Below are 286,361 nucleotides of genomic sequence, written 5' to 3'. Positions count from 1 at the left end.
TTGCTCAGCGGGGAGCCTGCTTCTCCCACTGCCTCTGCCTGCCATTCTGTCTGCCTGTGCTCGCTCTCTCCCCACTCCCCTCTCTGATAAATAAATAAAATCTTAAAAAAAAAAAAAAAGTGACTCTGAGGCCAGAATTGCCCATTGCTTGGTCCCATCCGGATACCAGGACACGAGTTCAGGTAGATACATCACAATCTAAGTGTCAGATCCAGGACTGAAAGGCTTCATGCAATGGGAGGATGCAATGGGAGGTGGTCCAGACCCTTGTTCATCTGCCTCTAGAGCAGCAGTGGCTATCAGCTCACACCAGTGGTGTCAGGGATTCCCTGGACACAGTGACAGAGGAGCAAAAAAACCTGTGCTTAATTCACGGGAAGGTTGGCTTACTATGTTGGTATAGGCTAAAAATGGTCTGCTGCTTCACTGTATCCCCATTCAGCAGCTGCCTTGAAAGACAGTGGTGAGAGGCAGTCACCCCCATAGGCAAAACTTCCGGCAGTAAATTTTGCCATTCACTTTGTGTGGCAGGAGATGTGGCCTGGACTCATGGGCAGTGGCACATGGCTTAACGGGGTGGTTGGGAGCCTGGAAGGAACGATCTGAAAGTTTGGGGACAAATAGGTCTGAAGATAAGGCATGTCAATGGACCTCTGGGAATTGGTACAAAGAATGAAGATCTTTGTATTGCATTTTTCTTAAGATTTTGTTTATTTATTTGACAGAGATCACAAGTAGGCAGAGAGGCAGGTGGGGGGGGGCAGACTCCCTGCTGAGCAGAGGGACGGACGTGGGACTCCATTCCAGGACCCTGAGATCATGACCCGAGCCGAAGGCAGAGGCTCAACCCACTGAGTCACCCAGGCGTCCCTTTGTATTGCATGTTAATATTCACCAGTGAGCATCTACCAGAGAGGCTCTAAAAAAACAAGCAGAGAGAATGGACTGGCCAATGAGCATAAGCCAGGCTCTGTCCTCTGCCCCCATCATTCTGGCACAGTGCTCTCCCCAGTGAAGTCGTCATGGTAACAGAACGGAGGCCATGTATGAGCCCAATAGCATGAGCTCCTTGTAACCAAGGCTAATCCAGCTACTGTCACTGCCAAATACATTTGGCAGTAGGCTGTCACCTGTCCCAGCAGGAGCCAACCAGCTACTTGCTGGCAAGTTGATCACCTTGGATCCCTTCTATTCTAGAAAAAGTGATAATTCATGTTTACTGAGATGGCCATGTATCTGGATAAAGGTTTGCCTTTCTGCCTACAATTACTTCAGCACTCCTATCAAGAGTTCCCCAAGTGTCTGATCAGTTGACATGGAATCCCACATAACTGCTTTATGGCAAAGGAGGTATGGCAATGGACATGTGACCAGGAATATACCGTTCCTACCCAATATGTGCCATCCAGAAGTTTCTGGTGTGCTAGAGTGAGGGGCTGGCCACATGTAGATTCAGATGAGACTCCAACTTGGGGATGATCCCCAGGAGGTGGAGTGCCAGCCTCCGTGAAGCAGTACATAGCTACATCAATCACCACTTTACGAGGCTCTGTCCCTGTTACGTGCAATGCCCAATGACCTACTTGAGGAATTTGTGCATTCTGTTCCACAGCAGTAAGAGTTGTGAGCCTAGAGATCCTAGAGGTCTCCAAAGAGGACACTTCTACCAGGGGACCTAAGTCATGTTGAAACTATGGCTGTCGCCTGATCTCATGCAACAACTTGTGCCAGTGGATTGGTGGGCACAGAAGGGGGTAACCAGAGTGATAGGGATAATTGACCCTCATTATTGGTAGGATGTAGAGCTACCTGCTACAGGATAGGGTCAGGCGGGAATGTGGTGCTCAGGTGATCAGCAATCAGAGCAGGCACTCAGCAGAGTGGGGCATCTCTTGGTGCTCCCACCCCCAGTAACTGTAAACAGGCGAGCATGTCACACACCCTAGTAGGACCGTAGTAAGGGCCGGCTAGTAAGGGCCTAGTAAGGGCCGGCTAGTAAGGGCCTAGTAAGGGCCGGCTCCCAGGAGCTCAGACCCTCAGACATGAACGATCTAGGAGAGCCAAAGTGTTAGCTATGAAGAAATCTAGAATGGGTGGTAGAAAAGGGAGATGTTGAGTATCACTTGTGGTCTGGGGATCAACTATAGCAGTGGGGGCTACAGATCATCTCTTCACCCATTTCTCAGAAGTTTCTCCAGATACTGAGATCCATTAGAATACTGGAGAATTTGTGTCTCAATGGACTGAACTTAATAAGAGGAACAAGTAGATACGAGCAGTTCAAGGGGCGGATTTAGTAGTCGCTGTTGGTGCTCTGCCCAGATTTTCTCTCTGGCTTGGGGCTGGCAGTGGGCCCTGCCCAGTGCTATGAATGTCAGCAGCTAATTGCCCCAGAGCCCAGTCTTCAGTGTCACCCAGCCCAGGAGATCATCTCCTTACTTGGATAGCCAATAACTAGCTGAGCTAGGGGTCCAAAGGCTGGTGCCCTGACCTCAAAGCAGGACCAACTGTGGGACAACTCTCCCTCCAGAGCGCCCGTGGGATCCGCTAAAGCTAGACCCCAGCTGAGACCACTTCAATCCTTTGTGTTTTATTTTTAATTTGCCCTATCCTGATTCCCCCACTCAGCTTATCCTGAGAACATTCCCTCTATAGATCCTCGCACAAGAGCCCCAGTTCAGGTTTTGCTCCTCAAGAATCTAATCTAAGAAAATTGCATATTAAAAATACTGTCTACAACTCAACACAGAAAAGCAACAGTTCAATTAAGAAATGGACAAAGGAGTTAAACATTTCTCCAAAGATGTACAGTTGGCCAATAAGCACATAAAAAAGATGCTCAAGGGCTCCTGGGTGACTCAGTAGGTTAAGCCTCTGCCTTCAGCTCAGGTCATGATCCCAGGGTCCTGGGATAGAGGCCCGCATCAGGCTCTCTTGCTCAGCAGGGAGCCTGCTTCCCCCTCTCTCTCTGCCTGCCTCTCTGCCTACTTGTGATCGCTCTCCCTGTCAAAAAAAAAAAAAAAAAAAAAGAAGAAGAAGAAGAAGCCTTAAAAGTGCTGGTAATACTCACTAGAGAAAGGGCACTTTAAAAATTAAAAAAAAAAAAAGATGCTCAATATCACTAATCTTTGGGGAACTACAAATTGAAGTCACCATGAGATTACCACTTGACATCCACTAGGACTGCTATAATAAAAAAGAAAAGAAAAGACTAAGTGTTGGCAAGGATGTGGAGAAACTGGAGCCCCATGCATTGCTGGTGAGAGTGTGAAATGGTGCAGCTGCTGTGGAAAACGTATGCTGGTCAAAAAAGTCAACAGAGAATTACCAGATGACCCAGCAACCCCATTTGGGGTATATACTCCAAAGAAATGAAAACAGAGATTCTAAACGATATTTGTACATCCATATCCATTGTAGCGTTATTAACAAGAACCCAAAGGTGGAAGCAACTCATATGTCTACTGTCAGATGAATGGATAAACAATGTGGCCCATCAGTACAACGGGATATTATTCAGCCTTTAAAAGGAAGGAAATCTGGGGCGTCTGGGTGGCTCAGTCAGTTTAGTGCCCAACTCTTGATTACGGTTCAAGTCATGGTCTCGGGGTCATGAGATCGAGCCCCATGTCGAGTTCTATGCTGGGTGTTGGGCCTGCTTAAGATCCTCACTCCCGGGGCGCCTGGATGGCTCAGTGGGTTAAAGTCTGCCTTCACTTGGGTCATGATCCTGGGGTCCTGGGATAGAGCCCCACGTCAGGCTCTCTGCTCAGAGGGGGGCTTGCTTCCCTTCCTCTCTCTCTGCCTGCCTGCCTACTTGTGATCTCTGTCTGTCAAATAAATAAATAAAATCTTTAAAAAAAAAAAATGATTCTGACTCCCTCTGCCTCTGCCCCTTCCCCCGCCAAAAGGAAGGAAATCCTGACACATACTATAATGTACTAGAATCGTGAAGACACTATGCTAGTGAGATAAGGACAGGTCATTATACAATTGCCACTTATATGAGGTTCCCCAAGCAGTGATGTACATCCTTGCGCTGGGGCCATGCTAATCTCCATATATTATTCCAATTTCAGTCTATGTGCTGCCAAAGCGAGCACAGAAGAAGTAATGGCCCGTCCAGGGACTGACCCCTCAATGTGGTATTATCAGTACCAGGCTCTAACCAGCTGAGCTAACTGGCCAACTGTGGGTCAGAATTGTTAAATTCAGACACAGAAAGTAGAATGGTGGGCGCCCAGGGACTAGGGGAGGGAGAACAGAGATTTGTTAAATGGAGACAGTCTCCGTTTTGCAGGAGGAAAGAAGTTCTCAGGATAGATGGTGGTAAAGATTCACAGTAATGTGAATGTACTTAGTGCTACAGAACTGTGCACTTAAAATGGTTAAAAATGGTAAACTTTTTAAAGGCGATTTATTTTTTTTTAAGATTTTATTCCTTTATTGGAGAGGAGGAGAGAAAGAGAGAGCGAGCAACGAGCAAGGTAGGGGGAGGGGCAGAGAGGAGAAGGAGAAGCAGACTCCCCACTGAGCAGGGAGCCGGATGCAGGACTTGATCCCAGGACCCTGGGTTTATGACCTGAGCCGAAGGCAAAGGCTTAACCCACTGAGCCACCCAGGTGGCCCTGAAAGAGTAAATTTTATATTACATATATTTTACCACCATAAAAAAAGTTTTAAGATGTGTTTATTTATTGGGGCACCTGGGTGGCTCAGTGGGTTAAGCCTCTGCCTTTGGCTCAGGTCATGATCCCAGGGTCCTGGGATCAAGCCCCGCATCGGGCTCTCTGTTCCTCGGGGAGTCTGCTTCCTCCTCTCTCCCTCTGCCTGCCTCTGTCTACTTGTGATCTCTGTCTGTCAAATAAATAAATACAATCTTAAAAAAAAAAAAAGATGTGTTTATTTATTTAACATGGGGAGAAGAGCAGAGAGACTCCCAGGCAGAGTCCCCGCTGAGCATGGAGCCCACTGTGGGGCTTGATGACAGGACCCTAAGATCACAACCTGAGCCAAAACCAAAAGTTGGATGCTTAACCAACTGTTTTAGTACTGTTGAACGTTTTTTTTTTTTTTTAAGATTTTATTTTATTTATTTAACAGAGAGAGAGACATGGAGAGAGGGAACACAAGAAGCAGGAGAGGGAGAGGGATAAGCAGGCTTCCCGCTGAGCAGGGAGCCCGATGTGGGGCCCAATCCCAGGACTCTGGGATCACCACGTGAGCCAAAGGCAGATGCCCAACAACTGAGCCACCCACGCACCCCGAAAGTTTTGGTTTTGTTTTTTTTTTTTAAGATTTTATTTGTCAGAAAGAGAGCACAAGCAGGCGGAGTGGTAGGCAGAGGCAGAGAGAGAAGCAGGCTCCCCGCTGGACAAGGAGCCCGATGTGGGACTGGATCCCAGGACCCTGGGATCATGACCTGAGCCGAAGGCAGCAGCTTAACTGACTGAGCTACCAAGGCATCCCCTGTTGAAAGTTTTTAATAAAAAAAAAGTTTTAATACTATTAAAATACACCTTCCTTTTCAAAGGAAAAAAAAAACACTCTCTTGGATGGGAGTTGTTTTCTTTCTTTTCCTTTCTTTTCTTTTCCTTTTTATGGATGGGAGTTAAAAAACAACACAGAATTTTTTTTTCCTCCCAAGATTTTATTCATTTATTTGACAGAGAGAGACCACAAGTAGGGGAACAGCAGCAGAAGGAGAAGCAGGATCTCTGCTGAGCAGTGAGCCCAACACGGGGCTCAATCCCAGGACCCCTGAGATCATGACCTGAGCTGAAAGCAGATGCTTCACAACTGAGCCCCCCAGGCACCCACAACATAGAATTAGATACATACAACAGTGATATCAAGTAATGAAGGAGATCAACGGAGCTAACGTCACCTGAAGTCTATGTGTTGTCTAGGAGGGTAAAAATATTTGTTACTCTAGACTCAGGTAAAATTAGAAAAAGACTATATAACTTTCCAACTAGAACAAGGACGTGGAATGACTTTAAAAAAAAAAAAAAAAGGTTGCTCAATCCAAAATCCAAAAGGAGAGGAGGAGAGAGAAAGGAGGGAAAAAAACCCACAAACACAGGTTGGCCGATACAAAAATAAATAAGATGGTAGATTTAATTACATTAAATACAAATTAACAAAATGCTTCAGTTAAAAGAAAAAGTATGTCCCAAATGCTAGACACAAAGACATGAAATTAAAAACATACACACTTTACTATACACTAGAAGAAATATAAAGTACCTATGAAACAAATCTAAGAAAACGTGAGCAAGACTATAATGGACAAAGTTATGAAATTCTATTGGCAAACAAGAAGAAACACATCAATAGGGAGGTATACCATGTTGATGAGTCAGAAGACTCACTGTTGTAGAGATGTCAATTTTTCCCAAGCTGATTTACAGCTATAATGATTCCCAGTCAAAAGATCAACTGAGTTATTAGTGACACTGATGAGCTGACTTTAAAAATTGTGTGAAAATAGCTTTGTGCAGCAGAGATAGTACTGTGGCTAATGAGGTTTATCCCAGCTGCAATTATTGCTAAAACTTATGTGGGGGGGGGGGAAGTGGGATGGAATGCCTGGGGGGCTCAGTCCGTTAAGCGTCCAACTCTTGATTTTGGCTCACATCGTAATCTTAGGGTCATGAAATAGATCCCCGCATCGGGCTCCACGTGCAGCATGAGGAGCCCACTTAGATTCCCTCTCTCCCTCTACCTGTGTTTTCTCTCTCTCTCTAAAATAAATTATTTTTTTTAAGTGGGGAAAAAACTCATCTGGAAAGAGAAAGAACAAAACAGACAAGACATTCTCCAAGAAGAAAAATAAGGTGAGGATCTATTCAGCAGGTACATCAGAGTCCAACAGCAGACCTCCATATACATGGACATAGCACAGGTGGCGTTACAGATGGGGGCTGGAGAACAGATTAGAAACAAACGGTGCCGGGTGCCTGGGTGGCTCAGTGGGTTAAGCCTCTGCCTTCAGCTCAGGTCATGGTCTCAGGGACCTGGGATCGAGCCCTGAATCAGGATCTCTGCTCAGCAGGGAGCCTGTTTCCCCCCTCTCTCTTTGCCAGCCTCTCCGCCTACTTGTGATCTCTCTCTAGCTGTCAAAAAAATAAATAAAATCTTTAAAAAAAAAAGTGCAGGAACAAGTAGGTAAACCTATGGGGGAAAAATTGAAAGCAAACCTTACCTCTCGCCATATGCAAAATAACAATTATAGAGTTGGAGAAGATAGGTGCAACACACATTACTGACAATATCAAGGCTACGTAAAGAATTCGTGTAGATTAACAAGAAAAAAGAACAACATATAGAAAAATGTGCAAAATATTTGAATATATGCTTCACAGGAGACAAATGAAAAATGGTTCATAAACACATGAAAATAGGCTCAAGCTCCTTAGTGATTAGCTAAAAGCACATTAAAGCCATACATCCACCAGGTTGACAAAAATGAGAAAAAGAATCTGATGATACCAAGTGTCGGCAAAAATGTGGAACCAAAAGTGGAACTCTCTTTTATAGCTGGTGGGAGTGTAAACTGGAACAATGAAATTCCTGGAAGACAGTGAAGATTCCTGATGCCCTGGAACCCAGAGGTCAGATTCTTGGGTTCATACTCTAGAGAAACTCGTGCAGGCATGCATCGGAAAACGAATAAGACTGTTGCTAGCAGCATTGTCTGACCTCCCCCACCTGGAAACAAACCAAATGTCCAACTACAATAAAATAAAACCCGTGAACTTTGATATAATGGAACGGTTTTCAGCAATGAACTTGAACAAACTACAGCTAAGCCCAGCAATGCAGCCGCATCTCAAAGACATGATGAGCCGAAGGAGCCAGATGTCAAAGCTTTTATCTTTAGGATTTCACTCACATAAAATACAAAAACAAGACACCGCTGTGATGGACATATAACTGAGTGGTGAAGGCTTAATGGCGGAACAAGGACAGAGCCTCCCCAAAGCCAGGGCAGGGCTGGTGAGACTTGGAGCTGTGATGGGGAGGATACACGGGGGCTGGAGAGGTTACCTCCTGATGGGATCATAAGTATGCTTACCTCGTAGCAATTTTCTAGGCTGCACATTTGTGTTTTGCTCATTTTTCTGAATGTGTATCTTGCTTTACCGGAAATCAAAGAAAAAAGGAGTGTGGTTTAGCTCTGAGTAGCTTAGAGTGTGGCCAGAGCTGAAGATGGAGGTGACGCAGGGGCAGCTCTTAGGCAGTCGCTAAGGATTCATGAGGACCCAAGGAAGGCCTGAGGAAGTGGATGTGTTTGGGGTCTGCTCTGTGTCTCAAGACTCTCCCCCTGGTGGGAATATGCTGGAAGGTTGCTGAATGAGAGATGGCCACTTCAAACCTTCTTCAAGGGTCACTGTCCCCCCAGGACTGGAGTCTTTCCTGAGGCCACCCCATCAGGCAGTCTTTCCCAGGGGGAGGGATAGGGCATACAGGCAGAGACAGAGAACTGGATGTGGCAAGTTGCCCAGTGGGGGGCTTGGAGGCACTGGGTCACAGCCAGAGACAGAGGCACTCTTCCCCTCACTGCCCTCCTCTAGAGACACACGGATTTGGTGTGAGCGCCAGCTCTGCTCCATATTCCCTGTGTGTTCTTTGTGTCCTCCAGGCCTCCCTTCCAGAGGCCAGTCCCGGTGGGCACTGGGCAGGAAGACACTTGGCCCCAGGCTGCTGCCTCTTCTGCCTTGATGCCCTGTCAGCACGCCCTGTCCCCCCTAGGGTGCAGGGAGAGCCTCCTTGGACCAGCAGGGGGCGTTCCCGCAGCGTGACCCAGAGCTGGGGCAGGATGTGGAACAACTCAGGAGTTGTTTTTGTTTTTGTCTAAGATTTTTTTTTCTTAATTTTAGAGATTTTATTTATTTATTTGAGAGAGACTGAAAACACAAACAGAGGGAAGGGACAGTAGGAGAGTGAGAAGCAGGCTCCCCGCTGAGCAGGGAGCGTGACCCAGACTGGATCCCAGGATGCTGGGATCATGACCTCAGCTGAAGGGAGCCCCTCCAGATTTGTTTCGTGAGATCTCTTCTGGTTCTAAGTGTCTCTGTTTACAATAAAAATCTCTACTGAGGCCCCGGATCCTGGGTCAGTTCCCAAACAGGTGGGAGTCTGTCCTGAGCAGGCCTCGGGCCTGGGAGTAGAGGTAAAGCCAGTTCAGGCCCCAGAGTGGGCCCTGGGCAGCCACAGGCCTCAAATGTCCAAGTGACCAGAGGTCCTGTCACCTGGCTCTGCGCCCCAGAACCCCACGCACTTTCCAGCTCGGCAGTCCCCAAATACATTTTTGCCGCCGAGCTGGCCACAAGTCAGGTAGAAGTGACAGGGTACCCTGTGTCACACAGTGTCTCACTCGCAAGCAGACCCCCCTCACCCCAGGCACTGACTAGAAACCTTTTCCTGGTCTCAACCTCCACTTATAACTTAAGGGGAAGGGAAGTCGCAGCCACAGTAGGGAACAGCATGCCTCCATGGGCTCCCCGCACTAGTTCAGGACTGGGAGAATTGATTGTTGGTTCCCCAAGCTAGTGTGGAATGCCTAAACCTTCCCTTATTCCCAACTGGACAATGCCCATGCTGACCCTCCCCCGCCCCCCAGCAGGATTTAGAGGAAACATCTGCAGGACAGTGCTGGACACTTGGTTCCTGGAAGCAGATGGCTGTCATACTCCCCCAGGACCTCTCCCATCCACAGTGGCCTCATCCCTCCCCCTCCCCCAGCCAGCTGCTCCCCCAAACATGCCCTGGGGCAGGTGGAAGGAAGTACAAACAAAGGGCCCTCTCTAGAGGATGAATCCCTGGCTGCTGGGCACACCACTGTCCTGGGTTTGAATCTCACAGGGTGAATTTCTTGCCCAAAACGAGGTGCAGAGAGGATCTGATACCCCCTAGGTCCTGGCCAGCACTGACCCTAAGCGGAGTCTGTTTCCACACAAACACAGCAGTCCAGCCTGGATGGCCGTGCCAGGGACAGTGGTTCCTGGAATTCCACAGCAGGCAGGAAGCGGCGGTCAGGGCTGGACTTGAGCTGGGTGTTGTCCAGAGGACTCAGGCATCTGGGGACCACCATCCTCACCCACACTTAGTCTGAAGGACCTACTCTTCCCAACCCACTGTAGCCATTTCTTCTTCTAAGAAATCTTCCTGGAGCTCTCAGCCAGGAACACTCCACTGGCCTGGGGCCCGGGTGCACCCCAGGGAACCATTTGTTAATCCAGCAAATGACCCCACTGTAGATAGAGGGCCTTTCTGCTCTGCAGTCCCACTGCCTTGTACCTGACCCATGGCACCTTGGATTATAGGCTCTGAGTCCAGACTGCCCGAGTTTGGGTCCTATTCTGTACCTAGCTATGTGCCCAGAGCAAGATCTTTACTGGCCTGCGCCCTGAAGACAAGCACTTCGTAGGTTTCCTGGGAGTTGAGCTTCGAGAGTCACTCCTTAGATGTGGATGTGGGTACTCAGTAAGGCTGGTCCTCCCCTCCTTCCCAGTGAAACCCTGGCCACTGTGGGAAAGGTCATCTGTGCTTTATTGTACATCAACAGCCCCTCCTAGAGCCTGTGTCTTTGCCACCTGGGGGTGGCAGTCCTGAGACCAGCCCTTGCCCCTGCCCCAAATGCCTAGTCCTGCCCAGCTCCCAGCACTGTGCCGGGTTAGTGTGCTGGGGGAGCTGGGGAGTGGGAGGGATGACCACAATTCTTGTCCACAAAGCCCAGGCAGGGCTCGGTCCTGGGACCGTGGGCTCTGGGGAGCTGGGGCAGGGTGGGGTACGTGTCACAGGAGAGCACCCCCGGCCCCCCATCCTCTGGAGAGCAGAGCCTGGCCCAGCCCCAGGGACCCAGCCTGCTGAGAGGAGCCTGGCCTGTAAGATTCTAGAAGGTATCTGTTGGGGAGGCCCTGGGAAGGATCACGGTGCTACATCCGGCTCATCACCCCAGTGGGCCCATCTCATCTGTGTGGCCTGGGGTCACGGCCCCCGTGGCTGGTCTCTGCACAGCAGCAGGGGTCGCCGGCGTCACCTGGGTCTCATGTAGCCGTAAGGACGTTGTAGCAGCAGGCTCTGGTGGCCAGGCAGCACGTGCGTGTGGTAGTGCTCCACGAGGCCGCCCACACTCACGAACAGCACCTCGCTCTCCAGGTAGAACTTAGAGTCCTGGGCGGGGGAAAGAGCAGCAGAGGCTGGGGGGCTTTCCCATGACAAGGGGTGGTCAGCAGTGAGGATAACAGCCAGGCCAGTTCCCAGCTGCCCTGTGTTGGCTCTGTGTCTGCCACCCCCACCCCCATCCCCTGTCTCACTCAAGGCCCAGGGAGGGGTGCCCTTCCAGCCAGGGCCCAGGGGCAGGGCCCACCTTCTCGAAGATGCGGTAGTTCCTCACTTTGTTGGAGCTCTCATCCCACACGACCAGAACCTGCAGGGAGAACAGCAGCAGATGGGTCAGTGGAGAGCAGCCCCAGCCTTGGGGGATGGGCCACAGGGACCAAAGAATAGGCAGAAGCACACAGCTGAGTCCCAGGGCCTTTCTGGTGACCTAGGGAGGGACATGGCCAGCAGGGTCCAAATGGGCAGACCCCAGCCTCAGTGGACCTGCCCTGACAGCCTCTGGGAAGACTCGAGAAGCAGTACCAGGTACGTGGCTCGCCCTAGAACCATTTCTGACACACACAGAACAGAGGGAGGCTAGCTCCATCCGTAGACCGTGTGACTCTTGATCTTGGATCTTGGAGTCATGTGCACAAGCCCCGCTGCTGAGCATGGAGCTCACTTAAATAAATGAGTAAATAAATAACGAAGGAAAAGAAGCAGAAAAGTGAGGCTCACTGCAAGCCACCCTCATAGAAGCAGAGGTACTGGCAGCCGACTTCTATTCCCTCGGCCCCAGGCAGCCGCCCCTGCAGGTGCCTGAAAACCCCCAGGCCCACCTGAGTCTGGGACACCCAGTGCTTCCTGCCCAGCTCCTACCTATGCTGGGGGACTGGCCAGTATCTCCCCTAGTTTGCAAACGGTGTTCAGTTCTTGACAACAGACAGGGCAGTGGCTGCCAGGCAGAGACCCCAGAACAGAGCTGGCCGAGATCCCTGATCAGAGCCACCTGGGGAAGGGGCATGTACACTACAAAGCGCCACACTTGCCGTCCGCCTGGGTGTGAGCAGAGAGGAGCCACCACATAGCCGTGTCCCCAGGGGCCTCAGCCCATTAGGGTGACGCTTGGGGCGCCTACCTTCCCTGACTTGGTGGAGGAGTTCCGGATGCAGTAGAGTCCATTCTGGGGCTCTCCCTGGGGGCTTGTGGTTTTGAACAGCCTAAAATACAACAGCTGTGTCAGCAGGCAAACCATCCTCAGACCTCAATCACGGGGACCCTCCAGCCCTGGTCCTCCGTGTGGCTTTCTGTCTTCTTGCTCTTCGACAGCACAGGTCCCAAGAGCAACAGGCTGCGAGAGGGCCACGCCCAGGGTGACCACCAGCCCCGGGACTGAGTCCATGGCCTCTGTTGTCCTCGGCGCCATGTCCCTGTGCTAGCAACTGCCCAGCAATAAGGCAAGTGAGGGGGACAGAAAAGTGGGGGACCACATGTCTGCGAAAAACAAGGATTTGGAGAAAGAAGTGCTGAGTGCTAACCTTTCTACTTCGCAGGATTCCGTGGTGTTGATAAACACAGAGCTGGGCAGCGGCACCTGGAGACACCAGTGGTGGTCAGGGTCAGGATCCGAGTGGTGCCTGTTGCCAGTGCCCCACCCTCACCGCAGGCTGCCAGCCTGTGCCCAGATCTGGGGCTTTGCACGGTGCTCCTGCACCGCCCCCCCACCGACAACTCCGGCATCCTGGGCAGCTCCTCCCTCAAGATGCTCCGTGAGGAGTTGCCCTGGCCGGCAGCTCTCCCCCAGCCTCCCACCCACTGCTGCAAGCTGGGCTCTCCTCCTTGGCCCCACCTTCTCATAGTCCTCGTCAGAGTCCTCCCCACCAGTGCTGTCAGCCTTTGAGAGCCGTCGGGGTTTTTCAAAGGAGAAGTTCCTGAAACTCTGCCCATCAGGGGGTGACCTCCTGGGAGGGGAGCAAGGAGAGGAGGGCACATCACTGTCACAGCCCTCCAACCTCCACCCACCACCCCTGTTCACCCCAATGGTTGTCAGAGGCCCAGACCAGAGAGCTCTGAGATAGGCCAGTGCCAACCGCCCTGGGACACTAGGAATTGCCTGCTCCCGGCTTACGGCTGCCAATGCTGCTGGCAAGAGGGGTGCTGGGGGCCTGAACTCCTCTGTCGTCATAGCACAGGCAAGTGCCCTGGACGCTGCAGAAGGCCCCAGGCTGGGGCACCGGACCCCAGCTCTGCAGCTAACCAGCTTTGTGACCTTGGCCTAGTCACACACCTCCCCAAGCCACAGAGAACAGGTGATACAAACAGACAGAGCCCACACTGGGCTATGGCCGGGGCTGGGCCATAGCTCATGGCAAACTGACCCAGTCTGCACCCCTGCGGCCCCTTGTGAAACAGGAACCATCATGGGGCACCCTCCCTCGGGCAGCAGAGCTAAGAGTCCTGGGGAGAAGGATCCCAGAGTCATAGGCCTTCAGGGAGTACTGGGCTAGCATGCCCACTCAGGACTCCCCCTGTGGCTCCTAGAACTTTCGTGGTTTGGGGCCCCAGACATCGCTGACCTCAGGTTGTTGGTATGAGTGACACTGTGCCAGCAGGGGACACATCAGACCCCCAAGAGTGCCCAGCAATAAAGAACAAAGTGTTTTGAGCAGACCTCGAGCATCAGTCACCAACATACTCTGCATTCTGGCGAGTTCCCAGTCAGGAAGGGAACAGAGGCAGCCCTGGTGGCTCCAGACCCCAGGCAGGGAAGGACAGTGCCGGCTCAGGAGGGCCTGCAAAGGCCCACCAGCTCCTAGCAGCTCCCAGCCCAAGCTCCTCCACCCACCACCGTCTATCCCAGAGCAGGTGCTCAGCCCTGAAGCGCCCTCCCCTGACACTGCACAGGCCCTGGGAGGCTTGTTTCCCCAAAGATCCCTTTGCCCACTGCTCCCCAGACAGCAATGGGCCCCAGGTCCACCACCCATGAGGCTGGACCTTCCTCTGGGGCAGGGGTGGGTCAGTTGCAGGGGTGGCTGCAGGGCCACAGGAGGCCGGGGCCATCAGGCAGCCTTCTGCTCTCACGCTATGGCTGCCTGGTACCCATCACGAGCACTGTGCCAAAGCTGAGGAGGCCAGGGAACCCACACAAGAACCCAGCCATTGGGGAGGGGGTCCGGGGGGCACCGGCGCCAAGTCTACTCACTGCAGGTGGGGGAGGGGTGGCTTCTCTGTCCTTGGCAGGACCACTGGCCTGGCTGTGGCTTCAGGCGTGGACAGCTTCAGTGCGGGGGGCCTGGGGGCCACAGGGGGCACAAAGAGTCTGGGCCTGGCTGCCTCCCCGACGGGGGCCTCTTCCACCATCTTTAAGAACTTGGGCTTGTTGGCCGGCACAGGTGGAGGCTCAGGCGTGGGTGGCCCCCGGGGAGACAGATGGAAGGACTTGAGTTTGTCACAGTTCCTGGAGGAGGCAGCAGCCATGCCGGCAGAGCTGCAGGCAGAGCCAGGCCCGTGGCTGGGGACCCGGGGCTCTGGGCTGGGGCTGGCACTCTCACGGAAGCAAGGGGTTTTCCAGAGGCTGGGCGTGGTTGGCGGGGGGCCAAGCGGGGGGTCACTCATCCTCCGTGGGGCCAGGGACCCCCTGGGGCCAGGCTCAGGCCGCCTCAGGCCCAGTGGGTCCCTTTTGGAGTCCTCGGGAGCTGGGCTGGCGTCAGGGAGGCCACGTTTAGGGGGTGGGGGTGGCAGCAGGGGGCTCAGGCCCTTGGAGGCAAAGGAGTGAGCACGGGGCATGTCGGAGAAGGCTGGTTTCCTGGGTGTGGGCACAGGAGGCGGCGGGTAGGCCGGCGGGTGGGTCAGGGTGTCTGCAGAGCAAAGGGACCCAGTCAGTGAGCATGTGCTACCTGCTGGAAGCTGGCCAACACCACCAACTTCCATGCCCTGGCCTTCCTCATTCTTCTGGGAGCCATCAGCTTCCCAGAAGTAGAGGTGAGAGAGAAGAGGCAAGGGGGACTCTGAGGACTTCACCTCAGTGAGGGGAAGCTATTCCCACTAAGATAGGTGAGCAGGATGGACAGGAGCAGCTTGGGAGGAAGATGAGGGCTGGACTTACTTGGCTGTAAGAACACAGAGAGTGCGGGGCAGGCAGTTGGGGTGCAGATCTGTGGTTCAAGGAAAGGCAAGGGTGTGGGGAGGGCTGTCAGGGCACAGGTCTGGGGTTCGAGGCAAGGGTATGGGTTGGGCTGTCGGGCCACAAGTCTGTGGTTCGAAGAGAAGCAAGGGTGTGGTGCAGGCCATCGGGGCGCAGGTCTGGGGTTCAAGAGAGAGGTGAGGGTATGAGTCAGGCCGTCAGGCTGTAGGTCTGTGGTTCGAGGAGAAGCAAGGGTGTGGGGTGGGTTGTCAGGCCTGGGTCTGGAGTTCCAGGAAAGGCGAAGGTGTGGGGCAGGTTGTCGGGGTGCAGGCCTGGGGTTCGAGGAGAGGCAAGGCTGTGTGGGCGGCCGTGGGGACACAGGTCTGGGGTTTGAGGAGAGGCAAGGGTGTAGGGGGGCCATAGGGGCACAGGTCTGGAGTTCCAGGAGGGGCACTGGCTGGAAAGGCCAGTGGACAGGTTCTCCATGACCCTGGCTGTCCCAGAGCTGTGGGGTAAGCCTAAGTCCTGGATGGTCCATCTCCTGTGGATGGCATTAAGGGGCTGGTGTAGGGCTGAGTGAGGTGGGATAGGACCCAGAGCACAAGGCGCCCAGCGCTGAGCGAGGCAGCTGAGGAACAGGGAATAGAGCCCTGGGTCACGTACAGCTAGATTCACAGGTGCTAGGTGCTGTGTCTGAGAATGGGGAGGTCACCAGAGTGAGAGATGTTTGGGAGAGAGGGGAAAGCCTGCTTGGAGTAGGGACTCAGAAGGGTTCGGAACACGTGTGTGGGCAGGTCTGTGGGCATGCAGCGGGGAACAAACTGAGGCCCCTACATGCTCATCTCTAGCCATGCATGGCTGAGTTCGGGGGCAGGGCAAGATGGACATGGGCTGGAACCACAGGCTCTGTGCCAGGAGGGAAGTCAAGGCTCATGACCCACAGCTCCTGGTGGTTGCTTCAGAGGGAGGGGACCAGGAGCAGGAAAGGGGGCTGGACCTGCCCCTGCTGCACTTGAGTGACAGGGGCTGAGAAGGGCAGAGAACAAGGTCACTGAAGGAGAGCAGGCAGAGGAACAGGGAGGCCAGGTGTAGAGGGATTGTCCCGAGTTACCAGGACAGTAGAAGGGATAGTGGTAAGGGACAGATGGCAGGACAGAGGCACAGCCCTCCCCTGTCGGGCCCTATGCTTCGCTGTGACACACGTATGTGACGTGGCATGTACGCCACTCTCCCATGCCAGGCCACATGATTCAGGAGGTCAGGGCAGGGGGAGCAGGTGGATAAGTGACAGGCTAGCCCAGAGGTGCTCCAGGGAGCTGAGACACCCACTCTTCAATGTCCCTTTCCCCACTCTCCACCCCAGAGCCACCCTGGGCTCAGCATCGCACGTGTGGGCCCCTCCACCTCACTTATTTGCAAATCAGCTGTCCGCTCCACCCCAGGCTACCTGGACGTGGGAGGAGCCGGTGAGCAGAGCCAGCCAGATCAGTCCTCCTGACACCTGGGCCACAACAGGGAAACTGAGGCCCCGCAGAGCAGGACTCAGGCCAGTACTCCCAGTGTGGGAGGGGCTCTGTTCCGGGTTCCAGCCACAGGAGCCCCCCAGGCTCAGAGGTTGCCCACCTACCCTCAGGCTCCATGGGCTTGGGGGAGTCAGGCTCCATGTACGAGTCATCTTCATCCTCATGCTCATAATCTGTAAGGTACATGGAGCATCAGACACAAGGTGGCCTAGGCCCAGCTGCACACCCAGGGGCCCTCAGGACACTGGGAGCCGAGGGTCAGGGAGGCCCCAGCCACGGCATGAACCCCAGACTTGGGCTGCATGGGGAAGACCGCCAGCCATGCCTCCCATGGCGGGGGTGGGACAGGTGTGCAGAGGCAGGCCTCACCTTCGTTGTCTGTGGGGTACGGGGATAGGCTGATGTCCACAGGCCGCTCAACTGCACCATAGAAGCTGTCTGTGTCCGAGCTGGAGTCACTGAGGTAGGGGGCAGGGGTGGGGCACAGTGAGCACCGGGCAGGGGAGCTCCCTTGCATTCACACATATGGATGTACACGCATGCCCTCGGACATGTGACTGATGCACAGACACACACACAGATGCGGACATACGCACAGACACGACACACAGACACGTGGACACGTACAGAGCTAGACCCACAGATAAACACAAGGAAAAAACACACAGTCGGAGAAGCTCCTCACAGGTGAGAAACACAGACCCAGGGACCAGAGACTGTGGTGCCCCCTTCACTCCCCTGCCTGACCACACAGGGCCAGGACTCAGGGCTAGCCCCACGTCCCTTCTGCCCTGTAGAGACTGCCAGTGGGTGTGCACGCAGGCATACACATACACGCACATACATAGGCACAAGCGCATACACACGCACATGCACACACACGGACACATGGCCTGGGCCAAGCCTCCAGAGGTGGGAGGCAGGCACACACGTCAAGCCCAGGCCCCCCTCCCCTGCCCAGGCCCACCTGGTGTCCAGGGGCAACTCCTTCTTCTCGTGAAAGTGGCCGATCTCCTTGCGCAGCAAAGCCATCCAGCTCTGTGGGGCAGTCAGGGTGTGGTGGGTGTGCGTGGACCATGGGTGCGTGCAGCCCGGGACAGGGCTCCACCCACCCCCTCCCCAGGCTGGCCTGCACAAAGGTCAGGGAGACGACCCCTGTGGCCTTCTGGGGGCTCTGACCCCGCTGTAGCCCATTAAGAGCTCTTTCTGAGATGCCTCCTGAGGGTGGGGTGCTGGTACCAGGCCATGGGCTTGAGGAGAGGCAAATCATCCCCACCACATGCCCTCAGTGCCTGGACGGTAGCCCTGTCAGACCCCGACCCCAAATATAGGCTCACCTTGCGCTCGTCCTCAGAGGAGGCCGAGAAGAACCAGGTGCGGTGCTTCTTGCTGATGTGGACAATCTTGAAGGGGAAGACATTGTTGGACGTTGTCTCTTCAGCTGCCCGCATCACCCTGAGGGCACAGGGCCGGTGGTCACCCCCCGGTCAGCCTGATGGTCCTGGCACCCCTCACCCATCATGCCCTCAAGGACACAGCTGTGTCTGGACGGCCTGTCTTGCGGATCCTCCAGGTCAAAGTTCTTTTTTTTTTTTTTTTTTAAAGATTTTATTTATTAATTTGACAGAGAGAAATCACAAGTAGACAGAGAGGCAGCCAGAGAAAGAGAGAGAGAGGGAAGAAGGCTCTCTGCTTTATTTATTTGACAGAGAGATCACAAGGAGGCAGAGAGGCAGACAGGCAGGGGGGGAGCAGGCTTCCCGCTGAGCAGAGAGCCCGATGTGGGACTCGATCCCAGGACCCTGAGATCATGACCTGAGCCGAAGGCAGCGGCTTAACCCACTGAGCCACCCAGGCGCCCCCCAGGTCAAAGTTCTAAAAGCCTCAGGTAAAGGGAAGTGCATAGGCGAGGACTGGGCACCAAGCAGACAGGGCTCTGGGTCTGGGAGCTTGTCCTGGAAGCAGCAGCCCACATGGCTGCAGAACGAGGACACGTCGCCTTCGCCACCCACCAATGTCCCTCTACTTGGAGGCCACCTGCCTGCCCCGGCGGGCTTTCCTGTTGGGGGCCCAAGCATGTCAGCCCCTGTCCCCACTCCTGCTGCCCCCACAGGGGCATCCTGGAGAACACAGGGGGGACGTGACTTACTATGGCTACTCCCCCCACCAGGATATATTGAGATCACAAAGTCTACCATGGGGGAGCCCCACCGGGCTAGTCACCTGGGGCAGGTGTGCCCCTCCACCAGGCTGAGGGCAAGGGCAGTAGGGGGGGGACCCCAGAGCTCTGAGCCATGGATGCCCACTGGCAGCCACAAGCTCTAGGTTCGTCCCCTCCTTAGTGGTGCCCCAGCTGGCCTGGAGGCCTGGCATGGGGCTTGATGCCTGGGCAAGTCCTCCCCACTGAGTCTGTGGCCACAACCTTGAGTCACTCTGTCCTGCGACTGACATGGGACCTTTAGGTGCACAAAGACAGGAGGGGCTGGGCCCTCCTAGGGAGCTGGGAGGCACCCACCTCATGCCCCAGGGAACTGGGCCCATGCTATGACATTAAGACCTAGAGCCCAGGAGTCACACTTCACTCGCTCTGCAGGCCCTTGATGCTGTGGGGTGGGCCCAAGTGGGGCTAATAAGGTCTTCCTTGCCAACATTCCCCATCCTATCTAGAAGGCTCCTCTGCACCCACCTGCCCATTCGCACAGAGGCACTTGTGGGATGGACCCAGCCCCCCACCCATTCATGTAAAGCAAGGAGCTGGGTCTAGCCTGCGAGGCCCCGAAGCCAGGGAGGCCTGAGGCAGGGCTCAGGGTGAAGTATGTTCCTGGCGCCTTGGAAGGAGGCTAGGGTAGGAGAAGCGCTGGGTGAGCAGGGAAGGGGAGTGGAAGCTGAATGGGGACCCAGGAGCCTCTGCTGAGAAGAGCGCAGGAAGCCTCGCCCCGGGCCTGGCCCCGGGGAGGCTGAGAGCAAGTGGGAGAGGCTGGACAGGATCCAAAGGGTGAGGTGGGAGCCGTCTCAAGACAGCCTGGACCCTCCATAGGGGTGGGCAGGACCGAGGGACAGGCCTGGCCAGGGCACGGTGGGCATGGCAGGAAGCAGGCACTTACCGGGAACTTATGGGGCACTTACCGATTATAGCCGCTCAGAGAGAAGGCGCCCTGTGGGGAGGCAGACGTGCTGCTCTTGAAGTAGTAGATGCAACGCTTGTGAATGATGACAAAACGCAGCGGCCCTGAGGGTGGCATGACGAGGGCAGAGGTGAGCCTTGGGGGGCTGCTGGGCAGATCCCACAGGGCAGCTATCCCAGAGGCTCTGGGTGGCTCAGGGCAGTCCTCCTGCCTTTGAACCCCACTAAAGGGAAGAGGAAGGAGCTGGGCTAGCCTGCTGCCTCCTTGCAGGGAGCCCACTGTGAGGCCCAGTGTAAGCAAACCACAGGCAGGATGACAGGCCCCAGAGCACCACCCTCCAAGGCAGGCCTGGCCACACTAATGGCAGGGGGAGACTCTGACCACCTAGGCTAGCACAAAGCTAGGGCCAAAAGTCATAGCATGGGGAGCTCATGCATGGTCAGAGTGACAGGCAAAGCCCTGATGCTCTTTGACCTTCAATGTCCTGACAACTGGGCATCTCCCAGACCTGGGGGCCCCCACTCTCTGCCAACCTGCTGTCCTAGGGACCAGAGCCTTGGCCTCATTCAGCTGGACCAAGTCACCAACCAACTCACTGAACACCCACGGGATGGTACAAGGCCACCAGAGGCCCCCAGCCCCTGGTGCAGATGAAGCACTGTGTACCAAATGCCCATCCTATCTCCATTTTGCAGTAGCACCCCAAGTCATCCCACAGTCCTGGGGAACGAGGAGGCTGACTCAGGTCCCCGGGGGGGTACTGGCCATGCAGGGAAGGAAAACAATGGAAGGCCTACCATGTCTGGGCAGAGGCTCAGAGAGACCAGTTGCTTGCCCACAGAGGTCCAACAGGGCAGTGGGGCCACAGGGCTGGGGCTCAGGCCCATTCCCACACCCTCCCATCCTGCTCCCTGCCACCCAGAGGACTCACATTTGAGCAACTGCAGCTGGGTCCCACCCTTCTTGTGCAGGTAGCCGGCTTTAGCCACGCCCCCAGGCATGGTTAGCAAGTTCTGGGCACCAATGGCCTTCATGGGGACGGGCCAATGCATCTCCTCAGCCGCCATGAAGCTGCAAAAAAAGGAGGAGACATGTCTCAGCCAGGACTGGGGGACATTAGATGGCTTGGCTGGGGGATACACCACCGAGATCCTAGAGACAGCCTAAAGGGTTGAGGCAGCAAGGGGTAGGGAACCAATTTCCAGGTGGGACCCCAGGGAAAGAAAGGGCCACCTGGTCCACTTGGTCAGCACCTGGTCTATCTGGCCACACACCTGAGCCCCAGAGACACTGAGAACGGGGCGTATTCCTTCACTATTGTTGGTTCACTCAGCACACACCGGCCGAACTAACAGCCCCAGAGGGAGGCTAGGGGATAGCAGTGAATAAATTCAAGAAACCACTGGCCTAGGGTACCTGGGTGGCTCAGTGGGTTAAGCCTCTGCCTTCAGCTCAAGTCATAATCTCAGGGTCCTGGGATCGAGCCCTGCGTCGGGCTCTCTGCTCCTCATTGGGCTCTCGCTCCTGGTCAGGCTCTCTGCCTGCCTCTCTGCCTACTTGTGATCTCTCTCTCTCTGTCAAATAAATAAGCAAATTAAAAAAAAAAAAAAAAAGAAACCATCGGCCCAGGTAAGTCAGGCCTAATGCCATAACCACCCCAAGTCTGTGTGCCAGGTCAGCCTATGATGGAGCCTGCCAGGGAGAAGGTTTCCAGGGGGAGGTGACTATAATGGCTTTAAAAAGGTACAAGGGCCAGGGCAGGCCTCGGGCATCCTCTCCATCATCTCTGTTCCTTAGCAGAGAAGGGATGAGGGACATGGCCCCAAATGCCCTACTCTCCACTCTTGCCTGCCTTTTTTTTTTTTTTTTAAGTTTTATTTATTTATTTATTTATTTATTTATTTATTTTGACAGAGATCACAAGCAGGCAAAGAGACAGGCAAAAATAAGAGGGGAAGCAGGCTCTCTGCTGACCAGAGAGCCTGTTGCGGGGCTCGATCCCAGGACCCTGGGATCATGACCTGAGCCAAAGGCAGAGGCTTTAACCCATTGAGCCACCCAGGCGCCCCTCCTGCCTGCCTTTAGCCAGCTTCTGTCCATCCCTTTTTTAAGGCCCTAAGACCAGGAAGCAGGAAAGCAGGTAGCCCTGAGTCTCTAGTTCCCACCCTGGCTCAGTCTCTGGGGGATCCCTAGGCCGTAGTTGTTGGAGCTATAAAATGGGGACACAGAGTGGACACAGCCTGACATATAGCACATGCCTGTTGGCAGTGGCCACGATGACCTTCTGGTGGGTTGACTGGTATCCACCCTGTTCCCTGTTTCCCCTGCTCCCCATCCAGCCTCCTGCTCATCATCCTAGCCGTTCTCCCTGAAACATGCCAGGCTCTTTCCCAACCTGGCTTCTGCCTGGCATGCCTGACCACTCCCCCTTCTCACATGAAGAACTCCTATTCATCCTTCAAGACCCAGGTTCACTGTCCCCTCTTCTTCTTCTTCTTTTTAAGATTTTATTTATTTGTCAGAGCAGGTAGAGTGCCAGGCAGAGAGAGAAGCAGGCTCCCCGCTGGACAAGGAGCTTGATGTGGGACTCGATCACAGGACCCTGGGATCATGTCACAGTCCCCTCTTCTGTGAGGCATCTGAATGCCTACTCATATTCAAGACTACCCCCCAACCCTGCCCGGAGGCACTATTTCTCTTGTGCCTGCCCCCACTAACCCTGGTGCCTGGTCCTTCCTGGGGCCCAGTGGACTCGGAGTGTCAACCGGGAGTGTGGTCCGTGTCCCACTGAGCCACCAGCGTTGCAGCCAGGGTCAGACACAGAAGCCCTGTCCCCTGGGGCTCCTGCCACTACAGATCCCGTTCCCCAAAACACACACACACACAAAGAAAGCCACTGGGCTGCGGACGAGCCAGCATCCTTCGCCAAAGGCTCACCTCCTCCAGGGCTTGGGCTGCCCCCTCCGGCTCCGCGCGCACCAACCAGCCCCGGCCCAGCCCCCGCCCACAGCCGAGGCTCGGAACAAAGGCTCGGTCCCGGCCCCCCGGAGCCTGCTGCCCGGGACAGAACCCCCGCGCCCCGCCCGGCCCACGCCCGCCTTTGTTCCCCCAGGAAGCGGGGCTAGCGCTCCGGGCTCGGTACTTACGGCGTCCACGCGGCGGCCCGCCGCCCCTGCGCGCACCGACACTGCCCCGGACCGGCCCCCCCCGCGCCCGCCTCCCGCCCGCCCCAGCCCGGCCGGCCGCGCCCCGCGCCCGCCATGCCGCGCGCCCAGCCGCAGAAGCCCCCGCGCCCAGCCGCAGAAGCCCCCGCGCCCCCCGCCCCCCGGCCGCCGGCTCCTCCCCTCGCGGGCGGGGCGGGCGCGGCAGGTGGAGACCCGGCGCTCTGCGCCCCACCGCGGACCGCTCCCTCCCCTCGTGCGGGGCCTCAGTTTCCCCAGCGGCTCTGGGGCGCAACGCGGACGTCTGAGTGCGGCCCCGAGCCCGCCAGGCTCCCGGGTTGGCCAGCCCCTTCGGGAGAGGGTCTCGTCTTCCCAGGGCCTCCGTCTGCGCCTCCGCAAACGGGGGCGAGCGCGGCCGGCTTCTGCGGTTTGTGGCCGGGGTGAAGCTGGTTCAGCTGGCGGCCACTGGGGCTCCGGCTGGGTCTGTGGGTCCTCCCGTCCCCTCTCAGGCAGGTTGTTTCACCCATCTGCGGCCACCGGTCTCCACCCCCCGGGGTTCCCTGCAGGAGCCAGACAGACGTCCAGTCCTTGGCAGTTCCCACCTGTTCTGTAGATGTGGGCTCCTCTCCGAGGAGACCCCCAGGCTGGCCAAAGGTAGGTGATGGCCTTGCCGGCCCCCCAAGCATTCTGCCTCTTCTATCTCCCTCCTGCATACTGGCTGCGGGTCAGCTGGGACAGCTGGAGCAGGGACTCTGTGCTCCCACTCAGCTGTGCAGTTGTGCAGCTGTGCAGTTGTGCAGCTGTGCAGCTGTGCGCAGCACTGGTTCCTGGTTTCCCCGCCTCCACTTCAGGCTGGCTCTGGGTGCCGCCTGCCACTGCAGGGAGAGGCTCTGTCCCACCTGTGTGCCTCTGCTCCCAGTGCCCTTGCCAATCCCTCCCCTGGCAGGATACTCAGGGCCACTGCCTCCTCCTGCTCCTCCCAGCCCCCCTGCTTGTCCTCCTCCCCACCATCCCTTGTCTCAGTTTCCTCCCAGGCTTCCATTCTCTCCCCAATCACCTCCATTCAGCATGTTCTCCCCCACCCACACATGCCATTCCCATCACCTCTGTTCCAAATCTCCAGGGCTTCACCATGTGCACTTAGCCTTTCCAGATCCAGCCCCCATGGAGCTTTCCCAGCAGGCTCTTCTCCTGCCCTCCACCTCCCATAGACCGGTGCCATCCAAACCCAGTGGCTCCTGAATCCAAGACCCAGAACCACCAAGCACCACCTCCAGGCTACAGCTCCCAGTTTCCACTGCCTGCAGTGCCTTCCAGAGCCTTTAGGGGGCAACTAAACTAACTTAGCCTCCAAAAATTGGTCCAAATGAACACCAACCCATAGTTAACTCCTCCAAAAACAGAAGAGGAAGGAACTCACTCTATAAAGCCAGCATTACCTTGATACCAAAACCAAAGACAACACAAGAAAACGACAGACCAATAACTTATGATTGTAGACACCAAAATCCTCTCCGAGGGCCTCCTGGAAGCTCAGTCAGTTAAGTGTCAGGCTCTTGATTTCAGCTCAGATCATGATCTCATGGTTGTGAGATTGAGCCACATGTCAGGCTCTGCGCTGCACATGGAGCCTGCTTAGCGTTCTCTCTCTCTCTCTCTGCCCCTTCTCCTTCTTTCCTTCCCCCCTCTAAAAAAATGCTCACCAAAATACTAGCAAATTGAATTCAGCACCTTGTAAAAAGGATTCTACACCACGCTAAGTGTGCTCTATCCCAGGAACACAAGGTTAACACTTAAAATTCAATGATTGTAATACATCATACCAAAAAGGAAAAAAAAAGATAAACCATACGATTATTTCAACAGACAAAGAAAAAGCATTCGACAAAATGTGACAATCTTTCCTGCTAGGAACAATACTCAACAAACTAGGAATAGGAGAAAACTTCCCCAACATGGTAAAAGAGTGTTTATGAAAAGCTCATAGTCAACATCATCTTTGATGGTTAAAAACTGAAATCTTTCCTCTAAGAGCACAGACAAGGAAAACTCTGCTGTTGCTGCTTCTATCCAACTTGTACCAGAGCTGTTGGCCAAGGTAATTGAGCAAGAAAAAGAAATAAAATGTCTCCAGGTTGGAAATGAAGAAGTAACACTACTCACAACTTAGATGATTACATATAGAAAAAATACCAGGGAACCCACCAAAAAGTGATTAGAACTAATAAACAGGCTAGCAGGAAGATCAATACACAAAAACCACTCATACTTCTACAATACTAGCAGCGAATAATCCAAAAATAAAATGAGAGTTAGCTCAAGTGTCCCCTCTTTCAGGTGGTTTTCCCTGACCTCTAGGGGTTCCTATGTCCCTCCATGGGGCTAACACAGCCTTCCCCCCAGGTAACACTGACCACACTAGCTTGTCACTGTCCCCCATCCTCACCAGCTCAGGCCCAGCACAGAGGGGCACCCAGGGAACCCCAAAGGAGGCACAGAATGTTGACTCTAGTGGTTGGTAGGGACTGCACTTGCCGGGAAGGCACAGAAAGCCAAAATATAGCCCTCTCCCCCCATACTGTATCCTCCCCAATCTGTAAGGAGACCTGGTGTGTCTGTTGGGGCGGGGGAAGCTGCAGTGTGAATGGATGGAACCCACTCCTCCTCACACTGCACCTGGGAGAAATTGGAGGGGAGGAGCTATGGGAATTTAGAGCCCCACTCTGGCTTGGCTCAGGGGCCAGGCAAGTATAGGCCCGTGAGAGCCTCACTCTTGCCTGACCGCAGTCTCTCTGTGGGCAGGATGAGGGCTCTTGGGTGGCCAGCCGGACCTTGGATGGGGAGGGTGGGTGGTGACAGAATTAGGCTGTGCTCAGCTTCACCTCCCCTAGGAATGTCCTCGTTTCAGGGACAGATGCCAATATGCTTAGCTCCTCTCCAGAGGACAGACCACCTGAGGGAAAACCCATCCCGATGTCCCTAAAGCCTCCCGCCCCACCCAGCTCTGCCCTGCACCAGTGCATGAGCTGGTCTGGCACCTGACCAAGAGCTGAGTGCCAGGCCGGGCTGGAACAGAAATGGGAAGGAAATGGTGGCTGAGGGTAGGGGTGATGACGGGCCATGTTGGCCAAAGTGACCACACAGCTTTTAGGGACTTTCAGTCCAGCTCAAAGACTCCAGCTCCACTGGTGCCTGGGAAAATTGAGGGGAGTCCCCAAGAAACACCCACACTCCTGGCCAGCCTGGTCTCCCTGGCCATCTCCCTCTAGGCTCGTGGTGTCACCCAGCACCCTGATGGTCAAAGTCCACTCACTCATCCCCTGTGCTCATCAGCAGGAAGCGTCAGTCCCTTCTTCTGCAGGAACAGACACAGCAGTGGAAGCCCCTTAGTGTGCTTCCGGGGGAGGGGGAGTGTCTGCTGAGCCCCCCCAGGTGGGACCTGTCATTTGAGTGCTCCAGGCCTGTGTTCAAATCCCACCAGGCCTGTCCAGGGAGCCTCTGCTTCCTCTCCTTTATAGTGGACACAGAGAGCCCTGTCCTCACAGCGGCCCAACACCCCTCAGGACATCTGTCTCTATGGAGGAGACCGAGGCCGCCCAGTGAGCTGGCGGCTGGGAGTGGCGCTCTGTTCCCTGCAGCTCCGATGACACGAATGTCAGCGGTAAGGTGGCTGGCCGACACGGTGGTGGCTGCTGGGCTCCGTGGGGCAGCACGCGGTCTTTGTGAGCAGGATGTGTACTAGGGATGGCAGACCCTCGGGCACTCTCTGGTCTCTGCTCTTCGCTCACCTGGGACCTTCTCTTCAAGCTGAGGTTAGTCCAGGTGCCCGGAGGCCTGAGGCGCAGGGAGGGGGGGCGAGCAGGTGGGTGACACTGCACTGGCCCACAGAGACAGCCCTCGTCGAGTTCCACCAATTGCCGCTTGGTGGATCACAACCCCCCCCATGTGGCTGTAAACCCCAAAGCATGTGGTCACCCCCCACCCGGCTCGCATGCACCCTGAGGCTCCACACCCTGTCAGAGTTGCAGGCAGTGTGCTCAGACGGGCTGTGCATGGGATCCACATGGCCCACATGCAGGGTATAGTGTGCGCACTAGCGTGTGCATGAGTGTGCACGGATATGAGCCTGTGCACGAGAGCTGAGCAGGGGACCTGGAGCCCAAGCTCCCATGGCTCTCCTCCTTCACACCTACAGACACAGCCCTGGCTGTGGTGAGGGAGCTGGCGCTTTGTGTGACCACAGTCAGGGTTCCTGTCAGTGGTGACCGGACCGGCCCCGAACTGCAGGGCACAGTGGGGCTGGGAGTCCCCGAATGCACGCAGCCACACGCACACCCACACACTCACACGCAGACCAATACGTGCATATGTACCCACTCAGAAACACATGCACGCACATGTACACACTCAAACACAGACCTGTACACACACAAATACACAGACACACATACAAGCAGACACATATGCACACACATACACACTCACACAGACCTGTACACACACAAATACACAGACACACATACAAGCAGACACATATGCACACACATACACACTCACACAGACCTATACACACACAGAGACATATACACACATGTACACACACAGAGGCACATATACACACACTTGGACACGTGCTCACGCACACTTGTTCTTAGACATACACTCATACACACACACACTCAAGCACACTATGTACTCAAATACATATCTCTGGACTCCCACTGGTACACACTCATTCACTCCCTCGTAAGCAGACGCACACACCTGGCCTCCAGAGGCTAATGAGACCCTTGTTGGGTGCCCCCCCGGCCCTGGGCTGGCAGCCCCAGCACAGGTCAGAAACATCACTGCCGCCACCCAGCCCTGCATGGGCCGGGGCCAAGTCCCACCTGATAGGTCCTTAAGTCCCACAGGCCCGGTGCTTTAGTCCTACTTTATAGACTAGAACAGCAGGGCTGGTAGAAGTGCACCGGGCACTCACTGTAGGCCAGTCTAGGTGCTTCTCACGGATCAGCCCATGTCATCATCCCAACACCCCCTGCTGTGTGCGTCAGCATCACCCCCACACCACTGATGAAGACATCGAGGGCCTGCAAGACTGAGTAACTCACCCAAAGCTACACAGTCAGTAAACACTGGGAGGTGGGGGTGGGCTTGCCAGGGACAGGCACTCCCCCAGCCTGGCATCCGGCAGGCCCTAGGGGCTGGTGGGCTCACAGCACCACACACATAGCCCATCCATTCTCCCCTCTCAGTTCCCTGCCTTCGTCTTCCCAGAATCTTTCTCCATAAGAGAATCAAAACCAAAACCTCCTACAGAGGCCGGAAGCCGGTGACCAGCCATGACGGAGGGAAGGGGCATGAACCGGGGCTCATGAGGAGAGCCCCCCCAGCCCTTCATCTCCCTGCCAGAACCCCAAGCATATGCGCACACATACACACTCACACACCACCCCCCCACCGGGCACACACACAGGACCCAAAGGCTAGGCCAGTCCGCCAGCATATACAATGGGAAGGCGTACCCCAACCTGGGCCCCCAGCTCCCTGCCAGTTGCAGGCTGAGCAGCCCATGGTAGGGTGCAGTGGGGCTCCCACTGTGCCCCACCCAGCAATCAGGGCTCTCCTCAGAGCCTGTCAGCTCTGGAGTCCAGAGCTCAGCCTCCCATGCCGTTCTGGAAACACGGGGCCAGGGCCACCTCCCAAGCCCCCAGTCCATGGGTTGCCCCACTAACCTGAAGGCAGTGAGCCGGCACATGGCTCTGCTCCTGTCCGTGGATAGGCTAGGGGCAGGTGTCCTGAGGCCCCAGGAGGCCATGGGACTCAGGGGTCACAGGGCAGATTGGCAGCCTGCCTCCCCCAGGCAGGGGAGGCCTGATGCCCCGACATGTCCCTGAGCACTGCCGGGGTCCACAGCTCCCTCCTGCTGACGGCCGCCCGCTACCTCTGGGGCCTGCGGCTGCCCGGGCTTCCTCCCCATGCAACACTTCCTGTTGCCGGGTCCTCCCGACAGCCCCGGCTAGCCAGCACTTCCTGCCTTCTACCCTCTAAGGTCCAGAGGCCCAGCTGAGACTCAGGGCTGCACCTTGGCCTGATGGGGTTTAGCCGACCCTTCTCCCATCCCATATGGGGTCAGAGACCCAGTGCCCCAGGTCCCAGGGTGCCCTGGGAGGAAGCTCCCTGCTGGTCCTCCAGCATACACACTCCCATGGCCACCTTGGCTTCTCTCCAGCAAAACCGCAAAGCCCCTTCACAGCCAGACTCTGTCTCCTTGGCCCCAGAAACCCTGCCCCCCACCAAGAAGCCGGTGCTCACATCCCATGCAGGGAGCTCACTACCCCCACCTCTCTGCCCTTTGACACCAACATCGGACTGAGGAACTAGGTTCCCAGCGTAGGCGCAGGCATCTCCCTTCACCCTCCCTCCTTACTCTTCCACAGGCCAATTCCACTCTCCTGCCTGGCACAGCCTCTGTGCAGAGCTGAACTCACATGCCTCTAGTGGCTCACATCCCTCTCTGTGGCTCCGCCAGTGTCAGGACCTACCCCAGGTCCCACTTGGGCCTGTCCCAGGCCAATGCTGCCTCACCAAGGCGGCCTTCCTCCCCTGCCCAGACCCACAGCCAAGAAAGGGAGCGGCGGGGGCAAGGCCGGGCTGTTTGGTGCTGAGCCCCCACATCCCCTGCCTCTCCTCTCCCAAGCTGGGATCCCACAAAGGACAGGAGGCCAAAGGAAGGGGCACTCTGCGACGAAACCCACAGCAGGATCTGAGGGTTAGAGAGGCCAGACCATGGGGTCCCCAGGGAGTCGCTAACTGTCTCATCCAGTTAGTATCCTGGGGTATGCCCTGCACGATCGACCATGTTGGCACCTGGCCATCCCCTGCATAGTTGTCACCGGGGCTCTGGTGGAGGGCAGCTCCCAGGCTGGGGGGCCTCCACTCCCACTCTGTCCACAGATCCAGATCCCTGCCAAGCCTGTCATGCCCCCAGGGTCCAGTTTGGGGTCACAGACTGCCTGCTATCTCTTGGAGGGTAGGGAACTTAGACTTTGTGGCTGGGCACGGCCACCCTAGCCTCCCCAAGCCTGAGTCAGCCTCAGTGCCCACTGGTGGCCATGACAGACAGAGGCTTAGAGGTGGGCCTCTTCCCCTTGTTCCCCTTTGCAGTCTGCCCAGGGAGGAGAGAGGACCTCAGAGCAAGACACATTGGACACTCAGCTACCTCTATCCTGTGCTGGCCGTTTGGCCTCAACCTACTTAGCCCCTCTGAGCCTATTTCTCCGTCTGTGCAATGGGTGCTGAGGGCTGAGATAAAGTAGCAGGTGAGAAGCCCCTGGGTCATGATCCAGCCAAGACAAGGCAGGATGGCAGTTCTGGGCTGGAGTGGGGGCCTCTAAGGGCTATGGGTTGGAGGGGTGGTGGCAGGCCCAGCAGGTAGATTAGGGGATGACCTCAGGGGCAGGCAGGTCTGACAGAGGAGGTGAAGTTTGCTGGGAGGGACTGACTGGGGGGAGGAAGTCAAAAACAGGACAAGGGCTCAGAGCAACATCCAGGGTGGGCAACAAGGTGGCTGAGGCCCAGGGAGGCTGGGTGACAGGCGTGGGGGTGAGAACTGGCCAGGACAAGAACCAGGAGCCAACCAGCTCTCCCTGGGATGTACTGGCCCTCACTGGACAGGAAGAGAGATGGATGAGAAGGCCTAAGGTCAAGGCAGCAACTGGCGTCCCCATGGGGGTCAGATCCATGTTGGCCTCTTCTCCAGCCTTAGTGTCCCTATGGGAGCCCGAGGTCAGAGTTCTGGGCTACTCCACCTTTTCCCTGGGCCTCAGTTTCCCCACCTGCCCTCCTACCTCCTGAGGCAGCACTTGACCTTGCAGCAAATCACGCTATCATCTCTATTCCTGAAAACAGAGCGCTCTCCACTAATGGCAGCACCATGACCTTTTACAGGGTGTAGAAACAGCCATGGAACTGATCCCACACCAGCATCCAAGCAGCAACACGAGTGGGGCTGGGGCAGGGCTGGGGTCCCCACATCAGATGGCTCTGTCTTCTACCCCGCCCTCCCTAAATCGCAGCTCCTCCCCTCCCAAGGGCAAGCCCCTCAAAGTGCTGTCTTGGGGACCCCTCCACTTCCCCAGACTTAGGACTTACCACGGTGGGTGAGAGCCAGCCAGCAGGGCCAGGCAGGGGCCAAGGGTCAGCCTGAAAAAGGAAGAGAGAGGGAGAGCTTTCAGTCTGGCTTCCTGGGGTCCTCAGTCTGCTCAGGGGCAAGACCAACGTCCAACACCACAGCACCTCTGCAGCTGGGCATGGAGTAGGCCTCAGCGCTGTGCTCACAGCCACGAGGCTGGTCCTCTCTGCATCCCCACTGCTCACGAGGACATGACTGTTCAGGAGGACGGGGCCAGACCCGCGCTGCTCACGAGGACATGGCTGTTTGGGAGGATGGCACCGGCCAGGCTGACCGCAGACAGTGGAGGTGCGAGGAATGGGACCACGTCCCCAGGAACCCTAGCCCCGGCTCTCCTGTAGGCACCCTGGGCCCCCGTGCCCGCCCCGGGGCCCGCCTGCCACCTGCAGGGACAGTTCAGGCACTGAAGGTGTCAAGGAGGGCCTGCTGGGCTCAAGGAACGGTGGCTGGTGACCATACTGGGAAAAACCTCAAGATATCAAATAAGATGCTTCGTATCAGCTCCCCCTGCAGGGCCTGGGTCTGCCCAGAGCCAGGCCTAGGACCCCCAACCACACACCCACTCCTCTTTCTGGCCTGTCCCTTCTCTCCATACCTGGGGCTGAAAGCTGCCTTCCAGAGAAGGAAGCCACGATGATGTACCAGGTGGAGGGAGTGGGCGGTGTGGAGGGCAGGGCCCTGCTGGGGTCACCTGGTGTAATAGGCTAAATGGGGGTCACCAAAGAGCTGTGTCAAAGTCTTAGCCTCCAGAAACTATGAATGTGGCCTTATTTGGAAAAGGGACCTTTGTGTATGTCATTAAGGATCTCATCCAGGATTAGCCAGAAGTGCCCTCAATCCAACGGCACGTGTCCTTCTGAGAAGAGCAGACAGAGAAGATCATATAAAGCCCAACGGGCAGACTGAGGCGAGGGGGGCATAAGCCAGAGACGCCGCAGATGCAGATGCAGACGTCTGCAGCTACCAGGAGATGGAAACGGCAAGGAAGGAAGGGCCCTCTTCCAGAGCCTGGTCCTGGTGACACCTGGATCTGAGACTTTGGGGCTCCAGGACTCTGGGAGAGTAAATGTCTGTCGTTTAAAGCTCCCAGGTATGGGACTTTGTTAGGGCAGCCCTAGGAAACTATTACACATCAGCCCCCCACCCAAAAGTCCTTTCTCAGGACCAACTTCATCTCAAGTCCTAGGTGTGTCCTGCAGGGAGAGACCCAGTCTGGGAAGAGTCCCCCCCACCCCTGCCCCCCACCTCGTCTTGGGCATCCAGCTGGTTGCCCTCCTCCAGGCCGGACTCCCCCCAACACCCCCACCCTTCCCAAGCACAGGATTGGATGCCACCTCCAGCTCCCACCCATGAGATTTGCTAAGTCCACTCCTGCCTCAGCTTCTGGCCCACACCCTGGCCCAGCCCTTCCTTGGCACAAGTCCAAGTACTTGGGGTCCAGCCCTGCTTCCTGCCCCTGGCCTTTGTACCTTCATGCCCCATTCCCAGTATGTGCAATCTCTTCCACTCGCAGACTAATGCTCCCTCATCCTTTGAAAACAGAACCACCTAGAACAGCACACCCTTTGAAACCTCCAGGTCAGTGGCATAGCCTTATGCCCTCCCACGGATGTCCCCAGCCCTCCCCATCAGCCTGGCTCCCACCACATCCCAAGAGCCAGGTTGGTGCCTGGCCCACAGCAGGCCCAAAAAACAGATGGATGGACCAATAGGTTCAAAGTCACGTCTACTCACAGGGCCATCGCCCTGACATGGTCTAACTAGCACATGCCTAGACAGTCCCTCAGAGCTACAGCGAAGAACTGTGACCCAGAGCTAACTGGACCCTCGACAAGAACCAATGTCCAGGGTAGGCTACAGCCGAGGCCCACCTATGCCCAGGACCTCTTCTTGGGGAGATGACCACTGGCTGGCAAGCAGCCGGTGTTCAAGACCGACGACTGTGGAATGCAGAGCAAGTCACCAATCGGAGCCTGCCAGTGTCCCCAGAAAGACAGTGGTGTGCTCAGGTCTAGAAGGTCCCAGGAGTTTCTCAGGGCTACCCAAGGTAGAGGCAGGAAGCAGCCCAGCCACTCGTGTGTCCAAGGGCAAAGGAAATGAAGGGAAGGACAGAAAGAGGCCCCGTGCCCAGCTGCCCACATGGGCGCTGGGTTTCTGGGCCAAGCTAGGGGCAGGGCTGGGATTTCTGCTCTGGGACGCTTGGCGCCCAAGCTGTGTCCCCACAGAAGACCCTCTGCCTCCTGCCAACATTCCCAAGCTGGGCAGCAGGCATGGTGGGCACAGTGAGGGGCAGGCTGGGTCTGGGGGAAGTGCTAATTGGCGTTGTCTCTGGCCAAAGCCACACTCCTGCCTCGACTGAGAGCCTGCAGAGGCGGGTCAGGATTCACACTTCAGTTCATCAAAACATAGACAAGTTTGCACCTTTTAATCACTTGAGAAAAAATTCTCCAGAGCACTGATGTGTGGGCCCCATCTCTCCGCTACCCCCCCTGCTCCCGCCAAGTTCCCAGCCTGCTGCCCGCAGAGGCTGCCTGCCTCTCATCAGCCTTGTCCCAGAAGTGCTACCCCCGAGACAGGCCCTCAGTCCTGCCCACACCAGGGGATCCTGGGCTGCCCGGCAACCCCGGGGAGGCCGGAGAGCATCGCAGAGACCATACAGGTGTCCCTAGGGACTCTGAAACTTGTGGCCCACTTTGAGCCTCCGCTTCCTCCTCTGAGGAGTGGGGCTCATGGCTCTGGTGCAGTGTTGTCCCAAGGACCATCTGGCATGGCTGGTGAGGAGGGACACTCCAGGGGCCTCTGGTCACTGGCCTTTTGCTGGCAACTCCGTCAGCATGGTCATGCTGGAAAGGGGAGCATTCTGTCCAGCCATCCTCCTCAGAGCTGGGTGACACCTCCCCACCCCACCCCAACGGGTCTGGATCCTTGAGCACTCCAGACTCCTTGCCCACCTCCGGCCCCATTCCCAGCTGCACTCCTGTAGTGGTGGGAGCACACAAACACACACACACACACACACACACACACACACACACACACACTCTTTCTCTCTCTCTCTCAGGCCTCCAGCTACACTGGGACCCCTGCCCAGCGCCCAGGAGAGACTGCCCCTCCCTTCATCTCTCTCTCCAGCAGCTGGCAAGGACAGCCCCTCCCTGTGTTCATCTCTTGTGAGGTGTCTGGCACAAAGCAGGTGGGGCGGGTAGGAGGGCGGGGGAGGTGGTCTCTCTGTATGAACGCCTGAAAACCCACCCTGACTGGCTACGGGCCCCTGAGTCTTCATGGCACCTAGTTCAAGCGCTCATCTGCTGAATTAAACCCTTCGTCTTGTCTCAAGCACGCCGGGGGTCCTCTGGCTACATGACAGATGCCCAGTATGGGGGTTTTGGCGCCCACCAAACAGGGCCTGGACCCCTCCCAGAGGGACTTCTCCCAACCTGGTGCCCATCCCTGACAAGGCAGACATGAGGTCAGACCATGCCCCCTCACACCCTGAGAACCCGCTGGGCCATGCTGAGGCAGGTAAGGCTGCCCAGTGCCACCGCTGCCCTCCCAGGGGTCAAGGGGATGTGGTCAGCCAGGAGACCTGCAGAGCACCTTTGTCAGGAGACACGGAAACAGAGAGATCATCTCCTCTGAGGTCAGACACAAGCTAACTTCTGGCCAGATGAGGAACCAACAGAGAGTAAGACTTCCCCAAAGCTAGCGTGCTCCACCTCTGGCCTTCCTGGGCCACGGTGCTCAGGTCATGCCACACTGACTCTCTACACTAAGTAAGAAGTCCTGCTGCGGGGCGGAGAAGGCTCCAGAAGATGGTTCTGGTGCTGGAAGCTAGCCTGCCTCCCTAGCCAGACAGGGCCTGGCTCCTGCTCCCAGCCCCAGGCTGGCCTCCTTAGGAACGGAGTCTCCTGGGGACACCTCTCCCACACGCACATCCTGTGGGGACAGACACCCCAATTGCTGAAGCCAAGGCAGGGGGTCATTAAGGCTGGGATGCTTTCCTTCCTGTAGTCTCCTCTTGTTACAGAAGACCAAGTCAAGGGGCCAGGACAAGGGCCTGGAATGTCCACCCAGCACCGATGCATCAGCTCCAGGCCTACTCGGTCCCCAGCTGCTCAAGGGTAAACACTGCCCTGCTCTCCCTCGTGATGAAGTAGAGGCTAAGCCAGACTCATTGTGGCCACCCAGCTGGTGCTGCCCGTGGCACCCACACCACACAGCCTGGCACTTCCTGCCCAGGCTAGCCCTAAGGGGACAGAGGACCAGGAGCCCCAGAGCCTCCTCTCAGGAAGGACAGTGGGTCCCACCGAGCAGAAAATGTACCAGCCTAGAGGGCAACTGGAAGAGAGCTGGGGCTCTAGGCGGTATCGGGGCTCTGGGCAGGCTGCAGGACACGGGCTGGGACAGATGTGGGGTGCAGGTCCTTGTGGGACCTGTCCTTGAGGGCTCCGAGTCTGCTTGTTTTCAACTCACGTCCAAGGCCCAGGGGAGCTCAGCCAGGAGACACTCAGCCACAAGCTCCCACCCTCAGCCCTGCTCACCACTGCTAGTTCCCACAGGGGAAGGGGTCTGGAGCTCACCTCAGAACGAGGTCTGGTAAAAAGAAGAGCCCGAGGCCTCAGAGTCTCCACGGGGAACGGGGCTGTCCCGAGAGCTGCCGGGCTAAGAAGTGCAAGCAGGGCTGAGGCCAGGCACTCCGTGCTAGGGCTGTGTGGACAGACAGGTCCACACTCCAGCAGAGGTTCCAATGAAGGCAGTTAGGTATTCCGGGAATAGTATCTCCATTAGAAAGAGGGTCTCCGGGGCGCCTGGGTGGCTCAGTGGGTTAAAGCCTCTGCCTTCGGCTCAGGTCATGGTCCCAGGGTCCTGGGATCGAGCCCCACATCGGGCTCTCTGCTCAGCGGGAAGCCTGCTTCCTCCTCTCTCTGCCTGCCTCTCTGCCTCCTTGGGATCTCTGTCTGTCAAATAAATAAATAAAATATATATTTAAAAAAAAAAAAAAAGAAAAAAAGAAAGAGGGTCTCCTACAGAGCCATGAAGGAACCCCACTGGAGAGCTAAGAAAACACAGCAGGAAGATCCAGAGGATTGCCATTGTTGTCCATCACTGGGCTGGGCTGGGCTGGGTGGCAGTCACAGGGTCTGGTCCCTCCTCTACATAGCATTACCCCAGCCCCCAAGTTCTTCTGGTACTGGGGCAGAGGGAAACAGTCAGGGTACCCCTGCCAGTAAACACTGCACCCTTCACCCCAGGGTCCAAGCTGGACTCACCCTCCATCCGGGGCTTCCAACTGTTAGGGAGGCAGCCACTTGTGACTCACGTTCCTGTGACAAGCATTCCACCCAGACACAGTGACACATCAGCCCGCGAGTCCCAGAAGCAATCTTCCACATGAAGGAGGCAAGCAAGGAAATCACATGGAGGGTGTCACGGACAGGAAGCAACTTGTGCAAAGGGCCTGGGGTTGAGGTAGGAGGAGGCATGCACCTTCACACAGAAGGAACAAAAGCAGGCTCATTGCAGAGTTGTTTATCAGGGCCACCCGCTCAGCTGGGTGTGGATGAGATCTCAGACGTGCCCCCAGGGAGACCATCCAGGCCAGGGTCCTATTCAGGCCTAGGCTCCAGTCCTGTCTTCATTTATCTGCACTGGGGACTTGGTACAAGTCACTTCACACCTTAAGACTCACTTCCTCATTCCCCAAATGGACTGGATGCTAATGGCACCCTGAGGACCAAAGAAGACTGCTCACAGGGACCCCAACATAGGCACTAGGCCCAGCACTGGGTCTCAGCTTAGCCCAGATCTCAGCACCAGGGCAAGATGACAAGGGAACACTGGGGATACGGAGGCTGTGAAGCTTATGCTAGGGTTGGAAGGAAGGAGAGGAGGTGGCCAGAGAGATCTAGCCCCACTGTTCCTCACAGGAGCCAGAGGTCAGCCATGATGCGCACACCCTACAGACCCCTGCTGTGTGCCCGGCCCAGGCCAAGGCAGCTGCACCAGCCCTCCACAATGGCAGCCACTTGCCAAGGCATCTAGGGCTAGGCCACCAGGGACACAGCTGAGACCCTGCAGCGGTCAGCGGCCTCGGCTTCTCTGCCATCTGTCCTACTACCCATCTTTTAGTATCTTTCCTGCCACACAGGAGGAAACCATGGCACTCCTCAGCCCTTTACCCTTCAACGGGGCAGGGTTCCTGGGTCAGGGCAAAGAACACCAGAGCCCAGGGAGGCAGGTGGTGTAGCCCCCAATCTGGATCCTCTGACTGGGGATCTGACCACTGTGGGTCCCTGGAGCCCTCCTTCACCAGGAACCCCAGTTCACCATCTGTCCAATGGGGTTCTGGCCTCTCGCTCCCCCTGCCCCAGGCCAGAACCCAGGCCAGAACCCAGCCCCGGGGTCCACAGGAAAGTCCCTTCCCTTCTCCTGCTCTTTGCAGCCTTTCCCAGTGAGATCTTCTGTTTTAATCCACTTGCTGTTACCCTTTTATCCTGAATGCTAATGTTTTTAAGCTGTTTTCAGATCACTTTTGTCTTTGACACTATTGATTAGTTTTGACTGAGTTCTTTATCTTACTGCACTTTCTTCTGCTTTTGGTCACATTTTACTCAGTGGCCTCAGGAGGTGTCCCACCTGGGCGGGGTCTTGCCCACTCACTAGCTACCTCCTCGGGTTGCCCACAGAGAGGGGGGCACCGTGGTGACAGGCAAGCCCCGCCCCCCACCAGCCCAGGCTGTCCTGGACAGGGCCGGGGGCTGGGGGTGCGGAGACAGGCTGCAGCCACTCCCAGGCCTGGGCTCCTGAACAGAGACAGGGAGACAGGGAGACAGGGAGACAGGGACAGACCCAGAAGGGAGGGAGCTGGAGAGAGGGCACAGGAAGAGGAAAGAGAGAGGGGCAAAAGAGGGAAGGAGGATCAGGCCAGCCCCATCCCTACCCCCCTACCCCCCAGCAGAGGAACTGAGAGCAGCATGTTCCTCCTCTGCCTTGGGAACCCCGGGTCCCGGGCGCTGGATAAGATGACTCACGGCTGCTGGCTCCTGTCCGCCCCTCAGCGCAGGCCCACAAGGGAACGGGACTGTTCCCAGGCGCCCTCACACTGCCCCATTGTTCAGAGGCCCAGGGAGGAAAAAGTTCTGGCGAGGGCCCCAGGTTGGTGGGAAAAGGGGTCCGTCCCCAGTCTCCCCTGACCAGTGCGATCTAGGCCTCCATCGGGGGGATCTCCACCCAGCCATCCTGCTGTCCTCCACACTGTCCCCTTTCCAAGGCCAGTTGTCCTGTGAGATCCTGTACCCCAGGCACACCCTCCCATTCCCCCTTCTGGCTCTGAGTCCATGTCCCAGCCACAGCAGAGGGCAGGTTCTCAAAGGTGACTATAGTCAGGGTCAAGTTCAAGGTCCTTACCCAGCTGGTGCTCCACCACACTGCACACCTCAGCCTTCCCTTACTTCCTCTATCATCTCTACCTGACAAACTCCTGCCTGGTCTTCAGTCCCAGCTCAGATCACCCCAAAGCACTCCCTGATGCCCCACAGTCAGGCTGGGGGTTCTCAGAGCCAGCAGGTCTAGAAAAGAGGGTCTCAGGTGGGAGCTCACCCTGCTGCTGCCCAGGGCCAGGTCCTTCCTGAGGCATGGAAGGCTCCAGCCAGGCACCCAGACCCGTATGAGCCCAGAGCCAGAGCTCTCCCAGGCTGCCTGCCTCCTCCGCATCCTACCTCCTGTCCAAGAGCCTTGGAAAGCTTCACCAGATCCCCACAGGCCAAGTGCGTGCCTCGCCCTGCCCCTCGCGGTGGACAGAGCGGACACTCTGCTTTAGCACTCAGGCACGGAGGCTTCCACTCGTCAGCAGAGCAGGAACCAGGCTGTCGCGTGCCAGCACCCAAGGCCTCCTCCTGGCAGAAAAGCTGCCACGAGGCTGGGGCAGCCTGCCCTGAGGGGGAAGGGGGTACAGCAGGGGGGCCGAGTGCTACAGGAACACCCTCCCTTTCCCTAGGGAGACAGCCATGGGCTCACACCACTGTGGGCCAGAAAGGCTGGCAAAGAAGACTGGGGTGGGGGTGGGGTGTGGTCAGTACCCCAGGCCCCAGGGCTACCCCAGGCTTCACCCGCAGCCCTAGGGGTCCCTCAGCCTCACCCGCAGCCCCAGGGGTCCCTCAGCAGGGGGTCAGCGGACCCCTATCCCCACCACACACCTAGCCCTCCTGCAGGTCTAATCCCCCCGACACACAAGCTTCCTCATAGCCATGGCTGCAGGGAGCTGGGGGTCTGTGGGAGGGTCTCCAGACTCCAGTGAGCTTTGAAAATAGAAACCAAGCCCTGGGACGCCTGGGTGGCTCAGTGGGTTAAGCAGCTGCCTTCAGCTCAGGTCATGATCCCAGCATTCTGGGATCGAGTCCCACATTGGGCTACTTGCTCGGCAGGGAGCCTGCTTCTCCCTCTGCCTCTGCCTGCCTCTCTGTCTGCCATTGCTAGCTCTCTCGCTCACGCGCGCGCTCTCTCTCTCTCTCTGACAAATAAATAAATAAAATCTTAAAAAAAAAAAGAAACCAAGCTTTGCTCTCAATCCTCCCAAGCCTCGGGGCCTGACCTCTGCATTCCCTCTGCCTTCTCCAGGCCTCTCCTTTAGAGCTTGCACACCAATACTGTGATACTGTGTGGGACCCTTGGCCTGGCCCCTCCTGTCCCCTTCCTGCTCTCCCACCTCATGGATGCCCCCCATGGCACCTCCCATGCCAATCGTGGGTGTTGCCCACTAGCAGGGCCAGGACCAGGGGACCAGGCACTCAGGAGGGCTCCATGCAGGTCTCTGAGGGGTGCACGGCTCAACTCGGAGGCCACGGCTTGGGCTTCCCACGACCCAGCCCCCAAAGAGTGGCCCCACAGTGCCCAGCTGTGGGGAAGCTCAGCATGGGAGGGGCATCTCTTTCTCAACCCTCTTCCTTCTCTAGCAGCTTCCTGCCCGCGGTGGGCACAGCTCCCAATGACCACAACTTTGTACCCTCTGGTCATAGTCTCAGGAAAATGGGAAGACTGGTCTCAGAGAGTCCCTGCCCCGGGGGGCAAAGCTTCTGAGACCAGGTTCCCAGGACCCCTGACTGGGTCAGGTCTCAGAGATGGCAGACTCCATTCCTCACTCCATTGTGGACCCCTGGAGCTGAGGCCCCAGTGGGCAGCACCGGGGGCCTGCTCCCAGCCTGGGACTCCCTGTGCCCCATTACCAGACCAGAGACAGACCCCTGCCAGAAGGACCCCCCTTAGCTCGGTGTGGCAAGGAGCCGGCACTGGGGACCCCAGCCCTGGCCCACACCAGGCAGCAGTGTTGCTGTAAGGCCTCCCAGAGGAGCATTTCCTCCCTGAGCAGGACTTGGGAGAAGACAGGAGGCAAAGGGGAAGAGGGCTGTGTGGACCCCCGACACAGATAAGGTCCTGGGATAGGGTTTCGGGCAGGGTGCCGACAGCTGTAGCCTGTGCCTCTGGGCCCAGCATTGTCAGCTCTGAGAAGAGCTGGGCGCCTCAGCAGGAGGCCTTGGTGGTCTGACACCGCCGGTGGGGGCCCTGAAGCGCCCCCCAGCCACGTCACTACCAAGCGTCCTGCCCAGGACCAAGCGGCCACCCTGCATTCCTGGAGGATTTAGGCCTGACTGTGATGGCAGCAGGAAGCTATGTCCCATCCTAGGCGGAGGGGTAGGAGACGCAGCCCCTCTGTCCACCTAGCTTACCGCTGACCTGCGTGCCAGAGCCTGGCTTCCAGAGCTGTGTCTGCCCAGCCATCCGGAAACCCAGGGAGTCAGCACCAACTGCTCATCCCTTTCTGGCTCCAACTAGGAGAGGAAGGAGCTGGGTGAGGGAGGGACGTTCTTCAGGAGGCAAGGTAGGCACTGAGTTTCCTGCCACACCTCCCTCCCGCTCTGACACATGGCTGTCCTCCTCACACCTGTCTGCTCTGGGCTTCCGGGTCCTTCCTCACCGCCCTCCTATGGACAGCCATCCAACCCTGTCGGGCCCCATCTTGGGGACTGGCTCCCTAGGCCCAAAGACCAGGTTCCCACAATGGCCTACAGGTCTGGGGAGCCCAGGCTGGCTCCAATCTTGGCCCTAACATATGCCTCTAGGAAGGCAAGCCACATTTCCAGTGGAGCCCCAAGGACACTCCACCCCAGTCTCCCATCTGTCCTATGCTGGAGCCACTAGGAGCATCGGGACCCCACAGCGGGGGCAGGCTGGCTAGCTGGGCTGCGGGATTATAACGGGAACCTTTCAGCAAGGCTGTGGCACAACAAACATGATTATCTGATCGGCGACTCCGCCATGCTGAATGGCCGAGGACTTCCAAGATGATGGAGTGCATTTGTCTCAGACACTGAGCAGACAGTTAAATGTGGGCAGGTCTTAACAAGCCAAGTTCAAAGAGGGCCCAGCCCTGCCGGGTGCCACCTGCCTGTGGTGTTTCAGGCCTTTGGGAGTTTCTGGATATTCCGAAGTAGGACTTCCCACTGGGAGGGCCCACGTGCACCCTCACCCTCCTCTGGGCCAGGTCTATGTGGGCCCTGGCATTCAGACGTGGCCCTGTCCTTCGAGAGTTCACAGCTGCATGGTGGGAGCAGAGAGGTAATAGACTGCGTGGCGGGGGGTGGGGGAAGGGCAGAGTGGGCCAAGGGATGAGCGGGCCAAGGGCTGAGCTGCTCCCTGTGGCGTCTGTCTGCCTGTGAGTCTTGCCCTCCAACCTGTGGGTCTGTATACTCCAGAGGCCCACGCTGAGCCCTGGCCTGGTACCCAGAGCACCTGGCAGAGGGCTGGGAGGCAGTCCGTTCTGAAAGGCATCCAGCTCTGCTCCAAAGGCAGGAGCTGGCAAAGGGTGGCCAAGGCCCAGGCCCCTGGTCAGAGCCCCAAGTGGTGTGTGGGGCCAAAGCAAGGCCTCATCCTGGCATTTGGGGCCCCAAGGTCACCCTCTGACCTTTCCCTGCTTTGCTGGGAACAGCTAACCGTGAGGGCTAGGGGCTTAACTTGCTCTTCCCAGAGCTCAGGGCAGTGGGTGGGGCCCCAAGGGCAGTGTGAGGTGTAAGGACACATGGCCCTCTGAGCCTACCAGCAGGGATGCTGGATTCCAACATCGTTTCAGCCAAGGCCGAAGGAAGGATATCCTCAAAATGGAGCTGCAGGATCCAACTGGCCGCTGGGCCTGGGGGCACAGCCTCCATGGGGCCCCATAGGGAGGGCTCCTGGCCAGCATCTCCTGTGCTTTTCCCAAGGATGCCAGCCATTAGCACTGGTTTCACAAGGAGGGAACTAAAGCCTAGAGATAATCAGAGGCCGCTTCTGTGCAGGAAAGGAGGCTCCCCTCTGCTTCCTGATCTCTGCCAGCCCTGAGAAGCACCCTCCTCCTCCCAGAAGCCTGCCGGGCAGCTCAGCCCCCAACCCAGGGGAGCTCACACCATCACCGCACACACACCTCTGCCCGGGGCTGTCAGGCATCAGTTCTACCGACCCTGGGGCGGGACCTCACTCCCTCTGCAGGCTCCAGCAGGCAGGCACCCACACCCCACCCAGTGGCCTGGAACAGGCCTGCTTGGCAGCAGGCCATCCCCACCCTGGGCTCAGTAAGCGCACAATAAACATCTGATTCACAAGGAAACAGAGGGCACTTCTCAGAATTGGCGTGGGGCTGCAGGGGACAGGGGTGCGGATACCACAAGGGTGCCATGCCAGCTCCCCAGGCCCCACTGACCACCCCAGGACACCGCCCCCGGCAACCAAGTAAGCTTGTATCGTTCTAGGAGACCAGCCAGCAAAGAGTGCTGGAACCGAGCAGGCCCAGCCCATGTGGGCCAAGGGTCAGTCTGCACTGGACCCTGAACCAGGAGTAAAGGAAACACCAGTCCCGCCAGCAGGTTCCAGAATGGGCTGACCATTCAGGTGGCCTCAGGGCAGGAACCTCAGAATCTCTGGTGCCTGGGGAGACGGAAGGGGGAGACCTTTGTCACCTCAAGCACAGTGAGGGCCCTCCCCAAGGAGAGCCAGTCGGGCCTGGCCTTGCACTTGTATGGCTCCTAGAGTTCAGGGGAAGCTGGTGGAGCCTGGCGCCCAAGGCCAAAGCCTTCAGTGTGACCCCGAGCCAGTGGCTCCCACCACCTGAGGATCAGGAAGGAAGGATGATTCCTGAAGGAGGCTGAGAAGCAAGTCCATCCGTCTGTCTGGCAACCCCCTGTCTGTCCTCCCACACATGGGCCTGCAGGGGGTGCGGAGGAGGAGTTGGGGCAGCAAAGCCAGGCATGCCCTCCCGAGGTTACATAGAGACCAGAATGTTTTCCCCACCACCCCTGGGATGTAGGGGGCCTACAGCCAGTGAATGCCTGGGCAGGGCCATTGAGATACTGGCGAGGCCTTCTGGAGAGAGGCCACCAACCCTGGGGGAGGACTTGGGCATTCTGAGAGCCCCTCCCCCTGCCTCGCTGGCCCCTCTGCCCTTTCACCCACTGCCCGCATTGCCCCACCCATGTCCTCACCTTACCCGACGCACACCAGGCCACTCTGGTTAAACTGGTCTGCCACCCTCCTCACTGCTGGCCTCTGGCGCAGTCTGTCCCTGCCTCCATGGCGGTCACCGTGGCTAAGAAAGCAGCCTTCCTCCTGACTGCAAACCCTGTTTTGCCAGGACACCCGCAGCCCACCTCCCCCAGCCAGGCTGCCCAGCCAGGCTGCCCAGGCAGGCCCCACTACCTGGGGTTATTTAAGGACCACCTGTGCCTGGAACTGACTTAGGTCCCCAAGCCTGGACATCTCACCACAGAGTTTTAAGAACAGAAGCCAGGAGTACCCAAGCGGTTCCCAACCCTGACCACTCGGGACAGACTCAGGCCTTTGCCACAAGACCCTAGCGGGCGGGGACTAGGAGCTGGCCCTTTGACGCAGGACTCTGTGCCAGCATCCCCCCAACTCCCTAGCGGAGGTGGCCCAGCTGTCACCAGGCCTTTGGATATTCATCACCCCCCCAAAGGGTGGAGGCTCACTACCACAGGTTACAGATAAGGAAACCAAGACTTAGCAGCGAGAGATGTCCTAGCCAAGATCATACAGCTGGTGAGTGGGGGCGGCCAACTTCAAACGCAGGACCTAGCCCCTCTGTGACCAAGCTGGGCCACAGCACCTCTCTGTTTCCTCAGTCCCCCACTCTGTAGGGCCACATGCCTGCCTGCATCCATATCAGCAGACACATAGCAAGGCCTAACTCAGCACCTTGCTTCCCTCTGTCCATGTGAGCAAGAAGAGCCAAAGCAGGTTTGCATCCCCACTCACCTTCTGTCTGTCCCAGGCCAGCCTCCTTGGTGGGCTCTTCCCTGACTCTGCAGGCCTGAGGGGCTCCCTGAAACGGCCAGGACCCCATCATCACTCCTCTTCCCAGAGAGCTGACAAGGACTGGCCTAGACCATCTCTCCACCCTTCCTCCTGCTCCCTCTGCCCTGGGTGTACTCCAGTATGGGACCCAGAGCCAGGGAAGTGGGAGTAGGGAAGGGGAATTCGGCAGTCTTTACACCCCCAGGGCCACCATCCTGGCCCCCTGGCCCATCCGGCGAGGAGCCCCGGCTCCCAGGGGCCCCCTGCGTGGGTGTCCTGGGTAGAGGACACAGTGGCAAGGGATTCCAGGAGGAGATGGATCCCAGCCCCCCTCCTCTGCTTTTGGAGACCCTGGTCCAGAGAGGACAGGGGACTGATCCAGGGTCACACAGAGTCAGTGCTGAGCTGGACACGAACCAGGAATCCTGCTCCCACTCCAGGATTTGCCATGTCCCCTTGGACCTCTGACCATTGAGAAAATGTTCTCCCCATTTCATCATCATCGCCATCACTGCAAGGAACATCCCCAGAGCCCCCTCTGTGCCAGGGACTGGCTACACGCTTCCTGAGCAAGGTCACGTGTGTGTCACGCCCTCAGGCACCCGAACGGTCCCACAGAGAGCCCAGGCCAGGGCCAGGGCCACTTCAGGGACATTTTCCTCAGTGTGGCCATCTGGCCACAGGCACAGACATCACCAGCCTCAGCAGATGAACAAATGAAGGCAGAGAGGAGGTGAGGCACTCGTGGTCAGAGGGTGGCAGAGAGGGCAAGCTCCAGGCTGACACATGGCAGCAGGACTCTGTCCCTCAGCACTCTCAGAGGAAACACACTGTCAGTACCACTCACCAGGGGAAGCAAGGCCCAGGGCGGCAGGAAAGAGCTGGGCTGCTGGGAGGGACCCAGCCCACATGCCAGAGGCTGTCCCCAATCCCAAACTCTCCCATCCACTCTGCCCTCCCCTCTGACTCTCTGACACTCACTGCTCCCCCAAATAACACTCGCAGACTCCCCCAGGGCCGCGGGGCTATCAGTCACTCACACTTCAGTGTGAATCAGCTCCTACAGGCAGGTAGCTGTCCTCCTACCTTTGTTGAGCGCTGAAGGAAGGAAAGTTTGGATTACCAGGAGGAGGTGGGAGGAACCTCCCCACTCTGAGCCCTCAGAGACCCCGTCCTGTGGGTCGCACCGAGGTGGGAGGCTTTCAGCCCGCGAGCCCCAGGGGCCTAGGGAAGCGGGGGTGGAGGGTGGGGGCCGAAAGACATGAAGGACGTGGGACAGACCCGACGCAACCGCCCTCCACCCCTAGGCCTGTGGGGTACACCGAGCGCTGCCCCGAACCCACACACTTCCCCGGGCAGCGGTACCGAGGACGCTGGCCCCGGGGACCCCAGCCAGTCCGGAAAACGCCATCGCACCCCGCCCGGGCCTTACCCGCGAGGCTCTGCTCCTGGCCCGCGAGCCCTCCGTCTCCGCGGCGGCTCCCGGCTCCGCCGCCAGGCGCTCCCGCCCGCGGGGCCGGCAGCCAGGCTGCTCCGGCCGCCCGAGTCCGCCCCGTCGGCCTGGCTCCGCCCCGCCCCGCCCCGCCCCGCCCCGCCAACCTGGCCCTGCCTCCCCAGGCTCCGGGCCAAGCTCCCATCTGCTGCTCTGCCGCCGGAGGTCGCGACGGGGCGGGGCTTGGGACCTTGCGGTGCGAGGACCCCCCCCTTCTTTCCCCATCCCGCTCCCGGGGTGGAGAAGATAGGCGGTCACTTCGGGCGTGGGCACACCGTCCGTGCAGAGCACACAGTAGGTGCTCAGTAAATGCAGGCGAGTGAAGCGAGTGAACGAATGAGTAGCGTTTCTGATCTTGGGCCCGACCCTCCGGCTATACCGGTGGCCCTACTGCAGCTGGCGCTGCCCTCCCCCAGCACCGAGATCTTGATCCGGCAGGAAGGAGGTGGCGCTTCCCTTCCCTTGATCCCACCCCTGACTCATGTGTCTGATTCTGATCGCGAGGTGCGAGACAGGGGCACAGATTGAACCTTTCCTGGCAGAGGAGGGCTTGCTGGGAACTGAACCCCAGGAACCTCGCCCTTCAGCTGCTTCCAGACTGAGACACAGTCCTCTGAGCAGGTCTGGAGTCCCATGGCCCAGGGGTCTGGCTGCAACACTCTGAGGCCCAGGAAACAGGGTCCTTTCACTTTGCCTCCCGGGAAGCTCCCAACCAACAAGGCCCTTCCCCATACCTGAAGAAGGAGGGGGGTATTACAGTCCAGTTTTAGACCCAGATGATCCTGTTTAAGGGGCAGGGCTTAGTGGGGGAAGGGGTCTTGGCAGGTGTCATAGGGGAAGGGCCTTTCAGAGAGGAAATAGCTCCCCTACCCCACCCCGGGAACCATAAGGGCCTAGTAGGTAAGGTGAGCTGTGGAGAGAGTGGAGATGCTCTAGGGAGAAGGAGCAAGGCCTGCAAGCTTGTAGGTGAGTGGAGGCTTCTGGGAAAGGGGCCCACGGCTTAGGGTGTGAGGAGCTGGAGGCAATGTTCATCCCTGTGAGGAATGGGGGCTGGATCCTGGCCCCAGAGCCTAGGAAGCTGTGAGCAGAGGAAGGACAGGATCTACCTGGGGGCCGGAAGAACCTGGTGGAAATGATGCGGGAACTGAAGGCTGGCTGAGGACAATGCAGAAGCTGACCCCTGCGACCTTCCCCCACCCCCATTCCTGGGTGGGACAGGTGTGACAGTCTTCCAGCGATCTCCTGTCTATTTTAATGTTAATTCCTTGCTAGAGGGGGAAACAACCTTAACTCAAGGAGGGCAAAGCCTTGGGTATCTTGTAAGTATATAGGTCAGTCTGCTTTAGCCAATGGAAGTTCTCTTGAAACTTCCCTTTTCCTTACTTCCCCCAACTCCTTCAGTGCTCCTCAAGACACGGGGACAGCAGCTCTTTCTGCCCATCAATCCTGTCTTGTGCTTTAATAAAACCACCATTTTGCACCAAAGACGTCTCAAGAATTCTCTCTTGGTCGTGGGCTCCAGATCTCACCCCACCAAACCTCACCTATGTTCCAAAACCATATCAGGGAGAGCAGAAGGCCAGCCCCACAGAGGCTGGGCCTTACCCAGATGGGAGGCTAAGGTCTGCCCCTCTATTTTGGGCTGGGCATGAGAGGCCAGAGTCCAGCAGGTGGAAATGGCTGGACTGGCTGCTCTGAACGAGGCAGGGATGGGGACATCCAGGGCCTGGGTTTAGGTCATGCTGAGGCTGAGGTCCCTGAGGCCTTACGGAGACATAGCCAGGCAAAGGGGGTGCCCAGCTCTAGCTGGACAGAGCTCAGGCAGATCACTGTCCTCCTGTCCCAGACAAAGCTGCCTGACAACGGGTCCCAGGCCCCAGAAAGGGGAGACCTCGCAGCAACAGCTCATGTGCCCACTGATGAGACACATTCGGGATTAGCAAAGTTACCCAGGAGAGCGGGGGGGGGGGGGGGAGTGTGAGAGGCCAGAAAACCAAGCAGCCAGGCCCTGAACCCAGGCATGGGGGAGAGGCGCATGTCCTCCAGGAGGAGACCAGGATGAAGACAGAACCACTGGAGAGGAAGGGGCCAAATTAGGGAAAGGGTGGCCAGAGGAGGGAAAGCCATTAGTCAGCAGGGCCTCAGTTTCTCTATCTGTGAAATGAGGGTGGGGGCCATCTGCTGGAGGGTTGGCAGAAGTTCGACAGAGGATAGGAATAAGCAAGGAGCCTGGCAGCCCAGCCCTTCAGCCCCCAGGGCTGATAGAGAGTCTCCCTGCCTGCCCAGCGCCTCCCCTCACCACCCCCCCCTCATCTAGGGCTCCACCGACCCACCGTTAAGTCTGGCTCTCCACCTAAACCCCAGAGATTCTGGAATTCTGCCCCTCCCAGCCCACAGAAGTGCTTTGGAAGGGGCTGGATCAGCCACCATCAGCACCCCACCCAGTCACCCTGCTCTTGGAACAGGGCTCCCTGTGAAGGAGGCTCAGTGCAAGGCCCAGCTGGGCTGGAGCTCCTGACAGGGGGGCTCACTGCCTCGTGGCCAGACCCATGAGCTTTCTGATGGTTCTGCAGACCAAGTGCCAGCCTTCAGCTGGGCCCGGGCGACCCCAGAGTGACACAAGGAAAGCCCCACTCTTGCAGATTGCAGAAAGGAACAGACGCCCTCGTGTCAACTGTGAGTGACCTCCGACCAGGGATAGATTGGGAACAGAGTGGAGAAAAGCCTGTCATCTGTGCCTCTGGCCAGAGCATGACAATAGTGCTGGTCGGGGCAGGGGCTGGTTTCAGAGGCCACATTCCCGGGTGACAGATGGCAGAGAGGCCCCATCAGCTGGATCATTTCCGATGGCCTTGTTCTTCTTGCCTCTCGTCCTCTAACTCTGTGCTTACCTGTCTGCCTAGAATCCTGTCTAGAACCCTCACCATACCACTCTCTCTCACCTAGTCTCCTGTCCCTGTCCTTGCCTCACAGTATCTGGTGTCACAGCAGAGGGATTCAGTCACCATGCCAGGTAGTTCATGTTACCTCTTCACTCTGGAACCTCCTAGAGCAAATGCCCGAGTTCTCACCTGGGCCCTGCCACTACAACCCTTCTTTTCTCTCTCTGAGCTTCTCTCTCCCCAGTGCCTGCCTCTCCACCCACCCCCCCACCACCACCAGCAGGGACCACACTGGTCTTCCTGATGCTGGGGAGGGAGTCTGGGGTGGAGACGGTTGAGCCTCCAACACATCAGGCACGTTCCCACCCCAGGGCCTTTGCACTTGCTGTTCTTTCCTAGATGATTCTTCCTCCAGATTTCTGTGTGGCTCACCACCTTACTTCCCTTGGTCTCTGTCTTATTCTCACTTTCTTAGACAGTTCTCTCCTCATCTCTCTTTTTAGAGCTGCCCACCAGCTTCATACTCCCTTCCTGTCTTCCTCTGAACCCTTATGTGTAAAAATATATATGTATCTTTTTCTTCCTCTTCCCCTAAACCCCTGTATATTTGCATTGATTGTGGTTGGCCCCCTCTGGAGTGTCATCTTATAAGGTCATGATCATGCCCGTTTGACTCACCACTGCTTCTCCAGGGCCGTGGTGCCTCTGTGGCACAGAGTAGATGCTCAGTAAGTGGTTGATGTATGAACAAAGGCCTCAAGGGGAAACAGGAAGGGGCAGGTGTAGGCAGCACTGGCCACCAGGGTGCCCGTGTATAGAGGACCCTGGAAGCATCATCTTCCTCACCCAGCCCAGCCCCAGGGGTGGCCCTATAGTCATAATAAGCACTGCCTCACCAGGCTGGCTGTGGGGAGAAAAGGGGACTCAGGACATCTTAGGAGACTTGCTCCTGGGCTGGGCCAAGGCCACTGGTTGCACCCCAGTACCCTCTGGCAGCCCGCCTCTCAGTTGGGAACAGTGGGCAACAAGTGCCCACCACATTCCCCTAGGCCTCTCCCTCGGGGGGAGGCATTTGGAGCCACCCAGGGCAGAGCCCCTGGCCATGCAGCCCAGCAGGCGAGGGAGAGGGTGTGATGCTGGGAGGGGGTGCCGGATGCCGGGCTCTGGAGGTACCCCTTCCAGGGGACTCATTTCCAGTAGTTGCCCTGGCAATGGGGACAGGCCAGGCAGGTCATTTCTGAACCTCCGGCCTGGCCCCCATGCTCCTCACCCTGCCTTGCCCTGGGTGGGAGGCGGGGGTGTTTCTTGCCTTTGCTGGAAGCAGGGGTTGTGTGGGGACCTGGAGGGCAGAAGGAAAGGGGTATCATGGGCCTGTGAGCCCTCCCTGCCTGTTTACCTTCCCTCCCCGAGTGGCCTGCCTCCAGCAGCCTCTACCAAGCCCAGGCCAGCCAGTATCTCTGCCTTCCAAGGGGTTTATTTGGGCAAATTTTCCCCATAGAGTAACAGTGTGAAACTGGCCCCACTAGGAAGTTCTATTTTAAGACACCAACCCTATGGTAGAGGCCATAGGGCCCACGCACACACTCTTGCTTCTATTTTTAGATCCAACCAGACCTACTCTCAGCCCCCGGAGCCCAATTTGGAACTTGAAAGGGGCCCTTTCTATTCTGGGTCCCACTTCCGGGGGCCTTCAAGTTGCGGGGGAGATGGGTGTTTGTATACACGGAACCTTCTCCATCCTCCTCTTCAGCCTCCCCACTCAGAAGCTGCTATACCCCCGGGGCCCACGTGACCTCCAGGAAGGCCCCGGGGTCTGGAAGGGGAAGCCCATGAGGCTTGGGAAGGGGAAGCTGTGGCCCTCAGGATGGGATGGCCTCCTGGAGCCCCCAGTAAGCCCCACGTATCAACCTGCCAGGGTCAGGGGACACCCAGCCCTCCTGCCAGCAGTGGACACTGGGATGAGGTGGGACCATGAAGCCTTCCTCCAACAGCCACAGGAGGAATGAGGGTGAGCTGGGAGGGCCTCAGCAAGGGAGAATGAGAGAGTCGCTCCCCCAGGCTCCCAGGGCTTCTTTCCTGCCCAGCTGGGCCTCTCACAGGCTCTGGGAGAGTCTCACCGGGCCTGCTGCCGCCTGCCCAGGGGCCTACTCCTTTCCCCCTTCCACTCACCCATCCTTGAGAGCAGGCTTTGGCTTCCACTCCCACTCTCATGTCCCACCCCCATCATAGGCTGACAGCTCTATGGCTCCCAGATGCTGGTCTGGGTACCATCCCTCCAAACGTGCCAACCCCGGCCAATCTGTCGAACTGACCTCATGGTGCCCTCCCGTGTTCAAATTCCCACCCAGGCTGAGGGGGAACCCCTCGGCCCCGGGCTCAGTCCCCAGCCAGTCCCCATTGCTGCTTCTGAGCTCCCTGCCCAATTTGCCTTTCCTTCCAACCTTGGACAGTCAGTGGTGGGACCGGGAAAGGATGGACATGGCCCGCCCACAGTGGACTTGGGAGCAGCGCCCAGCCCAGAACTGGCTGTGAGAGGGGTGGCAAGTCCAAGGACTCCAAGAACAAAGAGGCTTCCATCTCACAGGGAGGGACAGGAGGTGCATGAGGAGGGGGCTCACTGGGGTGTGGCTGAACTAGGCCCAGGCAGGGGCACCCATGGCCTGCCCCAAGCGCCTCTCATATCCCTTACCCCAACCTATCCTGCAGCCACCATGACATGGCAGGGAGCCCCATGTTCTGAGGCGAAAACCAGGGCTCTGAGAAGTGGAGCTTCTCCACAACCAACTCTGGTTGCAGAGTCTGAGCAAGGCTCTCACAGAACAGTGATACAAGGTTGCTGCTTATTTCCTGGTTTCATACTGCCAGAAATTAAGGGAAAGTCACCTGAGTTTATCTCAACTCATTCGCAGACAGGGTTGGAATGCCTGGCTAACATTAGACAATAGAAAGAGATCCTACCTCCCATCTTAGAACAAAATAAGTTTCACCCAGATCAAAGACTTAAAATGTGGAAGGAAGGGAGGAAGGGAGAAGAAAGAGATAAATAAATAAATAAATAAATAAATAAATAAATGGAAGAAGGAAGGAAGTGGGGAGAGAGGAAAGAGAGAGAGAGAAAGAAAGAAGGACAGACAAACTGTGCAAACAGAATGTTGGTGATTATATGAGAAGGGCTCTCCAGGCACAACAGAAAGGCGAAATGACCAGCTTCTGAGGACCAAGGGAAGAACCAGCAGATATGGCAGCATAAAAGTGACCCCCAAAAGGTGAATGTGAGAAACGCCATAAATAAAATTGGAAGGAAAACCACTAGCTGGGAAAGAAGACGTGTAAGAGGAGTGCACCAGGAGGGGTGAATATAAAAAGCATTTTTACACTTTATTTACAGGTTTCTACCTTTAGTTAAAAATGGGAACTATGGGGGCGCCTGGGTGGCTCAGTGGGTTAAAGCCTCTGCCTTCAGCTCATGTCATGGTCTCAGGGTCCTGGGATCAAGCCCCGCACGGGGACCCTGCTTCCCCCTGTCTCTCTGCCTGCTGCTCTGTCTACTTGTGATGTCTCTTTCTCTGTCCAATAAATAAATAAACTCTTTAAAAAAAAATGGGAACTGTGTGTTACCATTAACACAACTTTAAACATGTTTTACCTCATCAATAATGAATAAATACCAACAGGAACAATGAGATGGCATTTTCTTATTGACTGAGCTCAAACCCTTCCTTGGCACCCCAATATCTAAGAGCATTTTGTGGCTACCTGTTCATGTATTTACTTACTATAAGGAGGCCCTTCCTAGGGCTGCACGAAAATGAGCTGATCTCGAGGCCCACGTTCACATTCCGCCAGTTCACCGGCTCAATGAGACTGGCCATGCAGCCCATTTGAGCGTGTGTTTTAAATTTAGTGTCGACCCATTACCGGAGTTAGAGGTGCGTGTAATTTAGAGAGTGACGTCGTTTTTACAAGCCTCCTACAAAACACAACCGTCCCCAACCCCTCATTTTCCATGGCAACTTTTAGCTCATTCTTTTGGTTTCACTTCTTTATTCCCAAGTAACACGCCGTTATCACCACTTCCTGACTCTGATATCATGACTCCATCATTTTGTTCAGGTCGACAGTCCTTAGCACATAAACACTGTGCCTTTCTGAGTCCCATGATGTGTCTCAATCACTTTTCCTCTCTTGCTCCACTTCTTGCTTCCCTGAACCTAATGTCACCATTTCTCATGTGGCTGAATTTCTCATAACTAATTCAACTCGAAATTCTGTCAAATGTCCACCTCTCCTCTAAGATGTCCTGGTGTATCACAGCTTCTCTCCACTCAAAATAGACTCTGTTTTCTCAGCTAGGGTCTGCCCCAGCACCCTGACATTTCTTTCATCTTCTTTTCTGAGGATCCCCTGCTTCCTCCGTCCCCTGACTTCCTCTGTTTGGTGGGGCACACATCCAAGTAGCTTCCTGTGAAAGGAGGCTGGGACAGAAGCTTTTTGGGGACTTAGCTTTCCAAAAGGTGAATTATTATGTCAATTAATTATTATATCAATTATAGGAGGAACTGTCAATTACAGATCTCGAACAGAAGTGTCCTCGGCAGCCTGGAATCCGCGATGACAGGCCCCAACAAGGAAAGATGGACACCACAGCCTCCTACACACTGGCTGTCTTGCAACTCAGTCGATAAGAAACCCTATCCCCCAATGGGTTTTTGTTGGAAACAGCCTCTCTCCAATGTCCTCCTCCTCCTCCTTCTCCAGAAAAGAAGGTTCCCCTCCTTTGCTTGTTGGACTCGCGTATGGTTTTGCTGTAGCTCGTGGGTCCCAAATAAACCCCATTTTTGCCGATAAGAGAACTTTGATTTTTAAGGTTAACAGAAAATATCTTTCTTCTACCCTCTCTTTTGATTAATAGTCTGGTTGACTTAATTTCTGGCTTAGAAAGCATTTAACTTTGAAATATAACCTTTTTAAAAAAATATTTTATTTATTTAGGGGCGGCTGGGTGGCTCAGTGGGTTAAAGCCTCTGCCTTCGGCTCGGGTCGTGATCCCAGGAGGGATCGAGCCCCACATTGGGCTCTCTGCTCAGCAGGGAGCCTGCTTCCTCCCCTCTCTCTCTGCCTGCCTTTCTGCCTACTTGTGATCTCTGTCTGTCAAATAAATGAATAAAATCTAAAAAAAAATTTTTTTTACTCATTTATTTGACAGAGATCACAAGTAGGCAGAGAGGCAGGCAGAGAGAGAGAGAGTGAAAGACCCTAGAGGACCCGCACCCGAGGACGCACTCACAGACCACTGGATGCAATAAGCAAGAGGATTTTATTCGGGCATGCTCGGACTCCCAGGGACACTTGACCATGAAATCCGCGAGGGATGGGTCAGTGTCTGAGAGCCCCGATCTGTTTCGGGAGTCCCTTAATATAGAATTTTACAGTCCATTACATCAGAGCCCTCACTTTTCTAGCCAGTAATTTCAAAGCATTACAGTAAGGCCTACACACAGGTAGCCAATCCTTTAAAATCAACCATACATTCTGGCCAGTCACCGTTCAGGTAGTGTACAGTAGAGGGTACGTGTTGAATTGCACGTTTCTAACCTTTATCTGTATACGTGCTGAACCGCACGTCTCCGGCCTTGGTACGGGAGACAACCCTTATCAATTTTACTTAGTAGTAGGGGAAATTCTTAACAGGGGAAGGGTATAACTTTATTTGATTACACAGCGAGCGAGGGTTTAAGCAATTTTTCATTTCTTAGCAAAGCATTAGAAGCATTATTATACAGAAGCCAGAAACAGCTGGGTTAAACACAGATTTTTGCTATTCGTTATCCTGTTATGCTGCTTGCTGACTCCCTTATCTATGGTCAGCTGGCCACAGTTTCTTAGTTAGCATAAGCTGGTTATAAAAATAATGTTAAAACTTATAGGCTATACTATAGTTCTGACCTGGGGTCCTTCAAGAGGAAGAGGCAGGCCTCCCGCTGAGCAGATAGCCCGATCCGGGGCTCGATCCCAGGACCCTAGGATCACGACCTGAGCCGAAGGCAGAGGCTTTAACCCACTGAGCCACGCAGCGACCCCTGGAATATAAACTTTTATCCATTGTCTTCCAGCGGCAAGCTTTGCTGTTGAGAAGTCTGAAGCCATTCTGAACCCTGTTGTTCGTACAGTATCTACTATTTCTGTCCAGATGCTTGGAAGATCTCCTTGTCTCTGGCGCTCTCAAATTCCCCTTTGATGTGGCTTCTGTGTCCATCCACACTCATGCTTGGATTGGAGTGTTTGTAGGTCCTTTTGATCTGGAAATTCAGGTTTCATCTTTTTTTTTTTTTTTTTTTTAAGATTTTATTTATTTATTTGTCAGAGAGAGAGGGAAAGAGAGCAAGCACAGGTGGACAGAATGGCAGGCAGAGGCAGAGGGAGAAGCAGGCTCCCTGCCGAGCAAGGAGCCCAATGCGGGACTCGATCCCAGGACGCTGGGATCATGACCCGAGCTGAAGGCAGCTGCTCAACCAACTGAGCCACCCAGGCATCCCAGGTTTCATCTTTTTAAAATATTTAATTTATTTATTTAAGAGAAAGAGAGAGTGCGCACAAGTAAGGGGAAGAGCAGAGGGAGTGGAAGAAGCAGACTCCCTGCTGAGCAGGGAGCCCAATATGGGGCTCTATCCCAGGACCCCAGGATCACAGCCTGAGCTGAAGGCAGATGCTTTACCTCCTAGACTAGTTCTCTCCCACTTTCCTCTTTTCTTCAACTGTTTGCTTTACATTCTGCAGGATTTCCTTGACCCTAGCTCCTAGCTCTTCCACTGAGTCTTCAATCACCATGAACATATTCTTCCGAATTTCCAAGAGTTCTTTGTAGTAAATGTTCCTTCTTGATAGCACCCAGTTCTTGTTTCACGACTATACTTGCTTCTTCCTGAGGACACTGATGATGGTTTTTCTAAGTCATCTTCCAGCACAGTCCCTGTGTCCTCCCAAGGGACCTCTTCTGTTTCATCTTGATCTTCCAGGTCACAGGTGTCCTTCAGACATCTGGTCATCCCCGCTAGCTGTTCAGGCTGGACAGTGGGACTTGGGAGTCCAGCTTGTTGATTGTCAGCTTTGCCATGCAGTCAACTGGCAGGAAGTGGCCCCCAGTATCTCCTGGCTGATCAGAGGCCCTGGACCAACTCCCACCGCCATCCTGCTTGGAAGGGAAAGACCCAGTTTCCTGTGTTCTGGGCACAGAGGGTCGGGGGAAGGGACAGGTCTGGGGTTGTGGCATCATGCAGCTGTGTCTGCACCCTCTCCCCTCTCCTGCCCGATAGCCTAGTCCAGTGACCCTTTGTCTAGCCCACTCCAGCAGAGAAGCCTGGAGCACATGGCCTGGTGGAGGAGGCCTAGAGGCCCCCACTGTCGGTGGGCACTACGGACAGATCCAGTTTTCTGTCCTTTCCCAGCCAGCCCTGCTTACTTTAACTTCACCCCACCCACACTTCTAGAAGCCCCTGGGCCATGAATTCCCCGAGCCTTTTAAAGGGAAGTGGGAGGCCTGAGGTCAGAAGACATGGGGGGCCCTGCCTCTGTCCTGGGGCCACCAAGGCTAGAGTTAGTCCCTTCCTCTGAAACCCAACTTCCCCATGCATTGGGGGAGGACTGCATTTTCCTGGGGCTCCTCCCACCTGAAGGAACTTTACACCAAAGCATGAGCTTTCCCAGGCTTCAGCAAATACCCTGGGGACCCAACTTGCAACCCTAAGAACTCCACTCTTTGGGTCTGTCTGTCCTCGGCAGTTTGTTTTCAAAAGTCTTTGTTAAACTTAAACCCAGGGGCACCTAGGTGGCTTGGTTGGTTAAGTGTCTGTCTTTTGATCTCAGCTCAGGTCTTGATCCCAGGATTGTGAATTTGAGCCCTGCTTCGGGCTCCACGCTGGGCAGGGAGTCTGCTTAATAAAAAACAAAACAAAAATAAAAAAGCAACATCAGACCCCAATCAGCATTAAGCTTTCATGTTGAACATCTTAACTCATAGATAACACTTTAGCTGTCACCTGACCCCTATGTGGACAGGTAATATGTTAGTTATCAGCTGACACCTCAAATACCAGCCAGTACCCTTGCTGATTGCCAAGCAGAAGGCTCTGTCTGGGAATGAAATACAGACAGTCCCCCGTGCATGTGAGGGAGGTGAAGTGGGGGGATGGAGGGTGGCTCCAGGAGGAGGAAAATGTATCCATGGGTAATGGAGGATCCCAGACCTGAGAGCACCACAACCACGTCAGCCTAGGGGACTGGCTAGGGGCTCCAGTGGTATCGCCTTCACAGGTGAGGTCATGGTCAGCTTCTGAGCCCATTACCTGCATCCGAAAAGGATGTCCTCCTTGGGAACAGGGACCACAGCACATGCTGGCCACACTGTGGACACTCCATACAAGTGTGTTTAATTAATAAGAAGGTTAGACTATGTATGCCTTCTCTCCAATGAACAGATGCTAACGTTGAGACCAGAGAGGAGATATTTGGGTGTTTTTTAAAAAAAGATTTTATTTATTTATTTGAGACAGAGGGAGAGCGCAAGCAGGGAGGAGGGCCAAAGGGAGAGGGAGAAGCAGACTCCTTGCTGAGCAGAGAGCCCGATGAGGGACTTGATTCTGTCCTGGCAACATGACCTGAGGCAAAGGTCAATGGTTAACCAACTGAGCCACCCAGGCTCCCTGAGAGGAGATACTTGTCAAGGGCTCCCCCTCCCCAGGGCTGCACGGGCTTCCTCCCCTGCCTGTCCACGCCCCATACCCGCCTACCCCTTAAAAGTGCCAAAGGTGCCCAGCCTTCAAGTGCCCCCACCATGGCTCTTGTTTCTTCCCAACCCTGGGACCCTGGCTAGGAGAGCTCTGCGTTACTGACCCCCTTAGAAACCTCCGGCTGCCCAGGTTGGGAAGAGGACACTGAGGGTCCCAAGAGTCGGCTTCTTGGCCTAAAGTAGGGCTATCTGGGCCCCTCTGCTTCCAGAAGGCCCAGAACCTTCTTGAATTCTCTCTCTGGGACCAAAAGTTCTGGAAAGATGTCCTGGCACTCAACATGCCCTGGAAATGAAGCAACATGGAGAGAAACATGACATTTGCATACGGCTCTTGGGGATGTCGCATATGCAATGGGCAGGGAGGGGTTTGCAGGATGGGACTCAAAGGCTGTCTGGGAGGAGGGCAGCCAGAGGGGGCAGCCCCATGATGCCCCAGCCAGGCTTGCCTATCACTCTGGCTGGGCAGGACGAATGTGGAGGCCCCCACCCTGTAAGGCCCCTGGAGCGTGTCTAAGCTCCAGACACTGGCAAAGGGTATGGTTGTCCCCGCCTTCTCCTGGCTTCCCACCCCAGCAATCCCTTGAGACCAGGGCAGGTGGGCGGGGGTGGAGGGGTGTCCCAAAGCTCAGCCTCGGCCAATGACTTATTCATTCCTACATGCCACATATATTCACCGAGCCCCAAAAGTTCCCTCATTCCACAAAGCTCAGTGGGCAGATGTCTCCCATGTGAAGCACCAAGCCAGGTGCTGGGGTGACAGTGAGCAGGCTGGTGGGCTCCTTTCCACTCCGCACCCCAGGTGGGGGCAGTGCCACCCTCCTCACGGCACAGCCCCATGGTGACTCTCTCACACCCCACCCTGCCCTGTGCATGTTTCCTAGGGCTGCCGTGACAATGACATGAAACCCCATGGTCTTGGACGGCACACATGCATTACCTGACGGTTCCAGAGATCAGAAGCCTGACATGGGCCTCGTGGGCCTCGCGGGGCAAACAGCAAGGCATCTGCAGGGCTGCATTCCCTTCATTCCCAGCCCCCCTCCCCCGACAGGGCCGCATTCCTCAGCGGATCCTCCTGACACTGCCCTTCTGCCCTTCTGCCCACAGCAGCAGGCAGGGCCTCTGGGCCTCTCCAAAGCTGCTCCCTCTGCTTGGGAGGCCCTTCCCTCAGATGTCTGCTCTTCTCCCTCCTTCAGCCCCTGCAAGTCTTACTTAATGTTACCACCTGCTCCCTGTCCTGGTGTGGCCACCCGGGGCGGCTGGCTAGCAAAGGAGCAAGGTCTCCAAAACTAGATCATGCAGCGAAACCGTAGCCCTGGCTGGTCAGGCCCCGCTTTGACAGGCTTCTCACGCACTCTGTCTTCTTTCTCTTGGTGTGGCCACAGACTTGCAGCACCCTGGAAAGCTTGTTCAGGGTTCAGAGTCTTCGGCTCCCCTGAGTTCTTTGCATAAACGGTTAACTCAGAGGGAATGGTAGCCCGGGGCCCCATCCTGAGACCCTGAGCCTTCCTCATTTGCACCCCGTCAAGGGGTCCACGCAGCTCACTACCATACTCTGTGGACATATCCCTGGGGCCGCACACACCAGCACCACCACCCGCCCTTAGCAAGATAGAGCTGGAGACAACTCCTGCCAGGGTCGCTTGCCTGGGGACTTCCAGGCCCTGGACTCCAAAGTGTGGTCTAGGAGAGGGACACAGGCTCTTCTGGCCAAGAGATTCCTACTGTATGGGGAGGACACGGACCAGAGGAAGGCGAAGCAGGGTCCAAGGCAGGAGGGTAGCTGCAACTGGAAGATTGGGATTATCACTTGACTGATAGAGACCAGTCAAGATCAGCAAGCTCAGCCAAGGCCCACACCATGTCTGGGAACCAGCCTTCCCGAAAGCACTGTGGCCCCTGAGGTCCCTCTCCCAACCCACTTGGACGCCGTCTTAGGGAGAGAATCAGAGGAACGAAGCAATGTGTGAGGGCACGTTTCCTAACAAAGTCTGAACCAATACCTCCTTCAGGTAGCTTCTGGATGTAACCACACTCTGGACCAACAGGACTGAAGTCCAATTCTCCCCCTAGCACACAGGGGCCTGCGCGAGAGAGCAGGCTGGTGTCCCTGCCTCTGCGAGGAACTGGGGGATGAACAAGTGTGGTGAGTCACGCACAGAGGGCTCTGGGCCAGCAGGGACAGGCTGTGTGCTCCTAGCAGCCAGTGATTGGCTCACAATGAGACCCCCAGGCACCCAGGGCTCAGTTGTGAGGGCTCAAGTGCAGAGTGAGGCTGGGGTTCACACATAATTGGGGTCCTGCCTCTAGTCCCCAAGCGGCTGGTCCCTAGAAGCACTGGGCCACACTGCCCCCTTGTGGATACTCACTTAGAGGATGCCCCCACCCCCACCAAGCAAGGCTGAGGATACAGCCTGGACATCCTGGGCCCCAGGACACCCTAGCCCTCTTGTGAAGGAGGGAGTGGGGGAGGGGGCGACCCAGGTTCCAAGCCAGATGTCCTCGGTGCCCGGGGGTGGGGCTTGGGGGTGCTTTCCTGGGCATCTGACATCCCTGAGCTCTGGCCAGGAGGTGAGCTGCCTTAGTGCCTGTGTGCCCACCAGGAATGAGATTTGAATCCCGCCTGATGTGCATTTTGATCATCAGTCAAGAAACGGCTGTGGGCGCTGGCTCAGGTTCAGCGCCCCAGATGGGGCCAACAGTGCCTCTGCTGAGCCCGTTGGGCAGTGTGGCAGGTCTCTCAGCAGGAGGGCCTTCTGGGGGGTGGGGTGGCACCTACACTGAGGGGCCTGTCCAGGCCGCTTCTCTGCTCTCAGGGGCTCTGCTCTCCCTGAAGCTGAGTCCCACTGCTCTCAGCCCCATGCCCACAGGGAGAGAGGGCACAGGTCAGAGATGGCCATGTGGATAGCTGGGGGCCAATGGGACAGCAGTGGTCATCAGGACAGAAGCAAGGGGTGGCCTCCAGCTCAAGCCACCAGGGGTTTAGGCTGTGTGGGGCAGGCTGGCCCTACAGCACCTGAACACAACCTCACCGAATTTGGTCCTCAGGTCCTAGACTCTTAAATGGTTCAGAATTTTCTGTCCCTTGTCTGCCTCTTGGCGGCAAGTGCTGTGGTGGCTACAAGCTTTCCTGGGGGCATACGCTTCAGTTGCATTGGCAGAATGAGGAGGAGAGGGTCCCACTGCCCTCGAGCAGGGCTCAGGACATCTGGGAGAAGACCAAGCAGTGGCCCTTGTGTGCACAGGGCATGCTGAGAGTTTTGGGGAAGACCCTGGGCCCCACTGGGGCCCACCGAGTGTCCACATCAGAGTCTCCATCTGTCCCAGTTCCTCTCTTGCCCTTTCCTGTTGCCCAACTCTGGAGGGTCCAGCTTTCTCCGAGGGTCTTGGCCAGACCTAACACTCACCCCCAAGACTATGCTCTTGCTGTTCCCTCCACCAAGGTTCTTTGCCTTCTCCTCCCTTCTGGTGTCCCGTCATAGGCCACCTGTCTTTCCTGAGATTTCTGAATGGAAGCCAGGAAGAGTAGGGTTGGAGCTGGGCTCCTGGTGGGGTCAGAGAAGGCACCTGGAGCAGGAGGGGACATGGAAGAGTGTCCAAAGGTGGGGGGCTCTAACCTCCCCTGTTGCCCCCGGCCGACCGGCCGACCGTCCCTCGTGCTTGCCCTTGGTACTTGCCCTCGGTGATAGTCTCCTTGCTAACCTCCAGGAGCCTCTTGGGGAACCGTGGAGGGATGGAAAGAGGCATGGACTCCGGGCCTGGGAGGGGCAGTGGGGAGCTCAAGACCTCTTCCACAGGAGCTGATCCAGCACAGTCTGTTCTATGACCTCTGCAGTGGCCACCTGTGAGCCCCGCCTCCTGGCGGCACAATCACGCACCCCTGATCCCACAGTCTGATGCCCACTCAACAGTCTGCCACCACTGTCTGATGAGCAAAGCCCCACTCATCATCGCAAGTGGTACAAGACAAACCAGCAGGAACGCCTGGGTGCCTCAATGGGTTAAGACTCTGTCTTTGGGGACGCCTGGGTGGCTCAGTTGGTTGGACGACTGCCTTCGGCTCAGGTCATGATCCTGGAGTCCCGGGATCGAGTCCCGCATCGGACTCCCAGCTCCACGGGGAGTCTGCTTCTCCCTCTGACCTTCTCCTCTCTCACCTTCTCACTCTCTCTCTCAAGTAAATAAAAAAATAAAAAAAAAAATCTTTAAAAAAAAAAAAAAAAAAAAGACTCTGTCTTTGGTTCAGGTCATTATCTGGGGTCCTGGGCCCCGTGTCGGGCTTTGCTTCCCCCTCTCTTTCTGCCTGCTTGTGATTTTTCTCTCTCTGTCAAAAAATAAAAAAAGACCAGCAGAAGAAGCCAGTAGCACTGATGCCTGAGACCCCTCTTTTAGGATCACCCCTGTGAGGTTGGCAGAGGGCTCCTGAGATCGGGGTGCACGGGGAACTGTGGGTTGAGGAAGGCTAGCCCCCTTGGGGTTGGAGCAATGTGATGAATGTCATCAGGGGTTCTGAAAAAGCAAGAGAGCATGGCATACCACGAGGTGGGGCTCCTAGGTGAGCACCGGGGGTAGTCCCCGAGCAGGTGGTGTGGATGGAGTGGGGTCGGCTTCTGGTGTCTGCTGGCCTCCTTGATGTGCGTCGCTCTGTGACTCTGTTTTCACATGGCCTTCTTCTGTGTGTGTCTATGCCTTCCTTCCTCTGTCTTTTATAAGGTTACTTGTCATCAGGTTTAGGGCCCACCTGGAAAATCCAGGATGATCCCCTCATTTGAGATTCTTAGATCCCATTTGCAAAGGCTTTTTCCCAAATAAGGTCCCATTCATTCACCAGTCTGGGAGTCGGATTTGGACATGTCTTTCAGGGGGACACTCTGTAACTCCCTGCTGGAGAAAGCCACTTTGTTGCTCAGGGAATATATCATTTCATGAAAAGCCCAGTGCTTGCTAAGAAGTCCACGAGAGGGGTGGGGATCTGCAACCTTGGGGGAGAAGCATTTGCCCAGCACAGGCTGGGGGCAGCTCCGGGGGGCCACCAAGCTCCCTGAGCTTAGTTCTCTCACCTGCTATCTAGTTGTCCCTCTGTGAGAGGTAGCTGTTAGTTGTGCAAAAAGTGGCAGGAACAAACATTCCAGGCAGAGGGAACAGCAGGTGCAAAGTCCTGAGATGGGAAAGCACTTTTTTTTTTTTAATTTTCAAAGACTTTATTTATTAAACAAATAAGGAGATGACAAGTAGGCAGAGAGGCAGGCAGAGAGGCTAAACAGAGAGCCTGATGCGGGGCTCGATCCCAGGACGCTGGGATAATGACCTGGGTCAAAGGCAGAGGCTTTAACCCACTGAACCACCCAAGCTACCCAACACTTGGTACTTTTAAGGGGCTCTCAGGATGGCCGGTCTGCAAAAGGACTATGGTGAGTGGGTGCAGACGTGCATGAAAACAGACAGGGCACAGGCCTCTGTGGCTGCAGCCTCTGGGTAGGGCTTGGCCTAGTTCCACTGTCTCATTCCCATCTGAAGTTCCCAGGACTTGCTCTTTGGGGCCCATGGGGGTCAAGGGGTCAGCCCAAGCGTGACCTCCTCTTGCATGACCTCTGCTGACACCCACAGGGCAGATTCAGTGTCGAGTGGCAGGGACATAGTTTTGGCCTACCCTAGTGCAAGTACCCAAAGTCACTTGGCAAAAGGGCATGGCGAGCAGTGGTAGGAGGCTGGGGGCAGCGATCGGTAATATGCATTCAGTGGAAAGAGCCCTGTTAGGGTTCCCAAGACGCGCTCAGGCTCAGGGACTCCCTAGAAGACTCACAGAACTTGGACATGGTTTTATACTGAAAGACCCTAGAGGACCCGCACCCAAGGACGCACTCACAGACCACTGGATGCAATAAGCAAGAGGATTTTATTCGGGCATGCTCGGACTCCCAGGGACACTTGACCATGAAATCCGCGAGGGATGGGTCAGTGTCTGAGAGCCCCGATCTGTTTCGGGAGTCCCTTAATATAGAATTTTACAGTCCATTACATCAGAGCCCTCACTTTTCTAGCCAGTAATTTCAAAGCATTACAGTAAGGCCTACACACAGGTAGCCAATCCTTTAAAATCAACCATACATTCTGGCCAGTCACCGTTCAGGTAGTGTACAGTAGAGGGTACGTGTTGAATTGCACGTTTCTAACCTTTATCTGTATACGTGCTGAACCGCACGTCTCCGGCCTTGGTACGGGAGACAACCCTTATCAATTTTACTTAGTAGTAGGGGAAATTCTTAACAGGGGAAGGGTATAACTTTATTTGATTACACAGCGAGCGAGGGTTTAAGCAATTTTTCATTTCTTAGCAAAGCATTAGAAGCATTATTATACAGAAGCCAGAAACAGCTGGGCTGGGTTAAACACAGATTTTTGCTATTCGTTATCCTGTTATGCTGCTTGCTGACTCCCTTATCTATGGTCAGCTGGCCACAGTTTCTTAGTTAGCATAAGCTGGTTATAAAAATAATGTTAAAACTTATAGGCTATACTATAGTTCTGACCTGGGGTCCTTCAATACTCACAGTTAGGATTTAGTACAGAGAAGGATATGGACGACAATCGGCAAAGGTAGAAGGCACATACGACAGGGGCCAGAGAACCCAGGCAGCAGCCCTGTGGTCCCGGCCCAGTGGTGTTTATGGACAGCACTTACTCGCTCCGGTGACATTGGCCCCAGCAATGGTAAAAAGGAGGCTGGACGCAGAACTTAAAAGCACAGGCAAGGTTTTATTGGGGTTTATGCTTTATTTGTTTTTGTTTTGTTTTGTTTGTTTGTTTGGGTAGGGGATGGGACAGAGGGAGAGGGAGAATTTTTTTTAAGATTTTATTTTTTTTTAAGATTATTTTTATTTATTTTTTATTTTTATTTTTTTAAGATTTTATTTATTAGAGAGAGAGAGAGATCACAAGTAGGCAAGAGAGGCAGGCAGAGAGAGAGGAAGGGAAGCAGTCTTCTCGTTGAGCAGAGAGCCTGATGTGGGGTTCAATCCCAGGACCCTGGGATCATGACCTGAGCTGAAGGCAGAGGCTTTAACCCACTGAGCCACCCAGGTGCCCCCCCTTTTTAAAGATTTTATTTATTTATTTGACAGAGGGAGAGAGAAATCAAGAGAGGGAACACAAGCAGGGGGAGTGGGAGAGGGAGAAGCAGACTTCCTGCCAAGCAGGGAGCCCGATGTGGGGGGTTGGATCCCAGGACCCCAGGAACATGACCTGAGCCGAAGGCAGCCGCTTAATGACTGAGCCATCCAGGCACCCCAAGAATCTTGAGCAAGGGTGCCTGGGTGGCTCAGTGGGTTAAGCTGCTGCCTTCGGCTCAGGTCATGATCTCAGGGTCCTGGGATCGAGTCCCGCATCGGGCTCTCTGCTCAGCAGGGAGCCTGCTTCCTCCTCTCTCTCTCTGCCTGCCTCTCTGCCTACTTGTGATCTCTCTGTGTCAAATAAATAAATAAAATCTTTAAAAAAAAAAAAAAAAAGAATCTTGAGCAAAGCCCGAATCGGGGCTCATCTCATGACCCTGAGATCATAACCTGAGCCAAAATCAGGAGTCAGACACTCGCTCAACAGATCAAGGCCCCTAGGCACCCCAATTGGGGTTTTTGCCAGAACGTGAGGAAGGCAGCACAAAGGAAAGACTCCTTGGGTGGCTCTCCCAGGTGAGGTCAGGGAGCATTTCTAAAGGAACAGGTGGGAAAAGGATGCTGTGGGAGCATGAAGAGTCTGGAATTTAGTAGCACCCGTGTGCTTCAAGGTCATGCTGCTTCTTCCTAGCCATGTTGTTTCTTCCTGTGGCTCGTGTCTAATTTGCATGGTAAATATCCACTCCTGGGTGTGATTTTTTATAAGGAGCAGAAAAGTCAGTGAAAGGTCAGTGCTGGGGTCCATCTTGGTGCAAAATGATTTGGTCCTGTCTTTGCCAGTGTTCATCGTAAGTATCCTCCCTCTAGGTTCCTGCAAGATAGGCCACTGGAGAGGCGTAGAAGTTTAGCTTCACCCCCTAGACCCCACATGGAGGTAGCCAAAGAATGCTGGATTTGGGGGTCTGAGATGGAGGACCCGAGTCCAGTCCCTATTCTGTCTCACTGCCCACCAGGAAGCTCACCCAGCCTTGATGTCACTGTGGAGAGTCAACGAGACTGGCCTTAGTACACAGTCTCTAGTCCCTCCAGGGGGCAAGCTGGTATATCATGCCCCCAGCCCTGCCAGAAATCCTATCATCAGTAAGGAAAGGGCTAAGGTACAGGCACGGAGAGGAGGTGGCCCCTGGCTGGGTTCTGAGACTATTCCTGGCAGCTGGAGTGAACAAGAGGTAGGGAAGCAGACCCCCTGGCCTCGGGGGTCAGAGGTAGGGAGTATTTTTTTTTGGTGGCTACCGTGTAATCACAGAAAATGACCAAACCTCAAAGAATTAAGTCATTAAAAAAAAAATTAAGCCATTGGTTGTCCGTACTCAAACCAAGACGACACAAGGAACTCCAGGCCACACGCTTGCGGTCAGTTCTCTGGAAACGTCTGCCACTAAAAGCCCTCGGTGGCAATCCTTTCTGGGGACCCCTGTCTCTCTAGGCGCCTCGCCTTTCCTTTCTGCTTTCACCTTGATAAAATTCCGCTTCACTTCAGGCTGTCGTGTCCATGACATTCATTCTTTGGTTCAGCAAGACAAGAACCCTGAGGTCCTGTGACATCAGCACGCAGTATGAGGGGTGGCCCGAGGCCTCCCTCTGGGTTAGCAGACAGGACAGTCCAAGGTCTTAGAGACGCTCTCCCAGGAGCGGGTAGCTAATCAGTTATTGCACAAAACCAAACAGGCCATGAGGGATCCTCTCCCACTGTGGGGCAGGTTCCGAAGAGCTTTATTTTGGGCACGTGAGGCTGGCCCGTGGATTAGGCAGAGGACATTCTTCTGGCTAGTGGGTGCGGAGTGGAGAGGGGCCAGTGGCCAGCCCACAGGGAGGGTAAGAGTGCATTCGCCCCCAGAACTGAGGACTCTTTCCTCAACCTGCCTCTCTTTCTGCTGGTCCAATGTCCAATGCACCAGGTGTAAGGGCTCCCCAGAAAAGCCCACGGTGGAAACAGTACCCCACATGTGAGCTCAATGTCCGTGCGGCTGGGAAGGCATGGAGACACCGGGAGCCACAGGGTCTGGGTCCTCTGTCTTCCTCTGCTGGCCAAGGCGGGTATGACAGGACCAAACAGCCTTCCCAGGGGCTGTGATGGGCTCACAGTCCAGGCTCTTTATGGCCACACCCTGTCCCCCGTCCGTCTCTGTGTTCTCACCTCTTCCCTCTTCCAAAGGGAACTCTCCTCCGTGTGTAGGGCACCTTCTGAAAGAGTAGAAAATACCTTCATGCTACTCAGTAGTCCCCCACCGTTATAGACTGAATTGTGTCCCCCCCCAAAACTCATGAGTTGAAGCCCTACAGCCTGAAAGTGACCTTATTTGGAGACATGGCCTTTAAGGAAGTGATTAAGGTTAAATGAGGTCCTTAGGGCGGAGCCCTGATCCAACAGGACTTGGTAACCTTCTACGAAGAGAGAGACAGCAGGGAAATATGTACACAGAGGAAAGGCCGCATGAGGACTCATGGGGATGGGGTGGGGGGTTAGGGGGTGGGGGATGGGGGGGTCTGTGCCAGCCCAGGAGGAACCAGACTAGCTGGCCCCTGGAATTACAACTTCCAGAAGTGGGAGAAATGAAGCCTGCCTTTTAAACCCCGGCCCCTTGGCATTTTGTTAGGGAAGCCAGAGCTGCCCAAGATACTCACCTTCCTCCCAGCAGGAACACTGCATTACAAACACATTGGGAACAAGGGCTTGGGTTTGGGGAGGAGGGGAGGACATGACAGCAGGTGTGTCCAAATGTGCGGTGGTGGGCGGCTTAAGCCCCATGAGCAGCCAGCCTGAGCGGTCACTCTTTAGTGGGTGTGCTTGCCTGTGGACAGGCTCCCAGGCCCTCCTCATGGTCCTTCTTGGAGCAGCTGTGGCCAGAGGCTGATGGCCCCACTCTGACTGGTATGTCTCTGTAACTCTCCCCAGGCACATTTCCCTCTGCTGGGGGCTCACTTCCTTCTGTGCCTTGGATTGTCCCTGAAACTCCCCTCCGTCTGGCTGCCCTCCTGTTTCTCTTTCTCTGCTCCTTATTTATTTCCTTACACATCCCCTCTCTTTCCTGTACAAAGTTGCCTTACTTTGCAGTCTTTCTTTCCTCCTTCCTTCCTTCCTTCCTCCCTGAAAAAGGGTCTGCCTCCACCAACAGTGTTTGCCTGTGAATCCCCAGTGCCTGACTCAGAGCCTGGATTTCAGTTGAAGGTGCCAGCATATTGTTAACAATGCTATGAAGGGTGTTAACCTAAGAATCTTCACAACACCCTGCAAGACACCTGTTATGGGAAGTCTGCCATCCCTCATCCAGAATTCTGAGATCCCAAAAGCTTGGAAATGCAACATGTTTTTCTTAAAGTTGGTGAGAAATCCTACTTCAAAGCTGTAAGACTTTTGATCATCTTTCTCTCAGTTTGAATAGTCTTCTTGTCTTTGGAGAAATATTAATGGATCTGGTTTTAGGGTGCCGTCCTATGCCTCAGGAGGCACACCACAAGACACTACATGTTGGTTTTCTACTTCTTTGTAACCAAGTACGCACACCTTAGTGGGCAGCTTAACTTGATAAACATGGACTCCGTACAGGTTCTGTGGGTCAGGGGTTCAGAAGCAGTTTCTCTGAGTGGTAGTGACTTGGGTGTCCCATGAGGTCATAGGTAAGATGTTGGCTGGGGCTGCATCACCTAAGGGCTTGACTGGGCTGAAGGGTGCAATTCCAAGGAAGCTCACTGACTTCGGTGGGGAAGTTGACTTGACTCTGGCTGTTGGCATGAAGTCCCTCCCCACCCGCATATCTCCTCAGGGCTTCTTGATGTCCTCACTATGGTGATATGGCGGGTGGCTTCCCCGAGAGAGGGCAAGGCAGTAGCCACAACACCTTAAATTACATTCTATCCTTTCTGTGATGTCCTATTGGGTACCATGGTATTAGGGGCTGAAGTCACTATAGCTGGATCCCAGGAGCAGGGGGTGGGGGGATTCTTCCTGGAGGCTGGCTACCCCAATTATATGTCCCTACATAAAATCCAAAGATTCTGATTTCCAAAATCCATGTGATCCCGAGAGTGTTGGATGAGAGACTGGAATGCCCATTTCACAGCTGAGAACCAGGGTCAGGGCACTTGACTGACCTGCCCCAAGTTATACCTATAGCAATAAAATGAGGACTCATCCAGCCCTAGCAGGGCTGGAGCCGCTCCTTTGTGTTCACCCCTGCCTCAGCCAAACAGAATGTAGCGTCCACAGCCATAGCCACGGGGAGTGTGCACTTACACCTTACCTTGTACTCCCCAAAACACCAGCAACACCGTACTGGCTCTGACCTTCCCTGCGCAGAGGAGGAAGTGTGAGCTGGCTTTGCTCATACACTGGTCTGATTTACAAGCCTGCCAGGGTTTTCCCTGGGCGCAGCCCAAGCTCGTCAGTGGACACATAAAGGGGAAAACCAGATGGGGACAGGGCGGAAGAACGCAGCGGCCGAGAGGGAGGGAGCGGCGGAGAGGGAGGGAAGCTTCGAAACAGCACAGGTCTGCGTGGGCGTCATTGTCGGGGGCGGGGGAGCTCAGACTGTGAAAAAGAAAGCCTGCAGCCAGAAAAACACTGGGAATCGGTCTGGGAAGTTGGAGGAAGGAAAAGGATGAAGAAGTGAGGGTAGAACCGGGCAGCTTCCTCCTGCTTTCTGCTCTAAGAATACCTTAGAGAGGGGCACGTGGTGGGTGGGGGCTCCTTGCTCTGGGTCACTGTCCTGCAGCTGGGGGGGGGGCGGGTAGGACATCGCCCAGGGCTCAGTCTTGGAACCTTGGAACGTTGCCCTGTTCCTGGCGCTCTATGTGGCCAACCCGGCCTGCAGCGCCGGGATGTGGACCCACGCACAGGTCCAGCACTTGAGGTCGCCTTCACCCCTTCTTTCCCTCCCATCATCACCTGCATCAGGGGCGGGTTTCCCTCCCCTTTTCCGTCCCCGCCTTTCCTCCTCCTCCTGGCAGTCTCCCTAAGAACTCGACGCCGGGGCCAGCGGGGAGGGTAGGGGGTGGGCGGGAAGGGGGCGGGGCTGCTGGAACAAGGCGGTCACTCCGGGACCTCGGGCCCACAAGTCTCGGGCCTGGGGAGAGGCCGGACTGTCCAAAGGCCTGGGGCGGCCTTTCCGCGCGTCAGGGGCCAAGCAGGTCGCCGTCTGCGGGGCCGGACTGCCTGCGGGGGGCGGGGCCAGGAGCGTCTCTGTGGGCGAGGCCGGGCGGGTCGCCGAGAGAGGCGGGGCTGCCGGGGAGTGGGGAGAAGTGTGGGGCCAGGAGAGTCGCGGTTGAGGGAGGCCGGGCTAATGGCGGAGGGGCGGAGCCAGGCCTGTCGCCGTGGGCGGGGCAGGGCAGTCGGCGGGGGGCGTGGCCAGGAGAGTCGCGGGGGCGGGGGAGGCCGGGCTCCCGGCGGAGGGGCGGGGCCAGGCCGGCTGCCTAGAGCCTGGCCGGCTTGTTGAACTGTCTGGGACGGCCTTTCCGCGGGCCAGGGGCCACGCCGGTTGCCGTGGGCGGGGCGCGCCGGGAAAAGTTCCGGGAAGGTGCGCCGCTCGCCCGGACCGGGCGCGGAAGTTGGCGGTGTCAGCGCGGCCGCCGGTCGAGGCCCGCGGCTATGTCCACAGGGGGCGCCGGGTCCGGCGGGCAGGAGGGGACCGCGCGCGCGGCGGCGGCGCTCTGCGGCCTGTACCATGAGGCCGGGCAGCGGCTGAGGCGCCTGGAGGACCAGCTGGCCGCTCGGGACGCCCTCATTGAGCGCCTGCGCGCCCGCCTGGCCGCGGTCGAGGGGGACGCGGCGCCCTCGCTCGTGGACGCGCTGCTGGAGCAGGTGGCGCGCTTCCGGGAGCAGCTCCGGCAACGGGAGGGCGGAGCGGACGAGGCGGCGCTGCGCCAGGTGCGTCCCCGGGGAGGGAGAGCCGAGCGGGCTCGGCCGGCAGCGGGTTCGGAGCGGGTGAACCCACACCGGGGCTGAGGGTTTGCGCGGTGCGGGACTCCGAGCGGTTTGCGAGCTGGGGTCCGGTGTGGGATGTGAGGACGATGGGGGGCGGTTTCTGAGGTCCGGGGGGCGTCTGCGCTCGTGTGGGCTGTTGTGCCCGCCTGTCGGTTCCGAGGGCGAGCGTCGGCGCTGCTCGCCTTGGAAACACCACTGCCGGGCATTTCCTCAGCGCGGACTGGCCGACTCCGGAACAGCAGAGAACCGCAGACCCGCGAAACCATCGGGCGGAGGAGGGGAGGCTCTTTTCCAGAGGCGGGGGTGCGGGGGGGCTGTCGAGCTCGCGCGGCGTGCAGGGCCCCTCTGCTCCTGCTGGCTTCGCGACCCGGATGGACTGGGGGAGCGCCTCCTGCTGCTGGCTTCGCTGGGGCGGGTGTAGGCGCTGCTTCTGCGGTTTGTGCGGGTTCTGGATTCTAGAGGAGTTTGTGCCCCGTTGGCGGTGAAGGTGGTTCTGGATGAGGGCGTTGGTTCTGGTTGGTTATGAGGATTGCGTGTCTATGTTAGGTTCTGAGGGGTGCTCTCCACGTCGTGTCAAGGATTGGGTGTCCATTTCTATTTGAAGTTGTGTCAGGTTTAATGGTTGTGAGGCCCTGTTGGTTCTGAGGGGTGTGTGTGTGCCTGTTTTCGTCTGAAGGTTTGTGTTGGTGTTGCTTCTGAGGGTGTGTTAGTGTGGTAGATTCTGAGCACGGTGTCCTGCGTTGGGTCAAAGGCTGTGTATGCTCATGTTGAGGGTTGTGGGTCCTTGTGGGTCTGAAGGTGTGTATGTTGCCATGTTGGGTTTGAGGCATATGATGCCCTTACTAGGTTCTGAGAGGGGCTGTGTACTCCCATGTTGGGTCTGAGGAGGTACGTGTTTGTGTTGGTTCTTAGGGGTGTACTTCCATATTGGGTCTGAGGGTTGGGTTCCACTGAAGCGCTGTCTGTCCTTTTTGCTTCTGAGAGCTGTCTCTCTCTGTTTTGAGTGTGTGTGTTAATTTTGAGGGGTGTGCTCTCATCCTGGGTTTGAGGTGTGTGTGCCTGTGTTAGGTTGGAAGGGTGTGTTCCCAAGCTGGGTGAGAGTGTCGTCTGTCTTGGTTCTGAGGAGTGTGTGTGCCTGTGTTAGGTCTAAGGGTTATGTGCCCGTGTTGGTTCTACAGTGGTGTGTCTTTGTTGATTTGAGAGGTAATGTACCTGTTTTAGGTTCTAAGGGGTAATGTACCTGTTTTAGGTTCCAAGGTGAAGCCTTGGAGTTAGGTTCTGGTGAGTTGGCTCTTGCGTGCCCGTGGTGGGTTGTGAGGGCTGTATGTGCCCATGTTAAGTCTGAGGACTGTGTGCCTGCATAGGTTCTACAGGGTTGTATTTATGTTGGGTTCTGAGGGGCAAGTGCACCTCAGTGGCTTCTTGGTGGTGTGTGTGTCCATTTTAGGTCCGAGGTGTGTATGTGCATGTTGGTTTCAGATGTTGTGCTCCCATGTTTGAGGGGTGTGTGTGCCCATGTTGGGTCTGAGAGGACTGTGTCTCTGTTGGTTTTGAATAGTGTTTCTGTGGTGGGATCGAGGGGTCTGTGCCCATCTGGGTCTGTGGAATGTGTTTGCCGGTGTTGGCTTCTGAGAAGTGTGTGTGCCCATCTGGGTCAGAGGATTGTGTCTCTTGGTTCTAAGGGGTGTGTATTCTTATGTTGTGCCTGTGTTGGGTCCAGTGGTTGTATATCCATGTTTCTTTCTGAGGGGGGTATGTGCCAGTGTTGTGTTCTGAGGGTTGTGTGTTAGTTTTGAGGGGTCTTTGTGTTCTTATGTTGGGTCTAAGGGGTGTGTGTCCCTGTTTTGGGTTCAGAGATGTGTGTTTGCCCATGTAGGTTTGAGGTCTGTGTGCCTGTGTCGTGTCTGAGGGATATACACACTCATGTTGGTTTCTGAGGGATTTTTGTGCCCCAAGTTGTATATAGAGGGCTCTGAGTAGGTGTTCATTGGGAAGAGGGATGTGTGTTGGTGTGTTTCTGCTTTGAGTTGAGGATGTGTGCTCTGTGTTGAGTTCTGAGTGGTCTGTAGGCCTGTGTTGGGTCTGAGGGTTGTGTGTCTTTGTTGGTTCTGAGGCTGTTTCTGTTTGTGTCAGGATGAGTGGTGAGTGTTGTTGCTGGTTGTGAAGTTTTGTGATTAGGTTTTTTTTTTTTTTTTTAAAGATTTTATTTATTTATTTGTCAGAGAGAGAGCAAGCGAGAGCAAGCACAGGCAGACAGAGTGGAAGGCAGAGTCAGAGGAAGAAGCAGGCTCCCCGCGGAGCAAGGAGCCCGACGTGGGACTCGATCCCAGGATGCTGGGATCATGACCCGAGTGGAAGGCAGCCGCTTTACCAACTGAGCCACCCAGGCGTCCCTTGTGATTAGGTTTTGAGGAGGCGCTCCCATGTTGGTTCAGAAGGAAAGTTTGTGTGCCTATGGTAGATTCTGGAGGCATGTGTGCATGTTTGTCGTTGTCTTTTTTTTTTTTTTTAGATTTTATTTATTTATTTGACAGAGATCACAAGTAGGCAGAGAGGCAGGCAGAGAGAGAAAGGAAGGGAAGCAGGCTCCCTGCTGAGCAGAGAGCCCGATTCAGGGCTCGATCCCAGGACCCTGGAATCATGACCTGAGCCAAAGGCAGAGGCTTTAACCCACTGAGCCACCCAGGCGTCCCCATGTTTGTCTTCTAAAGTATCTGTGTGCTGTTATTAGGTGTAAGGTATGTCTGTCCATCTTGGTTGTGAGGGGGATGTGTCTGTGTTTGGTCTGAGGGGTATCTGCCTGTCTGGAGTCCTGATGGGTATGTATTTGAGTTCTAAGAGGTCTGCCCCCTTATTGGGTGTGAGTGTTGTGACTGTATTGTGTCCTGGGACGTGTGTGAACATGGACGGTTCTGTGAATATGCGTGTTCATGTTCAGTTCTGTGTTGTGTGTGTAGACACTGGGATCTGGGGTGTTTGTGTGTGTAGTACACGAGCATAGGCTCCTGGTGTGTATGTATTCATACTGGGTTCTGGGCCATGTGGACCCCGGTTATGTTCTGAGGTGATTTTCAGCTCCAGTCATAAATGAGTCTTTCAGTAGTAACAGCTCTCTTGTGCCGGGAGCGATGACAGCGCTGCGGTGCCTGTGAGTGTCGGATAACACACTTTAGTCTCACTTTCCCTCCTCCTCGTCCCTGTCATTGATGTTATGTCTGTCTTTGTGAAGTACCATGGATTCCCAGAACAGGAGCAAGAGGAATAGTACTTGTCTGTAACAGCTATTTGAAGTGGCATACACATTGAGTGTACTCTAGTGCCCTGTTTGGGCCTTAACTATTATCTGGATTGTCCCAGAAAAGAAACTAGGTCTGCAAAGAGAGGAGCTGCGCAAGACAATTTTCACTTCTAGGCTTGGCCCTGCAGCCAGATTTTGGAGTGAAAAAGAGACATGCACCCCTCTGCCCCCCCTTTTATTTTACTATAAAAGTTATTTTAAATATCTGAAAAACAGAGGAAAGAGTAAAGAATAAAATAACAGCCACCATAATCCCACAGTCTGGGGATAACTAGTGTTCATTTCTTGGCATGCCTCCTCCCTGTTTTTCCTTTACACACCGGGTGTATACACAGTGGCGTGCTTGAGTTCTCGCTGTCTGTACATCTTCATATCACATTGCAAGGATTTTCTCATCTGCCTCATTTTAGATGCAGGAGCCAGACAAGCAGATCTATAGTCCTAGATCTATATGTTCCTTTACCCCTGACATACAGGTTTTGTTGTAAGATTTTTAGTTATTTAAGAGACATTTTAATAATACAGTATCTTATGCAGTTACATGTTTGTGGCTTACTCCTCCATCTATCTGGGTCTGTCACAGAACTGTGGAGGAATGGAGAGATTTCACACTATGCAGAGTGAAAACAATGAGAAGAATTGATCAATAGCTTGGTCTCCTCAATGGTCATGTCAGCCAGCCTCTTAGGAATAGCATTGCTGGGTTGGTAGAGACTAGGGGCTCCCAGAGAGGAGCTGAGGCTGTGTCCTCAGGTGTGCAGAGACTTCCAGGTGACTTCTGCTTCTGTGATTGAGCTGTCACTAGCATGTGATAGGGCCAGGTTGGTCTCGAGAATTCTGGTTCTTTTTGCCACCACAGTAAGACTTGAGACCTTACCTCGCTTGTAACATGAGCCCTATATGGGTAGCTTTACAAGGCTCCTCCAATTAAGACTTTCTGGGATAATGGTGTTAATTTACTATGTGGCCCTTACTGCTCTATCCAATCTCATCACCCCCCAGGGTACTAGCCTCACGGGCCCTGCTTGGTCCTGACATACCAGCTTCTTCTCCCGGCTTTTCTTTCCCTGTTCTGCCATGCTTTCTAATGAGAAGAACAGCATACACCCTTTATTATACACATAGGCTGTGTTAGCTGTGTGTTTTGTTTTTAACCGTCTATCTCCATACCTTTTTTGATCTTGTAAAACTGAAACACCATACCCATTAAGCAGTAACTCCCCACCTTCCTGTCCCCCAACCTCCACCCTTGGCAGATACCATTCTTCCGTCTGTCTCCATGATTTGACTACTCTAGAGACCTCACAGAAGTAGAATCATCCCTTTGTGACAGACTTATTTCACTTAGTCTAACGTCCTACAGGTTTATCTGTGTTGTATCATGTGCCAGAATTTTCTTCTTTTTCAGGCTGAGTGATATTCCATTGTACATATATACCACATTTGGCTTATCTGTTCATCTGTTGATAGACACTTGGGTTGCTTTCATATGTCAGCTGTAATGAATAACAGTGCCTCTAGGAATATGTGAGTCCAAATGTATCTTTGAGACCCTGCTTTCAGTTCTTTTGGTTATGTGCCAGAATTGGAATTGCTAGGTCATAGGGTAATTTGGTGTAGTTTTTTGAGGAACCACCATACTCTTTTTCCACAGCGGCTGCACTATTTTACATTCCCGCCAGCAGCGCACAGGGTTGCAGTTTCTCCATGTTCTCCCCAGCATTAGTTATTTTGTGTGTTGTTGTTGTTGTTTTAATAGCAGCCATCCTGATGGGTTTGTGGTGATTTAATACAAAATGATTGTAGTTTTGATTTGCAATTTCCCAATGATTAGTGATGTGAACCATTCTTTCATGTATTTATCTTCTTTGAAGAAATGTCAAGTTCTTTGCCCATTTTTGAATTGATTATTTTGTTATTGAGTTTTAGGAATACTCTTCAGGCATACCTCATTTTGCTACACTTCTCAGATTTTGTGTTTTTTTATAAATTGGAACTTGGACAGGGTGCCTGTGTAGCTCAGTAGGTGGAGCACGTACTCTTGATTTCAGGGTTGTGGGTTTGGGCCCTGCACCGGGTGTAGAGATTGTTTAAAAGAAAAAGAAAGAAGGAAAGCTTTTAACAACTCTGCATCAAGTAAGTCTACTGGTACCATTTTTCTAATAGCATTTGCTCACTTCATGTCTCTGTGTCATAGTTTGGTAATTCCTGTGATATTCCAAAATTTTTCATTTATTATTATGTTCGTTATGTGATGTGTGATCAGTGATCTTTGGTGTTACTATTGTACTTGTTTTGGGGCACCATGAACTGTGCCCATAAAAGATAGCAAACTTAATCAGCATGTGTGTTTTATGACTGTTGCACTGACCTGCCATTCCCCCATGACTCTCCCTTCTCTGTTCCCTGAGACACAACAATATGGCAGTTAGGCCAAATAATGACCTGTAATGGCCTCTAAGTGCTCAAGTGAAAAGAGGCACACATAATTCACTTGAAATGAAAAGCTAGAAATGATTAAGCTTAGTGAGGAAGGGATTTCTGAAGCCGAGATAGGCCGAAAGGTAGGCCTCTTGTGCCAGACAGCCATGTTGCAAATGCCAAGGAAAAGTTCTTGAAGGAACTTAAGAGCATTACTCCAGGGACCACATGAATGATAAGAAAGCCAAACAGCCTCATTGCTGATAGGGAGAAAATTTTGGTGGTCTGGATAGGAGATCAGACTTGCCCTAGTATTCCTTTAAGCCAAAGCCTAATCCAGAGCAAGGCCCTGACTCTCAAGTCCAGGAAGGCTGAGGGAGGTGAGGAAGCTGCAGAAGAAAAGTCTGCAGCTAGCAGAGTGGGTTTGTGAGGTTTAAGGAGACACAGAGGGGCCGGGGGGAGCAGCATGTGCTGATGGAGAAGCTGCGTTAGGTTCTGCTGGAGATCCAGCTCAGATTGCCCATGGAAGTAGCTCCTAAACATCAGATTCTCCACATGTAGATGCAATGGCCTTATCTGGGGGGAAGATGCCATCTTGGACTGTCTTCGCCGGAGGACAGGTCAGCACCTGGCTTCAGAGGTTCACGGGACAGGCTGGCTCCCTGTTAGGGGGTAATGCAGCTGGTGACTTTCAGCTGAAGCTGGTGCTCCTTTACTATTCTGAAAATTCTTAGGACCCTTAAGAATTGTGTTAGCTCTCCTGTGCCCGTGCTCTACCCACAGAACGACACAGCCTGGACGGCAGCATATCTGTTCACAGCGAGGTTTACCAAACATCTCAAGCCCACTGTTGAGACCTACTGCTCAGAAAAAAAGGTTCTTTTCGAAATATGACTGCTTGTTGACGTTGTACCCGGTCACCCAAGAGCTCTGGTGACATACAGCGAGATGAGTGCCGTTTCCCTGCCTGTGAACACAACATCTGTTCTGCAGCCCACGAAGCAAGGAGTAATTTTGACTTTGAAGTCTTATCATTTAAGAGACACATTTCGCAAGGCGGTAGATGCCGTGGATGGTGATTCCTCCACTTGATCTGGGTGGGATACATTGAGAATCTTCTGGAAAGGATTCATCATGTCAGATGCCATTAAGAAAATGTTCCCATGGCACAATGTCAGTAGTAACAGGAGTTTGGAAGAAGTGAGCTCCGGCCCTGGTGAGGACTTTGAGGGCTTCAAGACTGAGTGGAGGAAGTCACTGTGCAGATGTGGTGGAAACAGCCAGAGAGCCAGAAGGGGAGCCTGGAGAGGTGAGCGACTTGCTGCCCTCGCAGGATAACACTTGCACGGGTGAGGATGTGCTTCCGTGGAGGAGCGAGGAAGGTGATTTCTTGAGCTGGAGTTTGCTCCTGGTGACGATGCTGTGGAGATGGTTGAAATCTGACAAGGACACGGGGCGCCTGGGTGGCTCAGTGGGTTGAGCCGCTGCCTTCAGCTTAGGTCATGATCTCAGGGCCCTGGGATCGAGTCCCGCATCGGGCTCTCTGCTCAGCAGGGAGCCTGCTTCCCTCTCTCTCTCTCTGCCTGCCTCTCTGTCTACTTGTGATCTCTCTCTGTCAAATAAATAAATAAAATCTTTAAAAAAAAAAAAAATCTGACAAGGACTTAGAACATTGCATGACCTTAGTTGATAAGGTGGCAGGGCTTGAGAGGACTGGCTCCATTGTGGAGAGGAGTTCTACTGTGGGTGAGATGCTACCAGACAACATCACATGCTGGGCGCCTGGGTGGCTCAATTGGTTAAGTGACTGCCTTCAGCTCAGGTCATGATCCTGGGGTCCTGTGATTGAGTCCCACATTGGCCTCCCCCTACTCTGTGGGGAGCCTGGTTCTCCCTCCCCCTGCCACTCCCCCTGCTTGTGCTCTCTTTCTCTCTGTCAAATAAATAAATAAATAACATCTTTAAAAAAATCACATGCTACAGAGAAATTCTTTTGCTTCCTGTGTCCTGGTATCATATCTAAGAAATTATTGCCAAATTCAGTATTGGGAAGCTTTTGCCTATGTTATCTATAAGAGTTTTATAGTTTTAGGTCTTATATTTAAGTCTTTGATCCATTTTGAGTTAATTGTTGTATATGGTGTTTGATAAAGAGTCCACCTTTTTTCTTCTGCATGTGGATGTCCAGTTTTTGCTGTAGCATTTGTTGAAAAAGTTATCCTTTCCCCATTGAATGATCTTAGCACCCTTATCAACAACCATTTGACCATATATGCAAGGGATTATTTCTGGGATCATTATTCTTTTTTTAAAAAAAAATATTTTATTTGAGAGAGAGAGAGAGCACACAAGCACAAGCTGGGGCAGGCAGAGGAAGAAGCAGACTTCCCACTTAGCAGGGAGTCTAATGGGGGGCTCGATCCCAGGACCCTGGGATCATGACCCTCTGGGCTCATTATTCTGTTCCCTTTGTGTAAATGTCTGTCTTTATGCCAGTACTATCCTGTTTTGGTTACTGTAGCTTTGTAGTCAGTTTTGAATTCAAGTAGCATGAGTCTTGCTTTGTTCTTTTTTCTTCTAAGATTGTTTTGGGTATTTGGTGTCTCTTGAGATTCTATATGAATTTTAGGATGAATTTTTCTATTTCTGCAAACAAACCCCACTGGATTTTGATAGGGATTATATTGAATCTGTAGATCACTTTGAGTAATGTTAAATTTAAAAATAAACCTGTCAGGCGCCTGGGTGGCTCAGTGGGTTAAAGCTTCTGCCTTTGGCTCAGGTCATGATTCCAGGGTCCTGGGATCGAGGCCCGCATCAGGCTCTCTGCTCAGCAGGGAGCCTGCTTCCTCCTGTTTCTCTGCCTGCCTCTCTGCCTACTTGTGATCTCTGTCTGTCAAATAAATAAATAAAAATCTTTAAAAACAAAAATAAAATAAACCTGTCATTTATTTTACCAGCAAAAGTGGGTTTATTCCAGATAGCAGAGATTTGCAGTCCTGTGCAACCTACAGCAAAACCATAGACAAGTCCAGAGAACAAAGAATGATCTTCTTTGAGGAAAGGGGGAGCTGGGAGGGCTCTTGTAGACAGTCCATTGCTGTAAATTGGGAATTGAAGTGTAGTGACTTTTCATTGCCTGAGTTGTGACAGTCTGTCATGGGCTGGGCTGTTGTGGGGTGAGGAGAGAACATTTCTTCCTTCTGCTGGGGTGGTTAAGTACAGTTAACCCTTGAACAACATGGGGGTTATGGGTGCTGTCCCCCTGTGCACTTGAAAATCCATGTATAACTCCTGACTCTCCAGAAAACTTAACTATTGATAGTTTGCTGAGAATGGGAAGCCTTACCAATAACATAAACAATAGATTAATACATACTTTGTATGTTACATTTATTATATGCTGTATTCTTTTCTTTTTATTTTTAAAAGATTATTTATTTATTTATTTGACAGAGAGAGAGATCACAAGTAGGCAGAGAGGCAGGCAGAGGGAGGAGAGGAGGAAGCAGGCTCCCTGCTGAGCAGAGAGCCCGATGCGGGACTCGATCCCAGGACCCTGAGATCATGACCTGAGCCGAAGGCAGCAGCTTAACCCACTGAGCCACCCAGGCGCCCCTATATGCTGTATTCTTGAAGTAAGCTAGCAAGAAGATACATTCTTGAGAAAATTAATAACGGGCACCTAGGTGGCTTAGTCATTTAAGCGTCTGCCTTTGGTTCAGGTCATGATCTCGAGGTCCCGGGATCAAGCCCTGAGTTGGGCTTCCTACTTCAGTGGGGAGCCTGCTTATCCCTCTACCTCTGCTCCTCGTCACCCCCAACTTGTATGGTTGTGTGTGCTCTCTCTCTCTCTTCTCCTTGTTTCAAAAATAAAAAATCTTAAAAAAAATTAAGAGCATTACTGGGGTGTCTGGGTGGCTCAGTTGGTTTTGGCTCAGGTCATGATCTTAGGGTTGGGAGATTGAGCCCCATATTGGGCTCATTGCTCTGTGGGGAGTCTGCTCAAGATTCTCTTTCCCTCTGACCCTCCCCCTGCTTGCATGTGCACTTGCTTACTCTCTAAAATAAATACATAAATCTTAAAAAAAAAAATTAAGAACATTCCTATCCAGAATGCAAGATATATCTTTTCCTATTGGTTTTGCAGTTGACGAGTGGTAGGGCATGAGGGCTCCCTGCACTGGCCTCTGATTCCATTTTAGTGAGGTTTCCCTTCATAATTTTCACATTATATTGACATCTTAACAATATTAAGTTTCCAATTTAAGAACATGTGTTTCCATTTACTTATGTCCTAATTTTTTTGTAACATTTTATATTTTTCACTGTATAAGACTTCCATTTCCTTGAGGGAATTAATTCCTAAGTCTTTTATCCTTTTTGATGCTGTTGTAAATGGAATTGCTTTTATAATTTCTTTCAGATTCTTTATTATTAGTATGTAGAAATACTGCTGTTTATCGTGTGTTGACTTTGTCTTCTGATATTTGCTGAATTCATTATTCCAAGTTTTTTGCGTGTCTGTGTGTGTGTATGTGGAATAATTAGAGTTTTCTAATAATACTTATTATTATTATTATTATGTTCATTTCTTTTTAAATTAATTATTTTATTAATATACAATGTATTATTTGCCCGCGGGTACAGGTCTGTGAATTGTCAGGCTTACACATTTCACAGCACTCAGCATATCACATACCCTCCGCAATGTCCATAACCCAACCACCCTCTCCATAACCCCACTTGCCCCAGCAACCCTTAGTTTGTTTTGTGAGATTAAGAGTCTCTTATGGTTTGTCTCCCTCCCAATCCCATCTTGTTTAATTTTTTCCTTCCCTATTACCAAACCCTCACCCTGCCTCTCAAATTCCTCATATCAGGGTGATCATATGATAATTGTTTTTCTCTGATGACTTATTTTGCTCAGCATAATACCCTCTAATTCCATCCTGGTTGTTGCAAATGGCAAGATTTCATTTCTTTTGATGGCTGCATAGTATTCCATTGTATATATATATACCACATCTTCTTTATCCATTCATCTGTTGATGGACATCTAGGTTCTTTCCATAGTTTGGCTATTGTGGACATTACTGCTATAAACATTTGGGTGCATGTGCCCCTTTGGATCTCTACATTTGTATCTTTAGGGTAAATACCCAGTAGTATAATTCCTGGGTCATAGGATAGCTCTATTTTAAAGTTTTTGAGGAACCTCCATGCTGTTTTCCAGAGTGGCTGCACCAGCTTACATTCCCACCAACAGAGTAGGAGGGTCCCCTTTCTCCACATCCTCTCCAACATCTGTCGTTTCCTGACTGATTAATTTTAGCCGTTCTGACTTGTGTGAGGTGGTATCTCATTGTGATTTTGATTTGTATTTCCCTGATGCCAAGTGATGTGGAGCACTTTTTCATGTGTCTGTTGACCATCTGGATGTCTTCTTTGCAGAAATGTCTGTTCATGTCCTCTGCCCATTTCTTGATTGGATTATTTGTTCTTTGGGTGTTGAGTTTGATAAGTTCTTTATAGATTTTGGATACTAGCCCTTTATCTGATATGTCATTTGCGAATATCTTCTCCCATTCTGTCAGTTGTCTTTTGGTTTTGTTGACTGTTTTCTTTGCTGTGTAAAAGCTTTTGATCTTGATGAAGTCCCAATAGTTCATTTTTGCCCTTGCTTCCCTTGCCTTTGGCAGTGTTTCTAGGAAGAAGTTGCTGTGGCTGAGGTCAAAGAGGTTGCTGCCTGTGTTCTCCTCAAGGATTTTGGTGGATTCCTGTCTCACATTGAGGTCTTCCATCCATTTTGAGTCTATTTGTGTGTGTGTGGTGTAAGGAAATGGTCCAGTTTCATTCTTCTGCATGTGGCTGTCCAATTTTCCCAATGCCATTTGTTGAAGAGCCTGTCTTTTTTCCATTGGGCATTCTTTCCTGTTTTGTCAAAGATTTGTTGACCGTAGAGTTGAGGGTCTATTTCTGGGCTCTCTATTCTGTTCCATTGATCTATGTGTTTGTTTTTGTGCCAGTACCATACTGTCTTGATGATGACAGCTTTGTAACAAAGCTTGAAGTCTGGAAATGTGATGCCACAAATCTTGGCTTTCCTTTTCAACATTCCTTTGGCTATTCAGGGTCTTCTGGTTCCATATAAATTTTAGGATTATTTGTTACATTTCTTTGGAAAAAATTGATGGTATTTTTAGGGATTGCATTAAATGTGTAGATTCTTTTAGGTAGCATAGACATTTTCACAATATTTGTTCTTCCAAACCATGAGCATGGAACGTTTTTCCATTTCTTTGTGTCTTCCTCAATTTCTTTCACGAGTACTTTATAGTTTTCTGGATACAGATTCTTTGCCTTTTGGTTAGGTTTGTTCCTAGGTATCTTATGGTTTTGGGTGCAATTGTAAATGGGATTGACTCCTTAATTTCTCTTTCTTCTGTCTTGCTGTTGGTGTATCGAAATGCAACTGATTTCTGTGCATTGATTTTTATATCCCCACACTTTACTGAATTCCTGTGTGAGTTCTAGCAGTTTTGGAGTGGAGTCTTTTGGGTTTTCCACAGAAAGTATCATATCATCTGCAAAGAGTGAGAGTTTGACTTCTTCTTTGCTGACTTGGATGCCTTTTCTTTCTTTCTTCTTCTTCTTTTTTTTTTTTTCTGGATGCCTTTTATTTCTTTTTCTTATCTGATTGCTGAGGCTAGGACTTGTAGTACTATGTTGAATAGCAGTGGTGATAGTGGACATTCCTGCTGTGTTCCTAACCTTGGGGGAAAAGTTCTCAGTTTTTCCCCATTGAGAATGATATTTGCTGTGGGCTTTTCATAGATGGCTTTGATGATATTGAGGTATGTACCCTCTATCCCTACACTTTGGAGAGTTTTGATCAAGAAAAGATGCTGTACTTTATCAAATGCTTTTTCAGCATCTCTTGAGAGTATCATATCATTCTTGTTCTCTCTTTTATTAATGTATCACATGGATTGATTTGCAGATGTTGAAACAACCTTGCAGCCCAGGAAAAAAATCCCACTTGCTCATGGTGAATAATCCTTTTAATGTACTGTTGGATCCTATTGGCTAGTATTATGGTGAGAATTTTTGCATCTGTGTTCATCAAGGATATTGGTTTGTAATTCTCCTTTTGATGGGGGTTTTTGTCTAGTTTTGGGATCAAGGTAATGCTGGCCTCATAAAATGAGTTTGGAAGATTTCCTTCCATTTCTATTTTTTGGAACAGTTTTGGGAGAATAGGTATTAATTCTTCATTAAATGTTTGGTAGAATTCCCCTGGGAAGCTGTCTGGCCCTGGGCTCTTGTTTGTTGGGAGATTTTTGATGACTGCTTCATGAAATCTCCTTACTGGTTATGGGTCTGTTCAGGTTTTCTATTTCTTCCCGGTTCAGTTTTGGTAGTTTATACTTCTCTAGGAATGCAACCATTTCGTCCAGATTGTCAAATTTACTGGCGCATAGTTGCTCATAATATGTTTTATAATTGTTTGTATTTCTTTGGTGTTGGTTGTGATCTCTCCTCTTTCATTCATGATTTTATTTATTTGGGTCCTTTCTCTTTTCTTTTTGTTAAGTCTGGCCAGGGGCTTATCAATCTTATTAATTCTTTGAAAAAACCAGCTCCTAGTTTTGTTGATTGTTCTACTGTTCTTTTGGTTTCTGTTTCATTGTTTTCTGCTCTGACCTTTATTTTTTCTCTTCTCCTGCTGGGTTTAGGCTTTCTTTGCTGTTCTTTCTCCAGCTCCTTTAGGTCTAGGGTTAGGTTGTGTGCTTGAGACTTTTCTTGTTTCTTGAGAAAGGCTTGTATCACTATATACTTTCCTCTCAGGACCACCTTTGCTGTGTCCCACAGATTTTGAACAGTTGTGTTTTCATTTTTATTTGTTTACATGAATTTTTTCAATTCTTCTTTAATTTCCTGGTTGACCCATTCATTCTTTAGTAGGATGCTCTTTAGTTTCCATGTATTTGAGTTCTTTCCAACTTTCCTCTTGTGATTGAGTTCTAGCTTTAGAGCATTGTAGTCTGAAAATATGCAGGGAATGATCCCAATCTTTTGGTACTGGTTGAGACCTGATTTGTGACCCAGGATGTGATCTATTCTGGAGAATGTTCCATGTGCACTAGAGAAGAATGTGTATTCTGTTGCTTTGGGATGGAATGTTCTGAATATATCTGTGATGTCCATCTGGTCCAGTGTGTCATTTAAGGCCTTTATTTCCTTGTTGATCTTTTGCTTGGATGATCTGTCCATTTCAGTGAGGGGGTATTAAGTCCTACTATTATTGTATTATTGTTGATGTGTTTCTTTGATTTTGTTATTAATTGGTTTATATAATTGGCTACTCCCATGTTAGGGGCATAGATATTTAAAATTGTTAGATCTTCTTGCTGGACAGACCCTTCAAGTATGATATAGAGTCCTTCCTCATCTCTTATTATAGTCTTTGGCTTAAAATCTAATTTATCTGCTATAAGGGTTGCCACCCCAACTTTTTTTTTTTTTTAAGATTTTATTTATTTATTTGACAGAGAGAACACAAGTAGGCAGAGAGGCAGTCAGAGAGAGAGGGGGAAGCAGGCTCCCAGCCAAGCAGAGAGCCCGATGTGGGCCTCGATCCCATGACCCGACCCAAAGACAGAGGTTCAACCCACTGAGCCACCCAGGCGCCCACCACCCCAACTTTCTTTTGATGTCCATTAGCATGGTAAATTGCTTTCCACCCCCTCACTTTACTTTTTTTAAAATTTTTTCTTTTTTTAAAAGATTTTATTTATTTATCTGACAGAGATCACAAGTAGGCAGAGAGGCAGCAGAGAGAGAGAGGGAGGCAGGTTCCCTGCTGAGCAGAGATCCTGATGTGGGAGTCGATCACAGGAACGTGAGACCATGACCTGAGCTGAAGGTAGAGGCTTTAACCCAGAGTCACCCAGGTGCCCCTATCCACTCACTTTAAATCTGGAGGTATCTTTGGGTCTTAAATGAGTTTCTTGTAGAGAGCATATTGATGGTTCTTGTTTTTTTTAATCCATTCTGATACCCCGTGTCTTTTGATTGAGGCATTTAGCCCATTTACATTCAGGGTAACTATTGAAAGATATGAATTTAGTGCCATTGTATTACCTGTAAGGTGACTGTTACTGTATATTGTCTCTGTTCCTTTCTGGTCTGCTATTTTCAGGCTCTCTCTTTGTTTAGAGGACCCCTTTCAATATTTCTTGTAGGGCTGGTTTGGTGTTAGCAAATTCTTTTAATTTTTATTTGTCCTGGAAGCTTTTTATCTCTCCTTCTATTTTTTCTTAAAAGATTTTATTTATTTATTTGACAGAGAGAGATCACAAGTAGACAGAGAGGCAGGCAGAAAGAGGGAAGCAGGCTTCCTGCTGAACAGAGAGCCTGATGCGGGACTCGATCCCAGGACCCTGAGATCATGACCCGAGCCTAAGGCAGTGGCCCAACCCACTGAGTCACCCAGGCGCCCCTCTCCTTCTATTTTCAATGATGGGCTAGTTGGATATAGTATTCTTGGCTGCATATTTTTCTCATTTAGTGCTCTGAATATATCATGCCAATTCTTTCTGGCCTGCCATGTCTCTGTCGATAAGTCTACTGCCAATCTAATATTTCTACCATTGTATGTTACAGACTTCTTTTCCCAGGCTGCTTTCAGGATTTTCTCTTTGTCACTAAGACTTGTAAGTTTTACTACTAGATGATGGGATGTGGACCTATTTTTATTGATTTTGAGGGGGATTTTCTGTGCCTCCTGGATTTTGATGCTTGTTCCCTTTGCCATATTAGAGAAATTCTCTACTATAACTCGCTCCAAAATATCTTCTGCCCCTCTCTCTCTTTCTTCTTCTTCTGGAATCCCAATTATTCTAATATTGTTTCATCTTATGGTATCACTTATCTCTCGAATTCTCCCCTCATGATGCAGTAGTTGTTTGCCTTTCTTTTGCTCAGCTTCTTTATTCTCCATCATTTGGTCTTCTATATCACTGATTCTCTTCTCTGCCTCATTTATCCTAGCAGTAAGAGCCTCCATTTTTTATTGCACCTCATTAATAGCTTTTTATTTTTTATTTATTTATTTTTAAAAATAATTTTATTTATTTATTTATCAGAGAGAGAGAGGGGGAGAGAGCAAGCACAGGCAGACAGAATGGCAGGCAGAGGCAGAGGGAGAAGCGGGCTCCCCGCTGAGCAAGGAGTCCGATGTGGGACTCGATCCCAGGACGCTGGGATCATGACCCGAGCCGAAGGCAGCTGCTCAACCAACTGAGCCACCCAGGCGTCCCCATTAATAGCTTTTTAAATTTCAACTAGATTTTAGATTTTAGTTCTTTTATTTCTCCAGAAAGGGATTTTATTTCTCCAGACAGGATTTCTCTAATATTTTCCATGCCTTTTTTGAGCCCAGCTAGCACCTTGAGAATTGTCATTCTGAACTCTAGTTCTGACATATTACCAACGTCCGTATTAATTAGGTGCCTAGTTGTCGGTACTGCCTCTTGTTCTTTTTTTGTGATGAGTTTTTCCCCCTCATCATTTTATCCAGATAAGAATATATGAATGAGAGAATAAAATACTAGAAGGATGGCAGAGCCCCCCTCCCCCCAAAATGTACAGTAACCAAATCAAAAGAGACTCAAAACTGGGGGGAGAACGGGGGGGATAATTTAAAAAATAAATATCTATATCTAAATCTCTATCTATATTAGACTGGTGAATAGAACAGAGCCATCCACTTGATTTTGGGTGTATTCTGATCTCTTAGAAGAAACTACCTCACAAAATATTAAAGGAAGAAAAACATATATACAAAATAAAAGTAAACATGATGAAGGGCTGGAATATGACTGTAATGATGAAAATTTTTTTTTTAAGATTTTATTTATTTTTTTGACAGACAGAAATCACAAGTAGGCAGAGAGGCAGGCAGAGAGAGAGGGGGAAGCAGGCTCCCCGCTGAGCAGAGAGCCCGATGCGGGGCTCGATCCCAGGACCCTTGGATCATGACCTGAGCCGAAGGCAGAGGCTTTAACCCACTGAGCCACCCAGGCGCCCCATGATGAAAATTTTTTAAAAAAACTAAAAAATCGGGGATGCCTGGGTGGCTTAGTTGGTTGAGCAGCTGCCTTCGGCTCAGGTCATGATCCCAGCGTCCTGGGATCGAGTCCCACATCGGGCTCCTTGCTTGGCAGGGAGCCTGCTTTTCCCTCTGCCTCTGCCTGCCATTCTGTCTGCCTGTGCTCGCTCTCTGCCCCTCTCTGTCTCTCATAAATAAATAAAATCTTAAAAAAAAATAAACAACTAAAAAATGAATTGATAAGATAAGTTGGTTGGAAAAAGAAAAAGGAGGAGAGAATGTGCTCACACTGGAGACTAGAGCAAAGCCATGTGCTAGTTTTAGGGTATATTTTGAACTGTTAGAAGAAATTGTATCCCAGCGGCCCCTGGGTGGCTCAGTGGGTTAAAGCCTCTGCCTTTGGCGCAGATCATGGTTTCAGGGTCCTGGGATCGGGCCCCACGTCGGGCTCTCTGCTCAGCAGGGAGCCTGCTTCCCCTTCTCTCTCTTGCCTGCCTCTCTGCCTACTTGTGATCTCTGTCAAAATAAATAAATAAAATTTTTAAAAAAGGAAAAAATTGTATCCCAAAATATTTAAAGAAAAAAAACCTATATGTATACAAAAAATAAGGTTAAATACAATGAAGGGATAAAATATGACTATAACAATGAAGGTTTAAAGAGGTTTTTTTTTTTTTTTTGAAAGGTATTGTTAAGATAAACTAGTTAAAAAATGTTAAAATAGGGAAGAGGAAAAGTTAAAAAAATAAAATAAGAAAATAAAATTTAAAAAAATTTAACTTTGCAAGACTAAAGGATCATGGGGGGAAAGTCATAAATTCTATACTTTGCTTTCCCCTAGCTCTGGAGTTCCGCTGTTCTCATTGATTGGTGAACTTGGTCTTGGCTGGATGTTCTTGGCTAATCTGGGGGAGGGGCCTGTTGCTGTGATTCTCAAATGTCTTTGCCTGAGGTGGTATTGCAGTGCCCTTCCCAGGGGCCAGGCCTAGTAATATGCTCAGATTCACACCTGGAAGCTTTTCTTCCCTAAACACTTTCCATAGAGCTCTGGAGGATGTCATGAAGATGGCAGGCTCCCAGTCTGTGGCCCTGTAGGAACTGAGAGTTTGGGGCCCCACTCCTCTGTGCACTCTCAGAGAAAAGCAGTCAGTCCACCCTACCCCCCAACCCTCGTCTCCCTGGTTTCACACTGCACTCTGAGCACACCTGGCCTGTGACTGAGCATTTCTGTCTCTGGCACACGCCCCCATTGGGAGTTTCCAAACCCAGCAGTTTCCTGCCACACGTTCCTATGCTGTTCCTCCTGGAGGAGGAAGGAGGGGGTCTCTCTGGATCTGCTACTTGTTGGGTCCTGCTCGAAGAGCAGTGGCCCAACTGTGCCTTGGATCATGGTTTAAGGTAACCTGATCTGAAAGCTCACTCCTCGGCTCGTCTCTGTAGCTGGCTTCCCCAATCTGATACCTGGGAGCTTTGCCATAATCAGACACCCCTGGTCTTTCTGTGACCCTGAAGGTCCTGAGACCACGCTGTCCCCATAAGGCCTCCAGCCCTGCTTAGCCTCTGGAGTGATGTCCCTCAGTGGAGCTGACTTCTAAATGTTTTGATTTTGTGCTCTGCTGCTCCACTGCTTGCTGGGAGCTGGCCCCTCCGCCTGTGGTCTGTCTTCCCATCTTCCCATCTTCCCATCTTCAGATTTACTTCTCTGCAAGTCCTACCTTCCAGAAGGTGGTCTATTTTCTCTTCCCAGAATTGCTGCTCTTTTCTCCTATCTCCTATTGAGTTTGTAGGTGTTCATAATGGGTTGATAACTACCTTGCTGAACTCCTGGGACCTGATGTCATTTCAGTCTGCTATTCCTCTGCCATCTTGCTTCTCCCTATTATTATTATTATTATTATTATTTTAATTTGATGGCAAGAGAGTGCATGCTCACAAGCAGGGGGAGCAGCAGGCAGAGGAAGAGGGAGAAGCAGGCGCCCTGCTGAGCAGGGATGGGGCTTGATTCCAGGACCCTGGAATCATGACCTGAGCTGAAGGCAGATATTTAATGGACTGAGCCACCCATGTGCCCCTAGAGTTTTCTGCATACAAGGTTATGTCATTTGCGAAATACCATTTTACTTCCTGTTTGGATCTTTTTCTTTCTTTTCTTTTTTTCCCTCTACTTATTCTGCCTAGAATGTCTAGTCCTATTTTGAATAGAAGTGTTGAAAGTGGGTACTGTTGACTTTTCCTGATCTTAGAGGCAAAGCTTTCAGCCTTTTAACATTGCATATGATGTTTGCTGTGGGATTTCCAAATACGGTTTTTATTTTATTTATTTTTTAAAAAGATTTCATTTATTTATTTGACAGGGAGGGGGTGAGGGAGACCGCACGAGCCAGGGGGAGAGGCAGAGGGAGAGGAAGAAGCAGACTCCTTGCTGAGCAGGGAGCCTGACACAGGGCTTGGTCCAGGAACCCTGTGATCATCACCTGAGCTAAAAGCAAAAGCTTAACTAACTGAGTCACTCAACTGCCCCAAATATGGCTTTTATTATGTGGAGGATAGCTTTTGCCTCAGTTGATATGATTATGTGGTTTTCTCCCTTCATCCTGTTAGTGTGGTGTATTACACTGATCAGCTTTCTTTTCTTTCTCCTTCTTCTTTCTCTTTCTTTTTCCTTTTTCTTTTCTCTTCTTTTTTCTTCCAAGAAATATGTTTGTGAACTTAACTGCAGCAGGATAGTGTATTACCTAAGTCTGTGTTTAACAAATCTAGTGAAAAATTGTCTGATTGGAAAAGTTTAATAACATTTTGTTCAGTCCAAGGTGTTGATGGTGACTCATAGATAGAAAATAAACATCGAGTACATATGTTGTGCTCTTTGTCACCTGAAAGGCTTAATTCTCATGCTGTTGTTGTTAGATATTTAGCAACAATTTCTCATTGTCTTTAGGTAGTATAAATGAGAATAAATGATAGTATGTCAAGAACATGACCAATCTGTAACATGTAGAAAGTAGAACTAAAGTGCAAACAAATAATTCAGGAATTCAGGACTTATCAGTACGTAACTAAGATGCTGCTCAGTAATTGTCCAGTTTGTCTAGCTATGCCTCTGATCCTTCTACACTGCTGTCCAGAAGATAAATATGCTGCACCTCTTACTCTTTTAAAAAACCAGGGATAACCTTTGTCATGAGCATCACCTTTTCATTTTTTTTTTTTAAGATTTTATTTATTTATTTGACAGAGACACAGCAAGAGAGGGAACACAAGCAGGGGGAGTGGGAGAGGAAGAAGCAGGCTTCCTGCGGAAAAGGGAGCCTGATGCAGGGCTTGATCCTAGGACCCTAGGATCCTGACTTGAGCCCAAGGCAGATGCTTAATGATTGAGCCACCCAGGAGCCCCACCTTTTCATTGTCTTTAAGAGATGAAACTTGCTAAGTTTCCTTGTGGGAAGCTCACAAGAGTAGAAGTACTCTGGGCTATAATACTTGTTCATTATCGGGCACCAAGGGGAAGCAAGTTTTACATTAAACATTGAAGAACAGTATACTTTAAATCTGGTTCTGATGCTTTCTAGCTATGTTACTTTGGGCAAGTCATTTAATGTTCTAGTTTTCTTATCAGTAAAACTAAAATAAGACCTACCTTATAGGACTAATTATGTATTTATTCATTCAGTCATTAGATATTTGTCGCATGCCTATTGTATGCTAGATGTTGCGATAGGCCCTGGAAATGCAGAAAGAATCAAGAAAGGCAGATTCCTATCTTTATGAAGTTTATATACTGGGTGCCTGGGTGGCTCAGTCGGTTAAGCATCTGCCTTTGGCTCAGGTCATGATCTTGGGGTCCTGGGATCACAACCCACATGGGGCTCCCTCCTCACCAGGGACTCTGCTTCTCCCACTTCCTCTGCCACTACCTCCCCACCCCGTACCCCACTCATGCTCTCTCTCTCTCAGATAAAGTCTTAAAAAAAGATGCTGATATGCTAGTTGAGAAAATAGGGATTGTAGCCTTTGTATAAAATATAAAAGTAGATGTATAGTAATTATGAGTTTTTATGTTGTAAGGATCGTGATTCAACATATATAAAGAACATAGCATAATCTTTTACATTTACTTGGTACTCAGAAGATGGAAGTATCATCTACCATTGCCACTTAAGTGTTTGTTTATTGAGCATCTTCTGTGTAGGAATGGAGTGTGTATGCACAGGCACTGTGGGTTATGTTTTTCCATTTCTCCCAATATTGAGTATCGTATATTCATTTCACAAGCATGTGTGCAGTGTCAGTGTTGTGCCAGGCTCTGGAGTAGTGTTAATCCAGTATAATTAGAGTGAAGAGTGTAGAGAATAACATAGGAAGTGGCTATAAAGTTAAATTGGGGGCAGATTGTGACTACCTTTACTACCTTATAAAGGTGTTAACTGAACATTCTTTTAAGCATGAGCCTAGGGGAATGCCAAGATGATCAAGGTCCATTTCTTTCTCTTCAAATTTTGGAATCACAGTTTGCACATAAATGATCACTTTTTTTCTTCCTTAGCAATTTGGATGCCTTTTTTTTTTTTTTTCCCTTGCCTGATCACTGTTGCTAGGACTTCCAGTACTATGAAGAGTAAAAGTGGTGAGAGTGGACATCTTTGTCTTGTTACTGATCTTAGAGGAAAATCTCAGTTTATCACCATTTAATATGATGTTAGCTGTGGGTTTTTCATATATGGCCTTTACTATGTTGAGGTATGTTCTTTTTAAATCTACTTTGTTGAGCGGTGGGTTTTTTTTGTTGTTGTTGTTGTTGTTTTTGTTTTAGATTTTGTTTATTTGACAGTGAGAGAGAAAGAGCAAGAGGGCACACGCAGGGAGAGGGAGATGCCTGCTGAGCAAGGAGCCCAATATGGGCCTTGATCCCAGGACATTGAGATCATAAGCTGAGCCCAAGGCAGATTCTTAACTGACTGAGGCACCCAGGTGCCCCTGTTGAATGGATGATGTACTTTGCCAGATGCTTTTTCTGCATCTATTGATATGATCATATGGGTTTTACCCATTCTTTTATTAATGTGATGTATCACATTGATTGATTTTTGAATATTAAACCACTGTTGGATCCCTAGAGTAAATCCCATTTGATCATGGTAAAAGATTTTTGAAAAAAATGTATTGTTGGATTCAGTTTGCTAATATTTTGTTGAAGAGTTTTGCATGTATGTTCATCAGAGATCCTGTAGTTTCTTTCTTTCTTTCTCTCTTTCTTTCTTTCTTTCTTGTCTTTATCTGGTTTTCGTTATCTGGAGAATGCTGGCCTCATAGAATGAATTTGGAAGCTTTCCTTCCTCTTCTATTTTTTTGGAATAGTTTGAGAAGGATAGGTACTGACTTGTCTTTATTAAAAAAAAATTTTTTTTTAAAGATTTCATTTATTTATTTGACAGACAGAGATCACAAGTAGGCAGAAAGGCAGGCAGAGAGAGAGAAGGGAGGAAGCAGGCTCCCTGCTGAGCAGAGAGCCCGATGCGGGGCTCGATCCCAGGACCCTGAAATCATGACCTGAGCCGAAGGCAGAGGCTTTAATCCACTGAGCCACCCAGGTGCCCCTATTTTTTTAAAATTTTTAATTTTTTTTTAAGAGTGGGAGGGGAAGGGCAGAGGGAGAGAGAATCTTTTTTTTTTTTTTTTTTTTTTAAGATTATAGTTGACCCAGAGAGAGAGAGCACAAGAAGGGGAGTGGCAGGGTGAAGGAGAAGCAGGCTCCCCACTGAAAAGGAAGCCCAGTGCAGGACTCAGTACCAGGATCTTGGGATCATGACCTGAGCTGAAGGCAGATGGTTAACCAACTGAGCCACCCAGGCACCCTAGTATTTCTTCTTTGAGAAGAAATTTCTGCTTTGAGAAGTTGTATGTTCCTAGGGATGTATCCATTTCTTCAAGGTTGTCCAGTTTGTTGGTATACAATTTTTGATAATATTATGTTATAATCCTTTGTATTTCTGTGGTGTCTTTTTTTCCCCTTTCACTAATGATTTTATTTATTTGAGTTCTCTTTTTAACTCTGTCTCTTTTTGAGGAGTCTAGCTAAAGATTTATCAATTTTGTTTACCTTTTCAAAGAATCAGGTCCTGGTTTCATTGACCTGTTTTATTGTTTCTTAGTCTCTCATTTATTTATGCTCTAATCTTTATCATTTCTGAAAGGTTGTTTGAAGTTTTTTTTCCTCCTGCTTGTTGAGGTAGACCTGGGTTGCTGTAATCTTCTCTGTTAGAACAGCTTTTGCTACATCGCAAAGATTTTGGACTGTTGTGTTTTCATTTTCATTTGTTTCCCTGTATTTTTTTGTTCCATCTTCAATTTCTTGATGGATTCATTCATTGTTTAGTGGTATGTTATTTAGCCTCTGTATATTTGTGTTCTTTCCAGATTTTTTTTTCGTGTGATTGATTTCTACTTTCATACTGTTGTGGTCAGAAAAGATGCATGGTATGACTTTGATCTTTTTCAATTTAAGACTTCTTTTGTAGTCTAATGTGGTCCACTGTGGAGAATGTTCTAAGAATGTGTAGGGGTGCTTGACTGTCTCACTCAGTAGAACATGTGACTCTCAATCTCAGGGTTGTGAGTTCCAGCCCATGTTGGTTGCGGAGCCTACTTGAAAAAAAAAAAAGAAAAAAAAAGAATGTGTATTCTGCTGTTTTTGGATATAATGTTCAGAATATACTGTTAGTTCCATCTGGTCCAGTGTGTCATTCAAAGCCACTGTTTCGGGGCAGCTGGGTGGCTCAGTTGGTTAAGGGTCCTGCCTCTGGCTCAGATCATGATCTAAGGGTCCTGGGATCAAGCCTGGAGTCAGACTCCCTGTTTAGTGGAGGGTCTGCTTCTCCCTCTATCTCTGACCTCCCTTACCCCACTTGTGCACTCTCTCTCAAATAAATAAAATGTTTAAAAAGGGGGGGGGCACTATTTCCTTGTTGTTTTTCTGTCTGGATAATCAATTGGGTGTTAGAGTCCCTTGCTAGTATTAGTATCAATGTCTTCTCTTATGTCTATAAATAGTTGCTTTATATATTTGATGCTCCTATGTTGGGTATATTGTAAATACTGTAAATATTTACAATTGTTATATCTTGTTGGAGTGTTCCCTTTGTGATTATGTAGTGTCTTTCTCTCATTTTTTTTTTTTAATTTTTAAAAAGATTTTATTTGAGAGAGCGCAAGTGTGAGCAAGCACGAGTGGCGGGCAGAGACAGAGGGAGAAGCAGACTCCCCACTGAGCAAGGAGCCTGATGCAGGGGTTGACCCCAGGACTCTGAGATTTTGACCTGAGCTGAAGGTAGATGCTTAACCAACTGAGCCACCCAGGTACTCCTCTTTGTCTCTTGTTATTGTCTTTGTTTTAATGTCTGTTTGTCTGATACAAGTATTGGTATCCCAGTTTTCTTTTCACTTCTGTTTGCATGATCCCTTCACTTTTCCATGCTTTCACTTTTAATCTACGTCTTTTTTTTAATGTCTCAAATGGGACTCTTATAGGGAGCATATCGGTGTGTCTTGCTTTTGTATCCATTCAGTCACTCTATATTTTTTTATTGGACCATTTAGTAAATTTACAGTCAAAGTAATTGTTGATAGGCATAGGCTTATTGCTGTTTTGGTACTTGATTTATGGTTGTTTTTGTAGTTCTTTTTTTTTTTTTGCCTCCTTATCATTTGATGGCTTTCTTTAGTGATAAGCTTGGATTCCTTTCTCTTTATATTTTGCTTATCTGTTACAGGTTTTTGATTTGTGGTTACCATTAGGTTTATATATAGTATGTTATGCATGTAACAGTCATAGTAGGCTGATGGTTGCTTAAGTTTGAATCCATTTGAAAGCACTAAGTTTTTACTCCTACCATCCCCATGTTTTATGTATATATCATAATTTATATCCTTTTTATTTTGTGAATCCCTTTACTGATTTTTTTTAATAGGTATCATTGATTTTGCTGCTTCTGTACTTTTTCCTCTGTCCTGGTTTTACAGATGATTAATCTGCTTATTACTTTATGTTTGTATATACCTGTGAAAATTTTTTCTTTCCTAATTTGCTGACTCCTGATTATGGCCTTTACTTTTTTTTTTTTTTTTAATATTTTATTTATTTATTTGACAGACAGAGAGATCACAGTAGGCAGAGAGGCAGGCAGAGAGAGAGGAGGAGGAAGCAGGCTCCCTGCTGAGCAGAGAGCCCGATGTGGGGCTCGATCCCAGGACCCTGGGATCATGACCTGAGCCGAAGGCAGAGGTTTAACCCACTGAGCCACCCAGGTGCCCCGGCCTTTACTTTTTAATCACAGAATTCCCTTTAACGTTTTTGTAAAGCTGGCTTAGTGATGATGAGTTCCTTTAGGTTTTGTTTGTCTGGGAAACTCTCTCTCTCCTATTCTGAATGATAACCTTGCTGGGTAGAGTATTCTTGGCTGCAGGTTTTTTCCTTTCAGCACTTTGAATAGGTCATGCCACTCCTGTCTGCCTGGAAAGTTTCTGCTGAAAAATCAGCTGACAGGCTTTTGGGTTTTCCCTTGTATGTAACTGTTATCTTTTCTCTTCCTGCTTTTAAAATTCTGTCACTACTTTTTGCTGTTTTAATTACTATGTGTCTTTGTGTAGACCTCCTTGGGTTGATTTTGTTGGGGGCTCTCTGTGGATCCTGAATCTGGATTTCTTTTCCTTCCCCAGATTCAGGAAGTTTTTAGCTATTAAGTTGTCAAATTCTCAGCCCCCTGTTCCCTCTCTTCTCTTTCTGGGATCCTTATAATGCAAATGTTGAGTTCCCTTAATCTATTCTCATTTTTTATGTTTTCTTTTTTGCTTTTCGGCTTGGTTGCATTCCATTACTCTGTCTTCCAGCTCAGCGATCCATTTTTCTGCCTCCTCTAATTTGCTGTAGATTCCCTTTAGTATATATATTTTTTCAGTGATTGGATTATCGCTGATTTTTTTTTTTTTTTAATATTCTCTGTCTCCTTGTTAAAGGTCTCACTGAGGTCCTCCACTCTTTTCTCAGCCTAGTGAGTATCTTTATGACCATTATTTTGAATTCTCAATCAAGTGTGTCACTTATCCCCATGTCACTTAGGTCTCTTGCTGTGATTTTGTCCTGTTCTTTCATTTGGGGTGTATTCCTCTGTCTCCTCATTTTGTCTGAATCTTTAAGTTTGTTTCTGTGTTAGGAAGTTCAATTTTGTCTCCTGATCTTGAAAGTAGTGGCTTTAGGAGGAGGTCCTCTAGTGCCCTGCCTGGTCCCCTGTTCACCAGCACCTGGCACTTCAGGGCTGCCTTCTATTAGTGTTGTGTGTACCCCGCTCTTGTGCCTGAACTGTGCTTGCCTTCTAGTTGGCTGCAATGGTCCCCTTTGCCTGTGTGGGTGGGGTTTAGTCTCTGTGTTAAGGGCCCAGTCTGGGGCTGCCTTGGGCTTCTACTTGGTTCAGACCAGATGCCTGCCTTCAGCCTGTTTGCCAGAACTGTGGTTGCACTGAACTGCAGGGTGCTTTCCCTGTTGTCCCATGCGAGGCTTTTATGGGTAGGCGCCAGCTGCAGTCAGACCAGATCTTGCCCCATCTGTTTGTTAGGGCTGCAGTCGCCCTGAACTACAGAACTCTTTCTTCACGTTGCTGTGTGGGAGGTTTTTGTTCATGGATGGGGCAGCCATCAGTCTGCGCCCAGCCTACCATTGGGGCTGCAGTGGAACTGGTGTCTGTGGTTGTCTTCCCTTCTCCCAGGGTAGGAGTCACTTTGGTGTTGGCCACTGTCAGGGCTGCTTGCTGAATGAGATGTTAGCATCTTGGAGGGACTCCTGCTCAGTAGGGCAGGTTGGATGGGGTGGGATCCACAGAAGAATCTGGGGCAGGGGAAGGGGCGTGGTGCTGGCAAGCTGGGTAGTGAGTGTTCATGCTGGTTCCCACAGATTTCTGGGTATCTGGGGTGGCAGGGAGGGGAAGAGAAATGGTGCCCACTAGCTCTTTTCTTTTTGGACAAGGCTGCTAAGAATTCCTGCCCTCCAGTGCATGTTCTGAGATTAGTAAAGAAACTTCCTATATACACCAGGCACTTTTCAAATGCTGCTTCTAGGTGAAACTGTTTGTTGTGCTGTCTCTCTAAGAGTGGAGACTCCGTGTTCTTGATGATAGTACCCACTGATGGTCCCTTCCGTTTGTGGTTAATCTTGCAGATTACGTTGGTCCCTTCCGTTTGTGGTTAATCTTGCAGGTTACGTTGGTCCCCAACTGGGACTCTGCCCTTCCTATCATTTTTCATTTTTCTGTGTGACCTACCCTCTATAGTTAACTGTGGAGAGTCTTTGGTTCATTCTCTGGATTAATTACACTGATGCTTAGATAATCACTTCTTGAAGCAAGTTGTGAAAGGGATGGAGAGATGCGTAGTGGGGAAATACTGAACTCAGTACATATATAGGTAAGCCAACTTGAGTTTCCGAACCAGAACACTGGTATTACAGTGTCAACTGCTTTTTTTTTTTTTTAATTCAGATATAGTTAACATATCATTGTATTAGTTTCAGGTATGCCACATAATGATTTGATGCTTGTATATATTAAGAAATATAATAATCACCACAATATGTTGTTAACATTCATTGATCAATTTTTTTATGTTTATAATAGCTTTACATTCCAGTAAAAAAATTCCACTTGGTTGTGGTGTATAATGCTTTTAATATGCTGCCTAATTTGGTTTGCTAGTGTTTTGTTGAGGACTTTTGCATCTGTGTTCATTGTGGATGTGAGTCTGTAATCTTCTTTTCTCACAGGGTCTTTGTCTGGCTTTGGTGTCAGGGTAATGCTGACCTCACAGGATGAGTTGAGAGGTGTTCCCTCCTCTTTTTTTTTTTTTTTTGTTTTGTTTTGTTTTGTTTTGTTTGAAAAGCTTGTGAAGGATTAATATTCTTCAAATGTTTGCTAGAGTTCACCTGTGAAGCTATCAGTTCCAGAGCTTTTCTTTGTTGGAAGAGTTTTGATTACTAATTCAGTCTCCTTACTAGGTAGAAGTGTATTCAGTTTTTCTATTTCTCTGTGATTTAGTTTTAGTAGGTTTTGTGTTTCTCGGAATTTGCTCATTTCATCTCGGTTACCCAATTTGCTGGTGTACAAATGTTCATAGTATTATAATTCTTTTTATTTCTGTAGAATTGGTAGTAATGTCCCCACTTTCATTTCTGATTTTAGTAATTTGTCTTTTTCTTTAGTCTGTCTAGCTAAAGGTTTGTCAGTTTTGTTCATCTTCTAGAAAAATCAACTATTGGTTTTGATTTTTCTAACCCCCCCCATGTCACTTTGCTCTAATCTTTATGATTTCTGCCCTTCTGCTAGCTTTGGTTTTAGCCTGTTCTTGTTTTTTTAGTTTCTTAAGCTATAAAGTTAAATTGCTGACTGGAGATCTTTAATTATAAAGGCAAGTGTGTATAGCTATAGACTTTCCCCTTAACATTGTTTTCACTGGATCCCATAAGTTTTTTAATTTTCTCTAAGTGTTGCTTAATTTTCTTGTGAATTCTTCTTTGATTAATTGATTTAAAAGTGTGTTGATTAGGGGCGCCTGGGTGGCTCAGTGGGTTAAAGCCTCTGCCTTCAGCTCAGGTCATGATCCCAGGGTCCTGGGATCGAGCCCCACATCGGGCTCTCTGCTCAGCGGGGAGCCTGCTTCCTCCTCTCTCTGCCTGCCTCTCTGCCTACTTGTGATCTCTGTCTGTTGAATAAATAAAATCTTTTAAAAAAATGTATAATGTTCTTTGTCTTCTGTAACCTTTTTTGCTTTGAAATATTTTGTCTCATATTAGAGGTACCCCTACTCTCCTTTGGTCACTACTTGGAATATGTTTTTCCATCCTTTTTACTTTCAGTCTGTTTGTGTCTTTGTATCTCAGGTGAGTCTCTTGTAGAAAACCTATAGTTGGATCTTTTGTTTTATCCATTCTGCCAATTAATATTAATATTAATTCCATTAATATTTAGGGTAATTACTGATAAGGATGAATTAGATGTCTTATAGCCTTTTTGTTCCTCATTTTCTGCTTTACTGTCTTTGTGTTTTTTCACATATTTGTAGTGAAGTATTAACTTTCTCATTTCTTTGTGTATATTCCACAGCTTTTTAAGTATATGTGCTGCCAAAGCAAGCATTGTTCTACAGCTTTTGTATGTGAGTGTGTGTATGTGTTAACAACGGGAGTTATGTTTAACATCCTAAAGTTACACTACTCTAAGTTGCTTATCAGGTTAGCTTAAATAACATAAAAAACTCTGCTCCTTTACAATTCTGTCCTCATCCCTTTCAGTTGTTGATGTCACAAAATTACATCTTTATACATCTTGTGCCCCGAAACATAAACCAATCTTTTAATTTTAGAATTAGTTATTTATTTAAGTAGGCCCCACACCCAGTTTGTAGCTCAGTGCCGAGCATGAACTCATAACCCCAAGATCGAGACCTGAACCAAGACGAAGAGTCAGATCCCCAACTTGTTGAGCCACCCCGAGACCCATAAACTAATCTTTTAAATACATTAGTAAATGCATAAACTAATTAGTAAACACATAAACTAATCTTTTAAATACATTAGTCTCTTAAATTACATGAAGAAATACGAGGTTATATACCAAAGTTACAATAATACTAGCTTTTAGACTAGTAACTTTTAAAAAGTATCTTAGTCTTTTAAATCGTGTAGAAGGGAAAAATGGAATTATAAACTCTTGTTACAATAATACTAGCTCTCGTAGTTGCCCATGCATTTACACCTTTATTTCTTCATACAGGTTTGAGTTACTGTCTGGTGTCCTTTAATTTCACCCTAAACCATTTTTTGCCAGGTGGGTCTTGTGGGGACAAACACCCTCAGCTTTTGTTAATCTGGGAATGTTTTAGTTTCTCCCTCACTCTGGAAGTACAATTTTGATGGATATAGAATTCTTGGTTTACAGTTTTTTCTTTTAGTATTTGAATATATGGGCTTGCTGCTTTCTAGCTTTTGAAGTGACAGATGAGTAATCTCATGATTACTCAATAATCTCATTGAGGATCCCTTGGATGTGACGAGTAGCTTCTTTCTTGGCTTCCTTCAAGATTCTTTATCTTTGGCTTTCAGAAGTCCGATTATATTGTGTTTTGGTGTTGGTCTTTTTGTGTTCATCTTATTTTGAGTTTGTTGAGCTGCTTGGATGTTTATATTCATGTCTTTCATCAAATTTGGGAAGTTTTTTCTTCAAATGTTCTTTCTATCCCTTTCTCTCACTCCTTCTGAGACATCCACACTTTGTGGACGCTGGTCCGCTTGATGGTGTCCCACAGGCCCTAAGGGCTCTGTTCACTTCAGTCTTTTTTTCCTGTTCCTTAGCCTTGATGATTTTCCTTGTTCTAGCTTTAACTTTGCTGATACTTCTGCCAGTTAAAATCATCTTTTGAATCTTTAGTGGATTTTTCATCTCAGTCATTGTACTTTTTAGCCTCAGAATTTCTTTTTGGTTTCTTTTTAGGTTTTTAGAGACTCTTTATTCATATTTGCATTTTGTTCATATTACACTTTGTTGACATTTTCCACATCTTTTCATTTTCTGTGTATTTTTAATTTTTTTAATTTTTATTTATTTATTTTTAAAGATTTTATTTATTTATTTGACAGAGAGAAAGATCACAGGTAGGCAGAGGCAGGCAGAGAGAGGGGGGGAAGCAGACTCCCTGATGAGCAGAGAGCCCGATGCGGGGCTCGATCCCAGGACCCTGAGATCATGACCAGAGCCGAAAGCAGAGGCTTAACCCACTGAGCCATCCAGGTGCCCCTCTGTGTATTTTTTAAGATGGTGGTTTTAAAAAGTCTTTGTATAGAAGATCAGCCATCAGGTCTTTTAAAGGGATAATTCTATTGATTTAATTTTTTTCCTTTGAATAGGCCATATTTTCCTATGTCTTTGTGTGCCTTGTGATTTTTTTTTGTTAAGAACTGGACATTTGATCTAATAGTGTTTTATGTCTGGAAATCAGATTCTTGCCCTTCAAGATTTTATGTTTTTTCCTTTGATTGTTGTAGGCTGTCTCTGTGCCAGGGATCAGCCTGAGGGGTAACTCAGGGTTTGCTCAGGTCTCTTCTTAGCCTGCACCTTTTTCTGGTCAAATGTGGGCACTTCCTAAATTTCTCTTTATATGTAGTTGCTTCTGAATGTCCTTGTCTTTATTTTGTGTGTGTATTTTTATGTACATATGTATATATGTAAGTAACCAGGCCTGATATTCTTGTCTTTAGTGTCTGGTTCCCAAAGGGGGTAAAAGAGAAAAATGTAAGGAGGGAAAATGGCTCCCTCCCTTTAAATGTCCAAGTCACTTCAGCTAGAGGAGAGGGTCTTTGCAACCATGGGGGGCAAAGTGGCTGTCTCTTCTCTGTGTCACCCTTGTGACAGGAAGGAGTACTCGATGAGAGCATAGATTTCTAGTGTGTGGAAGACAGGGTCTTAGCCTGCCCTGGCTCCTGCAAGATGTGTGCTGGTTGCTGCAGAGACACACGCAGGTGGCTGAGTGTGGGAGATGCGCTAAGAGCTGAAATTAGTTGAAATTAACCTCAGTTGAAGGGCCAAGTCCTCCCCTGGAAGTTGGAATGCTTCAGTAGATCCCAGCTTTCCAAAATAATGACATTAGATGGATTTTGCCATTGCAGATGTTTTTCAGGTGGGGAGATAGATTCCTGGTGCTTCCTGCTCCACCAGCTTCCCAGAATCCTCGAAACTGTGTTAGGTTTTGTCCTTGTCTGTTCGCCTTGCTCTCTACTGCGCTCTTCTGGAGGGCAGGGAGCAGGCTCCTCTCTTATTGCTGTGTCCCAGGGTCCCTCTGAAGTGTTTGGCTTTTGTGTAAAGGCTCAGTTAACTGGCCTTAAAATTCCTGTTTGTTTTCATTCTCTTGCAGTCCCATAGGGGCTGGTCCCATGCAGCTCTACGCTGGGCTACGATGCTCAGGAAGAAGAGAGAAGGGGGACTGTAGTGGGTTGAACAGTGTTCCCCTCACTTTCAAATTCATTTCCGTCTGAAACCTGTGAATGGGACCTTTTTTGGAAATTGAGTCTTTGCAAGATGTGATGAATTAAAATGATGTCATATAGATTAGGGTGAATTGATGATTGGTGTCCTTATCAGAAGGCCATGTGAAGACAGAAGCAGAGATTGGAGTGGTGTGTACAAGCACAGGATTACTGGCAACCACTAGAAGCTGAAAGAGACAAAGATTCTTCCTTTTTGCTGTGGAAGAAGCATGGCCCCACTGATGTCTGGGTTTTGGACTTTTGGCTTCCAGAACTGTGAGATTAATCTTCTGTTATTAGGGCAGCCTGAGCACACTAACAGAGAGAAGAGGACCAGGGGGCTATGCCTCTTATTTTTAAGGCTGATCCACAAGACTACAGAATTCTTCACACTTTCATATTCCCAGCTCCATAGGGTAACGTTCCCCAGCAAACCTCCATGTGAGCTAGGTTCGTTCGTTCTCTTTCTTTCTTTCTTTCTTTCAGACTTTATTTATTTATTTGACAGAGAGAGAGATCACAAGTAGGCAGAGAGGTAGGCAGAGAGAGAAGAGGAAGCAGACTCCCTGCTGAGCAGAGAGCCCGATGCGGGGCTTGATCCCAGGACCCTGAGATCATGACCTGAGCCAAAGGCAGAGGCTTAACTAACTGACTACCCAGGTGCCCTGAGCTAGGTTCTTTCTAAAGTGGTGTTTGAAAGCTGGTTTTTAAGACAGAAATAAGGCTGGTGAGTCCTTTAGAACTAACCTCACCCTTGTAGTTGGCATGTGTCTGTGGGGTTTCCGTGTTTGTATTGTGAGCAACCTGAGAGCAGGGCCCAGGTCCTGACCCTTGTGCTGGCCTGTCTTACTCCCAGTTACTGGGCATTCACATGGGCCTGGGCCTGGTGCACAGGGCTGGAGTGTGGAGACGGAGCATGCTGTCGGGAAGCTCCATGAGCCCCTGAGCCAGGGCACATGCTGCCCCCCTGCCCCCATTTTTAGAGATGCTTGTTTCTCCTGCTGTCTCCTGTTAACCAGTGAGGAAGGATGTTTAGAACTCAGGTCTTGTCTGCAGCTCCTCCAGCCCCAAGAGAACATGCAAGAGCTAGCAGGGATGGTGTGGTGGCCTCTTTACCCAGTCACTCCAGCGGCTGCTGTCCCCATAAGCCTTGTCTGCCCGGCTGCTGAATGGGAGAGATGGCAGAAGCTGTCTCATAGGATGTGTGGAAACTGCTTGACTGGTACAGAGAGAGGGTGTAGCAGGCAGGAGCTGCTCCTGCTGTCACTGTGGTCATTTGCCAAATTTATGAGTTTCCTGGAGACCAGCCTTTATGGGTACTGTTTATGGGACTCCTGTCTGATTTCACGTTATGTGTATTTGTAGATGTGTCAGTAATCTGACACACAGAGATGTATTTATCCTGAACAAATTTCAGTGTTAGGTATCGACAAGGATAGAGACATTTCTCCACTGTGCTAATTTGAATAACTTCAAAATTTTAATGGAAACTACGCTGTCAGGGGGCAGACCTCTTTAGTCACTGTATGTTCACTCCCTACACATCTGAGCCACCGTTGAGGGTAACAAAGTCCAAGATCACAAGCACGGCAATGAAAGGTCTCTGCCCTCAGGCACCTCCTTCCACCAGCAGCAACAAAGCAAGACCAAAGCTGTGATGTAGGCAGAGAGAAACCAAGGCCAGGCCAGGGGATGGACATGCCAGAGGGTGAGGCTCCTGCAGTTCTGTCCAGACATGAGAACATGGGATGGGGCACCTGCTCTCAGTTTTTGAAGAAATTCAAGGCTAATAAAGAGGCCTAGTTTTCAGGCTCAAGGGCACAGGAAGGGTTAGCAATGGGAACCTGAGTTTAGCTTGGGATTTGGCCTTATTTTTCTTATTTATAGAATTTTATGTTAAGGAGGCCGTCTTTTTGGTTCTCAGATGCATGAATGCCCCATCTTGCTATGTCTGGTCATGGCTATGTTCAGGCCAAGCAGGTCCTGCCTCGTTCTGAAGGGCCATCTGCTGGGAGGAAGTACTGATGCTGACAGGTCTGCTTTCAGGGAGGGGACTTCTCTTCCTTGAGTCCAGAAAGGCCTGGATTCTACTTAGGAGTGAGGTCATCATGGCCCTAAAGTAGAAAAGGGAGAGGAATGGCGTCAGCAGGCTGTGCAGCCGAGGTGCCCCTGACTCTCGGACATCTGGGAAGGGATGAGGGGACATGGGTGCCAGACACATTGGACAACAGTCCCTGTTTTGGGCTCCTTGCCTACTGTGGTTTCTGTCTTACGCTCTGTCCCTATCCTGTCTCTCCTGCACTTGCTGTTGGACAGGTTCCACTGGCCTCTCTTTTCAGGCCTGTCTTGGGTGTGGGTCTAGAATAGCCTCTTCCTCTAGGCCTTTGCTGAGAGAGCCAGACCGATGGTCCTGACGAGGTCTTTTCTTTCTGGTCTTGCTGTTAACTTCTCGAATGAAGTTGAAGGGAGTAAGAAAGAGAAGGCTTTGTAAAACTCCTTGAGAGGGTGTGAGACTTCCAGAATGCTTTCTGGGTCACCTGGTTAGAGCAATGGAGGTCACCACAGGCGCATGGGGTGTTTGGGTGCAGGAGCCTTTGTCTCATGGATTCGGGTGTGGGCCCAGGAGCTAGGGTGGGCCCCTGAATTCTACCTGTTCTTTCTTTCCTTTTTTTTTTAGAGATTTTATTTATTTGTCAGAGAGAGAGAGCGAGAGAGCAAGCAAACACACACACACAAGCAGGGGTCACAGCAGGCAGAGTGAGAAGGCGGCCCTCCACTGAGCAGGGAGCTCAATGCGGGACTTGATGCCAGGACCCTAGGATCACGACCTGAGCCAAAGGCTGACATTTATCTGACTGAACCGCCCAGGCGCCCCCACCAGTCCTGAAATGGTCCAGCTGTGTGACTTCTGGGCATGTCTCTGTGGGGGTACATGCACTCCATAAGCTGAAGGTGTGCTTCACAAACCTGGAATCTTCTCTGGGGTTTCAGGCTGCAGTTGGAAGGAACGAGGCATGTCTGTGCTGCTGTGGAATGAGGTAGTAGAAGCAAGGTGAAGGGCACGCTGTTGTTGGCCCCATCTGTGCGTGAAGACTGCTGCTGTAGATGCTTAGACACATTCTGGAAAGATATGTGCCCAAATGGTGAAGAGGAAATACCTCTGGAAAGTGGTGCTTGAGGGGCGCCTGAGTGGCTCAGTGGGTTAAAGCCTCTGCCTTCGGCTCGGGTCATGATCTCAGGGTCCTGGGATCGAGCCCCGCATCGGGCTCTCTGCTCAGCGGGGAGCCTGCTTCCCTTCCTCTCTCTCTGCCTGCCTCTCTGCCTACTTGTGATCTCTGTCTGTCAAATAAATAAATAAAATCTTAAAAAAAAAAAAAAAGTGGTGCTTGAGGTGAAAGGGTCAGTGGGAACAGAGGGACTTCAGTTTTCACAGAATTTCCTTCTGTATGTTTGAATTTGTGACAACCACATGCACTGTTTTTGCTTAAAGCAAAATAGGGGTCCTTAAGTAACATGGCCTAGCTTCGCCTTCTGCTGGGGGTCCTGGAGTCTGTCCCTCCTCACAACTGTGGGTGGGGTCGGGGGGCACAAGCTGCCTGGGACTTGGCAGGGAGGCCAGCTCCCTTCCCTGCACGCCTTCCTGCTGAAGCCCAGCCTTGCTGGTTTTGCACCTGCAAGCCCCACTCGCTCACCCTGCCCACCGGCTCTCACTGCAGGTACTGCAGGCTTCCTTGAAACGGAAAAGCACAAAATTAAGGCCAGACATCAAACAGACTGTAATTTTAAGTACTTCTTCTTTTTTTTTTTAAATGAAGTGATTGGGGTTGGGTGTATTCATTTCCTTTACCTGCTGTAACAGGTATAAACGGGGCTAGAATGGAAGCGGTGTCACCTGTCATCTGCACTTCTAGAGGCCAGAGCCTGAGCTGAAAGTGTCGGCCACGCTCCCTCTGAGGCTCTGGGGGAGGGTCTCCCTCCACCTCTTACAGCTTCTGGGGGCTTTCGCGGCCATGCTGCATCTCTTTGCCCTCAGCCTCATCCTCACTCAGGCTTATGTCTGCGTCTGTACTTCCTTCTCTGCACAGCAGTCACCAGATCAGGGCCTGTTCTAACACAGAATGGCTTCCTCTTAACTGGTTACATCTGCAAGGACCCTGCTTCTCAATAAAGTCCTATTCCAAGCACTGGGGGTTAGGACACGAGCGTACTTTGGGGGCTGGCCACTGCAGTTTCTAGCCTTTCCATGAAGAAGCCTTTGGAGCTACCACATTTAGTAATTTGGTGATGTACTATCTAAAATTGTGAACTTGCTCGTGAAAGCTGAATTTTAGATGAACTTTCAGAAAGAACATCAGAAGCTGAGAACCCCAGTTAATTACAGTTCCGAAGCTGACCTCCGAGTGACCTGGTCAGTTAGTGATGGCAGGTCCGTGCTGCTGCTTCTCTTGCTTTATGAACATCTGTTTCTGGCCTTGCTTCTTTCATTCAAATAAACTGTGCTTTGAAATCTTCCACTTAGGAAATTGAGAGACTTTCAGAGCAACTAGAAGAGAAAGAGAAGGCGGCGCAGCAGCTGATGAGCCAGCCAGAGCACGAGCGGGAGAAGGAGGTGGCCCAGTTGCGGAGGAGCGTGGCAGAGAAGGAACGTGCCCGGGCTGCCAGCGACATCCTGTGCCGCTCCTTGGCTGAGGAGACCCATCAGCTGCGGAGGACTCTGGCCGCCACCGCCCACATGTGCCAGCATCTGGCTAAGTGTCTGGATGAACGACAGCGTGCTCAGGGGGATGTGGGGGACAAGAGCCCCGAGGTAAGCCCATGCCTTTGTGTGCAGAGGACGGAGAAGGCCTCACTGGGGCGGGAGACACAGCGTCAGGGCTGTACCATCCTGCTGCTGTCATGGGTATTGGGGCACCCAGAGCCCACTGCTCTTCTCAGCCTGAGCCCTAGCTGTTGTGGCAAAGCCCAGCCATCCAGAGGCTTCTTCTAGAAGGAGGGAACATGCAAAATGTGATAGGAAGTGAGGGCAGCCTGTTTTACCAGCACCTGCCTCCCGGGATGGCCCTGAGCACTTTGGACTCTTTGGCCTCACTCAGCTGAGGAGCAGAGGGCAGAGCTGGAGCTGCAGGCCTGCTCTGAGCAAGTGTGAGCCCTTGCACATTGGGCAGATGGCAAACTGCCCAGTCCATGCCCCAGCCTGCCAAAGGGCAGTGGGTGCCGGCCTTGCCTGGGGCCTCTTGCATAGCTGGCCGGAGGCGTGTGGGGCAGGGTACTCACGGAGCAGGGTCCTCCCCAGGTGGCTCTCTGGAGCTGCCACCACATTCATTTTGGAAACACACTCTGCAGTGTTCCAGGGGGACAGGTACTTCGCAGCATCTTCACTGAGAGCCCGTGTGGGGAGAAGCTTGATCTGAGAACCACTGGTTCCCATTGGTGGGGGGCGGGATTCCATGAAAAGAGAACCTCAGAAAGAACATCTGTGTATTTCAGAAGCCAGAGGATGAGTGGGCACACTCAGCTGACTTTGAGTCACTGTGTCATTTCCTTGTGGGAACTTGGAAGTAGCTACGCAGGAGGGGTGGCCTGGGGCTGCTGTGGGGTCGGTGAGGCCCCAGCATCTTTTTCAGCCTGGGATGCAGCTGAGTCACCTGGGGCTTCCCGGGGCCTGCTTGGTGAGGACACACACTTCCTTTATCATTCAAGGGGAATTTTCAGAAACGAGTCACCAAGATACAGCCCCCCATTCTGTTAAATGCACTGAATTTCTCGGATTCAGATGGGACTTCTCATGAGACTTTCCACTTAGGTCTGCTCACCACTGTTAGGGTTGGTTTGGGATGTGGCTTTTAGGTGTGAACATGGTGTGGGTCAGATTGCTGCATATAGAACCACCGGGGCCGACTGTGACTCCACAGACACGATGCTGTCATGGGCTTGGAGGAGGGGAGCTGGCTTCCTGATCAGGCCTGCGCCAGGCAGCCCAGGGCCAGAGCCTTCCCTGCTGCACCACGGGGCTAAGCTGCCTACCCTCCTGACTCCTGTGATGATGGAGCATCTGAGGCTGTGGGAGACCGTCCAACTGTGTGCGAGTCCACGGCAGGGGCGTGGAAACTGCTCTCTGTGGCGGGCCTGGGCGGGGCCAGAGCAAATTGCACTCCCCCGCAACCTTTCGACTCTCTGCTTTGCTTCTCTCCTGAATGCACGGCTGCCAGGGGACATGTTGCCAGATGTGGCGACCATCTGGTGCCTCAGTCTGCAGATCTAGCTTCCTCCCTTGTTGATGCATGTGTCATGTTCAGCAACACGGCATCTTCCCTGTTCCTTCCTTCTGTAGCCAGAGTGTACAGACACGGCTGCCTCTGTCCAGGCCGTTATTGAGAAGTTACGGGAAGAAAATCGACTATTACGACAGAAGGTGACTCATGTGAGTATCTATCCCCTTTTATTCAACTGTAGGAGAGGGTCCTACCCTCTCAGTGGTGCTCAGGGCTCGTGTCCCCCTTGGGCCACTTGGGCTGACACAAACAGTCCGAGACCTACACATTTTGCCTAAGAGTGCAGAGACCCAGCCTGTGTTCTGCTGTCCCCTGGGTTAACTCTTGGGTCGAGAAAGGAGGTGCAGGAGTTTCTGTCAAGCATGGCTTTTAAGGCAGGAGAATGGCACCCAGTCCATTTCTGTGGAAGACGGTGGCTTGTGGATGTCCTCTCTGCACCTTGTGTGTCTGGTGGTCTCGGTGTCCCCTCAGGACAAAGCAAGCGAGGCAATGTGCATTTACGGGGAAGAACTCAGCAGCGCATTATTGCTCAGAGAGCTTCCCGGCCTCGGCCGTGTCCCCTCAGGTGGAAGACCTTAATGCCAAGTGGCAGCGCTACGATGCCAGCAGGGACGAGTATGTGCGGGGGCTCCATGCGCAGATGCAGGGGCTGCGGGCGCCCCCCGAGCCCTCCAGGCCCTCCTGCCCCGAGCTGATGAGGAAGGAGATTTCTAGGCTCAACAGGCAGCTGGAGGAGAAGATCCGTGTCTGCGTGGACGTGAGGCGGGAGCTGGTGGCCGTGCGGGGGGCGCGTGACGCGGCGCTGGAACGGGTGCAGATGCTGGAGCAGCAGGTGTCCGATCGGGTCGCCCGGGGCCCAGTGGTGAGGGTGGTCCGTCCACGGGAACCTTCTCCTTGCCGAGTGGACGTACCTCGGCACCAGGACAGCCCAGTGTCTCACCTCCTTTCAGATCCTCGCTTACAAGGATGATTTCACCTCAGAACGCGCGGACCGAGAGCGGGCCCAGGGCAGGATTCAGGAGCTTGAGGAAGAGGTGGCCTCCTTGCGGCAGCAGGCATCCTGGACACAGGTAGGGCCTGAGCGCTTTTCTCCTCGTTTAGGCTTGGTGTTTCTCTTGTTTTCCTTCTCATGAATTTCGAGCGTCGGTCCAAGACGTTTGTCACGGTTCAAGCCCCTTTTGCCCCGCTGGGGTCAGAGCTGCCTTGCCTGGCGCACGATGGCGGAAGCCCTCTGTCGTGGTGTAACAGCGGAGGTGGCTGGCTCTGGGGCATGTCCTGGGCTCCGAGCTCCCTACCAAGCCTTCCTTCATATATGTCCCCTCCTTGCTGTGAGACGAGTACCGTAGTTACGCCATTCTACAGACCTGGGTACCGAGGCCCCAGGTGTCCACTGGTGTTCCCCAACTCATGGCCTCTGTGCGGAGAGATGGGCCTTTTGGGACACTAGGCCCACCACCCACCCAGGGAGGCCTGGGAGGCCTCAGAATTGACCAAGTCTCTCACTGCGGGACCTCTGGCACCCACCTGCCTCTTCCCCTCTCTGCCCTGACCTGCTCGCTGCCCTGCAGATGCCCTAGGAAAGCTTAGTTTCTTTAGCCCCTCAGCGAGTACCCACCACACCTCTGGCCCCAGAGTGAACCCTGGGCCCCTCAGAGAATTTCCATCTGGACGCGGACTGGGCAGTAGTAGCCCCTCTGGGGCTCAATGTACTGGGCGGACCTTGGAGCTGCCCCTTCTGGCCTGTGGCATGGCCGTTGGGGTTCATTGATGGCTCGTGTGTTCCCCACTGAGGGTGGGGTATGGGAGTCATGGGGGACCCCCTTTCTCTTTCACATGTGTATGCAGTCCGTAGCAGTGGGCCTGGCAGAGGCAGCTGTTCCGACTTGTGGGTAAAGTGGGTGGGGACTGTGGCCGAGCTGTGTCCCTGAGTCTGTAGGAGCCCCTGCAGCCTCCTCAGTGTCCTGCGGGGGTTCCTGCTTCTCCTCGGGCACTGGGACTACAGGCTGTGGTTGAGAATCCTGCCATGTGCGCTGGGTGGGAATGGGACGTTGTCTGGTTCGGCTGGGCATTTCTTCCCACCATCTGCCTTGGCCTGCGGGTTTTCTTGAGGAAGCATGTGCTCTTGAGTGGAAAGGTCATTAATGGTGTGGAAAGGTCAGTAGCCGTTCAACGACTCGGGGTTAAGAGGAGTGACCAGAACCAGCTCCAGGTCCCATCCCTGGGAGCGCACCCTGGGGTGTGGGCGTGTGGGCTCTGGTTCTGGTCGGAGCAGCAGCACGTGTGGGCTCTGGGCCACTTCAGGAAGTGGGGAGGGGTGCAAGTCCCTCGCAGGGATAGAAGAAACACCTCAAGTGCGAGAGCCCAGCACGTGATTTGGGGGCCTCTAGGGCAACCCACGTACATGGACCCTTGCCTCTTTTCTAGGAGCGTCGAGAGCCAGGCTCCTGCCGGACTCACATGGGAAACAGAACTTCCAAGTACTTAGAGGCTGATGCTCTGGAGCTTGTGGCGCCCAGTGGATGGAGGGCTGGGACTGGATCTCAGGGTCTAGACTCCCCTGCTGAGGGCCGGTGCCCAGGGGCGGCCCAGAGAGGACAGGGGGATCTTCAGTGCCCTCACTGCCTGCGGAGCTTTGGTGACGAGCAAGGCGAGGAGCTCTTCAGGCACGTGGCTGAGTGCTGCCAGTGAGCCCCATGCCGGGAAAAGGGGAGAGCCCTTGAGATCTGGGGCCCAGAATGGGCTGAGGGGGCTTCTGATCCATCTTGGTCCTCCCTGGGCAACGGAACAGACTGGGGACATCTCCTGGGAGGGGGAGTGGCCCCCCAGCTGCCAGACTGAGGCTGGGAACAGCCAGGAACAGGGGGCCAGCCAATGCCACCAGCCCACGCCGCCCACCTGCACCTGGGGCACTGCAGCTGCTGGCAAGAGCGGGCTGCCTGCGGGGATTGCACATGTGGGCCCCAGGGTGAAAGGTGGCTTGCCTTGTTGTGTTGAATAAGGACCAGGAGGTTTGCAGAAGTGAGCATTGTGGCAGACCTTGCACCTGGGGGCCGGTGTCTGCCACCGAAGAGCCGTGCCTCTGCTCAGTTGTACTGCAGTCGCCTTTGCCACGGATCTGCAAGTCAGGGGACATTTCATATGCACTTACTTTCATAATAAACGTACTTGCCCAGGTGACTGCTCTGCGAGTGCATCCTGGGGGCTAGGGCGACTTCAGACCAGCTGGTGAGGAGAAACACTCTCGTGTTTGCCACCTGCCAAGGGACAGAGATGGACTGGCCGGAACCCAGGCAGGCATGCCTGTCAGGGCCCATGGGACCTGGGGCCAGCCCAGCTTAGCCTCTGGGCTAGTTCAGCCCCACCCCAGGGTGTGAAGTCAAGGGCTGGAAATAAGGAAAGGAAGCAGATGTGACAGTAAGGGGAAGGTATGGCTGTGTAGGGCCTGTCAGTGGAGCAGGGACAGAAATGAGAAGGCTGGAGGGGAGACCGACGTGCTGTGCTAATAAGCGTTTGTTTGCCAGAGTTCATTCATTTAACCCTTGTAGCAATTCCAGGATGTCAACACAGACAAGGAAAATGAGGCATGGAGGGATTAATTCACTTGCCCAAGGTCACACAGTGGTTGAGTGACAAAGCTGGGATTTGAACCCGTGTTTTTAATTGCACAGTCTGTACTTCTTCCTGGAACTCACCCCTCCGTGTGGTTAATAAGTTCTCCTCATGTCAGAATTCAGATGTCTCCTCCTCTGGGACTCCCTGTGCACCTGTCTGCTGGAACCCGGCTAGAGGGGATCCGGCGTCTGTGGCATGGGGTGGGTAGGCTATAGCAGAAAAGCCTGTCAGAGCTGGAAGAGTCTGTGGACATCTGAACACTGGAAAGAGAGGATGGGGACATCCCAGAGAGAAGGGAGCCACAAAAGGGGGAACCCTCAAATCCTTGGCTGACCCGAAGTTGTGTGTGCTTCGAGTAAGACCCCAAGGATTCTGGGGTGAGAACAGCAGATGGAAAACAGCTAAACAGGCATCCCAGTGGCTGAATATTACAGGGTGACAGCTTTAAATCTGGGTCCCTCAAGTTGAGAAGGGCTTGGTAAACACTTTGGGTTTTCCTTTGAAACCCCAGAAGGGCCATGCCTCAGGAATAAAGTTGACATCCCGGGACAAAATGGAAATAGCCCTTGCTCTAGGAAGGCATACGACTCTCAGGTAATCAACCAACAAATCATGTGCCTACTGGACTAAGAACCAACTTTCTTTAGAGACAGGGAGAACCTCGGACCTTGCACTGTACTAACCACAAGTGTAATATGCAAGAGAAAATACTAGATGGGTGCCTGGCTGGCTCAGTCGCTAGAGCATACAACTCTTGATCTTGGGGTTGTGGCTGAACTTAAAAATAAAATCTTGGGGCACCTGGGTGCCTCAGTGGGTTAAAGCCTTTGTCTTCGGCTCAGGTCATGATCCCAGAGTCCTGGGATCAAGCCCTGCATCGGTCTCTCTGCTCAGCGGGAAGCCTGCTTCCATTCCTCTCTCTCTGCCTGCCCTTCTGCCTACTTGTGATCTCTGTCAAATAAATAAAAATCTTAAAAAAAAAAATCTTAAAAAAATACTAGATGTAGGAAAATTAAAAGCAGGATGAAGGTATTTTCAGACCAATACAAGGCAATTAAACTTATATCCAACACTCTACTACAAGAAATCTGTACTATAGAAATGCCTCCAGCTGAAGGGAAGTGATTCTGGATAAAAACAAATACAGAAAGGAACGAAGATGGGAATGGGTAGATAAGGATTATCGACTGTTTAAACAGTCCTCTTTCCAGGCCTTTAAAACATGCCAATGTGACCACAGGAGCTTTCTAGGTGGCAGAGGGAGTATTTGATGACCTTACACAGAATTTTTTACATCGACATAAGGTGGACTGTAAGGCAGTATGGAAGCATATTATAATCTCTAGAGTAACCACTAAGATAATAATACAAATATTTAACTAAAAAGTAAACAGAACAGAGAACTGTTTTTATTAATCCAAAGCAAGACAAGTTATGACAACTAAAGGAATATGGAAGAGATGAGACAAACAGAAAACGGATGGCAAGAGGATAGACCTAAACCCAACTCTATCAATAGTTAACTTAAATGGATCAGATACTGACCGAAAGATCATGATTGTCACACTGGGTGAAAATAACGAAGTTCACCCACGTACTTGTTAGCAGAGACAGAAACATAAGAACAGAGAATGAAAAGGATAGAAAAAGACACACCATGCCGAAGCTAACCAAGATAATGGGAATGTATGTAGCCACTCCCAGACCTGGACAAACACACAATCACAGCTGAAGACTGGAACACACCTCTCAGAGAGAAGCAGGAAAAAAGTCAGCAGGGATACAGAAGATTTACCCAAAATACTTAATCAACTTGGCCTTGTTAGGTCCAACAAAAGTCAACTAGAATTCTTTTCAGCTCTATGTGGAACACTTACCAACAGAGACAAATCTGTGGGCCATAAATCAAGTCACAACCCAAAGAACCAAATCACTGAATTTATGTTCTCTGACCATGGTCAGATTAAACCACAACTCAGTAACAGATAAATACCAAATTCTCAAAACATCTCTAAGTGATCTGTGCACAAAGGAAAAAAACACAACAGAAATGAGAAAATACTCTGAACTGAGTGAAAATGAGGTTAAAATTCAGTGAGCTGAGTGCCCATCAAGAGCTAGGAGAACTGCATTTTAAACTCAAAGAAAGGAGAGGAGAGAATAGAAGAGCAGAAATCAATGAGAAAGAAAACACAAAACTCAACAAAGCCAAGAGTTCTTTGGAATGGCAACACCACTGACAAACCAGTAACAAGACAGGAGGGAAAGAGAGGGGACAAACTCCCGATAAGCAGGAATGAAAAGGGGGACGTCACCATGGATCTGTAAGAGGAATACTATGAACACTTTATGCTAATAAATCTGAGAGGAAATGAATAAAATCCTTGAAAAATACAACTTAACCAAAATGGATACAAGATACAAAATTTGAGTAGCTCTGTAGCCATTAAGTAAACTGAATCTGTAATTAAAAATATTGTCACAAAATTATAGACCCAGATGACTTCACTGGTGAACATCTGAGAAAGATATACCAATCTTACACTCAGCAAATAGAAGGAATGTTCCCCAACTCATTTTTCTGACACCAAAACGTAAGAAAATGACAAATCTCTCTCATGAACACAGATGCAAACATACTAAACAAAATATTAACAAATTGGGGCACCTGGGTGGCTCAGTGGGTTAAGCCTCTGCCTTCGGCTCAGGTCATGGTCGCAGGGTCCTGGGATCAAGCCCCCCATTGGGCTCTCTGCTCAGCAGGGAGCCTGCTTCCCCTTCTCCCTCTGCCTGCCTCTCTGCCTACTTGTGATCTCTGTCAAATAAATAAAATCTTAAAAAAATTAAATTGAATTAGATATAAAAAGGATAGTAAGTCATAAGCAAGTAGAATTCTAATCATAGATACAAGATTGATTATTTAAAAAAAAAAAAAAGAAAAAGAAAGCACTAGGGTGCCGGGCTGGCTCAGTCAGTTAAGTGCCTGCCTTCGGCTCAGGTCATAATCCCAGAGTTCTAGGATTGAGCCCACATTGGGCTCTCTGCTCAGCGGGGAGTCTGCTTCTTGTCTGCCCCTCACCCTGCTTGTGCTCTCTGTCAAATAAATAAATAAAATCTTTATTTTTTTTTTTAAGATTTTATTTATTCATTTGTCAGAGAGAGGGAGAGAACATGCAGAGGCAGGGGGAGTGGCAGGCAGAGGGAGAGGGAGAATCAGGTTCCCCACTGAGCAAGGACCTGGACTTGGGACTCGATCCCAGGACACCAGGATCATGACCTGAGCCGAAGGCAGCTGCTTAACCGCCTGAGCCACCCAGGCACCCCAAATAATTAAAATCTTGATAAAAGCCCCAACACTGATTGTAATTCACTAGAGTTAACAGAAAAAACATGATCATCTCAATAGAAGCTGAAAAAGCATATGACAAAATTTAATGTCCACTCATGATAAAAACACTCAGCAAATCAGGAATAGAAGGCATTTCCTCAATCTGATAAAGACATATGTCCAAGACCCTACGGCTACCGTTCTGTCTGATGACAGATACCGAGTGCCATCTGTCCCTGCTCAGGTTTCCATTGAGGCAAGGGTGTGCGCTCTTATGGCTGCAATCCCACATTGTACCAGAGGGTCTACCCAGTGCAGTAAAATAAAAGGAATAAAGAACAGAAAAATTAGAAGAAACGGTCCTTATTTGTAGATGACATGATTATAGATGTAAAAAGTTCTAGCTGATCTTGAAGTTTAGAATTGAGTTTGACAATCTCAAGATACAAAGTTCAATGTATGAAAGACCTATCATACTGCCATATATTTGCAGGAAATTTAAAACCTGTTTCCCCAAAATGTAAGGTGACTAAAAAGATGTTAAGTCCTAACCCCCAGAACCTGTGAATATGCCCTTACTTGGATATAGTGTCTTTGCAGATGTCCTATGAGATGATGATGTGCTTGGATGAGGGTGGGCCCCAAACCCAGTGACTTGCATCCTTACAAGAAGAGGAGAGACAGAGGTGCTGGCTCAGCTGGTGGGGCATGCAGCTAGCTCTTAATCTCGGGGTTGTGAGTTCAAGCCCCATGTTGGGTGTGATTACTTAAAATCTTAAAAAAAAAAAAAAAAAAAAGACAAGCCACAAATATAGAGATACAGGGAGGAGACCGTATGAAAATGGAGAGAGCCTGGAGGGACATCTCTACAAGCCAAGGATTGCCAAGGAGAAGCCAGGATGGGGACATGGAACTGATGGTTCTTTACAACCTCTAAAAGGAACCAATCCTGTGGATACCTGTGTTTTGCAGTATATATCCCCCCAGGGATTTGGGGTTATATCCTCCAGGACTTTTGAGAATAAACTTTTTTCTTCAAGATTTGTTTACTTGACAGAGACAGAGAGAACGTAAGAGAGGGTACTGGGAGAGGGAGAAGCAGGCTGCCCGAGAAGCAGGGAGCCTGATGCGGGGCTCGATCCCAGGACTCCGGGATCATGACCCGAGCTGAAAGCAGACGGTTAATGACTGAGCCACCCAGGCGCCCCACGAGCAAATTTCTATTGTTAGAAGCCACCCAGTTTATAGCACTTTGTTATGGGAGCCCCAGGAAAATAAAGCATAACCCCATTTATGATAATGTCAAAAACTTTAAATGCTTAGAAAAAATTCATAGGAAGCATGCAAAATCTCTACTATAAAGGCTACACAATACTGTTGAAATTCAGAGAACACATAAATGAAATCATGTCTGCAGACTAGGCACTCTGTTGTATCAAGATGTTGCTTCGTCCCAAACTGGCCTACAGGCCCAGCACAGCCTTGTCCATAATCCCAGCAAGCTTGTGACAAGCTCATTTTAAATTATGTATGTTGTATGTGTGATACATATGTATATGATACACATGGTAGCATGTATATCATATATTAAGTATTGAGCATTCCAACATACACATGTATCATGCTATGGTGATCTCATCATATGTGCCATATATGTATGTCATATATGTGTCCTATATGTATATCACCACATGTAGATCATATATTTATTATATCCTATATGTATGATACATATGATGAGCTCACCATATCATCATATGATACGTATGTATGTTGGAATGCTCAATACTGTCCTACAGGCTACCATTTTCCATTCTCTTTTCTTCTCAGTGCTTCTTTCTGGTCGTTTCTCTTCTGTGCCATCAAGTTCATGGGTGTTTTCTAAGGGGTTTTGGATCTGCTGTTAATTCTATCCAGGGTATTTTTTCATTTCAGATATTGTATTTTTTCTTTAGAACTTCATTTAGGACTTTTTTGGATTTTTCTTCATCTTGTTCGTGATTTCTTTTACATCTTATGTGTATTTTTAAGCTGTTTTACAATATCCATTTTACGGTCCCCGTCTGCAAATTCAGCAACTGTCATTTTGTGGTCTGCTTAGTATTACTCTTGATTATGGTTTTTATTTTCCTTCCTCTTGGAACGGTCTGGTAATTTCTACCTGGATTCCACCATTGTGAATTTCGTCCAGTGTGGGCTGGTTTTGTGTTCCTTAAAGAATGTCAGACTTTGTTCCAGCAGGCAGTTAAGATACTCAGGATCAGTTTGATCCTTTTGGGGTTTGTTTTTTATTTTGCTCGAGGGCTGATTTCACCCCACTGCTAAGGTCACAGCTTTCTGAGGCCTCTATCCCGAGGTCTGCACTGTGTGTTACATGGTTTTCTGCCATGGCTGGTAGAAACACTATTCCAGCCGTTCTGTTTTCTGGTGATTTCCCCTTGGGTTCCCAGGAGTTTATGCCACACCTGCAGCATTGGCAGACTGTAGGCACCTGGCCTCCCCAAATGCTAGCCTGTGCTGGCTCTACTCATGAGGTCTGCAGGGCTCTGCCCCCACTCCCAGTGCTGGGCCTAGAAACTGCCTCGGGGCTGGAAGCTGGGGCACCAAGAGACTTACCTTGTTTCCTCCCCTTCGCGCAGAAAACACTGTCATGTGCAGCGTTTCTCCCAACACCCAACACACTGTGTACACAGCTTCCTTGGGTTCACAGTTGCGTGTGGCAGTCTCCGTGGCTGTCATCCTCCTTCCCGGGTGCCACTGGCACACGTTTAGGACTCTTCCTTGTAACCACATGGTCTCCTCCAGGAAAGCCAGCCAGAGGGCTCCTGGGCACAGCGGGCTCCCGGCTCGTTTCAAGCATCGGTTCCTAACAGTTTGGAAGCACATGGAAGTTGTCCCTGTGCTGGGCCTCCCACCCCTCGGGGCTTATGCTTACATTTTAATAGCGGATCCAGGGACAATGGTCACCTGTCACTGTGAAGATGGACCAGGACTCAAGTTACTTCAGTTCCGTCACTCTGTGGGTGACTGAGTGCTTTTATTGGTGTTTAAAACTGAGAAACAGGGGTGCCTGGGTGGCTCAGTGGGTTAAAGCCTCTGCCTTTGGCTCGGGTCATGATCCCAGGGTCCTGAGATCGAGCCCCACACTGGGCTCTCTGCTCAGCGAGGAGCCTGCTTCCCTCTCTTTCTCTGCCTGCTTCTCTGCCTACTTGTGATCTCTGTGTGTGAAATGAATAAATAAAATCTTAAAAAAAAAAAAACCCACCAAAAAAACGAGAAACAGCGGGACCTGTGAGGTAAGTTTTTCCTTCTCCTTTAATATTAATTAAATTAAGAAGCGTTCATTCTTTCTGGTACCATAATACTCCTTTTGATACTATTTTGGTTTAATGGCATGAGGATGGAAAGTTCAATAAAAGGGCATTTTCCTGGCCATTGTTATTTTATTTCATCTCATGATTACCGTTGCCATGTAAAGGAGGTGCTAGTCCATCGTGGTCTATGAGGCTCCCCCAGGGATCGACTCCCAGGTCTAGGCCCCATGAAGACAGGAGCATTGGAGCTGGATGTCCCGCAGATGCACCTTGGACCTTGGCTTCCCCATCTGTAAATGCAGTGTGTCTGGGCATTAGGACCCGCGATGACAAGCCTCCAGGCCCTGGGCCTTGCCTCTGGGGACATGGGAGGGGCTGAACCTGGGAAGCCCTGCCAGCCTCGGCCCTCCATCTCCCCGACCCCTGGACTCTCCTGGGCCTCCCAGGCCCCAGATCCATCCTCCGAGAATGGGGATGGTAAAGTGACGACCCCCCCCCCCCCACGGAAAGAGCCAAAGGAACCAGCAGGAGCAGAAGTGTACAGACCTAGAACAAGGCATAGGTGGCTCACTTGTGTGCGAGGGGAGCAAGGGTGTGGAAGGTGGCAGGTGGGGTGTCAGGAGTGGGCACCCAGGGGTTCCCCTCACCACTCATGGCCCTGACAAGGTCCTGCTCATGTCACAGGTGAGACCCTGCAGTTCTTCAGCAGCCAACATGTCCCCCAGATGGAAGTGGAGGCTCAGAGGTGGGACTGTCCTTGGGGAGAAGAGGCTGGGGCAGGGACAAGGTCTTGAAGGGCCTGGGTGGGCAGCTTCCCCAGAGAGCAGGCTCCCCCCATCCCCAAACCCTTCCCATCCTTTGTTGCTCTGGCTCAGCCAGCCCTGGCTCTCCCTTGCCCTCACCGGGAGCCATGGAGGCCCAGGCCTGGGCTTGGGACTCTTGGAAGCATCAGGGCCTTTTGAGGACACGGCTCCTGCTGTGGTCACTGCCCAGCCCATTCCTCGCTTTGCAGGCTCATTCCATGAGCAAAGGGATATGCTTGTTCTTCCCACCTAGTTAGAAAAAAGCAAAACAAACCAGCCAGCCTCTTGCCTATCTCCTATTTACAGGACCTGCCATTCCCACCCTTGTTTTCCTGCAAACCAGCTCCCACTGGGTTGTGGTCAAAGTCCCCAAAGTGTAGGAGCCCTGGGGTCAGTCCTTGGACCTCACCTTGACCACAGAAGCCCTGCGGTGGCCGATCTTTCCCGGTCTTGTGTCCTCTAGGCTGCCCTCCTCCTCCCACCCAAGTCACTGCTTCTGGCACCTGGACCCCTGACCTGTCTGCACTTGTTCCGCAGTGGCCTTCCGTCCATGAACGGCAATCCCAACGCCGGACGTCTCACCTGGGGGGTCAGATGGGCACGTCAGACTTGACCCCTGCCCCAGGGCAGGCAGCCTCGTGCAGCCCGGGGCTCAGACCAAAGCCTTGGAATCCCTCTTGCCCCCCTCTCTCCTACCTGCATCTTGTCTGTCCAGAAATGCTGCAGACAAAACCAGCAGAGTATTTCCAGAGGCCATTTCCTCTCTTCCCGTCTCCACATGGACGCAGGGCCCTCATCGCTCCCCCTTCACTCGGGGACACGCCACATCCCTGCAGCTGCACACAAGCAGGTTTCCCAAGAGGCACGGCTTGGCCGGGCCTTGGGAAGTGGGTGGGAGCGGCTCCCGCAGAGACTCCTGCAAGCTACCTGCCTGCAGAGACCGCAGAGGAACCAGGCAGCCGTCCCCCTTCACCCTCCATACCGCCCGTTATTCCTCGTTCACACCCAGTTGAACGCCCGTGACTTTTCAGTCTCATTAGATATCACGCCGCCCCCCTCCCCTGGGGCTGGATGGGCACCTGCCCGTAAGGCTCTATGTGGTCCCAGCCTGCTGACCCTTGGGCCACCCGGCTCTGCCTCCCCAGCCCCGTAGGTTAGGGTGTGGTGACCCCATACCACTGCTGCTAGGTGTCAGTACTGCTCTCACTGAACTCTCTGGGCACCGGGCTGGACTCCGCCCTGGGGCCTGGTGCTGCCTGGCAGGTGGAAGGCCCCGGAGGGTACAGAGGCATGAAGGATACTGGGCAGGAGCCAGGACCCCTAAACTGCTGCCACGGGTGACCCCGGAGATGCTCCAGGGTTGGTGGGCCAGCTTCCCCTTGGGGGACACTGCCCCCGACTCTCCCCGCACCCTGCCCCCCATACACCACACTCCCCACCACCCCCAGCAGAAAGCAGCCAGACGAGGTCTTCTGCTGTACTAATGTATTCCATCTTTCAAAAAGAAAGACATGATTTTAATATTACTTAACAATATGTTAAAAAAGTAGCCAGGCAGGCCTCCGTGTTAATACAGTCGTACACTCTCTAACAGACTTGATGGTGTGAGTACTGGGTGGGGTTTTGTTTTTGAACTTTCTCATTCTGCAAGGGATCTTACACAAGCTGGCTACAAGTCAGGGGGGTCAGACACAAACAGCGCAACGTGTACACTCTTAAACAGTAGATTGTGGAGGAGAACGGAAGAGCGCCTGCCTGCCCAGCCCACTTCAGGTGGGATGCAGGGCACACGAGAGCTGAGTGACGGCAGTGCCCTGGCAGGGACAGATGACAGGACAGGGCGAGATGCAGAGGCAACGAGCCACGTGGATGATGAAACGCGTCTCTGGCCACGGCCCCGGCTCCTGGGCCGCACGGTGGGAAGCCGGCGGGAGCTACTGTTGCAATCCAATGGCCGGCGCTGTGCTCACGCCTCACTCACAGATACACGCACACGAGCCACTGACACAGGCCGAGCGGCGAGTTCTCGGTCTGGGGGCATCAGGTGCGGTGGCCCACCCGGCACAGCCCTGGGCAAGCACAGCAGCTCCGGGGCCTGGCCCACCTTCCACGCGTCCCTCTCCAGGTGGTCCTCATTCAGTGGGCAGCAAAAGTGGCTTTTTTCAAGCTAAAATTGGACCAGTTGATGGACAGTCTTTGTCGGGTCTGTCTAGCAGAATCCAAACAGAATCTGTGAAGACAAAGAGCCAAACAGTCACAGAAGGAAATAGCCCACAGCTGAGCTGTGTCAGCAAAGTCCAGTGTCCTCCCAGGATAGGAGGGTCGGGGGGAGGGCGCTCAGCATGCCAGACCCGCCGTCAAGGACCCCTCCACATCTGGCCACCCTTCAGAGTGGGAAAAGGCCCTCAGGAGGATGGGGATCCTCTTCTTCAGGGCACAGGCGAGTGCCCTCAATGTCCTCTGGTGTCCTGTGTCCTTCTTTTCCAACTTGTCCTCCAGGGAAGCTGCCCAAGGGATGTTTCTGATGAGCCCATCTGAAAACGTACCAATGGCCACCACCGTGCCCTTCTCCACGTGTTAAGCCACGGAGATCCCAGCCGCCCTCACTGATCCACGAATGCACACCCGAGTGCGAGAGGACACGGGACTTCACATGGTGAGACTTGGTCACAGCGCTGCCACCGACCCCCCCACTCCCTGCACTCAGGGTGGCAGCAGAGGCAGGCCTGCTGCCCTGGGGTCCAGCTCTGGGTCACCCCTGCACACCCAACAGCATCTGAAAAACAGCACGTTCTGCCACCTGCTTCCCAGGCAATAATGGCTGACTCTCTACTAAATGAGGAACACTTCCTTTCAAAAACCTTAACTATGCAGTTTCTGAAGGTCTCACCTGTCCAGCTCTCATCTGAGTAGCAGAAACTTGAATTAAACCTGAAAATGATTACTGTGGTCACACAGATGTAGCCCAAGTGTGTTCATTTACATCACTCAACCACAACTCCTTGTGTTGCCTGCTAGGCAGTCTATGTCCAGGTGGATAGAGCCGTGTGTCCGTCCCTGCCCTGCCCCCGAGCAGTGTGCCACCTCCCAGAATTCAACTTCTCTTTCCCTGGCCACAGCTGGTCGAACTCCAAGTCCTAGTGGCGTCACTTTTACAACCTTCGTTGTTCACCTTTACAACCTTACAACCAACCTGCCTGGACCATGTCCCCCTGCTCTGGCGGCACTCCCAGTGGTCCCCATGAGGCTACATGCATCCTGCCTCTCCACGCATGGTGGCAAGAACGTCCACAGGTGTCTCTGAGCCAGCTGGAGCCAGGCCCCCAGGCCCCCAGGCCCCCAGCTCTGCCTCCCCCCCCAACACCCAAGGATCTGACAATTCCTGCCCATTGGGCCTCCATGTGGTCTGCCAGGGACCGTATTACACATCTAGAACATGTGTACCCAGGTGACCGGGACCACAAAAGCCTCGATCAACACACCCCTAACCCAGGTAAGGAAGCCCAACCCTGCCAACCCCATGGCACCATGCCATCCTCTCCCAGGATGCAGCCCGCACCCTGGTGTCTGTGACAATTGCCCACAACCTCGCAGCCCCTCACCCATGGTCTGTGTGCGCTGATTTCTGCACTTACAGGAACAGAGTCATCCTGTATCTTTTTCTTCCCGCTTTTATGCAATTCCCCCAGGAGGCGGCCATGTGCCCGTTTCCAAGGTTGGAAGAGCACCCCCCACAGAATAGACAGACAACCGCGGGGCTCCGTAAAACGGATGGCTTCGATTTGACCTGATTCTGCCAAACTTCTCCATGGTCGTTGTGCCCCCGAGGAGTGGGGGAGCCACTGCCCCTGCACGCCCAGCCCATCAGGTGGGAGGTCTCTCCACAAGTCCCTGATCATGGGTTTCTGTGACAGCCCATCTGTCCACGCACTGGTCTTTTCCTGTTCTGTCATGTGTATCTGTTCTGGTACAAACTCTCCGTGAGGTGCTGCACACACCATGTCCTCACTTTCTTTAAAGAACTGTTGATTTTAATGTCATTTAATTTATCAATCTTTTTTATTTTATGGTTGGCATTTTTAAGAAATCTGTCCCTACTCTAAGGTCAAAAAGATACCTATATATCAAATAAAAAGGTTTGCTTGTGACATTTAGAGTCTTCCCACCTAGAGCTGACCTTTGAGTAAGATGACGTGAGGATCCAACCAAAAAGTTTTCCTTACATAAACCTTCACAGCTGCATTTATGAACACACCTTCATTTCTACTGCTGATCTGTCTTTTGTCATAAACCAAAGCTCAGCATTGTGTAGTCTGTTTCTGTGACTTTCTAAGTCTTTGTAATGGACAAGAAAAGCAGCTCTGTTCTTCCTATACTTCTAGAAGGATCAGATCAAACCCAAGTTCGTTTGCTCTTTTGTTTTGTTTTATATATATACACATATATATATTTCAAAGATATTATTTATTTGATGAGAGAGAGCTCACAAGTAGGCAGAGAGGCAGGCAGAGAGAGAGAGGGAAGCAGGCTCCCTGCTGAGCAGAGAGCCCGATGTGGGGCTGGATCCCAGGACCCATGACCTGAGCAGTAGGCAGATGCTTAACCTTCTGAGCGACCCAGGCGCTCAGTTCGTCTGTTTTTTTGTGTGAACATCACACACATGCAGGAGAGAAACCAGATATGCATGCTGAAAGAAACTGAGAAGGCATACACTGGAGCACTAGCAGCAAGCCTGGGACACCGCCTCCAGGTAGTCCCCACCCCAAAACCCAAAAGTAATCACCGTTCTGGCTTTTTAGGATCATTTCCTTGCTTTTCTTTATAGTCTTAACACCTATGTATGGTATAGTATCCCTGAAAATATACGTCACTGAGGTATAATTTATGTACAATAAACTGCAGTTACTACAGAGCTCACAGTGCTGATAAATAAATCCAGGTAACTATCCCTCCAATCAAGACACAGAAAACTTCCAGGAAGTCCCTTTGCTGTAATCTCCTCACTGCCCCAGCCCTAGGTGAACAGTGATCTGCTGTCACTGGGATGAATTTCCATTTCCTGGCATCTCAGGTACATGCAACTTCGTAGTATGTACCTGCTGTCTGCCTTCTTGGCCTGAGCACCTGTCTTTGGGCTCCATCTCCATGTCTCATCGGGAGTAAGCTTTTCCCTGGTGAGTGGCGTCCACCGGACGGACAGAGCACAGTTTCTCTGCTCATCTGCTGTGCATACCTGGGTTGTCCCCAGTTTTTGGCTATCACAGGTAAAACTTCTGGAAACATTCATGTATAAATTTTTGTGTGGATACATACTCTGGCTTCTGTTGGGCAGACAGTCAGGAGTGGAGCTGCTGGACTGAATGGTGTACATTAAAAAGTGTACTTCAGTGGAAAGAGCCTGGATGTCCACAACAGGCAAATGGATAAAGAAGATCTGGTTCATCTATACAATGGACTATTACTCAGCCAACAGAAAGGATGAAATCTTACCATTTACATCAACATGGATGGAACTGGAGGGTATTATGCTGAGTGAAATAAGTCAGGGAAAGACAATTATATTATCTCACTCATGTGGAACTGAAGAAACAAAACAGAGGATCAAAGGCGGAGGGAAGGAAAAATAAGAGGAAATCAGAGAGAGAGACAAACTGTAAGCGACTCTGAACTCTAGGAAACGAACTGAAGGCTGTTGGAGGGGAAGGAGTGGGTGGAGGGGGATGGTGTCCCTACGGGCAGCAAGGAGGGCGCGTGATGTAAGGAGCACTGGGTGTGAGATGTAACTGATGCATCACTGACCTCCACCTCTGAGACTAATAATATGTTAATAATGTTATATTATTATATATTATATAATAATATATACTATATAATACAATATATAATATATACTATAATACTAACTAAACTATATTATATAATACTAATAATATGCTAGTAAGGCTAGTATGTTAATAACTGATTTTAAATACAACAATTTATAAAAATGTAAAAACTGGTTGTGTCTAAAAACATTTGGTTGTGTCTAAACTGAGCTTTCTATAAACAGGGTATCATGTATATTCGCGTGCTGCGCCTCTGTCCACTCCCGAGTTTGTAGGATCCACACTGCAGACTGTTCTAGCCGGTTCCTCTCCACGGCTGAGCAGCATTCCATGTGTGACTGTATCACATGTCCACCCTACACGAATGTGTTTTAAAAACACTCAATTTTACAAAATCCTTCTTGGGCTTTAAAATCTACAGATAAATTTTGGAAAGTGAGATAGCTTACACTTTTCCTATAAATGAATATACGATCTATCCCAGGTCTTCCAAATTCTTCCCTCATGCTTGATCTCTTTCTATGCACAGGTCGTGGGCAACTTCTATTAGATTTATTCATGGAAACTGCATAGATTCTGGAGCTGTTACAAATATCGTCTTTATTTAAACTACATTTTCAAATTATGGATGGTATGGAGAAATGTAACTTCTGTACACAGATCCTATAGCCCGTCCCTTCACTAAATTCTTTCTCTTGCTAATTTTTTTGTAATTCTCTTTGTAGTCAGTTAGATCAACTGTTAAGTAAAATGGAATTTTATCTCCTGCTTTTCATTATTTAAGTCTTTTCATTTTTTTCTTCTCTTATTATGCTGCCTAGGAACCATGATTTAAGGCTGAACAGAGATGGAAACAGAGAGCATCTCTGTTTTGCACACGCTTCCATGCTTCCCATTTGAGAAAATGTTTCATGTAGCATTTCTTTTCTCTCTTTTGGTAAATCTTCTTTTCAGGTTAAGGATATTTCCTTCTACTACTCATTTACCTTTTTCTTTTTTTCTTTAATTAATGAAATGCTAATATTTTATCAAATGTTTTTTCTGAACCTATGGAAATGATCATATGGTTCTTCTTTAATTATCAATTTAGCAAATAGCATTTGTGGATTTCCCAATAGTAAATATTCCTTGCATTCAGTCCTAGGGTACACCAGTTTGGACAAATATTACTTTTAAAAATACTGTTGGATTTGGAATGTGAAATTTTTTCACATCCAATTAATACTCATGACCAAAACAGATCTGTGATTTTTCATGTTTTCTGTATTGCTTTTAGCAGATTTTGGTATCAAAATCTTCCTTCTCTTGTAAAATGAAGTGGGGAGTCTTGTGTTGTCTCCTCCTTTCAATTCTCTGGTAGAATCAGTATAAGGCTGGATCATCTCCATCTCTTTTTTTAAAATATTTTATTTATTTGACAGAGAGAGAGACAACAAAGGAGGGAACCCAAGCAGGGGGAGGCGGAGGGGGAGGGAGAAGCAGGCTCCCCACTGAGCAGGGAGCCCAATGTGGGGCTTGATCCCAGGACCCTAGGATCATGACCCAAGCCGAAGGCAGATGCTTAACCGACTGAGCCACCCAGGTGCCCCGGATCATCTCTTTCAAGTTCTGGGAGAATTCTCTGCACAAATGTCAGAATCTATTGGGATTATCTGTAACTACTACTCTGATTTCTTTGATGGTTACTGGATCATTCAGGCTATTTTGTTACTGCGTTGATTTTGTATTTAAGTTTTAAAATTCATTGTGAAATTGTTCCCAGTGTTCTCGTATAGTTGAATCACTACAGCACCTGTAGCTATGTCTTCCCTTTCACTTATATAGTCACAGAATTAAAAAAACTCTTCTCATTATGGAAGATGTCACACACACACAAAAGCAGAGTGTGGTGACATCGGTGCAGCCACGGTCCAACTTGGATAATTATCAACATGCTGGTTCTTTTTCATCTAATTACTGTATTGTGTCTTTTCTCCCTATTTTATCTTGATCAGTCTCTCATCCATTTAGCTTCAAGTCTGAATATTAAATACTTAACTGTTAAATACCTCAACAAAAAAGGACTTTTTTTTTTTTTAATCTAGCTTATATACTATTGCTGTTCAGTACTGTGGTTTTTTCAGATATGTCAATTAGACATTATTACTCTGTGGTTACAAAGAAAATGTTTTATTTAACAACATTTATCAGGCAGTTTCTCTCTCCTTCCTGCAAATCACACTGTCTTTCTGAGATGAGTATCTTTTTCTCTTGAAGATATATATATATTTTTAAACACAGATCTCTTTGGAGCAAGTTCCTGCAATTTTTCTTTACTATGGAAAAGAACAGGTTTGTGGGATACATAGTTACAGACTGAGAGCTTTCTCTCAAAGCTGTAAATCTCACTCCATGGTCTTCTGGTTTCACAACTGCTATGTTGAGGAATGGATTTTCATTTGTTTATCCCACTGGTGTATGTTGTACAGCTTTTGCATTTGTAGATCTGGATTTCTCATTAGCTCCGCACAATCCCCAGGTGCTGTATCTCTTCAAATACAGCTCTCCTGTAGCCTCCACCTTCTCCTCGGGCAGCTCCAGTCAACCGTCTGTCAGACTCAGTCTCTCCTTCATGTGTCTGAGCCTCTTTCCTCTTTTCTTTTTTTTTTAAAGATTTTTTATTTATTTAACAGACAGAGATCACAGGTAGGCAGAGAGGCAGGCAGAGAGAGAGGAGGAAGCAGGCTCCCCGCGGAGCAGAGAGCCTGATGTGGGGCTCGATCCCAGGACCCTGGGATCACGACCTGAGCCGAAGGCAGAGGCTTTAACCCACTGAGCCACCCAGGCGCCCCTCTTTCCTCTTTTCTAATGTCCTTATATGTGGGTGCATTCTGGATACATCTTTCAGATCGTTCTTCCAGTTCACTAATTCCCTCTTTAGCAGTGTCTACTCTGTTTATCACAAATCTATTAACATCTTGATTTTAATCATTACATTTTTCATTTCTAAATGTTTCTTTTCCCCAGGTCTTACATGTTTGATAATCTTTGTTGATAAGGTCATGCATGATTTTTTTCTTTTTTAAAGATTTTATTTATTTATTTGTCAGAGAGAGTGAGCACAGGCAGACAGAGCAGCAGGCAGAGGCAGAGGGAGAAGCAGGCTCCCTGCTGAGCAGGGAGCCTGATGTGGGACTCGATCCCAGGACGCCGGGATCATGACCTGAGCCGAAGGCAGCTGCTTAACCAACTGAGCCACCCAGGCGTCCCAGGTCATGCATGATTTTAAAGGATATGGTCTATAGGTCTACCTGGGGAAAATATCTCTCCAAAGTTCCGCATTTATCCACAAAATGCTCCCCAGAATCCAGTTTCAGGGCAAATTGTCTTAGTGACTCAAGTGATCTGCCTACAGATTTTTTCAGACTTTGTACATACTTCTGTCACCTGAGAATGACAGTTCCATTTCTTCCTTCTGATTCTTGTCCCTTTTGTTTCTTCTTACACCTTCACAAACAGAAGTTGTAACAATGGGCATCCTTATCTCTTTTCTTTTTTAAAGATTTATTTATTTATTTGACAGACAGAGATCACAAGTAAGACAGAGAGGCAGGCAGAGAGAGAGGAGGAAGCAGGCTCTCCGCTGCGGAGAGCTGGATGCGGGGCTCAATCCCAGAACCCTGGGATCAGGACCTGAGCTGAAGGCAGAGCTTTAACCCATTGAGTCACCCAAGTGCCCCTTCTTTTTTAATCTCAAGGGACAGCTGTTAATGTTTCACTGTAACTATGGCATTTATAACTATGGCATTTATTGTATTTTATGGATATCTTTTATTATGTTAAGGATATGCCTATCTAGTCCTAGTTTTTATTAGAATGAACATCCAACTTTAGCAAACACTTTACTCTGCCTGTGGAGATACACACACACACATACACATTATAAAATAAATATAACTTCCAGAATCATCTATAATTCTATAATATTTCATTTATTTTTATCTTTTATTTTTTCTAAATAGGCTCCAAGCTAGGTATGAAGCCCAATGCAGGGTTTGAACTCCTGACCTTGAGATTGAGGCCTGAGAGGAAATCAGTAATCAGATGCTGAATCAACTGAGCTGCCCACACAAACCCACATATTTCAGAAAGGAGTTAATGGCTTTCTGCACTGCAAACTAACTGCTTCTTTGGTGTGTTTATGTGTGTATTATCTGAAACAAACAGGTTAAAGAAGGAACAAGGAACTTTAAAATGAAATTTGCTTGCCATAATTCACAAAGTAGATAAAATACTATTGAACACAGTACTAATGAAATCTGCTTATCAGGAAAACTGAGCGAATCTCTGAAATGTTACCTTTCTCCTTAAAAGTGTGCCATAACAGTGTGTTCCAATGTTAGCACATGTGGATGGCTGGGGCCACTCGTGAGAACACAGCTGTTGGGCCCCTCCCCAGAGTGACTTTGAAGGTCTGGGCAGGGGCCTGTTTGCCCCGGTGATGCTGCTGGTCTGGAGCCACGGTCCTCAACCAGTCTTCACATACAGGGGTGGGGACTAGGTGTGAGGGCAAGTGAGGAGGCCCCTGTGTGTGCTAGCGCTGTGAGGGAATGTGTGTGACAGGCCACTCAGCTAGTTGACAGAAGCTGTGTCCAGGACAGCTGGCAATGCTATGGGAGGGTCAGGAGGGTCATGTCTGGCAGCCGTGAAAGCCTCATTATTTCAGACAGAAAGGCTTAACACTTACCTTTTGAAATATTCCACTTCCCTCTCTGTCTCATCCATATCCACACTGTCTAGGTCGATATCTTTAGGCAGAAAGACATCATCTGTAAAATGAAAGAAAAGAGGCAAGTCAGATTACAAAAGAACAGATCACCTGGCTTGGCTTAATTTTAAAAATTTCACAAACTGAAAATTTTCTAAAAAATGAGACTTTACAAATAGCCAAGGAAGGGCAGATATCTCTCACCTGCTTGTGAACATACAGGTTCAACTTCAAAATTATGGAACTCACAAGTCTGCTGAGCACAACTGTGGCTCCAGGTCCCACCAGAAGAGACCTGACACCTGGATGCCTGAAGGGACTGGCCTTTACTTGACACATTTACCTGACACGTTTCCATGATGGGAGAAACCTTGAGAAGATTCCTAAAAATCCATCATGCTTACAAGGCTCAGAGTCTGTCCTATGTCCCTACTAGAGGGTGGGAAGGAGTGGGGCATGCTAGCGAACAGAACCCCAGAAGTCAGCCTCATGGGGAAACAAACACTATCCCTTGCAAGTGCCCCTTGCAGCAACAGGACATGACTAACATCAACCTCTATAAGAAGATGGCTCCCCCAGGCATTTAGTTTCTACATGTAACATCCCACAGACATCATCAAACACTTTTCAGGCTGTTCCAATAAAAAGCAAGGCTGTATTTCACTTTTCAGTTAAATCACCCTCTCCCAAACAGGCCAGATGCAGGGAGATTAAGGATTCAGGATTACTCCAACTCCTAGAATCTCAGCAAGTTTGAGGGCTTCAACTTCTTGCTTCTTCTCTGCCCACCCTGTCTGCTGGGCAGGGTGGGACCTGTGGGACGCTGGGCACTTGCTGGCCCTCGGGCGCCAGAGGCTACACCAGTGCACAGCTAGGCTGCTAGGAAGGCTGGCGGTGCAGACACAACACCTGTCCCCAATATCAATAACACCTGACCCCATCATCAACAACACCTGACCCCATCATCAACACCACCTGGCCCCATCATCAACACCTGGCCCCATCATCAAAGGAACGTACAGAATCTCCACTTCCCTGCAGACTTTAGCATGGGATAATTTTTTGTCATCTTTAGAAAAAAGACATACTTTTTTCCCTTCACTGGGGCACCGCCACAGGAGCATAAGACATGGTACAGCTGTGTAACAGCAGCTGTCATTTTTGCTGACTTAGACCATCAAGGCAGAGGGCCATCCCATCTGCGAGCTCAAAGAAATGTCTGGGAAGAGCTTCCCTACAGGGACTTGTATGACCACAGCCCCTCCCACCACACCTCTGCCAGCACCCAAAGCTCCCTGTGCCCAGCTTTCCTTCCTCCATGGGGATGCCGACACCCTCAAACCTTTACCACTGCCCTAGACTGCTTTCCTGAGTTGCAGGGCCCTAAAGCTAGCTCTACGGGTGCCGTCGGGCATCTGCCCCCTGGTAAGGGCAAAAGTGTGTCCCTCACCATCCGCTGCGAGCCTGCTCCGTTTCTGACGGGGTCCCTCTGGCCCTGTGTTACTCTCATGTCAACACACCTTCTACGGGCCAGGCAAGTTCTCTGTGAACAGTCTAGGACCTCCTATCTCTACCCACTGCTGCCACAACAGTGCTGACCTTCACCAGCCTCCCAGCTGGGCTCCTTGGGCCCAGTTCCCACCCTGCCCAAGCCAGGCAGTGCAGAGTCATCCTACAACACATCGAGTCACAGCTGCCTGCTTCCACAGCCCAACCATTCTTCTTCAGCCATCAAGACTATTCCAACTGGGCCTCTGTCTAGGTGTTCAACGTGCAGACCTTGCCTGGCTGCTGACCAGACTTGCTGAGGCCTGGTTCAAAGAAGCGCTAATGCATGAAGAAGGGTGACATGGGGCAGGGGTGTTTAGAGATACAATGAAAGTGAGGTCTAGGAAAGCAAGTCTCTGATGAACAGTCTTTCATTACTAGTTCTGGAAGAGGAACAACCACAAAAGGAAACAGATCAGGTATATCTGCTGAAAAAGCTGCCGTACAAAGCAATTTTTAATCTTTCTTTCTTCTGGTAAGAATAATCAATACTGAACATCTTGGTATAAGAAAAAAAAAAGTGACAGAACCATAACCAGATTCAGTACCAGGAAGACATTTCTCACAACAGCAAAGCTACGTTACTCAGAGTAGAAAGTGTGACCCAAGGATTCATACCCAGCCAGGCTAGGCTTTCTGTATAGGAAACATTTTGCTTTGCAGAGCTCAGAGAATTCTGTACCCCTGACCCTGACTTGAAGACATGTGCCCAAGGGTGAAGAGGACAGGGAACACTTCACAGGAGGACCAACACAAGCATGGGATGTCATCAGCTGGAGACCCATGAATACCCTGTGTCTGACACAGCAGAAATAATCCAGCTGGGAAATGGGAAGAAGACTGTAAAAGGGGGAAGTAGAAGGATGGAAGCAGCTCATGGACTGTTGTCCAGGAAGAAAGTAGGTGTCAGAGAATCTGCCTTGAAGCCCACTGTGGAAGATAAGCAAGGAAACCAAGGATGCCCAAGGATGGGGCACCAAAGGTACAAGTGTGGAGAAATGCACTCAGGCAAGACTGCCAAGTTTCCCAAACACCAATGATTTTCAAAAATAAAAGCTAAGAAAACACATCATACAGAAAAAGAAACAGCAAATATAAAATATATAAATTATAAAATAATATAAATTATAAATGTCATTGGAGCTGAGAAGACCACACACAGTAGTAATAAATGCAAATGGGCTTATACAGATAAGATTTTCTATTTGTGGCTCACAAAGCAGGATTGAAGATTTGTGCTGTCTGAAATCAGAGAACAAGCTAACACTAAGGGACGAAGCGATGAGAGCAGAGGTGCCCCGCCAGGGGACTGGAGACAAGGAGAGAAGGGTCAGTGATCACCATTTTAGACAAAGTAGAATTCAAGGCAAAAGCACAAAAACACAACAAAAGGACATTTCTTCGTATTAAACCCCACAATTCACTAAGAAGGTATTACAGTTAGGAATGGGCACCAAATACAAATACCACCTTTATAAAGCAAAACTGCAAGAGAGACAAGAAAACTTAGAAACTCATTAAATAATGAATAACAGAAGACAGGTCAAGAGGACAAAAAACCAGGAAGGAAACAGAAGACCTAACCCTAATACATCATGCAGCTATATACATTCAATACATCATGCAGCTATATACATTCAATTATCACCATGGTAACAGAAAAAATGCACATTTATCTCAAGGGCATATAAAGCAGTCAGAAAAGCTGGTCACAAGGAAAATATCAGTAAATTCCATAAAGCAGAAATATTATGAACAATACTCTCTGATTACAATACAGAAAACTTAGAAATTATTAATATAAGACGGGCTCTCCCAGGGGAGCCTGAGTGGCTCATGCTATGATCCCGGGGCTCTGGGATCAAGCCCAGTATTAGGCTCCCTGCTCGGCAGGGAGTCTGCTTCTCCCTCTCCTTCTGCCACCCCCACATCTCCCTCCTTTTCTCTCTCTCAAATAAAAAAATCTTAAAAAAAAAAGAAAGAAAGAAAGAAAGACTCTCCCACCTGGAAACCTAAAAGGCACTATTCAACTACTGGACAAAGGGGGGATAAAAATAAAGAAATTCCTGAACTTCTTAAAACAAAACAAAACAACAATATGCCAATGGAAACATCATCAGACTGAGGTATATTTAAAGGAATGATCAAAGGAAAATTTGAAATGCTAAATACTAAATACTAAATACAATAAAAATGATGGAATAAAAACAAATGAACTAAATTCCCAAATCAAAAAATTAGAGGGGCGCCTGGGTGGCTCTAAGTTAAGCGGCTGCCTTCAGCTCAGGTCATGATCCCAGGGTCCTGGGATCGAGCCCTGCATCAGGCTCGGCGGGAATCCTGCTTCTCCCTCTCCCACTCCCTCTGTTTGTGTTCCTTCTCTCACTGTGTGTCTCTCTCTGTCAAATAAATAAATAAAATCTTTTTAAAAAATTAGAAAATAAACAAAAAAGTGAAAGCAAGAACAGGAAGAAAATAAAGATAACAGTAGGAATTGATGAGATATTAGAAAGAACAAAAGTAAACCTGGTTAATGAATTAAGAGCCTGTTTTTTTTTTTTAATATGAATAAAACAGATGAACTGTTTTTTCTTTCTTTTTTTTAAAGTAGGCTCCATGTCCAATGTGGGGCTTGAACTCATGACCCAGAGATCAAGAGTCATATGTCCCACCCACTGATCCAGTCAGGCAGCCCCAAAATAAAAGACAAACTATTAACTAGCTGAAAGAAAGAGAATGGGAACAGAACACAAATATATAAAACACCGAACGGTGATTAAAATAGCCTCACTGGAAGGCAGGCTACAACGGCACTAGGAAGGAGGAGTAGAAAACCTTAGTTTTATCTGGCCTCAGGAATTCAGCTAGCTAACTACCAAATCATTCTGAACACCTGCGAACTCAACCAGAGATTGAAGATAAGAACAGCAGCAACTCTAAGAACAGGAAAGCAATCACTTTCTGGACGGTAGGAGGTACGGAGAAGTGAATCTGGGGCAGTATATGGGAGGACAGATCATGGGGGAGGGAATCTCCATCAAGCCGGCTCCTAGCAGTGAGAGAGCTGCGGAGCACAAAATCAGAACTTTTAGAAGTCTGCTCCATGGAGGGACATCGCTCCAGAGGTTTAAGTGAGGAGTAGAGCCCTTGTGGGGACACTGTGGTTTTAGGACCCACAGGGTCACAGAAAGACCAGGGATACCTGCCTGCGTGTGGCAGAGCTCCCAGGTATCAGAGTGGGAAGGTGGCTGCAAAGATACCTAAGACAAACCTAACCCAAGAGGCAGAAGATCTGTACTCAGAAAACTATAGAACACTCATGAAAGAAACTGAGGGAGACCCAAAGAAATGGAAAAATGTTCCCTGCTTATGGATTGGAAGAACAAATACTGTTAAAATGTCTATGCTACCCACAGCAAGCTACATATTCAATGCATTCCCTATCAAAATACCACTCACTTTTTCACAGAGCTGGAGCAAATAATCTTAAAATTAGTGTGGAACCTGAAAAGACCCCAAATAGCCAAAGCAATGTTCAGAAAGAAAACCAAAGCTGGGGGCCTCATAAATCTGGACTTCAAGCTCTATTACAAAGCTGTGATCATCCAGACAGTATGGTACTGGCATAAAAACAGACATACAGATCAATGAAACAGAACAGAAAGCCCAGAAATAGACCCTCAACTCTATGGTTAACTAATCTTTGACAAAGCAGGAAAGAATAGCTAATGGAAATAAAACAGGCTCTTCAACAAATGGTGTTGGGAAAATTGGACAGCCACATGCAGAAGAATGAAACTGGACCATTTCCTTACATCACACACAAAAACAGACTTAAAATGGATGAAAGAACTAAATGTGAGACAGGAATCCACCAAAATCATAGAGGAGAACACAGGCAGCAACCTCTTCAACCACAGCCACAGCAACTTCTTGCTAGACATGTCTCCAAAGGCAAGGAAAACAAAGGCAAAAATAAACTACTGGAACTTCATCAAGACAAAAAGCTTTTTCACAGCAAAGGAAACAGTGGAAAAAACCAAAAGACAACCAACAGAATGGGAGAAGATATTCGTAAATGACATATCGGATATAAGGCTAGTATCCAAAATCTATAAAGAACTTATCAAACTCAATGCCCAAATTATAATCCAATCAAAAACCGGCAGAATAAATGAACAGATATTATTCCAAAGCAGACACAAATGGCCAACAGACATGTGAAAAAATGCTCAACATCACTCAGCATCAGGTAGATACAAATCAAAATCACAATGGCATATTACCTCACACCAGTCAGAACGGCTAAAATTAACAAGTCAGGAAACAACAGGTCTTGGTGAGGATGTGGAGAAAGGGGAACCCTTGTGCACTGTTAGTGGGAATGCAAGCTGGTGCAGCCACTCTGGAAAATATGGAGGTTCCTTAATAAGTTTAAAACAGAACAGCCCTATGATCCAGCAATTGCACTACTGGGTATTTACCCCAAAGATACAAATGTAGTAACCCAAAGGGGCGTATGCGCTCCAATGTTTACGGCAGCAAAGTCCACAACAGATGTTCACTGACATCTGAATGTCATGGATAAAGAACGAATGGATAAAGAAGATGTGGTATACATATACAATGGAATATTACACAGCCATCAAAAAACCAACATCTGGCCATTTGCAATGATGTGGAAGGAACTAGAGGGTATTATGCTAAGCAAAGTAAGTCAATCAGACAATGACGATTATCATATGATTTCAAAAATCTGTGGAACTTAAAAAACAAGACAGAGGATAATAGAAGAGAGAATAAAATAAGATGAAACAAGGGAGGGAGACAAACCATAAAAGACTCTCAGTCATAGGAAACAAACTGAGGGTTGCTAGAGAGGAGGGGGGAGGAGGTGGAGGGATGGGTAACTAGGTGATGGATGTTGAGACCATGTGATGTAATGAACACTGGGTATTATATAAGACTGATGAATCACAGGCTTGCACCTCTGAAACCAGTAATACATTATAAGTTAATTAATAGAATTTATATTAAAAATGTTAAAAAAGAGAAAACAGCCATTGAAAAATACGTTTTTAAATACTATATAGTTTCAGACATCTATGTAAATAAGCTGGAAAATCTAACTAAAAGAATAATTTACTATAGAAATATAGTTTATTAAAATTAACCTTATTAGAAACAGAAATACCAAATAGACCAATTTCCATTTCTCTCTTTCTCAGAGACACCAACGAAGGGTTCCGTGTGGCATGCGGGCACTCAAGTTTGTATGGAAGCACAGACACATGAACAGCTGGGACCACAGTGGAGAAGAGTAGGGAGGAGAGGCTTCCCTGAAGTGCACAGGGCCCCGGAGTAACTAGCTCAGTGCAGCAGCGGCACATAGGGAAGCAAGGAGGAAACGACAGAAAGTCAGTAGATGCAAGGTCACAGGGAAACTGAGTGTAGCACAAGGGAGGCACCCTGAACCATGGGGCAAGATGAATTTTTAGTAACTGTTACTGGGTCAGCAGGCTAACCATTTAAGAAGAGATAATCCTGGACCCATGGTTCACACGATAACCAAGAAAACTCTCTCAATGCACTGAGGCTAAATGAGAAAGGCAGAACCCCACAAATGCTGGAAGACACAGGCACACTCCTCTCCTACTTCAGTGTTAGAGTAACACTTTCCGACCACTGTTTACAATCCAGAGGCACTGAAAGATCAATGAAATGACTATATAAAACTGAGAAAGAAAACCTCTGCATGGCTGGAAAGCATCACAGACACAGTCCAAAGAATTATGTATCTGCAGTCTGTGATGCAGGTAAAAGGCCAATTAATATTCCTAATATATGAAACACTCTTAAAAATGCAAGGAAAGAGACCAAAAACCTAATTCAAAAATAAGAAAAAATATGAACAGAAAACTCACAAGAAAGAGACAACAGTCCTTTAAAATATGACCTTACTGTAATTAGAGAAAAATGCAAATGAAAGCTACATTGTGGAGTGATGTCACCTCCTGTCTTGGCTTAAGTCACCAGCCTGACAAGACTGCCTGTGCCAGGCCCTCGCCTTCTGACTCGGCACTCCGCTTTGCTGGGAGTTCCCCACCAAATAGCTCCCAGGGCAGCCTGGAACCCTAGAACTCCCAGCAGCCCCAGGAACCCAGACGGCCGAGGAAGAGCTCCGTGCTCCCCACGCACCCTGCTTTCCAGAACATGTTCAGTTGGCGGGAGGGGCAGGCAAAGGGCAAAAGCTCTAGCATGCTACCTTTTGTGTAAAAGAAAGAAACTGAGTAGTTAACTACAGAGAGTGGGTGGAAGTGAGGAAGAAAAGGGAAAACCAGGCTGGGGGCGGGGGAAACCAACCCAGAGGAAAGGCCTCAACTCAAGCCAGGGTTGAGGCTGCACTTCAATGTGCTGGAGTCCTGGCCCGCTGCTCCCTGCCCCTGCCCACTGCTCCGCACCCTGGGCTGCTGCTCCCTGACCCAGGCCACTGCTCCCCACCCTGGGGTTGCTGCTTCCCTCCCCAGACCACTGCTCCTGCATGTGCCCTCAGCCTGGAGACGAAAGAACCATGAAGACGTCACTAAGCAAGCCCACTGTTTTTCACAGCAGGGAGGGTGAGCAATTCTGAACCTGCTTTAGTAAAGCACAACCCTGGTGAGAGGAGGCAGGGGGAGAGGTGACAGGGAGTGCTGCTGGAGCCAACCGTGTGAACTTGTGGTTTTCACTACAGAAATGACATCAGATGCTAGGCTGCGTGCACCATGCCCCGACTCCTGGCTGTGTCAAAGAGAAGGGCCTGGTAGCAACAACACAGCAGCAACACCAAGTTTCTAAATGCCACTCTCCTCTGGAAAGAACCAGGGCTCCCTGGAAAAATGGCAGATTCAGCGCTGGGACAGGGAAAATACAGAGTAAGGCCAGAATACCTCCTAGTGCAGGGAAGTACGCAAGTGCTCCAAGAATAGTGGGGTCTGGGGACCTTCAAGGGGGCACCCACTGACTGCATCTAGGACAGCCAGAGGACCAAAACATGCAGTGTCAGTAAAGGACTATAATCTATAGCACAAAGTAAGTCTCCATGAATCCACCGTGATATAAATAACTAAACAAATGAAAACCATACATGGGGCACTGGGGAAGGAAAGTGCCTCCCAAAGAGCACCAAATAAGAGATGTGCAAGGAATAATGATGTTAGAAACACCACTACGTGGCAAACAACTCTGGAACAACCAACCACTCTGGGCAAGACTTGCCAGCGGATGTTCCCAGCAGCAGGAGACCTACATCCCCCATCAGACACTTCCCTTTCCGTGAGCAGAGGGGGAAGCATGGCCCCAAAGCAAGGAGACTCCATGCCCCCCGTGACAGACACCAGCAAGTACCCCCACGGCATTCCCATCCAAAACACACAATCTGAATCTGACCATGAAGAAATGGCACACAAAATCAAACTGAGGGGCACCTGGGTGGCTCAGTGGGTTTAAGCCTCTGCCTTCGGCTCAGGTCATGATCCCAGGGTCCTGGGATCGAGCCCCAAAACCGGCTCTCTGCTCAGCAAGTTGGCCTAATGCTCAGGGACTGATTTATTTAAAAAAAAAAAAACAAAACAAAAAAAACCTGAAATTATTCCAAATAAATTATTCTAAAAAATAGAGACTGACTCTTTAGAAATGTCAAAGTCACGAGAAACTGAAGAACCAATTCATTCAAGGAAATTAAGGAGATCTGACAGATGACCTGGACTGAATCCTGTCTCCAGGAACTGGAGAAACAGCAGGAAGGTTTATAATTAGATCATGCTACAGTATACAGTATACATTAATTTCTTAATTCTGATAACCATATCTGTGGTTTTGTAAGAGACTATCTTTGTTTCAAGGAAATACACAGTGAAGTATTTAAGGGCAAAGGGGCTTCATGTCTGAAATTACTCTCCTTTCGTTCAGAAAAACAGTAAAAAAGGGAGAAAGAGGAAGCAGATGTAGTAACAGTGATTGGGGGGATTCTTTCTACGTCTATAATTATTCCAAAAGAGCAACACAGAACAATGGCCACATGTGTCTCCTGGCTGTAGCAAAGCCACAAGAAGCCCAAAGCCATGAGAGGCAAGGCAGACCCGGCGACAGGGGGGCCAGCCACACTCCCCCGGCTCCCTATTTACCGATTGAACTGCTGACTCTGTCTCCTTTCTTCTTCCTGTTTTTCTTGCCCTTGCCCTTGGGCTGCGGAGAGTCCGCAGGCACCAGCTTGCTGTCCTGAGGGTGTTCATTGGGGGAGGCGGGCTCTGGGGGGGCTGGATTCAACCGTTCTTCCTTGACGTGGTTCAGCTGCTTTTTGTTATTGTTGTTACTGTTCACTTTTCTCTCCTCCCTCTTCTGCTCTGCCAGGGAAGTAAGGTCAAGCACTTTCGCCTTCGACTCAGTCTGGGGCCGGGGTCTGGGATGGCCTTCGGGGACTCTGGGAGGCTCAGCCGGCTTCCTTGCTGGCTCGCTGCTGGCCTTGCTGGTCTGCTTGAGCTTCTGCTTGCCGCTCCCTTCTTTGTGCTGATGCACCATGTCAAGGAGAAAAGACAGTGGCTCCTGCTGCTTCGCACTGACCTCTTTTGGGAGGAGGAGCCTGGAGTCCCTGGAGTCCCCGGGGCTGGCAGTGTCCCCGTCAGCCCCCGGCCCCAGCCTGGGCTCCGTGTGGTCTCCATGTCTGGCAGGAGAGTGAGATGAGGTTTCTGGTTCTTCCGTTTGCTCTAGTGAGCCATTGTGCATGTTTTCAGAGTTAGATACAGACTCTGCTGCTGCCTGGAAGTTTCTAGCAAGCATGTCCAACTTGGGACAGTCTTTACTTGGCCTCTCCTTCTTCTTCTTTTTCACAGCCCTCAGCTTCTGAAGCTCCTGAAGCCGCTGAAATTCCTCCTCCTCCTCCTGCCGCCTCTGCTCCTCACGGAGGTGGAGGTGCCCCCGGGCCCGGGCCTCTGCTTCCAAGCGAGCTTTCTCCTCCAGCTGCCATGGGAAAAGAAGAGGCAACTTAAGACAACAGTTGAATTTTCTTACGTTAAGGCATTAAAAACAACAACAACAAAAACCTTAAAAACAAATCATATAGTAAGAACATAAACCCTGAAATAGCTTATAATAAGCCAAATAGCTTAAAACCTACCTAACCCAAATCATTTTACTCTCAAGAATGATCAGATTTAATCTTTCTACTAAAGTGTACACTTGTTACTTTATAGGTTGTAGCGGGGGTGGGGGGTGCTAGTTAACAAGATGTCCCTTAGAGCTTTTGCCCTAGTGGCACTTCTTTAAAACAAAGTGAGGAGTGCCAGGTGGCTCAGCCAGTTCAGCATCTGACTCTTGATCTTGGCTCAGGTCTCAATCTCACTGTCATGAGTTCAAGCCCTGCATCAGGCTCTGCACTGGGTGTGGAGCCTACTAGAAAAATAAATTAATAAAATAAAGCAAGGTCAAAGCAGCTGCTACATCAGAATCCCGTTGTTGTGCAGCGGCTGGATGACAGGACTCACCAGCTAACCAGTGGCTGGCGCGCTGCCTCTCCAGGCCAGGCTTGGGCCTTCAAGTACATGTCAATGGGGCGTGTACAGAATGTGTACTAAAAACTGGCATTCCTTTTTTCCCGCCTAGCAGAGCATTGAAACTCCCAACATATGTCCACCAGTGTGACAGAGCAAGTGGCACCCTAACATGTTTCCACGTCACACGGCCAACAGACACTAGCTACTTCCACCCTCTAGCTTGGCATGAAGTTCACTTTCAGTCAAGTGAAAACTGGACTTCCCTGGTGACTCCTATTCCAGTCTCGACAGAGACTATTCCTTTTGCTCAGAAAACAAATGAAGGCTGTGAAGAGTGCATGACTCTGCATCCCTGAGCTCCTCCAGTAAAAGACTTTGGCAAATATATTTTATATTTAAAAGTCCTTCCAAAAAAAAAAAAAAGGAACTCAAACAAAAGTCCTCCCAGGTTTTAGTTATTTTTTACAACATTCCAGTATGCAATATTTGACAAAGACAAATGCTACTTTGAAGAACTTAAATATAAAATTATGTTAAAAATTTAATGGCAGATGTTTTAAAAATTTAACTCAACAGTTCAAGTAAACCTTATTTAAAATCCTTGTTTCATGTGTTCAAAGTGAAGCCTTGGAGGCCACTCCCAGAGTGCCCCCATATCCAGCGTCCAGTGAGCAGAGTGTTTCTCCCAGCACAGGTCGGAGCAAGCCCACCCCAGAACAGGAGCTGTAGGGAACCCACAAGCTGGTATGTGGGGCCTTCCTTTCAACAACCAGCCTGTCACCCAGACACTCCGCTGAGATGGGGTGCAGGGCACCGAGCACACAGGGTGAGGGGGCCCTGACCTAACACCCAAGTGGAGAACAGGTCTCACTGCCCCGCTCTAGTGGGGCGGGGCCAACCCCCATCTCCTCAAAGCCCATGAACTGGACCTTGTTAGAACTGTGAGGTATAAGCAGGGATCCTAGCGGGGGATCCAGTTACAATGGTCTCCACAGCACAAGCAGCTGAAAGTGGAGGCACCATCCCCAGCACTCTCTTGGAGTGTCCTCTTGTTCCATGTCTGCTGGGCCTCGCAGGGGCCTCGCCTCTTCCCAGTCACCCATCCTGCCAGCAGAGGCCCTGTCACCCTTGCAGGTTCTCCTCTATGCACAGCTCGGATCTGCCTGCTGCGGCCTGGCTTCTTAGGAAGCTGAAACCAGGACGGCCGCAGTACCATGCAGTCCCAGGCCACTGAGGCATCCCAAAGAGCAGAAGCTATTGGTCCCCTCGCTTGGAGCCGGAACAGGAAGTGAAGAGCATCGTGTCTCACTTGCTAGTGGACCGCCTCTGCATGCCATGTCCGCCGCTGGGCCAACTTGTCTAGTCTTGGTAGATGCCTGCTTCCGTGCAATCCACACCCTGTGGGGAGGTGCCCAGGGCTGTCCGCAAGAGCTGTCCATCTTACTCTTTGACCCTTGACACCAACGCCGTGTGCCTGCCCTCTTCTGGGATGGCTTTGCCTGACTCTCCACTGATTATCCAGTGGGGACAAGGAGTGGGGGTGGGGAGCACCCAGACTATGTCCTAAGAATGCTGCTGTGGCAAAGGGCCTATCCAAGCCTCATGTCAAAGTAACTTCTTTGCCCACAGTCTCCAAAAGCCCACAGTGGCCCCCTTCTATTCCCTCAATGCCAGGGGCCCCATCCTCAACCTCCCTGGGAGAGAGGCCAAGGATCTGCTGTGGCCACCCACATGGGGTACAGGGACCCAAAGGCTTGTTTGAGATCCATCAATAAACCCATGACACAAAAGGGGAAACCGTGTCCTGAAAACACATCCTGGGGCTTCTGCCCAGCTACGGCTCAGGCCGCAGAGATAGATATGGTCAGGGGCCCTTGTGGCAGCAGCGTGGCCCTGTGGCCCCGAGGCCCGCCACAGCCTGCGCCGGCACGCGGTTTACCTTCCTCTGCTTGTGTCTGGCTCTCTTAGCGGCTCGAGTGCTGCTCACGGGCTTGGTCTCTGAGCTGTTGATGAACTGCAGTAGGTCCTCCACCCTTCGATGGTCAACCACACTCTCTCTGTCCGAGAGCTGGTCTGCTTTTTTAGGCTGCTCTTCCTTCCTCTTGGTCAGCCGCAAACGAAGCTTCTCCCTCATCTCTGCGTAGTTTCTACTTGTCGGTGCAGCCGGAGGCTAAGGCAGTTAAAGGAGAGCGTGTCTGAATGAAGCTTCAAGTTTTAATGAGGCTGAATATTGCAAATTTCAGAACATTATTTTTAAAAATGAAAGTTTTTCTTATTACGCCGGTAATACACATTCACGGTAAAAAATAAGGAAGGTAAACGAGTGGCAGCAGCAAGGAAAACCTGTCCCAGAGTGACCAGAAGGTTAATTCTGGCACCGACCCCTCAACCTTTACACGTTCATGAAAATTATGGTAAAGCATGTACACAAGTAGACATTTTTAAACCAGAAAAGAAAAAAAAAATCACACATACCAATTAATCTACCTCTTACATAATACAGAGTGATTATCTTTTTGTGTCAATAAACGTGTTTGTAGAATCTTTCCGTCCCTTTGTAGGTGTCCTGTTCAGTGCCAAAAGGGAAAAAGAAAACTGCCCTCAACCCCGCTGCCAATACTTCTTCTGGACACTGAACACGTGTGTGCACATGTTTAGCAAATGCAGACAGAACAAAGGTAGAGAAAGAGCAATGACCAGCCCCGGCTTTTCCTCCCAACACTCCCTTGGCCCGCCTGCCCCCCCCGCTGCCTGGGGCACCATGGCTGCCATGACTTGGAGGGACAGGCCATTAGGAGTCCCCCAGCACACCCTGCACAGCGAGCGTCCCACTGCATGGCCTGCCACGATCCACACCTAATGACTCCCCGGTTGGCTGGTCAGGAGGTCCCCTGCTCCCAAAGAAATGAACACATGCAGTCACGAAACCCTTACAGGGAGATCTTGGGGCGAACATCTGTTACTGTTTCTGGAGGACAAGGGCACCCAAGCAGGAGGCGCCGGCTTCAGAGCTCAGTGCCGACGGGGCCTGCTGGTGCCCGGCGCCCACCCGCGGTCCCCGGGGCACTTACCCCGCCATGCCCGAAGAACTCACAGTAGCAGCAGTCACAGTACTTGCCCTCCTTCTGGTTGGTGGAGGTGGAGGTGCTGGAGCTGTGCTCGGAGCAGCTGTCCTCGTCTGCACTCTCATCCCCGTCGTCCTGCTGCGGGTCATACACGCCATTCTCGCAGCGGTGGCCCTCGCAGTCAGGGTCACTGCAAAGCCATACACAGGCCAGTTACTGGCTGCGCCCCCCTCCCCCACCCACACCAGCACCCTGTGGGGGAGAGTGGTAGGCAGGCACCAGCTCACCTGCACACGCTGGGAGGGGCGCTGAGGGGGCCATCAGTCGTGGGGGGTGGGGGGGCTCCTGGGGCCGGACAGAAGCTCTTGCGTGGCTCCACGAAGCCTGGGGACGTGGCGGCACTGCTGGGGAAGGTGGGGGCTGCAAGTCCGGCCAGGTGCGGCGAGGAGGCTGGGCCAAGCGTGGGAAGTGGTGCCAGGCCCGTGGGGCTGTTCCTCGGGGCAGCTGGCACCGCGTGTCGGGGGTCCTCCTTGCTGACGCCATGGAACACCTCACCTGCAGGCGGGGACGCGGAAGGGCACTGAGGATGGCAGACTGGAGTCCGTCTGTCTTCACTACAGCATCCTTGACTGCTTGGTGTGAAGATGCTCAGAGCTGCATGAACTCTGAGGAACGGTGCCAGGAACCCCGCCTGTGCCCCTCACCTGCACCCACCACTGCCAGACACCCCATGGTGTGTATCCCACCCACACACGCTGCGGGGGCTACACTCACCCTCTATACCTCAGCGCGAGCCCTGGGCACAAAGCTGCCTGGTGTGACCAGAGCCCGGGCCTGTGCCATCCACGTGACATTCCCAACCCAAGTGCAACCCCATTCCTCTCCCGTCTTCCCTGCAAGGCCATTAGTAGCTCTTCTCCAACCTGGCCTCTTCTAAGCATTTCTCCTGCAGCAACACAGACATTTTCTCCACCGAGGACAGCTGCCCCCCAGTCTGGGCTCATGCTGTTACGTCTAAGTTGACCAAAATATCTTAGGGGCACAACTTCTGCCAAAGCTGCATTGGCTCCTTCCCCCGTGACCACACAAGAGGCCGTCGTGTCGTTTCACGATGGAGCGGCCACATCCACGATGCTGCTCACACACAGGGAGGACACAGTGTTCCCCACACAGACAGCCACTGTTCTTAATGACCACTGGGGATGATCACCTGGGCTGAGAGTCACCCTGCTGGCTGCACGGGGGCATTTCTCTGTCTGTCCTATCAGGGAGCAGCTTCCCTATCCCCCTCCTTTCTGAACACATGGGGGATTCCTGACCATGTGTGCTACTGTCCATCCCATTACTCTTTCCAATGCTCCAGCTGTCCTGACTGTGGCTAGCAAGCGCCCTTAGAGCCAGTTTCTGTGGGCCCTCGACCTCTGCTTCCAGAACCCTGCTCCCTATGCTCATGCCAGCACAGGCAGCCACGTCTTCCACACACCACAGACACAGTGGCAGCAGGGGCTGCACCCCAGGCCGGCCAGCAGCCCTACTGGCTCCCTCTCCACCAGGCTTCTGTTTTCAGGAGACTAAGAATTCCTCCATGTGACCCGATAGCAGTGACCTCTTCCTCTCACAACGCAGCAGGTACCGAGAAGAAAGGCAAGCCAGCGTGGCAAATCCCCAGAGGAAGTGTGTGGGGCAGTGAAACTCAGGTCCAACTCCCAGAGGATGTGTTTTCTGCATGCGAGCATTCTCTGGCATTGGTTACACCAGGCCTCTGGCCACACCAGGGACACGGCAATCACTGAGATGCTGAGGAAGCAGTGGACACACTGAGCTGCCCTGAGGGTCCTGTGAGCTGGTGGGCCTTACCTATGGAAGGAGGCCTTTTGGACGACACTTTGAACTGGCTGTTGCTGGACTGCACTGTGGTGGCTGTGCAGGACACGGAGGACGTGGCTGATGATGTGGCCATCACAACTTTGTTCACTTCCATGAAAGCATCTTGGAAATTGTACAAGCATTTCTTTTTCGCAGTATTTTTTTTCTCTTTGCTCTCAGAAACCGCAGGCGTTTCACCACTAGATGGGGGTGGAAGGGCTTCGGGTCTTGTTTCTGAGAGTGTTGGTCCTAGTATGTCACTCCCTTCAGAGAAGAATGAGACAAGTAAAGCCTCTAGAAATACTTCGCTAAAACCTAAGGGACATCTGTTGACTGAACTAACACTGGGGCTGTTACCGAAGCTGGGACTTCACTGAGAGGATGCTAGTCAATCAGTTTCTCTCCAGGGGAAAAAAAAAAGTCACTGAGCACCTACTATGTACCAATCCCATGCTAGGTGCCTTCCCAAAGTTATTTTACTTATTTTCTTAAAGCTACTTGGTACTATTAGTCCCATCCTAAAGATACAAGAACCTGAGGCTCAGAGAGGCTAAACAACTTGCACAAGGTCACACAGCTAAAAACCCCTTCCATGCAGAGATGTCTAGTGTAGTTAGCTTTTCTGAGCACATGCAGGGTCTGGGTGTGGGGCCACCATGGGCTCTAAACCTTGTGAAGACACAGATAAGTGTGCAACCAGCCCCTCTTCAGGCACACCTTTCCCTGCGCCTGAAATGACAGCTGTACCCGGGCAGCCGAGGGCTGTGAGGAAGGAGCTTGTTAGAGAGGACAGACCCCTTGTAAAGTCAGTACAGCACCAGGAAAGGAACCTACGTCACAGCACTGAGGTGGGTGGTGGCACGACTGCAAGGCCACTGCTAGCACCACGGGCCCAACACCAAGGCCTGGAGACAAGAGGCTCAGCCGTGCTGGGGCACGGAGAGATCTGTTGTGCACAGGGCCCCAGAAAGCCCGCTGTACTGGAAGCAGCCACAGGGTGCCAGCACTTGCTCTACCCCGTCCAGGCAGTGGGACTTGGCCGGCGGCAGACGTGGATGTTTGGGTCAGGGGGATGAGGTAGAGGGGCCTTCCAGGAGCAGCTGAGGTGGGGGACCCAACTAGCCTGAGGCATCTACTGGGGGACCGCAGTACACAGACACAGCAATCCGCCCAGCTCAGCTCATTTTAAACCTTTAAGAAAGTTTTAACAAGTTCCTTACCAGAAATTGTATCTGGCAAGAAAGTGCCAGGATTCCAGTTCTTATCATTCATCACTTCTGATCCCCAAAGACTTATAAACTTAGAACTGTTCCACTCTGGAGTGTTCCCAAAACAGCTCGGATAAATATGGTCTTGAAGAGACGCATTGAATACCTGATGCTTGTTTGCGGGATTCGGAACAGGGGCCGGGGGTAAACCCTACAAAAAAAAAGGCTCTGATCACATATCAAAATTCACGTTCTGCTTATGTATGTAGTTAAACTACAGACAGATCCCACGATGGACACCCCTGGGAGGTCGTGCTCACTGTGGGCGGTATCTCGCAGAGCGCGGACCTGCCCAGCGGGCACACCGCATGCCATTGCTCACATGTGAACCAAGAGTACATCTTCCCAGCCACTGATGCTTCAGGGAACCTACCAGACTCGAGATGACTCAGCAGCTTACAGCATCCCTCCCTTGGCACAGGCTGCATGCAAGTTGCTCCCAGGGCTGAGTCTCAGCGGACATTGTAAGGATCACTGCTCAAAAGCCAACTTTGGAATCACTGACAGAGAGTGGTAAAGCTCTTCAACTGTGTCTCACACCTGGGCCACGTGCCGTGCAGTCTAAGAACTATGGATTTTACGGGGCCCTGCTGGGGCAGACTGCTGTCTGAAGGCACCGAGGAAGGGTGGCTGGGACCACACACTCACCAAGTGGCTGCTGGCTGCTCCCTGCACACCCTGGCATCCTTGGGCCCTTCCTCCTCTCAGCTCACACCCCCAGCCTTTACTACCTGAGCTGAAAACCCCCACGGCTCACCCCCAACCTCCTCCCAGTCTTTTCCCTCACAGCAGCCAGAGTGCGCTTTGGTGAAGTTAAGAGTGAGTCACTGCCTTAGGGTGCACCAAAGTCTTCCTACTGCTCTTAAAATGGAACTTAAAGTCTCTCACGTGGCCTGGCCTATCCCTGTCCTTCCTATTCCCCCAAGCTCCTGGACACACAGGCCTTCCCTTGGTCCTCAAACCCAAGTTCCTTCTTGACCCTGAACTTTCCTTGTGCTGAATCTAGTTTAAGGTTAAATCTAAGGTTAACATCTTAACCTCAGCCCACAACCTTGCTGACTCATATTCATCCTTCAGGCCTCACCTAAATGTCCCTAAATATCATCACTGCCTCCTGTCCTCGCCATCCAGCACCTAAGACCAAGGTGGGTTTTCCCGTACAACACACCTAGACTCTACAGTTTTCCCCTCTCAGCACTTACCACAGTTAGAATTCATGACATACTGGTTGCCTGCTGGTTTAGTGCCTGCCTTCTCTCAAGCAACTCTCTGGCTCTGTGGCCCCCAGCACCTTGCTGACACAGGCACGAGGCTCCCCCTAGCCCAGCATCCACTGCTACAGGCCCCATCCCAAGAAGCTACAGGTCTGGCACCGGGAACAACGCCTGGGAATCTCATCCTTGGGGACAAAGAACTGGGCACTAAATGCTGCGAAGTCGAGTGGGAGGGTTTCAGGAGGATTCCCAAGAGCAGAACCCAAGCAGCTGGCTAGGGCAGAGATCAGGAAGGAAGGGCACAGCCCCACGGACAACTGCACCACAGCCAGACAGGCTGCAGAACCCAAATCAGAGCCACTGCCACCTGGCCTCGCCTGGCGGGGGAGAGGCCAGCACAGGAAGCAGTCACAGTAGGGCCTGACAGATGAGGAGGCAGTGGCAGTGGAGACGAGGGGTTTTGGGGCCATCAGGACAATCGCTGGGGCTGTGGGAGCAAGAGCCCGAGACTCCAGTCCCTGGGAGGTGTGGCCAGTGACAAAGTTGGACATCAACACCAGTTCTGTTCTCAGCCTTTGGGACGCACAGCCTGACGGGTTGGGACGCCAGCTCCCCCTTTTACTAGCTGTGTGACCTCAGGCAAATTACTCAATTTTTTTTGCGCTTTTCTCGTCTGTAATTTGTAAATACCTACCTCCAGGTGTTGTGGTAAGAATTAAATTGGACAACGGGTTCAAGTGTGCAGCACAGTGAGGGCTAAGGGACACTGTCACCACTTTATTAAGACTGGTCCCGAGTCACAGAGTACCCCCGCTCCGCCCGTCTTGGGTGCAGAGTGAAACGGGGGTCCCTCTGCTCAGGCAGTTTGGCACACTTTCCTCAACAGGATCAGAGTGGCAGAGGGTGAGAATGGCGTGGCCATGCGGGCTGTGAAGTAGGAAGAAAGAGAGGTCTAGTCTAGTGCTTCCGGCAGGGGAGCTCTGGGGCAAAGAGTGAGGAAACCAGGAACATGGTATTTCCACAGATACCAGTTCCCACAAAGGAGTGATGAACAAAGAGCTGCTTTACCAGGAAGGAACCGAGGGGTAGTGACAACAAAGCAGAGGGTGGTTTCTCAGGGTTGCAGATTCCTGCTGCGGGGCAAGAACAGCCAGCTCCCCAGGCAGAAGCAGCGGGGGCTTCAAGGGCCTCGCAGAGCAGAGCCAAAGGCAGGCTCCAAAGCACCTCATGGCTTCCTGATGCCCTCCCCGCTCCTGGCTGCCAGCCAACTGCCTTCCCCCCAGGGAGCCGGACTAAGGGCCCAACCCACCATCCGCACAACGTCCAGAGAGCTTGTGCTCAGCTCTCGACCCGCAGCCCAGCATCCCCTCCTCCGCAAAGCCACCCACTAGGCCCCAGGAGCCCCCCTCCCTCTTCAGTGTGACTTCCCTCCTGGCAGTGGCACAGCGCGGTGCTCTGAGGTGCTGACATGACGAGATTGCACGAGCCCTAGGGAGAGGGACCGAGTTCCTCTGGTGTGTGTTTTGCTAGCATGTAGCACAGGACCTGGCACTCAGTGAATGTTCAATAAAGGGAGAACAGACTGAGCTTAGATGGAAGCTCTAATACTGAAAATGGAAGTTAAATTCACTTCGCCCACTTCTTCAGAAGCCCATTTACTCAGAATGGGAGGTCCCGCTGCAGAGACCAAGTGAGCAAGGGGTTTTTAATAAACAAGCCACATTTATGTGAACGCTTCCCCACAAGATGGCTCCTCAACTTGACAGACGTGGGCTTCCTTTTGATAAACACAGGCCTCTGTCAACGAGACCACCTGTTGGCCAGACCTCACAAATGATTTAGGCACAGAATCAGTCTCTCAACATGTGGACAATGCTATTCAATGAGAACAGATTTATTTCACTCTGCACAAATCCACACGATTCAAGAAAGAGAAGTTTTGAATGGTTCTCTGCCTTAAGACATAAGTCATTCACAGAAAAGTAAAATTTCTGCTTTAACGCAGAGCTTGGACAAACACACTGACAGATGCCTTCTGAACACCTTGGGAGTCTACACGGGAGCTGGGAGAGCCAGGCTCCACCGCACACCACCAAACCTCCCCAGATTCCTGGAACATGGTTGCCAAACACAGCAAGCTGAGGGGGCGAAGGACCAAGTCAGGGCATATGTGTGTGGGGGTGGTGGTGGTGGCTGACAAGCACATCCCACTGACCAGGAAGCTGGACGCATGACTCTTCTGCTTTTTCCAAAGTTCTTCAGGACTCTTGCCAGAGACGGTAAAGAGGCAAGAGCACCACGTTTGTTTTGGTCTTGCTATTTCTCAAGCCAGAAGAACTGAGACTGCCTCCAAAACAAAATACAGATTTGAGATCACAGTGGGGCCCTGACCACCGTCTGTCTCTGTCCCTGTTTCCCACCCCTGTTTTTCCCCCTCCAATTCCAGCCTGAACTTAGACTTGCCCCACGTCTGACTTCATCACTTCTGCAATGGTTGCGCCTCCCTCAGGGCCCAGAGCCACACAGGAGCCAGTCTGCAGCTCCACTCAACCTGAACTCACTGAGGGCCAGAATGTGGTGACCATTTTCAAAAAAACTCCCCATTCTCCCAGTGGAGTGTTCAAGACACCCCTCTACCTTCATTACTAGGACATTTCCTACATGATGACTGCTTCAGAACTCAGTTTCTAGATGGCAACAACACAGACTTGGGAGCTAGAATACTTGGGTTTCCAAACCTGGCCCTGCACTTGTGGCCCTCTGCTCCTGGGCCATGTGGGTCAGTGGCTGGGAATGTGACCTATGAATGAGAGGGGACAGGGGTGGGGATGGGAGCGTGGCCTAAGAATTCACGTGGGCTCTTCCCTCTGAGGCTGTGCGGTACCCCTCTGCTTGGGCTCTGTCCAGGAAGGGGGACACAACACTCTACACCTTTGTAACAAGGTGCTGAACCCTAGATAAAGCTAGGGAAATCTTTCACAGAACTCATCAGAACATGGTGAGGAAAAACGGCCAGGTGGAGGTGTAGGGAAGGGAGGACTGCCATGAAGAAGCACACACCATCGTCACAGTGATGGGGGCAGACTCATGGTCCCATAGGAGGCAAGAGAGCTTGAGGTCACAGGTGGGGCAGCACTACACTGGTACCTCAGCCCCTACCTGGGGCCTTGTGGTTCTCAGAGTAAGCTGAACAAAACATACCTCATGAAAAATCACTGTATATCCAAGGACACACACCCACAGGAGCAACCAAAAAAAACCCAGATTCAGATCCTCAAGATTTCATTCAAAAAGAGAACTATGTGTAAAATGCTTAAAGAGGGCGCCTGGGTGGCTCAGTGGTTAAGCCGCTGCCTTCGGCTCAGGTCATGATCTCAGGGTCCTGGGATCGAGTCCCGCATCGGGCTCTCTGCTCAGCGGGGAGCCTGCTTCCTCCTCTCTCTCTCTCTGCTTGCCTCTCTACCTACTTGTGATTTCTCTCTGTCAAATAAATAAATAAAGTCTTTATAAAAAAAAAAAAAAAAAAAAAAATAAAATGCTTAAAGAAAGAAAATGTGATCAAGGAACAAGAGAACACAAAAAGTTGCTAATATACATTAAAAATAAATTAAGCTTACAGGTAAGAATCATAGCAGGAATTAAAAAGTCAGACTTAAGTAGTAGGTGAGACATATCAGAGTCACTTAAGTGGAAGGCTGATGCAAAAGGGCTCTCTGGACAGACCAAGGGGTGAGGGGTGAGAAGACAGGTGTGGGACACAGAGCAGGGCAGGCAGGCTGGCTGCAAGCAGACAGCATCACAACAGACGAGGGGCATGAAGATAAAAAGGGCTCAGCATCATCAGACATGGGTTCAAAATGATGAAGATGATGAGGCCTCCAACTGAAAAAGCACACAATAGGGGCTTCTGGGCAGCTCAGCTGGTTGACTAGTGGTTTCGGCTCAGGTTATGATCCTGAGGTTGAGGGACTGGGCCCCACACTGGGCTCCATGCTCAGCAGCGAGGCTGCCTGGGATTCTTTCTCCATCTCCCTCTGTCCCTCTGCTCACTCACTCTATAGTGCATACATAAAATCTTTAAAAACTAGCACACAATGTGCAAAAACACATGTGATGTGAGCAGTGAGAGGGACTCTCTAAAAATGAATAAAGAAAACTAGAAATAACACTGAAAGAAAACAAAGAGTGCTTCTGATGAACAGATCATCAGTGGACAGGGCATAGCCAAGGAAAGAATCAGTGAACATCAAGATAGGTCAACAGAAACTCCTTAAACTGAAATGCAAAGAGAAACAAGAATTAAAAAAAACAAAAACAGGGGCGCCTGGGTGGCTCAGTGTGTTAATCCTCTGCCTTCGGCTCAGGTCATGATCTCAGGGTACTGGGATCGAGCCCCACGAGCCCCGCATCAGGGTCTCTGCTTGGCAGTGAGCCTGCTTCCTCCTCTCTCCCTCTCTGCCTGCCTCTCTGCCTACTTGTGATCTCTGTCTGTCAAATAAATATAATAAAATCTTTAAAAATAAACAAACAAACAAAAACAAAAACACCCACCAAAACTAGAAAACTACCACCATGGACACGAAATAGATAAAACATCTAATTTCCAAAGATAGTAACAGGAAAGAGAATACCAGAAGAAGAAAGAGAAAAGATAGAAGTATTTGAAGAAATATTGGCTAAGAACACTCCAAATGACAGACACCAAAATTAATGACAGACACCGAACTACAGATCTAGGAGGCACAGAGTACACCAAATAGATAAAAAAAAACCCACTCCCAAATCTACACTAAGGCATTTCATAAAAAAAGGGTGGGGGGGCAAGAAATCAAAGACAAAACAAAAACCAAAACCAAAAAACCACAACCCTTGAAAGCAGCCTTGGGGTAGAAGTGGAAGGGGGTAGGGTGGGGTGCCCTGTGCCTCTAGAACAAGGAGGAGAATCACAGAGGACATCTGGTCAGAAACCAGGCAAGCAAGAGAAGAGCAGAGTGAAATTTTTTTATAGTGTTGAAAGAAAAAAACCCCACCAACCTAGAATTCTGCATCCAGTGAAATAACCCTTCAAAGGTGAAGGAGAAAGACCTCAGACACACACACATACACTAAACACTGAGGGAACTCATCACCAGCAGACCTGCCCTGCAAGAAAGGTGAGGATATTTTCTTTAGGCAGTGAGAAAATTTAAGCTGTCAGAAACCTGGATCTACAAGAAAAAAGGATGGGCAATAGGGAAAGAGTAAATACCAGTGAAATGAACTTATTCCTGCCTATTAATTGATCTGAAAGGTAACTTAACTCTGTGTGCAGTTTTAGCAGTAACAACGTACTGGGCCACCGACGAACAGATCCATGAGAACAGCAGCATCAAAGTCACAGGCGACAGGAGGGAGGGATCGGGAACTCTCTGGGAAAAGGTAGCTACACTAACACGAATCAGAACAGTGTTACCTGAAGGGGACTCAGATTAGTTAAAACGCAGATTCTAATGCAACTGCTAAAAAACGTTTTTTTAAAGCATAACCAATAAGCTAAAGACAGAAGATAAAACAATCCAAAAATGTTTAATTATAAGTAGAGAAGACAGAAAAAGGAAGTCTCTGGTAATGAACAGAAAACAGAACAATGGTTATTATTAACCCAAACACATTCAAAATTTAAATATGTCTAGTCTAAATATACAGATGAAAACACAGAGATTATCAGAGTATATTAAAAAAACAAACCCCACCTGGAGGTGTTGACAAGAAACCTACTGGGAGCATAAAGACCCCTGTGAGTTAAAAGAAAGAGATGGAGAAAGAAATATGGTGTTGGCACTCACAAAAAGCCGGAGCACCTGTATTAACTTCAGACACGTCAGACCTCAAAGTAGAAAGATCATCAGGGATAAAGAAGGGCATTCCGTAATGATAAAAGGGTCAACTCCCCAGGAACATGTAAGAACCCTAAATATGTAAGCACTGAACAACACAGTGCCAGACTCAGTGTGACAAATACAGACAGGACTGCAGGAGGGGGAGAGTTTGCTGTGGAAGCCGGAGACGCCGACAGCACTGTGCCCCGAGCATGCAGATTCAGAAGCAGGTCAGGAAGGACATCTCAGACTTAGCAGCACCGGTAAGTGACGTCTGAGGACAGCCTGACTCATGTAGCGACAGCAGAGTATGCACGTTTCTCCAGCTCACCTGGAGTGCTGACCAAGACACATCAGCTCTGGCCCCAAAACATTCCTTAGCACATTCAAAAGAACAAAAGTCACACAATGCCTGTGCCCAGACCATGGTGGAATTAAAGCAGAAATCAAAACTAAAAAGATAGCTGGGAAATCCCCAAATATTTGCAAATAAAATTTTTTGCCAAACAGTTCTAATTTTTATCTAGAATTTCACTACTGGATCTTCTCCCTAACTACTTTTTAACTTTCAAATAACTTGTATCTCAACATATAAATTAAATGTATCACTGGTACAAAGACATTTGAAAACAAAAACGGTCCTCAAGTTATTCTCTAAGTTCAAAAACAAATTTTTCAGGGCATCTGGGTGGGTCAGTTGTTAGGCGTCTGATCCTGGGGTCCTGGGATGGAGTCCCTCATCATGCTCTCTGCTCAGCGGGGAACCTGCTTCTCCCTCTTCCACTCCCCCTGCTTGTGTTCCCTATCTCACCATGTCTCTCCCTGTCAAATAAATAAATAAAATCTTAAAAAAATATTTTTTTTCTATAGTACTCATCCCAAGCATTTTAAGTACTAAGTATTTACCCACAATAGCCAGAGTATGAATTAAAAGAATTACAACTACAATAACATAAAGTCCTAACGGCGACAAATGCCACCTCACCACAGCAAAAATCCCTAAAGGCCTAAATAACACAAACACGGAAACCGCTGAGCTTCACACTCACAGCTGCCCTCCCTCCACCATTCATTCAGCTGGCATCTCTGCCTCCCACCCACATGTAGGGGATTCCGCTGATAAGCCTACTCTGACGTAACTGAAGACATGTGTGCATCTCTAGAAAGGGCTTCTACCAACTCCTATGGGGCTGTAAACACACCATGGACTCATAGTATGCAACTAAGTCAAACTAACTCAAATAACACAGACTCAAGTGACAGTGCAAGCTTGTCTAGGGAAGCATTTTTATATCAGATTCAAGAGAAGTATTTTGCCAAATGCATCTCATTTTTCTAAATAGACGTGGCATCTAGCTAATGTATCTTAAAAACATCAGAGGGGGTGCCTGGGTGGCTCAGTGTCTGCCTTTTGCCCAGGTCATGATCTGGGTCCTGGGACGGAGTCCCACATCAGGCTCCCTCCTCAGGCGGGTTCTGCTTCTCCCTCTGCTCCTCTCCCACTGCTCGTGCTGGCAGTCTCTCTCGCTCATTTTTGCAAATACAAATAAATAAAATCGTGAATAAAATAAAAGCATCTGTGAATAGTCCTGACATCAGTAGTAAAGTGATGGAAATAAAAGCTTACTAGTGCATCCTCTGCACTTCCTACCCATGAATCCTCCCCAACTATCTACTGGATTGAAGTTCACAAGGTATTAAATACATTTTATATACAGATAATACTCCCCCCAAATATTTTTCTTCTCTTATACCCTTTTATGGACTACCAATAATGCCCTGAGAAGGGACGCCTGGGTGGCTCAGTTGGTTAAGCAGCTGCCTTCGGCTCAGGTCATGATCCCAGCGTCCTGGGATCGAGTCCCACATTGGGCTCCTTGCTCCGCAGGGAGCCTGCTTCTCCCTCTGACTCTGCCTTCCACTCTGTCTGCCTGTGCTCGCTCTCACTCTCTCTTACAAATAAATAAATAAAATCTTAAAAAAAAAAATACCCTGAGAAAAGGCCAAAAGTCTGGGGGAGAAATCAATTTTTAACTGAACGTCCCAATAGCTTTTTGGAATAATCAGTTTCACTACTTTACTTGAAGATGTTTAGGAACTGATTCTTCAACAGAAAAACATTAAACAGAACATTCTCTACTCTCTCCTGGAGGCGGCTCCCAGGAGCTAGAAGGCAGCTGTATTCAGGTAAGAAAAGAATGGACAGCCTCCCAACCATACACTCACCCAGAGGGAAAAAGGCTAGAGACAAGACAGACCATGGAGACAGCCTGGCTTTGAGTACACAACGGAAAATCCTCCTTCAAATAAAGCCGTCAATAAATGTCCAAACTAAGCGACATACAATCTAACAAAATTCAAGCATTGCATCAATGTGGCAGTTACCAAGTACTTATTGCAACAGAACGTGACAGACTGACTTTATTCTATTCTAAACCAGTGGTTAGGTGCCCCTTCCCAGCAAACAAATAGCAAAGCCCACTGATAGGCTACACACACCCTACTTCATAGCAGATGCCCCGTGGGGAAAGAAAATGTTCATGTAGTCTAAAAAAGCCTCTTCCATCCCATGTCGTCCTCCCTTCTCCCAGCTGAGAATCACTGTTTTAAAGAATATATCTGGAGAGTTTGGGGAAAACTAAAAATTTCACTGTAAAATCTAAGCTATGAAAATAGAAGTATGGGGTTCTCTGAGAAGAACTACGTAAAAAGCAAACCTTTTCTACATGTCACTCCTTCTCGGAACAGCCTCTGAGCACTGCTGGTCTGGGAGGCCCTTTCCTTTGTGCCTCCAGTTGCTTCCCAACAGCCCGCACGGTGCTTTGACCTTCTTTCGCACTACGCTTAGGATTCTTCCTTTAGTAATTTCAGACACTGAAGAGCCCAGCTAGTGTCAGAGGACCCAGGCTGTACTCAATGTATCCATCTGTGCAACATTACAACAAAGAGCCAGGCCCTTGGGGTACCTGGGTGGCTCAGTGGGTTGAGCCTCTGCCTTTGGCTCAGGTCATAATCTCAGGGTCCTGGGATTGAGCCCCACATCGGGCTCTCTGTTCAGCAGGGAGCCCGCTTCCCTCTCCCTATGCCTCTCTGCCTATTTATGATCTCTCTCCCTCTGTCAAATAAATAAATAAAAATCTTAAAAAAAAAAAAAAAAAAAAAGAGCCAGGCCCTAGGAGGCCACAAGCAAAGAAATGAACTGGCGTTATGGGTGAGCAGAGCCGTGTATGCCGTTCCCCCAAGTACAACCCATTACACCAACATCATTTGGAAAACTTTACATTTTAGGTAATTCTGAAAGAGTACACCACAACTTTTGTGATTGTTTTTTACAACTGTGAATGTTCAAAATTCTGAGAGCCTAAGAGATTATGGTAAAAGGACATATTTGAGGACCTTCCTACCAAGAGTAGATTTAAATTTGGTCCTAGACATTGCCGATTTATGGATTTTTGTTTGTTACAATATGCACTTCTTGTACAATCTTAGTGACAGGTGAGCTTCCCGGCCCTCTTTGCCCTGACTTACCTTACTGTGTGCGAAGGGGGGCGCCGTATACAAGGTGGGGTGGATGAGAGGGCGGGGCAGGTGCGGGACGGCGTGCAGAGGCACATGTCCATGGATGTGGGGGTACAGATGCAGGGCAGGGTGTGTGGGCTTCTCGGGGCTTAGGAATTGATGGCCTGGGGGAAGGGCTCCTGCGGTCATCGCTGATGCCGTCAGTCCGGAAGCTTCTTGCTTACAAACATGACATTCACAAGTGTTTGCAGCTTGTTCAGCCTAAAAGGAAAGAAAAAAAAAGACTGGTGTGAATTAAACTAATATCAGCCACATTCTGTTGACCTGGGCTCCTGTGACACCTGGAGTTGTCCAAAGCCCTCCTTGTAAAGTACAGAAGGGACCCCAAGAGCCTGGGATGAAGGGGACCTGTGGAGAGAAGAGACGAACAACTCACGCCCTGGCTGGGTGTCAGCTCAGGTAGCAATCACACCCATCTGCGCCTGGGCCTGTCTGTGCAGGGACAGGGGACCAGCAAGGGTGGCTTAGGGGAGGGGGAGTGAAGAACTGGAGCCCAGGAGGACAGAGCACTGGCGTGGGCGGGGATCCCATGGCTCAGGAGTGGTTCCACCAAGATGCTGCCAGACAGATGGGACTCAGCAAGGGTGAAATGAAACAGTCAGGGTAGCTCCTCTCCCTCAAAACAACGGTAAAACTGAATGCGATTGTCAAAGCAATCATTTGAGGATCTGAAAATCAATCAAGGGAAACAGCAAATCCAGAAGCATTTATTCATGCCAATCTGCTAGAATGTAAGAGCAGCAGGAGCCTGGGGGCACCTGGGTGGCTCAGTGGGTTAAAGCCTCTGCCTTCGGCTCAGGTCCTGATCTCAGGGTCCTGGGATCGAGCCCCACATCGGGCTCTCTGCTCAGCAGGGAGTCTGCTTCCTCCACTCTCTGTGCCTGGCTATCTGCCTCCTTGTGGTCTCTGTCTGTCAAATAAATAAATAAAATCTTAAAAAAAAAAAAAAAAGAAGAGCAGCAGGAGCCTGGCCTTTCTGCCTGGGGCTCTTCCCATTCCCAACAGCTCTTAAAAAAACAAACTAAAAAGACCAAAGAATCAACAGCAGATTTAAACGGGTACACTAAAAATTTTAATACAAAAAAGAGAGTAAAGGGGGAACAGAGGAACAAAAAACACCAAACCTACGGAAACAAAGTGGCAGCTGCACGTGGCACAGCCATCGTGACTGACATCAATGCCTCCAGACAAAGGGCAGAGATTGATGGACAAAGTACAAATACAAAACCCAACTAAAGGGTTCAAACACAAATCTTAAACTCAAAGATACAAAGAAGCTGAAATTCAAAGGATGAAAAAATAGATACCATGCATACAGTAACCCTCCGGCTGCCGGAGCGACTCTGCTGGTGGGATGAAATGCTCTCTTAGATGAGAGAATCTAGCGGAGAAGCATCTCATAATGACTAAAGAGTCGACGTGTATCAAGAAGGGGTAACAATCACACACATACACCGCCAACAACACTGTCCCAAATGCATGAATTTGGCTCATCTGAAAAGGGAATAGACACTCTAGCAGTGATATGAATACGTCAGTATGTCTCTCAGGAATTTTTAGAACCATGCAGAAAATCAGGAAAGATTCAGAGAATTGGAATAACACTATCAATTTGATGAAACTTTTATTCATAGGACACACCATCTAACAAGAGCAGAACACAAATTGTTTTCAAGTATACATAGAACATTATGTAGGACAGACTAGATGTCAGGCCATCAAACAGGTCTCACTATATTCGGAAGTCCTAAAATCCATAACCTAAACTTAGAGTCAACAAGCTAGACAGGGAATAACAAACTAAACCCAAAGTCAATGGAAAGAAATAATGGAGATTAGAACAGAAATCAATGAAATAAAGAGAAAAACAAAAAATTAATAAAACACCCCCCTTTTTTTACAGAAATTGGTAATTCTTTAGCCAGACTGAAGGTTTAAAAAAAAAGCAGACAAAATTATCCAACTAATGAATTAACATCACTCCATATCCTGAGAACTAAAAGAATCATAAAGGAATATAATAAACCACCTGATGCCATCAAAGGAGACAGTGCAGATGAAATAGAGGAATTCCTAGAAAGACATAAAAATTTTAAATTAAAGGGACCCCTGGGTGGCTCAGTTGGTTAAGCAGCTGCCTTCGGCTCAGGTCATGATCCCAGCGTCCTGGGATCGAGTCCCACATCGGGCTCCTTGCTCGTCAGGGAGCCTGCTTCTCCCTCTGCCTCTGCCTGCCATTCTGTCTGCCTGTGCTCGCTCGCTCTCTCTCTCTGATAAATAAATAAAATCTTTAAAAAAGAAATTTTTTTAATTAAGAAGAAATAGAAAATCTGACTAAACCTACAACAAGTAAACAAAATTTTAATTAGTCATTCTAAGTCCTCCCACAAGACCAGGCTCATGGGATTTCACTGGTAAGTTTTATCAACTATTTTTTTTTATAAAGATTTTTATTTATTTATTTGATAGACAGAGAGAGATCACAAGTAGGCAGAGAGGCAGGCAGAGAGAGAGGGGGAAGCAGGCTCCCCGCTGTGCAGAGAGCCCGATGTGGGGCTCGATCCCAGGACCCCGAGACCATGACCTGAGCTGAAGGCAGAGGCTTAAACTACTGAGCCACCCAGGCGCCCCAGTTCTATCAACTATTTAAGAAATCTCAACTTTAGACAAATTTCTTCAGAAAATATAGGCAGAATAAACACTTCCCAACTCATTCTAGGAGGCCAATATTACTCTGATATCAAAGCCAGACTGAGACACAAGGATAGATAACTATAGAACAGTACCTTTTATTAACATGGATGCAAAAATCCTAACAAAAGATTAGCAACCAATCCAGCAATATGCCAAAAGAAAAAAAGTTTATACACCATGAGCAAATGGGATTTATTCCAGCAACACAAGGTTGGTTTAACATTCAAAAATCAGGGGCACCTGGGTGGTTCAGTCGGTTAAGCATCTGACTCTTGATCTCAGGGTCATGAGTTCAAAACCCATGTGGGGCTCCACAGTGGACATGGTCTACTTAAAAAAGAAAAAAAGGGGAGCCTGGGTGGCTCAGTTGGTTAAAGCCTCTGCCTTCAGCTCAGGTCATGATCTCAGGGTCCTGGGATTGAGCCCCGCATCGGGCTCTCTGCTCAGTGGGGAGCCTGCTTCCTCCTCTCTCTCTGCCTGCCTCTCTGCCTACTTGTGATCTGTCTGTCAAATAAATAAATAAAATCTTTAAAAAAAAAAATAAATAAAAATAAAAAAGAAAAAAAAATTTAAGAATCACTTGATACAACACACCACAGTAAAAGAATGAAGGATGAAACCACAAGAACATTTCAATAGATTCAGAAAGAGCATCTGGAGAACCCAATATATGTTCACAATAAAACTCTTAGGAAATGAGGAGCTGACAGAATTTATTTCCTCAACCGGGTAAGGTCGTCCTCGACAGATGCACAGCTGGGATCATCCTAGTCACAGACTGGGCGGCTCCCCCCTGGGACTGGGAGCAAGGCAGAGTTGTGTGCTTGTACCGCTTCTCTGCTGTGCTGGACATTCTGGCCAGCTCAGTAAGCAAGAGGAAGACGCTGTGTTTCCAGACTGAGAAGGAAAAAGTAAAATTGTCTTTATTCACAAACAACATGACCTTGCATGTAGAAAATTCAAAGGAATCTAATCAAAAGAGAGAGACAGAGAGAGAGAGAAACCAAAGAATAAATGAATTAAAGCTGCAGAATATAAGACAAATATCTGCAAATCAACTGTATTTCTATGTATTACAACAATAAATTGAAAATTGAAATAAGAAAATATCACTTTCACAGAATTAAAAACATCTAATACTTAAGAATGAATTTAAGAAATACATTCAAGACCCACTGACTAGAAATTTTTTAACTGCTAGAGGAAATTAAAGATGATTTAAGTAAATGGAGCCACCCAGGCGCCCCCAGACTTCTTAATAAAACACCTTTTTGTATCACCTTTCTTGTTTCAACTATGGACCTATACTGCCTATTAAGGAAAATAATTTAGCCAAGCAACCCAACCATCATTTGTTCTTCCTTTCATTTAAGAACTACGTGAGCGGGGTGCCTGGGTGGCCCAGCTAGTTAAGCATCTGCCTTTTACTCAGGTTATGGTTCCAGGGCCCTGGGATCGAGTCTTGCATTGGGCTCCCTGTTCATCCAGGAGTCAGCTTGCTCCTCTTCCTCTGTCCCTACCCACTGCTCAAATGCACACTCTCACTCTCTCAAACAAATAAATAAAAACTAAAAAAAAAAAAGAAAGAAAGAAAAGAAAAAGAACTATGTGAGCATCTATCATATAATTAGGAGTCTCTAAGAGAAAACACTCACCTTTTGGAAACAGAAAAACAGACCTCCATCAGAAAAAAACCTCCCTTACAAAATCAACTTTTTTCTGAAATTTTAACATTCCATTATTTTATTTATTTAAAAAACCCTCCCTTTGCTTCTTTACATACAAAAAAAGAAAAAAAAACCCTCTATGACAGCTAACTGTCTAGACAATCTGGGATGCTGCAAAATCGAGACTGTCGAGTGGATTCAAGCAAGAGGAACAAAACAGGGTGAGGAGCCATGTTTGTATATTTTATCAGTGGGCCTCAATCCTCTCCAGTTCTAATCTTTAGAAGCTATTCAAGATAACACAATTTTGCATTCAATAATGCTCATGTTTAGAGAAAATATACACAAAGACAGACACCCTCAGCAAAATATTAAGTTTGGGAAAATGAAATCGTACCTGCTGAGTAGGGTAAGATGGGGGTGGACTGTCCGCTTTCCTCTCCTCGTTCCTGGAACTCCCACTGCCTAGAGCTCCATCTTGCTCTGGGGCTCCTGGCGGCTCCCCGCTGCTCTCGCCGTCTGCCTCCTCATCGTCAGCCTCTGAAGAGCTGCTGCTGGTACTGCTTACCTGAGGGGACTTCAAAAACAAACTTCGTAATTTATACTTTTCAAAGTGGAAGAACTAAAACAAACAAGACACCAGATCACCACTTGATGCCATCTCTTGTCACTGTGAAGAAGTGGTGTCCGTACCTCATCTTTCAGGGCCATGTTTTCCCCTCCACCGTTCAGCTCGCTGTGGATTCCATTCATACTGGCCACCACCTCGGTATCATCGTAGTTACTCAGTGGATAAATATCAGCAAATTTAGCTGACAACGGTGCAACGTCTTCATCGTCACTACAACTGAGACAGGCAGAGATGGTCACCACGAGGCTGCTCACCCGGGGATAGGGAGTACGCCACCCACGGAGCCCGACGCTGCCTTTACAGGCTGTTCTGGTTTGCGGGAATATTACACTGAGCACCGCGCACACTTGGTAACATCTCCTGGTAACCTGAACATGGGGGAAAAATACCTGAAAGATTACCATCTGTGCTACACAGAAGAATGGAAAACAAAACACCAAAAGAAGAAAAATATCTGGGCAACTGCCAAAATTTAATCGGATTAATTATTACTGCATTTCCATTGGGCTTGAAGTGCCTCAGTGTACAACTGTTTGCTGCCATTTCCAAGCAGACACAATTAATTTTTTATTAAAATTAAAGGGGGTACACAGAACCACCAAAATTTCAGACATAGCCAGTTGAACAAAACTTTAAAGGCCCATAAGTGACAAAATACTAAAAGTTTTTTACTACAAGGCCTGCCTTCGACAAGTCACTCATGATCTGAATTAAATATCAGCTTTAACAAGACACCTAAACAATGGGCAAATGGAAGATTTACTTTAAAAAAAAAAAAAAACTAGTAGGCAAATTTCAAGGCTGTAGCCAATGAAGGACACTTCAAACATAGGCTTTTCTGGTGTGACAAGGGTGGGCACACAGTTTCCACATCAGGGCAGACTGTGCAGGGCACGGACCATTCGTGGTCACCCCACCGTGACCATAAACATGCCTCTCAGTCCGTCTTCAGCTCTGCATACAATAACTTCCAGAAGGAAAAATCCTACAAACTGGTGAACTTTCGGATTTAGCAGAGTGTCCAAAATTGCTCAACTCAGATGTCCTTCCCATTTTTGGAAAAAGAGGGAACACAATATGCCGTAACTTGGAGCTCACCACCGTTAGCACCCACAGCACCCACCAGGTGAAGGCTGCTCAGGTCTCCTGAGGCCCGTGGCACCTGAGGTGATGGAATGTGTGGCCTTGGCCAGCCCTCATACCCACTCCCGAAACATCACCACCTCCATGAGTCACAGATGACATGAGGTGATTGAGTCATTTGCTCAGTGTAATGAAGGCAGGCTGCAACTCCCCTAAAGCCCCCGAGACCCAAATAGCCCTGTGGCACAGAGACTCCAGGCACACGATTCTCTCCAACCGACTTAGTGCTGACACCAAGAAAGAGATGACACAAACCAAAGGGAACAACGGAGGCTTTCAAGTCCTCGCAGTTCATGTTTGGAAGACATTAATCCTAGCTGCTGAAGGACCAGAGGTCCAGCGCAGCCGCAGGCAGTCCCGGCCCACAGACAAAGGTGCCCCAGAGCACTTCCTCCACTGTGCAACACAGAGCAGAAGCCCGCACCTGACATCAGTGTGACACAGTAGCAGGGATGGGCTTTTCCAACATAATTTTTTTTTATTTATTTAAACACCATATGTGTTTAATTTCAGTCTGTTTTAGTTAGAGGTTGCCCAACAGCTAGCTGGGAAACACTTGACCCTCCCTCACAGGCCCCAGAGAGAGCACAGGGTATCCAGGTCTAGAAAGCAGCTCGAACTCAAAGGAGTCAAGGCATTCAGGCCAATCCCTTCAGAATTATTTTGTGTTTTGAGACCAGATCCACACTGAGGACTGCAAGACTCTGAAGGAAAGCCTCAGAGTTGTCAGGAGAAATCCAGATGGAGGTGGTGAGCAATCTGAGAGACGCTGAGTAGCCTGAGGCCAGGGTCACAACCCCTCCCATGGGGAACCATGCTGGCGGGCATCGCCTCCATGGGGCTCCTGATACCCGCACGCTCTATGATAAGCAAAATGCAAACCTAAGTTTACCTAAATAAAATAAAGACACACATCCATGTGCAAACTGTCCAGAAGTTCGAAAGGGAAGCCTCAACAAATGACAGGATCACAACTCTGAAAAAACGTGAGGCCACTCACCTACAGTGTGAACTGGCGACGACCGCACAGCCCCCTCGCTCATACAAAATGTACTTCTAGATAATGTGGGAACACGGAAAACAGAACCTTTCAATCGCTTGCTAAAGTGATCTTCTGAGTTTTTAGCAAGACATGGAATAAGCATGAATGCTGAATGGACAATGAGGCGGAATGAACTTTGGGCTGATCACCCTCAAACGAAATGGGAAACATGAAGCCAGAACTGAAGAGACACTTCCCTGCATACCAACATGGTTTTTTCTTTACTGGCATTTATAAATTTACCGTATTTTTTTTTCATGTAATGAAATAGTGTCAAAGTTTGGGTTTACTGATTTCGTATTTTAAAAGTTGCTTAAAAAGTGAAGGATCCTTTTTCTCGAAAAGCACTATAATGATATCCGTACTTCTGTAGACATTACTGTCCATATTTCTCATCATTGGGTTATGTAAATTTCTGAAATCTTATTACAAAGTCACAACTTACAAAGTTGGTGCAGAGCCACTGTCTGTGAGGATGAGTCTGGGATGTTGCTGAATTGTAATGGGAGAGCTGGAGCCTGACCCTGAGCTTGCTGAGGACACGCTAGGTGGACGCATCTCAGAGAGATAGTCAGGAGCGGAATCCACTTGGAGGGGCAGCTGGTGACTGTGGATGTCGCCAGTGACGGGGGGGTCCATGACACCACAAGTGAGGATGTGTGAGAGGCTGCAGTCATCACAAGCACATCTGAGTGGGAACGAAGGACAGTTACCCAGAGAGCCGAGAGAGCTCAGACGGAGCTCTGTTGGGCTCAGCGCCCGGGCCAAGGCTGTGGCTCCTGCAGGCCCGTCGCGCCCACACAACTTCGCAGGCTCACCTTCTCCTGTAGTTACAGTTGGGGCAGTCGGGCATGCTGAGCCGGGATGACAGCATGTGCCTCATGGCATCTGTGAAGTTGTTCTCGCCAGTGACTGCCTTCTTGTTGGTCAGCTAGAGGAAACCATCAAATGAGAGGTTAACTTTGCAAGACGTGCCCCCAGTCAGGTGGTCCAGCTTCTCCGTAATCATGGTACTGGGTGCCATGCTCATTCAGAAGCCAGTGACCACAGTTTCCTAGAGTGGGACAGGGCCGGGAAGGGGCAGACCTGAAATGCATGGCAGCCACCGGCCTGAGTCTCACAAAGGCCAGGGAGCAGGAAGCCCTGGCTGGTGCCTCACCAGCAGACACCCAGCCTTTACCTGGAATCAGCTGTGTGCTCGGTTCTCACTAGGGACCAGGAGCGCAGAGCTAAACCGCAGCCCCCCAGGGGCTTAGACCCTGGAAGAGGAAACCATGATGTGGGAGGTGCCCTGGCAGAAAAGCAGCAGGGCGCCAGGCCCACATAGGGCCCAGAGGAAGCACTGTTGGTAATGCTGTCAGAGGCAAAGAGGGCATCCAGGTCAGGAGCAGAGCACCGAGCCAGGCATCACTGAAACACCTCTGGAAGGCCTGGCTGACCCTGGGCTAGGCAGGAGGGAGTCTTGGGGGATGGGACGGGGGGGGGGGGCATGCCCAACAGAATAGCCTGGAGGCACACAGGCCCACACACGAAGAGCTACAGCATTAGATGGCCCATGAGTTAAAAGGCATTTGTGACACAACAGAAGCAGGCAGGTGGGAGGATGGCCAGCTGGGGAGAATACCCACTGCAGGAACAAGGCCTGGCACGTGAAGGGTGCAGATCCAGGAGCTACCTACCAGTCGACAAGATAAGCATCTGGATTGCAGAGAAGAAACCTGCAGACCAGCTCTGGCAACAGGATGGGTGGTGCTAGAAGGGCCATCTGATAGGGCTGGGGGGTGGGAGCCGGTGAGCAAGCCCAGTGTGGGTGGAGACCACAGGGGCAAGGACACCAAAATGGGGGAAGGGACACCAATGACTGAGGAAGGGGGAGACAAAGATGCCAGCTTGTGAAGAAGAATCAAGGGAGTCAAGTTTCCAAAGTCCAGTACCCTGAGCCAGCCACAGGGAGGTGCAGAGGGTTATGGAAGTCTGTAGGGAAGGAGGGAGCGAGCTGTGTTGTCAGCAGCTACATTGAAAGCTCGGCCCAGGTCCATGTGGGGAGGCCTGTGAATCGGGCCTGAGGGGGGCAGGCTGGCTTCCAGTTCTGTGACTTGACGGCACCAGCTGCCTCCGAGACCAGACACCAGGGACTTGGGTGGCTGTGGGCTAGTGTGGTCACTCAATAAATGGGATTTCCTTGAGAAATACAGAAGAGAAGGAAATGGATAAGGGAGACTAGTTAGGAGCAGACCCACAGTGTGGCCTTGGAATGGTGCTTTTCCCCTGCACAGGCGCACAGCCCCCCCACATCCCCAAGCCTCACCTGCTCCTCAATGAATCGCCTCTGTTTGAAAAGCTCCCAGTCCTCCGTCAGCATGCGCTGTTTGGTTTTCATTGTCATCTAGGAAGGATATGCAAACAACAAAACCTTAGTGTCAGCAAGAGCCAGCCAGGCTTCTGCGAGGGGAGACCTCAGAAACGGTGCTCAAGTCACTCCCCCTGCAGATGAGGAAGGCACAACAAAGACTTGTGGTCCCAGCGCTCCACCTCCTTCATGAACAACTGAAGGTTCCAGAGCTGAAGCTGTCCTTGCAGTAAGTGAGCATTCAGCCCGTACTGGCCTATGCGGGAGATAAAGCGTGAAGACATGTGAGGGAGTGCGTCTGAAGAGCCCTAAGCAGCCTAAGCTGCAGACTGCACGTGACTTCATGCCCACGGGGCCCCTAGCAGAGTCAAAGGCACAGAGACAGCAGGTATAGGAGAGCCAGGGGCTGGAGGACAAGGGGGAGGTAGGAAGGGGGGAGGGCGGGCACGCTACCATGGGAACGGACTTGCTGCCACTGAACTGGACTCTGAGCAATGGTTAAAATGGTATGTTTTCTGTTATGTGTATTTTACCACAATTAAAAAAGAAACCACTTTGAGAGGCATAGGGAATTAAGGATGGGTTCAAGGTATAGTTTTACTCAGGTGGGAGAGGCTATGAATGTTGATGTTTATCTATATGTGTTCTTGTAATTACTGAAAACTTAAGAAAAATTCCTAACAAGAGAAATATGAGATATGTATCTTCTAAATTATTAGAACAAAAAAAAGAGAGGGGGACATATTTAATCCCACAGGCAAGAAAATACTACCGATAAACCCTCCAAAAAAAGAGTAATTTCAAAAAAAAATTCATGCATTTGAAAAAAAATTTATGTAGTTTTTTTTTAAAAAGATTTTTTAAAAATTTTTATTTGACAGACAGATCACAAGTAAGCAGAGAGGCAGGCGCAGAGAGAGGAGGAAGCAGGCTCCCTGCTGAGCAGAGAGCCCGATGTGGGGCTCAATCCCAGGACCCTGGGATCATGACCTGAGCTGAAGGCAGAGGCTTTAACCCACTGAGCCACCCAGGCACCCCCAAAATTTATGTAGTTTAAACTAGAAGAAATCAAAGTTGAAATTACGGTCCATGGAAATCACTGACAATGAAAGCCCTGCAAATCAATTACAGAAGATGTATCCAACACATAGATGAACATGTACAGACTTCAATGTTTATGAGAGAACAAAACAGAGGAAAAGACTGAAACGTGTGTGTTCCACACAAGAAGCCAAAGAAACAAAACAACATGAGAAACCAATAAAGCAGGAAGAAAGTAAAGTAAAAGCAGAAATTATTGGGAAGATGAAGCAAATGTGTTCAATAAATCCCCAAACACTGGTTCTCCAGATTCCCTCCTGGACGGACCCAGGGAAGAAAAGGCCCTGCCAACAAAGTGGGTATGAGGCAGGACACATACGGGCAGAGGTTTCCTTTAACCCACAGAGGGAAGGATCTGTGCAATGTAGACTTCCACCTGCACAGAAACGCTGCGAGCCAGGGGTCCATGAGCTATTCTGCTGAGCCTGCCCAACATGTTTGAAAAGCTGAGTCAACATTAGATAGCTCTTGAGATGGCACCGAACAGCCCAGACTCTGGCTTCTGTGGACATCTCCATGGCTCGGAGGCTCCTGCCATTTGCTGCCCTCCTGGCCGAGGGCATGGCATTTCCTTCTGGCACATTAGATGCTCTCTCAGCAAAGTGGGCCAGGAAGGCAGGCCGGGGAAACACAGCAGCTCTCCTACAGCCACCACTCCCCTGACTTTCATCACTCCCCTCTGAGCACAAACTCATCATCCCTTGTTCCCACAATGGGGACAATCTTCTAGGCAAACATCAGTTGTGGAACTCACTCAAGAGGGCGGAAACCCAAAACAGATGACAAAGTTTAACATGAACTTAAAAGGTGGTACAAGACCCATAGACCTCATTCCTCCTCCTTGCAAAGAAAGATCATGCCCTAGGTTTTAGGGTGGATTTTATCAATCCCTTTATGGAAAAGAAAACTTAAACTATTCCTGAAAATTAAAGCAAACATGGGAAGTTTCTAAATGCATTCTATGAGACTAGCATAACCTTCATACAAAACAGACAAGGCCTCAAAGACGAACACTCAATGAAGCCTCGGAATACAAACCCCAAAATCCTAAATAAAGTATCAGCAACTTAAATCTAATAATGAATTAACAGAATATATATCATAATCTAGTAGGCTATAATCCCAGGAATACAAGCACGTCTCAAAATTAGGAAACCTAGGGGCGCCTGGGTGGCTCAGTGGGTTAAGCTGCTGCCTTCAGCTCAGGTCATGATCTCAGGGTCCTGGGATCGAGGCCCGCATCGGGCTCTCTGCTCAGCAGGGAGCCTGCTTCCTCCTCTCTCTCTCTGCCTGCCTCTCTGCCTACTTGTAATCTCTCTCTGTCAAATAAATAAATAAAATCTTTAAAAAAAAAAAATTAGGAAACCTAATGTCTTACTTGATAGAGAAAAACAAACGGAAGAAAACCATATAATCAAATCCAGTATCTATTCCTGTTTTTTTTACAAAAATTGTAACTTAAGTAAGCAAGAAGAAAGGAACTTCCTTAATTTGCTAAAAACTCCCCAATACTCACGGGAGGCATGTGACTTCACGGGAAGCATGCACAGTAGTCCCCATAAAGCTAGAGCAGCAGACGGAGCCTCCCACTACACCCTCGTGACAAGTCAAGGGTTCTAAATGAAACCAAACCAACAGTGCAAACGCCAGAAGCTAAGACAAAGCTACTTGTAGGAGATGTGGACTCAGGGTACTGGGTGGAATGCCAACAGCTGGACGGCCCCAACCCCAGAAGCCACAGGGGTAAACTTGACGGGAAGGGAATAAACTGTGAAACCATCAGACAGAGCAGAACACACAACCAAAACACAGAAACGTGCACCATCTTCCTGGATGGAAGACTCAGTGCTGAGGCCAGCTCTCCCTTTACATCATTTATGTCCACGGCTTTCAGGAAAAACATTTTCCTCTTTCAAGCAGCAATTACGGTCGCACGTTTAAAAAATGATTTTGGGGCGCCTGGGTGGCTCAGTGGGTTAAGCCGCTGCCTTCGGCTCGGGTCATGATCTCAGCGTCCTGGGATCGAGTCCCGCATCGGGCTCTCTGCTCAGCAGGGAGCCTGCTTCCTTCTCTCTCTCTCTCTCTCTCTCTCTGCCTGCCTCTCAGTGTACTTGTAATTTCTCTCTGTCAAATAAATAAATAAAATCTTTAAAAAAAAAAATAAAAATAAAAAATGATTTTGGTGGCCCTACAGCTCAGGGGTTAGAGCACTGGTCTTGTAAAAAATGATTCTGGGGTTGGGGTGCTGCGCCTGGGAGGCTCCATCAGCTGAGCATCCAACCCTTGATCTCAGCTCAGCTCTTGCTCTTGGGCTCTTGAGTTCAAGCCCTGTCCTGGGCTCCATGCTGGGCATGATGCCTACTTAAAATAAAATCTTAAAATAAAAAAAGATTTTCAATGAGCTAGATATTAGGAAAGGCAGTCATTTCTTTTAGAACAGAAATCAGTCCAGAGCTGTTTGATAGTTAACAACATCAACAGAAACCTCCTCTTTGACCCCCTCCTCAAATCCTCTGGGATTAATTCTTCCAAACATTTGGGTTCCTGCAGGCTTATATATGTGTCAAACAACAAATAAAGGACACATTTATGAGGAAAAAGAGCAGAAGAGAGAGCAAGAGCTGGCGGAGGGGCAGAGGCTGACTCCCCAGGGAGCAGGGAGCCCAATCATGGGTAGGGATCCCAGGACTCCAGGACCATGACCCATGAAGGCAGACAAGTGACTAAGCCACCCAGGCACCTCAAGGATACATTTTATTTTTTATTATTATTTTTTAAAGATTTTATTTATTCATTTGTCTCAGTGAAAGAGCACAGAAGCAGGAAGAGCTGCAGGTAGAGGGAGAAGTGGACATGACACTGAGCAGGGAGCCCAATGCAGGACTCGATCCCAGGACCCTGGGACCATGACCTCAGTTGAAGGCAGCTGCTTAGATGACTGAGCCACCCAGGCGCCCCTCCAAGGACACATTTTATAAAGATTTTTTTTTTAATCTTATTTATTTATTTATTTATTTGACAGAGAGAGAGAGAGAGAGATCACAAGTAGGCAGAGAGGCAGGCAGAGAGAGAGGGGAAAGCAGGCTCCCAGCCGAGCAGAGAGCCTGATTCGGGGCTTGATCCCAGGACCCTGAGATCATGACCTGAGCTGAAGGCAGAAACTTAACCCACTGAGCCACCCAGGCACCCCCTTTTTTTGTAAAGATTTTTTATTTTATTTTATTTTATTTATCAAGGACACATTTTAAAAAGCAAGCAAAAACAAGTGATTTCAAAACTGTCATCCATGTCCCACATCCATACTTATTTATGAATACTCAATCATTTACAGACGTTTTGAAACCTTGGAATTACTAATAATTTCTAAGCTACTACTTGATTAGAAGCCACTGATGTCCATTCCAAGGATTTCAGAATGACTGGTGCCCTCTGGATGCTACTAAAATTGCTCAGTTTCTTTAATTTGTATTTATGGCATCATGGTTTCTTGATAGGTGAGTGAAAACAATACACTTTCTACTTGCTTTAGTAAGGAGGACGGTTTGGTTTTTTTTTTCTTTGTGAGAGAAAGAAATGATAAACAAGACCCTTTTTTTTTGTTTTTCTTATTGTAGTAAAATACACATAACATAAATTGATCATCTCAACCATTTTTTTAAAAGATTTTATTTATTTCACAAACAGAGATCAGAAGTCAGACAGAGATCACAAGTAGGCAGAGAGGCAGGCAGAGAGAGAGGGGGAAGCAGGCTCCCCGCTGAGCAGAGAGCCCGCTGTGGGGCTCCATCCCAGGACTCCGGGATCATGACCTGAGCCGAAGGCAGAGGCTCTAACCCACTGAACCACCCAGGCTCCCCATCTCAACCATTTTTTAAAAAGATTTTAGGGGCGCCTAGGTGGCTCAGTGGGTTAAGCCTCTGCCTTCGGCTCAGGTCATGATCCCTGGGTCTGGGGACTGAGCCCCACATTGGACTCTCTGCTCAGTAGGGAGCCTGCTTCCCCCTCTCTCTCTGCCTGCCTCTCTGCCTACTTGTGTTCTCTGTCAAATAAATTAATAAAATCTTTAAAAAATAATAAAAAATAAAATAAAAAGATTTTATTCATTCATTTGAGAGAGAGAGAGAGAGAACAAGCTTGGGGGTAGAGAGGCAGAGGGAGAGGGAGAAGCCGACTCTCTGATGAGCAGGGAGCCTATGGGACTTGATCCCAGGAATCTGTGATCATGACCTGAGCTGAAGGCAGATGCTTAACCAACTGAGCCACAAAGATGCCCCACCATCTTAACCATTTTTAAGTGTACAGTTCAGTGGTATTACATACGTTCACATCATCGTGCAAACATCCCCACCATCCCTCCCCAGAACTTTCTCATCTTTCCCAACTGAAACTCTGTCTCCACGAAAAAACCCGTTCTCCCCTCCCCTAGTCTCTGGTCCCCATGAGTTACACTTTCTGTCCCTAGGAGTCTCTGACTACTGTAGGTACCTCATATAAGTGGAGTTCTACAACAGATGTCCTTTTGTGTCTGGTTTAGTTTACTTAGAATAATGCCTTTAAGGTTCTTTCATATTTTTAGGTCTTCCATTTAGGTCCTTTTCCATCCTGAGTTAATTTCTGCATGTGGTGTGAGGTAAGGCTCCAATGTCCATCTTTGGCATGGGATGTGCAGTTTCCCAGCACTGTCTGTTGCAAAGACTGGCCTTTCCCATTTGAGTGGTCTTGGGACCCTTATTGAACATCACGTGGACACAGGTGAGGGTCTATCTTACGACAACCCCACACTGTTTTGATTACTGTAGCTATGTAGTCAGTTTCAAAATCAGCAAGTGTGAGTCCTCCAGATTTATTGTTCTTTTCCAAGATTGTTCTGGCTATTCTGGGTCCTCTGAGATTGCATATGAATTTTAAGATGGGTTTTTTTTTTCTATTTCTACAAAAATGACTCTAGGATTTTGACAGATATTGCTGAATCTGTAGACCACTTTAGCTAACATGAACATTTCAATATTAAGTCTTCCAATGAACATGGGATGTGGTTCCTTTTATGTCTTTCTTTTTTAAAATTTTTAAAAGATTTATTTATTTCGGGGGGGGGGCAGACGGACAGTGAGCTCAAGCATGAGCACAGGGAAGGGCAGAGGGAGAAGCAGACCCAGCTGAGCAGGAAGCCTCATGCGGGGCGGGGATCATGACCTGAGCCAAAGGCAAACGCTTCACTGACTAAGCCACCCAGGCGTCCCTCTTCTTGAATTTCTTTCAGTAACATTTAATAGTTTTCATTGTGCAAGTGTTCTACCTCCTTGAGTAAATCACCTTGTAAGTATTTTACTCCTTTTTTTTTTTTAAAGATTTTATTTATCTGTTTGTCAGAGAGAGTGAGCACAGACAGAGTGGCAGGCAGAGGGAGCAGGTTCCCCACCGAGCAAGGAGCCCGATGTGGGACTGGATCCCAGGACACCGGGATCATGACCTGAGCGGAAGGCAGCTGCCCAACCAACTGAACCACCCAGGCGTCCCAGTATTTTACTCTTGATACTGTTGTAAATGGGATTGTTTTTGTAACTTCCTTTGCAGATTTTTTGTTAACATACAGAGATACCATTTTTTGTGCATTTACTTTGTTCCTGATGCTCTGAATTCATTTATTCTAATAGTATTCACTTCTTTCTTTCTTTTTTTTTTTTTACAGTCTTTAGGATTTTCTACACATAAGGTCATATCACCTGCAGAAATAATTTTACTTCTTCTGTCCCAATTTGGAGGTCTTTGCTTTTTCTTGCCTAATTGCTCTGACCAAAACTTCCAGGACCATGTGGAATGGAAGTGGTGAAAGCAGCAACCTTGCCTTGTTCCTCATAGAGAAAATGCTTCCAGTCTTTCACTGCTGGGTGTGATGCTTCCTCTGGGTTTTCATGGATGGCTCTTCTCATGTGGAGGCAGGTCCCGTCTGTTCCTAGTTTGTTGAGTGCTTTTATCATGGAAGCTAAATACTGTTCAAATGATTTTGGGGGATCAATTAAGACGATCCTGTGTTTTTTACTCCCTCCATTGTGTTGATATGGCATATAACATTGATCGGTTTTCATGTATGGACCCATACCCGCATGCCAGGAATAAATTCCAGTTGGTCATGGTGTACACAGTCCTTTTAATATGCTGCTGAATTCTATTCGCTAGTATTCTATTGCGGATTTTTTCGTCAGTCTTTATCATAGATGTTGGTCTATACTTTTCTTTTCTTACATTGTCTCTGTTATCAGGGAAAGGCTGGCCTCACAGAATGAGTTGGGAAGCTTCTTTCCCCTTCAATTTTTGGGAAAAGTTGGGGAAGGACTGGTGTTAATTCTTCTTTAAAGGTTTGGTAGAATTCACCTGTAAAGCTGTCTGGTCCTGGGCTTTGCTCTGTTGGGAGTTTTTGTTTTGTTTTGTGTTAAGATTTTATTTGAGGTGGGGGCGGAAAGAGAACACAAGAAAGGGGAGCAGGAGGCAGAGGAAGAGAGAGAAGCATGCTACCTGCTGAGCAGAGAGCCTGATATGGGGCTCGATCCCAGGACCTGAACTAAAGTCAGATGCTTAACCAACTGAGCCACCCAGGCACCCCTCTTTCCTTTCTTCTAAGAGTTGTCATGGGGCATTTGTGGGTTTAGTCCCAGTTCAAAACTGGAGAAATGAAGAACAAATATCTGAAACTATAACTGCATTTGTATCCATCCTACCTACAAAGTGAAATGAGAAAGAGCCCATGAGGTCTGCAGCAGGCAGGATGCAGACAGCCCTGGTCCTACCCAGAGTCCCAAAACTGTAACACAGAGGGCGCCTATGTGATGCCATCAATTAAATGTCCACTTCTTGGCATTGGCTCAAGTCATGATCTCAGAGTCCTCAGATCGAGCCCCATGTGAGGCTCCATGCTCAATGCAGAGTCTGCTTGAGATTCTTTCTCCCTCTGAGCCCATCCCTGTGCTCTCTTCTAAAATAAACAAAGAGGATGCCTGGGTGGCTCAGTTGGTTAAGCAGCTGCCTTCGGCTCAGGTCATGATCCCAGCGTCCTGGGATCGAATCCCACATTGGGCTCCTTGCTCAGCAGGGAGCCTGCTTCTCCCTCTGCCTCTGCCTGCCATTCTGTCTGCCTGTGCTCGCTCTCTCCCCCTCTCTCTCTCTGATAAATAAATAAAATCTTTAAAAAAAAAAATTCCTTTTAAATAAACAAAGAAATCTTGAAAGAAAAAAAGTATAGCACAGAGCTCTGTCAGTGCTCCCTTGTTACTCCCTAGATCCTTGCACAGGGCTGTTCTAAATGCCTCCACCTCAACCCCACCCTCCAATGGTTTCAGAAAGGCAAGCAGGCAGGCTTCGAGGCCCTCTGGGAGTCCTGCTGTGTCCCCAAGAGGCTCCAGCTGCCCTTCAGGCCCCACCTTCAAGAAGAGCACCCTGCCTTCTTGGATCTCCCTTCATCCCTGTCAGCCACCTGCCAAGCACAACCAACTATGCTCTGTCTGCATAGTCAGAGTCAGAGAAGGGGCTCTGAGTAGCAGAGCGCTATGTGAACAGCTTTGGAAATTACATGGCTCAGCAGCTCCCCAAGGCCCCAGAGGCTCTTGTAGGTGGCAGCTGAGCCAGGTGGCAGCCTATGCAGATGACACTGGGTGTGGCCAGTCAGTGCTGACCCAACGAACAGCTGCCGCCACCCCCAGGCGTAGCAGGGTGAAGGCCGCCATGGTTCCCTCTGGAAAGTCAGCAGCTAGACTCCTTCCACCTGTACCTCCCCTGTCACCCTGCACATGTACTTTACCCATGGTAGGTCCTGGCGGCACACACTCACCTGCTCATCGACGTAAGCATCAATCCTCTGCTGGCATTCCAGCCACTCCTCGGCCACCCTGCGCAACTCCTCCTCGGAGCGCTGGTACCGCTGCAGTAAGGTGCTGTATGTGTCCTCGTTGCACGTGTCATGTGTCGTGGTTCCCAGCCTAGGGAGAGAGGCATTTCAGCAAAAGAAAGGAGCCCAAAGGCTCTGGGCCAGAGACCAGAGGTCTGCTTCTCTGTCACCTCCTCTCCCAATGTGACAAGTGGGACACCACCACACACCACACAAGGCTGCTGTGAGGGATTAGCAAATACATACACAAGGCGCCCCAGGCCAGAATCCGGCATAAAGAAGCTCCAAGAAGAGGTCCAAAGGGAAAAAGTCAGTGGTGAAGAAGACTGTTCTACAAGACTAAGGCCTTGGGGCGCCTGGGTGGCTCAGCCAGTTAAGTGTCTGACTCTTGGTTTCAACTCAGGTCATGATCTTGGGGTCATGAGATCACACCCCACACTGGGCTCTACGCTCAGCTGGGAGTCTGCTAGAGATGCTCTCTCTCCCTCTGCCGTTCCCCCAACTCCCTCTCTATGGAAATAAATAAATAAATAAATAGGCCCTAGCAGTTCAGTTTACTAAACGTGGAGTTGTAACATATTTTTCCCCACTGAAATACAATGACCCAGAGAAAACACAACATTTAATGGGAAATACAAGACTCGGACTTGGTTTTCCAATTAAGTAAAACAGATGATTTGATCCAATCAAAGAAACATGTTTTATAGTTTTATTTATTCTATATTACTTTAAAAAGTTGGTAAGACAGCAAATGAGAAAATGAACTAAAAACAAGACATATCAACAGTAAACAATGAGGAAAACACCTAGACTTCCAGAAAAGAGAATATGGGGCAGGAGGTGGCCTGGGAAGAGCAGAGAAGCCAAGCAGGGTGGCAGGGACAAGGGGGTGAGCAGATTACACGCCATCCAAAACTGCTCATTTTCTGAATATCGAAATACCAAAACAACTATAATAAAGGCATCCTGATAAGAAGTTTCAAAATCGAGACAACGTTTATAGTCGCTCAAGGGAAACAAGGCTACGTGCGCAAAGATCATCAGAGTTCACAGGAAAACATTGGGAGCTACGCAGTGGGTACCAATAAGATACTTTCTGGCACATCTAGACAAAGGAATTCCAGAGAACCGGTGCCTCTTATGAAGCTTATTACATCTCTTCATTCATATACACTTTACTTGCACGTGTGCTTTGAAATAAAGTATGCCCATGTTAAGTAAAGATATGATGATGGCATCACATTTAAAGATGTGGTGTAGGGCGCCTGGGTGGCTCAGTGGGTTAAGCCGCTGCCTTCGGCTCAGGTCATGATCTCAGGGTCCTGGGATCGAGGCCCGCATCGGGCTCTCTGCTCAGCAGGGAGCCTGCTTCCTCCTCTCTCTCTCTGCCTGCCTCTCTGCCTACTTGTAATCTCTCTCTGTCAAATAAATAAATAAAATCTTAAAAAAAAAAAAAAAAAAGATGTGGTGTAGGGGTGGACATAAAAAAAAAATCTAGAAGCAGCATCGAATTATATATAGCATCTATTTATCTTCATGATTTTCTGTATTTTCAGAGTTTCACTGCATCACAATCTAATAATTTTATAATAAATATAAACGATACAGTAATTTTAAATTTAGGACCCTTTCAATGGGCACAAACAGCTCCCTCTCCTTTCTCATCTCTGCCTGTGGGTGGAGCCCACTTATGACTATTTTGTAAAAGGGAGAACCTACAAATGAACTCACTGCCGCTGAAGTTATATGCACACACAGTGTCCAACTGTGAAGTTCACACCAAGAAGGGAGCACGCAGCAGCAGCCAGGCCTAACCGAACAGGTGTTTAGGGGAGGCCAGAGACAGGAAACGAACTGACACTGATCCACAGTGACTGAGGCTCCCTCAAACATCAAGGCTGTCCAAGGCTGTCCTTCTAAGGCTGTTTCTGCCCCCGAGGACACAAAACTCCCCAAAACGCGGCATCTAGCGACTCAGAGGCTGCTCCGGGCTCTGCACAGAAACCGGGCGGCCCTTGGGCCTGAGAACACAGCCTGCTGTCTTGCTGGCTGCCCACGGAGCAGCTGCTTTCTCCCCATTCCTGCTTCCACAACCTTGCTCATTACAGACGGATTTTCCTGCTTCACGCAAAGCCCACCTTCTACAAAATGCCACCCTGCCCCTCGCGTACCACTTGGAACACGGGGATGTTAAGGGGACTGGCATCTGCCCGGCACACACTCCTCTTCCCTCCTACTGGAAGTGAGAACTGCTCTCCTCTACCGTGATACAGGTTCCATTTTGAGCCAATGGAGAGCAAAGCAGCCAGGGATCCTGGGACATCTTTGATGGGGTGATCAGAGCACAATGTGTAGGCACAGGGCTTACATTCAAGCCGAGCTGGGCTGGAATCCAGAGAGAAAACAAGGAATGTCCTCATGGTCGCACGACACGAGTGGTTCAGCAAACAGGTTACTGTCTAAATATTCACTCTGTAAACACAGGCTAGCGCCATGGACAGATCCTCATGGTAACATCTACCACAAATAGTGTGCACGTACAACACAAGGAGAATGAGAAAAAGTCAGTTTTGCAAGTTTATGCACAAGCCTAACTCAACATCTGCCTAACAATATCATATATTTAAAATAAAAACCAACTGGGCAATCGCTAATAACACCCACAACAAAAACAAGCAGATAGTGAGGCTCCTGGTCTTGCCACGGGCACAGACACTAGTCTGACGAAGTTTCTGGACCCCACCACCAGTTCTCAGGCAGCACAGACAGAAAGCCTATGCGGTGCTCCCTGAGCACACACACCAAGGGGCCTGGACCCTGGGCCTCGCTGCAGGGCTGACAGTTCAAGTTCCCAGAGAGATAAACTGCAAGGGAAAAAGGGGTGGGGTGGGGGCCTGCAGGTTAAAGAATTACAAGACATGTGGGGAAAAGAAAGGGTGGGAGTCACTGCTTCACAGTGACAGTCTCTGGGGTGATGAGGAAAGGTCTGGAAACAGACACTGGTGATAGCTGCTCAACACTGTGAATGTAATTAATCCCACTGAATTGTACAGTTAAATGTGGTTAAAATGGCAAGTTTCATGTTATATATATTTTATCACAATTTTCAAAAATTAGTAATGTAATATACCAACAACCATCGATTTGTAGACTTTAAATGAGTGAACTGCAATGGTATGTAAATTGTATCTCAGCAAAGGTGTTTAAAAAAGGAGAAATAACTTCCCTAAACTAAGTCAGTTTCTTTACATGAGGTCCACCTCATGTAGATTATTTGTATTAAAAAAAAACAAAACACAAAAGATACATCAAAAGAAAAAGCAGGCAAGCCTTGGAAAGGCATACTTGAGTCACAGGAGAATAAACAAACAAGGAGTGGGGCTGCCGTGGCAGGCAGTGCCGTGGTGGGAGGTCCTGTGGCCACTCTGGCAGAGGAGGAATTTGTGCTTGGAGGTCGCACGCAGAAGGAACTGACTTCCTGGGGCCACGGTCAAGCTCGCAGCTGCACATGTGCTCAGTGTCAACTTTTCTATCTATATTTTACCTTAATAAAGTCAAATAAGCACAGGGCCAGAGACCAGGAGTCAATATGAAAATACTCCCAACTAGAGAGTCTACGTGCCACAGATGCAATTCTTACTTTAGGTGCTGGTACTGGTATATAACTTCTCTCAAACCTTCTACAAGTTGTTCTGTGGGATCTGCACACTAGAAGCTCAGACCTGAATTATTGCTGGGTCTGACAAGGGAATCTGCCAAGGAACCTAAGGGAACTGTCCCTTCTGGCATCACCAGCTGCCGCTGGGAATCCTCTGCTTGCCTCCTCCCCAGCTCTGTCCCTGTCTCTATGTCCCTCGCTCCCTCACATGTCCCCGAGAGCCCTCCTTCAGCCTGACCCCAGAATTAACATTCAAGATCAAAACACTGCCAATCTTTTGGAGTCTGACCATAATTTGCACTGAGTGATTAAGAAACCCAGAACTAGAGGCACCTGGGCGGCTCAGTTGGTTGAGTGTTGGACTCCTGATTTCAGCTCGGATCAGGATCTCAGGGGTGTAAGATCAAGCCCTGTGTCAGGCTCCACACTCAGTGCAGAGCTGAGGACTCTCTCCCTCTGCCCCTCCCCCTCGTGTTCCCTCTCAAATAATCTAGAAAGGGAGGGAGAGAGAATGAAAGAAAGAAATTAATCTGGAACCAAGGCACAGCCAAGAATGGAGTTTCAGGATACATTTCAGCTCCCTGTCACTCACCCCAAGTTGATGACAGGCCCATCAAACTAACTGGCTACCAGCAAAAGAAAATACAAGGCCCTAGAATCTTGCTGTAAGAAGCCCCACCTTCCCAAGACGCATGTTTTTGGTTGGCTGCCCCCCCCCCCAATAAAAAGTGCCTTTGGTGGATATAACTGGGGACAAAACCATGTTCTGCATTTCAAACTCAAGACCTGGAATACTTTCCTGACCCTTTCTTTGGTGGAGGTGAAAGCTGGGACACTCAAGTCTCCATGCCCCACCAAGGAACATGCCAGATGCTTTCAGACTAGACATAGAAGGAAAGGGTGGGCAGGGAACGGGCTGTGGGGAAGGGGTGCCAGGAGGGTCCAGGGCCAGACAGAACACTGGCCACAGCCACACAACACTGTGTTCTGGTCTCTCTGCCCCCATCACCTGTATCCAACCACTTTCAGGGCTACTGCTTCTCTAGAGGGGAGGGTGTGAAGTGGGAAGAGTCATGACCCCTCAGGTAAGATACAGGAAGACTAGGTTGATACAGGGGTTTCAAAAGAAAACAAAGTGACCAGTCTAGAAGTAAACTACAATAATTTATTTACTTAGAAATAATTTCCCTTCTTTGTGAATTTGGTCCCAACAAACATCAGCACGGACACTTAAAGATGAGCATAGTGTGTGTTGTTAGGAAGCATCTCTGGCACAGGACCCTGACTCTACGTGGTAAGTCCATGGGAACAGAAGCACCATGTGGCAGAACTGTGGAAGCGGGCGCCTGACTCAGCAGCAACCACAGAACCAAGGAGCCTCATCCCAGTGGACTCACGCGGGGCCAACGCCCTCCCACCGCGTGGCCTCCAGCTGCCAGCAGGGCAGATGCCGAGTACTATGCCTGGGACCACTCGTCCTGGCACACATGCAGAAGCCCTGGGATATCCCGCACCACTGAGACACGGCCACGCCGCGAACAAAGGCACAGAGGGAATGCTAGAGACACACATATCCCTGGCCTCTGTGCCCAGAAGCCCTGTGGCACCATCAGGCCTCTTCTAGAGCCGTTCCCCTCCTCTGACACCCCCTCCCCGTCTCCCCTGCACACCCAAGTGCCACAGCCGTCTGGCCAAGCCTGAGTCTCTTCAAAGTAAAACTACGTTTACCACGGCCTTTCCTTATTCACAAGGAACGTGGGATGTTTAATCTCAGTGGCATTACTACTGAGTCTGTTATTTTTTTTTTTAATTTTTTAAAAAATTTTATTTATTTATTTGACAGAGAGAAATCACAAGTAGATGGAGAGGCAGGCAGAGAGAGAGGGAAGCAGGCTCCCTGCTGAGCAGAGAGCCCAATGCGGGACTTGATCCCAGGACCCTGAGATCATGACCTGAGCCGAAGGCAGCAGCTTAACCCACTGAGCCACCCAGGCGCCCCGAGTCTGTTATTTTAAAAGTTTAATTTAGTACTCCTGGGATTCTGAGTTTCCGCCCAAGTGGTACTGTTCCCTGAGCAAGAACGTCCACACCGTGATGGTGTTCCAACACACACCCACTACAACACAGGGAGAAGGACCATGCTGTCACACCACAGAGACATACGCAGACAAAGACCAGATACCTGATCTGTGACACCAGTGCTGGCAAGTTGCTCTGAAGAAGTGGCTCCGAAAAGACCAGATTTTCAAACAGATGCTTATTATGCAGTTCCCATGTCACCTGGAACTTTTTCAAGTGTTCATTTTCCTAGTTAAAAAGATAAATAAATAAATAAATGGAAGATATACTGAATTGATGAAGACTAAAACTCCCCAGAAGGATCCTCCCCCTCCAGCCCTCTTTGCAGGCCCATTCCGCAGCACATGGAGAACCCCAAGGCACACTTCTGGCCACATGCACACACGACCCCAGTCTCCTCTCTTCTCAGACCCTCACACAGAGAAAGGGGGTAAGATGCACACAAATACACGACAGATAGAGAGAAACAAATGCACGTATTTGATAGTCATTCCTTACACTGTACTTCCAAAATGCACTGAAAGCCCTACTCTTCAAACAATTTAAATGCACGCAAATCCTCTGATGTCGAAGGGCAATCATTTTCTTGCCTATCTTGAGAAATCTGCCATTCTGGTGTATGCAAATAACTTCTCCACTAGTGCTATGCCATGGAAGGTCAGGTGTTTCCTCTCCCTAATACACAAAGGTAAACTCAGCAGTTACTTTAAATAGCTTTTAAACATTTGGGAGCGTCCTGGCCATCAGAGAGAGTGATACCAAAAGAAACATCCATCTGCCCTCAACACAAGGTGACCAGGACAGAGAGGGTGCCTTTCCTGAGCATAGATCTCACGACAAGCATATGCATGTGGGACTCCCAAGTGTCTACCCATAAGCTACGCGATGCTGTAGGGCTCCCTGTGTTTCAGTCATCGCACATCCTTCATACATGTTCCTTCCCTAACTCACTGACAACTGGAGGAACTGCTTAACATGATGTAGCAATACTCCATGAAATGGGCTACTCATGGTGACGCCTTCTACAACTTAACCGTAGTGAATTCACATGACCACACCTGCAGGTGTTAGTAAACAGTCTACACATGAAGAGTCCACTGTTTGCCCAGTAACTGGCTGGCATGGGGGCTGAGAGAACAAGTCAAAGTGAGCATTTCCTGTTCCTGAGCACAGCCAGGGAGACAGAGCTCAGGGCACACTGGCGGCACCACTCTGGCACAAACGGATGCCAGCTCTGCCACCTGCCAGTCCCTGCTCATGGCCTGCAGACAGACGGGGCCCTGCAAGGAACCCGGACACCTGCACAGACCCTTAAACCCTCCGTTCTGCCTGTGTTTCCAGAGCTTGCTCCCACTGCCCCAGGTGTGCACTTCCGCACCCTGCAGTGCCACTACTCTGTACAGGACAGCTTGCCGAGGAGATGATAAACTCCACCCAATCTCTGGAATGAGAACCTTGCTGAAGAAGGTACCAAGGACATGGCCACAGACGACATGTCAACCACACTACATGTCACAGACATCAGCAGAGACCACTCTGGGCCAGGTACAGGGTCACAAAGATGAAGCCAGCAGGCCCCTGCTCTCTAGGAGTCACCAGGGGACAGAGAAGTAGGCAGTGATCCGATTTATGGTTTGTCTCTACAAAAACGAACATGCAGGAGCTAAGGCAGCAGCCAGACCAAGCTCCTGGCCAGCTGAGGGAGGTTCTGGGGAGGGCGCTCAGGGGAGCTGAGTGCTTGCTGGGCTTCCCCCATAAACCTCCACAGCTGAATGCGTGGTCCTTTGCCTGCCTGCCTGCCTACTTGTGGGGGTGGGACACAGCTCTGGCTTTTGGGGGTCATGTTACTACAGGTACCTGGGTGAAGGCTGACTTAGGAAGATGTTTGGCATTTTTCATGAAATCTATAATCATACTTCCAAGTGAGGCAAGCAAAAGAAACAGCACGACCCAAACTCATTTCCCAGCTCAGAGTCAACTTGGGAAAACAACGTGTGCTAGCAACAGTGCTTCCTGCAGGCCAGGCATGGTTCTTAGTGCTCACAAGGGTCATTTCAGTAGCACCCTCGACAACCCTGGACTGGATGCTGCCAGGCCCCATTCACAGGCCAGAGACGGCCTACAGAGGCTGAGCGATGGGCCTGGAACTGGGGGGAGAGAGTCTTCAGGCTGCTGGCGGTGGGGGGCTGTGCAGGAGTGCAGCCAAGACTCAGCACCACCTGAGCTAGAGGCACAGAGAACAAGCTTGCCAGTGACTCAAACTCAGGCTTTTCCACCCAAACTAGTTTTCCTTCTTACACTCAACTGCAAAAAAGTTTGGGGGGGTCTGGAAGGAGAACGAGGAGGTGTTCAGAATCAAGCTGTGCAACAGACCTCAAGAACTACCAGGCTGTCCTTAAGGATGGAAATTCAGATTTCATGATTACTACAGCCCTGGCACAGCATTTCCCAGATGGTGGGAAGCACAACCTATGTGCAGGCTCCTTCTATTTTAATATTTAAAATAAAATTTTAAAACATGAAGCTATCATGAAGCTATCATCTTGTTTGATCCCCAGGGCAGTGTAGAATATACCCACAAGTGCATTTCCCACGAAAATGTTTGTTTTTAAAAATACCCTTCTATGTCTAAATGTCCTCCCTGGGTTCTGCAGAATCAGAAAAACGGGATGTTTTTTCCAGAGAAGCCAGTTGAGAAGGCAGAGAATTAGCCAGCAGGGTTTGTGCAGCAAGCCAATGTGCTGCTTTAAGAAAAACAACCAATGTGCTGCTTTAAGAAAAACAAGCCAATGTGCTGCTTTAAGAAAAACAATTTGTGGCCAATCATAAAATCTGAGCTTTCATGCAACAATCTGCATTTTGGGAAAACTTGAATCTGTCACTGTGGCCTTGAAGCTTCTCCATTCTGATGAGGATCAGTGGTGATAGCTACAAAGGTCATTTTTTTTTTTAAGATTTTATTTATTTATTTGACAGAGAGAGAGATCACAAATAGGCAGAGAGACAGAGAGAGAGAGAGATGAGCAGAGAGCCCAATGCGGGACTCGATCCCAGGCCCCTGGGATCATGACTCGAGCCGAAGGCAGAGTTTCAACCCACTGAGCCACCCAGGTGCCCCTACAAAGGTCATTTTTTACACTGAACACCATCAGGAAGATAGGCACTAAATTACTCAGTGAGCTCATGTATTTCCAATGACCAAAGTATGAGGTTGGAAAACCACGTGTGGGCAGACCCATTCTGAGCGTCGGCTCCAGCACTGGTTCTGATGTAAGAGACATGCTCGGAGACCCTACACCACACCTAACCATTAAGAAGCCCTCAGGCAGGGCATCTGGGTGGCTCAGTGGGTTAAAGCCTCTGCCTTCAGCTCAGGTCATGATCTCAGGGTCTTGGGATCGAGCCCTCCATTGGGCTCTCTGCTCATCGGCGAGCCTGCTTCCTCCTCTCTCTGCCTGCCTCTCTGCCTACTTGTGATCTCTGTCTGTCAAATAAATAAATAAAATCTTTAAAAAAAAAAAAAAAAAGCCCCCAGGCAGGGCACCTGGGTGGCGCAGTGGGCTAAGCCTCTGCCTTCAGCTCAGGTCATGTTCTCAGGGTCCTGGGATAGAGCCCCACATCAGGCTCTCTGCTCAGCAGGGAGCCTGCTTTCCCCTCTCTCTCTGCCTGCTCTCTGCCTACTAGGAATCTCTCTGTCAAATAAATAAATAAAATCTTAAAAAAAAAAAAAAGAAGCCCTCGAACTCAAGTGTACTCCTGACGAATGGCTGGAAAGGCTATTAAGATATTCCTCCCTTTGCCAAATACAGATCTGCGTGAGGCAGAATTTTCTTCAATAACTTCAGCCAAAGCAACCTATGACAACAGTGTGAATGTAGAAGCAACTACGAGAATCAACATGTCCTCTATTGAGCCAAAAACTAAGGAGATCTGCAAAAATGTAAAAGAAACCCCTCTTCTTACTAAATATGTTTTGGAAAATAATTCTTTTTGGGGGTACCTGGGTGGCTCAGCCAATGAAACGTCATGCCAGGGCATGATCACAGGATCCTGGGATTGAGCCCCGCATCGGGAGTTTTCACACCCCACCAACAGCACTTGTTGAAACCACAAACGTAGGTGGCAGCTGGCTTATAATGACAAAATTTCTTGGAGGCTGTACTTGGCCTCCGCCCTCCCCAAGATCACAACAGGCACATGCCCTTGCCATCCCTCCAGGGCCTCTCCTTCACTCTCACACAAGGAGGTAGCCATCTGTGGGCCCAGCACTGTGTGTCGATGCCACCCAAGGTGGGACCGAGGCTGTATCTCCCATCTCCCAGGTTTAGATGTTCCTGGAGTAAATGCTGGCTTTGGGGCACACAAATTTCTCAGGATTCCAACTTTTAGTTTATTTTTCACCCCTAAGTCTTCTTGCCTTTCCTGCCACCTCAGCAATGTGCTGTAAAAGCTTTTATCTAGTTTCAGTTTATGTGATCCAGTAATTCCGTTATTTCCGATGAAGGAAGAAGGATTTCAGGGTGTCACGTCTGCTGTACCACTGGAAACCAAAGTGAGTACCTCTATGTATAATGAAAGTGAAATTAATCACTGAGCAAACAACCATATTTTGTTCTTAGTATTTAAGAGTTTTTTCCAAACCACAAGAAAGTATTCCTATGTAAATTGTTAGGCATTTGCTCCAAGTAGCAGGGCTGAAATCAATTTCTGTTTGTTTCAAAAACCGCGCTCCACGCTAACTGCCTGAGGGGGGCCTGGGCAGAAGCGCCACCTGGGCAGAGCTGTGCTTTGCACAAGGTTCGGGCAGCTGGGAGACGCTCTTCACCTTGGTGGACTCCTCTCCCGGCGGACTCAGGAAGGTCCGAGGGTGCGGTCCTAGAGGAGGTGGCACTGGATGTGAAAACTGAAGAGCTGGTACTTTCAGTAAATCGAGGCAGAAGAGGGAGAGCTGCATGCAATGTGACATTTGGGAGTGAAGCACCAGAGGCCTGATGGGCCCTGCTGCCATTGCAGATTCTCACAACACAGAGACAGCCGTCCCTCCTGACTCAGGCTCCTTTCCTCACATCGTGTGCTTTCTTCCAGGCTGTCAAGATTCACCGGCACGGCATGGTCTACTGCAGGGATGCCTGAGGAGGCCCATGAAGCCCACTCCCCCTGAATCTACTTGCAAAACTGTGTGTCTATAAATTTTCCTGGCAAGAAGATCTATCAATTTTAGAATCACAAACACCATTGCATTTAAAATCTTAGGAACTACTGGTGCTGTATTTGTTTCAAAATGTAGTTTTACCAGGAAGAAAGTACCCAAACCCAGTCAAGTATTATTTAATAACTAAATTGAGGTAATGGCAAACAAATCCACGGACTATCGCCAAATCGGTATTTCTCTAACAGTCTGGAAGGCCTGAATGACTGGTTTCTCAGGCAGCACAGCCTCCCTGCACCGGCAGCTGCACCGCTGACAGGGCAGACTGAAGCTTCTGATGCCTAGCCTGGCTGGTTTCTAGGAGCTGAGATTCTACCACATGCCTCCTTCCACCCATGTGTGTTAGGTTACCTTGTGAGGTGGTCAGAGACCTGTAAGACACCCCTGCTTGTCTCCTTCATGAGGGCAAGTGGGCAGGGACGGGGGTGGGCATGAGGGTGGGTTCTTATTGGACTCTGGGAACCCATTCCTAACCCAGGGCTGGACTGTGGAATCGACAACTGAAAGCCATAGGACCAGAAGCAAGTGCTCTCCACAGGAGTCATGCCCTGCATGTCACACTGACAACAGAGATAACAGCTTAAGACAGAAACCATTTGTCTTTCTTCTCCCTCATAATGCACACACTGGTCCTCATCTCACATCATCCCCATCTCTCGTTCCCTAGGCCTCAAGGTCTCCAAACTGTATTTCCATGATATGTTACCCGAATAACAATCCATGCGACACCTTCCTCCCAGAGCACAGTCCAGAGAGAAGAGAGAGGGGAGAGGAAACAGGTTCTCTTCTTGGTGCCTGAGCGCCACAAAGGAGGGGCTGGTGATGGCACACGAGGGCAACACACAAGCCTCCCCACGACCTCATCCGAGCTCAGTGGTCTTCTCAAGTTCTTCCCCACAGAACCAGAGGAAGGCAGCCTTCGCTCTTACCAGCGTGCCCAGGAAGGTGCTGATCGTGCGTGCCGCCTGGCAGAGGGCACCGTACTCCTCGAGGAGGAGAGAGATGAACTGATGAGCCTGTGGAGGGCCCTGCAGGGCGGACGGCGCCTTCACCTTGGACGCCGCCGACAGCTGCCGGAGCAGTCGGACCTTCATCTCCAGCACATACTCTCTGGCTTGTTGTTCCAGCCGCTGGTACAGCTGGTAAGGGTCCCTCTCGCAGAGCCTGCATGGAGAAGAGAGAGTCACCGCTCACCCGTGACCCGCCCACATACGGCCCTCCACAGAACTGCCATCAGCGAGCTGAGCTGCGATCAGCGCCCACCCGGCCATGGCTACAACCACCATCTTCTCAATATCCCATGAGAGGTGCCTTCACCTCACTCACCACAAAGGAGCACTGGCACAGACAGCGTCGAGTCACAAAGTCATCAGCTAAGAGCCCCAAAATCCCAGCATTTACTCAAAACTTACTCTGCACTAGCACTGTGTCTCCCACGTACCCACCCAGCTAATCACCAAGTTCATCACTCAGCTGAACGGCGCAGCCCGCCTGGATAGAAGGCAGGGAGCTTACACAACCAGCAGGTGGCAGAGCCCACATAGTGGCACCTCCTCTCAGGAGCCCTAAGACAACTCATTGTCCACGCCCACATGCTGGGCAAAAGCAACCATCTAAGTAGAGGCGACACCTGGCGTGGGGGACTCTAGAGCACACTGCTCTGTCCTTTTTTCCAGGAATTCAGTATATAACGCAAATGAGCTTGCATTATTTTTATAATCAGAGGAAACTATAGAAACAATATCTCTTTTTAAGCTATCCCACAGACACACACACAAAAAACAATGAGAATGTATAAAATAAAACCCCTAAACTGAAGAGAATTAATTAAATTTAAAAATTAAATTTAAAAATAAAAAATAATTAAAAAATTAAAAATCAATAAGTACCTTTCTACCGAGCCACAGTAGCAGTTAACATTTTTATAAATTTCTTTCCTAATTTGGAGATAATCTACTAAAGCAGCCGCTTCTTCCGAATGCACAATTCTGAGGGTTCTGCAGATGGAAGCCCAGGACCGCTAGGCTGACAACAGTATCTGTCTGCGAGCTGCCACCAGGAGGGAACTCTTGAGGCCAGCACTTTATCAGACACAAGTTGTAAAACATATCAAGCCACAGGTCCTGGATTTTACACAACAGATCCTTTTACCTTCTGGGCACCACATTTGGGTCAAAAAGAGAAGAATGTAAGTTGCCCCCTATTCCAGTTTTAAATTAGTGCACCACCTAAATTATAAAGACAAGAGGCAAGTAAAACCCAGCAATGGAGCAAGGGAAGCCTTGCACAAAATGTGGCTAGAGAAATAATAAAAACTGATGGGATTCCCAGTGGGGTTAGCACACTTCAGAAAGACATACGAGTTAAGCGTAGCAACCACAATTTTAATTACCAGTACAACTGTCCTACAAAGTAGACTGTTAAAGGAATGCCCCAGAAGGCTCAAATGACAGAGGGACAACCAAACTTACAGCAGACTGGACGCCTCTTAGTGAGGTGAGTTAAACATCCATTTTACTTTATTTCTTTGTCCATTTCAGTACCTTTGAAAATCAACAAAATGGCCATGCGGTCCTCCCACAAGTAGACTTTTTTAAAAGCCATATGACCAGGAGGCAGGACTATGCCAAAGTCACTGAGGCGGCTCATCCACATGCACAGCCAACAAACACCAGTGTATGTGTGCTGAAGGTTACTCTACAGTGGCATGGCTGCAGCACTGAAGAAGCCAAGGAAATAAACTCTGCCCTCACGATGCCAATGTCACATACATACAGGTGATGGGATTCTGGGTAATAGTAGGAAATAATGAAAAAGGCGGCAAGGAGACAAAGAGTGATGGCAGAGAGGCGCCTGGGGTCTTACACAGAGTAGCCTCTTTGAGAAAGTGACTCTGAAAAGTAATGTGAACACCGGAAAGGAGAAAAAAAAATCCTGAGAAAGGAAGAACACGGCAAACAGAAAGAAGAGTAAATGCAAAGGCCCTGTGGCAGGAGTGAGTGTGGCCAGCAGAGGAAGGACAGGAACCAGCACAGCTGGGATGTAGTGAAGAATGGTGTGAGGGCAGCACAGAGCAGGACCATGTAGGACACCAAGGGCCACAGAGAGGAGGAAAGGATTATGACCACCAGCTGTACAGACTCCCAGAAGTGGGATTCATGAACACTCCTCTCTTGATGAGTATCACCATGTAAACCACAAAAGCAGCCATGCTCTTAGGACACGAGGGCGAGTACAGCAGATCTGATACAGACACACTTCCAGCTGGGGCTGTGACATTTCCACATTCTTAACAGTGTATTTCACTATCAGGGCAATGCCGTTTTCCAAACCTCAGCAATTCCCATTACCAGCTTTACAGTCTCTGCCATAACCTCTCCCACGGGTACTAGCACTTGCCAAGTGTCTTCCTCCAGCCACCTCTCCTTTGACTTTGGCTGCTTCCTAAGCACTGGTAGTCTAGGACGTCATGTGTCTGAATGGCAGGCCTTATGTTTTTCCCTCATACTCACTAGGAAACCTAATTCCTAGAAGTGGCACAACCACCCAGATCCATCTCCTGTAGTGCAAGGCGTTGAGCCCTGAACACACTGGCTGTGTTCCTCCACAAGTTCACAGAACCCACAGCCATACACTGCTCCTCATTCCAGGATAACCTGTGCTGTACAGCGAGTAAGAGTCTGAAGAGCCCCCTTCAAAATGTGGGAAACACAAAGCAAGAGGAGAAACGATCCATGAACTGCCTTGCTCAAATTGATCCCTTTTACCTGGAACATTTCAAAGAAAAGAAAAAAGACCCTACAGACTATAAGGCAGAGTAACAGTCTGTCTGTCACCGGGCACATGGTGTCCGCTAAAGAGCACACGCAGAGTCACAGGCCCTCCATGGGACACCCACTTGGATGGGTCGGCCACAGCGGGCGCTCCACTCCCACACCAGCGCGTTCTCAAGCTGCCTGGCCTCAGGAAATGTCTTCTCACCACAGTGGGCACCTGCCTGTCCTCCTGGGGCTGCTAAACACAAGAGGGCTTGAGACTGTGCTCAGCACCATCCCTCGCACAGTCAGTCTCAACACTAAGAAAGGACAGAAACGTGTCGATTCATTTGTTTATTATATAGACAGTGAGCATTTCATCAGAATGAACGTGAATCTCTGCCCAGAGGGCTTGCTTCTGGCAGTCTGTCTGCCTGCCAGCAGGGTACCAGCAGTGAACGGGTGCAGCCAAGCTTACGGGGTCCAGAGAGCAGAGCCCAGCCCAAGCAGAGAGTAGGCTTCCTGGGCAGCAGGTGAGGGAGGGACACGACACAGGGGCAACGTGTACCTATCCACGAGCTCCTTCACCCCCTCCTTGTCAGGCACGAGGCTCTGGTCTTGGTCGTCGGCCAGCGGGGTCCCCGCCTGGCGGTAAATGCAGCGGACCGTGTAGCGCACTTCTGACCAGTAGTTCTGTAGCTGCTGAGGTTCACGGTCCGTCTCTGCTGAAATCTCTCTGTGAGATGGCACAAGAGCAAGGAGGTCAGGGTTAGCAGACAGTCTGGGTCACCCTTGCCCTCCAGATGGCCTGAGGGGATTGGGCATGGACTCCCAACAGCATCCTCTACCTTACTCTGCTCCTGGAGCGGCCTCCCACTTGCTGTGGCCATAGGAAGGCCTTGTGACTAGGCTTCAGGTGCCTGAAGGTTCCCCAAACCCTCCTCCCCAGGAGACCACAGCCCCTCCTCGCACAACAGGAATGAACACACCTGGCGTCCCACATCGAGAACACTGATGCTCCCCTCCATCTCAAGGGGCCCATCAGGCAGCTCTCTCTCCCCACAAAGGCCCTACTCCCCGCTCGGCTGCACTAGCTTCGGGCCTGAGCCGAGCACAGAGTGAGTTCAGAGCCCCCAGACCCTGGCCTCTCCTCCTTTATACTGCAGCAGCATCCCAAGGAAGGGGTGGCTCACCCCTTACCCAGGCCAGTCTGTGACTCTAATGACTTGGCTCTGCCTCCCTCCCTCTCTGAGTGCTAGCCTGCTGTTGTCAGCCCTCACAGGCAGGGACTCAGAAGAGCCTCATCCCACTAGTTCTTCCACTGACACCCAGGCTCCTATCTTAGTCCTCAGGAATCGATCAAGTGTCTGCCGTCTTTATGGGAACGGCCCCTTTCCTGCTCCAGCGGCAGGGCAAGTCAGGCAGGCCCTGCTCCCGACTGTCCCACGGGCCCACACTGGTACCTGCGCTCGCTGCAGGCCTCACAGGCACACGAGGAGTCTGAGGGCGCAGTGCCCAGCCCCGCCGAGGGCAGCGTCTGCGCACCAAGGGCTAGCCTCCCGCCGCCTGCCTCTGGCTGGGACCCGCCAAGAGGGGAGTGAAGAAGAAAGTCTTGGCCCTGCTTTGAAAAGAGAACAGAACAGACTATGTTCAAATGTTCACGGCACGGTAGAAATTTGTTATTAACGTGTTAGAAAAATGCCTTTTAGAAACAAATTTAAATTCAGACGCTGACAAGATCTCTAAGGACATCACCTGGGTAACTTTCTGACATCTAAGAATTTTGTTTGCAACCAATTATTTACTACCTTTGGAGAGTTCTACCATAATCTCAGAAAAACAGTAAGTTTCTTTCGTGCTTTAGGAGAGCAGCTCCACTCTCAGGGTCCTCATCGGCGGACGCACTGCCCTGCACCTTCAGGGCTGGTGCTTAATGCAAAGCCAGCGGCCTGCAAGCACAGCGGGAAGCTGGGGGGCAGGGGGAGGTCGGGAGCAGAGGCCTCTCGTCCTGGTCCCGTGGAACTCCACAGCTGTGCTGCCTGCTCTAAGGGACAGGAGGCTGGAGAAAGAGAACATTCTAGGCAAAGATGGCAGGATGAAGCAGGCTCCAACCCTCTTGCCTGGAACCAAGAGCCCCAGAAGGTTCTATTAGCAGCCATTACACGGACCATAACTACAACCCTATTACCTCCCACCCCCCTAGGTGGTCCCTCGACTCTCAGGGACAGGATCTGAGAGGGATTCTATTACATTAGGGACACATGCACTCCAATCTTAGAGCAGATGATCTCCGCAGTGAAGAAAGGGCACTAAACAGGGCAGCCAGCCCCACAGCTTTCACCCCACCAGCCTTAGGAGAAGGAAGCCACGGAAAAGGGCCTATGAAGGGAGTGCACACACTCGGAGAGAGAAGACAAGCCCTGGGAGGCTGTGGCAGCTGGTGGGTGCTTCCTCAGGGTGGTCAGACACTTGGGGCACCACCAGTGGCAAACCGGGCCTGTTGTGTGCCCCTTGGGAGTTTGGGCACACAGACATGGGAGGGAACAGTAGTGGGCCTGCCTCCATCACATGGTAGGCTGGGTCCCTGCTCTTAGAGCAGGGGCTTGTGTCATCAAAAAACCCACCTGAAAAGGTTCCTGCTAGGTGAGTGGGTCCCAGAATTATATCAGGGGGCAGAGCAAGGGTTGAGGGGGTGCGTCACACACAGTATGTATGTGGCAGACAGTGAGAAGTCTGGACCAAAGTCTAGGAAACACTAAAGAAAGGCCTCTTATGGGGGTACCTGGGTGGCTCACTCAGTTAAGTGTCTGCCTTCAGCTCAGGTCATGATCCCAGGGTCCTGGGATTGAGCCCCACATCAGGCTCCCTGTTGGGGGGAAACCTGCTTCTCCTCCTTCTTTCTGCTGCTCCCTCTGCTTGTGTTCCCTCCCTAGCTCTCTGTCAAATAAATAAAATCTTTTTTAAAGGGGGGGGCTTCTTACAATCAAGAGCCACTCACCAGTGGAACACGTGTTAGAATCCTGGGCCCCGGTCACCAAGGAGAACCACAGACAGCCTATAAAGTATGGAAACTACCCCCAACCCCTCCTGCCCAGAGCCCCTTCTCCACCCAGGCAGAGCAGGGAAGGCCAAGGAAGCAGGACAGGCACCACTGCCCTCCACCCCCATGATATGCCCTTGCTGACCCCAAGGGGAGATGCTCTGAGGGAAGGGAGACACTCGGGTTTTTTGTAAATTAGACTAGAGTATCCAAAAATAAGATGATTCTAATATCCATGGCGACAAGAAAGGCTTGACAGGTCTGAGTGCAATGCTGGTAGAACCAGACTATCCTCCAAGAGCAGCAGGTCATTGCACTGCACGAAGGAGGTTTCCTCTCCCCTCCATTCCCTTCATCCAACAGCAAGGCCAGCCATGGGACTCCAGTCCTCAGCAGATGCACAATATGATTCTCCCTTCCCTGATCCCAACAGTCCAACTACTGTCACCTCTGCCTGCCAGGTGAAGGTGGGGCGGCTCTCCGACAGCACCGCTGCCACCCACACTCAGAGCCCTCCCGCAAGCAGCAGCCAGAGTGGTGGTTAAAGTAAGAGACACCCTGTCACTCCCCTGCACAGAACCTTCCACAGCACTCAGAAACAGATTCTAAATTTCTTACCCATCTTCACGGTTTCCCAGAACACATCTTTGCTTTTCTTTCACTGCAGCTGAGTCTTTCGCTGCCTAGAGCGCTAACCCACTAAATGTGTGAATGGCCTGAGGAACAGAATCCTACCAGTCACGCCTTCCTGCGGAGGCGGGTAAACCAGGCATCAGGTTTCCCCTGTCCCTGCTCCAAACCCATCCTTCCCTGCACTGCTGCGTGTCAGAGGGGCTCCAGCGCTGTGTGGGGCCTTGCCAGCAGGGGACAAGGGAGGGCCACCTTGGAAGCTTCCGCATCCCCAGCACCCAGAGGCTTGAGAGGAACATTGGTAGCCCACCCCTATGACAGTTTGTCAGATGGGCCTGCGGCTTCTCAGCAACTGCTCTGCTACCCAGAGAGCCTCTCCCAAGGGTGTCCTGCCTGGAATCACATCCCTAAGCCACCTCTACCTGAGATTGGCTGCTCCCCTAGACGCACCACAGCCGGACTCTTCAGCATTTCCTTCCCAGATCTGTGCAGCTGATCTCCTATTTCTAGTTAACAGTTGGTTCTCGATGCAAAAGCAACCTGTTCAAATTACTGGTGTGGGTGCCCATCTCCTGAGCTTAATCACCCTGTTAATCTCTTGTATCACAAACTGCTATTTGAAATCCTGGTGTTTCCCTTGTTTTCTCGTTTATTTTTTGTTGTTTGGTTTTTTACCTGTCTTCATCACTAGAAGACCAGTCCCCAAGAATGGGACCTTTGTGTCCTGTTCACCACTGTGCACTAGCACCAACAACGCTGCCTGACACACCGGACAGACTCAGAACAGCAGCCAAGAACCTGGAAAGTAACACTTCCTGGTGACAAGGGATGAAATGAGGCCTTTTAAAACAGCGCATGATGACTATACAGTAAATCCTTAAGTGTCTCACCTTCTGGTACTCATCTCATACAAATTTAGCTTCAGTTATTATGTGTTCTCCAAGTCCAACATAGCTGAAAAGAATACAACAAAATCCAGCACTCAACAATGTGAAGTACGCAAAGTCCAGCATCCAATGACAAAAACAAGAAGGAAGATAGAACACATAACCATGAGGGAAACAAATCAACAGAAACAGACCTGAAAACAACAAAAATGATGCAACCAATGGACAAGAATCTGAAACTGGTGATTACAAACTCTTACATGTCAGAAAGCAGAAGAAAACATAAATATGAGGAGGAAAGTGGAGCTGTAAAAAATTACCCAATGGAACTTCTAAAGAGGAAAAATATATCTTAGAGTAGTATATCAATAAATCTGAAGCAATAAAAAATCCAAAATGAGGCAGAGCAAAAAACAAGACTGAAAAAAAAAGCATTTCTAAAACAAAAGTCAAGATGTCTAACATGCGGGTAATGGTGTCCCAGAAAAAAAGGTTATATAAAGAAATTGTTGAAAATTTTCCATATTCAATGTGACTGTAAACTGGCATGTCTTAAAAACTCATCTGAACCAAAGCACAATAAACACAAAGCGAACCATATCAAGCACATCAGTAAAAGGCTGAAAAGCAATGATGAAGTACAGATCTGAGAAGCAGGCAGAGAAAAACATCCCTTCTGTGCAGAGAAGCAAAGGCAAGGATGACAACACGCTTCCACCAGAAACTAGGGAAGCCAGCAAAGAAATGACCAACAATCTAGAATTTTGAATAAAAATGACTTTTCTTTAAGATTTATTTATTTGAGGTACGCCTGGGTGGCTCAGTGGGTTAAAGCCTCTGCCTTTGGCTCAGGTCATGATCCGGGGTCCTGGGATCGAGCCCCACCATCAGGCTCTCTGCTTGTCGGGGAGCCTGCTTCCTCCTCTCTCTCTGCCTGCTTCTCTGCCTACTTGCATCTCTCTCTCTCAAATAAATAAATAAATCTTTAAAAAATAAAAAGATTTATTTATTTGACAGAGGGATCACAAGTAGACAGAGAGGCAGGCAGAGAGAGAAAGAGAAGCAGGCTCCCCGTTGAGCAGAGAGCCCAATGTGGAGCTTGATCCCAAGACCCGGAGATCATGACCTGAGCCGAAGGCAAAGGCGATAACCCACTGAGCCACCCAGGCGCCCTGAATAAAAATGACTTTTTAAAATGAAAGCAAAAGAAAAACTTCAGACAAAGAGAAGCTCCCCTACACTAGAAAAATGTTCAAGGCAGCCCTTGAGGCGGAAGAAGAGGCAAAGATGATCGAAACTACATGCAGGAGGGAAGAGCACCAACTCAGTAATGGGGAAAAGGCAAAGGTTCTTCTCATTTTAAAAGTCTTTTAAGAAGATAACAGATGACTACATAGCTGGTGGAACTCAGAGTAAATATTTTAAGGCTCCTTACACTACATAAGAAGTATATAATATTCTCTGAAAGTAGAAGTTGAAAAGTTGAAGATCTGTATTATGAATTCTAGAATCACTAAAAATAATGAAACAAAGCGATACAGGTAATAAGTCAAGAAGAGGTAAAACAGAATCATAAGAAATATTCAAGGGGTGCCTGGGTGGCTCAGTAATTAACTGACTCTTGATCTCAGCTCAGGTCCTGATCTCAGGGTCATGAGTTCAAGCCCCGCGTTGGGCTCCATGCTGATGGAGGGAGGGAAGGAGGGGGGAAAGACAGACAGACAGAAAGAGAAAATATTCAATTAATCCAACAGAAAGAAAGAGAAAAATAAAAAATTCAATTAATCCAAAGGAAAAAAAAAGGAAAGTAGCAAACAACAGATGGGCAAAAAAAGGAAGGAAAAATAAAGCAAGATGGTAGATTTACATCTAAACATATCAATTATTACATTAAATGGAAATACTTAAATTTTCCAATTGTCAGAAGAGATGGTCAGGTTGGATTAAGCAAGAGGCACCATGCTTTCTACAGTGGATTATAAAGACACAGGTAGGTTAAAAAAAAGGTTGGGAGACATACTGCATGCAAACACGAACTTTTTTAAAAAGGCTGAGTAGCTCTATGAGTATTAAGACTAAGTTGGCTTTAGAACAAGGAATGCTAACAGCAATGAAGGAGATGATGACGGTAAAAATAAAATAAATAATAATAATGACAACATGACTGATTTAACAAGAAGCAAGAGCAGTGGTAAATAAGTAAGGACTCCAATAACAGAACTCAAGATACATGAAGGAGGAATTAAAAAGAGAAATACAAAAACCCGCAGTTATGTTTGGAATTTCAGCGGTCCTTTCAGTAACTGACCTAGACAAAAAAATCAGGAAGGATGCAGAAGATGTGAACAACCACATCAACCAACCTGAAGTACCTAATAGTACACTCTTCCTGATAAAAGAATACAAATTCCTTCTGAGGCACACAGAACAATAGTCAAAACTGGCCATAAAACAGATCAGCACATTTCTGAGAATTAGATCATATATTAAGTATGTTCTCTGCCTACAACAGAATTAAGCTAATAATAACAAAGGGGGGGTCAAAAGGTACAAACTTCTAGTTATAAAATAAATAAGTCATGGAAATATAATGTATAGCTTCGTGAGTTTGATGAATACTGTATTTAAATTTGAAAATTACTAAAAATAGATCTTAAAAGTCATCACCACAAGAAAAAAAACCTTTTTTGGGTAACTATGATGTGACAGATGTTAACTATAGACCTACTGTGGATTATTTTGTAATATACACAAATATTCAATCTTTATGTTATACTAAACATATAATGTTGTTGTGTCAATCATACTTCAATTAGAAAAAGATATCTGTGGGGCACCAGGGTGGCTCATCCAGTTAAATCTGCCTTTGGCTCAGGTCATGATCCCATGATCCTGGGATCTGGCCCCATGTCAGACTCCCTGCTCAGTGCTTAAATAGGATTTTATGAAATTAAACCAATTAACTATGAAGTTGAAAGACAGAAATAATAAACCTAAGAGCAGAAATTAATGAAACAGAAAAATGGAAAATCAGTTCAACCAAACTGTGGTTCTTAGCTTAATAAAAATGATAAACCTGGGGGAGCCTGGGTGGCTCAGTGGATTAAGCCGCTGCCTTCGGCTCAGGTCATGATCTCAGTGTCCTGGGATCGAGCCCCGCATCGGGCTCTCCGCTCAGCAGGGAGCCTGCTTCCCCCTCTGTCTCTGCCTGCCTCTCTGCCTACTTGTGATCTCTGTCTCTGTCAAATAAATAAATAAAAATCTTTAAAAAAAAAAAATTATAAACCTGAAGCCAGGCTATCGGGGAGAAAACAGACAAAACTCAAACAACTAATGTCAGGAGTTAAGTGGCAGGGGCAAATCACCACAGATCCCATGGAAATTAAAAACACAGGTAGGAGAATATTCTGAGCAACATCATGCCAATACATTTGATATAAAATGGGCAACTTCTTTTTTCCCAGTTTTGCTGAGCTGTAACTGACAGTACTGTGTAACTGTATGCAGGAATGCAGCACAATGACATGACTTGCATACACTTTAAAATGACTACACAAATTTCTTTAGAGACAAAAATTTATAAAACATACTGGAAGAGACAGATAGCTTTTATCAAATAAATTGAACTTGTAGTTCAAAATCATCCTAACAAGGCAACTCCAGGTCAAGATAGCTTCACTGGTGAAATATTTGGTGAAATACCAAATATTTAAGGTAGAAATGGTAGAAATCAACTCCACACAAACTTTTCCAGAAAACTACAGAAGAGAGAATACTTCCCAGTTCATTCTACAAGGTATTAATTACCCTTATACCAAAACCACACAAAGATACTGTGAGACAAGAAACTTACAGACTATTATCCTTCATGAATACAGATGCAATAGTCCTTAACAAAATACCAGCAAACCCAACATAGCAACCTATGGAAAGGATAATACATCATGATCAAGTGTGGATTATCACAGGAATATATCACCATAATTAATATTATTAAAAAACTAAAAAAGAGAAACTCCGTCATTTCAATAGATGCAGAAAATGAATCTGACAAGATTAAATATCCATTCATGGTGACCTCCAGCAAACTAAAACCAGAAGTAGGCTTTTCCCACCTGATACACAAAATCCCACAGCTAACACCATACTTAATAGTGAAAGACCAAATGCTTTCCCCATTAGACTGGAAACAGGGAAGGATGTCTGCTCATATCACTTCTACTCAATATCATACTGGAGGGCCTAGCCAATACAGAAAGGGGGGGATAAAAAAGATACAGATTGGAAAGGAAAAAATATATTATTTGTAGATGATGTGTACAAAATCTTGAGGAATCTACCAAATAACCAACAGAATAAATAAATGAGCTTTCATAAGATACAAAGTAAATTTAAAAAAAGCAAACAAAGCTGTATCTCTATATATTAGCAATAAACAATTAGATATTGTATTTTCTTCGAAGTACCATTTAAAACATCGAGAAAATATGAAATACCTTGGAAAATTTTCAACATACTATGTACAAAGCCTACGTTAAAGACTACAAACTATTTTAAGAAGAAATTTAAAAGACCTGGGGCGCCTGGTGACTCAGTGGGTTAAGCCTCTGCCTTCAGCTCAGGTCATCATCTCAGGGTCCTAGGATTGAGCCCCACATCAGGCTCTCTGCTCGGCGGTGAGTCTGCCCCCCCCACCCCCCCGCCTGCCTCTCTGCCTACCTGTGATCATTTTCTCTGTCAAATAAATAAATAAAAATCCTGGAAAAGAAAAAAAAAAAAAGAAATTTAAAAGACCTAAATCAATGAAGAATCATACTACATTAATAGACTGAAAGACTCAGTATTATCAAGACGTCATTTTTTGGCGGTCTGAGTTGCTCAGTCGGCTGAGCAGCTGACTCTTGATTTCTATTTAAAAGTCATAATCTTGGGGTTCTACAACTGAACCCTGCTCAGCAGGGAGTCTGCTTATCTCCCTCTGCGCCTCTTGCCCCTCATCTTGCTCATGATGGCTTGCATTCTTGCTCTCTCTCTCAAATTAATCAATCTTGGAAAAAAAAAGAAGAAGAAGAAGAAGAAGAACCCAAGTTGGTAAATAGACTCAATACAACATCCGTTAAAATCTCAGCAGGCTTTTCTGCAGAAACTAGAAGACAATGCTAACCCTTATATGGGAATGCAGAGGAACTAAAATAGCCAAAGCACTGTTGAAAAAAGAACAAAACTGAAGAACTTCTACCTTGTTTCATGACTTACTATTAAAAAGCTTCAGGAATCAAGATAGTAGGGTACTAGCAAAAGGATGAGTATATATGTAAAGTCCAAGACAGAATCCAAAATAGACCCACACATTAAAAAAGAAAGAAATAAAAAGATTTTACAAAGATGCCAAAATAATTTAACAAGGAAAAATAGTATTTTCAGCAAAGAGTTCTGAAACAAGTGGATATTCACATGCAAAAAGGATGAGCTTTAACCTTACTTTATAAAAGATATAAAACTTCACTCAAAATGGATCACAGAGCAAATGTATAAGCTCAAAACATAAGACATCTAGAAAACAAACACAGCAAAAAATCTTATAACCTTGAGTAGCCAAGATTACTTACATAGAACACAAGAAGCCCAAATCATTTAAAATTGATAAACTGGACTTGATCAAATTTTAAAATTTTGCTCTTCAAAGAATAGTGTTCTGTAATGAGAAGGCAAGCCACACACACCAAGAGAAAATATCTGAAAAACATTATCTGATGAAAGGTTTGTATCCAGAATATACTACAGAGATCTCTCAAAATTCAGTAACAGTAAGATAAACAACCTAATTAAAAATAGGCAAAAGATCTGAATAGCCGTGTCCCCAAAGTGAAACAGATGGAAAATAAGCACATGGAAAGATGTTCAGCAAGTCATTTAGAAAACGCCCATCAAAACCATGAGACAGCACTACAAGTCGCTAGAACAGCTATAGTTAAGGACTGTCAATATATCCAGCCTCGGTAAGGACGCAGATTAACAGGAACTCTCATTCATAGATGGAAAATAGTATAAGCACTTTGAAAAATTCCAAGACAGTTCCTTAAAATGTTAATCATGCACTCACCCCATGACCTAGCAATTCTACTCCTCAGTATTTATCAAAGACAGATTAACTGGGACGCCTGGGTGGCTCAGTTGGTTAAGCAGCTGCCTTCGGTTCAGGTCATGATCCCAGCGTCCTGGGATCAAGTCCCACATCGGGCTCCTTGCTCCGCAGGGAGCCTGCTTCTCCCTCTGACTCTGCCTTCCACTCTGTCTGCCTGTGCTCGCTCTCGCTCTCTCTCTGACAAATAAATAAATAAAATCTTAAAAAATAAATGTTTAAAAAGACAGATTAACTATGTTCACAAAAAGCTTGTACTCAAATGTTATTAGTAGCTTTACTGTTTTGTTGTTGTTGTTGTTTTAAAGTAGGCTCCACACCCATCCAGGAGCTCTAAACAAGGCTTAAACTCATGACCCTGAGATCAAGACCTGAGCTGAAACCAACAGTCAGATGTTTAACAGACTGAACCACTCAGGTGCTCCTGAAATGTTACTAGTGGCTTTAATGTTAACAGCCAAATGTCCCCCTATTGGTGAATGGATAACAAATTGTGCTTCCTCCATACAAAGGAATACTACTCTGAGATAAAAAACAAATGAACCAAAAAGACACGTGCAACAACACAGATAAATCTCAAAAGCATTATATTAAGCAAGAAAAGCCAAAGACCACCATTAGGTTATCTTTCCAAGAGGGGCTGATTCAAGTTCTGTCTTTCCAGTCTTAAGAGTTCGGAGCAGCAGTGAAAAATGTTATCAGCAACCACTTTCATGATGCTCATTACAAAGGAATTTTTTATGTTTGTATTAGGAACCAAGACCCAAAAGGGCAAACGTTCAAGATACAAACAAATATTAGCAAACTCTTAAATGACTGGTTTAAATTGACACTATCTGCCTTGATAAGACCTGAGGGCACATAACTATTAGGAGAAGGCAGTTCCTCGGTGTAAAATGGAAGACTTCTACTTCAATGATATGAGAACCAAGACATAATCCCTCATGTCCAGAATCAAAAGAAAGCCTTTAATATGATCAACCTTGAAAACAGAAAAACAGAATACTAATTTGCCCAGTCCTCTTCCTTGTGGTAGGATGTCTGAGTGCTCACAGACCCCTTCACAGAAAACAGTAATTCTCCCAAGTATCATCTCCCATGCCCGCACACCAATTCACTACTTAAACATACATACACAAGTATAAAATACAATAGACCTTACACTTCTAAGACTTTGTGTAATTCTAAAAATCTAAGCTTGTCTACAACTTAAAATTTTATAAACCTAAAAACCATTACTCAAATTAACATTATTATAAAGAGCCAAATGAGTAATTAACTGAAATCAAATTCCTAAATTCAACATAGGCCTTGGTTCTGACTACTAAGCAGAAGGCTCCTTTTAGTCAGGCCTGTATTCATGTAGGTCTCTCTACAAATCATCTCGGCCATCCCATGTGTCTGCCTGTACAGAGCAGGCCATATCTTGGTGGGTCTTTGCTTGGCTTCAGCAAAGAACTTAAGTATTAAGACAACCTCCGTTCCTTCTTCAGTAGCCTTTACATGCACTGTACCCAGGCTCACCAGGTCACAGAAGACAGGAGCTAAAGCCCTCCAGTACACAGGAGGCCCTCCAATGATGTGAGAATGCCCTCCCCCATTATCAGAATACAAACAAAAATTGTTTTAACCTTCAGGGAATTCACAGAATTCCTTGAAAATACACCCACAGCCTCCCAAGCTGTAAAGTCTACTGGGCAGGATCAGTACTTGCAAATATGTTGAGGTCCCAAAACATTATCTTCGGATATAAATTAAAGGTAGACTCATCCCTTCATCCAAACACCACCCGTGGGTGCCTATTTGTGCCCAGCCTGTGAAGATACCCTGAGCTGGCGGAGCTAGGAGCCTGGACAGACGGCTGGGCTGGGGCAGGTAGGTGCATGCACGTGTCAGGCTGATGGGATGATGCCTGTTTGTGGGAGGGGCTGAGCTGAGCAGGGACCCAGAAGCCTGGCTTCTGCTGAGCCTGTGCAGCATCCCTGCTCCTTCTCAACCAGCCCCATCCTTGCTCCCCTTGTCCAACGCCGAGGACTAAGGGACTCTGCAGAGGGGAAGGTGCTGGGTGACAGGCAGGTCAGGGCCCCAGCACAGCAATGTGTCCATCTTCAACAGGGACCTCAGGCTAGCCCCAAACCTGCCACCCTGACAGCTCACTGTTCTCATTTCTCGAGGAGACCATCTGAAACCTTAGCCACTCTCCAGTTCCTTCCCAGTCTTGTGAGATTCACTCTCCCTCTCAAAAAAAATTTTATAAAGATGATTCCTGGCAGCAATTTTCTCAACTTCCACACTCCCCACCCCACCTTACTTGACACCTACACAGCCTTGCTGGAGAGTCTGGTCTCAGGATGAGTCTTCTCGAGAGCCCCCAGTTCCCCCTCCGAGTGGAACCTCAGGGGCACCACCACTTCTCAACCTTACTCCTTCCCACTCCCAAGCAAGTTCAAACTGCCTGCCCAGTGTTAAGTGTGGGCAAGAATATGGGCAAAGGGAACTCAAACACTACTGGTGGGAACAGAAACGGGAACAGTCACTGGGGAAACTGCTGTTATTGTACAAATGTAAGCATTTGAATTACTTACAACCCAGCAATTCTATTTCATAGATAAACACTCTGTTAATTAATTTTATATGTCAACTTGACTGGGCTAAGAGATGACAGACAGTGGGTAAAACTATTTTTGGGTGTTTTGTGAGGGTGTCTCTGGAAGAGATGAGCATTTAAATGCTTAGACTGAATGAAGACAATCCCTCACCAATGAGGGTGGATGTGTCGTCCACTCCAGAGAGGGTCTGAAGAACAAAAAAGGAAGGACTGATTCATGCTCCCTGCTTCTGTGGAGACACCCACTTCCTGCCGCAGAGGTCAGCGCTCCCGGTTCTTGGACCTCTGGACTGAGAGTGAAGGACACCAGTTTTCCTGGGTCTCCAGCTTGCAGATGGCACACTGTGGGGCTTCTCAGCCTCCATGACCACATGAGCCAATCCCTGTAATAAATCTCCTTCCTTCCTTTCTTTCTCTATCCATCTGTCTACCTCCTCCTGACCCCTCACTGGTTCTGCTCCTCTGGAGAATCCTGACCAACACACACTCTTAACAAAACTCTTACAAATGAGTACCTGGAGAAAGGTATACAAATGTTCTGACAGCGTTTTTAAAAAAAAAACTGATCGGGGCGCCTGGGTGGCTCAGTGGGTTAAGCCTCTGCCTTCGGCTCAGGTCATGATCCTGGGGTCCTTGGATCGAGCCCCGCATCGGGCTCTCTGCTCAGCGGGGACCCTGCTTCCTTTCCTCTCTCTCTCTGCCTGCCACTCTGCCTATCTGTGATTTCTGTCAAAATAAATAAAATCTTTAAAAAAAATTAAAATTAAAATTAAAAAAAAACTGATCACTGTAAAAAAACGGAAAACTCTGGGGGCACCTGGGTGGTTCAGTGGGTTAAAGCCTCTGCCTTCGGCTCAGGTCATGATCTCGGAGTCTTGGGATCAAGCCCCACATCAGGCTCTCTGCTCAGCGGGGAACCTGCTTCCTCCTCTCTCTCTCTGCCTACTTGTCATCTCTGTCAAATTAATAAATAAAATCTTAAAAAAAAAAAAGGAAAACTCTGTACCTTCTAACAAAATTACTGATGAATAAATCATATACAGTAACATACTGAACTATACGACATCATGGATGAATTCGTGAAAATGAGTAAGTGCAGCTACCCAAACAGTCGAAGGATCTCATAAACAAAGATGCATAAGACAACATAAACATATACCACTTTCATAAAGATCAGAAACAAAATCAAACAACTTATTATTTAGAGATACACACAGAGGCAATAAAATTTTTAAAGGAATTTTAAAATAAGGGAATGATAAATATAAAATTCAAAGACAGTGGCCACTCAGAAAGAGGAAGAGGAAAGATGGAGGGACACAGACATGCACCCTAGTATCAGGAATGGCCTGGGTGTGACCCCTGCTGGTGGTCATTTTACTGTCTTCATGCTTATTAAATATGTATGCATATATAGCTCTCTCAAATATTACATAATAAAAAATGAAATTTAAGTAGGGGGGGACACCTCTCCCCAACCAGCAGCTCTTTCCTTCCATAGTTAAATGTGCTCAGCTCCTCCCTCCAGCTTCCCCCTTCTGATCTGTCTTCCCTGCCTTCATAGTCAAGCACCTCGAAAATCAGCACCTTGAGTTGACTTTCTCACCTTCCTCACCAGTAATCTACTCTTCACAGAGCTCAGTCTGGCTTCTGCTCCCACACTTCCACTAACATGAATCTGGCAAAGGTCAGGTACAATCTCTTTGTTGCCACATCCAACACTTCCTATCCTTTCTTGGTTAATTTTATAAAACCTTCGTTCAGAGGACAGCTGGGAGACAGCTCTCCTTGGGTCTCTCAGACCAGCTCCCAGTCTTGATGGATATGCCAAGGCTGTAGGGCTCTGCCTATCTCCCCCCAACAGGGGGCTGTTTCTCTGGCTTCACACCGCATATAACCTTGGGACAAAAGTGCAGGCTTGCCTTCTACACACTAGGAGATCCTAGTGGCAGATCCTTACACCCAGGGTTCCTGAGCTCCAAGACAAAGTTCCTGCACCCGCTGCAAGGATGTAGACCTCCCCACTTCACAGACATGGAATTTGGGCAGGGAGGAGCAAGGGGAGCAGACATGCCCATGCTCATGCTCATGCGAGCTGCTGTGCTGTGAGCAGTAAAGTTCTCTGTCTCTGACCCAGGAATCTCATGTCCCCAGCCAGCACCCATGAAATAGTAACAAGGCAGCTTATCATCTTCAAGTAGGGCAAAAAAATCCAATCCCAGGCCCAACAACTACCAACCACACCATCCTTTAAATGATTACCATCACTTTGCTCTACTTATCACACTTTCTTGTTTTTCCTTCTATTTCTCTGGTATCTGCTTTTCACTCATCTCTGTCTCAAACGTCGGATATCCTCTAGAACTGCCTCCTTCAGCTTGTACTTCTCACTCTGCCTTCGGTCTTCAGGGTTGTGCCTGTGACCAAGGTTGAGAAGGTGAGTAAAACTCATGTGTGTGGAGTCGTTCAGTGAGTGTTGCAGGTCCACCCAACAATACAAACAACATCTGAGGCAAACTGACTGTAACCTGAAATTGTAACTCTTTAAAAAAAAAAAATTGGGATTCCACATCAATTAAAAAAATCAAGACCTATTTGACTCATAAAATAGGGGTCTTGCAATGTCCTTTTAATTAACAACTTAGAGAAGTTGGGATGCCTGGGTGGTACAGTTGGTTAAGCAGCTCTTGGGTTTTTGGCTCAGGTCATGATACAGAACTCCATGTCAGGCTCTGTGCCCGATCCAGAGTCTGCTTGAGATTCTTTTCCCCCTCTCTCCCTCTGCCCTTGCCCTGCCACACGCACATACACGCATTCTCTCACTCATAAATAAATAAATCTTAAAAAATAAATTAAAATAAAACACAAAAAGGTAAATCAATACATCTGTACTGATAAAGTTAGAGGAGAAAGAATGGAGAAGATATAATTTAAAATAGAACAGATAAAAGTCCAATACCTATGGGACAATCATCTTTTTTTTTTTTAAAGACTTATGTATTTATTTATTTGAGAGAGAGGGGGGAGGGGCAGAGGGAGAAAAAAAATCTCAAGCAGACTCTGCACTGAGTGCAGAGACCAACGTGGGGCTCAATCCCATGACCCCAAGGTCATGACCTGAGCCAGAACCAAGAATCAGATGTTTAAATGACCACATCCCCCTGGCAACCTCCACCCTTTTTAAAAGGGCAGTGTAATGATACTGAAAAAATATAATAAAACACATATAAATAGAAAAAGATTCCATACTCAATGGGGATTGTTAGATTTTTGTTTAAAAAGATTTATGTATTTGAGAGAGAGAGAGAGAGAATCTCCAAGCAGACTCCTTGCTGGGCCCGGAGCCAAATGTGGGGCTTGATCCCAAGACCCATGAGATTATGACCTCAGTCAAAACCAAGAGTCAGACATTCAACCGACTGAGCCTTCTAGGTAGCCCAGGATTATTAGATTATAAGGAATATTAGAAAGAAGTTAATTCCCCTCCTATTGATTTGCAGACTCCATGTAATCCCAGTCAAACCCCAACAAGGTTATTTTTCTATTTTGGGATTCTGTGTCTTTGTGTGTGTGTATACATTGACAAGATGGGACGCCTGGGTGGCTCAGTGTGTTAAATAAGCCTCTGCCTTCGGCTCAGGTCATGATCCCAGGGTCCTGGGATCCAGCCCCACACCAGGCTCTCTGCTCAACAGGGAGCCTGTTTCCTCCTCTCTATCTGTGATCTCTGTCAAATAAACAAACAAACAAACAAATAAATATTTAAATAAATAAATTGACAAGATAATTTTCAGTTTTACAGAAATGCAAAGAATGAAGAATAAGATATGTTTAAGAGTACAAGGTAACAGCACTTTTTCTCTGAAAATGAGATTTATTACAAAACTACAGTAATTAAGACAACATGCTGTTGGCACAAGGACAAACAAAGCCATGGAACAGAACCCAGAACCCAGAAATACATCCACACATATACAGACACTTCATTTATAACAAAGGTGGTGTTGAAAAGTGGGGGCAAGGAGGAGGAGGGAGCAACAGTCATTTCAATAAACGCTGCTAGGGAACTGATTTCCACACGGAAATAAATTTAATTTGAACTTTACCTCACACCATATAAAAATAATTCCAATTCAAGGAGGGGTGCAGGTCTAAATATGAAAGGCCCAACAACAGAAGTAGAGGCCTGTGCTGTTTACTGTGTCATCTGTGGCTACTGAGCTGTGAGATGCAAGCATCCTAAGCAATGCATGCTACACATGTAAAAACATACGAAGGACTCTGAGTATTTAGCACAAAACAAAATGACATTAACATTTTTTATACTGAGTACAGGTTGAAATGATAGTTTGGATACACTGAGGGAAAAAACAGATGGTCATATCACCTCTTTTATTTTAGTTTTTGATACATGGCTACTAAAATATTAAAATTATTCGCATGTGGCTTTCATTTGTCATTCACATATTTCTTTGGGCAGTACTAAGAGAAGGAGAAAAATATGTTTATGATGTCATGGTAGGAAAAACCATTAATAAACAGAACTAAAAAAAAGTGGTATCTACTGAGGAAAAATGTGAGAAATCTGACTAGATTAAACATGAATTTGTGTTCAGGGCTCCTGGATGGTGCAGTCAGTTAAGTGTCCAATTCTTGCTTTGGGGTAAGCTCGTGATCTTGAGGTCCTGAGATCGAGCCCCATGCTGGGCTCCACGCTCAGTGTGGGGCCTCCCTGAGACTCTTTACCTCCTTCCATGTCCTCCCTGCCTGCTCACTTGCTCTCTCTCAAATAAACCTCGTAACAAAATTAATTTGTTTTCATCAAAAGACACTATCAACAGTGAAAAGGGAAGCAAAAAAAAGTAGCAGCTGGCATCTGCAATGCATAAAAGCAGCAAAGGGGTCATGTTCAGCGCACATAAAAAAGTTCCACACATCTATAGGAAAAAGACAAATACAGTCATCCCCCTTTATCAGCAAGGGATATATTACATGACCTCAGTGGATGCCTAAATCCACAAATATACTATATCCTATCTATACCATGTTTTTTCCTATATCTACGATAAAGTTTAATCTACAGATCAGACACAGCATGAGATTAACAATAGTTATAATAATATTCATATATATAAACTAGAACAAGTGTCACAATACACTGTAATAAAAGTTGTATGAACGTGGCCTCTCAAACTGTCTTACTGTCCCCTTCTTTCAATGATGTGAGATGATAAAGTGCCCATTTAGGAGATGAAGGAGGTTGAGTGACATGGGTGTTGTGACCTCACATCAGGCTACTGCTAACCTGGTGTCCACACGTCAGGAGGAGGATCACCTGTTTCGGGGACATGCCAATGACAGAACTGAAATGCTGGAAGGGGGAATCACAGATGGGGGGGCCACTCTGTTCCAAAGGACAGTGGTTCTCCAAGCATGGTCTGTGGTCCCATGACAGTCCTAGACACCCTTTCAGCAAGTCCACTAGCCAAAATTATTTTCACAAATATCTAGATATTTGCCTTTTCCCATGTTGACATTTGCAGTGATGGTGCAAAAGCAATGGCGGGGTTAGCTACCCACATCTGGGCAAGAATGAAAGTTGCACAATGAAGTGTGCTAGTAGCCACCATCCTTCACTTCCACACACTTAGTTTAAAAAAGCCAAGTTCCACTAAAGAATGCCCTGGATGCATTAAAATTATTAATTGTATTAAATCTGAACCCTCAAGCACACACCTTTTAAATATTCTATGTGATGAAGAAGGGAGCACACATGAAGATTCCAGCAATGTTCTCAGTAAAGCAGTGTACACTGTGAGTGGAAGGGGCCACTGCCACCATGATATATCTGGAATGCCTGACAGACCAAACTACGGGTGTTCAGACTTGGATAGTGGACATTTTCTCAAAAATGAATAAAATGAACCTGGCAATTCAAGGAAAACAGTTGACACTACTTGTGGCGAATCAAAATCCGAGCTTTCAGGCAAAAATCAGAAGGTTAGATGGAAATCATGAATTCATCACTGTGGGCTCCAAAGCCTCTACATTTTAAGACTTTTCTGTTGAGACTAGTGGTGATAACAGAAATACATTTCTTTTAAGATTTTATTTATTGGGATGCCTGGGTGGTTCAGCCAGTTAAGTGTCTGTCTTCAGCTCAGGTCATGGTCCCAGGGTCCTGGGATCAAGTACCACATTGGCCTCCCTGCTCAGCAGGGAGTCTGCTTCTCCCTCTGCCTGCTGCTCCCCCTGCTTGTGCCCTCTCTGACAAATAAATAAAGATTTTATTTATTTATTTTAGAGAGAGAAGGAGAACAAACACGAGCAGGGGGAGGGGCAGAGGAAGAGGGAGAGGGAGAAGCCCAAGTAGACTCCTCACTGAGCACAGAGCCTGACCTGGGGCTTGATCCAAGACCGAGATCATGACCTGAGCTGAAATGAAGAGTCAGAAGCTTAACCAACCAAGTAACCAATTCACCCCACAAATATAATTTTTTTTATACTGTATAATGAAAGGTTATCAGTACCAGGAAGATCTGCCTAAACCAGTAAACCATTATTTTACAAATGCATGCTGTTAAAAAATCATCAATGTGTAAGAGATACTCATTTAGAATGCAAGAAAGACAAAGTATTTTAACCACACAGGAAAAATTCATTGATATCGTTTCATACTCTACATTGCAACTAACCTTTAAGAAACCATTACTTGTCATGGTTTGAAGCAGTATCAAAAAGGAGGGCGCCTGGGTGGCTCAGTGGTTAAGCCGCTGCCTTCGGCTCAGGTCATGATCTCAGGGTCCTGGGATCGAGTCCCGCATCGGGCTCTCTGCTCAGCAGGGAGCCTGCTTCCTCCTCTCTATCTCTCTCTGCCTGCCTCTCTGCCTACTTGTGATTTCTCTCTGTCAAATAAATAAATAAAATCTTTAAAAAAAAAAAAAAAAAAAAAAAGGAATATCCACAAATATCTGAAAAAGCTATCATACTACTTGCTTCATATACTTTAATCAAAACAATCTATAATAACAGCTGAACACAGAAGCAGATATGAGAGTCTAGCTGTCTTCTATCATCCAAACACTAAGATTTATAATACAGTGCTACCCTACTCACGAAATTATTGTTTTTGAAAAATAGTTTTCATTTTAAAATATGCTATTGATCTTCACTTATAATCAGTTAATTATATAAGTTCTCTATGACTCAATGATTCCTTTCCCACATGTATATACAACAGAATGTGTGAACATGTGTTCCGAGAGCATCATTCATAACAGTGAAATTTGGAAGCAACCAAAATGTAGTGTATTCAGGGGCGCCTGGGTGGCTCAGTGGGTTAAAGCCTCTGCCTTCGGCTCAGGTCATGATCCCAGGGTCCTGGGATCGAGCCCCACATCGGGCTCTCTGCTGGGCGGGGAGCCTGCTTCCACCTCTCTCCCTATTTGCCTGTCCCTCTGCCTACTTGTGATCTCTGCCTGTCAAATAAATAAATAAAATCTTAAAAAAAAAAAAAATGTAGTGGGGCGCCTGGGTGGCTCAGTGGGTTAAGCCCCTGCCTTCGGCTCGGGTCATGATCTCGAGGTCCTGGGATCGAGTCCTGCATCGGGCTCTTTGCTCAGCAGGAAGCCTGCTTCCCTCTCTCTCTCTCTGCCTGCCTCTCCATCTACTTGTGATTTCTCTTTGTCAAATAAATAAATAAAATCTTTAAAAAAAAAAATGTAGTGTATTCAAAGAGGCAGAGAGTATATAGTAGTATATAGTGATGAAAATGAAAAAAACTAAAACATTCATGAATCTCAAATATAATGTTGAACAAAATAAATCAGGCACAAAATAATGCACACTGTACAGTATTTTTATGAAGTTCCAAACATCAGGAAACTAGACAACAGTGTTTAGGAGCATGGCTCGTAAAGAACATCAGGAGGGTGTTGACTCCACGGAGAAGGGCAGGGCTGGGAGTGGCACAAGAGGAGATCTGAGCTAAGGGTGATGCCTGTGTGGTGACCCCAAAAGGTCAGCCCTAATTGCTGAGTGACAGAGTCATTTCACCACTGAGAAACAGACTCTCAAAAGTGACCAATTAAGTCAACCTTTCTACCGAGTGCACAAAACCACCTAAAACACACCAACACCAAGAGACCGAAAATAATAGTACATGAAAAGAGGGGAAGAGAAGTAGGGAGCTCACAGAGCCCCACAAACAGTGAACAAAACAGTCCTTCTGGAGAAACCACACGAGGCTTCACTACAACAAAGGAATAATACACCAAGACTGAGTCATTTTAACATGTATTCACCAGCACAGCTTTAAAATGTAGAGTAAAAATGAAAATATTTATAAGGAAAAAAGGACAAATATATATGCAGAGGAGAGCTTAACTGCTTACTCAGTAACGGACACATTAAGTATGCTGAAAAACTAGTAAAAAACACAGAAGTAATTAAGAGCACAATTAACAAGGGGTTGAACTAATGGGGGAACAGAGTCCTCTAAATCCTGGGAACACATTTTCAAGGACACATGGAAATTCAGAAAAACTTAACCATGTATAACTAACTGGAGAGGAATCATTATAATAGAGATCATGACATCCAACAGCATTAAATTAAAAGTCAATGATTAAACGTAACCCCAAAGATCTGTTTGTGTATTTACAAATACTTCTAAGCAATTCATGGTTGAAAACAGAAATAATGAAAATTGGGTAACACTTAAAACTGAGCCACTAACATTTCAAAATCTAGTACAATGAGAGATTTCCAGAAGATACCACAGCAGAACAGAATAATAAAAACGGACGGGTGAGAACTCAGGAAGGCAAAAAAGCAACCATAGAGCAAAAAGAAAAACCAGGCACCTGGGTGACTCAGGTCATTGGGTGTCTGCCTTCAGCTCAGGTCAGGATCTGGGTCCTGAGATCGAGCCCCACACTGGACAATGGACTCTGCTCAGTGGGGAGCCTGCTTCCCTCCACCATGCTCCCCCCCCACGCCTGCCTCTCTGCCTACTTGTGATCCCGCTCTCTCTCTGTCAAATAAATAAATAAAATCTTTAGAAAAAGAAGAAGAAGGAAAAAAAAAAACCAGATTTGTGGTCACAACCAGCAGGAACTGTGTGGTGATGGCCCAGCGGCTTTTTGCCTGGAAGGTGGAAAGTGGGACAGGGCTGTCTCCCTGCCTGCCCCCAAGCAGGCTCAGGTTCCCTCCCACAAGGTCTCCACGTGAGATCAGCAAGGAATTCAATTCCCTGAAGCAGTTGGTCCCCCAGAGCTGGTGCCCCAGACACCTGTCAACAGCCCTCAGAGAGGCTTAGAAATGGACAGCAGCCCCCCACCAAACGTGCACCCCACCTTGCCATGGCATCCTAGCCCTCTCTTCCAAGGACAAGAAAGTGAGAGGACCCCAGGCGTTCACTTACTGACAGATGTCTACAATGCAGGATACTGTGGTGCGTGCCATCACCACCTTCCAATACACAAAAAACAGAACAGAACATTTTTGGAGGAACGGACAAGAATCTGCCAACACTGGAAGCCTCAGGAAGATAGAGGACAAGTAGAAGACAAGTCAGAGAGGGACCGCTCTGCTCAGCTTTCAGCTCTGCTGCTGAACACTTCCTTACCACACATGCCCAGCACTGCTTAATCATGTCTACACCACATACAACAGCAGCAATTAATGAAACAGAAAGGAGAGAGATTTAAGTTAAAAAAAAAAAAGTTTAAAAAGATTTAAATTAACTAAACTTAAGATTTGTCCTTTCTTTGAAAAGACAAAACTGACAGACTTCAGGCAAGACCAGTTCACAAAAAGAGAAAGCACAAATATAAGGGATCAAGATTTGTATGGACGGTATGATAAGAAGTGAAGACAGGGTCTCCACACCATTTTATACCAGGAACTCTTAACAATTTCTCAGAATATAATTCACCAAAACTAACTGGAAAAGAAATGGAAAACCTCTTATCCACAAAAGGAACCAAACCCGGAGTTTGTTTCCCCAGAGAGACAAACTACAGGAGTGGGAGAGATGGTGACAGCTGGGAGGGACCTTGAGGTCAGAGGCGGGTATTTGAAGAATGAACAATTCTAGAGCATCTGCGCTCTCCTGGGCATGATCTTGGTGCCTAAGAAGAAAAGACTAACCCGAGCAGTGAAGCCCCAGAGAAGATGAGAAGGGAGAGGCCCCGAGAGCCCCAGGGAGGCGGGCCTCCCCTGGCTGCAAGGGTAGCAGAGACTGGGGTAAGTAGGGGTAGCCAGGGTCTGAATGTCCGCTTCGACCCCTGCCCTGGAGTGTGAAGGTTAGCAGCACCTGAGCTGTGCACAGCAAAGAGGGTGCGTGAGGTTTGGAAAGAAAGGAGAAGGGAAGGTTTGTGCTCTTTTGAGGTCAGGTCTGAAGCCAGAGCAACACGCCAAATGCCAACCCACAACCAGGAGCACCATGATGTCAGCGTGCACTGGGGAGCCTAGGCCTGCAGTGTCCCCAGCAACACACCACCCGCTGGAGGGAGGGGCAGTGCTGAGCCAGGTCCCAGGCAAAGGAATCCCACGGCTTTGCAAGCAAGGGATGGCAACGGAATCCTGGACCTCTGGCTGTTCTAGGACAACAGTGCAGTCAGAAGGTCCTGCCAGTGTGAATGGGGTGTTTCTGCAGGAAGACACAGGCCTGGATGACAAGGTCTGGGAGTGGAGGAAGTCTGCAGTGTGGCACTGTAAAGGTAGGGCGCTGGGCAAAGTCTCACTGATAATCTACCACAACCTGTGGTAACTGCCTGCTTACCTAGAAAAGAGCAGTTCTGTTCCACTCCCACTTTGTAACTCGGAGCTCCCACCCTGGCAATAAGAAACTCCCAATGCCAGGCCCACCAGAGAGCTCAGGCAACCACGAGAGCCAGACAAGGGCACAAAGCCCCTCTGATGACAAGGGGACACACGGGCCACTTCACCTTTGGCAGACAACAGAACGCAGACAACTCTGTGAAGTGCGTCAGAGAATGACAACACTTGTCAAGAGCCCTTAAAGGCTAAGTGTGGCCGGTGCAACCTTGCTGGGCCCCACCCTTCTCTGGGAAGAAGACTCTTGCTGTGGGGGCAGCAGATGCCCTCCCCCCTGAGGCACAGGCCTGATCCACTTCAGGAGGGAACCAAGCTGTCCCCCATGGCAGAAAGCCACAAGTCAGGGATGCCTGGGTGGCTCAGTGGGTTAAAGAACTTCGGCTCAGTTCATGATCTCGGGGTCCTGGGATCGACCCGAATTGGGCTCTCTGCGCAGTGGGGACCTGCTTTCCCTCTCTCTCTGTCTGCCTCTCTGCCTACTTGTGATCTCTCTGTCAAAGAAATAAATAAAATAAAATAAAAAATCTTCAAAAAAAAAAAAAAAAGCCACAGGTCAGCCACCTTGGGGAGACGAAGGGGATGTGTCCCACCCAAGACCCCTAGAGATACTGGCAGACTCTGGCTTATATCGGGCCGGGAGTTTTGGGGGTTGGTCACTGGGAGAGAGCCGCACCTGATGTCCCAGGCACCAGGCTGCCCCAGGTTTGGGCTGAATAGGGCAGGGGGCCAGGCGGGGAAAACACCACGGGGAGGCCAAGCGCCACACGAAGGGGGCCAGCATGTGCAGGGCGACTCCTTCCCAGCCCACATAAGCAGCAGGGCACAGCACACACCACCAGAGAAGCGAGCGTGTGCAGCAACAAGAGCAAAGCCAGGACAGCTCCAGTGTGGCCAAAGTGAGCTGGCCCCTAGGTGCAAAGTGGGGGTAACAACTGAATAACCAGGCCACCGCCCCCCATGGTCTCTTCCAAGCACGGCTCAGCCTTCCACCAAACTGTCTGGGAGAAACAGAAACCAAGAACCAGCAACGTGTTAGGAAGGACTAATGACAATTCTGCACAAACTCTTCCAAAAAAGAGAGGAAGCAGGAGTACATCTCAACTCCTCTCAGGAGGCCCTGAAGGACAGTAAAGACAAGACAACGGCAAGCAAACATCCTTCATGAGCACAGACGAAAAGTCCTTGACCAACAAAAGCACATCGCCTGCAACAAAGAATGTAGAAAGAATGTGCAGAGAAGCTTCACATTCAGCTTCATGCAAAATCCGAATCTGTTAACAGTGCAAACACCTGTCTGCGGCAAATCAACAAAGTGGGTGCATCTCCACAACTGATCCAGCCACAGAGAGAACAAGGGACTGTCGCACAGCTCACAGCTCCCAAAAGTATCACACCCGCCTGAAGGCATCTATGTGACACTGAGAGAAAGCAAACCACAGGACAGAATCAATTCAGTGGTTACCAGCCAGGCGGGGAGACCGGGGCGGGGGGGGGGGGTGTTACCAACAACATGACCAGGGAAACTTCTGGGGTGATGAAAATATTCTACATCGTAACTGAAGTAGTGGTGCTTACACAACTGTAAAATCTGTCAGAACTCACTGAACTATATATACACACTTCAAAAGAATTTTACTAGATGTAAATTATATCTCAATTTTTTAAAAAAGGCCAGCAATTTTAGCCAGCTTGGCCAAAGGCACCAACTTTATAAAAGTAGCAGAAGGTCTAAGTCTGCAAACACAGTGCCCAGAGTCACTTTTTTGGTGAGAGAAAGCCTCGTCTGACAAGGCGGTATCCAGGGCAACTTCCAGCAGATCATAGCTGTTTCCACTGGCCACCCTTCCTGCCTGTGCCGGCCAGGCTGCAAGGGCGCAGCAGGGTCGCATGGAGGAGACAAGTCCGGCAGCAAGACAGGCACACGCACACTGGCCAGCACCACTGCACCGCCGCCCTCCAGGAACAGCCCAGCTAAGGTAATGCTTTCGGAGGCCCCGGAAAGGAAACTAAAAGGAAAGTAAAACAATACAGCAGTAAAAGCAAGAAGACCTGAGGGAGAACCACTGGGACTGATGAGGCCATCTTCTTAACCTTGCTATGGGGCTCCGAGGTTTCTTCCCTTCCACGCTTGTTGGTTCACCCAGAAACCGTGCTTCCTAGAACAGGCCGGGCTAAGCATGGCTCCTGGCTAGAAAACACACAAAACCTGCTGCCCTTGTGGGGTGTATAGGCCAGTGAAGGGCACGAGCAAAATGAAGAAGTTGACTGTGCTAAGGAGAATACAACGCAGGGGAATGGGGCACAACAGGGGAGGTGGGGTGAGAAGTACATTTTTATCCCGATAAACGATGCAGTCTCAAGGTTTAGCTGTTCACATCCCAGCGCAGACTCGTGGTTGGGCACTGCCTTCTAGGAAGCCCTAGATCAGAGGTCCCCAGCACAGCAGCTGGCAGGAGGGAGGCTGGGGAGACCAGGGAAACCGGTGATGAGATCGACTCGCAGTGTGCAGCAGCGCCCAGGGAGTGGCCCAGGCACCACATGGGCCTGGACAGCAGGCCCCGGACACAAGAGTGTGTGCTGCCGGTGGGTGCTGGTATTGGCGGCGACGTGCAGGGACGTGTTAGAAGAGCTCAGAAAACAGCTGCCCACAGGCAGAAGTAAAAGCAAGAGAAAAGCCCTAGAATGTGGGGTCTCACATGCTTGCAAAAGCCAAGTCCTTCGAGAACCTAAAGAGCAGACTCAAAGCCCTTTCAGGCACATAGCCCGAGACACACGTCTGGGCCAAAGAGCAGACTAAGGCTATGGCCTTTCCATATAAGCCTGAACACCTCAAGAATGACTCCATTCAGCTGAGGCAAGAAATCAAGAAAAAATAGGGTGGGTAAATCCAGGCTTGAGAACCGTGTCCGGAAAAAATTTCAGGTGAGTTACCAGCACATGGACTGGCCAGAACCAAAGACTGTAACAGCTTCTGAGCTTTCCAGCAAAGGGCATTGCCAAAGACATCTTGAGGTCAGATGAAAAAAAGCCAAAACACATCCTTTGGGCCCCCTAAGCTTGCTGACCAAGTTGTGAGACCAAGTAGGTCCCCTCCTACTTCCCACAGGTATAGACAGAAGACCACGAGGAAAACTCCAGAGGGTAGAGCAAGGGACCAGAAGATGGAGTAAGAGGGGTTTCCTTCCAGAATGCTAACCCTGATTATTTATTTCACTGTCCACTGAGCTATGTAATTCATAGGGTAAGAAAGCCGACAAGCCCATGCACCCTGGGCTGGGCACTCACCGACGGCTGGTCAAGGCCACTGTGCCGCTCCTCCTTCTCCACAGTCCGCCGGCAGTCCGGGCACACCCACAGGGGCAGGTGCAGCACGCTGTTGCCCTTGGGAGCCATGGAGAGGGCCAATTTGCTCGCAGTCTTAATTCCACTCTCTAAGAATGAAGAGTCCTTCCGCTCACTTCTGCACAGAAGACAATAATCCCCGGCGGGATACGGTGGTGTTCTATGATTCATGCCAAAATTAAAAGGAGTCTGGAATAGAAAAAAAAAAAAAGTTTCTATTTTCAGAACATGATCCACAAAGCCAAGATCACACTTAAAAATACAATACAGTTTTAAACCTACTACATACATGTATGTTTCCATAAACAACAGGGAACTTGTTAAATAAAATTATATCCAGTAAACTAAAAACTCATAAAACTTTGAAGAAAAAGACCACAAAAAAACATCTTAGTAAGAGTTCGAAAACTGTCCAATTGGCCCCTTCGCCCATACTTCTGTATTACTCTCCCTCCACCCTGCGAAGGATCCATCTCTGTCTTCACATGACACCTGGACTCTTGGCAGAGTTTAGAGCCACTATTTCAGAGGTGTGTGCAAACGAGGGCTCACACCCAAGGCAGGTATTCTGGCTGAAGTGTATGTGTGCAGATCCCAACCATGTCAGAGGTGGTGTTCCAGCTCCAGAAGGAAGGTAAACATCAGCAGTCCAGCAGCACCACACATCCAAGACCCAGCCTCCCTCCCAGCTCAGCAACAGCTCTGCTTACTTTATCTCCAGCTACCCAATTTCAATGTCTGCTTTTTCATATAGGTAAGAGGCAAGATCATTACCCTAGATTCTCTTCAAAAGATTATCAATCACCCTATCAGAAAAGGAAAAGTAGACTTAAAAACACACAAACAAGTCTCACAGATTTAAAACAGGCCTGCAGTCACAAGGTCAGCAAGCAGGGGCAAGACTTGAATCCAACTCAGTGTGAACCCATGATGGGTCATTTGCACAGAGGAAATGCCCTGCAAATCCTGAAGAGAGGTTCAAGAGAGGTTCACCTGGGCAGCAGGTGAGCAGGAAGCTAGGCATGGCCTTCCAGAGGCAGGCACAACTCTGCCAAGGTTCCAAGCCAGAGCACAGGTTGGGATCAAGGTAAGAGAACTCCCCCAGGCCTCTGTTGCTGCCATTCCCAGCCACGGGACACAGGGGGTGCAAAGGGGGACCAGGACCAATGCCAAGGTTATTCAGGCTAGAACCTCAAAGTATTTTCTAAAGTCTCCAGTTCCACCCAAAGGCTCCCCTAATACCTTACCCAACCCTGCCCAGCCAGCAGCCCAGCTGTTTCCCTGACCCACAGCTCTCTCCCTGTTTTCCTGCACCAAGGGTCACACAGGTCTTTTGCTGTGCTGGTTAGCTGGACTTCAAGTGTGCCTTTCCATGACCAGCTCCACAGCCAAGTGAGTACTCTCAAAAGCCACAGGCTCCGTCTCTAAAGCCCAGGATGGCTGGCAGGCAGTCAGGTGCTTACACAGTGGGGCTGAATGAATAAATGAATGAACGAGTTAACTAAAAGAGCAAAAAAACGGCACCACTAAGACTTGCACATATATTTTTACCTGCTTTTATAATCCAAGGACCAAAACTGCTTACACCTGTCACATCTGCAGCTTCCATGGATTTAACCAAACCCACCTCAGAAGCCACTCGAATGTCTGGGCTGTGAGGCAAGGGAACCGAGTACTATATCCCAGTAAGTAGTATTCTAGAAAGCTCCAGACTACCCCTCCAACCACGGCATACCATGAGAGGGGAGGTCTTTTTCTGTCCAGATCCAAGATGCAGAAATTAGACAATTTCCAAAATCACCCTATGTAACTGATTTACAAATTGATTTACCCTATGTTGATTTCCAAAATGAACCCTATGTAAAACCATCTCTTGTTCCTCAGCCTAGGAAAAAAAAAAAAGCCCCATCATTAATAGAATAGCCACAGCCTTCAGATCTTTCTAGGCCACCTTTTTATTCAGAAGGAGTTGCTGGGCTTTAAGGCTATGAAGTCTCCCAGCCAGAGATCAGAAGAGCCATACCTGACCTGAGGTAACCAGTTTAACCCCAGATCATCTGTCCATCTACCCACCGGTCAGCCTATCTGTCCAGTATTTACTGAGAGATACCATGTGCCAAGGCACTTGTCCAGGTACTGGGGACACAGCAATAACTAAAAGTTACTTGCCCACAGGGAACTAATATCACTGTCAAAGACAAAGACTACAAATAAGACAGATAAGGAAAAAATACCAAACATTAGACAGTGGTCACTCAGAAGGCAAAATATATAGAGCAGGCAGTAGTGTCTAGGGTTGGGAACAATGCCTTCCCATTTAGGATAGCCCATTTAGTAAGTACTTCCTTAAGGAGACACCTGATGTCTGGGGCTGGTGGAAGCCACACAGGTACCCAAGAAAGGGATACCCCTGAGAGCAAGCAGAAAGGCCCAGGGGCAGGAGGCCAGAGAGGGGAAGGGGGAAGTGCTACCAGGACAATGAGGCTATATGTGGGGAATGGACAAGATAGAAACAGGTGATCAGGGAGAGTGGACAAGACGGCTAAGGAGGCAGATGTTGGGGACAAGAGAAGGAGGAAAGGCAGAAACAAGCCTTTCTCAAACAGAGTGCAGGAAAGAGCTCCGAGATGATGAAGCCCTTTGCCATAAACATTTGGAATACATGCTGTGCCAGGCATCCTGACAGGTTAGATCACAAAAGCAACTACGAATAACCCAAAGGGCTTGCTGGCTCCAGAGACACATCGGACAGGCAAACTCAGACAGAAGCCCCGCCATCCACTGGGGGTACAGAACAGAGCCACAAGGACGTTGTTTCAACAAGGGTGAGGCGAAGCTGAAGCCCAGAAGCTAAGGCCAAACAGAATCAGATGGAGCCGTGTGCACATCTGGGAAAGGAGCACTGCTAGCAGAGGCCACGGCTGTGTGCTCGCTAAAGGGCCAGAACGGAGGCCGGGGGCACTGCCAGGGCAAGGGGGAAGAGCGGTGGCTGCTCACCGGGGCTGGGAGCCAGGGAGAGAGACCTAAGTGTTCGTGGAAGGGCACGTATGAGCCAGCTGGCATCTTAAAAAGAAACTTGACTATGTCAAAAATGAACTCTGGCAGAGGGAAGGCAGCTCCCGGCAGGTCCAGGCACAAGCAGGGCCATGCAGGAACAGAGCGGTCAGACTCAGGAGTGCTGCAGGCACAGCCACAGGGCTCGACTGCCAACAGACCGGAGGACAGGGGTGCCAGACACAGCCAGACAGGTGGGGCCAGTGGGAAGAACCAAGGCTTTGCTTTAGATGTTGTATGCACGAAGTTTGTATCAACCAACCAAGCAATGTGGTAGGCTTGTTCTGCACAAGTGAGACACTAGAGGAACAAGTCCCAGCGAGATGTATGATTCGGGATCACCACTCGAAGCTAGACCAGATGATCCAAGGAGAGAGGGCGGACAACATCCTGAACCAACTTTAACGCTTGACCAGTGTGTCCAAGTATGAAGCTGGTCTTCTCAAGGGTGGCAACCTCTACTCCCCACGCCTTCTTCAGACAAAGCAAGTACAGAGTACTACAAGAAACATATGTGACTAAAATTCAAATTAACCAAATACTTGTGCCTCACCGCGTGGTTACTCTCCGATCTGTGATTAAATGGGAGGTATAAATATAAACACCACTAATTCTTTTAAAAGGATTTACAGGTATACTGAAGTATGACCAGGTAGAAGAAGCTGAAGATATCTGAAGAACGCAATCCGAACAGTCCTGACATATACACACACACACACCTGTGAAACCACAGTAACTTGCCCTCCAAGTTTCTTTGTGCCCCTCTGTACCCGTTCTTCCTCACTCCAGTCTCTTCTATCCCCACTCACAGGTGATCACTGGACTGAGTTCTGTGTGTCTCCATTACTACACAGCTTCTAGAACTGTATATACGTTGGAGCACTTGGGTGGCTCTCAGGTTATGATCTCAGGGCTGTGAGTTCAAGCCCCGTGCTGGCCCCACATTGGGTATGGGGCCTACTTTAAAGAAAAAAAAAATCAACTTTTGGTCTTAAGGATTTTCCATATTTAAAAAAATGTTTGTTTTGTTGATTTTTGTTTTTATGGTATTATTTACTTTTGGGGGTTACTTCGGGTGTAACTGGCTCCTTCTCATGGTGGAAGCAAAGTCATTCAGCCCTTCCTCTTGCATAAAGAGGTGGTTAGTGCGAGCATCTCCACACGGCGCGTTGGCAGCAGTCTGCAAACGCTGAGATGCTGTGTTTTCATTCTCATTAGGTCCAAAATACTTCCCAACCATCCTCTGGATTTCTTCTTTGGTTCATGAGCTGTTTGACGTGTGGTACGGTTTCCTCATGTGTATGGTTTTCTGCTAGTGATTTCTAATATAATTCCATGTAGTCAGAAAAGCTGCTTTGTACAATTTTTAATTCTTAGTCAAGACTTTTCGTGGCTCAGAATACGGTCTATTTTGGTAAATGTTTGACATTTACTTTAATGTGTAAGCATGCTGCTATTGTAGGGCAGTGTTCTATAAACCCCTCTCAGGCCAAGTTGGCTAACAGCCTCATTCGTCTTCTATACCCTCAGTGATTTTCTGTTTACTTGTTCTATCAATTTCTGAGAGGTCTTAAAATCTCCAACCATAATTTTGTATTTGTCTATTTTTCCCTGAAGTCCTATCAGTTTTTTGTCCACATATTTTGAAGCTTTGTTATTAGGTGCAAAGACATTTAGGACTATTATATCCTCTTGATAAACTGACCCCTAAATCGGCATGAAAGTATTCTCTTTAGCCCCGCTAATATTCTTTGCTCTGTTGTCTGTTTTTCTGTTCACTACATAGCCAAATTTCCTCTCACTTATAAAAGCAAAGCATGTCTTTTCATATCACTTTATTTGTAGCCTATTTGCATCTTTATGTTTAAGCAGGTTATAGCAGAAATCATATCATTGGGTCTTGATTTTTTCCCAACCTCACGATCTTTTAAAACTGGGATGTTGGGGTGCCTGGGTGGCTCAGTGTTGGTTAAGGCCTCTGCCTTCGGCTCAGGTTGTGGTGTCAGGGTCCTGGGATAGGGCCCCACACTGGGCTCTCTGCTCAGTGGGAGCCTGCTTCCCCTTTCTCGCTACCTGCCTCTCTGTGTACTCATGATCTCTCTTTGTCAAAATAAATAAATAAAAAATTTTTAAAAATTGGGATGCTTAGACCATTTATGTCAAATATAATTATGAGATATGGTTAAGTTTATTAAACTTACCATCTAATTTTTTATTTTTCTGGTGACACACTTGTTTTTATTCCTCTTCCTCTTTTTCTACTTTTTAAAAATTGAGTATTTTTTATAACTGTATTTTATCTTGCTGGACTGTGACCTACACTTTTCCATTTGGACTGTTTGCTTCAGTGTCACAGTGTACATTTTTAAAAAAATTATTAACATATAATGTATTATTTGTTTCAGGGTACAGGCCTGTGATTCATCAGTCTTACACAACACCTGGTGCTCACCTTAACACATGCCCTCCCCAGTGTCCATCACCCAGCCACCCCATCCCTCCACCTGCCTTCCCTCCAGCAACCCTGTTTGTTTCCTGAGATTAAGAGTCCCTTATGGTTTGTCTCCCTCTCTGGTTTCATCTTGTTTCATTTTGTCCTCTCTTCCCCTATGATCCTCTGCCTTGTTTCTTAAATTCCAAATATCAGTGAAATATGAGAACTGTCCTTTGATTGACTTATTTCACTTAGCATAATATCCTCTAGTTCCATCCAGGTCACTGCAAATGGCATGGTTTCAATTTTTGATGGCTGCATAATATTCCACTGTGGGTAGGTACATATATCTATCTATATAGATAGATTTTTGAGAGAGAGAGAGAGAGAAAGCATGAGAAGGAGAGGGTCAGAGGGAGAAGCAGACTCCCCGTGGAGCTGGGAGCCCAAATAGGGACTTGATCCCAGGACTCCAGGATCACAACCTGAGCTGAAGGCAGTCACCCAAACAATCTAGCTACGTAGGTGCCCCTAGACAGACCTCCTTTATCCATTCATCTGTCAATGGACATCAGGGCTCTTCCCATAGTTGGGTTATTCTGGACATTACTGCTATAAATACTGGGATGCATGTGCCCCTTCGGATCACTACATTTCTCTCTTTGGGGTAAATACCCAGCATTGCAATTGCTGGGTGACAGGGTAGCTCTATTTTCAACTTTTTGAGGAACCTCCATGCTGTTTTCCAGAGTGGCTGCACCAGCTTCCATTCCCACCAACAGTGTAGGAGGGTTCCCATTTCTCCACATCTGTGCCAACATCTGTCGTTTCCTGACTTGTTAATTTTAGCCATTTGGACTGGTGTGAGGTGGTATCCCACTGTGGTTTTGATTTGTATTTCCTTGACGCCAAGTGATATGAACACTCTTTCATGTGTCTGTTGGCCATCGGGATGTCTTCTTTGCAGAAATGTCTGTTCATGTCCTCTGCCCATTTCTTGATTGGATTATTTGTTTCTTGGGTGCTGAGTTTGATAAGTTCTTTATAGATGCTGGATACCAGCCCTTTATCTGATATGTCATTTGCAAGTATCTTCTCCCATTCTCTTGGTTGTCTTTGGTTTTGTCCACTGTTTCCTTCATTGTGCAAAAGCTTTTTATCTTAGGGCACCTGGGTGGCTGAGTGGTTAAGTACCTGCCTTCAGCTCAGGTCATAATCCCGGGGTCCTGGGATCAAGCCCGCACTAAGCTCCCTGCTCAGCAGGAAGCCTACTTCTCCCTCTCCCACTCCCTCTGCTTGTGTTCCCTCCCTTGCTGTGTCTTTCTCTGTCAAACAAATCAATAAAATCTTTAAAAAAAAAAAAAAAAGTGGAGAGGGGCAGGGGTGGGGGGAAAAAAAAAAGTTTTTTATCTTGGTGAACTCCCAACAGTTTAATTTTGCCTTTGTTTCCTAAGCCTTTGTCGATTTGTCTAGGAAGAAGTTGTTGCAGCAGATGTTGAAGAGATTGCTGCCTGTGTTCTCCTCAAGAATTCTGATAGGTTCCTGTCTCACACTGAGGTCATTCACCCATTTTGAGTCTATTTTTGTGTATGGGGTAAGGAATTGGTCCAATTTCATTCTTCTGCATGTGGCTGTCCAATTTTCCCAACATTATTTGTTGAAAAGACTGTCTTTTTTCCATTGGACATTCTTTCTTGCTTTGTCTAAGATTAGTTGACCATAGAGCTAAGGGTCCATTTCTGGTTCTTTATACTGTTCCATTGATCTATGTGTCTGTTTTTGTGCCAGTACCATATCATCACAGTGTACATGTTAACCTACCACAATCGGCCATCAAGTAAAGCTTTATGACTGCGCACACAAGAGCCCTACGTTCCCTTTCCTGGCCTTGGTGGTACTCTTGTCAGACATGTTATCTCTACATAAAAGCCCTATAATGCATTGTTGGTTTTGCTTTTCTTTTTTTTGAAGATTTTATTTTTACGTAACCTCTATGTCCAATGTGGGGCCTGAACTCATGACCAAGATCAAGAGTAGCACGCTCTACAGACTGAGCCAGCCAGGCTCACCATTGTTTTTGCTTTAAATAGACAATTGTATTTTAAAGTAAAAGAAAAGGTATTTTCCCCATACAGTTCCAATCTCCAGCATCCTTCTTGTCCCTACGTAAACCCAGACTGCAGTCCGGTGTCATTTCTCCTAAGCTCAGAGCTTCCTTTACCATACCCTGTGATGAAGACCCACTGGCCATGAATTCTTTCAGCTTTTAACATCTGAAAATTTTTTATCTCATCTTCACTTCTGAAAGATATTTCTGTAGTTTAGAATTCTAGTATGCTTTTCCCTTTCTGTACTTTAAAGCTGTTCTTTCTCCATTTTCTAGCTTGCATGACTTCTCATGAGAAGTTTACTATCTTTGTCATTGTTCAGTACGTATGCATCTTTGTCATTGTTCAATACGTATGCATTTTTTCTTTAACCACTGTTCTCAGTAATGATGATGACAATGGTGACAACACAATGATGACATGTTGTGGTGTATTTTCTTTATCTTTCTCATGCCTGAGGTTTATTGAGCTTCTTGGGATCTGTGGATTCACAGTATTCAACAATTGTACATTTTCCAGCCATTACTCCTTCAAATATCTTTCCATATTCCCTATACCCACTCTCTCTTTCAGGGACTCCAATGACACATACACATGCAGTGGGCCATATGAATGAAGTTGTTTCAAGGCTCATAGACACTCACAGTTCTTTTTGGATACCTTCTATTGCTATCTCCTCAAGTTCATTAATCTTCACTCAGGCAGTTAATCTGTTACTGCAATCTGCAATCTGTTACTAAGCCTCACGTAATGTATTTTTCATCTCAGACACTGTAGTATGCAACTCCAGAAGTTCATTTGGGCTTCTTTACTTTCTGTGTTTCTTCTTAACATGTTCTTGCTTTCCTCTATTTTCTTGAATACGCAAAGTATAGCAATAACTACTGTGTTAATGTCTATCTTATAAGTCTACTATACATGTCATTTCTGAATCTGTTTCTATTTATTTATTTTGAACTTCATCATGGGCTGTATTTGCTTGCTTCTGTCTCTGTATGTCTGGTGATTTTTGACTAGACTGTGAATTTAACTGTGTTAGATAATGTGTGTTGTTTTACTCCTTCAAATATTTCTGGGCTTTGTTGTGGGCCATACTTAGCTTATAGGAAGAGTCTGGTCCTTTCAAGGCTTGCCTGTAAGATTTGGGAGGTGGGATCCGAGTTTTTTAATGTTGTTTGTTTGTTTGTTTGTTTTAAATCTAATCGGCTTTATTAAGTGATTCATGAATCAGGAGCATCCTATTTGGCAAGTAAAGAGAGAGGCCCCAGGATTAGAGCACCTTTAATCTTTCCCACTACTGAGGCAATACCCTTGTGACTTCACTGTGTGTTACAATATTCTCCCATTCTGGCTGGTGAGAACACAACCCGTTTGGGGTCCTGTACAAGCTCTGAAGATTGTTCCACCACTTACTTCCTGGGTTCTCTCCCTGATACACGAGTTTCCAAAGTACGTGTGCTCATCAATACCCAGGTGAATATTCAAGGAAAACCATGCAGCTCTCTAGAACTCTCTTTTTCTCTCTGCAGCCCTCTCTTCTCTGGTACTCTGCCCTGCAAATTCACTTTGGCCTCCCCAAGTTCTTGGCTGCTTTCCTGAACCCAAAGAACCACCAGGTCTCTCTGGGCTATTCCCTCCTTTCTTTCTAAACCATGGCCCCAATTTCTCTCCAGACAGTAAGCTTGGCCAACCCTAAGCTTGTTTAATTTATTTTCTGTCTCTCAAGGGTCACTGACCTGCACTGTCTGCTGTCCAATATTGGAATACTGCTATTTTGAGGTATCTTGTCCTTCATTTAGTTGTTTAAGGCAGAAGGATAAATCCAGTCTGTTTCATTAATATTCTTAAAAAAATAAATGTACCAGAATAAACACTAAACATGTGTCATCCCCCATGTCCATAAGATATATTTATATATAAGTATTTATTTACTTACATAAGATGCTATGTTGTAACAGAGAAATTTTTCCACAAGAGAATGTACTTATTCCTAAGTAGACAATATTGCTGAAAACACTCAAGAATGCCCCCAACAACTGAGTTCTACACCTATGATGTAAGATATTTTACCCTTTCTGAGTAAACTGGTTTTCCACTCTGGTATAAGCTATCATTTGTGGCAAATGTGTATGTGTAATAAAAGATACCAAATTCATTTCCTTGCTGGGCTTATCTCTAGTTCTAAAAGTAATTGCCAAAAAGAAATTTTTATTTAAAGACTTTACATGTAAACTCATTATAGACACAAAGAAAACACGGTGCCTCAGGGCATAAAAACACATGGTGGACAGGTGATGGTGGCGCATCTCAGGTCACACAGCCCACTGGAGGCTGAAGCCAGGATTCTCATGTACACAAAACACAAAACAAATGTGCCTGCTTTTGTCCCATTAGTGTCTCCAGCCTCGGACACTACACAGTTGTCTCTTCCCGACTGGTCCCCAGCCCATAGGTCTGTCTGCTTCCCTCACACCCTCTACCTCCTGTTGGGATGGTCTTCCATACTGTACATGTGAGCAGAATATTCCACTGCTCTGAACCCTTTCATAGTCCCCTGACTAAAAGGATCAAGCATGACATACAAGGCCCTTGTCACACAGTTGCTGCAGAATGACCCAGTTGGGACTCCTCACAATTCCAAACCCCTGCCCCATTCTTAGTACATGCCATCCCCACCCTGAAAAACCAATCTCCCCTCCTTTACTAGGCAACCATTGGGCATCCTTTCAAATCGCACTCTGCTATCATTCTTTTTCTGTCAGTTTTGCTATTCCCCATCCCTCAATGAATACAGCTCCACCTACTACTCCAACTCCCGTACGCCTCCATACTTTACACAGACTACCATAAGCTTTCACACAACCATCTTCTCATTAGACACTCAACAGTTTTTCAGTCCCACAAAGCACCCAGCATACAGCAGGCATCCAACAAATGTGCAGTGAAGGAAATGACTAGTTCAAATCAGTAATTCACATTCTGTGTTCCCTAAATCAGCCTCAACTCTCCTTCCTTATTTTGCACACGATCTTTTATCAGCTACCTACCTGTGCTGAAGTCCAGGGATGAGTGCAGGTGTGGTCACTAAAATATCTACCATTTTTTCTGCTTCCTTACTGAACTCAGCTTTCCCAAAGCAGGTCCAAGTTCTTTAAGCAAGTGGTACTGCTTGCGGTATAATTATTAACATTAATACTTAAGCTCTCTTCCAATTAGTTACCAAAAAATTGGTAACAGAATTGTAAGTTATAGGTAAAATTACCTTAAGTATTTGTAACATGTAATTTATATAATCACAGAGTAAATATTTAGCAATTCATAGACTTCAAAGGTGTTTCCTAAAAACTCAATAAACACTAATTATATATGATCCCATATTATTACATTATTACTGTATCCTTTTTATAGCTAATGTAGAATTGAGATTTCTTTAGGATTTACTTTCAGTTTACATATTTTTTTTAAAAGATGTATTTATTTATTTGACAGACAGAGATCACAAGTAGGCAGAGAGGCAGGCAGAGAGAGAGGGGGAATCAGGCTCTCCGCTGAGCAGAGAGCCTGATGCGGGGCTCAATCCCAAGACCTTGGGATCACGACCTGAGCCAAAGGCAGAGGCTTTAACCCACTGAGCCACCCAGGCGCCCCTCAGTTTACATATTTTTTAAAAAAACAGAGAAAGCCTAAAAACCTGCAACTATTTTTATTTTTAAAGAGATGTATTTATTTGCTTTTTTGAGAGAGAGAGACAGAGTGAGCCAGCGCACACGTGTGAGCAGGGGAGAGAGGGAAAGCAAGAGAGGGAAAGGGAGAGAGAGAACCTCCAGCAGACTCCCAGCTGAGTGTGGAGCCCGGCAAGGCGCTCAGTCTCACAACAAGACCATGACCTAAGATGAAATCAAGCAAGAGTTGGACTGAGCCATCCAGGAACCCCAACCATTTTTTCTATGACTGCAAGTTAAGCTCCTAAACTGGCCTCCCTGTGGACAACCAGTGGCTCTATGCATTAAGGAAGGCACAGTGGTATTGGCTATCTGCCAGAGCTGGAGTTACATAAATGGTCTTAAGTATGTACCTGCTATTAAGATGGTTTTTCTATACAGATTAAGTCATGTTCCAGGTCTAGTCAACAATATAATTGTTTGTTTTGACCCAACTTATCTGAAGAAAAGACAAATCTGAGGCAGCCTCAGAGCCAGCCAGGATCAAGGCCGGTGCAGCACCACTGCTCCATCAGCCGGCAGCACAGCAATTCACACTTTCAAATATTTACAAAATACTTCAGGTTTCTGCATTTAAGCTCCATATGGCAAAAGAGAAAAAGAACTTGAATTTATTAATAGCAACAAATCACACAGTTAAAAAAAAAAAAGACTTATAGCTTTGGAAATATTATTTCTTACATTCCTCTTTACTGATCTTTAAAATACAAATAATCTACTGGGTTCAAATGACAAGATGATATCAAAATACTACTGACTTCTCTGGCTATGTCTGCACCCCCTTTAAAATCTGAAGGTCCCAGTAACCAGTCATTTAGTATAGAGTGCTAATGGTCTTTACAGCAATACCCACAAATCACCAGGGAGGAAGAAAAAACCACATAAATAGAACAGGAGCTGCGAAAGGCTTTGAATCAGAAACCCTAAGTGGGGAAGGCAACATTTGAAAACTGAGTTACCTGAGGTGACTCCAAAAGCAACCAGCAACTCACACACTTGGCAAGCCCATCATCAATATGGCCTTGTTAACCAGGCAGTCAGGCCAGGGGCAGCCCCCACCATTCACCCCACTCCCATCACGATCACCACCACTCACCTGGCTACAGAGAGGCACTTGGTTCCTGGAGAGCCAAACCAGAAACTAGTCTAAAATAACAGCAACAGAGGGGTGCCTGGGTGGCTCAGTGGGTTAAAGCCTCTGCCTTCGGCTCAGGTCATGGTCCCAGGGTCCTGGGATCGAGCCCCACATCGGGCTCTCTGCTCAGCAGGGAACCTGCTTCCTCCTCTCTCTCTGCCTACCTGTGATCTCTATCTGTCAAACAAATAAATAAATCAAAAAATAAATAAATAAATAAATAATAAAATGACAGCAACAGAAAGTACTTGCTTCTTCAACTTCCCAAAAATACAGACTTCAATAACACTCAATTGGTCTCTGGGACTGTTAATAAAATGTTTATGGTCCAAGAAATTCACAAGGCCAGGAGAAGAGTCTGAATAAGGAGACACAGGTGCCTATCAAAGCTCCGGTCTCCGCGGGGCTCCCAACAAGGGGAAGACCAGGGGCCTTTCACTAAAACTTCGCAAACATTTAAAGACGATGACAACACTTGATGCTGCAGAATGAAGGAATGTGGGAAGACACACTTCCTGCTGCTGGAAGCACGAAGGCCTAACACTGTGTTTGAAGACCCATGGGCAGTGTGTGTCCACAGGCCCCACACCATGCACCTGACACTGTGCCCTTCCGCATGCTTACCCATCACACGCCTCCTCGCCTAAGTGAAGCCTCTGCTCAGGCAGCAGCCCCGCCATCTGCTTGAGGACTTTGCTCTATGGAGTCTCCCCTCCATTCTTCGGATCATCAATCTTTCCTTCTTTCCTGCATCATTTCCGTGAGGATACAAGCACAATGTTACTACTAGGCTGAAGAAACAAAAAGCACCCTTCTCGGGATCACACTTCCACGTCTACCTACGAACAGCCTCCTTTCTTTCCTTTCCAGCTCCTTCAGAGGTGTCCACCTGTCTATCTGAGAGAAGTGCAAGTCACAAATGAGAGCTATGTAATAAGCTAAAAAACCCTGAAACAGAAACTAACAACACTGATGAAAACAGAATACTGCATCACACCTATCAGAATGGCCGAAGTCCGGGACATGCTGGGGAGGATGTAAAGCCACAAACATTCTCACCCATGGCTTGTGGGAAAGCAGAACGGCACAGCCACTTTGGAAGAGAGTTTGTCAGTTTCTTACAAAACTAAACATACTCTGACCGTATGCTCCAGCAATCATGCTCCCTGGTATTTACCCAGAGGAGCTGAAAACTTTGATCCACACAAAAACTTGCACATCAATGTTTTTAGCACCTTTATTCAAAATTTCCAAAACCTGGAACCAAAATGTCCTTCAGAAGTTGAATGGCTAAACTATGATCTATCTGGACAATGGAGTATTATTCAGTACTAAAAAGAAAGAGTTATCAAGTCAGGAAAGGACATGGAGGAACTTTCAAACGCACATGATTAAGAAAAAGAAGCCAATCTGAAAAGGCTACGTACTATAGATTGCGTCTACAGGACATTCCAGAAAAGGAGAAGCTACAGAGACAGCAAAAGATCCACTGTTACCGGGGTGGGGGCGGGGGGGGGGGTGGAGCACAGAGATTTTTAGGGGAGTGAAAATACTCTGTATCACACCCTAGTAATGGGTACCTGTTCGCACACATCTGTATAATGATAAACCCATAAAACGTACAATACCCAGAGTGACCCCCAGCGGAACTATGGACTCTGGGTGATGATGATGTATCAGTGTGGGTTCACCAGCTATAACAATTGCCCCATTCGGGTGGGGGATGCTGATAGTGTGGGAGCATGTGCATCTGTGAGGACGGGAGAGGGGTACATGTACTTACTGCTCAATATTCCTGTGAACCTAAAACTGCTCCCCCAAATTTGTTAACTATGTATGATAAGAGACTAGACTTACTGAGTGCAGTGATCATTTTGCAATACATACAAATACTGAATCATCACAATATTGTACACCTGAAACTAATATAATGTTGTATGTCATCATACTGCACTAAAAAAGTTTTTTAAAGATTTTATTTATTTATTTATTTGAGAAGAGAGAGAGAGACCAAGCACAAGCTGGGTGAGGGGCAGAGAGAGAAGCAGGCTCCTCACTAAGCAGGAATCCCAGATGCAGGGCGCGATCCCAGGACCCCGGGATCATGACCAGAACTGAAAGCAGATGCCCAACTGACTGAGCCACCCAGGTGCCCCTCAAAAAGTTTTTTTTTTAAAGAGTGAATTCAAATGCAAGTTTAGACGGCTGTAAGTTAATCCCCAAACCAACAGAAGCCAGAGCTGCACACCCACAGTGTGGGAGCCACTGTCCAAATGCAGGTATTGTGCACCTGAAATACAGCAAGTCCAAGGTGAGAGATGCCAACCATAAAATACACACCAGACTTCAAAGACTTACTATGAAAAAAGCAATGTAGATATTTCAGTAATAATTTCTACACTATTCCATGCTGACTTAATATTGTGGCAGGCTACTTAAGGCTAAGTAAAAGACACTAGGTAAAACTGATTACATGTATTTCTTTTTATTTTCACAATATGACCACTGAAAATTTTACAATTACATATGTGGCTTACTATTCATTTCTGTTGAGCAGTACTGGGCTGGAGTATCACTACTTCTCCCTTTTCCCATCTTCTATGAGTGCTAATAAAGAATAAAATATCCAACCCTGGGCAGCAGAAGGAAAACGAAACCAACAGGAAAAATTTACAGATAGGAAAAAGAATAGCTAGAAAATCAGAATTTGACTACAGCTGGCAATAGTTCCACATACCAATGTTTAATTGTTTTAAACCCCAAAGTCTTCTAACACAGAAATTTAAAACTTCCATAAAGCATAAAGTTTTTTATGCTTAGGGGCACCTGGGTGACTCAGGTGTTTAGGCAGCTGCCTTCAGCTCAGGTCATGATGCCGGAGTCCTAGGATTGTGTCCCGCATCGGGCTCCCAGCTCCAAAGAAATCTGCTTCTCCCTCTGACTCTCTCCCCTCTCATGCTCACCCACTCTCTCTCTCTCAAATACATAAATAAAATCTTTAAAAAAATTTTTTTAGAGACGCCTGGGTGGCTCAGTTGGTTAAGCAGCTGCCTTCGACTCAGGTCATGATCCCAGCATGCTGGGATCGAGTCCCACATCAGGCTCCTTGCTCGGCAGGGAGCCTGCTTCTCCCTCTGCCTCTGCCTGCCATTCTGTCTGCCTGTGCTCACTCTCTCCCCCTCTCTCTCTCTGATAAATAAATAAAATCTTTAAAAAAATATTTTTTTTAAATCAACTTAAACAAAAATCTGCAGTACAGAGGCAATATGCTGATTTCCTAAGTATGTACAGCAGCTCCTAACCATCCCAACAGCCCTATGTTGTTTGTACATTACCATCTTCACCTCACTGAAGAGAAAATTAAGGTGCTAAGTTTAAGAAACTTGTCCACGGGAAAAAAAATAAAGAAAGAAAGAAACTTGTCCACGCTAGTGAGCATCAGAGCAAGGATTCAAACCTAGGCATGGTGGGGGCACCAAGGCAGCTCAGTCGGTTAAGCGTCTGACTTCAGATCAGGTCATGATCCCAGGGTCCTGGGACTGAGATCCACACCAATCTCCACACTCAGTGGGGAGCCTGCTTCTCCCTCTGCCCCTGCCTGCTGCTCCCCAATTGTGCACATGCTCACTTGGGCTCTCTCTCTCTGACAAATTAATAAAATCTTAAAAGCTCTCTAATAAGTATTTGAAAAAAGAAAGTGAGAAAGCAAGAAAAATTAGGAAAAGATATAAAACTCAAGAGAAAATAAATGAGAAAAAGACTTGAACAGGCTTTTCACAAAAGGTTTTTTTCACATAAGTTCACACGAAATCAAAGAGTGTAAATTTAATCACAATAAAATAATAAGCAGAGTAGCTAAAACAAGAAATTGTGAAAATTTAGGCAAGAACATGGAACAATGGCAACACTCAGGCACTGCCTGTGTTGTAGAAATGGGAACAACCATGCTGTGGAATGTGCACTATAATAAGACTGAAAACACATACATATATATCTTTTAAAGATTTTTTAATTCTTTTATTTGAGTGAGAAAGAGAAAGAGCACGAGATTACAGACTGAGAGGGAGAAGCAGACTCCTCACTAAGCAGGGAGCCCAACACAGTGCTCCATTCCAGTACCCTGGGATCATGACCTGAACCAAAGTCAGACGTTTAACTTGCTGAGCCACCCAGGGGCCCTCAAAACACTTATATATGATGACCAAGTAGTTTCTCTTCTAAACACATATTCTTCCTGATATTAAGTTTTATATGCACCAAGATACCTGTATAAGATTATTCATAACAGCTCTAAACTGGAAATAGCCCAGATACCCATCAACTGTAGAATGGATAAGTACACTGAAGTCTATTCATCTAATGGAACGCTTCTCAGCAATTAAACTGTCACTCAATTCAAAACAAATCTTAAAAATATTATTGCATGAAAAAAGCCATATACCAAAGACTGTATGTATGTAGTATACTTTGACTTACATATCATTCAAAAACAAACAAAACTACAGCATTAAGAAAAGTGGCTACCTGCCAAGGGAAAGAAAGGGAATTGTAACTAAAATACAACCTTTGGTGGGCTTTCAGAGTCCCCAAAATGTTCTATTTCTTCATCTGAATGATGCTTATACTAGAGGTCAAATTCAAGTAATTTGTAAAGCTACACATTCATTTTATGCACTTTTATATATTTAACAATTAAAAGGTTTTGAAAAAAGAAATGTTTGACAAAAGAACAAGGTAATTCAGTTGGAAAAAAAAATACTTCTCAATAAATGATACAACTGGAAATCCATAAGAGGAAGACAACAGCCCAAACCTTACCTAACTCTACCGTAAAAATTAATATGAAATGAATAACAGACCTTTATATAAAAGGAAAAATTACAGAGGTGCTGGCTGACTCAGCTGGTGGAGCATGTGACTCTTGATCTTGGGATTTCAGTTTGAGCCCCATGTTGATAGTAGAGATCACTTAAAAATAGAATTTTTTTTAAAAAAGCTAAAATTGTAAGACTTTAATAAGAAAATAAAGAAAAAAATATTCCCAACCTTGGAGTAGACCAAAGATTTCTACTTAAAGTAGACAAAATATTTCAGCCTTGGGATGGACAGAGATGTCTTAGGATCCTAAAAAGCACTAACAATAAGAGAAAAAAACTGATAAACTAGACTTCATTAAACTTAATAAAACTTTGTTCCTCAAGACATGGTTGCTTCTGATTTCTGTCCCAGAATGGAGAGAGCTGGGGGTGGGAGTGGAACACTGCTCCCACACTTAAAATGCAAACCAACTAAATTTCAAGTCCATGACTTTTTCTGAACCTATCAGGGAACTGAGGTCACAGAGCAAACTGATACAAAAACGAAATGCCTGCACTGACTGAGCACACTTACCTGAGGCAGACGCAGCGCGACTCTGGCAGGTGAATCTGTTGAGAACAGACGTCGTACTGTGAAGACTGAGTGCAAGCTGTCAGGATAATTCCTAGGATTACAGAAATTCCTCTGCAACCTCTCTAGGAAATCCAGTGGGTGATCACTGAAGGGATCTCAAAAGAGCTCTAAAACTCAAGGACCATAGTACAGAATTAGGGCGGGGAGTAGCAGCCATGTGGGAGGGGCAAGAAACCCCACCCAGGTCCTTCCCCCTCCATCTCCAATAAGAAACAACAGCCTTACTCTATACAGGGAAGGGCTGTGGTGAACAGTCTACAATGTCGACAACTCCAATTCCAGGAGAAAAGACAGGATCACACAACGAGCCCACAACTTCAGCCAAGGAAGCAACAGGAAAACTGAGCAGACCCTACCCCAAAACTCAGGGCTACCATTCATGTCCAAATAAAAATGCTTCAAATGAAAGTTATTAGAAGACTAGTACCAGGAGGGACCTGAGAGAAATAAGGGTATGCAAATATACACTCTGTGAAGCAACACAAATAGGGAAGACTTAAAACAGAATTACAGGGATGTCTGGGTGGCTCAGTTGGTTATGCGTCTGCCTTTGGCTAAGGTCATGATCTGGGGACCCTGGGATCCAGCCCTGTGTTGGGCTCCCTGCTCACCAGGGAGTCTGCTTCTCCCTCTGCCTGTATGCTCTCTCTCTCTCTCTCAAATAAATAAAATCTTCAGGAAAAAAAAAGAATTACAGAGTTTGAGTAAGTCACCCTCACATTAGACATAGCTCTAGAAATTTGAAGGCTATGGTGCACTGACAATAACCATAGCAACAACAAATCCTAAAAGCTAGGCTGACTCTTAACAAGAGGAATGTAAACTACAGCCCTAAGGGCCTAGTAGAAAGAAAACTGTCCATTTCTGTGTTTAAAAGTGATTTATTACAGGGTTGCCTGGGTGGCTAAGCCATTAAGCGCCTGCCTTCAGCTCAGGTCATGATCCTGGGGTCCTGGGACCAAGCCCCACATCAGGCTCCTCAGTTGGTGGGAAGCCTGCTTCTTCCTCTCCCACTCCCCCTGCTTGTGTTCCTTCTGCCCCTATAAAATAAATAAAATCTTTTTTTTTAAGTGATTTATTTTGCCTTCTACCATCCTATACAATATGTCTGGCTTTGAAGAATAACTGCAATTTTGTAATAATGACACAAAAGGCAAAAAACAAACCACTCCAAAGAGACAGAGCAATCATCAAAACAAGACTCAGATATGAAGCAGGTTGGAACTATATAACAGGAAATTTAAATACCTTAAAGACTATTAACAGAAAAGGTGGACAACATGCTAGATCAGGGGGGTAACTTCAGCAGAGAAATGAACTCTACAGAACCAGTGAACCTGAAGACAGGTCAAGTCACCTGAAGAACCAAAAAGAAAAGGGGCTAGGAACAAGCAAGAAGTGCAAAACAGTATGAAACATTCTCATATATATATAATTGGAATCCTATGAAGAGGTGAAAAGAGCAGAAGAACAATGGTTGAGAACTTTCCCAAATGAATCAGACACCAACCCACAGATCCAAGCAGCACAGAGAATATTAATTAGGATAAATAACAAAAACAAAGCAAATCTGCTTCATGATTATCGCCCCCCAGCCGCTAAAAACAAAAAGAGAAAATCCTGAAGGCAGTCAGAGATAAAGGAGTCACTACATACAGAAGAACAAAAACAAGAATTATACCAGGCTTCTTGTGGGAAAAACAACAACAACAACAACAACAAACCCATGAAAATCAGAAGACAGTGGAGTGATTTTTTTTTAAGTACTACAAAGGAGAAACAACCACCACCTGTTAAGTCAAAATCCTATACCCAGCAAAGATATCTTTCTAAAAATAAGGAGGAAAAAGTTTCTCAGAAATAAATACTGAAGAAATTCATTGCCAGGAGACGTACAAGAAACGTTACAGAAGGTATTTTAGGCAGTAAGAATTTGAGTAAGATGGAAACTTGGATATACAAAAAGAAATGAAGAGCCCTAAAAATGTAATACAAGTAAAATTAAATCAATCTTTTCTTTTTTTTTTTTTAAGAATTGCACTAAAAGATGACTTCTAAGAGCAAAAATAGCAATGTATTGTGTATTTACAGCATATGTAAAAGCAAAATGAATAACATCAATAGCACAAAGAAGAACTGGGAATATACTGTGTAAGGCCTTTCTACAGGCATACCTTGAGAGAGACTATGCGGGTTCAGCTCCAAACCACTACCAGTAACACCAGACAAATGAATTTTTTGGTTTCCCAGTATACTATACCATAGCACAATGAGTGTGCCACAGTGTTATATCTAAAAAAAAAAAAATTTATGTAATATCTTAATCTTAAATGCTTCATTTTTAAATTATCATAAATATAAATACTATATCTATTAAAAAATGCTAACCATCATCTGAGCTTTCAGCAAGCTGTAATCTTTTGCTGCCGGAGGGTCTTACAGTGGGGGTTGCTGAAGGATGGTGAGTCTATGGCACTTTCTTAAAATAAGAGAATAAATTTGTTGCACTGATGGACTCTTCCTTTCCCAAATGATTTCTCTACAGCAAGCGATGTTGTCTGGTAGCATCTCACCCACAGTAGAACTCCTCTCCAAACTGGAGCCAGTCCTCTCAAGCCCTGCCACCTTATCAACTAAGGTCATGCAATGTTCTAAGTCCTTGTCAGATTTCAACCATCTCCACAGCATCGTCACCAGGAGCAGACTCCAGCTCAAGAAATCACTTCCCTTACTCCTCCACGGAAGCACATCCTCACCCATGCAAGTGTTATCCTGCGAGGGCAGCAGGTCACTCGCCTCTCCAGGCTCCACTTCTGGCTCTCTGGCTGTTTCCACCACATCTGCACAGTGACTTCCTCCACTCAGTCTTGAAGCCCTCAATGTCCTCACCAGGGCGGAAGCCCACTTCTTCCAAATTCCTGTTACTATTGACATTGTGCCATGGGAACATTTTCTTAACGGCATCTGGCATAGTGAATCCTTTCCAGAGGATTCTCAATGTATCCCACCCAGATCAAGTGGAGGAATCCCCATCCATGGCATCTACAGTGAACCGTGTCTCTTAAATGGTAAGACTTCAAAGTCAAAATTACTCCTTGCTCCGTGGGCTGCAGAATGGAAGCTGTGTTCACAGGCAGGGAAACGGCACTCATCTCCCGGTATGTCACCAGAGCTCTTGGGTGACCGGGTATAATGTCAACGAGCAGTCATATTTTGAAAGGAACCTTTTTTTCTGAGCAGCAGGTCTCAACAGTGGGCTTTAGACGTTTGGTAAACCTCGCTGTGAACAGATACACTGCCGTCCTGGATAGAGCACGGGCAGAGGAGAGGTAACACAATTCTTATGGATCCTAAGAATTTCCAGAATAGTAAAGGAGCACCAGCTTCAGCTGAAAGTCACCAGCTGCATTAGCCCCTAACGGGGAGCCAGCCTGTCCCCTGAAACCCTGAAGCCAGGTGCTGACTTGTCCTCCGGCGAGGACAGTCAGAGATGGCATCTTCTCCCCAGATAAGGCTGTTGTGTCTACATGTGGAGAATCCGCTGTTTAGGAGTCACCTCCATGGGCGATCCAAGCTGAATCCTATACCCAGCAAAGATACCTAGCAAACTTTCTGCCAGAGATCCCACCACAGCTTCTCCATCAGCAAGTGCTGCTCTCCCCCACCGCCGTGCCCCTCTGTGTCTCCTTAAACCTCACAAACCCACTCTGCTAGCTGCAGACTTTTCTTCTGCAGCTTCCTCACCTCCCTCAGACTTCCTGGACTTGAGTCAGGGCCTTGCTCTGGATTAGGCTTTGGCTTAAGGAAATACTGGGGTGGGTCTGATCTCTTGTCCAGACCACCCAAATTTTCTCCCTATCAGCAATGAGGCCATTTGGCTTTCTTATCATTCATGTGGTCCCTGGAGTAGCGCTCTTAACTTCCTTCAAGAACTTTTCCTTGGCATTTGCAACATGGCTGTCTGGCACAAGAGGCCTACCTTTCGGCCTATCTCGGCTTCAGAAATCCCTTCCTCACTAAGCTTAATCATGTCTAGCTTTTCATTTCAAGTGAGTTATGTGTGACTCTTCCTTTCACTTGAGCACTTAGAGGCCATTACAGGATCATTAACTGGCCTAATTTCCATATTGTTGTTTCTCAGGGAATAGGGAGGCCCCAGAGAGAAAAGGGGGGTGGACTGACAGTACACAGAGCAGTAAGAACACACACAACCTTTATCAATTAAGTTCAACATCTTTTTTTTTTTTTTTTGAAGATTTTATTTATTTGGCAGACAGAGTTCACAAGTAGGCAGAGGCAGGCAGATCGAGAGGGAAGCAGGCTCCCTGCTGAGCAGAGAGCCCGATGTGGGGCTTGATCCCAGGTCCCCTGGATCATGACCCAAGCTGAAGGCAGAGGCTTTAACCCACTGAACCACCCAGGCGCCCCAATTAACTTCAACATCTTAAAAAAGAAGCTCCCCATCCTAATGGGCACAGTTTGTGGCACCCCCAAAAATTACAACAGTAACATCAAAGATCACTGATCACACATCACCGTGACAAATGTAATAATAATGGAAAAGTCTGAAATACTGAGAATTAGGGCGCCTGGGTGGCTCAGTGGGTTAAGCCGCTGCCTTCGGCTCAGGTCATGATCTCAGGGTCCTGGGATCGAGTCCCACATCTGGCTCTCTGCTCAGCAGGGAGCCTGCTTCCTCCTTTCTCTCTCTGCCTGCCTCTCTGCCTACTTGTGATCTCTCTGTCAAATAAATAAATAAAATCTTAAAAAAAAAAAATATTGAGAATTACCCACCTGTGAGCCAGAGATACAAAGGGAGTCAATGCTGTTGGAAGAACTGCACCAATAAAAAACCCTGCTCAACAACACAGGTTGCCACAAACCCTCAGTGTGTAAAACAAGCGCAGTGTCTGTGCAGCACAGTAAAACCGAGGACGCCTCTACTACACTGTGAAGCAGCACAGCAGCATCTGAAGGGAAACCGTGGGGTGAATCTAAAATGTGCAGTGTAAGGCCGAGGAAGATGTGAGGCAAGTGACACCAGCCCTTCGTTGTCATGCAGGGAGCAAACAGCCACTTTCTTCCCCACTCCACCCCCCACCTCGTGGCTGCCCATGACGATTTCCAAAGAGATGTAAGCCACTGGCACTGGGGGCCTTCATGCCACCTACCACCCAATCCTTGAGAAAGTGAAGCTCTTGCTGGGGGAGAAATTGAGGCTGTCGTACTACATGGCAGGTCCCAAACAGTCTTGTTCTGGGCTCCAGCATGCACTGGACTGGCTGACATGGCCAGACCTGCACAGAAACTCAGTGCAGCTCAGTCTATCACGCTGATAGCTACAGGATTTATGTGGCCAGGATATTCACTGGTAATTGCTCCAAAAAGCTGGAGTCTGTTTGCTGTTAATTTTTTGCGGGAGCAGCAGGAATTTTTCATTTCTTTTATATTTGGAGATATAACCAAGAACTAAAAGCTAAAGCAAACAAGTAAGAGCTCCTGAGACGCCTGGGTGGCTCAGTTGGTTAAGCAGCTGCCTTCGGCTCAGGTCATGATCCCAGCGTCCTGGGATCAAGTCCCACATCGGGCTCCTTGCTCCGCAGGGAGCCTGCTTCTCCCTCTGACTCTGCCTTCCACTCTGTCTGCCTGTGCTCACTCTCGCTCGCTCTCTCTCTGACAAATAAATAAATAAAATCTTAAAAATATTAAAAAAAAAAAAAACAAGTAAGAGCTCCTGACCACCCAAACAATCTAGATGTGGACATAACCACTGGGAGGAATTTGATTTATAACTTGGCTATCGAAAAGGTGATAGTCACTGTGCTACTATTTGGAAGGCATTAAAAAAAAAAAGAAAAAAACCCAGACTGGTGCACCTGGTTGGCTCAGTGGGTTAAAGCCTCTGGCTTCGGCTCAGGTCATGATCCCAGGGTCCTGGGATCAAGCCCCACATCGGGCTCTCTGCTCAGTGGGGAGCCTGCTTCACTGTCTCTCTCTGCCTGCCTTTCTGCCTACTTGTGATCTCCATCTGTCAAATAAATAAAATCTTTAAAAAAAAAAAACCAAACTGTAAACTTGGGGGTTAATACTTGATTCAAAAGAAAAATAAAGCAAATTTTTAATAACAAACAAATAAAATACACACTGTAAAGCCAGGGCTGGACCTGGCAAGGCTACAACAAGGAGATGCTGTACCAGCAAATGCACTAGAAGGTCTGTAAGACCTAGTCTCACAAGGACGACTTGAGATGGCAAATAGTCTCTGCACTTAGTAGAAAACAAAATCCAAGCAAACAGACCAGATATTCAGCCATCGAGAACGTCTGGAGATTCTGTCTAGCAAGGAGCCCTCTGACAAAAGACAGAATGCCAAACTTCATGTGGACCACTGAAAGTATCATGTTCAGCACCTATAGCCTATGCGGAAACTTCCAGCACCAGTGATACATAAGGGAGCAGCAGGGATGACAAGAGGAGTTTCTGTACCAGACTTACACCACTAATGACTCAGATACCGCCATCCTAATGGATGACTTGTAGCAGTTCAATTCCTCCCTCCAGAAAATTCACTATGGCTTAGAAGACCTCACTGGAGCTGGGTGCGATACTCTGGAAGGACTCAGGGCCCAGAGACTGACCTTGAAGGGGGCTCAGATGAAGATCTTTGATGCTGCCAACATGCTGAGCTTGTTTATAGCATGAGGGGAGAAGCGGGCTTTCCAGAACAAATACTTTCTGATGGGTGGGTTGCTGCTCACCTGTGTGGTCACGTTCCTCGTGGTACAGTACTGGACATGAGCCAGCCAATCCCATCAACTGAACAATATTACCACTGTGTGAGAGTCTGTGTGAGTGTGTGTGTGTAAGAGAGAGAGGAGAGCCCAGAAGTTGCCTTCTGAAATGTATGCCCATCGTAACTGTGAAGACCCTCCAGAAATAATCGTGATCCGTAACCCAGTGGAAGTTGCAAATCTGCTCTGTTTTGTGTGACTCCTTGATGGGGAAGCTAGTGCCACCAAGAAGCATGGCGCTTACGGGGCGCCTGGGTGGCTCAGTGGGTTAAAGCCTCTACCTTAGGCTCAGGTCATGATCCCAGGTCCTAGGATAGAGCCCTGCATCGGGATCTCTGCTCAATAGGGAGCCTACTTCCCCCACTCTCTCTGCCTGTCTGTCTGCCCACTTGCGATCTCTGCCTGTCAAATAAATAAATAAAATCTTAAAAAAAAAAAAGAAGAAGAAAAAGCATGGTGGTTAGGAAATAAAAGAAGTTCCTATTCTCTTTCTCAAAATAAATAAACAGAAAATTTTAAAAAAATGTACACTGTAGGGGCGCCTGGTGGCTCAGTGGGTTAAGCCTCTGCCTTCAGCTCAGGTCATGATCTCAGGGCCCTGGGATTGAGTCCCACAACAGGTTGACTGCTCAGCAAGGAACCTGCTTCCCTTCCTCTCTCTCTGCCTGCCTCTCTGCCTACTTGTGATCTCTCTCTGTCAAATAAATTAATAAAAATCTTTATTAAAAAAATAAATAAAATGTACACTGTAAACCCAAAGGCAACAAGTATAAAAATATTTTAAGAGGTATAAATATATCAACAGAAGAGATAAAACAGAACCATAACATGTTAAATTAAACCCAGAAAAGGCAGAAAAAGAGGGAAATGAAAACAAGAAATAAATGATGAACAGAAAATAGCTAGCAAGATGGTAGATTTTAATCAAATCCTATCAATCCTATCAATGGCTGCCTGGGGCCAGAGGAGAAGAGGGACTGGCAAAGGAGCACATGGGAACTATGCAGGGTGATGGACACTTCCTAAGTCTTTTTTTTAAAAGACTTTATTTATTTGACAGGCAGAGATCACAAGTAGAGGCAGGTGGAGAGAGAGAAAGGGAAGCAGGCTCCCCACTGAGCAGAGAGCCTGATGCAGGTCTCGATCCCAGGACCCTGGGATCATGACCTGAGCTGAAGGCAGAGGCTTTAACCCACTGAGCCACTCAGGCGCCCCGAAATGTCCTAAGTCTTAACTGGGGTGGCAGACATTTGTCAATCCTCCTAGAACTGTATGTTTCAAATGGGTGCATCCTACCGTGTGTGAATTATACCTCAATAAAGTTTATTTTTCCAAGTAAAGAGCGAAAAGTTAAAGAAAAAGCAAACTACTAGAATAATTAAGAATGCCTGCTCCAGACCCGACGGCCCAGCCTCCCTCACTGGCGCATCCATGCCGGCATTACTCGCCCTCCCCTCACCTCAGCTCTCTCATGCTGGAACACCCCTCATCCACCGACCCTAAGGCAGCAGCAAGAGCTCCGGGCCCCAGGCCAGCACACAGGGAGCACCCGTGCAGTGCAGGCTAGCATGAAGGGGACTCATGAAGAACAGGACTCAGGAAGAACGACCTGTGTCCAAACAAGAGATCACACAGGGTGGCTCCCCACGGGAGATGCTGCTCCAGGCAAGCAAGTATCATCTGACTAAAGGCTCAGAGAGAATTTTCTAAAATCGCTGTGGACAAGACAGCTCAAAAAGCACTGCACATATGTACTATATTCTTATTATCTCAAGATACATTTCTTAAATTACTCACTTTTTTCGGGTTAAGATATATTTTATTTTTTAAAATATCTGCTCTACATTTTCAGAGATGTTAACTAACATCCAACGAGAAGAGACAAAGTGCTCACAAGCTGAAAGGTCTGGAAGCTTCCCCTTGGAGAAGCTGGCTCATCTAGAGGCTACTAGTCAAGGGCTGTGGGGTTCCCAGGGCTGACCATCTACTCAGATCCACGCTTGGAAGCTCCAGGCCAGACCCACGGGATATCGACTGCAGCGGTGCAAAAGGGACTCCAAGTTAGAAGCCCGTTAGAGCTGTCTGTTCTCACTGAAGGTGAGCACGAAGAAAAGTTAAATACAAACAAAACATTATCAGAAATAAATTGATAGGGGGGCGCCCGGGTGGCTCAGTGGCTTAAGCCGCTGCCTTCGGCTCAGGTCATGATCTCAGGGTCCTGGGATCGAGTCCCGCGTCGGGCTCTCTGCTCAGCAGGGAGCCTGCTTCCTTCTCTCTCTCTCTGCCTGCCTCTCTGCCTACTTGTAATCTCTCTCTGTCAAATAAATAAATAAAATCTTTAAAAAAAAAAAAAAGAAAGAAAGAAATTGATAGGGGTGCCCAGGTGGCTCAGCTGGGCATCTGCCTTCAGCTTAGATCAGGGTCCCAGGATCCTGGGATCAAGTCCCACATCAGGCTCCCTGGGAGCCTGCCTCTCCCTCTCCTTCTGCTCTTCCCCCTGCTCATGCTCTGTCAAATAAGTAAATAAAAACTTTAATAAAAAAAAAAAAAAGAAAGAAATTGACAGAAACACACCTCATGGTTAGAAAATACTCCATTTTCCTACATTCCTACTTCTGTACAGCTCAGTCCATATTTATGGAAGACCTACAATTTGCTGAGATGGACCCAAAGCCCACATACATGTTCTGGCTCTTAAGAAAACAGCAAGGGAGTGGACTGTTTCAACATCATGATATAAAAAGATGTGCACGTTACTATACAGCAGCCCCAAGAACAAGAAATGACTCACGTGAGAATACAAAGCTAAGCACCAAGTGCCGGGCATTATGCTAAATAAATGCCATACATGTATGTCCTCCAATAACTCTTAGATGACCCAAAAGGCAGGCACTACTGTCTCTTTTTTGTTGTTGTTAAAGATTTTATTTTTTGACAGAGAAAGAAAGCACACAAGCTGGGGGAGTGGCAGGCAGAGAGAGGGAGAAGGAGAAGGAGACTTCCCACTGAGCAGGGAGCCCGATATAGGGCTCAATTCCAGGACCCTGGGACCCGTCACCCGAGTCAAAGGCAAATGCTTAACTGAGCCAACCAGGTGCCCCACTACTGTCTCATTTTAAAGCAGTGGCACCTGAGGAGCAGAACCAATGGGGAGGCCCATCGACACCACAGGGTAGGATGCACACCCAGACAGTGTGAACCCCGCACCTGTGTGCACAACACCCCAACAGGTCTGCCTGCTGGCCACCAGGAACGCGCCTCTCCTCTGCTGATGCAGCGCACACATTTTCTCTTTAAAGGCTGACTCACCCCGCTCCCACTCTCTCCCACTCTCGCCCAGTCTCTCCCAGTCAGGCCGGCCACCTCCTGTATACACAGCACTTCTGGACCACACGCGCTCCTCTCCCTCTCCCAAGAAACTGACCACAGACTTTGTCCTGAGCACATTCCTCCTTCTAACACCTTCCATAACGTCACTCCTAGGACAGGCAGCGTCCGTGGAATGAGCAAGCAGAAGACTCTGCAGTGGTTTTCAAGCAATGGCCACAGAGAGGAGGATCTCAGGCTGTCCCCTGGGAGAACACGAGCAAGATGACCATGAACATGCACACGTGCCTCACAATCAAGGGCCAGCACCACCAGTGAAAGACCGACACCTACGACCAGCAACAAAGGAGAGAATACGGAGTCCCTCCACGGACGGCTCTGCATGAGGACACCCACGCTGGCCAGCAGCGGACGGCTGGACCTGCCACTGTTCTCAGACAGGGTCCTGGAGGCCCAGCGGAAAGGAAAATCCAAGCAGGGAGCACAAGTCGGAGAAGTGTGCTTGCCTGGGTGCTTTACCAGGGAGAAGAAATGGCCAGAGACGCAGATCTATGCCAGTGTATGGCAGAAGCTGGTATCTGGCTAGCCGGCCTAGGAACCTGGAAAGAACAAGGAGGGATAACTGGAGGCAGAGGGTTTTAGAGAAGGGGTCTAAGGATGGGCACGGAGCGCAAGGCAATCTGTGTCCTCTGAATGCTCAGCAATGACAGCCACTGCCAAAGCAGCTCTCAAATGCCTGCGCACGTCTGCCTCTGAGCTTCTTTCCCCAACACTTCCCCAAATACGCTCATGAACAAAGAGACATGACCGCAAGGATGGGAGGGAGGACTGTGCTCAGTGACATGAACTTCCACCAAGATGATCTGGATTCTCCAGCACCAGGTGCCTGCAGGGCAGAGCTTCTCTGGTGTTTGGCATTTGTGCCTCCTCCAGCACGGGACTCAGGGTGCAACAACACAGCTGGGAGGAGCCCCAGAGAGCCTGGGCTTGTGTCCCAGCCTCAGTGACTGCTTCCTGCACCCTCTCCTCAGCCCCATGTCTCAGCACATGGAAGGATTACTGCAGGGCTGGCTGGCTAGTGAGCCCAACCTTGTTCCACACAGGGGTCTGGAGATGCCCTGGACCCAGCAACAGACAGAAGTGTGTGCATGCCTGGTTAAGGGGGCTGCTGCTCCAGCACCCAGTTCCAGCAGTGCTTCCCAGATGCCTGCATGCCTGCCCATCACCAATGGCTCACCTGAACCCTAGACGTATGTTCCCACGGCCCTCCCCACAAAGACACGATGCACCCCAGGCAGTGCACCTACACAGGAAACTGACTGCCTCTGCATGGCCTCCCACCTGCCTCAGCTGGCCTGCACCCCGACTGATCCTGCTTGTCTAGTGAGTATGGACTAGCTCTGGCCAGGCAACCCAGCTACAACCATTTGTATTCCAACAAGATATGAACTCCAGTCTTGGGGTGTGGCCCCTTCCAAATGTATCCATCCTTGGGGGTACTATCCCTCAGCCCTGGAGTATACCTTAGAGTTCTCTTTCCAGTTTATGGCTACTCTATCAAAGCTCACTAATTTCTTAATATATTAAATTTCCCTTGTTTAAATTACTACATGGGGGGGCACCTGGGTGGCTCAGTGAGTTAAAGCCTCTGCCTTCGGCTCAGGTCATGATCCCAGGGTCCTGGGATCGAGCCCCAAGACAGGCTTTCTGCTCAGCAGGGAGCCTGCTTCCTCCTCTCTCTCTCTCTCTGCCTGCCTCTGCCTACTTGTGATCTCTGTCAAATAAATAAATAAAATATTTTAATAAAAAAATAAAATAAATTACTACATGGTTAGTCTCCTGTTTGGATCCAGAAGGATATACCCTGTTCTCCAATGTCACCATTTATGGACTTGCTGTACAATTTTTCACTATTATAACACAACACTGACCAAGGAGTTTGTTTTAGGGTAACAGTGAGGTGATGACCCATGGCCATGGGATTCACTCATCTTGTCACATACTCCATCACCCAAAACAGCTGGCTAAAGATAATGTTGAAATGGCCCACTGGGGACACACGAGACTTCTGGGTCCCACAAGATGTAGCTTTATATATTCTGTACAGATGTCCAACAGATGGTGCTGCTTCTACAGGAAAAAAGGGTCCAGTGCAAGTAGCATCTCAGATTTATACTTTCTAGACCAATCCAGAAACTTTTTCCTTCCAAGCCCTATAACTCTGGGTTCTGTTAAGTTGGAAGCCTTAGTATCCAAGAGTTGAATACTTGTACTAGGTGATAGTAGTATCAGTACACCAGAAGCTAACCTGACTGTCTGGACTTGTGGTACCTCTGAACCAACACGTTCAACACCACCACCACACACTGACTAGATACTGTGATGGGCAAAGGTAAAGAGAACATGAGACAAGTTGCAGAATACCAAAAGTATGTCTTTACAAAAATATGTATTTCTTTTTTTGTTGCTTTTTTGTTTGTTTTTTCTACACAGTTTTGTTTTTTGTTTTTTGTGGGTTTTTTGCTTTTGTTTATATTAGTCACCATACAGTACATCATTAGCTTTTTATGCAGTGTTCAGTGATTCATCATTTGCATATATACCCAGTGCTCACTACAACACCTGCCCTCCTTAATACCCATTACCTGGCTAGACCATTCCCCCCACCCTGCTTGCCTCTAAAACCCTCAGTTTGTCTCCCAGAGTCCACAATCTCTCATGGTTTGTCTCCCACCCAAAAACATGTATTTCTGAATTAAGCTTCCTTCTAAAATGTTGACATATCGGGACGCCTAGGTGGCTCAGTGGGTTAAAGCCTCTGCCCTCGGCTCAGGTCATGATCCCAGGGTCCTGGGATTGAGCCCCACATCGGGCTCTCTGCTCAACAGGGAGCCTGCTTCCCTTCCTCTCTCTCTGCCTGCCTCTCTGCCTACTTGTGATCTCTCTTTATCAAATAAAATTTTTTTTAATTTATTTTATTATTTTTATTTTTATTTTATTTTTTTTTAAAGATTTTTATTTATTTATTTGACGGAGAGAGATTACAAGCAGGCAGAGAGGCAGGTAGAGAGAGAGGAGGAAGCAGGCTCCCTGCTGAGCAGAGAGCCCGATGCGGGACTCGATCCCAGGACCCTGAGATCATGACCTGAGCCGAAGGCAGCGGCTTAACCCACTGAGCCACCCAGGCGCCCTATCAAATAAAATTTTAAAAAAAATAAAATAAAATAAAACGCTGACATATCTTCCAAGAACAGCACATAAATACTAATAAATTTTTCCAGCTATCTGAATTTAAGTCACAAAACAGCATGAAGAAAAATTAATAAAACATTACCCCCAAACCATATGTCCCACCCCAAACAAAACTGAGTCAGCTATGACTTTGTTTTCACATACACATAAATGCTTCAAACAAAATATGCTTGGAATAAATAGTGCCCAGCTGGCTCAGTCAGGGGAGCAGGCAACTCTTGATCTCAGGGTCATGAGTTGGGAGCCCCAAGCTGGCATGGAAATTACTTGACTAAACAAATAAGAATATACTGGAATACTTTCACCTCCCAGCACCATTTAGAGTCAAAGGCAGGCTAACGCAAGTAGAACAGCAGCAGTGGTTAAAAAGAGAAACTGCAGAAAGGCGGCAGTGTTTGGTACAGAGAGACTGGAGCCAGGATACCTGGGTTCAAATCCCAACTCTACCTCCTAATATGCTGTGTAACCTTGAGAAGTCACTCATATTTGCAAAACTCTTTTTTTTTCCTTTTTTTCCCCCCAAAGATTTTACTTATTTCAATAATCTGGACCCCCAGCATGGGGCCAGAACTCATAACCCCAAGATCAAGAGTCACATGTTCCACTGAGCCAGTGATGTACCCCCAAACTCATTTTTCTTCTTCTGAAAAACAAAGATACCCCGTAAAGTATTTAAAAATATTTTCTTTTCTTTTTTTTTAAAGATTATTTATTTATTTATTTGACAGAGAACACAAGTAGGCAGAGAGGCAGGCAGAGAGAGAGGGAGAAGCAGGCTCTGCACTGAGCAGAGAGCCCGATGCGTGGCTCGATCCCAGGACCCTGGGATCATGACCTGGGCCGAAGGCAGAGGCTTTAACCCGCTGAGCCACCCAGGTGCCCCTCTTTTCTTTTTTTAAAGTAAGTTCCACACCCAGCATGGAGCCCAACATGGGGCTTGAACTCACAACCCTGAGATCAAGACCTGAGCGGAAGTTCTAGAACTGGATGCTCATCGCTTCTCGGCTTTTTGGCTAAGGTCAAGTGTAGAACTGGATGCTCAACCAACGGAGCCACCCAAGTGCCCCTAAGTTTGTCTGCTTTTTACTTTTTTATTGCTTTTTAAAGATTTATAAATTTACTGAAGAAAGCAAGAACAATTGGAGGGATGGGGGGAAGGGATAGAGAGAGAGAATCTCTCAAGCAGATGTCCCACCAAGCACAGAGTCGGACATGGGGCTCAATCCCACCACGAAGAAGATCATGGCCCGAGCTGAAACCAAGAGGTGGACCCCAACCAACTGAGCCACCCAAGTACCCCAGGTTTGTTTATTTTTTAACACAACACTAAACCCTATGGCTGCTTAGAAAATATATACTTAAAATACTGTATAACTGTGGTTAAAAACTATTCACTGTTCACCCTTAAGCAAGCCACTAACACTGCAAGCCTCAGTTTCCTTATTTGTAAATGGAGGATTAAAAAAAATCCACTTAGGGGACACCTGGGTGGCTCAGTGGGTTAAGCCTCTGCCTTCGGCTCAGGTCATTATCTCAGGGTCCTGGGATCGAGTCCCACATCTGGCTCTCTGCTCAGCAGGGAGCCTGCTTCCTCCTCTCTCTCTTTGCCTGCCTCTCTGCCTACTTGTGATCTCTCTCTGTCAAATAAATAAAATCTTTAAAAAAAAATCCACTTAGAAGGTTGCCACAGAATCAAATGAGATTATGACAAGTGCTTAATAGAGTGTAGGACATAGTAATCATTAAGTCAAAATGGCAGTTGTTTATTTTTATTAAAATGACAGAATTTTTTAAATGAGCAAAATAAAGCAGGCAAATGCAAATAAAATGAACGCATGGGTAGCAACTTAAAATCAGAGAAACATAAGTGGGCTGGTGCAGTCAGGGGAGCACACAACTCTTGATCTCGGAGTTGAAAGTTTGAGCTCCACACGGGATGTAAAGATCACTTAAAAATAAAATCTTAGGGGTACCTGGGTGGCTCAGTGGGTTAAAAGTCTCTGCTTTTGGCTTAGGTCATGATCTCAGGGTTCTGGGATCGAATCCTGGGGCTCTCCGCTCAGCAGGGAGCCTGCTTCCCTCTCTCTCTGCCTGCCTCTCTGCCTACTTGTGATCTCTCTCTGTCAAATAAATAAATAAATAAAATCTTTAAAAATAAAATAAAATAAAATCTTAAAAAGAAAGGAAAAGGGGTGCCTGGGTGGTTCAGTGGGTTAAGGCCTCTGCCTTCATTCAGTTCAGGTCATGATCTCAGGATCCCAGATTGAGCCCCTCATCAGGCTCTCTGCTCAGCGGGGAGCCTGCCTCCCCCTCTCTGCCTGCCTCTCTGCCTACCTGGGATCTGTCAAATAAATAAAATATTTAAAATAAATAAAGAAAGGAAAAGAAAAACACTGTTAAGTAACAAGGCTACTCTGTTAATAGGAGGTATACTTTTAATAAAAAACATGAAAGTCAGGGCGCCTGGGTGGCTCAGTGGGCTGGAGCCTCTGCCTTCAGCTCAGGTCGTGGTCCCAGGGTCCTGGGATTGAGCCCTGCGTCGTGCTCTCTGCTCAACAGAGAGCCTGCTTCCCTTCCTCTCTCTCTCTGCCTGCCTCTCTATCTACTTGTGATCTCTGTCAGATAAATAAATAAAATCTTAAAAAAAAAAAAAAAGACAAGGTCATAACTCAGTACAAAATAAACATACTGAGGGACATTGGGTGGTTTAGTCAGTTAAGCAGCTGCCTTCCGTTCAGGTCATGATCCCAGGGTCCTGAGATGGAATCCCACATTGGGTTCCTTGCTCAGAGGGGAGCCTGCTTTTCCCTCTCCCTCTGCCCCTGCTCATGTGCGCACTCTCTCTTTCCCTCTGTCAAATAAATAAATAAAATCTTTAAAAAATAAAAATAAACATGTTGAATATATAATGCAAAAGCCAGTAAAGTCTCCAGTAAAAATTAAGAGATGTTACCAACCATCAAACAGAGCACCTATCAATCTGTAACAAACCAAGTAGAGAAAAACATAAATGACAAATTTAAATAAGGCTTAATTGTTGGATTTATGTCGATTTAAAACTCCACTGACAGGCACCTGGGTGGCTCAGTGGGTCACGCCTCTGCGTTCAGCTCAGGTCATGATCTCAGAGGGTCCTGGGATATTGAGCCCTGCATTGGGCTCTCTGCTCAGCAGGGAGCCTACTTTACCACCACCCATCCCCCAACCTGCCTCTCTGCCTCCTTGTGATCTCTGACAAACAAATAAATAAAATCCTTTAAAATAAATAAATAAATAAAACTCCACTGAATACTTCTAGTGTTAGGCTCCACAAAACACTGGGAAAACCAATCAAATAAGCTACTAAAAAACAAAAACCTACATTTTACAAAAAGATCAAAGTTATACAGGCCCTATTCATTTAAAAACAAAAAACAGGGGCACGAGGGTGACTCAGTCCATTAAGTGTCTGACTCTTGGTTTCAGCTCAGATCATGATCTTGGGCATCATGGGATTAAGACCCATACTGGGCTCCACGCTTGGCACAGAATCTGCTTGAAATTCTCTCCCGCCCCCACTTGTGCTCTTTCTTTCCCTCTAAAATAAATAAAATAAATCTTTAAAGTCCCAGTACTTACCTTAGTAACTAACACATAATATGCACTAACTAAATGTGTGCTGAGTAAAAAGACTCAGAAAAACAACAAAATTGAGAACACCATGTATCAAAACCTCAGGTGTCGGGACAAAATTGTACTTAAAGTTAAGTTCATAGCTTTAACAACTAGTATTATTTTGAAGTGAAAAAAAAAATTCAGTTCAAGATCAGAAATCAATTCAGAAAGCTGCTGCCCTCCCCAAAATAAGAACAAATTATTATAAATATGAAAAGGTAATGACTTAGTAAAAAGAATTGTTAAGCAATAAAAAGTAGTTAAAATGTGGCAAATCTCTCTGAATTGTATGCTTAAAAATAGTTAAAATGGCACTTTTTATGATATATATTTTTACCACCATTAAAAAAAGTTTGTTTTCTGAGAAGGGCAAATTTAAGGGGAGGGGGTGGATACTGAAAATTTTAAAAACCAACAGATTAAAAAAGGACAGTTCTAGAAAGTTTAATAGACGATTATTCTTTAAGAAACAGAATATTCCTGAGCACTAACAATGTGCATACTTCACAGGGTTAAAAATTAAATACTCTAACACCAGAAACATCATAGAATCATGAAAAGCACATGGTAACAATTAGCATTCACCAAGTCCTACTAGGATTCTCACTCTCTCATCTACCTCAAACCACCCACTCTCCTCAAAGCCACGGTTTTAAATTAACTCCTACTACTGTTGCACCATATATGGATGTCTGAGTCGGTTTACTGTCTACAATAGACTTCTGAAGTTCTCAAGGACACATGACGACCTTCAACAAGACCGGCTGTAACAAACCACTAAGACATTTAAATATCTCACCAGACCTTTAAGAAACATGTAAGATTAAAATAAGTTCTGCCCCTAAGTACACACTGCACTTTTGGACATTCTCGCATGAATCTTGGGAGACAGTCACTGTTCACAGGACAGGAAAACCACAACAAAGCTCAAGTGAAAGGACGGTGGGGTGTGGGCACTCAGCAGCCAAGCAATTTCCAGACAAAACCAGGAGCTTCAAGATTTCCCCTTTCCAAATTCATGCCTTCACAAAATTGACATTAGAATGGTAACCATTAGTTACATCAAAAATAATGAATATCTGGAATAATTACTATATGAACTCTACAAGGTTCTCAAAATTCTCAGGTATTTTAGATCTCATGTGAACTAATAGCTTGAGGTAATATAATTTTGAGTTCAATACCTGTACAAAGTCCAATAAACTCAAGCAACCATATTAAATCCCCAAAAATGCTGTATGGCAATCACTGTCTAAACCACAAAGATTGGTCGGAGACTCAGCACAACATGATCTAGAGCAGCCTTACACCTGCCACGGCCCCTTGCTCCTCGCTGTGCAGCTGGCCCTGAACAAGCCCTTGGCCTTCCTGCGCCTGTGTCCTCAACTTAAATCGGGGATGAGAGCCCCTCGGCTTCAGGTCACTATGAGGACAAGAGCGAGACACATGTGGACGGCACAACAGGGCCTGACATGGGAAGGGCTGCGGGAACGCCAGCAAACGTTAACAGCCTATCCAGCTTGTGGCAGAGCTGCTCAGCAACTAACTGCTTACACTGTGAACTAATGCCAGAAGAACGATATAAATTAAATTCTGACTTCTATTATAGTTCTGGACTGCTGCTATTTATATGTCACTGCTGTCCAGCTCACCTGGGAGCAGAAACCACTCCACCCGATACTTCCTTGCCACCCGAGCATCTAGACACAAGATTTACACAAGGTTCTCCAGTGTTACAATCCCAGTATCTATCATGTACCCAACATAAAACTTCAATGTTTGCTCAATGAATACATCTGCATTCTTTCAACTATTTCAACTTGAAGTCCAAGGCTCTGACACCCCCTGGTGAGTTTGGCCCTAGGAAGCACACTTTTGCAAAAACTGCCAATGACCAGATTCTATTCGGCCGCTGGGCAGCCGTGACTACTCTCACTTGGGCAACGGATGGAGGTCTTGCTGTGGTTCTCAGTTGGCATAGAACAATGCACTGTCCTTGCTGTCCCCCCTTCCCCTGCATGGACAGGTCAGCATACTCTCTAACCCAGGGCCTAGGCCAGGAGTAACTCAAGTATTTTCAGAGGAGTGGGGACCCTCAGACAGAGGGGAGGGAAACTTATTCTCAGTGGATTTTTTTTTTTTTCATTTGCCTTTTCAGTACTTCCAAGAGGGCAGAGGGCTATTATCTGTACCCAAATAACTCTTGGGTAACCAGAATTAATTGATAAATTCATGTTGCTTCTGATTTTAATGTTCATTTTTCATTAATGCCAAATGATTAATTCATGTAATAAAAAAGCTATGCATGTAATATTTATTGAAAACTCCTCTGTTCCAAACCTATTTAAGGCAGTTAGATATAAGCATTAAAAATGTAAGAGAGGTGGGGCGCCTGGGTGGCTCAGTGGGTTAAGCCTCTGCCTTGGGCTCAGGTCATGATCTCAAGGTCCTGGGACCCTGAGCCCCACATTGGGCTCTCTGCTCGGTGGGGAGCCTGCTTCCCCCTCTCTCTTTGCCTGCCTGCCTACTTGTGATCTCTGTCTGTCAAATAAATAAATAAAATCTTTGGAGAAAGAAAATGTAAGAGAGGTGGGCACCTGGCTGGCTCAGTCAATGGGATTCTTGATCTCGGGGTCATGAGCTTGAGCCCCATGTCGAGCTTAGAGATTACTTAAAATAATGATGATGACGATGATGACAGTGATGATAATGATGATGATGGCTGCCTGGGTGATTCAGTTGGTAGAGCTTCTGTCTCTGGTTCAGGTCATGATCTCAGGGTCCTGGGATCAAGCCTACACCAGACTAGCTGCTCAGTGGGAAGCCTGCTTTTCCCTCTTTCTCTCCCCAATGCTTGTGCTCTCTCTCTCTCTATCTCTCACTGTGTCAAATAAACAAATATATTTTTTAAGACAGAGAGAAAGACAGCGAGAGAGGGAACACAAGCCGGGGGAGCACCACAGGGAGGAGAAAGAAGCAGGCTTGTTGCTGAGCAGGGAGCCTGACACGGGGCTCAATCCCAGGTCCCTGAGATCATGACCTGAGCCGAAGGCAGACACTTAACAATTGAGCCACCCAGGTATCCCTAAATAAAATCTTAAAAACTAGTAATAAAAATAATGATGATGATGATGATGATGGAAGAGGAATCACAGGTTCTGAGTGTTACAGAACCTCAAAGGTCTGTTCTTGGCCCCCCCACCAATGCTGCACTCCACCAGCCACAGTCACACCATCAAGCCACACTCAACTCCCAGAAGTTGGTTTGGGGTTCAGATGTTTATGGTGGGGAGAACTGGGAAGATAGTGAAGCAGGAGGACCCTAAGCCTGCCCTGTTTCACAGATACAATAAGATAACAGTCAGATCAGTGTAAATAGCCCAGAAAACAGATCTGAAGACTGGCAGAACAAAGTCCACATAGAAGGCTGGAAAGGTGAAGACACAGTTTGGAAGCAAAACAGACCATCATCCACAATGAAAAGGGAGCATAGCATACAGAAGAGCAAATATCAGATGTCTACAGAACAACTGCCTAATCTACATCTCCTCTTGGGTGTCTCAAGGCTCCTGGAGTTCAACATGTTCAAAACCAAACTTACACTGTGGCAGCAGTGAGCCAGAGAACCTGGGCATGATCAATGCAAAGAAAATGAAAGGTCGGTAGGCATGGCCAGCCTGGTGCATGGGAACAGTCCTTTCTGCCCCATGTGAAGCACACCTGTGCTCCTGAAAAGATGCCTATGCCCCCCTCCCATCCCATGAACAGAAATCAAGGGGGTGCACCACATTCCCCTATTGAATCCTACCCACTCCACACCTGACACCAGGCCTCTAACAGGTCTTCCTGCTTCAGTCTTTGCCCCTTACATACACAAAGCATCAGCAATCATTCTCGTACAACCTAAGTCACAGCATATCACTCTTCTTCTCAAGATCTTCCCATGTTCCCATCTGAACATGATTAAAACCAGTGTTGTTAGAGTGTCAGACAAGGCCCTTCATATCTGTCCACAGATCCTGACAAACCAGGACTCAGCAGTCACTTATGGGACAGATGGATGGAAATGACATACACATGGGAACAGATGATCTTGGACATGAGAGCTGCGTGAAGTGAGAGCAGGACCTGTGCCTCATACCATTTAATAAATACATAAAAGGGATTTTTTGAAAACAGAGATTCATACCTATCCAAATACACAAACCTATTAGACTAGAGCAGACTAGGGGATGGGGGTAATGAGCACAAAATGAAGCTGGGTTGGGAGCTCTAGGAAAGCAGGAAAAGGAGACCAACACTTATCAGATGCTGGGCATACACTGTGAACCAAGGAGTACGAGGTCCTGAACAAATGCAGCTAACACACCATAAGACCTGTTCCCCATCCAGCCCTTTGGTGGGATCTCCTAGCTCGGGGGAAATAATTTCTGAAGTCAGACTCCCAAGAATTTGCTTTGTCCATCCCACAAACAACCCACCTCACTCTCCTATGTGTCTTAGAGGTGTGCCTTTCTGTCCATTTTCACTGCTGCCTTGCCTCTCACCTTTCTCCCCATACCCACCGTCACGCTCCAAACCATTTCCCTCACTGCCGCAAGAGACATCTGCTCAGCTTTGCAAGGCCCTCTGACTGTCTGCAAGTGCTCTAAATCAAAAGACCCAAACTGGGCCCCAGCCCTCAAGGTTGCACTGGGTGCTTCCCATCACCGCTCCTCCTCCAGGCCCCTTGCTCCACTTCCCCAACAGGGCTGGGCGCAGCGTTGGGCTTTCCTCCTACCTGGCCTACTGACAGCTCCCGCCCACAAGCCGCAGCCAGACACAGCCTGCAACCTTTAACCTTACCTAAATCTCTCATCTAACAAATCAGGGGAGGACCAGAGACTCTCTCTGGGTCCCACCAGTGAATTCCTGGCAAGGCTGGAAAGTCACCCAGGCCCAGTCCAGCCCTTGTGTGAGGCCACACCCTTGGACAATCTGGTTTCCGTTAGGTACCGTGCAGGACTTCGTTTGGCAGAAAGAGGATTAAAAAGAAAGCTTCAAATGTTAGTTTGGGCTTAACTTTTAGTTAAATTCAGTCTCTATAATCTGTTTTGATATCCTGAGCAGTATTCAGAAAGTGCCAAATATAAAGTTCTGGTCTGGGAGGCGCCTGAGGGGCTCTGCAGCGGGTTAAGCAACTGCCTTCAGCTCAGGTCATGATCTCAGGATCCTGGGACAGAGCCCTGCATCAGACTGCCTGCTTAGCGAGGAGTATGCTTCTCCCTCGCCCTCCTCCCTCCCCCTCGCCATGCTTGTGCTCGCTCTGTCAAATAAATAAAATCTATAAATAATATAAAGATGTCTTGGTGAAGGGGAATTTTGAGCAAAATATATAAACTAAAATCCTGGACCAGAACTTCCTTTTTTCCCCCTAAGATTTTAATTATTTATTTGAGTCAGAGAGAGCACAAGCAGGTGGAGAGGCAGACAGAGAGGGAGAGTCTCACTGAGCAGGGACCCAATGTGGGACGTGATCCCAGGACCCTGAGATTGTGACCTGACCTGAAACCAAGAGTCAGATGCTCAACCAACTGAGCCATCTGGGCACCCCAAGACCCCTTCAAATAAAATTACCTTTTGTACCTCTGAAGTCACTCTTCCAAACTCATACTACATGTACAACTTTTTTTTACATAAAATCAAATAGAAGGTCACTGTTCTAACGTGTATGTGTCTCCAAGCTTGTCTGTAAGGTGGCTCTCGTAGGTAAAGTGCCTTAACCATCCCCCTGCTTAGTAGCCCATGCCCTCTCTCTCATGCCTACAGAGGGGTGGAGGGTAAGGAAGAAAGGCAGCCCATCACAGTATGCCCAAGGACCCAAGATGAGGCCTAGCATAAAAACATGGTCTGGACTACTTCTGAGAAATGTGAATCAAAACCCCAGATGAAATCAGCTAGTAATCACTAGAGGCTGCCAAGAGGAAGGGCTCCGGCCATGGCTAGCAGAATCACCAAAAAGCAGAAGCCTTGGGTAAAAAGCGCCAGCCAGAAGCGCAGCTCAGCGAAGCCACCCCACATGGAGAAGGAACAATGGTACAGGCAGGGTGGCCTTCTGCTTCTTGCAATCTGAACAACCCTGAATATACCACAGATCAGGAAGATGAGGGAAGGGGCGGGAGGGAGAGGAAGAGGCACTGGTGTGGTCAGCTCTTGGAGTGCTCCAGTTCAATCTAGGAAACCAGACCAAATGCAGCCCACCTGAGCATGAGATCTGTCTGGAACAAAAGCTCCCAGCCCAAGGAGTAAGGACTAAAAATGAGCCAGGGCTCCTCTAGCCAAATCCTGCTCTGCAAAAGAGCTCTCCCCAAGTCCCCAAACGATGGGGTATTTTGCATACCTTCTTCCAAATTGCACACTGCCTTAGAAGGTTTATCCCCTGTGTCATCATGGGACCTCAGTAATGAAGGGGAGAAAAGAGTTTTAATTATCCCAGTAAAGATAGAGGACTGGAGGGCCCGTTACTACTGTGCCCCACACTAAAGACTGTGTTGTCTCAGGAGGAGTAGCAGAAGAGGTGGCCAAGAGTCATATTAATATTCTCACCCAGTTCGTAGAATACTTTGAACAAGTTTAAAATATATGGGCTGAATTTATAAAAAATATATGGAGAAAAACCATGGAGGTTTGGTTTAGAACATGTCATCAAAACTCAGACTTGCTGCTTCAGCTCCGAATGGCTCTCTAAACCTACCATGCCATAAAAAATCCACAGCCAAGTCCCCAATGGCTCAGAGAAGGTACTGCTTTCTTATAACTGGAGGATCTGAACACACTAAATTCAACCCTGCGGGTAGAAATCAAAGTAAGAGGATTTGTCATCAAAGCAGCACAGATTCGAACTGGCCTCTCCAACAAGCAGACCAAAACTAGAGACTCCAGACACTCACTACTGTCCACCTGCCCAGACTCACACATCCTGAAGAAGGGCTCGGCTATTCAGAAGCTGGTCACAATTTTGGAAGACATTCAAAAGCAAAGATTAGAGGTCATACTTTAAGTGCCTGTAATCTTAGGCGTGAAAACCTCCAGATGTGTGTCAATTATGCAGAATCTGACCCTAAGCATATGGCCCTACTTTCCAGAGCACCTAAACGAGATGAAATCAAATTATGCTCATCATGACAACATGCCAGTCCTAAAATTCTGAGGAAGAATATATGATATTAGGACCATCCAGAGATTTGTGACTTTGTGACCAGATTCTAGGTAGTATTTCAGTCCACCTGACTGGGAAAGCATCTTTTCTTTTAGTGGAATTAGCTAAAATTATAAAGGAGAGTCAAGGGTCACAGGCCCTTGGCGCCTGCTGTTCCTCTTTCTACAACACTCTTGTCCAGATGTCTACATACCTTTGCTCCCTCACTGCCTTTGCGTCTCTGCTCAGTGCTACCTTCTCAGGAAGTCACACATCCCCTGACCTCCTGCCCCACCACTTAACCCTGGAGGCATCATGTCCACACCACCTACTTCATTGCTCACCATCCCACCACTTCATCTAATTTAATTTACTGTCTTCTGGTGATGGGGGGAGGGAATCTTCATGTGCTCTGTTCCCCAACAGAGCCTCAGTGTCAAGAACAATTCCTGACACATACTAGATGCTCTACATGTATGATGAAGGAAGACAGATCTCAGGGGAGCCTCTGTCCGAATCTTCCCCACAACTCTTGAGAGCACTTCCAGATGTTAAGCACCAGAGCTCTCACTATTAAAAGAGGCAAACTGCTCCTGTCTGCACACTTTGTTTAAACAAGACTGAATAAGCTAAACTTTGGACTGCTCTTGTATTACTGCTAAATAAAACTCAGTTTTTAGAAAGTTAGAGTCTACCCACTGTTAGCAACCAAATTTCTCAGTCCCACACATGAGTTTCTAATCAGCTGGCTCTTCACAAGAGTCTGGATGAGTAAGCCCAGGAGTGTTTCAAGAAATAACAAGGACCATTTGAAACAAGTTGTGTTTAACTCCCAGAGTGACCTACAGACTTAACCCTACCCAATCATGAGTTTCCCTGCCACAGGAAAGGGAGGCCAATGACTGTCCACACTCGAGAATCAACTAAATCTGGACCTAAGCTTGTACGCAGGAGCTGTATCCATTCCATTACCTCCTAAGACCTGAGTCCTACTTCTCCAAATACCACCCCTGCTTTCTCGCAGTAGCGCCCCTCCTGTCTTCCCCTTACTGTGGGAGCTATGCCTGGTAATGACACTCATACCCCGCTATGGGAAATGCTGGCCTAGAAGTTTTCACTGTGCCTCTTAATTTAGTATGTTCGAACTTCTGGACTACATTACTGGACTCTGTCTAAATTCACATGATAGAAAACTTCTACACTTCAAATGTGATAATGAAATTTTTAGACAACTTTTAAAAATTCCTAATTCTATACCTCATTTGATTCATTCAACAAACACTTACTGGCTATGAACAAGGTACTTGGCCTTGAAATCCCTCTGACTACCAATCTAGTAAAAGGCAATGAACGCATTGGGTAAGTACAAATGTGTTCAGTGTCATCAGAGGTACTGCTGTCACTGGGAGATCAGGGTGAGCTGAATGGAGAAAAGAGTAACAAGCTAGGCCCCAAATAACAAAGAGCAGTAGGGTGCTCAGGAGGCAGAACTGGAAGGAAGGGATGGGGAGTAGGAAAAGAGGATGTAAGAGAAAAAGCTTTCCTGGAGAGCAAAGGTAGGGAGCCAAGTTCCAGATGTGATGTATGAGAAAGTACAAGGTAATGAGAGAAAGAAGGAGGGGATCTAGCTGGAGAGAGGTCCTGCTTGCAACAGTGGGTGAACTCCTCTGGAAGGACTCCCAGCCAGGAAGATCTGAGTACACCCCACCCCACCCCCATAACAGACTATACATCCAGGCATGGCACAAAAACATGGCTCTGAGGTCACCCTACATCTCTTACCAGTAATGCAGAAGGCATTTAGATGCAGTTGATAAATGTAATTTACATACAATAAAAAATACACAAGGGGCATCTGGGTGGCTCAGATGGTTAAGCGCCCAACTCTTGATTTCAACTCAGGTCATGATCTGTGGGTTGTGGGATTGAGCTCCATGTGGGGCTCTGTGCTCTGCATACAAACTGATTGTCCCTCTACCTCTGCTTCTCCCCCTGCTCCTGCTCTCTCACTCTCTCTGACTCAAAAGCGATTAAAAATCTTTTTTAAAAAAGTACACAAAACAAAAAAACATATAATAAAATAAAAATGAAATCCTATTTTTGCATACTTTTTTTTTTAACAACACTGAAAATCTTTTTTTAAGAGGGGGGTGGGGAGTGGGGAAGGAGAGAAAGAATCTTAAGCAGGCTCCATACCCAGCACAGAGCCCAACCCTGAGATCATGACATGAGCCAAAACGAAATCAAGAGTCGGACACTTAATTGACCAAGACCCTGGAAAAACTTTTTTACAACAAAGAATAATGAGAAAAAAATGTAAGGAGGCCAGTGTAATTGAATGTACTTTATTATTTTTCAAAATCTTGGTATAATACTTTGTGTTAAAACCAGATCTTTGGGGACGCCTGGGTGGCTCAGTCGGTTAAGCCGCTGCCTTCGGCTCGGGTCATGATCGCAGGGCCCTGGAATTGAGTCCCACATCGGGCTCCTTGCTCGGCAGGAAGCATGCTTCTCTTTCCGCCTCTGCCTACCACTCTGCCTGCTTGTGCCTGTGCTCGCTCTTGCTCTGACAAATAAATAAACAAAATCTTAAAAAAAAAAAAACAGATCTCTGGAATACTGTAAATTATATTACATAGAAAGCTGGTTTTGCTGGCAGTCCTACTGAAAAAGGTCCCTCTCCTATTTAAATACATACAGATCTAAATGGAAGAAATGTATCATTTGCACTTACTAAATCATGCTAATTGATTTTTTTCCCATCAATAAATTACACAAAGATTTTTACTGAAATTCAGCTAATCAATTTTTATCTTCCTCACAGAGTTCTTTGTTTTTACACAAATCAGAAGGTATCACATTTTTGTGTTTTTAATAAGTTCAGAAAAAAACTTTACGAAAAGCTTATAGACAGTATAAAAATTTTATGTCCCAGTTTAAGTATGCAGTAAGATGAACTACTTATATTATTCTTAGCAAGAAAACAAAACAAAACATTGTGGCTACAACTCTAAACATCCATTTTCAAGATGCTCTCCATAGCAAAAGCTTCTTTCAAAAAGCAATTTTCTACCCATTGTTAAAATGTCACCTTTACCTGGAGGGGGCAGAGTAAGTATTTATTTTCTTAAAAATACTGAATTTGTTACGTAGCTTTCTACTGAAAATCACTTATTATTACAGAAAAGATCAGCAAATTTAGACCACTTGTCTTTGTGTAAAAGAAAAACACTCAATTCACCTTCAGAATAGGCAGAGCTTTTAATTTTACCACGAGATATCCAGAAAAGTTCTGTATCTTGGCAAGTACTCTCATAGTTATTCCCTAACTCATTACAAAACACTGTAAAGATCTACTACTTCTGAAAAGGGCTCAGGCTGATCCCATGCATGAGTCTGGCTTTAATTCATTGCTGTAAGAATTTATTTATGCATCATGTGAATAAATTTCACATGCGTTGTCCTTTCTGCCATCCTACTCTATCCAAGCATTCTCTCTCTCTCCCTCTCTCTCACACACACGTACACACAGGGTACCCAATCTGAATCTACAAAAAGCCTCTCTCTGCCTCTGCCTGCCACTCTGCCTGTTTGTGCCTGTGCTCGCTCTTGCTCTCTATCTCTCTCTTTCTCTCTCTCTCTCTGACAAATAAATAAATAAATAAAATCTTTAAAACAAAAACAAAAACAGATCTTTGGAATACTATAAATTACATTACGTACAAAGCTGGTTTTGCTGGCAGTCTTAACTGAAAAAGGTCCCTCTCCTATTTACATACATACAGATCTAAATGGAAGAAATATATCATTTGCACTTACTAAATCATGCTAATTTAGTTCCACCCGAACTTTCCATGATGTTATATGCTCCTAGTTCTCCATCTTAAATGTCTGTCTGTGCAAATTAGCTACAGTTGCTTATCCAACGGAACCTTTTAGAAATGTAAAACCTCAGGAGGAGTTCATCCTTAAGTTTAATGAAATTCTATAAAGTACTAGATTGAGTAACCCCTAACTTTAAACACTGTTACAAAATTTACAGCAGTTTCTCACCTGGTAAGTCTTTTGCTGACTGTAAAGGCTCACTTCTCTCCTTCCCTAACATCTCAAGGCAAGATAACCACTTTGGAGTAGCTCATCACTAGTAACTGCACATTTCCAACAACCTTTAAGAGTCAGTTCTCAGCTCTGCTTCCATCATTTTCCTAACTTCATTACATGGCTAATACAGAGCCTTACAGGAAGCGGCAGTGATGCTCCTGCCATCAATTCCCCAATTGTTCCACACACTTTCATCACTGGGACTGTCTTCAACCCAGGGTTTCTTTGAAGACTACGTATTTTGTGAGGACCAGTTTAATTAAAATTAGAGAATCCATGAACATACTTCATGAGCACTTCTTCGACATGCTCTAACTGACCGAACTTCCCCTCCCGCCTCAGGATACCCCAGCAATCATGCAAGACTCACAACTCTGAAATACACAGCCAAGTGAGGCTGCCGACCTCAATCCACGGAGCCAATGTTTGCACAGCCTAACATCTTACTGGAAAAGGTAAGGACTAGCACGTCCTTCCCGCACCACCGCTACTCCCAGAGTGCCTCTTAAGCACACCTCACTTTAGAGACCCCTACAGTAGGTCTGCAGTAGGCGATGGGCAGTCTCTGAAAGCGTGTGACCAAAGGACTGACAATCATAGAATCATAAAGTTGGGAAAGATCTTCAAGATTACCTGGTACAGCCCCGCCTGACAATGCACCACCCATACAGCTAGCGGGGAATCCTCAGACAAAAACTTATTCTGAGGGGCGCCTGGCTGGCTCAGTCAGTGGAGCGTGTGACTCTTGATCTCGGGGTTGAGTTCAAGCGCCACAGTGGATATAGAGATTACTAAAAAAATTGTTTTTAATCTTAAAAAAAAAACTTTCTCTGATAAATTAGCTAGCAAATAAACCACTATGCTATTTTGTAATGTGAAGAGACAAGTCTAGTCTAAGCATGGATAGGCTGGGTTCACTTGCCAGAAATGAGGCAAGAAAGGCCGTAGCCATCACTCTAGTAACCAAGTGCAACCACAATGTTAGAGACAGACTAATCAACATTCGAGTGGCTATTATCAGAAATCTCTACCAACATACCAATTACCAAGTGTAAGAATGAACGAGAGAGAAAGAACTGGATATAGACTCACCTGCATCAAGGTGGGTATCGTAGAATGGAGGACTAAATGAGTGCAACCAAAGCCAGGTAGGAGGAGAACCAGGATACTGCCTGTTAAAGAAGGCAAAAAGGGGTGCCTGGGTAGCTCAGGTGGTTAAGCGTCTAACTTGAATTCATTTCATCTCAAGTCAAAATCTCAGGGTTGTGAGATCGAGCCCCTCGTTGGGCTCTGCACTGGGTGTGGGACCTGCTTAAGATTCTCTCTCCCTGCCCTTTCCCCCTTCTCCCCCTCACATGCTCTCTCTAAAAATAAAATAAAATAAAAATAGAAAGCAAAAGAGAGTTCCAGAAAGCTGTATATAAGCAAGAACAAATGCAACGAGCTCAAAAGACATCAGGACTGAACAACTACAGGATCTGATAACAGAATGATCACTTAATGCCCCCTGGGAAAGCTGATTAAAATGGGAGATGGATAAGGAAGTGAAACAGGGACTGAAAATGAAGAAAGTAGAAGCAACTAATAGTAACCAATATTATTAACCAGTATATTCAAGTTATTTAGTGGCAACCAGTAGGACAAAAACAGCTAAAAAGGTAGTTGAAGTCGTTAAGCAAGGTCAAGAGAAGAACTTAGGGGGAAGGGAAGACAGAAAATTCAAAATCTGGATGCTAAAGAAACTAGCCCAATAAAGGATTAAAGATTCCACATCCAGGAGAGAAAGAACAGAGGTTTTGAAGAGATCTCAAGACAATGTATTCACATAAATTTTGCAGTGAGTTTCCATGGGTTAACAGACTCACTAAAATTGATCACTTAAGAACCTCAGGAATATAAAATTAACTTCGGAAAAATGGATAATGCTTTCTTCCATATTCAAAGACAACTAAGACAACAGATTTCAGGACAAAAGGGAAAGAGGGAAGAACTGCAGGAGTGCACACCAACCAGACTGGATCCCAGAGCAGCAGAGTAAGAGTAAGCCACAGACCACAGTTTAGAAGAAAATGAATGAGGGATTACTATCCAGTCTAAATGTCGTGGTGAGCTGAGGACAGACACCAAAGAACCCGGAAGGACAAAAACAGTCTGGCCTAGGACGATGCAGGCACGTGTCCCACAGGGACAGCCTGTCACCTCTTCTGAGAGGGAAACAGTGGCTAACCAGCAAAGAAGGGAGAGAAACAGTGTGCAAAGGTGCAAAGGCAAGAAGGATAGGACCCACTCACACTGACACAGGCAGAATGGTGTGACTGCTACAGGGTCAGACACAGGTGGTGACAGCAGGAGGACAAAAAAGCCCAAGGAAATGAAGAGCAAGAATGAGAACCTCTCCATTCGACCAGAGCGTTGGTCAGGCAAGGCCTGGAAGAGCAAGTGAAAGTGTCACCAAAGGAAAGTGAGGACCTGATTTCCAAGTGCTCAGGTGCATGGGGATTGTGCTTAAAAAGGGGGGAGGAGGTCATACAAAGGTCACTAACAAAAACTAGCTTACAGAAAGTGATGAGAGGGAGCGCCTGGGTGGCTCAGTGGGTTAAAGCCTCTGCTTTTGGCTCAGGTCATGATCCCAGCATCCTAGGATCCAGTCCCACCCACATCCGGCTCTCTGCTCAGCAGGAAGCCTGCTTCCCCCTCTCTCTCTGCTTGCCTCTCTGCCTACTGTGATCTTTGTTTGTCAAATAAATAAATAAAATCTTAAAAAAAAAAAAAAGAACAGCAGGGGGTTTGTATATCGGGTGGCCACTGAGAAGGGATAAATGCCACCAGGAGCTGAAAGGTGCAACAGGGGAGACTTATATATATATGAGACTGACAGGGGAGACTGACTGAAGAGGGCAATTAAAGTGATTTTCCAAACTCAATTCTTTGGGCCCCGGCTTCCTCAGCTAGCAAATACCATCTCAGCAAAAAGCATGTGTTCCGTTGTTTTCCTGTCCAGTTCTCAAGTCCTATGATTCTATGATTTGCCAGTCCTAGCATTCCAATTGGAATACTGGTGTGGGCATCTGCAAATGTGCAAACATCAAAAGAACAGTTCAACTCACAGTTTGTAGAGAGGCAATTAATTTTGTAATGACTGGTTGGCAGATCCAACCTTCCTATTAATCTTTTCTTTTTTAACTGAGATACAACTGACCTGCTACAATTTAAGGCAGTTATTAAGTCATTTTTTTATGCTTTTAAAAACAGGAAGCAAGCACAATAGTATAAGCATAGTCAATAATTCATTTCTGGGGTTTCTTTATCTAAAGCAACTGAAGAGCTTAGCAAGGGGCTGGCAACTCCCTTCTCTAAATGTCCTAGTCCTTGACTAGGGAGGCACCTGCACTGACAGATCCTCACCTTCAGGGGCCTCTACAGAGAAGGCTAACCTCTCAGCAGGCACTGGTAGACAACATTTACCCTGCTGGGCTACTTTCACCAGTGGAGTAATTGCCAAGCATGAAGAGAAAAAATAAAAGAATTAGGAAAAGAAAGAAAGAAGAAAGAATTAGATTGTAACAAACTATTAGTTAACAATTTCACTGAATTTTGACATTAATACAAAATTACCACCACACTTTAAAAATATATATTATTAGCTTTTTGCAGAACTACCTTCAGGAAAATAAAAATTAATCATCCCATTCCATATATAAAGCAGCTAAAAATAATGAAAGTTAAAACTCAGGGCCACTAAATGCAATGTGGTGTCCCATATTAGGTTTTTGGAATAGAAACAAAAATAATAGTGGAAAAGTTGGTGAAATCAAAATAAAGTCACCCAGGCGCCCCCATAAATAAATAATCTTAAAGAAGAAAAATAAAAAGTTTAATTTAAAAAATCCAGGGCTGGGGCGCCTGGGTGGCTCAATGGGTTAAAGCCTCTGCTTTTGGTTCAGGTCATGATCTCAGGGTCCTGGGATGGAGACCCGCATTGGGCTCTCTGCTTGGCAGGGAGCCTGCTTCCCCCCCAGCCCCTGCCTGCCTCTCTGCCTGCTTGTGGTCTCTTCTCTGTCAAATAAATAAAAATTTAAAAAAAAAAAAAATCCAGGGCTGGGCACGTGGGTGGCTCAGTTGTTAAGTGTCTGCCTTCAGTTCAGGTCATGATCCCAGGGTCCTGGGATCGAGTCCCTCTCCCACTCCCCCTGCTTGTCTTCCCTCTCTTGCTGTGTGTCTCTCTGTGTCAAATAAAAACCCAGGGCTGGAGCGCCTGTGGCAGAGTGGGTTAAGCATACAATTCTTGGCTTTTCCTCAGGTTGTGACCTCAGGGTCTTGGGACTGAGCCCTGTGCTGGGCTTGCACTTGCATAGAGTCTACTTAAGACTCTCTCCCTCTGCCCCTACATCCTCACTCTCTCTCTCAAGTAAACAAATCTTAAAAAAAAAAAAAAAAAAAAAATCCTGGGCCATAAGCAGTTAAATTCTCCCACTTCTCACTCAGTTTCACAATGTAACTAATATTGTACTCAGAATATTTAAGAGAAAAATGCCAGGGCTCCTGCTACCTCAGGCGATAGAGCAAGCAACTCTTGATCTCAGTTTTCAAGCCCCAATTTGGGTGTAGAGATTACCTAAAAACAAAATTAAAAAAAAAAAGAGAGAGAATGTCCTTTGCATTCTACTAATATATGTGGGGGGAAAAGTCCATTTCCACAGAAAATGTGATTAATTGAATGCCACATAATTATTAGATAGTTTAGAAATGGGCCACCTGGGTGGCTCATGTCATTAGGTGTCTGCCCTCAGCTTAGGTCATGGTCCCAGGGTCCTAGGATGGAGTGAGGAGCCTGCTTCTCCCTCTCCCTTGACTGTGCGCTCTCTGTTAAATAAATAAATAAATAAAATCTTAAAAAAAAAAAAAAGTTTAGAAACTAAAGTTGATTTCTACAAGAAAAATATAAATAAATAAATCTTTTGTAGTCCCATGAGATACAAATTATTTGATCCCAACTCATACAGATTAAAGTCTCTCTAAAGACAGCTTGCGTCTCCGTGCCAGTGTGTTCCAGCAAGTGAGTTCCAAAAGCCAAATGGAGCAAAAGAGTCACATAAAGCAAGCTACACAGTACACAGCAGCAGCTCACAGTACACCAAATACATATATTCAACCAGTAATTAGACCAGGAAAGAAAGGCCTCAAGTTAATAACTATATTTCACATATACCTTATAATTAAAAGTAAAAACAAGAATATAAATAATTAATGAAAATTAGCTAAGCAACTATCTGTAAAAAACACACTTCAAATATAATTACATGGGTAGGTTAAAATTAAAGAAATAGTAAAGATATACCTACCATGCAAATACTAATGAAAAGAAAATTAAAGGGACTCTGTTAGTATCAGGTAAAGTAGACTTAAGAGCCAAAAATACCATTTGAATAAGAGGGACATAATTAAAATGACAAAAGGGCCATTGCACCAAGAAGACATAACAATCCTAAATTTATATGCACCAAATAACCCAGTTTCAAAATACATGAAGCAAAAATGAAACAAACTCTAAGGAGAAATCAATTTTTGCAGGCTTCAACGTGACTCTTGGCAACTAAGTATCAGTAAACAAAAAATCAGCAAGAATATTAAAAAAAAAACTCAAAACATCATCACTGACTGCATCCAAATGGCATTCAGAGAACATTCCACTCAATAATAGAATATATATGTTTTCTGTACATAAGTTACATTCACCAAGATATACCATAAAACCTTAAAAATTGGGCACCTGGGTGGCTCAGTGGGTTAAGCCACTGCCTTCGGCTCAGATCATGATCTCCGGGTCCTGGGATGGAGCCCCACATTGGGCTCTCTGCTCAGCGGGGAGCCTGCTTCCCCCTGCTGAGGGCCCCTTGCTAAGACTCACCCCCCCCACCCCGCCTGCCTCTCTACCTGTGATCTCTCTTCTGTCAAATAAATAAATAAAATCTTAAAAAAAAAAAAAAAAAAAGAGAGAGAAAGAAAAACTGAAATAAGCCCAAAGCAAGGAACAAAGCAGAGGGGGGAAAAAATGATCAAAATCAAAACCAGAAAAATAGGGGGGGGAAAAACCAAAACAAAAAGCTGTTTCTTCAAAAACATTAAAAACTTGAGGAACTATACAGCAACCGTGGAAAACATATGGAAGTTCCTCAAAAAGTTAAAAAATAGAGCTATACTAGACCCAGCCATTATACTACTAGGTATTTACCCAAAGGATACAAACCCAGTGGCACCTGAAGGGGCACCTCCACCCCAATGTTTACAACAGTAATGTCCACAATAGCCCAAATATGGAAAGAGACCAAATGTCCATCGACATATGAAAGGATAAAGATGATGTGGGGTATATATACAATGGAATACTAGCAACCATAAAAAGAGATAGAAATCTTACCATTAGCAATGACATGGATGGAACTAGAGGGTATTATGCTAAGTGAAATAAGTCAATAAGAAGACAATTATCATATGATTTCACTCATATGTGGAATTTAAGAAACAAAACAGAAGATCAAAGGGGAAGGGAAGGCAAAATAAAGTAAGATGAAATCAGAGAGGGAGACAAACCATAAGAGACTCTGGACTCTAGGAAACAAACTGAAGGCTGCTGGAGGGAAGGTGAGTGGGGGATGGGGTAAATGGGTGATGGGCATCAAGGAGGGCATGTGACACAGCGAGCACTGGGTGTTACATGTAATTGATGAATTAATGACCTCTATCTCTAAAACTAATAATCTACTATACATTAGTTAATTGAACTTAAATAACACTTGAGGAAACCCTAGCCAAGACTGGCTGGAAAAGAAAGAGAGAATTATCAATCAGTATCAAGAATGAAATAGGGAAGAGGCGCCTGGGTGGCTCACTGAGTTAAGCCTCTGCCTTCAGCTCAGGTCATGATCTCGGGGTCCTGGGATCGAGCCCCACATCGGGCTTCCTGCTGAGCAGAGAGCCTGCTCCCCCACCTCCACCTACTTGTGATCTCTGTCAAATAAATAAATAAAATTTAAAAAAAAAAAAAGAGTGAAAGAGGGGACTTCACTATAGACCCTCACAGACATAAGACACATTACATTATAACATTACAGACAACTATACACATTTAAATTCAAAAATTTAGGTGAAATGGGTCAATTCTTCGAAAAGTACACACTACAACAGAGAGAAAGTAACAATTCCTAAGTTACTTAATGCAGCCAACATTATACTGATATCAAAACCAGGCAAAAACAAAAGAATAAAAAAACTAGTGACATTTACTTCATGAAAACAGATGCAATAAAGCCCAACAAAATATTACTAAACTGAATCCAGCAACTAAAAAAAGAGTAATATACCTATATACAATGGAATATTATGCAGCCATCAAAAAATGAAATCTTGCCATTTGCAACAACATGGATGGAACTAGAGGGTATTATGTTAAGGGAATAAATCAATCAGAGCAAGACAATTATCATCAATTATCATATGATCTCACTAATATGAAGGATTTGAGAAATAAGACAGAGAATAACAGGGGAAGGGAGGGAAAAATGAAACAAGATGAAACCAGAGAGGGAGACAAACCATAAGAGACTCTTAATCTCAGGAAACAAACTGAGGAAAGCTAGAGGGGAGAGGCGTGGGAGGAAAGGGGTGGCTGGGGGATGGACACTGGGGAGGGCATGTGCTATGGTGAGCACTGTGAATTGGATAAAACTGATGAATCACACACCTGTACCCCTGAAACAAATAATACATTATATGTTAAAAAACAAAACAAAAAAAAACCAGGAGACCACATACAAAAAGCTGGAACTGTGAGGTCTGACAGATCTTCTACCCTGCTGACCACTCTGAGAACAAACAAGAACTGTGGAAAAACAGAAAGGCCTCATCTGTATCACTGTCTTTCCCTGAAGGGGCAGAAATAAGGGACAATATTAGGTTATATATTCTTTCTTTTTTTTTTTTTTTAAAGATTTTATTTATTTATTCGACAGAGAGAAATCACAAGTAGGCAGAGAGGCAGGCAGAGAGAGAGAAAGGAGGAAGCAGGCTCCCTGCTGAGCAGAGAGCCCGATGCGGGACTCGATCCCAGGACCCTGAGATCATGACCTGAGCCGAAGGCAGCGGCTTAACCACTGAGCCACCCAGGCGCCCCTAGGTTATATATTCTTGTGAAGGGGGCTAGTCCTATTCATTTTTGTATCCTAATTCTTTGCTAGATCGTTCTTCTCATTTCTACGCTCCAGGACATACACAAATAAATCTTATAACATTTGATATTAAAAAAAAAAAAAAAACAAGAGTAATATACCATGATGAAGCAGAGTTCATTCCAGGAAGGCAAAGCTGGTTCAATATTCAAAAATCAGTGATGGGATCTACCACAGTAATAGTCTAATGAGGAAAAACGTGATCTTCTCAATTTGATTCAAAAAAGCACTTGATAAAATCTAAAAGCCATTAATAAAACTCTTAGCAAACTAGAAGTATAAAGGAATTTCCTCAGCCTAATAATGGACATCTAAAAAACTACAGCAGGGGCGCCTGGGTGGCTCAGTGGGTTATAAAGCCTCTGCCTTTGGCTCAGGTCGTGGTCCCAGGGTCCTGGGATCGAGCCCCACATCGGGATCTCGGCTCAGTGGGGAGCCTGCTTCTCCCCCACTCTCTGCCTGCCTCTCTGCCTATTTGTGGTCTCTCTCTGTCAAAATAAATAAATAAATAAGCTTTTAAAAAATAAATACATAAATAAAAAATAAAAAATCTACAGCAGACACACTTTATGGTGAAATAATGAATCCTTCCACCCTAAAATCGGGAACAAGAAAATTGTACTAGAAGTCCTAGCTAGTACAATGAAGGAAGAAAAAGAAAGAAAAAGCATACAGAATGGAAAACAAACAAACAAAATCACTACTCAGACACCATGACTATCTACACAGAAAATCCCAATGAAAATTTAATTACATTTCTATGGACCATCATGATATAAATAAATGAAACTGAAATTTTTCAAAAACACATTTATAAATGTTGACAAAAAATGAATACTTAAATATAAATCTAACAAAATATATACAGAATCCATCTGCTGAAAACTACAAAACACCAATGAAAGAAGTCAAACACAGGAGTGCCTGGGTGGTTCAGTCCTTAGGCTCTGCCTTTGGCTCAGGTCATGATCCCAAGATTTTGGGATCAAGCCCCATATCAGGCTCCCTGCTTCATGGGAAGCCTAGCTCTCCCAATCCCACTGACCCTGCTTGTGTTCCCTCTCTCGCTGTGTCTCTCTCTGCCAAATAAATAAATAAAATCTTAAAAAAAAAAAAAAAACTAACACAAATTAAATGTCAATTATACCTCAATAAAAAATAATCAAAGATCACCAAATAAATAGAGATGCATAATATGTTCACAAATTAGAAGACTCGACATAGTAAACATGTCAATTCTCCACCAAACTGATCTATAGATTTAGGGCTATTCCATTCAAATCCCAGAATTATTTGTAAGTATAGGTAAGCTGACTCTAAAATGTATGGAAAAGAAAAACAACTAAATAGCCAAAACTTTTTTTTCTTTAAAGTTGGAGAATTTCTTTAAAGAAATCACCTTGCTCAATTTTAAGACTTGCAGTAACTAAGACATGTGGTATAGGCAATGAAATAGACCTCTAAGTCAATGGAACAGAATATAGAGTACAAAAATAACCCATTCAAATAAGATCAGCTAACTTCTGACAAAGGTGAAAAGTCAATTCAATGAAGAAAGATTATCCTTTCAACAAATGGGTTTGGAACAACCTAATATCCATATGGAAAAATTTAAAAATCCCCATTTGAATCTGATACCTTATATAAAATTAACTCAAAAATGAATCACAGATCTAAAGGTAAAACTGTGAAACTTCTAGAAGAAAACATAGGGGAAAAATATAACCAGAAGTTTTATAAAACAAAGAGTTCTTAGATGACACCAAATATTGTGATTCATAAGAAAAAACTGGTAAGCTGAACTTCATCAAAATTAAAATTTTTTCTTTGAAAAAAAAAAAGTTAATAAAAACACAAATTACAGGGGTGCCAGGGTGGCTCAGTGGGTTAAGCCTCTGCCTTCAGTTCAGGTCATGATCTCAAGGTCCTGGGATTGAGCCCCACATCAGGCTCTCTGCTTGGTGGGGAGCCTGCTTCCCCCTCTCCCTCTGCCTGCCTCTTTGCCTACTTGTGATCTCTATCAAATAAATAAATAAAATCTTAAAAAATACACACACACAAATTACAGACTGTAAGAAAATGTTTGCAAATTACAGATCTGTCATAGGACTCCTATCCAGAATTATGAACAACTCTCAAAACTCAAAAGAAAATAAACCCAATTAAAAATAGGCAAAGTCTGAATAAATACTTCACCCAAGAGGACACAAGAATGGCAAACAAACACATAAAAAGTGTTCAATATCAGTAGTCTTTTTTTTTTTTAATTTAAAGATTTTATTTATTTATTTGACAGAGATCACAAGTAGGCAGAGTGAGGCAGAGAGAGAGGAGGAATCAGGCTCCCTGCTGAGCTGAGAGCCCGATGTGGGACTCGATCTCAGGATCCTGGGATCATGACCTGAGCCGAAGACAGGCTCAGGCCCCTGAGCCACCCAGGTGCCCCCAATATCAGTAGTCTTTAGGGAAATGCATATTAAAACCACACCACACCTATTGAAAGCCTTAAAATAAAAACTACTGACAACACCAAGAGCTAGCAAGGATGCAAAGTAACTGGAACCCTCATACCTTGCTGGTGGGAAGTTGAAAAGGTAAGGCCACTATGAAAAACAGTGTGGCAGTTTCTTATAGTATTACCATACAGCCCAGTGCCCACTCCTTAGAAAAATGAAAACTTACTTCCATACAAAAACCTGTACACAAATTTTTATAGCAGCTGTATTAATGTTCACCAAAACCTGGAAAAAACCTCAACGTCCACCACTGGGAAAAGGGATAAATTATGGTACGTCCATACAAAGAACTACTACTCAGCAGTAAACAGGAACTCAAAGGAGTCTCAAAGTTATTACACATACTGAGTGAAAATAAACCAGCGTGAAAAAGTTACATACTATATGATTCCATTTAAGTAACTTCTCCAGAAGACGAAATCATAGTAACAAAGTACTGGCTGCCAAGAGTTTAGCGGTGGGAGAGAGTGTGATCGCACAGGGATTGCATGAGGGAGCTTTTGTGGGCATGAAACTGTTCTGTACCCTGACAGTGATAGCGGATACATTAATCTGTGTATGCGTTACATCCAAAAACCTGTACATCTTAAAATATCAATCCCACTACATGTTAATTTTTAAATCAGCATTCAATAAAACCACTTAGAGAAACTGGTGGGCAGTTACTTACTGAAGTCACACTGCACAGCACTCCACACACACAGACACACACACACACACACACAGATAGATACAAGACTGAAAGGAGTACTCATGTCCACCAAAAGACATGTACAGGAAAGTGCATATCAGCCATGAAATAAAATAGCCTATACGTATGTATGTCCATCAATATCAGAATGAATCACCTGTGGCATACTCAAAACAATGGAAAACCGCGTGCCATCGAAGAGAAGGGTGAACTGCTCCCTCAACAATACGACTGCGTCTCAGTGTGGAGCCAGAGAGCACTGGCAGAGCATTTTCACGTGAAATTCAAATGTAGCCAAAATGCACAACAGTGGTGGGGATGACTGCAAAGGTGAACAAGTGAGTGTCCTAGGGTACTGGGAATATTCTATATGTATCTTGATACATTGGTTATGTGGATGTACACATACATAATAGACTGAATCACAGAGGGAGGTGCTCTTTGCAGCTTCACCACATTGTTAATTAAATCATGTAAGGTTCTAGATCTTTATTTGACATACTTCCTCAGGTCACTAAAGCCAATGTGAACTTGAGAGAAAGTTATGAATGAACCTCATTTCATCACCACAGCGATTTCTGCAACACACCCAAGGCACCCCCAAATCCGTAACTGTATCATCTAACTATGGATATACTGTCAGACATGTCGCCTTTAAACATTACTAACATTATCTCCTTCTTACCACCTTTTCATCAATGAAAAAGATTTATGTTATTACAAATGCCTCCAACATCACAATAGGTTACTCTGACTTTACAACTTTAGTATCACTGTTGAAATGTACTTTGATCCCTACCCCCAAAAGACTTCCTTTTATAAATTTCTAATAGCATTGCAAAAATAGCTCTAAATTCCCTTTTGAGCTATGAGTGTAAACTATATGTAATTTGATATCCCAACAGCTCGTGACCTGGGTCTATTTCCACAACAAAGGAATTCTGGTTTTTGTAAATAATATGTATATGACTGAATTTTGCACACCTATTCAGAAAACAGAATTCTGATAGTGTAAATATTTTTATTTTGTATAATACCTAAATGTTTAAGTGTAAAAAGGCAGCAAAAGCCAAAATCAGCTTTGTTTGGAAAAAAATAAAAAATGTGGGGCATCTGGATGGCTCAGTGAGTTAAGCATCTGCCTTTAGCTCAGGTCGTGACCTTCATGTGCTGAAGCCTAGCTCCTTGGTTTATGCAGAGTCTGCTTTGTCCTCTCCCTCTACCTTTCCCTGCCCCCCCCATTCTCTCTATCTCTCAAATAAATAAATGAAATTTTAAAAAAGAAAGAAAAATGTTAGTAATATCAGGTTGTAAAAATAACATTCACCTTTTTGGTCCACATGTAATGCTCATTGTAGTCTTAAAGCTTGAGGCATGCGCAAAAAGGAAAAAAGAAAGCCATCAGAATTTCCACCACAAAATATTTTGATGTATATCCTATCTGACTTTCCTATGCAAATATGTATGCACACAGACCTTTACAAAAGTGGGTCTGTACTACAAACATTTTCTATTTTGTAAGCTTCCTTCTTCACTTAACATATCATGAACCTTAAATTACATTTAAAATAGAAATGAAAAAAAAAAATAGAAAGGCAGAGGCAGGGATGCCTCGGTGGCTCAGTCGGTTAAGCATCTGCCTTCTGCGGAGGTCATGATCTCAAGGTCTTGGGGATCAAGTTCCACATCAGGCTCCTTTCTCAGCAGGGAGCCTGCTTCCCCCTCTGCTACTCCCTGCTTCTGCGTGCGTGCCTGTGCTCTCCCTCTGACAAATGAATAAATAAAATCTTCAGAAAGAGAGAGAAATGAATGAATGAATGCATGCATGCATGCAGGGACACCTGAATGACTCAGTCAATTAAGCATCTGCCTTTGGCTCAGGTCATGATACCAAGCTCCCGGGATCAAGCCCCACAATGAGCTCCCTGCTCATCAGGGAGTCTGCTTTTCCCTCTGCCTCTCCCTCTGCCTCTCTCCCCGCCCCTGCTGGCTTGTGCTTTCTCTTGATCTCTCAAATAAATAAGTAAAATCTTTTAAAAAATAAAATAAAATAGAAATGCAGGGGTGCCTGTGTGGCTCAATCAATTAAGCGCCTGCCATTGGCTCAGGTCATGATCCCAGGGTCCTGGGACTGAGCCCCACATCAGGCTCCCTATTCAGTGGGGAGTCTGCTTTTCCCTCTCCCTCTGTCCCCTACCCCCTCCCTACTCATGCTCTTGCTCGCTTGCATGCTCTCTCTCAAAAAAATAAAATCTTTTTAAAAACAGAAAAATGCAAAATAATAAGATATAGTCATGATACCCTTCACATACCAACTTTCCATTTCAGGGCAAATCCTTTATTGTCACATCAGAGCAGACCACCAAACACAGCTATCAGAATAAGGCCTTGTCCAAGATGCAGCTGTGTCCACTGTTCTTAACTGTATATGGTTTTCCCATTTCACAAGTGGAAAAAGCTTCATCAATAGTAAGCAAGGACCCTGTAGCAAAGTCCCTAATAAAGTCCAACCCAGCCTCCTGGTAAATAATGACCATGTGCACACACGGCACCGTGTGTCACCAGACATTGTTGACTTGTTTAATTCTTACAATAATCCTAAGAGCTAGGTGTCATATCACTTAGGATGCCAAGGCAGTTTGAGGTTTGACACCATGCCTGAGGGCAAAGAGCCTATCAAATTTGTATACCCTAGTCTGGGTGGGCAAAAGTCTCCATAAACTACATTATGTTATCCTACTTACCGCCGAGCCATTGTTTCTATGTAGAAACTACTCACATGCGGAGAAGCCCTCGTTGCCTTGATGAAGGTGGTCCTAGGACTAACAATCAGGGCTGTGCCCAGCATGCGGGACCCCACCTGAGAATCAAGACAGTCCTTCCACTCTTACTTTTCTCTCAGGCAACTTCTACTCTGGTGACCCTACATAGAATGGGAAGATGCCCCCCCTAGAAGCAATCATAAGCTTCTCCCGGAAATTGAGGGCTGGTACCCACTCCCTATTACTTGTTGACAAACACTGTTTTGGGTGCCTCTTATGCACCAGACAAGGTTCCCACAAAGAGGTCATCATCTATGGGAAAATAATTCAGAGGCTTCAGAATTATAGTAAGAATTTTTGTGATCGGTGTCAAAAACGGGGCGCCTGGATGGCTCAGTGGATTAAAGCCTCTGCCTTTGGCTCAGGTCATGATCCCGCATCGGGCTCTCTGCTCAGCGGGGAGCCTGCTTCCTCCTATCTCTCTGCCTGCCTCTGCCTACTTGTGATCTCAGTCTGTCAAATAAATAAAATCTTAAAAAAAAAAAAAAAACACTTTAATCCCTGCCACCATGGGTATCTTTCGCACACCATTAAAAACATTTGCAATGGGGCGCCTAGTTGGCTCAGTGGGTTAAGACTGCCTTCAGCTCCGGTCATGATCCCAGGGTCCTGGGATCGAGCCTCACATAGGACTCTCTGCTCAGCAAGGAGCCTCCTTCCCCCTCTCTCTCTGCCTGTCTCTCTGCCTACTTGCAATCTCTGTCAAATAAATAAATAAAAAAACTTGCAAAGAGGGGCACCTGGGTGGCTCAGTCAGTTAAGCATCTGCCTTCAGCCTAGGTCATGATCCCAGGGTTCTGGAATCGAGTCCCACACTGGGCTCCCTGCTCTGAAGGGAGCCTACTTCTCCCTTTGCCTGCTGCTCCCCCTGCTTGTGTGCTCTCTGTCAAATAAATAAAGTCGTTAAAAATATTTCTGAGGGGGGCGGCGCCTGGGTGGCTCAGTGGGTTAAGCCACTGCCTTCAGCTCAGGTCATGATCTCAGAGTCCTGGAATCAAGCCCCGCATCGGGCTCTCCGCTCAGCAGTGAGCCTGCTTCCTCCTCTCTCTCTGCCTGCTTGTGATCTCTCTCTGTCAAATAAATAAATAAATAAAGTCTTTAAAAAAAAACAAAAAATTTCTGAGGAGGGCCTGGGTGGCTCAGTTGGTTGACCATTTGCCTTCGGCCCAGGTGTGATTCGACGCAGGGCTCAATCCCAGGATGATGGGATCATGACCTGAGCTGAAGGCAGAGGCTTTAACCCAATGAGCCACCCAGGTGCCCCTCAAATAAATAAATCTTAAAAAATTTTTTTCTTGGAAAAAAAAAGCTTGCAAAGAAATTTTAAAGTTAATGGGTGCCTGGGTGGCTCAGTCGTTAAGCATCTGCCTTCGGCTCAGGTCAGAATCCCAAGGTTCTGGGCTTGAGCCCTACATCGGGCTCCTGCTCCGCGGGAAGCCTGCTTCTCCCTCTCCCACTCTGGCTCCCCCTGCTTATGTTCCCTCTCTCGCTGTGTCTCTCTGTCAAAATAAAATCTTAAAAAAAAAAAAAAAAAAGAAAGAAATTTCAGAGCTCAAGATAAAAGTTTGAAATTTTAAAATACAGTAAAATAGAATGTTTCTCAAGGTGATGGTCACAAATCAATGGTACACAATAAAGTAATTCTGTGTACTACAATCACTTTATTAATGAAATGGAATAAAATAAAAAAGACAAAAAAGCCAGAATATCATCTTGTAAAACTTTTGTTGTATAAGTGGAAGCACGCACTACAGGTCTTAATATATCTTATTTCTTACAGGGTCATGTCAAAAATCTTGCTTTGTAAGTTTAACAAAATAAGATAGTCCTGTCAAAAATCATACTAGATAGGGGCACCTGGGTGACTCAGTTAAGAGACTGACTCTTGGTTTCAGTTCAAGTCATGATCTCATGGGCAACAGGCTCCCAACTGGGCATGGAGCCTGCTTATGTGTCTCTCTTCCCCACTCCCACTTGCAAGCACTCTCCCCCCCCTCTAAAAAATAAAATGATAATAATAATACCTGATAGATGGTTACATGAGTTTGACTAATGTGATCAGAATAATAAACTAAAGGAAAACTACTTTAGCTAAATACTGCAAAGTAAATGGGATTTATTGAAACCTAAAACAGTACCACAAACTTGTTTTTATTGAATTGATCGAAATGGTATATTATACACCATGCTACAGCAAATATCAACATTTTCATAAAGGATCTGCATGGCAGACCTCCTACCCTCACCTCCCCAGGATCCGCAAACATGGCCCTTAATTTATAGCCCAAAGATCCAAATGCCCAAACCTCATCCTTGCTCCCAACCCCTGTACCTGTTTCTCTCTCCAGGGTATTGGAAAGGGGCAGCCTCTGGAGGCTGAAGTCCAGGGCTGTGTTCCAGGATCCCAAACAAAGGTAACAATATCATCTAGAGAAAGATGCAACAACTGCACTTACTCCACAACAGAAAAGGCTGGAAATCCTTTAAACGGAAAATAAAGTACACAAACGTTATTGTATATTCAATTAATGCAAAAGCATGACAAAGCCACGCCATACACAATCATTTCTCTTTTCTGCTCTCACTCCGTGCCATTCCAGCACGATATTTAGAATCTTGCATAAAACCATTTGTGTCACAATGTGGCACACCAATACTGATGAGGCTCTTTTTTCCCACTGCAAATGTCTTTAAAACAACTTAACAGTTCTAACCACTCAACTTTGGAGAAGTCCATTATCTTAGAGTCGCCACTGGAACCACTGGAAATGGCTGTCACCTGCACACCCTCGTACCACCTTGTGTCTTCTCGAGTGCTGTGACCCACCGCGGAACAAAGGTGCAGCAACCCACAACGTGTGCTAGCTGCTCCTATGGACAATACAGGAGAAAGTACTTTTCCGATGCCCTGAGTTCCAACACTACATACACTCCTGAGTAACCAGACCACCAACTGCCCCTGGAAGTTTTTGAGGAGCTGGAGGCACAGAGGCAGGCCTCCGGAAGGCTGTCAGGCGGCTCCCCGATGATCACATCGGAGCAGAGAAAGAAAAGTTCCCGGCGGGCGCTGCCGGGTCGCCTCTCGCACGGGATGGAGAATTCTGGGCGGCATGGCGAAACAACGGCGGAGAGAACTCCCGACCACGCAGGGAAGCCCCGCTCGCCACCTGACTCCTAATTACTCTGGAATTGCACGCGAGCAATCTCAAGGACGAGCTCCGCGCGGGGCGAGAAGGCACCGCCCCCGGGTCCGTGACAGCGACGCGCAGGTGGGCAGCGGCACAGGCAGCTCGGCGCGCCGCACCCAGGAGATGCCGGCACCCGGCGCTAGCAGCCAGCCGCCCCGCGCTCGCCATCCCCGCGGGAAGGCTGTCACGGCGCAAGCCGCCCGCGCCCCGGCTCCCCGGCCCCCCGGCCCCCGTTACCCGCGCGGAGCCCGGCCCCGGCGGGAGGTCTGCCCGCGTTCGCCCGCCCACCCGTACCCCCCGCCCCCGCCGCGCCGTCGCTTACCTCGAAGTAGCCTCCGGGGGCGGCACCGCCCACGCCCGCGCCGGAGCCGAGGGGCCCGTTGGCCGCCGCCGCGCTGCCCGGGGCCGCCAGGCCCGCGGCCTGGGAGCCGCGCAGCGCCGCCGCCGGGCCGGCCTTGCCGCCGCCCGCGCCGCCGTTGCCCCCACCCGAGCCGCCGCCGCCGCCCCGCTTGTTCTTCCGGCGCTTGGCCCCGCGCTTGGCGTCGGCTGGGCTCATGGCGGGCGGGCAGGCGGGCGGAGAGAGGGCGCGGAGCGGGCGCGGGGCCGCGGGCGGCGGCGGAGGGCGGGGAAGGCGGGGAGGCTGAGGCGGCGGCAGGGCGCTCCGGCCGGCCGAGGGCGGGGGGCGCTGCGCGGGGTCGCCTCCGGGCGGGGAGGGCCGGGCGGGCGTGAGCTGCAGGGAGGCCGCTGGGCGGGAGAACGGCGAGTCCACCGGGCCCGGCGCCGCCGCTGACCAGAGTTAGAGTCCAATATGGCGGACACAAGGGGAAAGGGATCCCAGTTTACGTCGGGGGAGGGGGAAGGAGCGGCGGGGAGGGGGAGGGGTGTGGGCGCCCTCCCCCCCCTCCGCCTTACTCCGCCCTCCCGAACGCCGCTCCCCCTCCGCCTCGCCCGCCCCCTCCCGCCGTTAACGAGGGCCAGCGCGCAGGGTACGCCGGGAGTTGGAGTCCACGCGCCCCCGTCAACGCTGGGGGTATAGGGCGGGATGACCACGATTCCCGTCAGGCTGCGCGCAGCCGCTCGCCCGGTCGCCGCGAGGGGCTGGGCCGGGCTGGGGGGAGCTGGCTGAGTCGGTGACGACATCCGCGCTCTCCGCGCCCCCTGGCCACGCCCGCGCCGCTCAGCCTTCTGGGAATTGTAGTTGGGCGGAAGGGCCGGGCTGGCGCGAGGCTCGGTCGCCCGCAGTGGAGGAACTACAGGACAGGAGACTAGGAGTTCCGCCTCTTTGACAGGCACGCACACGCCCGGGCGCCCCGCGCCCCGCCCCCCACCCCCAGAGTGCTGCAGGCCGGCCGGGCCCGGGGGATGCACCAGCCCGGCAGCCGGGCTCTGGCCCGCCGGGAGTGGCCCGTTGACCTTGGTGGGGCCCTGGGTTCAAGTGCGCCTCCTCCACGTGCAGGCTGTGACCTTGGGGCGGTCCCCTAGCTCGAGTCCTGGTGACTCGCTGGGCATAAGAACAACCTGCCTCGTGGGCTTGGGTGGGGTTCCGTGGGCGCCGGGCCTGGCGGTGCCAGAGAACGCGGCCGCCGCCCTGCCGGGATCCAACCTGGGAGATGGAACAGCCTGCGCGGAGCAGTCGTGGCTGCGCTGGGATCCGGCCCGGCACACCTGTCGGTTAACCTATATGCCCTGGGCCTGCGGGCTCCCTTACCGAGCCGGCCCTCTCCCTGCACCCTCGTTTAGCCTCTGCTCAGGTACAAAGTTCCGAATGGTCTCGACATGTCTCACGACCTAACGGGCTGTGCAGCCGGTTAAACCCTCCCGGGCCTTCGCGTGCTCTCTGCGCCGCGGGGCCTCAGATGCCCGGGTCAGAAATCTGAGCTCTCCGCCAGGACACTCTCCTCCCTGGGCCGCCTTGCCCCTCACCAGCCAGCCCCAGGTACAGTTCTGTCCTTAGGACAAAATGGGCCCCTTGCTGAGGCCCTGCGTTCCCGAGCGTTCCTCTTATCAGTCTCTGAGACAGCAAAGACATCTTTTCCCCTCTGTTCTATGGGTGGTTACAGGGCTGAGATACCGTTAGCTGTGGGCCTCGCCATATCTCATTGCGGAGCCTCATCTTTGCCCCAGCTGCGGCCACGGGCTTCTCATTCTCTGACCCATCCTTCATGACAAAACCAGAATGAGCTATGATCAAATCAACCCTCGCTTAAAGGCCTTCAGGAACTCTACTTAACAGTGGAATAAAGACCCCTTCCCCTCCCAGAGGGTTTTGGATGACTCTGCCCTGCAGGTGGTGGTTGAAAGAGGGGATTGGGGCTCCTGCCTGGCACCCCCCGCCCCAGGTAGGCAAAGACTTGGACTGCTCCCCACCCCACAAGGGCTGGGTCAGACACCCACTTCTCCCACAGCACCTATGCTTTCCCTTGTTCTAGCACACTGACACTGAATTGGGATTCCTGGTATTCACCAATATCCCCAGAGAGGTCTTGGGGGACTGGAGGGCATGGGAGTGCCTGCCTCATGTACCTCTGAGTCTCAGACCCTGATAAGCAAGGACTAGGCGCACACCAATCCAGTATTTTGCTGGATGAATGGATGCCGTAATCATCACCATTTGTCAAGCAATTATGTACCAGCCATTCTGTCTGCTGCTGTACATCTCATCTAATCCAGGTAACCACTGTTGAGATAGGCACCATTAGGTGAGATAGGCACCTATGAGAAACTGAAGTTCATCGATGTTAAGGAATTTGCCCACAGTCATCCTGACAGAAGTGTGGCTGGTTCCAGCTCAGGTGTGGCTCTGGTTTGACTTTTGGGTTCTGGCTGGGCACAGGGGGATACAACTGGGAGTTCCTCTGAGGACCAGGGGCAGGGGAAACCTCTGTGAGGAAATGAACTGAGCCAGAGCCAGTCACTCACAGAACAAAGGACTTTCAGCAATGCAGGATTCTGGAGCAGAGAAAAGCCCCACATGTTCCAGGAAACTACAAAAGCCACTGTGGCTAAAGCAAGTGAAAATGGCAGAAGCTGCAGGTTTTATTCAAAATGCAGCTGGGAGCCATGGAAGGTTCTGAACAGTGTCAGGGCAGGATGTATATGTTTTAAAGATTTTAAAGATTATATGTATTTATTTGACAGAGAGACGGAGAGAGGTCACAAGTAGGCAAAGAGACAGTCAGAGAGAGGGAGGAAGCGGGCTCCCCGCTGAGCAGAGAGCCCAGTGCGGGAATCGATCTCAGGACCAGGAGATCATAGCCTGAGCTGAAGGCAGAGGCTTAACCCACTGAGCCACCCAGGTATACGCCTAGGAGATATATATATATATATATATATATATATATATATTTTTTTTTTTTTTTTAAGATTTTATTTATTTGACAGAAATCACAAGTAGGCAGAAAGCAGGCAGAGAGAGAGGAAGGGAAGCAGGCTCCCCCCTGAGCAGAGAGCCCGACTCAGGGCTCAATCCCAGGACCC

General features: G+C 48.2%; 3 protein-coding genes, 1 non-coding gene and 2 pseudogenes across 17 annotated transcripts; 3 read left to right on the top strand and 3 right to left on the bottom strand.

Annotated features, from left to right (window-relative positions):
- Positions 1–3,998: 3,998 nt before the first annotated feature.
- On the bottom strand, positions 3,999–4,103 carry LOC123391255. The gene has a single exon (XR_006605884.1). It is a non-coding gene; the product is annotated as a U6 spliceosomal RNA (small nuclear RNA).
- Positions 4,104–10,540: 6,437 nt separating this feature from the next.
- Positions 10,541–46,125, bottom strand: SH3BP2 (SH3 domain binding protein 2). Of its 5 annotated transcripts, XM_004772262.2 has the most exons (15): positions 46,003–46,123; positions 44,532–44,598; positions 31,196–31,246; positions 20,812–20,951; positions 19,882–19,984; positions 18,093–18,210; positions 17,723–17,793; positions 17,125–17,213; positions 16,860–16,928; positions 14,312–14,966; positions 12,959–13,070; positions 12,648–12,703; positions 12,248–12,329; positions 11,378–11,437; positions 10,541–11,181 (listed from the first exon to the last, which is right to left on the bottom strand). In XM_004772262.2, exons 4-15 carry the CDS (start codon positions 20,945–20,947, stop codon positions 11,044–11,046), a joined length of 1,689 nt encoding a protein of 562 aa, XP_004772319.1. In that variant the 5' UTR covers positions 20,948–20,951; positions 31,196–31,246; positions 44,532–44,598; positions 46,003–46,123; the 3' UTR covers positions 10,541–11,043. The 5 variants fall into 5 exon arrangements, with proteins under 5 accessions (XP_004772319.1, XP_004772317.1, XP_004772318.1 ...); XM_004772260.2 differs by lacking the exon at positions 44,532–44,598 and having other exon boundaries at positions 46,003–46,108; XM_004772261.3 differs by lacking the exons at positions 44,532–44,598; positions 46,003–46,123 and adding an exon at positions 35,816–36,098.
- Positions 46,126–70,275: 24,150 nt separating this feature from the next.
- On the top strand, positions 70,276–122,994 carry TNIP2 (TNFAIP3 interacting protein 2). Of its 2 annotated transcripts, none has more exons than XM_004772267.3 (6): positions 70,276–70,761; positions 107,228–107,515; positions 109,040–109,129; positions 109,546–109,812; positions 109,931–110,050; positions 122,537–122,994. In XM_004772267.3, exons 1-6 carry the CDS (start codon positions 70,483–70,485, stop codon positions 122,573–122,575), a joined length of 1,083 nt encoding a protein of 360 aa, XP_004772324.1. In that variant the 5' UTR covers positions 70,276–70,482; the 3' UTR covers positions 122,576–122,994. The 2 variants fall into 2 exon arrangements, with proteins under 2 accessions (XP_004772324.1, XP_004772322.1); XM_004772265.3 differs by lacking the exon at positions 122,537–122,994 and adding an exon at positions 111,405–112,157 and having other exon boundaries at positions 70,277–70,761.
- FAM193A (family with sequence similarity 193 member A) lies at positions 121,508–283,476 on the bottom strand. Of its 9 annotated transcripts, XM_013045736.2 has the most exons (22): positions 237,081–237,681; positions 232,314–232,436; positions 219,180–219,425; positions 193,209–193,366; positions 192,314–192,481; positions 188,920–189,154; positions 182,885–183,009; positions 176,988–177,135; positions 168,023–168,100; positions 166,533–166,645; positions 166,160–166,402; positions 163,592–163,745; positions 163,296–163,475; positions 158,487–158,738; positions 147,839–148,037; positions 146,610–146,882; positions 145,040–145,307; positions 144,759–144,942; positions 143,627–143,857; positions 140,323–141,154; positions 130,589–130,670; positions 121,508–122,267 (listed from the first exon to the last, which is right to left on the bottom strand). In XM_013045736.2, exons 3-22 carry the CDS (start codon positions 219,405–219,407, stop codon positions 122,174–122,176), a joined length of 4,245 nt encoding a protein of 1,414 aa, XP_012901190.1. In that variant the 5' UTR covers positions 219,408–219,425; positions 232,314–232,436; positions 237,081–237,681; the 3' UTR covers positions 121,508–122,173. The 9 variants fall into 9 exon arrangements, with proteins under 9 accessions (XP_012901190.1, XP_044930802.1, XP_044930808.1 ...); XM_045074867.1 differs by lacking the exons at positions 232,314–232,436; positions 237,081–237,681 and adding an exon at positions 283,207–283,475; XM_045074873.1 differs by lacking the exons at positions 232,314–232,436; positions 237,081–237,681 and adding an exon at positions 283,207–283,475 and having other exon boundaries at positions 193,209–193,363.
- LOC101684676 lies at positions 242,273–242,633 on the top strand (annotated as a pseudogene).
- LOC106003744 lies at positions 243,400–243,938 on the top strand (annotated as a pseudogene).
- Positions 283,477–286,361: the final 2,885 nt, after the last annotated feature.

The sequence above is a fragment of the Mustela putorius genome, unplaced genomic scaffold (genome assembly GCF_011764305.1).
Source record: "Mustela putorius furo isolate JIRA1106 unplaced genomic scaffold, ASM1176430v1.1 tig00000083_pilon_pilon_pilon, whole genome shotgun sequence".
In the NCBI taxonomy this organism is placed as follows: Eukaryota; Metazoa; Chordata; class Mammalia; order Carnivora; family Mustelidae; genus Mustela; species Mustela putorius.
Note: the sequence above shows the minus strand (reverse complement) of the source record. Positions and strands in the feature narration are given on the sequence as shown.

Excerpts from the sequence above, each read along its gene's own strand:
- FAM193A (XM_045074867.1), bottom strand. The coding sequence starts at position 283,440 with ATGAGCCCAGCCGACGCCAAGCGCGGGGCCAAGCGCCGGAAGAACAAG. Across the intron at positions 166,403-166,532 it reads AACTGTAACTACAGGAGAAG|ATGTGCTTGTGATGACTGCA; the intron begins GTGAGCCTGCGA and ends GTTCCCACTCAG. Across the intron at positions 122,268-130,588 it reads GAAGTGGAATATTTCAAAAG|ATTCTGTTTGGATTCTGCTA; the intron begins GTAAGTGTTAAG and ends TTGTCTTCACAG.
- TNIP2 (XM_004772265.3), top strand. The coding sequence starts at position 70,483 with ATGTCCACAGGGGGCGCCGGGTCCGGCGGGCAGGAGGGGACCGCGCGC. Across the intron at positions 70,762-107,227 it reads ACGAGGCGGCGCTGCGCCAG|GAAATTGAGAGACTTTCAGA; the intron begins GTGCGTCCCCGG and ends TCTTCCACTTAG. Across the intron at positions 110,051-111,404 it reads AGCAGGCATCCTGGACACAG|GAGCGTCGAGAGCCAGGCTC; the intron begins GTAGGGCCTGAG and ends CCTCTTTTCTAG.
- SH3BP2 (XM_004772259.3), bottom strand. The coding sequence starts at position 28,859 with ATGGCCTCCTGGGGCCTCAGGACACCTGCCCCTAGCCTATCCACGGAC. Across the intron at positions 13,071-14,311 it reads CCACCCCTCCCCCACCTGCA|GAGGTCACCCCCTGATGGGC; the intron begins GTGAGTAGACTT and ends CTCCCCTCCCAG. Across the intron at positions 12,330-12,647 it reads GAATCCTGCGAAGTAGAAAG|GCTGTTCAAAACCACAAGCC; the intron begins GTTAGCACTCAG and ends GTTGTATTTTAG.